The following is a 253,583-nucleotide window of genomic DNA, read 5'->3' as shown; positions in this document are numbered from 1 at the left end:
TAAAATACAAGATTATAAAGTAGATTACAGAATTTATATTAACAAACATCTAAATTTTCCTTTTTGATATCAATTCATGACTCTCCAAAAACATTTTACAATACATTTTCAAACGGTAAAATGTTCGAAAGAGCCATTTCTATTTATTGGAAAATATTTAGTTCACAAGTGTCACATCCGTGACTGTACAGGATACGTGACGTCCGCGTCCGCCCGTCAGCGGTGTTCTGAGTGGCATCTTATTTCCTCCGTGCTGGAGGCTCGTCACAGTACTATTCAACACTGTTCACTGACAATACGTAATCCTTATTGCGAGGATATAAGGTCGACTGATGGTCAGTCAAAGAGTGTTGCTGTTAGTACTATTCTATTGAGCTACGCCGGAAATAACGACGCGCTGCTTTACACTCGTGCTTTTGTTATGTTTCAATAGTTTTTCTTGCATTGATCTGTCACGGAGATGTTCTTATCTGAATGGTCTATAGGGGCTGCGGCAACTTATTAGTTTTGTGTGGACACTTTTGGGTTCTTCAGTAAATATGTTTTACCTTCTTACTTTTTTGCAGGTAGTTTTTAGCAATATGCTTATACAGACTACGTACGAGTATTCTGGGATATTACTACCTTGGTTAGTAGTTAGAAGTACCTATATTAATTTTAATAAAAATAGTGACGTAACTATTTAGTTAACTACCGGTATATATAATTATTACACCGCCGCGTACACGTAACGGCCGCAAAAGCAAGCAGGACATGGTAATTGACATGTCACCACCAGTTGCGCATACAAAAGAGCAGAGATTGTAGAAAATTTGCCGCCCCTGTAATGTCAGTCCGGCAAACAACTCTAGCATGACCGTTGACCGCGTCTGGAACAGGTAATTGACGTTAACGTCAGTACAGATGGAGGCGATTTCTATTAGTTTATCTCAAACAACCTACTTTAGCTTAAAGTCGACTTCCGATGCTTCCGATTATGCAAACTACGTTACCAGATGTCACGGCAGCGAAATGAAGTGGTCCAATGATAGCAACCTTCCCCTAACCTTTTTTTTTCAACACCCACACTTTTAAGTGCCGTGTCATCACTTTTATGTTATCGCCTGACCGCCTGCAAGACGTTTAAACGATTTTTGCCCTTAAGATTTTAGGATGGTTCACCGCGAATGTCCCCGATTGTACTATTCAAGCGCTTAACGGTGTGCATGGTGCAATCGAAATTTACTAACGTTTTTTTTATTTTTTTATACCACGACGGTGGCAAACAAGCATACGGCCCGCCTGATGGTAAGCAGTCACCGTAGCCTATGGACGCCTGCAACACCAGAGACGTTACATGCGCGTTGCAGACCCTTTAAAAACCTGTACACTCCTTTTTTGAAGAACCCCATACTGTAGCCCCTCGGGAAAACCTCAGTAAGTTTTACTACAAATACGGTGCTCAACTACGCTTGCACTAGCGGATATAAAATATAGTACCTACATATTATTAGATTATGGTCACATCCTTTGATACGTATTGACGCCCCGCTTGTAACGACCGTAGAAGCTCGCAGGATATCGTAATTGACATGTCACGACCAGTTGCGGATACAAAAGGACAGAGATTGTAGAAAATTCGCCGCTACGATAATGTCAGTCCGGCAAATAGCTTCCAGCGTGACCGCGAGTGCGGTGGACAACTCGCGATGGACGGAGGGATGGATTTTATCACAAAGGTCGTGGAAAGGTCCGATTCATATGAGATTAAACAAGAATTGGACACATATTATTAGCAATCCTTTTTACAAGTTGTTCGCATATGGAACATATTGCAATGAATGAAATAAGCCCAATATTGCATACCTATAGATCTATTCGTTTTACACGTGTAATTTCAATTTCGTTTCCTGCGATGAAAGCAGCGACGAATTTACTTACTCTCTTGTATAGGTAGGTACAAAACTTCCGTGCGCCAATTACATCCATTAATTATTACAATATACGTAAATGTCCTTCTCCGGGTCAGAAATTATCAACATAATTATCAAGTTTCATTCACATAAATCAGAAGGTAATATTTATGTAGATACACTTTAAGAATATTTTTTGTAGATCAGTTATAGGTAGGTACGTAACAGTAATCAACATAAAAACAAAAACATTACCTACTAACCGGTCATAGAGCTTGAATTGAAATATTTTTTAACAACTTCTAAATCCATTCAAAGCGCTCATGTAAACTAATAAAGAGACAATAGGTAAGCCTCGATGTTAATTGAATCGGCATCAGATTGCAGGACGCCGTCGGTGCAGTGGTAATTGTGTTACCAACAAACATGTCCGGGCTGAGAGCTCCTAATGGTGCCCATTCAAAGTGACGGCTTTTTTACATACCAGTCGCCAAAGAGCAGTAGGGCATACAGACACTTCATTTTTTGTCAAGTTGATGACTAAATCAATAAGATTGTATTAATAAACCCGTTATAATTATAATATATTAATAATTCAGCCTATATACGTCCCACTGCTGGGCACAGGCTTCCTCTCACTCACGAGAGGGCTTGGACTATAGTCCCCACGCTGCTGGCCCAATGCGGATCGGGGACTTCACATACACCTTTGAATTTCTTCGCAGATGTATGCAGGTTTCCTCTCGATGTTTTTCTTCACCGAAAAGCAAGTGGTAAATATCAAATGATATTCCGTACATAAGTTCCGAAAAATTCATTGGTACGAGCCAGGATTTGAAGGATTTTATAAGTTTTTTTTTTAATTAAAAAAAAATATTATTTTAGTTAAATTGGGTTTCTGCAAAGTAACGGCTGATTTAATAAATTATTTCAATTTGATGGTAGCAGCGCAATTAGGGCTATTCTTCTACTAGTTTACAATTTCAAGAAGTAATACAAGGGCCCTAGTGTTTAGCTTTCTTAAGCTTTAGATAGTTGAAAAATTAAACATTAGAAGATAATTCATTATATATGTATGTTAGAATGTTTTATTCCGATGTCTATATTATACAATAATTTTGTATATTACTTTATTTGTTTTTTTTTAATAAAAAAGCATAAGATTTTTTCTTCTATAGAAGAAGGACGAGTTAATGGTATACCAACCTACCAATGGCTACCTACATTAAACGTTTAGTACCTGCTTATTTCTTAATAAATGCTGAAACTTAACTCCTTGGTGAGCAGAAAAGGACAAGCTCCTCAATTATTAATATTAATACTAGGTTAATTTTGTACAGATTAGTCACTGAATACTTTCTTTTTAATCTTAATCGGAAAGGCTAAACTGCGCTCCTCGGCTGAAAGGCTTTATTGAAAAGGAATACGAAAGCACGATCTTTATCTACAATCTGTAGAGGTGCTATGAAAGGGATTTGGTTTTTCTCTTATTCACTCGAATAGCGAGAACCAATTATAACTTGTAAGTAATCCTCTTATCTGAAACTCTGCGAGTCGACGCTGCCCGCCACTCTGAATATAATTCACTTTATCCATATTCAATATCAGATCGTGCGACGTCGAGCAAATAGAGCGATTCAAGTGAGAATTATTATTGGATAAAGCTCTTCTCTTTCCTCCTTGTCTATTTTCAATGTTCACTGGACCGTAATAATTTACGTGTTGTATATGACGTGCCTCCGTTATTTTAATCAAATTGTGATTCTGGTTGCTTATTGCCTATTTTAAAAATATGCAAATGCATAATAGGTGTTTAATGTGACGTTTTCTAGCAAAAGGACACCTTATTTTAATAACAAAACTTCCGTGAGATACAGACATGTTAAATATATTAATAACGGGTCAATCACGTATTTTAAGTCGAAAACGCTCGACATGTTTCACTGTCTGCGCCGGTCCGTCACCGTCGACGCAAGCTCCTGATGACGCTCCTCGGTACGGAGTGAAACATGTCAAGCGTTTCCGACTTAAAATACGTGAGTGACCCGTTATTAATATATTTAAAAGGACACCTTGTTTTTGATTGTGAATAAGGCGCTAGATTCAATTAAAATCAACAACTAACAATGCAGTAAGTACCTTTTTCCTAACTACACTTGGATGAAATTATTAAGAAGGTTTTTTTAACAGAGCAAATATCTCAAATATTGTTTTATTTTTACAGTAAGCACCAAAAATGCGACAAAACAAGCTCGACGAGAGCAAATAATTGCCTTAGTGGGTAACAACAATGAACAACAATGCATTTCCTTGGCCCCATGTTGGGCGCCACTTTTACGTGACATGAATTTTACGGTTCTCTAGCCGTGCTACTAACAGCTGATCTAATTTTAAAGAAGTTTTAATCAAAAGTAATCGAGAATTTATTTTACTTTTATAAAAGATATTTAGCGAATCAAATACGTTGTTATGTTCGATGTGATTTAAGCATATACAGTGCAATGGTTCCTTTGAAATAAATACATTCGTTTCGACTATATACCTCAATTAAATACATAAGTTTATTAAATACAATCATTACTTCGATTTGAAATCACTTTTTTTATTTTTAAACTGATCGGTAAGTGTAAACACTACGCTATGTGTCCTCAATTAGGAACCGAGAAAGTTCTATATACTGGTCTGCCGCAGCATGTTGAATAATGAATAAGCATTAGCCATTTTCTGAAAAGAAAAATATATTTTTAATATAATATATACATGGTGGCTACAAAATAAGTGCATTCCCGTTGCCAGGGAGGTTTTGGAATTATACTGAGCAACTTTTACTACGGGATGGGACCAACCCCAAAATCACGAAAAAAAATTTGGGTATTTCATACATTTTGGCTGGTCCATTATGGGAGGGTAAATTTTTTTTTCGCGATTTCGTGGTTGGTCCTATAGTAAAAGTTGCTCAGTATAACTATAATCCCAAAGCTTCCCTGGCAACGGGAATGCACTAATTTTTTAGCCACCCTGTATATCCTTGAAATCGGTTATTTTTACGATGCTATTAGAGTGTAACTTAAGAACTTACTGTTGAAAATGTTTGTATAGATATTTCTTCAAAGCCAGGGGCTTGAAGCGGGAGCGGGCGCAATGATCGCTGCATGATAAGAACCAAGTATGGCCGTATCTCACGACCCGCGTTCCAAAACGAAATATTCCAGCAAGCATCATTTACTGATCTCACCTATAAAAACATAATAATATTTTTCATCTCACTGATGACCTTAGATATTAAATTTACTAACACTTTTCTATCTTCAGTGCTTACCCTTAATCCCAGAAAGGTGCACAAATGACACGGGATGTACACTAACGTGACTGTTGCGATACAAAGCAATACTAGTATAGCATTAAATTCCCCCTCGTCCAATTTCTGAAAAGAAAATTTTATATTAATCAACTGCGCCGTGTTCAGTATATTTTATTCTGATCTTGAAAGTTATTATTTTTCAGCTAATCATAAAATGCGACAAAACACTTAATATACCTACCATAATTTTACTAAAGCTTTTTTGACCTATTAAAAGTGTGTATTAAGTACGTATCCAATCACAATATTTCAGGCTTAGTTACCCCGAAGCAAAAAGTTTTCCTTGTATTTTAATTCTATGAATGCAAACTGTCGTGGATAATAAAGATTTCTTAACAAATTTAAAATTGAATTACCTCGGCGGTACAGTAGGCTGTCAAGCAAACCACAGGGCCACAAAGTTTTTGTTCAAACATTAATAATTTTTTATAAACTCCAGCGTAAGCCTCCATCAAACTGTGAAATGTATAATATTTAGCTTAGAAATATTTTAATGCCTGATGTACATTAAATCAGGAGGCGAGAGTGCTCTTACGTGTACATGGAGTGATGTTGAGAGACTATTTCTCTCATTCTGTATTTAATTAACTCTGCGTAGTGCACTTTTTCTTCTTCGTTGGTAGCCGGGTGGATGTCCTGCAAAAGATCTTGGATGGCCCAAATTACTAAATCGGCTTTTGTTGCGATTTGTCTTACCCACACAACTTGAGTTTGTATCATAACTGTAAATAAATAAAGGTTGGGGAGCGAGAGTATTGTATTGTATTGTAAACACGTATGCGCTCTTCAGCGATAAAAACGTAATACGTACTTAGTACTTAGGTACTTTGTTTGCATCTACTTTTCTGTTTATTTGGTGATGTTTTATTTTATTGATATTGCAAGCTATTATAAATGTAGGTATTCTGTAGGTTCATAGGTGACTGGTAATTTTTTTGACTTGTTTTGATAATTTTATTATGATTTACATGAAAACTGTAAATAATAATGCAATATTGTCCTAAACTGACACGATAAATAAGTGGCGTATGGCACATTTAACATGTACCTATTGTTATTGTTGCCATTTCAAAAAGTTTAAAATAAATCTGTACCTCCTTTCATTAGACAGTCTACCCGGTTACAAAATTTTATAACTACGTTCTATAAGTTACGGTTCAATCCATACTCACAAACATAGTTGTATGCATAAGTTATAAAGCAAAAATTCGAAAAGTTTAAGGCTATTTCATAAGTAGGCGTTTTTCCAAAGTCTAGGTCCCAAAACCAAAAGGGAACTAGCAGAGGTCGCTGACTGCCGTCGCTAGCAGTTCTCGTTGTTAGGTAGAACAGGAGGGACACCAGAGCGAATGAAGCCATGCCAACTGCAATGCCAAACGTGAATATCACAGAGCAGATACACACTTTCCATGTTTCCAATTGATTTTCGAAGAATCTCTCCCTGTAATGTGAAAATAAATACATTTCTTGGAAATTAAAGTATTTTTCATTTTCGAATGATCCTTTGACAAGAGTAACAAAGGGTTATCACTTTTTCGACAGTAGATATGTAATTAACCTAATTTCTGTCGAAAAAGTGATCATGCACCCTAGATCTAGAATTTTATTTTGATATTTTATTTTTGTTTTCATGGAATTGAAATTGCTGATTTTTTTAAAGTTTAAACACTGTCCAATTTTGTGAAAAGCAGCTAGACATCCGTTACTTGTAAAAAATAACAGTTTTAAAATAACATGATTACCTGTACTTAGCTCCTTCAGCACACACAAATCGAAAATCCTCTCGCAGAACCCGCAAGAAACAATGATAGTGTGCCTTATCAAGTTGGGTGCAGGTGAGAATCAGGAACTTGTATATCAGAACGATACAGTACACACCGGCCTCGGTTGAGTGTGATATATCGAGTAACAAAATGCCGTGAAAAGTTGAGACAGCAGCAAAAAACACAGCGACTGTTGCGTCGAATACATTTACAGCAAGAGAAACGTAGCTGTTGAATAATATATATATTATAAGATATTAGTAGATTGTGTCACAAGGGAGCAAAATGACATATTATAACGCCCAAGGTGGAAATAATTTTGCTACCATGTGACACATACTGCTTTTTACATCACCCAAGAGGAAATTGTTATGTTCCAAAATATGATTTCACCTAAAAAAATTAAAAAAAGAAAAAAAAATCGTGTTCTAGAACAGAAAAGTGCCACTGATCCCTCCTAGCAGGGAAGAAAAAGCCCTTTTTTGAATAGGTGAATTGAAAATAAGATTTTGTAGAGGTCCTGTAGCTACTCAGCCGCGGAGCACCAAGCTAAAATTTTAACTTGCCATTTACTTTAGAAGTTCTAGGACATATATAGTTAATTACAAAGGTTGCCTGGAAGAGATCGCTTCTTAGCGATAAGACCGCCTGTTGTTACCTAGCTTTAAAGTGTATTTCATTTTCTGTGTATTTTTAACTGTATGGTGCACAAAATAGTACATTTCGATGCTAGTGCGGAAAGTATGTCATTACTTCACGAGTACCGAGAGACTCGGGAAGAGTGAAGAATGACATATCCGCACGACGAACCGTACCGTATCGAACGACGTTTTTTAATACAGTTGCGAAAAAATAAGAAAAGCAACAAGTATTAAGGAATGGAATTCGAAACTTTTTATATTATTATTGAATATATATATAAATTAACATTGAATATAATTAATTAGTGCATGTATCTCATTGAGTGAAATGTAAATTTCTTTTGAGATCAATAAAAATCTTTAACCACATATTATTAATTCTGTGACATCATTGACATTGACATTATGAAGAGGTTTTTTTTCTAGCTTTTATTCGACTAGAATAGATTTTGTTATTTTTATTGAACCCACTTCAATGAATGTTTTTTTTTCAAATGCATGTTCTATAAGACAGAAACAATTGTAAATATTAAAACATTGTACTATTATTACCTAAATATCGTTATTTACGATTATTTGTGTATCGTATAATTATAAAAACAATATCGAATGTTGCCTTTGGAAACTTAAAACATTCTTGCAGTAAGAAAATATGCCTCTTCTTTGACAGGCGTTCCGTTCCATTCAGACAACTTATTAAGAACCGTTTTTCAACATTAAAAAATAAACGTGTTATAATACTTATAATGATGAAGAGGTAAGTAATAAAATATGAAATATGCATATTTTTCGTATTCTTACATTAACAGTAGGTTTTTATGTTGATTACGACGTTTAAAGGAAACTAATATAAACACTCATCTATAAGTAGTCATGAATTGGAACAAGTATAAATTTAAAAAAATTGGCAAAGTAAAAAGCACTAGTTCGCGAAAACCAACTTTCCGCACGCTAAACAGCCACGAAAAGTATAACTTTTTGAGCAACTGTATTAAAAAAGAATATTTAGTTACTTACATGCTTAATAGGTAAATTAGGTAGTGGAAATTGAGTACTGATAGCTGATTAAAATTGCCTATTAACAACTCTTGAACTAGGCATTTGATAGACAGGTATATATCCTCTTTTCCCATCAGGTGACATTTAAATCAACTAGTACGTAATAATAAAAAAACTTAAATTTCAATACATACCTCCACTTCGGTATGGGTTCGTCAATTACTGTAAACGCTTTCAGAATAAAATAAAAAGTAGGATGAAACTTGTATGGGTCAACCTGCCCAGTGGAATAGTCAAAGTCATCTTTATTATATAGTCGTTTTAGTTTTTCTAGCATGGTTGCGACTGGTGCACATCAGCAACAAGGAGAAAGTGCTAAAAGAATACGAGTAGGCAGCAAATTCTACATGCGATTTAGAATTGCTATCGTTTTTACCATGAATATAGAAATATTATAAGAATATTAATTTGTTTTCATTACGTTTCACAATAGGTACATGAGCCTCTATTTAGAGGACTTAATATGCAACGTGTACTTGTATGACACACAAAAACCTTGCAGTCATAACAGAATTTTAGGAACGCCCATATAAAATAAAATAGGAAACAATAATCCATATTAACACATACATAGGTTTATAGTTATGTATGTGTTCATGAACGAACTAAAATATTGTATAATTCAAAAGTATACGTGAAGTCCCCAGGGCGCATTGGGTATTCTCAAATATGTATTTATGTTCTACATTAACGACATTAAATAATTGACTCTGATAATTCTCTTAGTCTGATTAGATAATTACAAATTTGCTGGATATTTAGTGAAAGCAAATTCGACTTCTTTTTTGACAATAGGCGACATGGAAATTCAAATTATGTCACCAGCAAACAAAAATAATAAGTGTTCTTAATGTATGTAGTAAAACTAACGCCCTTAATACGTAAACGTGCTACAAGCCTCAATTAGTTGATTTACATAGGTTTTACCCCTTCCTTACAAATAGGTACAGAAGTTAAAATCACGTTAAAATGTCAGATTAAGACAAAAGATTATTAGCTAATTCAGGGTTGTATCGCGTATAGATAGGTCAAGTTTTTCTCCTGCTACGCAGGAACCTATCATGTTGCAAGTAGTGACACTGCTCGTATAGGTAATAAAGTAAATTTGAAACTGAACTGAAACCTGAAAATCGTGACGAAATACAAAACATAACACGTAATACGGCTTCAATTCGATTAAGTGATCATTTCCAGTGAATTTTACTAGCTATTCTACTCTTTTATTAGGTGTTCACGATATTTTCTGGCTCATAATTTCGAGGTTCAAATTACATGGAATTTGCGGAGACGCCGCAAGCGGTGTAGCGTGCGAAGTAGTTATGGAAACGAGCACCCTTGACTCAATTTATGGTAACATTAAAAATATACGAGGGTTGTTTGACAAGTAACTTGGTTTGATATGAAAAAATAATAATATTGCAAATGTATTTATTTTATTTCTCTACGTAATCCCCCCGAAGTTCTACTCACTTGTCCCAATGAATCTGCAACTTCTCTCCTTCACGGAAGTACGTCTCTTCAAGGGCCTCGAAATACGCATTGACCTTCCGTACTTACCATTGGACTTAAATTTTCGCCCTGAGAGAAATATTTTGAGTTTCGGGAAGAGGTGATAGTCAGACGGAGCTAAATCTGGTGAATAAGCAGGGCAGTTTTTGAGCTATTGCCGCCTGTAACTGATCCAAAAGTGATGTATGTATGCTCCAATGATAGTTTTCCCCTTGGCAAGGTAGTCAATTAAAAGCAGGGACCGGACAACCCTTTCCGCGATAAAACCCTTTCAATGGGCGACACTTAAATACGGCTAACACATTGAAAGACTTTCCCTTTTGAACTGCAAGTCCATTCATACCCTTACCTTTGACTAACCCTTACCGAAAAGCTGACCAAAAATAAGGCTAGCTCTTAATAAGGGTTACCCTTATCTTTAAGCGCTTTTTATAAAGGTTTCCCTTTGCGTGAAAGAGACACGATTAGTATATATCTACGGTAGTGCATGAAAAGGAAAGAAAATACGTGCCTAGTCAAAGAACGCCGCCGTCGCCGCCGACGATCGCTCGGATTCGAAGTAATGTGTGCTTTATGAACAAGGTAGACGACTTAAATTAGCACGCTTATATGCTAAAATGAAAGCCCTTTATAAGGCTAACCCTTATAAGCAATATGCAAGGTGTTGGTGAGCGGATGATAAGGGTTTTGTAAGGGTATTTGGGCTACCGATTACTCAAATGTGGTAGCTTTATATAAGGGTTTTTAAAAGCAAAACAAAGGGTTTCGTCTGGCAAAGGGTATGGTGAGTTAAGCCTTATGCAATACCCTTATAAAACCCCGATAAGGGATAACGGGCCGGTCCCTGATTAAAAGTATTCCTTTTACGTCCCAAAACACAGACTAGCACTTCCAGCAGACGGAATGCATCTGGCTTTCTTTGGAGCTGGCTCACCATGATCAATCCATTGTTTTGACTGTTGTTTCGTCTCCGGGATGTAGTGATGGATCCAGGTTTCCTCCACCGGTACAGGTATAGTGATATCGGATGTAGAATCCGACATCCGCTAGGTCAGGCCGCGAGGGCGTGCCCAGGCGCCGTCTTTTGCGGTCACACACATTACAACAAGCATTATGCCTACACATACGCACACGAACAAATATTATCGGTCCGACAGCCTGACGAGGGGCTACGATATGGCTGAATTTATCGGAAGCGCCTTTCCGATATCGGATGTCGGAACTTCGGAAGGCGCCTCTATGACAAAAACAGCTGGAGGCATAAAACACATATAGCTTACATTTTACTTCCTTCCGACACACGAACACTTGTATTTGCATGGGGTATTGAAAACGGAAGTACACTGCGTCCAACGGCGCTTTATTTCCGATGTAATCAGTGCAATTTCGCTCAAGTAAGGTAAATATGCTCTCTGGAAACATTCTAATAGATATTTTGTGATAGATTGAAGTTTGTATTTATTTTTTGCGCTTTCAAATTTTACAACTGAAATTTCTTCTAACTTAATATTTTATAGGCGATTCGTCGTCAGCATAACTGATTAGTAATAAATAATATGTAAGAGATTATATGTATATGAAGCAAATTAATTAATTAATTTACATATTTAAGTTACAACTTACTTACTAAAGGGGCCCACTGACTATCAGTCCGCCGAATGATATCGGCCTGTCAGTTAGAACAAAAATTTGACTGTTCCTAACAACTGACAGGCTGATATCGTCCGGCGGACTGATAGTCAGAGTGGGCCCCTTAAATATTTATATTCTCAAAATATTTATCAGTACGGTTTTTACTTACTATTATTTTTAGTCGCTTTTGGCGACATGTTTCGGATTCTTTGGGAATCCTTCCTCAGGCACGAGTGTCCGCGGCGGTTGTACGTCGTGCACTGCTCGCGCCGCCCGCCTTGTCGCTCGTTGCGCACGCGCTGATGGGGCGGGGGCGGGGGGCGCGGGGCAGTCCGCAGATGGAATCGTCAAGTGAAGGTCGGCTGTATCGAACGAAGTCAAGCACACTGCACTCACTATGTCCCCGCGATCGTCACAATACACTTGTCGCTTGACCCTAGGTATTATAGGCTTCCATGCAGGTGGCAACATCCAGCCTCCGTCCCGATTGAAATTAGGGCGGCGTGCAATTTCAATCGCCTCGCGAATCTTACGCGGCACAAAACATTTCTCCCGTACCAGTAATCTCGCTTTATCGAAACGAATGAAATGGGACGCGCCTATATCGTTCGCGTGCTCTGCCACTGCTGAGTTCCTGGTGTCCATGTTCTTTACGCTGCGTATGTGTTCCGACAACCTCGTGGAGACATTCCTTACGGTCTCACCGACATTCATATTCACATTTATATTCTCGCCAAACTGCTACGTTTGATGGCGAGATGCGCTCAGTTTTTATATACTTAACCTATTAAACAAATTTTATAAAATTATAACATAAACTAACATGGATATCTGTTTCGTAAACATTATGCAATACTAGTAGGTACCTATTACCTACTCTTTACATCAATAGGTATATCAGCAAAGTTGTACTAAACTTAACTTAGTTGTCTAGATAATATGTATATAAATTACAGCCGGGACGTGCTTTAAGTTGGATTCTGCGAATTTTGCATATTACATTGGATTGGAACTAAAATTTCAATGTATGAGATTGTAGCGCTCATACTCTGAAGCTTGTACATTTAATATATTAATAATATATGTAAGTACCGTAAAATGGGGCGACTTAAGGACAAAATGAGTTTACTTTGATAGTTTTAAAACGGCCACTAAATTAGCATTATGCATTGTTTTCTCGAAAAGTTCATGTAACAATATATTACTGTTAGAAGTATTAGAACAAATTAAATTATTTACAGAAAATACTTTAATCTGTTTTTATGTTAAGTAGAAACACTACTATATAAATTATAAACTGAAAATAAATGTCATATACTAAGAAAAAGTGACCAAGGCCTCCGTGCCCCAGGCTGGAATCGAGCCAGCATCCTCTGCTATCGCCTGGAGGCCTTGGTCACTTTTTCTTAGTATATGACATTTATTTTCAGTTTATAAAATATATTACGCCTTAAAAACCACAATTTCAAAGTCGCCCCTGCATTTCAGTCCCCCGGTTTACCAGTACTGGTAATGGCCAAATAAGTACTGGTAGGTATGAAAGGCAGTATTTGTAAATTCATAAATTAACGAAACACAAATATCACACAAATAAACAAAAGGAAAAGCTTACAGCATCCTTAGAGTACAGTACAATGACGCCTTGCGAATTCTGACCAAACAACCACGGTTCTGCAGTGCGTCAGCGATGTTTGTTGAAGCCAGGGTACCTGACTTCTTTGCCATTATTAGAAACCGAATAGCGTCGTTCTGGAACAGGGTACGCATTTCTAATAATAGGATTATTGTGACAGTAAATGAAAACATTTACCAAAATGCGTTTTTCCTGCATTGGTTGTCCGCGCATCAGCAACCGAACCGTAAGTAGTTTAATTTTTAGTGAGTTTTATTTTATTTTATTTTTACCGTATTTCTTTTTTATGTTTTATGGTATTGTATTTGCATTTTAAAACTAAAACTATGTACTGGGTGTATTGCCTGAATAAAGAAACATTCATTCATTCATTCAGTTAACCACTGTCTTTATGTTACTGGGCTTTGCTATTGGGTAGCAGGCAGGAGGGCATATGCACTGCTTGGAGTATATAGAGCAGCAAATTGAGACGAACAATTTAGGTTCCTAAACTGAACTGCTCCGCGTTTGGATCGCTTTTAAAAAGATTGTGGTAAGGCCCCTGATCATTCATGGAACTTGATGTTGATTTTACCAAAGATAGATATAACTCCGTAATAGATGGATACATCAATCAAATTCAGATCAAGAAAATTTGATTCTCGTTCAGAGGGCGCTACTAGTTTTGGCCTACAGTCGTATAGATGGCGTTGACGGTTTCGTTTGTTATTTAACAATTTTAACGCATATCAGTGAAAGAACATGGGTCAAAATCATAAAAGTAATTAATGCAAATAAAAAAAATCATTTATTTATATTTAAATACATTCTATCGTATTTTTATAAATTTTTATTTTTAGTTTTAAAGTGTGTCGACAGATGGCAGTGAATTTATTTACTGGGGTTACAAAACTTACTATGACAGTACCGCTCTAGTATAAGTTACTCTATGTCATTTTACTAAGCGACTTGTTTTAGGCGCACCGCACTCTACACTCCCCAGGTTAGAATTATCAAAAAAAGAAGTACCGGAATCTATTATAGTCACGGAATAATTTCAGATAATGTCTATGGTTTTTTTTTTGTATGGGAATACTAGATGAAATAGAAAATATCTGAATTTATTCCGTGACCATAGATCATAGATTAATCGTTGAGATTGTCATACAGTGTTACCAATTGTTCGTTAATTGCCACTAACAACACTTAGTACGAAGTTATAATAGTTAATGGATATTTGACCGTAAAAGAATTAATTTAAGCAGATAATATGGACGAAAAGACGACTACTTATTTCATTTATAAAGAAACTAATGGAATATTTGTTAGTAGGTACTAAAACAGAGTTTAAACCTGAAATTGAAAAAAAAACGAAACTGATTTAATGAAATGGAAAAATATTAAGAATTAAGTTTTCATTGTTTTTATTGCACATCTCTATTTCGCATTTTCAACTACTCAAAAGTTATCTGGAAGAGATCGCTCTTTAGCTATAAGAGCGCCTGTTATTTACCTCTACTTTTAATCTTTTTTAATATGATGTACCTATACATTCTATCGATATCGGTATATCGAAAGTCGATAAATGAGAATTCCCAAATGACAATTAAAACTGCCACGAGAATTCCGGTCTCGGGTTATGACAAAGGTGACGTTCGGATGTCAAGTCAACTGCAGCCGCATTAGGCGGATGTCACACTAACGTCGCATTTCGTTGCGGCGTTCGAAGCGATGACGCACCACCGTACGGATTTTCGCCGTATCTTTGTCCGGAGCTGCGGTGCACGATGAGCCGCGTATGAACAAAAATCCGTACTGTATGCCACAACCCTGCGGCGCGCAACCGCATAGATCTCCGTCCGAAAGCACGAATCGTCGTGCGACTCGCATCTTCGCACAGAGACGGGGAGCCACCTGTGTTATACCATGCGGTTTTTGTATACAAATATAGATTCTGCAGTACTAAACTAAAAACCACAGCACCGGCCGTCGCTGCTAAGTGCGGAGCAGTGTGACAACCGTCTAAAATGAGTGATGGAATGAACGTGAATGAAATTTTGCATACATATGTAAATTATACATGTCAATTATGGATGACAATTTAATATTTTGATGACATGCAGCTGATTCGATGACGGAGATAGGTGGCCAAGGGAACTATGTGATAAAACGATGCAAACTAATTGTGTTTGGGGTTGATAGAAATATCTTGATGAGTATTAGTTGCCTGTGGAAAGAAAATTACAGTCAGCGATAAAGGCTTGTAACAAAAGTGGGTTTTTTGCCAAAAACTTATTTAATGTGTAGATAGGTAAGAGCCTCATAATCTTTATAGATACATTATACCTATATATAATAATAGGCTGGGTGCATCGACTGCAGAGTGCAGACTTGTGGCTCGCATACCTTTAAGCCCAGGCGGAGGCAAACAGCGATTAGCAGGGTTGGCGGCTCTAGAATAAACCTTTTTCGCGACAGTAGCGCGTGCAGCCAATGATTCCTTTGCTGAAACGGCTAAATAGCCTGGCCCGTTTTTGATCGTTTTCACCATTTTGTAAGACTTCTCTCTTCATTTTTATGACTAATACACACACTGCTGCTTGGTGGTTTTCTTTATATAATATATGTGATATATAATATTTAATATAGATCTACCTACAACGTCCACAATTAAGGGAGAAAACAAACATTGGGAAATTTTGTACAAACCTTTAAACTAGCTGTTTATTTTCGCGTCGTCGAAAGCCTTTCGTACTCGTAATGTAGTACGCATACGCATTTTTAGCGCAGCTAATTTACTTGTTGTCATCCACAGACCAACTCGATGTAGGAAACCCGTCATTAGTGTGTTCGCATTAACAAGAGTGTAGCTGGCTCACTAACGTACGTGTACGTCGCGAGAGCTGTTGATGAATGTGATAAATTCTTTTTGAACTTTGATTTAATTGGACAATTTAAAATGTAGTACTACAAACGAAACGGATGGAAGCGCGACAAAGCGGTGTTTATTGCTCTTTCCGGCTAAAACAGATTCGCATGAGATTATATAGAAAAATAAATATAAAAAACTTTTGTTCTAGAAATTATTTCCTACGAGTACAATGATTGTTGGATATAATAGGGATTTTAAGTACGATTAGCGGACACATAACAACCCAATCTCACACGAATGTAACAAAGTTCGTTGGAGTATATACTGTGATAGTTTTAACTTAAACAATTCAATTGACTCCCACACCATCGCGAAACTCCCACGAATGCGCCATTTCTTTTAAATCCATTGAAGCTTGCCTGTTACATCCACCTCCAAACTTGCACATCGCCGGAAACCAGTTTAAGCATGACATTCGACAGCACATAGTTAGTATGGATCTCTAAGTCATATTATACTGGGTAACTTTAGATAAGCAATGAGAACAGTCAGTGCTGTGCATCGTTGTGATTGGTGTCACGTATCCGACGACCTAACCGGTCGGTGTTAGCCGACAAATTGATATTTTCAAATACGCGGGAGTAAATATACTTTTCCGAGTATTATAAAAATGCTTCTAACGTAAACAAATAAAAGCGTCCGGAATCTATGTGGTTAGTTTGTAGAGAATTCGTATGGTCCCTGGTGGATTTGAGACAAAGATGAATCAATAGTATAAGTATTAATAAATACATAAAAGCGGTTGGCGGTTTTTCAAGTGGATTAAAATATAGGTATTTCATATTTTGAAATTAATGTTGTTTACTTTATTATTTATCATTATGTGTACTTAAATAATTGACATTCGATTATATCTCTGTTGCCATCCTGTATATACAAGTAGCATGTAATAAGGCGAAAGTACTGAGATTACTTATGAAGCCTAATCGCCGCATTTATTAAATAAAGAATATCTTAAACATTTGGTACTTACCTACAACGAAGCAAGACAATGAAGTTCATACGAATTTGATTGTTGTATGTATCAGTCAAGAGGAAAGCTGTCTACCGCTCGCCGTATCCCGGCTGTATTTCTAGATACCTGCGAGTCGAACAAACCAAACTAACAATGACCTCGAGGCCTCGAGATACAAATACCTAACTTTGTCATCTTGGCGTACCATCAAGATATAATGCATCTGGACAAGATCGCAAGTTGTTTAGCCGACCATATGGAAATACTGCTAGCATCATGGGCACCTTCGCACCGGGAGCGGCAGGGAGAGGTTTGTATAAATTTTTAGTTATAATTTAATTTGTAATTTGTATCCTTTATGTTGTCATAATCAAACAAATATTTTTAATAAATATTGTGATTTGTGTTTTTATGTAGTCAATATTACATGCATTATAAACTGATATAGACCTCATATACTAAAGAAAATGTGACCGGGACCGGAATCGAACCGGCGTCTTCAGATTACGCGGCTAACGCCCTGAACCTCTAGGCCTACCGGCCACTGGAGGGCTTGGTCACTTTTAGTAGTAGTAGTAGTAAACTCTTTATTGTACAAATATACACATTAAAAATTACATGGTACAAATAATAAGATGTACAAAGGCGAACTTATCCCTTTGAGGGATCTCTTCCAGTTAACCTTTGAGTAGATGAGAGGAGAAAGTGAAAAGAGGGTGACAAATGTAGCAAAATGTACAACAAGGTACCAGAAAGATAAAGGATATAAATACATACAAAATTAATAGGATAAACATATAATATATTACAAAAAAAGGAATGGGGACTTTTTTCTTTACGGGGAACTTTTTTCTTTGGTTAGGTACTAGAGAAAAAGTGACCTAAAGTATTAAAGTTTAGTATATAATAATTAAATAATAATAATAAAATTTAACGAATGGGCATAGCTAGGGTCAATATATATTAAATTGTGTAAAAATACTTTCTATAATGTCCATATCCAGAGAGGAAAATAGGGACCTCATTTGTGTGGACAGATTCGTCTCCTTTCCTCTTAAGGCTAGTTTTTAATTAAGTGGTTATACTGATTCATCACGACCTTGGACTCGCCTGGGGACTCGGTAAGTGATTAGAACAACCTCCCAGGTAGCTCGAAACGCCTGTTTTACTCTAGCTGAGCTTTAATTAACCACGTATCACTTTACCATGCCGGTACTTGACTTGTACCTTGTGCGGAGGAAATTAATTTGAATTCGTAAACTCGCCTCGCAGTCTCAAATTTAACGTTCATTTAAATTTCACTTTTAATAACGTTGGTACCTTAAATTTTAACGAAATTTCTTGCCGTCAAATTGTATTTATATCACAAGGAATATTATCGGAGTTTCTGAAAATGCAGTCAGCGGGGCGTATTATGCGGAGAAAAGATCACGTAACTAGCAAAGTTCTAATAAAGTTGTGAGAGTAACGTTGCCCGTATCTGTGGAGCTGAGGTATTCAACACATATATATTACTGCATGGATGTTGTGATGTGATTGAAAATTATTGTATATGTAAATTATTATACAAGTGTGTTTATCTCAAAGTGAAGAATATCAAGTCACGTCACATAGCGGAAGCATGGTACTGATTTAGAATTAAATAAAAACAATGAAATATTTAGGATAATTTTATTTAGGTTAGTTTACTTAGAAAACTTTAGCTTGAAACGAATTTTTGCGTAGAAAAAATCGTAAATAAAATTGGCCACTATTACTAAGACTTCGCTGTCCGTCTGTCTGTCTGTCCGTCCGTCTGCCCGTCTGTCACCAGGCTGTATGTCATGAACCGTGATAGCTAGGTAGTTGAAATTTTCACAGATGATGTATTTCTGTTGCCGCTGTAACAACCAATACTGAAAACATAATAAAATAAATATTTAAGTGGTTGCGTAATGGTATGGAACCTTCGTGCGCGAGTCCGGCTCGCACTTGGCCGTTTTTTTAAATATATCTGTGGTATTCAGTATCAACGTTGTTTGTTTGTGTTACATTTGCTAACTAAACTATTCGACAAATTCAAATGAAGAGTTAAGCTGTTTTCATTAAGTTTGCAACATAGATCGATTTTAAATTTACTTAGTTTATAGCTTAAGCTTTACGATTCAAAGATTTATTTGTTCAACATAGCTAAGTTACAAGATGTTAAATAAATATTTCAGTATCACTATGTCGTGCCTATTGGCATAGGTACAAATTCAATAAAAATACACTCTCTAAATCATAATATCACAGACAAAAAATAAGTCAAAGCAGGGTTAGCTCATGCAGTAACTCTTAATTAGGTAATTAGAAAAATTATCTTAATATAATATGATAATAGTGGTCAGGATCCATTGTCAATACATTTCAATCTACAAATCAGTCAAAAATTCTGTTAAAAAAAGCTTTTACGTTTCTTATAAAAACATTATCCTTGTATTATATTCGCCAGCTTTGCTATGATTATGTGATCAACTGTTACGAAAAACCTAGATTAGCTTTAAAAATGTGTAACTTTGACGCGCGGTATGTCCAGAAAAGTTAAAATAAAATCGAGCGACACCAAATCTCCCGTCGTCGTAGAAGTTGTTATTAGGGTAAGTGGTTCCACTTTCTATAACCTTTCCAAGTGCTGGTGGTACTGGTGGCTGCTGGAAACCTACGTTATGTCCAAGTATATACTTATTTAGTCAAAAATCTAATAAGTGAGAAAAAACAGTAACTAATAGCTTTTAGTGAAAATCCTAACTTCCTATCCATCCTAACTAACCTAGCGGAGAAAAATGAAATAAGTAACATTGATTCATGACTGGGAGTTTTAATCAGTTCACCTAGCTATGCCTGCCAAAGCAATTTTCTGCAAGGTGTAGGTCTAAACTATGCAGCGATGTAACATTTTGGCTCGTCAGCCTCATGTTTGTTGTGTGCTCACTTGACGTTCCGTTAGACGGAACGCGTGTGCCCCGTAGATAACGCATAAAGGCATACCGGCTGCCAATATTGAATACATTTACCCCCCAATTCTCGACCTTTCAACTTGGTAATAGAGCGTGGTTGAGTTTCAGAACGTAAGTGAATTTTGCAAGAGTTTGACACGTGACGTGGTACCGGCGCGATTGTTTCTCTCAGTCTAAATTGATCCTGTCATCCCTCGTTGCGAATCGGAGTCGTCATGCCATTTTATTATCTTTACTTATTAATTTTTTATCCATGCAAGCCTTTATTTAAACTTATCCATGGGTAAATATTATTTGTTGTTTTTTACAAGGTAAAACGCTCAAGTAACTATGTACTTACTACTAATAACAGTAAAACGCATTAGGTCTTGAGTAAAGGATTCATTTTTGAACTGGATATATATACGACAATGCCGAGACCGACGCTTCCGTGGTTTTTGCGAGAACCATTTTGACGTGATCGCCCGATGATCACTCGTGCGTCTGTCTGTCTGTCCGTCTGTCACAGCCTATTTTCTCCGAAACTACTGGACCAATTAGGTTGAAATTTGGTACACATATGTAAGTTTGTAACCCAAAGATGGACATGTAACGTAAACAAATTAATTTTAAACATGGGGGCCACTTTTGGGGGGTTAATAAGAAAAAAAAAAATGTTTTTAAACTATATCGTGTTACATATCAAATGAAAGAGCTCATTGTGAGAATCTCAAATATTTTTTTTTTATAATTTTAGGATAAACAGTTTAGAAGTTATTCAAGAAAATAGGCAAAAAATTACCATTCCCCCCCTTAATCTCCGAAACTACTGGGTCTAAAATTTTGAAAAAAATACACAAAATAGATCTTTACCTATAGATCACAGGAAAACCTATTAGAAATGTGCAGTCAAGCGTGAGTCTGACTTAATTACTTAGTTTTTGATCCGACCCCTACAGGTTTTTTAGAGACATTTCTCTCACGTTTCACATAAAAAATACATTGTTTAAATTGTGTAATGTACGGAACCCTTGGAACGCGAGTCCGACTCGCACTTGGCCGGGTTTTTTTGTAAGGAGTGCCCAATCTCAGCAAAATATGATGTTGTAGTTATTAAAATACGCGTATTCCTTGGTTACAGTGATACTTTTGTGATTCAAATTCTGGGAATCACATTTATAAATAAAATAAATAAATAAATATTATAGGACATTCTTACACATATTGACTAAGTCCCACGGTAAGCCAAAGGAGGCTTGTGTTATGGGTACTCAGACAACGATATATATAATATATCGATATAAATACTTAAATACATACAAAACACCCATGACTCAGGTATCTGTGCTCATCACACAAGTAAATGCCCTTACCGGGATTCGAACCCAGGACCATCGGCTTCACAGGCAGGGTCACCACTAGGCCAGACCGGTCGTCGGTATGATGTTAACATTCTGGCAGCGACATAATTATTACGTTACCATTACGCAGATAGGTGCGTTCAAGTCATATTTCCTTTCTTATTAATTTGTAGATATAAATTCAATGATTAATTGACAAATAAGTGCCGAAATACACTAAGATACCATTTCTGTAGCCGTGTAAATTTCATTCGATAGCGTGACGTGACGTACGCGTTTGCGTTAAGTGTTATTTTGTATGGGACTTGGAGTTTGCAAAACGTCCCGCTTGGCGCGCTGTTCAAAATCACATAAAATATAGATATAACGCAAACGCGAACGCACGTCACGCTATCGAATGAAACTTACACGGGTTCTAGTGTAGGTACTTTTTGGTTTGTATACTTGGGCCTGTTTCACAATGTCCAAGTAAAGTCCTGAATAAGATGCCACTTATCTGACGAATAAAGTCATCGTTGGCGTTTCACAATCTCCAAATAAGCTTAACTGGTAGATAAAATGCATTTTTTGTAGGAAATTTTATCTGGCAGTTAATTTTATTTGTTAATTAGCTAACCAATACTTTATTTGGACATTGTGAAACAGGCCCTTAGTAAATTTAAAACATGCGAGGCTTGTGCACTTATAGGTTCGCAACTCTAAATATTTTGGCAGGATAGCCACTGAATCAAATTTCCTCATGCCAAATTATTATACATGGCGATGTACGGGTATCGGATGAATTTTGAACTTGGAGTAAACTTGCAATCTAAATTCATAGGACGCGGATTCGCAGCGCGCCGGCCCGCGCTCGGTTTGACTTTTGTGCAATAGTTTGCTAGGTCACTGGTCAGCCTGTATTTTACGAGTATGCACCTTATACGACTTATATTGCAATAAATACTAAGGTTTGACTGTTTTTTGGCAAGATGTATGAGAATAACGCCGAGCTAAATAACCTAATTACCTACACTATAATGTGGTTAATCGGATCCCAACCGACCACGATCATTTGATCCCCAGAAGTAAGTATTTAATAAAGTTTTCATAAGGTTTTTTTTTATAAATAAATATTATAGGACATTCTTACACAGATTGAATAAGTCCCACGGTAAGCCTAAGGAGGCTTGTGTTATGGGTACTCAGACAACGATATATATAATATATAAATACTTTAATACATATAAAACACCCATGACTCAGGAACAAATATCTGTGCTCATCACACAAATAAATGCCCTTAACGGGATTCGAACCCAGGACCATCGGCTTTACAGGCAGGGTCACTACCCACTAGGTCAGACCGGTCGGTTTTTGAGCCTATTGATACTTAATACCCACATAAAAAGAAAAGGTTGGAAGTACCTATATATATTTAAGATCCAAACATAAAATACTTAGTGTTAGAAAGTGAGTATCCTTTCTACACATTAGTAAAACATACCAAACAAAACAGTCATAGAAATACTTAGATCTAGTAAGCCTACACAGACAGTTGACACCAAAAAAAAATCTTAGAGGACAATAAGTTATTATGCGTTATGTGTGTTGTATGTAATAAATATAGCAAGTATTTCTCAAAAAAGCTTTACTTACACAAAGCATTTGTAAGTCTATATTCTTCGAATTTGCTGAAGAGTTGTACTGAGAATATTGTAAAGCAAAGAAGCAAAAGGTGTAGGTATTAGAAGATTCCCATCGTATTATTTAGCTACTTAATGATTATACCTATTTATCTTATTAATCAAGTTATAGAAGAAATACTTTGTTAAACTTATATTGTTGATTTTATGCCCTTAGGTACAGTGCCGTCCTGGTACAAACATGTGATGTACCCACGGACAAGCTCATATCTCTTGTTGCCAAGCTAACATAATAAAAATCTGTGGTGATTGAGGACTGTTTTTTATTAAAATTAAAAATAGTTCAAAATCTGGAAAGTGTCCACCCACAGGTTGAACATTTGCCCCTACAGCCAGAATTATTATAACATTAAACGGGTTTTTATAGTTATTTGGCATTATTCATGTAAATAAAGTATAATTTAAAATGACTATTGCTATTAAGAATTAGACCGAGAAAAATCTGCAGCGATTTTGATAGCACACGCAGTGCAAGTGTTATTTATACGTCATAATTTCATAGAAGTTTGACGTTTAAAATAACACTTGCACTGCGTATGCTATCAAAATCGCTGCAGACTTTTCTTGGTCTAACTCTATTAAATTTCTCTAAAACAGTTTCATTGGTTGAGAGTTTCAATGAGTAATGCCGTTGACTATTGGCAGGTTTAGAACAAAAAACTAAAAAAAATAAAAGTAAGAGGCAATCCCGCTGATTTTCTTAAAATATGTGTTTTTTCATAAATATTACAATTAATCGTTTTTCGCTACCTTTTCGATTATTCAGACCTGACCTGACATGCAGTCTCCGATTGAAAGGAAGTTCTAAGGAAAAAATCATGGTCATACGTCTATTACTTTAATCAAGTACTGATTATGCTAATTTGCCTCTGCTCGGGTGAAAGGCACTAAGCATCATTTCATCCCTTTGTTAACAATCTTCTATGCTCCAGTTTAGCCCATTCTGACGGAAGGGTAACTATGGAACCCTACACTGATCATGGCCCGACATGCTCTTGGCCGGTTTTTAAAGTCTAAATTTTAAGTTGGGTGTATTTAAAAATAAATAAATATATAATGATAGAAAACTTTAGTGTCTATCATTAATTGTATTTCCGTCAGCGTATAACATCGGTAAAGTAAAAGCGTAGCATATTACAATTCCCCTTAAAAGTCTCGCGCGAGTTTCACGTGAGTCGTTATCACGTTATACACCTGAGTGTTCAGTTCACATCCGAGCGGGCACCAATCACGCGTGCCGCGCGCCAACTACAATAAGATAGCGGGGCTATTGTCATATTTCGTCAATAAAGCCTTTAAATCAGCTAATAATAGTGTGTGAACAGTTCATAGAACTCCAATGATAAATATTTGCATAAATTCTCACTACATCGTGTTTAAACTGTAAATTAGCTATTTTGTTTTCACCTCAGCAGCTCGAACAAGCCTACTTTCCTCACTCCAGGGAGTGAAACAATGTAGCTTTTTAATTTAGTGAAGGCCATGAACTGCCACTTTATACTTTTATTATGGTATCGTATGGTATCGTATGGTATCGTATGGTATCGTATCGTATCGTATCGTATCGTACCGTATCGTATCGTATGGTATCGTATCGTATCGCATCGTATCGTATCGTATCGTATCGTGTCGTGTGTCGTGTCGTGTCGTGTCGTGTCGTGTCGTGTCGTCTCGTGTTGTGTCGTGTCGTGTCGTATCGTGTCGTATCGTATCGTATGGTATTATATTACATATAAAATTACATTTTTTTTTCTGTTTATTCTGTGTAATTCGAAATACATTTTAACCTTTACATGTTCTCACTACTGAGGTGAAAGATTATGTGTGCAACACGAGAGCAAAGTTATTTTACATCTCGTGTTTTTGAGTCCCTCGCTACGCTCAAGATTCTACATTAAAATCACTCGCTTCGCTCGTGATTAAATTATACAATCTTTCGCTTTCTCGGGACTCAAAATAAACACTCGCAAGAAAAACCAACTTTCCTCTCTTGTTGCACAAATAACTATACTAGTATCTAAACGCTTTTTCGGTTCGTAAGCCTTTAAATTTTCTTTACAACGAACGTAAACAAACTTAGCCTATTCATATACGATTAAAATATGCTAAATGTAAAATAGTTACTAAGTAAAATTTTTTGACAGTTAACTGTTTTACAGAAAAAACACGTAGGAGTTATTAACAATTCAACAGATAAACAGCTGCACAATTTTTATACTTTTAAATTGTATGTAACTCTTTTGCTAAAAGTTAGATCCCTTATTTATTATAAGATAAAATATGACCATTATTCACTCCTACATAACAAACTTAAGTTTAATGAACGCAAAAAAGTAAGCCCTACAACTCATTGGTATTAAATACCCGATAGAGGAACAAAATCTAAACGAACGACTTATATTTATTAGAGCTTATCAATATAAATAGATGTTATTATTTGAAGCGGAATCCCCAATTTGCCGTAAGGGTTCCGTATCCCTATAAGCCTGCGCATTAAAGGATTTTAATGCCTATTTACAATGTTTTCAACAAATTTCCTTTGATCTTTTATTAATTAGCTTTACTCCATTTTGCTTTCAATTTTATTGTGTATTTGTTGGAGAGAGGTTTATTGACAATTATTAGGTATTACATTCTTGTAACAGTGTAGTTAAATCCAGAATAATTAAAATTAGACATTTTCTTAAATCAAAAATACAAAAATTGTTAGTTTGATATACCAAGGTGTATCACATCTTGACTGTTGTAAGTTCTCATTTAATAAATAAATATATGAAATATATCTTACACAAATCAACCTAGTCCCACAGTACATTCAATATATTATAAAGCTTGTATTTTGGGTACTAGACGACGATATATGACGAGTACCCATAGAAGCAAAAACGCCTCTGTCCATATTATGGACAGAGGTATTTTTGCTTCTATACCCGTCATATATAATAGATAGCTAAAGATAAATACTTAAATACATAGAAAACATCCATAACTCAGAAACATATCTGTGATAAATACACAAATAAATGCCCTTACCAGGATTCGAACCCGAGACCTCCTGCTTCCTAGGCAGGGTTACTACCGACTAGGCTCTAGGAGGCCGTTAAGATTTTAGAGAACTGTGGAGTATTTAATGCAAACACAAAAGAAAAAACTGGCCAAGTGCGAGTCTGACTCGTGTTCCAAGGTTTCCATACATTACACAATTTTTAACAACGTAGTTTTTTATGGGAAACGTGAGTGAAATGTCTTAAAAAAAAACCCATAGGGGTCGGATCGAAAACTAAGTAATAAAGTCCGAGTCACGGTTGACTGCACATTTCTAATAGGTTTTCCTATCATCTATATGTAAAGAGCTATTTTGTTTTTTGTTTTCAAAATTTTTGACAGTAGTTTCGGAGATATAGGGGGGGGGGGGGTCATTTACATGTCCGTCTTTGGGTCACAAACTTACATACCAAATTTCAACTTAATTGGTCCAATAGTTTCGGAGAAAATAGGCTGTGACAGACGGATAGACAGACGAACAGACAGACAGACGTACGAGTGATCCTATAAGGGTTCACTTTTTTCCTTTTGAGGTACGGAACCCTAGAAACTGCAGTAACAATTACGTCACAAAAACAACAATTAGTCTGTAACAAATAACCTTGAACGAGGAATATAATACTATTTATCTCTATTTGGAAAATTATTAGTGGGTGCAGATACTTTTGGCGCGTTGCTCCATCCGCTACTTTTGTTGCAGACTGTACATGAACTAAGTAATTAACTTTATGTTCTCATGATAAATTGTGATACATTTATGGATTGATATATCAAGGTTTTTTTCTATATGGCAAAGGCATTTCGTAAAAAATTAATAATCATTATAATTTGCATCTCAGTTTAGTAGTCATCATCATCATCATCATGTCAGCCGATAGACGTCCACTGCTGGACATAGGCCTCCCCCAAGGCTCGCCACTTCGACCGATCCTGTGCCGCTCGCATCCACCGAGTTTAGTAGTGTAAAGTGTAAATCTATTGTCTGTTACTTCACCTAAACACTAGCGTAACACGAGGGTGTCATTGCTATGATGGATCCAACGGTGAAATATTTGATTGCTGCAGTTTGCCTGCGATACTGATATCATGTCAAAGGTGGAAATTCTCTGTCGGATGAATTTCTACGAAAACTGTACTCTTCTTTAGGCGTCAGGTCACTGCCTCGTGTAGTTACAAATTACAACGTGTACATGCAGAACTGCAAATCTGGGATATTTTGCTTAGGCCCCTTGCACCATCTCACTAACCTGGGGTTAAGCAGTTAAACCATTAACCCAGTGTCAATTTGTACTGGTAACCATGGTAACACCAGGTTTACCCGGTTAACCCCTGGTTAGTGGGATGGTGCAAGTGGGCCTTAGATTAGATCGTTATAGATTTAAAAACACTTTAAAAACTATGGCAGCTAACAGCCGGCTGTAACAAGTAGAGTTGATCAAGTAACATTTTGAAATAATTTACGGATTTATGGCTTACTAACTTCTACCCGCGACTTTGTCTGCGTAGAATTAGTGCTTCAATATTCTATTTCTATCGTAAAACCACTTTTTCACCCTCTTTAATTATGATTTTCGTTATAACTCAAAAACTATGTCCATACCAAATTTCATACAAATCGGTTCAGCGGTTTAAGAGAAAAGAGGCACGCAAGGTTGCTTTTGCATTTTAATATTTACTTAGTAAGGATTTTATATTAAATCCGGGGTGTATGAGTAATTTATCCTACATATTGTATACAACATAAGTATATTTTATAACATACTTACAAAATTTCAATTTTATTCCTCAAGCCCCTTTCATGCAATCGGAAATATAACTACATACATACTACGATGATCTCATGACATAATATGAAAAATCTAAACAAAAATTGTACGCCAAAGTAAAATAGCCAGCTCGTACAAATAAAATCACAAATAACACCGCAGCACGGCATCTCCGCAACTAATATTTTAAAAGAAACCACTCCTCGCTGATATTTTAAAATCTAAGTCTCCAGTGACAGATATAAACCGTCCTTAAAAAAGGTAAACTGTGCACTTCATGTTTTTCAGATACGAGGTGCGCTTTTAAAGGATCTTCCGGGCTTTGGCCTTTCACTGCGAGGTTGTCTCGGCCAGCATTAGAAAGCACTTCGTGATTGAATACATGGGATGTCGAGCAGTTACTTACGGGCTAAATTAAATTAAATAAATTGATAAATATTTGAAATGAAGGTAATTCTCTCAAAATATATTTTTTGAAATTGTGTTTTTTAACTCATTACAGTAAATCAATTAAACAACATTTTCGCATAGGTCTCGTTAAAATTAAAACTGTACCGTAAAACGGTGTGGCCTTTAAATGCAGGGGCGACTTTGAAACTTTAGTTTTTAAGCCAACTGTAGTTTTTTTCCTCGGTAGAGAGTATCATTTCGTTCCATTTGGAGTTGAAACTCTAGGTCCATGGGGTCCCAGCGCGCATAAGTTGTTTGCAGAAATCGCGAAGCGTCTGGTTGACGTAACTGGTGACCGAAGAGCTGGCGGCTTTCTCGCACAACGTATCAGCATTGCGATACAGCGGGGAAATGCCGCCAGCATCCTTGGTACAATGCCTCAAGGGCCTATTTTAGATTTAAGCTAGTTATTAATTTCGTTTACGTAGTACCACTGTATATATCTTGTATGTAAATAAATGATTGCACTTACTACTGCCTAAGTCATTATGTGATATTTTTTACAGTAGGTGAGATATTTTTGACATGAACAGTTTCAGTAAATAATGAATAATGGTAATTTTATGGCTGTTGTAAAACTATCAAAGTAGCCCCAAATTTTCCTAAAACCACCCCGTTTTATGGTTCCTAAATAATAACACCAATCGATGAAATAGCAGAAAATCAAACTAAGTAGACATCTAATTTAGATTTTCTGCTATTTCAGCGAACCGCGCATTTTATTCATAAAAATAATACTCTTCTTTTAACAGAAGAGTATTATTTATGAATAAAATGCGCGGTACACGGTTAACTGCAAACCCCGGTCGCATGTAAATCTTTCCGTTTAATAAATTGGTTGATAACTTGCTGAGTGAGGAATGCCCTAACTTAAGGTATTACTTTCTCTAATGTAATATCCAGTGAATAGGTAATCTATAACCTCTAAGTGTACCATAGTGCAATACAGATTAAATAAATAAATCGCTGGCGCCGTTAAATATTTAATCGTAAACATTACTTTTTCCCTTTACAGGTAAAGTTTAATAAGACTAATAAAGCTCGTGTTTCATTTAGACTGGCTGCCGGGGTGTAATTTCCAGCTTTAAAAGAGTCAAAGATATCTTGCTCTAAGAACTAAAAGAGGCGAGTAAGTGACATGTTTTTTGATGAGTCTGATGCGTCATGCAGTGATAAACGTGCAATGCAAGTGGAGGTAGGTACTTAGGTGAGTTACTGACCAAATATAATAATAATACGAGATTGCTACTACAGTGCCTACTATTTGTAAAATTAATGAATGTAATTATTAATTCTAAAGCGACGACCCGATATAAACTCAATTTGCTGTTTGTTGCAAATTGCTGTTTACTTTTTTTTTTTCAAAAATCTCATCACGGGACTAATCTATAATGGTCATCCTTTGAGATCGTTGAGATTTGAGGAATTTAAATCAGAGGCCGGCAACTAATAGTACAATAAAGGTTTGTAAGTTGTAAAACATGATAAAACGCACACTTAATAATTTGCATGTATAAAAAACTTTTAATAAACATATGTAGCAACGTTATTACAAGTTCACAATTACGTTAATAATTAAAATTAAAGCTCACCCACACACTTTCACACTTTCTTTTTAAATTAAGTATGTATTATTTTACGAATAACTGCATACCTGGTTCTGTTGCTGTAACTAACTACGATGTAAAGTGGAAACATACCAGGTAATTAACGTAGTGCTGGTTGTTAGTATATAGAAGTTATACTTGTGTCGTCACTGACGTGAGGGGTCTGAGTGGAGCATTCCTTAGCTAATTAATATAATAGTGCTGAAGCATTAGGAAAGAGTCTTTCTAGAAGTTTTTACAACTCGCTCTGAACACGATGTCAAATTCTAAGCACAGTAGTATGCGCGACATATTTGAATAAGTAATTTATAGAGTAACTTACTCATGAATGATTCTAAATCTCAGATAGTTGGAACCTAATAGTTTCTAGCACGACTTCTAATATTTTCTTGCTTATTTTTCATCCAATTTACTTTGGTCAGAAAATACAACTTTTGTCGATAGCTATATATTTATATTACCTACATCAAGTTAGATGTTCGTGCCCCGAGTTAGCACACATATGCTTATAACAGTTACGACCAGGATTTCCATACAGGATTTTAATGTTTGCAAAACTGAAGTTAGTGAGTCGAAGACGCTTGTAACTAGTATTTTTATAAAGCTATCTTTAAAGGCGGAAGTCTGAACCTGGCGTTGATCATCAAAGTTTGTGTGTGAGAACGTGACTTATCTTTAAGCGGCAGGCTGAAACGGCGGCACTTGCCGCAACACTCGCCGTTTCCAGCCTGACAATTACTTACGTGTTTCGTGTCTATACGCTTAATATAGACTTTAAGCGCGTAGCGAAGCTCGGAGAGTTGCCAGACTTACGCGATTATCACACTGATGCGGATCCGCATCCGCACGCCACTGGAGTTTGAGCGAGACAGCGCAGCACTATGTACGCATATAACGCTTGTAAACCGGAACAGGTTGCGGATCCACCTGAGTATTAGCTGTGAGCGATAGCTGCTGGAGATGTTCTTGAGGGACAATCCAACCTGATGGTGCAATAAGAGAAGTGCTCCAACAACAACAATGTGGACCGATGACGGAGGCATATATAGCCAAGATGACATTGGCAAACAGCACGAAAAGAAAAAATGTATCGGGATGACAGATTATTATGAAAAGAAAACAAACATAACTCAATATGGATTTGTCACTTAGTAATGCCGAATTCCTATCGTCACCTTCTGACTCCATCATCAGACCACCTAACGCCAGAATATTTCATTAGACGAGCATCGCATAAGTGTACATTGTGTTTTAAAATTTAAATTCTACTTATTACATTATTCCTATCGAAATTCCCTTAAGTGCACATTTCATGATAAAACGTCCTGAATTATGCATGTGTGTCATTCCGTTATAATTGCTATAGCCGCTGACCGCCGATCAGTCTTCGCCGCCGGAAATGGTCTCCGCCATTATGGAACACATTAATTTTTCACATCCGGTCGCCGACAAATTGAGCTTTTCACCTCCGTGCTGGACTTTGAGACATGACATGTGTTGGAACTTTTGGGTAATTGAAAATTTGGCGAGGTTTAATTGAGTTGGATTAGCTACAGCTACGTGTAGCATGTGATAGGTATTAACGTTAGCACCTAACTGGGTGTTGGTAGCACTTGTACATTACTTCTGTGACCCCTGTAAGGAGTATTTGAATTTAACTATGCATTGATTATTACAATTTAGGCGCTTACGAGATTTTTTATACTCCGTTACAGATATGTCAACATACATTTATCTTATCTTCCCCTTCCTTTTTCTACCTTAGACTTTAATAAGCTGTGCAACCCATTTCCAATGTATCAATTTTTGTATTGCAATTTCAGATATAGGAACCTAATTCAAATAAAAAAGGGTAGAAGTTCCGTGTTACGGATATAATACCATGCAATTGCAAATTTTTATTTATTCCTAAAATGCATACAAAACCTTATGAAGAGCTTGAACTCCGCGCAAATAATATCGTTGTTAATAAATTTAAGCGTAGCCAGAAACAAAGGAAATACGATTACGGAACCGGAAGTTAGTATAACTTCGGCGCGTGGAGTAACATCCGTATTTGGCGGACATATGCGGCCCATGCATTATATCTGCAGCTGCAACTAATACGATCAAGTCATGTTCGAGGCATGTTATAACATTTTGTGGGTTAATTTCTGTACGAGTTAATTAATAATTTTAATTTCGATATTTTAAGCAGCAGGGTGTAAAGCATGGTACCTATACATACCTCCTCCATGTATTGGATCCTCTGTTGCCATCGTTGACATGGTGGAAATTCCCACATAGGAAAAACATGTGTATTCCCATTTGTTAGAGCATTTCATGAGCTGTCCCGTACATGTAAACACATCGTACCCTACCATAGTCCTATTTGACTACAGTTCCTATATCTCGGTCCTACAGTCGCCATCAGATATATTAGAGCGGCCAAGGTGTCCACAAATATCTGAACACGCCTCTACTTACAAGGCGTTAGAGTGCGTGTTCAGATATTGTTGAGCACCTCGGCCGCTCCAATATATCTGTTGGCTACTGTACTAAAATGTAAACGTAATATGTAATACATTTTCATTTTTAATATTCTTAATTCCTATGTCACTGGAGATGAAAGTACACAACTACTACATACTTCGTAGCACACTTATAACGAAATGTATCTTCTTACTTAGATATGCAAAGACAAGGCTAAATGCTCGACGTAACATTACGTTTCAAGATTTCTGCATAGCTTGGCAGTAATAAAACGGATGGGGCTCGGAAATTGGCATAAAATACTTAAGTCCGCTTTTTGATATAATTTGTGTATTCCCAGAGGCCGATTGTGTCTTAAAGATCTGATAAGAATTAATTGTGATTTTAATACGACCTTGAGTTGTGTCATCACGCATCTCACGCCAACTAATAAATGCGAGCGAGATGCCTTATGAGACGACACTTGGTTGCATTTCATGAGCACCAACTAGCGTTAGCGTCTCACGATTGTTGGTGCAGCGACGCATGCTGTCTCAAAATCGTATCAAAATAACATGAAAACTATATCAAATTGTTTAAATAGTGTCGGCCTCCAGGAAAATGTTTGTTTCTGCAGTTTTATGCTCCTTACATATTATGACATCATTTTGTTCAGTACACATACCGGTGTTTGTTTTTTTTTTTTGATTTCGACGTCTTCGAAAAGTAATTGTTTGTTACATACAAATAATAACTCACTTCTGCTAGCTACCTCTTCTTCGTAGGGGTAAGGTCAGGGCTGCACCGCTGCTTTCTGGGCATCCACTGTTTAAGGTAACCTCGACACGAAAGAAGAAGAAGGGGTAAAAGTGGGATGGGGTAAGAAGAACATAGTTTATTTTGTTCCGGGCGAAATTAACGCCATGACGGTTTCATAATATTATTCTTGCCTCGGTATTTATCCTACCCCTTCTCACCTTACTAAAATAATATCGTTTGACTTAGAAAAGTTCTAACTAAACGTTAAAACTGCTTATATTTTGCATGAGAAAACAGACTATAACTATTAGTATATATTGAAACTTTGATTATTGAGTTTTTTACGTAGGATAGTTAACATGCGGCCCCGTTTCATCAAAACAATGGAATCTAAAAATAGACGTAACTAGATAATCTTCTTTGGGGCATGAGTCGGACACACTTTGACGGTTTTTAGGGTTCCGTACCTCAAAAGGAAAAAAACTGAACCTTTATAGGATCACTTTGTTGTACGTTTGTCTGTCAAGACCCTTTCGTGGAGGTATCGACTTGAATTGATTTTTTCACAGCTTTATTCAAACTTCAAAGTTAACAAAAAAATACTGCCGTTAATGCCACATAAAACGTATGTGTATTTCGATATTCTCAAGGGAATCAAAATTTATTGTGTACTTTCCGTTGACCTAGAACTATGAAATAAATTTGACAAGTAAATAAATAAAGTAAAGTAAAAAAAAATTACGACTCGCACTTGTCCGATTATCATTTTTTGCTCATGATAGTTGTCTAACATGCGTTCCGTATCTTAATATAGGTAGCTGTAAAACGAGTTATCCACCTATTAAATAATCTTCAGGATCTACATGTATGGACATCACGTGTACCCTCGTATTTGTCATGTTGATTTATAATCCCGTGTGAATATCGCTGGACACGGTCGCTGACGGAAGCCATGACTCCGCAATGGCATGACGCGAGCACAGATATTTTTTTTATTAGATAGACTACATAGTCCTCAAGCCGCTGAATGAAAAGGCCTTCGATTCCATTTAATCTTGAATCTTGTAACCATAATCATACATATTATATGCCCATACCCTACCTAACTTACATACCATCGCTTACCATCAGGTAATCCGTCTGCTCGTTTGCCTCCTATTTCATAAAAAAAAAACCATATCATAATCAGACAAGCTAAAAGTAAGTTTTCTTTTAAGCGGATGTTACGTAAGCATTTGCTAAAACAAGAGTTCGAATAATATTCATCAATATTATATTTATAGTATGTATGTATGTATTTATGTGTGTATTATATTTATAGTGTGTATGTATATTTGTATTTATGTAATATATGTAGTTTATAAGTATATTAGTTTGCTTTTCTTTTTAATTCATTTTTTTTTCTCTGATCCAATTGTGTCTCTGTGTGGCCGTATGGTTGACTAGTAGAGAATGCCATTAGGCATTAAGTCCGCCATTTGTACATTGTTGTAGGTGTAAGTATATATTTTGTGCAATAAATCTTAAATAAAAAATAAAATAGCATATCTTAGCTCTTGCCTCTAGCTAAATTGGGTACTAAGTAGAAGAAAAATTAAGATAAATATACGAGTATATATTGAAATATCTGTGCAATATTTAATTGTTCTAATATTAAATATTAACTTCACAAAAAAATGCAACTACAGCCGCATATAATTTATGATCCTTGGAAAGGTCTGGACTGAACCAACAGATAGATGTGCATGGGCTGAGCTATTAACAACCAAAGCATCTAATTATCAAAAAAGCCATATATGATTAGGCAGGACCTATTGCCTGATGAAAGCGTCTACTTACTTAATTATTAAAAACGTCATAAAATAAGCTTTGTGTACCCTAAGGGTATAATGTCTGCGCGCGTATGACGCGTGTCGCGCTTGATTGATGTCCCATTTCGTCTTTACTGACGACCCTTATTTAGTTAAACCCGTCGCTGTGTAAATGTGACAAATTCGATTGAGCTAGTTTGATTAAGATTTATTGACAGGCATACTGTTCGCGCTGACTTTACAACGGTTGTTCGGCGATATTTGAGCTGGTAATAGTGATAAAGGGATCTGTATGTAGGATTCAATAAAATGTAAATATGTGTTTTTCCGAAATCGTTTAAATTAAAGAATTTGTAGTACCGATTCTGGTAAAACCAAGTGTTAGTATTATTAAACGGCTTCCCAGTGCATTTCGAGCGCACTGCACTTTGCAATTTTAGTGTTATTTTGGTTATTATTTAGCAAATTTTGCCTATTTCTAGTTGCCAGCTTTTTATTCTAGTTCGGTTTAAAAATATTTACGCAGCTAGAAAGTTATTAAAATATTCACTAAGTTACAGAGCCAATTCGCTATCTGGAAAAGGTGAATTTAATCCTTTATTCACGGTCGAACTTCCAGTCCTGCAAGAAGGAAGCAGCTATTTTTTCGATTGAAAAATAATATATGAGTTTTAGTTCTCCATCTTGGTCATATAGTGAGACCGGTTTCGATAAATCTAATTAGTAATTACCCAAAAATGTATCTGTTTTTGTCTAATGGTTCAAAATAACCGCTCAGAGACTGCGGAATAAATACAAAAAAAAAACTGTTTTTAATAAAGAAAAGCATGGAATTATAAGTAAGGTTCAAAACTAAGACCAACAAAAGAACGTATTTTGAACTCTTGGTTAGACGGACATGTGGCCACATACACACAAAAGTAAACTGTAATTAATTAAAAGGCTAATAGAAAAGCGATTTAATGAAATACCTACCTACATATGAAAGGCGGTGGAGATGCAGGGTTTATTGCTCTTTATTGACACGCGACACTACACAAAATCAATTAAGTACTGTCCTCTAAAATGGCTGCTAGACGGAAGGCCAGAGAGATTAAAAAATAAAATAAACGGGAAAAAAGAAAAATTGAGATGAAAAGTGCAAAAGTTGGAAATGTTTCGACGCAGCCGCTTGTTTACATGGCTCGGGCAACTTCCGGCTGGTGCACGCTTAAATATTTCTCTATAAAACGTTTACATCATTCCAATTGTACATCAAATATATTTGGGTAGTTTGGGTACCTAACGAAATTCTACTGAACAGTTTGCGCGGCTACGCTTTAAATTAAATGTAAATATTGTGGTTATAATTTGTTTCGTTTAATCGCGTATTTGTTTATACGTAGGTACTTTTCTGGTATTTTAATTAATATTTCAAAGGTAGTCTTTAAAGGCGAACAAAAAATCTACTTAGTTATTTGGGTTTAATTTTAATCTCAGTAATAACTCATTAATCAAAATTTCGTATTGGATTAAGTCGCAATCACTAACCTTTTATTTTACTAACACGCATTTATTTAAATGACAACTACAGTTTTTTTATTTATAAAAAAACGATTTAATGTTTCAGTAGGTAGTATAATTATTGCATTAAGTAAACACAGGAAAAGGTAATCTGAATGTCTCCGGATACAATATCGATAGGCAACCGCTCAGCAAACTAACAGCTAGTAATGGATTGACAAGGGTGGTGGACCACGTCAGTCAGACCCGATATTACATTGTTTGAGGCGAATAAAGATGAAACTAAAGTTAGTAATATACTCAAGCATTTTGTGAACGCAAATTTTTGCGTTTGTCTAGTTGAAAGCTTTTGGTCCCTAGACGCTGGTAGTTTTTCGCAGTTTTTAGGGTTCCGTACCCAAAGGGTAAAAACGGGACCCTATTATTAAGATTCCGCTGTCCGTCTGTCCGTCTGTCTGTCTGTCACCAGGCTGTATCTTATGAACCGTGAACCGTGATAGCTAGACAGTTGAAATTTTCACTGATGATGTATTTCTGTTGCTGCTATAACAACAAATACTAAAAAGTACGGATCCCTCGGTGCGCGAGTCCGACTCGCACTTGGCCGGTTTTTTTTATTTTTATTTAAGATGTTTGACGCTACTTACCTCGGTAGTAAACTGGTTACCAATAGAGCCAAAGTGTTCTAAAGCTGTTTTTTATGTCTGTCCACATCTATTATCGTATGTATGTCGTATATATTATATTTGTATGTTACCGAGCATGTAGCTTCGAGTAAGCTTGTAGGTTGCATTCTTGAAAAATACGGAAATTGAAATAAAGTGTTCACGCTTTCAAAAAACAAACAAAAATAAACTAAAATTTTATCATCACATTGACATATGTATTTACAATGTGATCTTAATCAATCTATTGCGCCGCCTGACGACGAGGTCGTTCACCCAGTTAAATATTTTAAGTATAAACTTTAGCGTGTTAAAATCAACACAGCGAAGGGTGAAAACCTGACAAAACATATCTGAACTATTTATTGCCAAGGGTTGAGTAATATAACATTGAAAGTAAAAGACCCTTCTAAATTATGGCACACGATAAAGGCACAGATTTAGTATTACAATATACCAGATACACCACTCTCGGATAAAACAAGTTTCCGAATTATATATTACCACGCCGTCGTGCAGGTCGTCAACGACTTTATATATTTTTTTTACTGTGCAGTCGTTGCGTGATTAGCAAAGCAATTTTGAATCGGCAAGTTCAATTAAGTCGGAATAATATGCCTAATGTAACGTATATACTAGTTAGTAATATGCCTAGATCTGTTTCATATTAACTTCAACTAGTAGTAGTCATTTTACTATGGTCAAATAACACAAAGTTCCGTTAATCGAAAATTGAATCCTAAATGTCAATAATCAGCTTGAGTGTACCAATTATATTGTTTATTTTAACTTGAAGAGGTGTGTTGAAAATAATAATTTACCTACTGGTATGTATACCAAATACACCTGAAAATCAAGATAAAGAATAACTTTATTAATATTTACATAACATTTTACTTTGTACTTATAACTACCTACTGCCAAGATAACATAAGATAATTGTGAAAACGGATTATATCGCGTATATTGAATTTATAATACATCCCGACGTTTCGAACCCTTTACAGCGTTCGTGGTCAACGGGTGACTGAGGAAAAATTACAAAGTGCAAAAATACCCACATACTAAAATAATGAACAATCATAGACTACAAACTTTAAGGCTGGTTGTACATGCAAAATCGGTTCATAAGGCTAGTTATACACTACAATTGTTTCTTGCCAAGGAGAAGCGTTACATACCCAGAATGCTGCGCGAGGCCATTAAGATCCTCCTGATCCTGAGAGAATATCCAAACTTTAATAGGGAAGATGGCTTTTCTCTACCACCAGCTTGGGATCCTGTAGTCCATCTGATAAAAGAGCAAGCGAGACATAGACTGTGAGACCTTAGTGTTGGATGATGCTGGACATTTTGATGTTTTGAAAAGATGTGTCCCGCCGAGTTTGTTGCCGGTCCCATATTGGGATACCCTCCTACAATTTAGGAGGGAATTAAATCTTCTCGGGTCCGTGGTGTAGGGTTGGAGCCGGCGTAGTTTTTATCGCGTATATAATATATATCTTTACTTGAAAATAATTGTAGTGTATAACTAGCCTTATGAACCGATTTTGCATGTACAACCAGCCTTAAAGTTTGTAGTCTATGATTGTTCATTATTTTAGTATGTGGGTATTTTTGCACTTTGTAATTTTTCCTCAGTCACCCGTTGACCACGAACGCTGTAAAGGGTTCGAAACGTCGGGATGTATTATAAATTCAATATACGCGATATAATCCGTTTTCATAGTTTTATTTCATGAGTAACTATCGCGGTAACCGAAGACAATATTATAAGATAATTGTTTATTCGATAGATAAAACACGAGTTATATATAAAATGTTAATACATACAAATTCAGTTCTTTACATGTCTAGCCGGAATTTCAGCATTCAAATATTTATCACAAAAATACTTACAAATATTAAATAAGCAGATTCCAGAACCAACGAAATAAAAATAACTGCTTACTATTATAGTTAAACCAGGTTTGTGTGGATGTCTAATTAGACCAGGAGTGCATGGCGTCACGACGATCGCATTATTTAATCTGAGATAGAGGTCAAGTTCACCGCATATTGCGGTTGGCATTCACCCTTTTACACAAAACAATTTAGTCCACTTCACCCACTCGTAAAATCTCCGCTCTAAGAATTAAACTACTTTAAACGAGTACTTCGAACAAAGGATAAAACAACCAAGGAAGCTTTGGAAGGCTAACAGAAATATTTGTTGAAAATGTTTTATAAATATTTAAAAATATGCTTTGTAAAGGAGACAACTCAATAATAAAGACTGTTTATCATCATACTTTTACCTCCAATCTGTTTTATAATATGTGATGTCTGGGACAGTAGCAAATAACGTACTTTGCTTAAGAATAAGTAGTTAAATTGATAACTGGTACCCTTGATTAAGTAATTAATAATAACTAATTATTTGTAATTAATCAAGCGCCTCAATTATACTTTAGAGAGCGAAATACTAAGGGCAGAAAAAAAGCATCACTAGACGCTAATAATAAAATATAACGCCATCTTATCAGTTACCTGACCAGGATAAAGTTAACGGTGTTACAGTGTAAACAAATTCTTACAAAATATAAGATTTCGCTTAATCTCCCGACAGCTATTTGTGGAAATGATGAGAAACGAATATTTATATAAAAACTAACCGTCTTATTTTTACTTTTCTCCATATCAAAATACTTATATACTTTTACTTCGAAGTCATCAGCTGAAAATATCCCTTGTTCCCCCGTCAGGTTTGCAGTGAATTGTTGGAAACTTTTTCCAGTTTTGTTTGTGGCGGCGACACGTTTGCGTCGCGCCGATAGGGAAAGTGCCAAACGCTAAGTGACGGCCGAACTTTTAGTTACGAAGTTTACTGAGTTACTTGCATTGTATGATTAAATAATTATGTTGCATGAGTATCTACTTAAATATGTATACATTGCTTGAAAAGTTAATCCAATATACCCATGGTATAATTATTTTAATTTTTTTTTCTTGATAGGGAATTTGATTAGGATTAGTATATTTTTGTCACAGTTGAGACTTGCAAACACAAATGAGACTTTAAAATAATTATTTTCCAGGATTTGTAGTATACGTATAATTATTGGCGCCACGTCCATTATAGGGGTGTTTACTATACTGAAATCAGATATGAACCTCCGTGAAACAGTTTTGTGGCGTAATATAAAAAAAAATCTCTTTCCCGGCCGGACCTGAAGTTAAATGGATTTACACGAAATAAAAATAAAAATTGATTATTTCACGTAAGTATAAATGTCATTAATATAATTACTTAGGTAGGGGGTGGAGTGGGTAACAGTGGAATACTTTTTTTTGTAAGCGCTGTAGTTGCGCCATTTTAACTTCAAATTGTATCGTTTTCTTATCTAAGCTTAGAGTATCAATCTAACTCTTAAACCTTTTTAAGAAAAAAAAGCTGTAAGGAAGGCTAGTAATAAAATAAGATGAAATTTAAATACAAGTGGAGAAAGATTAACTGTTACCCATGTGGGTAACTGGATCACCGTCCGATAAAACGAAATGTAATCACTCCTGTTAGAAGTTGTAATTAAAATCATCATTAGGTATCATATCAACTGGAACCGGAACATGACCACTGTTGGACACAGATATCCCAAAAATATTATTAGGTATTATCTTCACAACGACCGCTCATGTGCTGCACAATTAATTTGATCAAGCACGAAAACTCTGTATACCTTAACCTAGTTTTAGGTGACTTTACCTTTACACTTCACTTTACACTTATGACGATATTTTAGTGAATTTATACTATTTGGATACAATATGACAGTTGTGATATATTTAACATAATTAGTTTGCACTAATAAATAAATCATTTCATTGTAATCACGTCACTGTCAAGATTAAGTACTCGTTTATATTTATTCTGATACTACGCTATGCCAAAACGTTTGAGCCTGAGGGCTTGGAACGCGGGACGCGTACAACTTAAATATTTTCCCAAACATCCTTCCAAAGCTTTGTTTCCTTGTTAATTCGACAGACGAACGACAGCCAGCGGATTCTCATTACACAATGAAGGTTCCGCTACTGCTTTTTTTGATAAGAAATAGGTAATAAAACAATTGCCTCTTTTGTAATTTGCTTTTTCTTTGAACATAATTTTCATTTAGAGTTGATTGTAATCGATTTTCCGGTTAAAAGAATCGATGGGAAATAACTTTAATTCATAAAAGCATAATGTACTTTACAATGAGTTTGCCAGTCTTTTAGATACCACAGAGACTATATAAAAAGCTATTAGGTACCTACCTACTTAACAGCCAGTGTTGATGAAATTACAATACAACATAGGCCATGTTAGGTTTCATGGTTTTAAATAGGTAGTCTTAGATATACTATCATGATTCACCAGTATCTTGCAACATTGTTTTTGAATACGAGCACAAAGCAAAGGCACCCCTCTAAAAGCTCGCCTGTACGAAGGACAAGGAAATTTCAGAGTGCACAATACAAGCCTGTAACGTTGCATAATATGGCGCGTGTTCAGCCAAAGTATTCGTTATGGTATTTGCTACACCTAGCCAACCGGGGCATATGTTTTTCGATATGACGCCGAACGTCAGGTGTTCATCTCGAGACTATCAAACCTAAACAGACTCTAATGGTAAAGCCTTACGTATTTTATTAGCCGGGCACGTGAGGAGTTGTTTGTGTCATATAGGAATAGCGTAGACTTGAACCCTCCCTCTCGGAATTCGCGCTGCAGTAGAGGGTACTTGAGACTCTGGCGATGTGATCCGAGCGGCGATATTCGCGGGCGCGGGACTCCACTCGCTGCATCCCTCTTGCTCCCGGTTCGCGGCGCGCGGCGCGGCGAGCGGCGCTCGGCGGGCGGGAGGCGCCCGGCGTCACTCACGTCGACTCGGTCTCCTCGGTCGTGTGTCCGACGTCCACCTCTCCTGTCCGCGACGTGCGATCTCTCCGAACCCTACCGGTACTAACGTACACGCCGCGTCCTAGACGCGACTCTTAACAACATATCCCTAGCGCTTAACCCTTCACAGACCCGTTAACCTGGGCTCCGTAGTAACGGTCAGTATTCTTTCAAAGTTCTTAAGTTTCGAAGTTTTCTCAGTGTTCCGGACTATCTAAATACAACGCGTCAGCATTTAAACTTTAAGGGCTTGTGTCCTACCGTAAATAAAGGATTATTTGGATTGACGGAAAGTGTCTGAACTTCTGAAGTGAAGCGCGCTGCCTTCGCGTTTCATTTGCATCTGTCAAACAGGTAAGTGGTCTGTAAAGCGGCGTATTTACGGCGGTCACACACGCGGCGCGCAGTCTGCCTCGGCCTCCGACATTTGAATTATTAAAACGCTGACTGATGTGCCGGAGGCAGACGTTTGCTAGCTGTAAGCTCGGAGATATATCTGCAACAATAGCACGGCTCATTCATAACGACTACGAGTCGAGGCAAAGACACCATTCGTTAGCAGAATTTCAGTTTATCATCGAATGTTTTGACTGGAAGTTTAAGTTATTATATATAGCGCAAAAAGTTATTACAGATTCCCTTGATATTTAAAGTTATTAATTAACAATATTAATCATGTTGCGTTCAATTATTCAATAATCATTGCGTTGACGAGTTTTAACTTACAGTTACTTTCTTTCAATTTTTCAAAATTTATTTTATTTCTCGACTCGCAATACACGTCATACGTCGTAGCTCATAAACATTTTCAACACTTCTCACCTGCACTGGCTTAATTATCAAATGACTGCGAGCTTGTACCTATTTGTATTTTTAGATCCACTACACCACGCAATAACTACGTGAATAATTAATTGCACCATAAGTCAAACCGCTGATGATTATTTATCTATAAGATTTATTGTTGTATTTACTTTCAATGGTCGAACAGATTAAATATTAAGTACAGCAGCCATCAAATTATAGGTAAGCTCTAGTTTCACCACTTATCTCAGGAGTTTGGTAAAGAAGTTGCGCAGTGTTTTTTTTATATTTAAGGGTGTTAAGTTTTCGGACTAAAATTAGTTCATAAATTACATTTTTACGTACTTAACATGTACAAATCAGTTTCATGCAGCCAAGCATTCAATAAGTCCGTAGCTGACCATAAAAACTTTTTAATAACCACCTCAGGTAAACGTATAGGAGTAAATACTTGTGCATTTAACTCTAGATTTCACTCTTAACCAGCCTAAAGATGAGGCCATAGAATATTCCAGATCGATCAAATAGTGCCTACTCAGAAGCTTAGAATTGTCGCGAGAGGTATTATGTGAACATACAAAGAGCCGATACATAGGTATCTATGCACTCAAGTGACTCAAGTGAACTAAAATGCAGACGTGCGTGACTAGGAATTAAATATTCTCTGTTCGTTTATGCACCTCAGACATGAAAACATCATAATTTTTATGAACTGAAATTTAGATTTTGTATCGTAGGTACATACCTATAAAAAAAAAACATGGTATTGCATGGAAACAAATATGTGCAAAACTTACGCAACGGTCAATTTTATTGATTTGAGCTTATCAAATTCACGGGAATTTACGGGTCATGAACTGTATAAAATTAACGTTTATGTAGAAGGCTTCGATTTCGAAGAAAGCTATTTGTGTCTACTCCCAAACATTCGAGGTCTGCGCTCTGCGCTGCAGTCTCTTTGCAGCCTTACTACTATTATAACACATATCTCTATGATTGCTCGTATTATAAAATGGAGGTACCTCTTTAACTTTGCTCACCCGTTACCATCAAGATGTTGTCTCCTTGACTTCCCCAATCCAAGTGGACGGGTCTGAACAACCGTCTCTTTAACTCCCGCTTAGTGTTGCCAGGTAAGTCATTAAACATTACCCATTACCCTCAGATTCCCTACTCTCTCCAGGTAAAGAATCTCGGTGTCATGATGGACCTGAGTCTCTCTTGGGTACCTCAGGTGAATGAGGTTAGCAGGAAAATGTTTGCTGCAACTGCATAACTCCGCAGACTCCGTAATTTATTGCCTTACGCCACTAAGATTGCGCTAGCTCAATCCCTCTTATTGCCCATTTTAGATTATGCCGACATTTGCTATCTCGACCTTACGGAGGACCAGCTGAATAAGCTCGAGCGCCTCCAGAATCTCGGTATAAGGTTTATATTTGGTCTGCGCAAATTTGACCATGTGTCACAGTTCCGTTCTCAGCTCAAGTGGCTTCCTATTCGTCTTCGCCGTGACTCTCATGTTCTCGCCCTTCTCTATGGCATTCTCTTTAACCCCGCTACACCACCTTATCTCAAAGAGCGTTTCAAGTATCTCTCCTCTATCAGATGTTCTCAGACTCATATTCTTGCTCCTCCCTCATCTACTTCTAAATTTTATAATAGCTCTTTTACCTTCCGGGCTGTTCGGCTGTGGAATGCTTTACCAGTAGAATTAAGATTAGCTAAATCTCTCCCCATATTCAAAAATCAGCTAAAACTATACTTTCTATCTCTGCCTTAAGTTGCCATTTTATATATTGTATATATGCTTGTATAAATATATATTATATATATATATATATATATTGTATTGTATATTTATTTGTGTGTTAGGTTTCGTTTTAATACTTTAGTAATATGTATAAGTAGTAATTGTAGTATGTGTGTTTGTGTTTAATAGTCTCCATATTTAGCTCTTTGCACTACCTGTTGACTTTTGTATGAGTTCTACATTTCCTGCTACCCAAAGGTTGTCTGGAAGAGATCGCTTTTTAGCGATAAGACCGCCTGTTGTTACCTGGTTCTATTTTTTCTTTTAATATTTCTTTGTAGTTTTACATGTATGTAAAATGTATAATTTTGGTGCAATAAAGAATATTTACTTACTTACTTACTTACTTACCCTAATATTAAATTCAGATATTTTAAGAATGTTGCCAAGTAAAATTCATATTTGCTTGCACTTTTTGATATAATTATTAAAAAATCATGACACTACGTTACTTATAGTAGCGGAAAATAGTTTATCATATTTTTCAGATACGTTTGCATTTTTTTTGGTAATTTCTCAAAAACGGCTGTAACGATTTCGATGAAATTTACAATATAGGGACGTATGAAAAGGACAATTCGATCAAACTAGGGTACATTTTTAAAATAATTATTTTGTCCGAGTTTTATTTTGCCCGGGTATTAAAATGATTGGATTTAATTTTTAACGAGGGTGAAAAATCGATCCATCTAGGTTTTATTGTTGGTAAGATTCGCTTTTGAGCGTTATATGATAATATGTGTGTGTTCAATATTTATAACATACATTAAAAAGTATGCCTCTGAAGTAATATAAGTACTTAGATAGGATAGGTAAATTAATAACCTACCAATTTTACTTTTACTTACAAATTTAATTTAATTTGTGTTTACCAAAAACCTTATATTTAATTGTCTTTACATAAAAAAGTGAATATGGGACATTCATGTTCGGTCGGTGTTAATTTTTAGTGAAAACCTTTATTTGTTCACGGAGCACTTATTATGATATGAAATTCGCTTATACTGAACGTTCCCTGTGACAATTTAACGGTTGAATTTTCTTTGGAAATACGAATAATAACACCCGTTGTTAAGTGATTTATTAACATCTGAAAACATGCCTTCGCCACGTTATTGCTCAAATGTATTCAGAGGTTTAAGGAGGGATATCGTTGAGATGGGTAAGGCCATTGTTGTTTTATGTTTGCTACATTGTGCTAATTTGTTTTATGGAACGTTTACGAGTACAAGATGTTATTATTGTATAGTAATGTATGCAATCTTCCCCATTTAACGGTTGGATGATCTCGTTGATGTGATATATACTTGTTGACTACCTCTATTTTCAACTATTTACGTCAATTGGTAGACAATAGTATTTTATTGCATAATGCCCACCTCAACAAAAGCAGTACAGAAGTTTTTCTTTCCTTGAATTTTTCAGAAAATTTGTAGGGTCATTGCTAATTAAATTGTATTCCAAATCCATATTATCGTAAGGTGTGGTCTTGTTTAAGGTGATGTTAGTGATTGTAGTAGTCAATGTAAGATATTAATCTTAATACGCACTCTACTTCCTCTAAAAATGCACTAAGTAGGCACTTAGTGCAAACTTGACAAAAGGACATTAAACAAATATAATCACTACCGTCAACGGTTAAACTCATTCCCGCAAATAAAATAAATATTCCGCAAACTTTCTCCTTTAAGGGCCTTTATGGGTTAAATTATATACGCCTAGGGGCGCAGAATGGAGACATATTCCACTACTGGGATCTCTGGTCTTATAATGGTCGACCTAGATGCCCCGGCCGGAAGTGCTATAGGGCATTCATATTTCATACCCCTTTTTCAGAGTGGAATTGTGTGTGTTTTCAATAGACTACGAGACCGCAATTTATGAGAAGCTCATAAGAGCAGTCTATAGCTCTGGCAAAGTTGACATATTGCGTTAAATGAAAATTCATAAAAAATTCATGCGAGTGAATTTGTTACGTCTTGATTTTCAATGTTGTAGTATCATTGTCGGGCATTTTCTAGGTATAGGTGGATTTACAAATTATCTTTTTGCAGAATTACGATATTGAACCAGTAATAATTCACAACCTTTAGGGCTTTAATTATACTTAGAAAATATATGGACTTAATATGCCTCACGGAAAATTTGTTATTAAAATTACCGTTCAATTCCATTGTTCATTACCTTATGTACCGAATATTTAAATCTATCGGTATATACCGGTTGCACCTATGCATTTTTATTTAATTAAACACCAAAAATGTAAGTATGTTGAAATAATAGTTAACGAAAATGCACAACAAACGAAAACAACATTTTTAATATCTAAAACACAAAGAAAGAAAAAATGTTTTAAGAACGAGTAGTTTCAGCGGAGCAAAGCACTTTCACTGCAGGAAGATTAATAACTTTATTCACTAAGAGCATACATTTTTATGAGAATATTCGAATTTAAAAATATAGTTTTAATTTGTTAGCTGTACATACATATTTTTGATATGTCTTTGAGTTCACAGTCTTTGTTCTATCTAATTTAAAAATAATAAATAAATGTGTGCTCTTTATTCAAAAAATAATAAAGTTCCAAACTGGTTAAATAAGAACAGAGCAGAAATATTTCAACATAAAGGTGATGTTCGGATGTGAACAGCAGCTGCTTAATGCTGCAGCATTGTTGTTACTGCCGTTGTATCGGTCAATTTCCTTGCTAAATAAAATGACAAGAGAGTGACGGGATGAACGTCATAATCGGGACAGTAATTCGGCGGCGAACGTCACGCATTTTATCAAGGAAATTGACAGATATAGCGGCGCCAACAACGACGCCGCAACAGCATGCATCTGCAGTTGAAATCTGAACGTCACATCGAACGACACAGTATCAACAGTATCCATGCGTGCTATCGTAATTACTTCTATTGCAATGTTAGGGGGTCGGTTTTTGGTCTAGAAGTCTTCTAGAAATCGATTTTCGCTCATGTCGTCTCGGACATGGGTATATTTGATATCAGTGCATTCAGTTTAATGTCCTGAATACAAATATATGAGATGACAAGCGCGAAAGTGGTGGGGGTAGTTGCTGTGAGTGTGACGTCATAAAGTCGGCAGTACAAAGTTTATTACCTTTTTCGTTTAAAAAGTGGGATACCAAATGAAAGGGCTTTATGAGTAGATCACAAATATATAACATACTGTAACATTTTCACTACTTGGTCTAACAAATTATTAGAAAACGTTCAAAAATTTCACAATCCACAGTTGACTTTGAACTGCTCTAAATTGAACATGACTAAATGGATTATTCCAAAATACATACCAAGTGACTGTGAATATCCTCTATATAATGTTAAAAAATAATTAACCAGATATATCCAAAAATAAAGAAACGTATATCAAGTTAAATAACAGTATAATATTCGGTTACATTAAACTGCAACTATTATTAAAACAAATGAAAAAACCTGACTGTTTACATATATTTTTGAAATGGTCTTTTCACTAGCTTTCATTTGGTACCCATATTGCTATAGTAAGAAAAAAAAAAACAATTCCTCCCCCTCCCTTTTTTTATTAGCGGGCGCCATTTTCAAAATGTATATAGCCTTTGTTACTACCATAATTCTGTCGAATTCAACCACACCTCATATGTCAAAAACCGTCCAGACGTTTGGGCTGTAGGGCGTGCCAAATGAGCGACATGCGCGAAAAGTAACCTATAAAGCCTGTTCGGCCACTCTACTACGTTGTTCTACGAATTATAAAAGTTACGTCAATTGTTTTAGTTCTCCTCTAAATGTGGACTGGCGTTTAATATAAAACAAGCTGTGGCTTCGGGAACTTACAAATGGAAACTAAGCTGGGAATGATGGACTGCCCGCCGCTATAGTCACTTTTAAGAGGATTTATGTTCAGTCGCTACTTACTCGGGTACAAAAGATTTAGACCTCAGCGTAAATATTTCATGTTGGTCATATTATGGGAAACAATTTCTGACTTTCGGAAGCAATATGTTAATGGAATGGGAGTCAAAGGGATTCCATTGTCTCGACTTAACACTACTAGCGCGATCTATGCGCTATGAGCGTAGCCGATAACACGGGAAAAACAGAGAACCCGCCTAGCGGATCACTGGCAGTGAATGTGTTAAGCGATAATATATGGCTAACTAATAACTAACAGGCCATTCGAACAATGAGATACGACATCTACTAGCTTTCATTACAAACGATATGGATTAGATTAGGTCAGTGTCACAAATGACGTTTTTGTTTGAAGAAACACTCAGTGTTTAGATCGGAATAAGATTTTGTTTATTGTAATAAGTTTTAATTTATATGTAGGTATAAGTATAGGTACCTACATACAAACACATACATATTAAATATTCAACTTTAAATATGGATTTAAAAGAAATAGGTGAATAGTAATCATAAATGGACTATGATATCATCTTCACGCTACATGATATCATAGTTACCGATAGTTAGATGCTGACAGTATTTCAACGTTGTATATTGTTTGTTACACGAATTAACAACGAAGGGTAGGTACTAATATAGCTTTGCATCCTTTCCATTTATTTTCTCAAATTGCATCGTTATTCTTTCCACCGTGCATGTACATATTTGTACGGCTTTGCTCTCAAATCAAGTCAAGTGATGTTAGAAAATTGCCGAGTGCCGGTTGACGCTGCAACTTCTAGCTAAGCGCATTCGTCCCCAACGGCTTTCGTTTCACGGTACCAAGTTTCAAAGCAAGTATCTTGCCATACCAGTTATGCGAGCCATGACATTGCTGCGCAGACCGTCTTGGTTTACGTACCTACTTAGAACAGTTCGGAACATTTACACGGCTAGTCTAGATCTAAACTGATATATCACTGAATAGTTCCGTGGATGTTCGGTTTGCTCCCAGCGGCTACTTACTAAGATTAGATTAATACGAGTACATTTAAAATAAAACTACTAAAACGGAAACTACAGGGCCGGATGACATGTTTATTCTATTACTTCAATAAACGATATTCATTTTGTATTAATTTTGGCAGATGCCAAGGATTTAATTATTAGAAAAAAAATATTAAAGAAGAACAAGGAAGTGATTTTAAATTTAAAAGGAGATATTTACACCCAATTGTCAGTTGAAAATTTTCTGCTTATGTAAACATAAATAAGTAACGACATTCGTCGTATTTATCGTAACTTTCACAAGCATTCACACCCTATTAAGCTTGGCTATTTAAGTTCCAAGAGACATTAAACTTAAATTGTTTTGATTACTTCAGGCGTTGAGTTCCACATATTTGCGAAATAGTTATTTGTTATACAAGGGTGCAAAGTTGTATTTTACCCGCGAGTGTGAAATTGAAACACAAGCAAGCGAAAGGATTCTATAGTTGAACCACGAGCGAAGCGAGTGGTTCTAAAATAGAATCCTGAGCGTAGCGAGTGTTTTAACACACGAGAAGTAAAATACATTTGCACCCGTGTGTAACACAAAACTTTTCCCCTCACTATAGCGAGGAAAGTGCAACATCCACAGGCGTTAGATCATCTTCATCACTGGAATCACTCATTTTTTTAACGATAATACGATATTATAACAGAAAACTCTGTAAGTTATATATTTTTATTTTACGTGTCGGAGTCGGTGAGAAATTTTTTGTTGACAATGTTGACATTTCTGACGATGCGCTTTGAAATTGCATCGACTCAACTTGTGCGTTCAGAATTTCATTCAACATCATTTAAAAAAACAAATGTTTCTTATGGAATTTAAGGTTTATGACTTAAAATTATTAAATAAAGCTATGGTGTTTTTTATTAAATTCTCAAACCATTTATTTAATGATAATTAATATCGAACGAACCATTATTATGATCGCTTTACGTTTTGTTATCTGTCAAAAGCTACTTGAACACGCTCCATCCAAGGTCAAATTACTTTCCCCACTAGTGGATAAAATGCGTTTTCCCCCGCTTGTTTTAAAGGATAAAAGGGCTTTCTGAGCTAGTGAGGGAGAAAAGTATTTTACTATGTACGTACATAAAAAGAAAGTATTTATTCTACATATTAACCAACATAAAATCACCCGCCGCCCGCGGGTTGTCCGCAGAGGTTTGGATTGTGGATAGCTGCAAGGTATCTATTTCGATATCTGAATTAAACATGATATTTGTGGGACGAGCGAATATGGTAAATATTTTAATAATGTCCAATGTGGTCTACATGCCATCAATTGATCATAAAATAATTTACGAATACCATATCTTATTGTCACAGTGACAATCAATATTAAAGTCGCTAGGGACCTCACACTATTGTCACTGTGACAAGGTACGAAATTATACTGAAATTAAATTCCTTCACCGAACTTGTATTTATTTTAAAAGGACATACCTACTCTGTATCAACCATTTATTTTTAAGTTTCTTAATTCAAATTAACATTAAAAAGTTGAAACATTTTATTTAAAAGAAAAAGAGAATGTTAAAAACATATTTTAGTGGAAAAGCGTCCAAAGCTGCAGGACCCAATATTTCTGCCCAGCGGTTCCGTGCGATCTTGACCAGTACCTACTACTACATTCAAAATTTTGATTCTTATAAATAGTGGTCATAGGTTAAACAAGGTAACATTTTTCTATTTTGTAGTAATTTAGCTTACCTAAACCCATAGTATTTAATTCATTTTATAAAGGACAATGCCAAGTCTCCCGGTAGTCCATAACGGTAGTAGCAGCTTCCGTCAACGGTTGATGGTCGGGACAGGTTCTGTCGTTAGAACCATTACGATAGCGTGGCTACCGGTCAAGCCCTTATAGGATTTAATCGATACTTTAAAGGAATCGATACTATTTCTGCACCGTAATCACTTGGTCGAAGCAAATTATGGCGATAAAATGCTTCGCAGAAGTTTAGAAAATAGCCGGGCCCCACGTACAGTGAGCGTCAAAATTTGCGTGCGAAACAACGTAAGTGTCTGCCACCTTCAAATACTTTTCTTTTGACTAGATATATCTTATTTAGATGCTGTTTTATTATACTGTGATTCACGAAAAAAATATGGATATAGTCATTATGTTAAAGCCTTGTCAATAAATAGTATTTGCTGAAGAATAGGTAACTTTCTCACGAGTTGGCACCAGCTTGATGGCCCCTATATATCAGTCCGGAAGCACAAGTAAATGTTTTGTATATATATATATATATATATACAAAACATTTACTTGTTATTTATTTTATTTATATATATATATAAATAAATTCGATATATATATTTATATTATTAGTACTTAATATTATTATGTCACGTCGTCCACAACGTGTCCCGTCCCGCACTATGCTGTCCCACACACTCCGTTGGCTCCACAGAAAACCAGTGCCGTTGACCACGCCAGTCGTGCCAGCTGCATTGCTGAGTGGAGACCATTTCGGCTTCACATCTCTAGTTCTACTGTTTTGTTTATCTTTGCCTTGTATTTGCTATATATATTATGTGTTGTATTGATGTGATGTCTGAATAAATGATTTCTATTCTATTCTAAATGTAACCCTGCGGGAAAAGTACAATATAAAAGGCGCGTGCAGATGTATGTAACGTGCTGGAATCAGCAAGCAAAGCCATCATTTGTAAAGCTCAGGAGACTGAGCTGCCCCCAATTTCCGATAACGAAAAGGACGTAATGCAAAAAGAAATTATCGTGTCTTACGTCATTCTGTATTAGGTATGCGACAGCTTTTTATATCAACTCCCGGATCTTACTCCTAGATTTTACTCATTATCTTAGTGCAAGACACGTACCTATGTGTTCCCATTCATCCGTGTTAAAACGTATTCCTTTTCACTTTTCGCTCCATGCGCGCTTACAATAACAATGTTTTGCTCGTGTCTCGCGGTAAATTTACCTTCCGTACGTGTTTCATTCCCTTAAAGGTATATATTTCAGCCGGGAAATAAATGCAGCCATAAAGAAAATTTGAGTATTTAGCGGCAATAAATATATAGTACGTTTTTAAATCAATATATCGTTGACATTAATGCCGTCTATATTATCATGTTCATATTTAAAATGACATTTCGTGTTAAAAACGCGATTGAAAACCGTGCATCCGCATGGACAACTCGAATATTGCATTTTCACTCGGATGACGTGTCGACTGCATTTTAAATAACTTAGCCGGCCTCGGGCAGATTTCTGTATTGATTTTAAGGTATTTTGGGAACATTTGCTGGGATGCTGTGTAGGCAGCCACTATTTTAATGCCTTCGAGTTTAGTCGCAGCTTTAATTCTATTTTATATTTAAATTAGCGAAGCTTAATTTTATATTTTTATTGCAAGTATCTACTCTATATAGTCCATTCGAAATGGATGTTTGAAAAGGAAGCTAAATCGAAACAAAATGACAGTAGAGATGAAAGGAATTTAAACACTTTTCTGTGCACATTCCACTTGGACATTTCCTGTTCAGTTCCGTCCGTTTAGCATTCGCTTGGCAGTGGAACGTGCATTCTCGCTTAAATGTCGAAAAAGATTTTCGATGATTTTCGAGCACGTGTCCTCCGTGGACTGTATTTCGGTATTTTACGTCAGTTGTCAATCTACTACGCGTGACTGGCTCCCCTCCTTCGCCCCGCTTCGCGCATCACTGCTGTGACGAGATAGATTTTGCTCGAAACGGAAGCGATATCGCCTCCAACACGAGTCTTTGAATAGGTTTTTTCATTGTAAAAAATAATTGAATTGTAACATTTGTTTTGCGGTACTTACAAAAAACATTGAAAATTAAATGATATTTAAGCTGAGTGAAATATATTGAATGATTTCTCTTTTTAGATGTCATCAGTAACTATGCGTAGAAAATTGATATAAAAAGGATAATTGTATTTGATCGGACAGCTAGAAAAACAGCATTAGGGTAGGTACCATGAAACAGTTCGAATTTGCGCCCGTGGAGCGCCCTAGTAGGTATCACAAGCGTGATACTAACTCCATACTACGGTGATACTGGGGCGATCCACGGGTTAAGTGTCACCACCCGTCAAACATCTCATCATCTTGGCGCAGGCAGTAGTTAGTGCTCCGTACAAAACTTTGTTAATGGATACTTCTTCATCTTCCTTTTTCATCTCTTCAACTTTCTTTTTCATCGGAAATCACGGAGCACTTATTTTTAACCGACTTCCAAATCTCAAAAAGAGGAGGTTAATCAATTCGGTTTGTTTTTGTTTTGTTTTTTTTAATGTTTGTTACTCCATATCTCCGTAATTTCTGTACCGATTTTGGAAATTCTTTTTTTGATTGTAAGTACATACCAGATACAGATTGGTCCCGTTTTTAGCAAAACGCAGTTCTGGTGATAGGATCCATAAGAAATCAAGGTAACTCCTCAAATATTAAAGGCATGATGATTTTAGTATTTTCATCAACAAATCAAGTATTTAGATTTAAAAAAGTGACATTTGATGAAGTAGTACTGCTGATGATGATGAAAATGGAACTCTTTAACGACGCATAGTTCACGTTTGGCGATGTTCCTCTTCGTTATATAGCTATCAAGCTCGAGTTCTCATGATGGGATTCATGAGGAATCGACGGAACTCCTCAAATCTTAAAGGCATACGTATAGAGATTTTTGTATTTTCATCAGAAAATCAAGCATTTACATTAAAAACTGTAGTATTTGATGAAGTGGAACTGCTGATGATTATCAAAACGGAACGCTTTAACGACGCATAGGTTAGGTTAGAAATGCGACCCTTATAGAAACGAAATGCTACTAGAAAAAGGTGATGAAATGGATTAATTATACTATATCTGGTGATCAATTAAATACCAGCCAATAATTTATAGGTATATGATGCCATATAAATTCAAACTGTTTTGAGAAGTCGGTTTTTAGGGTTTCGTAGTCACCTAGAAACCCTCATACCTAGTTTCGCCATGTCCGTCCGTCCGTCTGTTTGTCCGAGGATTTTCTCCGTGGTCGTTAGTGCTAGAAAGCTGCAATTTGGCATGGATACATAAAATTAAAAACTATATATTTTTAGGGTACCATACAAAATGTTTATTTTTTATTGCTTTGTCCCAATAGTGTGGGGTATCGCTGGATAGATCTTTAAAAACGAATAAGGGTCTCCAAAAACCATTTATTGATACAGTTAATGTTTTCGAAAATAATAGCTCCGAAAGAAAAAAAAATATGTTTCCCCCCTCTAACTTTTGAACATTGGTCCAAAACAACATAAAAAAAATCGTGAAACAAAAGCTTAATAAATACTTTCAATGAAAACTATAGCGAACATAATCGGCCCAGTCGTTTTTGAGTTATTGCAAAAAATCTCCTTTTCTTAGTAAATAGATGTACAAAGCGCTGCAAAGGTACTCCCTTATGCTTGTAATGTGCTTACTTTACTAATAGCCCCCGTTTGGCCTATTTTGACAGAATGGTAACTACGAAACCCTACACTGAGCATGGCCCGACATGTTCTAGGCCGTTTTTATTTTTTCTATTAAAAGATTATTAAGAAAGTGATTGCCATCTGACCTTCTAAGAGGGAAACTAGGACTCAATGCGATTTCCTTCGCCAAATAGCGACTGGTGAAATGACTATGACGTCTTAAGTAGACTTAATAGACAAAACCTTCCAGGGCTAGAATAGAAGTTTTCACGGTAGCAAAACGAAACAGATAGGTAAAAATACCAAAATCAGTAAATTTAATTGGCATCAATATCTGAAGCATAAAGAAACATAAATGCTATTATATTCTAATTTTATTCCCCTATAAAAATATATATTTAGCAAAAATTATATGTATCTTTACATGTCGTAATTCCAATTGTATCTACGTACGTACGTACATATGTACGTGTTTGTTTTAGATTTTAATATTTGATAATGTTTCTTGTTTGATGACTGTGTGTATTTTAATTAAATAAATTGGATTTGTGAATTGCATCTTGATTATAAATGTGGTCGAAATTATCAAATCTAGATGGCAAATTAATGGCATGAGTTATGATTAACGGCTAAGCAGGCCTAGTTATTCCACGCATTACTGTTATAAATCGCTGCATAGTTTACTGCAGTGTTCGTCGCAGTCACTGGGGACTTTTTATGGACAGTTCTGTTAGCGAACTAACCAGGTATAGCTTTTAGGCTGATTACCTATTCGATATATTTCGATCTAAACCTATTTCCGGCGTAACTGTTGAATTGAAGTTTTGTCTGTTTTTACTCTGAACTGAACCAGCCATTTGGTTTCTATATACTTAAGCTGACAAAAAATATAAAGGTTTGCAATATATATTATTGAATACCTACTAGTTTCAAAACAGCCTTTTGATGATTTAGGTTATTAATAATTCAGCAGAATAACATTACTGATGCGTTATATAATATACATATACGCAATTCCGAAACATAATTTATTTATAATTTTAAAAACAGCATTCAGAAATGGATTGCAAATCCGTACGTGTATCGTAATTTTATATTAATGAATTTGCAATTTTTCCTTAAGCGCCAGGTTACCGGGATCAGTTTACAATTGTAATTGGAATATCATAATTTCGGAAGTTTAAATAATGTATTGGTAAGCTTATTCAGATTTCCAAATAAACGAGAATATGGCTTGTAAAACATATATTTTAGCTGTTGAAGTAATTGCATTTTGGTATAATATACCAAAATGCAATTACAGAAACATTTATGTATATTATACAAAAATGTTTCTAATATGTTGTGGCGTTCTTTTTTTTAAATATAATGATAATAAATATAATAGAGACATGCAGACATACATATAAATATATAACGAGCGATTTTGTACATACCAAAATACAATTACTTCAACAGCTAAAATATATGTTTTCCAAGCAATACTTTAGTTTAGTTTATTTCTTTCATAATGATAAATTACAATATAAATTATTCCTACACTAATCTAATATTCTCGTTTATTTGAAAACCTGAATAAGCTTAGCAATACAATATTTAACACAGGGCAGCTTGTGGTGTGGTGTTGGGAGTAGCGACCCCACGTACCCGAGTGCTCCTGGGGAGTTCTGTTAAGGCAAGCCAGAGGCAGAGAATCCTGTCCCACCCACCCTCCTTGCGGGTCAAGACCGGCCAGAGTGGAGTGGAGTCGTTGGGTTTCCTTTTTTTATACAAAAGTATTATGTTTGACTGCGTCCATTGTTTGGGTGCTGTTCCTGATTTAAGGATGAGATTAAATACATGTGCTAAGGGTGTCACTAATAAGGGAGCAGCGGTTTTTAATATTTCATTTGTAATGTTATCCGGCCCAGGACTTTTTCCAGTTTTTAAGTTTTTAATATGTTTCATTATAACTATTTCATCTAGTACTGGGACTTCACTTATTCTTGGTAGGTCTGCTTTTGGTGGTTCTTGCTCTTGACTACTGTATAACTTCCTGTAATATGTTGTAGCAGTTTCAAGTATCTGATTTCGAGATTGTGCAGTATTGTTATCTGAAATTTGCAACTCGGGGATCCAGTTTTTATGTGTTCTGAGTTCTTTGTAGGCTTTTTTCACACTTCCGTCAGCGTAGAGGTGATTTTCAATATTGGACTCTCTGTGCTTTTTATAGTCTTCTTTTATTCTTTTACTTACTTTTTTGTAGATGTCACTTAACTTTGATTTTATTTCTTTTATTTTGGGTCTTATATTTTGGAGTTCCGTTCGCTTCGCTATTAGTTGCTTTGTGGTGTCCGATAATATACTTTTCTGTGTGTTGTGGCTATTCTTCTGTGAATGCTTCAAACTTGTCTGGATGCAATTAGTTAGCTTATCATGATATAATTGTGTTAATTCGTCTGGTGCCAAAGTCATAAGTGGTTGTCTTTCTTCTTCGAGGCATTTCAAGAAATAATTTTTTTCAAAATCTGTCTGCAGGCTTCTTGTGGTCTTGTTTCTGAAGTTGTGTCGGCTTTTTTTCGGCTGTTTGAGTACCCATGTTGCTCGCACTAGTCTATGGTCTGATGAAAATTCAATTCTGTTAATAATTTCAATGTTGGTTATACTTTGTTTTTGGTTTGTAAGAATAAAGTCAACTTCGTTTTTCGTCCTTCCATTTGGTGCTATATCCATGTCCATTTTCGATTGGATTTTTTCATGAAATATGTGTTCATGATGGCTAGGTTTTTCTCAAGGCAGTAGTCTATCAGTAGTTCACCTCGCTGGTTGCGAGAGCCATAACCATATTTACCTGTGACCCTATGCTCCTCTGGTTTCGGCTGTCCGACCTTAGCGTTGAAATCTCCCATTATTATGACGTTTTTGTCTGCCTGTTGGTATGCTCTTTCAACTGTTTCATAGAAAATCTTCACTTAGCGGCGCACACCTCTCGACACCCCTGAGCAGCTCACACCGGTGTTGTCCTAGAGCCATCCTAGATGTCGCTTTTTGTGGGGGCCCATCTTGTGAGGGCGAGTCACTGTCTGCCGGAAATAAAATTGCATACCGTTTCATTAGGCAGGCGTCCGGTTACTCATCCCATAGCTCAGTACTTAGTCCATCGCTTTCACCCAATAACCTACTTCATTTTAGATTTCATCAACTCTCAATAGTCCGTCACCCTGGCGGGTGCTGCCTCTGGGTGCGTCCCATGACACGATCAAGAGCATCATCCGCTCGGTGTACCCCTTACATTTCATTAAAGTGTCAAAAGGGCTCCTACGTGTTGGCTTCGGCATCAACCACCATTAATATTAAGCACGTTGAAGGTAAATAAAACTCAATTGCAAAAAATAGCATAGGTTCGGTGTTTGATTTTTTAGAATCTATGTATACGTATTTATTGAAAGATTTCCATTAATCGACATCTACCGGTGCAATATTTAACATTAAGCTAGTGAGGCAATATTTGTAAGCAAACTTAAGAAAATGCTGATTTGTTTAGATTGTTACACAATAAACGAATTTATATTCAGAACTGCTGATGTCCCAAACTGATGTAATTTCAACAAAAAATAAAACAATGTAAAATAGCTGAATAATTTAATATTGTGATAATTAACTTGTATAATTAACTATTTTATGTATTATTGTGATAATGATGTGTATGCTGTGTGACGTGTAAAATTATCCATAATTTTATCAATAAATATCTCATTCTCTTATTAAAAAAATCGTCCGAATGTGGACCGTTACCCGTCCTAATTATTTCCATTTTCTTTCTCAAATATTACGGCTATCTGACCTCTACACAAAGAATCCATTCAAATTTTGATATTACCCGGATTTCGCATTAAGCCAAGCTCCTCACGTCAATAGGAATGCATTGAGTGCCGAAGGTGCACGTCTCAATATCGCGCGAAGTGAGCGACGTTCCCTCGAGTGGGTTTCATTGTTTCCCAATGGCGTCTCGCTAGTTACTCAAATAAATGTTCTGTGGAGCTATTCAATGGAGGAAAACGAACACCCATTGAATGATTAATGCTGTATTGCATGCTAAAGAATCATAGCGAAAGTCTCGCTTGAATTTGGAAAGATGACATAAGCGAATTATTTTGGAAGGTATTGATGGTCTAAGGTATTCTTGGTATTTGCGCCTAAAGAAACTTCATACTCTTAGTTTATTTTCTTCTCGTAATAGTAGCATTTGCTCAATAATCAAAGTATACGTATAGTCGTATACCCACTCGTACTTATGCAGAGTTTTACGTTTAGCTAAACGTGCAAGAGCTGGAAGAGTTGATAATCAGATTGATCGACAATTCGAAACTACCTAGATATCGCTGATTCAGGCCATCAAAAAACGTCGTCGTCGTTAAATGCATAATAATGACATATTCTTAAGCAACTTTAAATTAAGCTTTCACAATGTTAAGATTTTTTTGTCTTGAAATATGTATGTTCACAAGTCGTGGAAATGTGTCTTGCAGTTCTCACAAGATTATCAAGTGCCGAGCGAGGCTTAATGCTATCACACTCACACGCAGAGAAACCTACAGAACAGGCAGATTTGACTCGTAATACGAGTTGTTGTGAACCTATCGAGCTAATGCCATGGCTTGCATTTCGAAACTGATATCACGATTGTGTGTAGTTTTGAAGTGTGGGTTGTCTGTTTCGTACCTATCGGCCTGTATTTGTGCTAAAGCAACTGTTTAATGCCATATTACGGCATTATGGGGACAACTTCACGCGATTGCAGTCAATGTCACCTTTGTTTACATATACAAATTGTATACGGAGTTTAATTTATTTATAACATCAGATAAAATATACTTAGGTATACGAATCCACACTTCTATGTAATAAAACTTAAGAAATTTCTTAGATAGTTATGCTTCTTCTTCTTCCTCGCGTTATCCTGGCATTTTGCCACGGCTCATGGGAGCCTGGGGTCAGCTTGACAACTAATCCTAAGAATTGACGTAGGCACTAGTTTTTACAAAAGCGACTGCCATCTGACCTTCCAACCCAGAGGGGGAACTAGGCCTTGTTAGGATTAGTCCGGTTTCCTCACGATGTTTTCCTTCACCGAAAAGCGACTGGTAAATATCTAATAATATTTCGTACATAAGTTCCGAAAAACCTTTTTACCTATACCATTAATTATTAATTGACTAGGCCTTCATCACTTGTTTACAAGTTAATTAACTCCACTGTGTATCCAAATGTATTACTAACATTATACAGTCCGCGTCAAAGATATGTTTACACTTTCCGCCTTATTACAAAGGAGTAAGGTGCAAAAGTGTTAACATGTCTTTGACGTCGACTGATTATGGGGTATTCAATTTGTACGTACATAAATGGAATGAACTAAATGAAAGGTTGCTTACCTTATTAATCTTATTATAGTTAACAAACCGAGGCCTTTATTGTCTGTAATTTTGTTAGTAAGTCTCAAATACCAAAAAAGATCTAATTACTTTCAATGTACATACATGTACAGTTTGCATAATATGGTCAAAAGGATTAAATAAATCGCAATCGGCTCAAACCCACTAAATCTCCCTTCATTATTATTCCCGTTTCCATTAAGATCGCACTAGTGCCGTGTTCGTTTACATTAATTAAAGCTGCACGCCTCATTCAAACATGCTTCGACGTCTGTCCTCTCGCGCACGTCAAAACAAAAGCTCGACCCGGCCACGGGTCACTTCACTTGCCTCTACTCCATAAACAACTATCGTAAAGTCGTATTGCATCACTAGTCTATACCAACAATCACCTTAAAACCAGCTGAATAAAGTCGAGATTGCAAGCGTGTGAATTAAAAATACGAGGTATTTGTTCGTAACCGCTGCTTAGCTTTCACACTTGCTGGAATGAGGTTCAGAATTCTAATGAGAATTGGTGCTGTCAGTTACATGAATACGTCGAAGGCACATATTTGACACGCGCTTAGCTGTGTCATTTGTGGTTTTTGCGTAAAAGTTCAGGAGCACAACTTTAGTTTTGTCTTTCTTGTACCGAACACATGCACGTTTTTAGGTTGAAATGTGTATTAAACTCATACAATTTCTGTAGCAAATAAATATCTTATTTTCATAAGTACCACAACACAGGCAGTACTATTATAGCCGGTAAAGCAACTTTGTCAGTAGAAAAAGGTGCGAAATTAAAATTTTCTATGGGACGATAACTTTTCGCGCCTACATTTTTTTTATTTGCCGCTTTTTCTACTGACGGAAATCGCTTGACAGACTATATCTATTGTCGCAGAAAGAAATAATAGACGTTTCCTGTTTAGCAATTAACTCTGAATGGAATATTAGTTCAATAAGACTATAATTATATCCTCAAGAATTTGTATGATATAATTTAAATAAATGTAGGTATTTTTAATGATTGTATTTTTTCAAGTACCTACCTACCTACATTCTTGAGTCCGTTCCGTTTTGAGGTTTACCCATGAATACATAAGACCGTTGACATCCCGGAGATTTGAATAAAGAAATGCAATTTATTTATAAAATGTATTTTGTATTTCGCCTACTAATTGTGGTTATATGTGCCTATAAAAACCTTTTATATTTTAACACTAGATCTATATGTAAGCAGCTATCCGGTCGCCCGCATTGACTAGGTTGCTGAGGGTCCCACAGCCACTCCGCGTACACATGAAGCCTTTTTATAGGTCATCAACCTAGGCCAGGGATCAGCAATGCATTTACTGGATGAGACAACTAATGACTTGATTGTCATGGGTGGTACAGGGTAATTTATACCAACGTACTCAAGATAGATTAAATTTTACGTACAGTTGCCGTCGGATATATTGGAGCGGCCGAGGTGCTCAATAAAATCTGAACACGCACTCTAGGGCCTTGACAACAGAGGCGTGTTCAGATATTTGTGAGCATCTTGGCTGCTCCGATATATCCGATGGCGACTGTACCTATAATATATTGATCGATAACTGTGTCACAAGTTATCACAAGTCAAGGTGGATTGCCACCGTTAAAGGTAATTTACTTATGTAGGTATCAAAATACAATTAGCATTTTTTCTAAAAAAAGGTTTTTTGAATTGAATTTAAGAATCGTCAGTCGTCAATTTCAAGGAGCTAAATTATTTTGTTAAATTATAGTAGTTCGTTAGTTGAAATCATCTACTTAATGGAGTGGAGTCTGTGTTATTGTACAGTGTGGAAAGAATGAATGGCCCTGGAGGGAAAGTGCCTTAAAACCTTAAGTTAGCTCGTTTTGCTTAAAGGAAACATTATTTTATTTTTAAAAATAAACAAAACTGCATTCAAAGATTTTTTGAAATTCTCTTGTTTTACCCGGGAATCGAACCGACTAAAAAAAATAAAAAATAAACGATATTTTATTCTACTATTCGATACATTTATCCAAGAAACATTAGGCCTTACACTCGTCTGTCGTACAAAATGTCCATAAAATCTAATATTTAGTATTCAATAATATTTTCAGACAAAATTGAAAAAAAAAAAATGAAAAATCTTTGAATGCAAGAAAAATAAAAGAATACTTCATGCTAACTTTAGGTTTTGAGGTACTTTCATTCCAGGGCCTATTCATTCTTTCCACACTGTATAAAGCATACATATTTAATTTTATCCTACAAACCGTAATTGATACCTAATAAATTTTAATATTTTATGTAAAAGAAACACATTATCATAGGTATTAGTTGTAAAGACTACAAATACTATTAGTATACGAAACTACAATTCAAGTGATATATTAACTTCTTCGGTAACTATTCGTAGTCTCGTACTTTATAAAAAAAATACCTTATTCGAAGATCTCCACCTCCTTATTTTACTAATTACTCAATTTACAGAAAACTCAAACAATGAAAAATAATTAACTATAACCTAAACTAAATTATTTCAAAAAAAAATGTCTAATGTCCATAATGCTAAAGATAGCTGTCGCTCACGTATCGGCCTTACGAGTCACAAGTGTCGCAATTTAACGGACGCTGTTTAAATCAGCATACAATTGATGGAAAAGGCTGCTAAGAACATGCTAAAGACAAGACGATATTTTTCTAACCTATTACTGAAAAACAACAGTATACAGCTTGAGTACAGTGCGGACATAAATCAATCTAGACCGGCATGCAAGTTTCTAGTTAGTTCCCAGAGAGCGCATCTATCCGCTGTATATCAACGTGGGTAATAGGAATTGCGCGGTATGTTATGGCGCTGCGCAGTAAACTTATTAAGAACAGTACTTGATATATGTCCTTATTGTAACCAAATAACATTTTTATAGCATTTTGATTAAAAAAATCAAGCCAAAATTAATAAATAATATAATATTGACTTAAAATTTATATAGCATTACAGCTAGGCATGTACCGTGAAATTAAAAATATGCCTTCGTCAGACGAAAATCATAATGATGTAAGTTAAAATTTGTACTAATGAATACAATTAAGGCAGATGAATATACCTTCATCATCATTCGCTTGCCCTTGTCCCATTCACTTGGGGTCGGCGCAGCATGTCTTTTTCTTCCATACATCTCTGTCACCCGTCATCTCATCATTCACTTGCGTTAGTTTCATATCATCTTTCACACAGTCCATCCACCTTTTCCTCGGTTTTCCTCTCCTCGTACTTCCCTCCACATTCATTCTTAATACCTTTCTCGTCACATGACTTTCATCCCTCCGCATCACATGCCCGTACCATGCTAGGCGATTTGCCCTTACTTTTTCTGTTATGGGTGCAACTTTCAGGCTTCCTCTTATATACTCATTCCTTATCCTATCCATTCTCGTCACGCCACACATCCACCTTAACATTCTCATCTCCGCTACATGCAATCTCTTTTCATCCTTCACCTTTAGGGCCCAACACTCTGATCCATACATGACGACAGGTCTTATGATCGTTTTATAAATTTTACCCTTCAACCGAAGGGGCATACGGGCGTCACAAATGGTTCCCGTAACCTGTCGCCATTTCATCCATCCTGTGCTAATCCGGTTTTTCACGTCGCGGTCAATATCGCCATCGCACTGTACGAGCGAACCGAGGTACTTGAAGTCGGAGCAGACCGGCAATGTAACGCTATCGAGTTCTATGGCAGCAAAACTGGAGAGACCGCCAAAATCGCAGAACATGTGTTCTGTTTTAGATCTGCTGATCTTTAGGCCAACATTCTCCAATTTTTGCCGCCATTTCTCAAGTCTGCTCTGCACCTCTAGTTCGTTTTCACCTACAAGCACAATGTCATCAGCAAACAGCATACACCAAGGTGCCTCCTCCTGTATGTCCGATGACAGTGCGTCCATAACTAGCAGGAAGAGGTAAGGGCTTAAAGCCGATCCCTGGTGCAAGCCTACTGTGACACTGAACCTGTCGGTGGTGCCAGCTGCTGACCGGACGCGTGTACAACATCGGTTGTACATTGACCGGATTAGCTCCACATACTTCCCAGGCACGCATTTCTCTTTCAGAGCCCACCACAAAACCTCTCGGGGTACTCGATCGTATGCTTTTTCGAGGTCAACAAACACCATATGCAGGTTCTTTTTAGCATGTCTGTATTTTTCGCACATTTGGCGAAGTGCAAAAATGGCGTCTGTTGTACCTCTCCCCGGCATAAACCCGAACTGGTTTTGTGTTATATCACTCTCATCTCTCAGGCGTCTCTCTATCACTTTTTCCCATATTTTCATGCTATGTGACATGAGCTTTATTCCTCTATAGTTGTTGCATTCCTGTACATCCCCTTTGTTTTTAAAAATGGGCACCAGCAAACTGTCACACCATTCGTCGGGGATTGTTTCTTCATGCAACAACTTATTGAAGAATAAAGTCAGCCACATACATCCATCCTCACGCAATAACTTCCATACCTCTCCTGGTATATCATCTGGTCCTACAGATTTTCCATTTTTCATACTTCTCACAGCCGTTCTTACTTCATCCATACATATTTCTTTCACTGCACCCATATTTATCAGCCTGTGCTCTAGCACCCTGCCCCATTCATTTTCTTCATTCATCAACCTTTCGAAGTAGACTTTCCAACGTTCTTTTATCGCTTCATCTTTCGTAATCACCTTACCTGCATCATCTTTCACACATTTTATATGAGCCATATCCCGAGAACTTCTTTCTCTCGCTTTCGCTAGGCGGTACAGCTGCTTTTCGCCTTTAGGGCTATTTAAAGACTCGTACAAATTGTCCTGTGCTGCGGTTCTGGCTATAGCAACTGCACGCTTTGCTTTCTTCTTACATTCTATATACTCTGTCCTCTTTATTTCCTTATTATATGATAATTTACCTTAATTGTTTTCTTTCGCAGTTGGAAATTTAAATGTATAAAATTAAAGAGCTTAGTAATGTCATTCGATTTGTAGCTGGCCCCGAACGGCCCTTTGTCTATTGTTAAGTAAGGCCGCACGTGCTACTATCTGCATAAAAAATGGTTCAGTCACTTTAACTGGTTATTAAATTGAGACTCCTATGGAAATTGCAATAAGATTCAAAATGAACAAATGGAAAAATCATTACGGTTATTGAGTGCCTGCGAGTCGAACGCTCGGAACGCTACAGAACCAGTCTACAATGTGTCATCAAGATGCGTAACAAAGGCGCGTATCGGAGAGTGCACCTACACTGGTGTTTTGAGACTAGCTTGCAAATCGAACGACTATAACAGCCTACTTTTAGACATGGTATCAATCTTTGCTTTGTATATTTTGCATGCGAAAGAATTTGATAATTTCATTTTGAAGAGGGAAAGAGACATTGCGAGCGAAGGTGCACGGGGAGATGAAAGATGCGTCGAGTTCGTCACATTACAAATGAAGAAGTCCGATTTATTAGATGAGATACTGTTAGCAACTTGTGTACAATGTCTACTGTGACGACGTATACTGGTCGCGTAGCACCCCATTACTTACCCGTTCCGCGCGAAAAAGAAAGTTGTTATTTTCATCTGGTAATTTTCCTCTTCGTTATTGCAGGTACCGACAGAACATTAGTATAAGGATAGTTCCCATAGGTGTTATTACTTACTGGCTTTATTAGCATTAAATAATTGAGCACGTATGTAAAAACGTAATTATTCCATTAGGGTGATAAAATAAAAACAAATCGATAAAAAAATCTTTCTATATGAAACTTTGAATTGCAACGTTTTAAAAGCACTATAGATATGATGTTGAAAGGGTCAAATGACAGAATTGTCTTCATCACGTCATAGATTATCAATAAAATGTTTAGCATAGGTAAATCAAAGCACTTTGCTATAATCTAGATTGTGTGGTTGGATGACAATGACTAGCTAGCGGGTAATCTGGCAAGAAATAAAAATGTTTGATGAAGCATCGGTTGCACAAAAATCTGTCACCGTTAAAAGCAGTGGAAGGAGTTTGAGGAGGCCTTTGCCAAGAGGCACACCGACATAAGAGACATTTTGTGATGAATCTAGAGTATTATTTTGATTACTTTTAATTTTTATACATTTTTTAGATTTCAAAGACAAAATATGATACATCCGGAGATCGTCCCCGCCAGGTGCAAAGACTATTGCAGTGCAGCACTCTTATGCCGCGATGGGAACTAAGGTCATAGGCTGGATATCGGGCTATGGGAGGAGACTAACGGACACCTGCCTTGACAATCAGTCTCAAAATTGTAAAAGACGTTGGTGACTCGCCAACTCATTGAGTGGGCCCGCAATGGCCGCACGCACAGTGCGACAACAGGGCAACACTGGAGTGGCTGTAAGGTTGTCGAGAGGTGTCTGCGGTAACCAGTTCCTGGTAATCCGTTCAGCAGGCCGCCGGCGTTATGACATTTTACACTTCCAACTTGGAGCATAGGTCCCGCTCTTGCGACTCCACTCTGGCTGGCCAGTCAAGGCAAGCACGAAGGCTAGGGCCAGATAAAAGGGCCCTCTGGAATAGGGGTCCGCGGTGTCGCCACTTACCGTCAGCTCGCCACAAGCTGCCCCCGCGGGGTCATTATTATTATTATTTCATAGGTTTAAAAAGATTAGGTCAACTAGCTTTAAAAAGATTATACATTTATGTCAACAACATTTAATGTAACAACAAAATGTTGCGTAACAATGGGCAATCTTTGCTAATACCTGTAACTGCTAACAACATTTGCAATATTAATTATGCGGCCACAGGCTTAATGTCCTGGCATTGCGTTTTCATTGCTCATGCGAGTACAGGCGAGTTTAGTTCTCAATCGACCCAGTGTAATGTGACCTCACGCAAAATACGTACCAAAAAAATATGGATACAGGTGACGTTAGGGCGGCAACTGCAGCTGCATTGCTGTTGCGACATTACTGCTACAGCCTTGACAATATTTGCTTGATAAAATGAGTGTTGCGCCGCATCATTACCGCGATTGACTATAATACTCCCGTGAGACTCAAACATATTAAATTATATCGTAAATTGGATCGAAAAATGTCGAGCTAAAATTAAATATAACGAAATTGACCTAGACACTAGAGGGTTATTAGAATATTTTTTTTATAAAATTTTCAAATAAAATGTACCTACCTTATGTTTTTTTTGTTGTAGATAGGTAAGGTACATTTTATCTGAAAATTTTATAAAAAATCTACTCACGCTTGGATAATCCTAGCAATTGGAACGACTTCCCGGGTTAATAACGGTCGCTGCCCGTAGAATTCACAAACGGCAATATGCCGCGCATAACTATTTGATGAGACCTTTACAGAACCATCGCTGTCGGGGTCCAGAATTCTACGGATTTCCTGACGGCTCGGTCAAAGCCAGGAACAATGAATTTGTCTAGAAATTAGGCTACTGTTCAGCAAAGTTATAAAGTTTCATGTTTAATAATTATATCCTATGTAAGTACTTGCGTTCAGAACAGGGTGTTTACGGAATACATGCTAGTATTCGGCCGGATATAACAGCTGTACGTAATAATAGTGTCTATTGTAATAAGTATTTTTAACTTGTCTCTATCTTTTGTATGTTATATTATATTTTAATTTTGTTGTTTTTCTTGTTACCTGTCGTGATTGTTTCACCGGATGGTCTCACCGGAAGATCAGCGCTGGAAGTCGCCAGCAACATGCTGAGGTGAGACCATTTCGTGGCACTTTTTCTTTTATTTATGTTTCTCTGTTCTGTATAACTTTCTATTTGTGTGTGCTAACGAATAAATTATTTCTATTTCTATTTATTTCTATATTTCTATTAAACTAATGATTAGAATAACATAAAGGGCCAGTTACACTAACCAGATACTGTACTGTATTAAGTACCTTCGCAAAAAAACCTGGAAAGTTTTATAGTTCCCAGCTGATATAGTCACTATAGTCAGTAATTTAAATCTATATCTAATATGATTGGTGCAAACGGTCTTAGGTGTCCTTTATGTCACTCCAAACATCTGTTATATAACAGCCTGTTATCCGCCACGGCGTCTCTATATGTAAAGCCGTACATGTCTACCTACACACATATACAAAAGCATACCTACTTTTGCCGCTCGCTGTACGTACCTACGTAACATTAGAATTATTCGCAATATTGTGCTGGTTATTCACAGTCGCCATCAGATATTACCAGATCCGGCCAAGGTACTCAAAACATCTGTACATGCACCAATTGGTTGTATATTAACCACAGCTATGCCCCTACGTTAGATTTTTTTCGAATTTTTATTATTATAAGAGTTAGGAAGCTTTTAAAAATGTTTATGAATTTTGTTGTTCGCTCCTAATTTATATCATAATCAAAAAATCGAAAAAAGTCTAACGTAGGGGCAGAGCTACGGTTATAATATATCCAATTATGTAAAATTATTTTCCATAATGTTAATATCCAGAGAGGAAAATGGGGACTACATTTGTATGGAGAAACGTCCGTTCCCTTTCTTCTTAATTTAATACTTTAAGATACTTTTTTACAAGCTTTTATTTAATTTGCAATGTACCTATGTATGTTTGTACGGGTCAAATCTTGCAAGTTAAATTTGACCCACTTCCCCGTTTTCGATGAAGCTGAAAATTTGCATGCATATGTAAATTAGATGACAATGCAATATTATGGTACCATCGAGCTGATCTGATGATGGAGACAGGAGGTGGTCATAGGAACTGTGATAAAACAATTAACGTAACCTAATTGTTTTTTTTATTTTAGAATTGTCTCGATGAGTACAGATTTAATGCATAATTGTTTTCCTTCGTATTTTCTCAGAAGCGTTCGTATTTGTCATGCTACTTCAGTCAACCTCAGTACTTTTTTTACCGAGACTGACTGAAATAGCAAGACACGTTCATACGTTTCCGTGAAAATACGAAGGAAAATACTTATGCACTACATCGGTCTGTACTAGTTGCTTGTTAAAAGGAAAGTACAGTCAGCGATAAAAGCTTGTATCAAAAATGAAATTGACAAAAAACTTATATACAGGGTGGCTAAAAAATGAGTGCATTCCCGTTGCCAGGGAGGTTTTGGGATTATGCTGAGCAACTTTTACAATGGGACCAACGCCGCAATCGCGAAAAAAAATTTGGCCGTTTCATACATTTTGGCTGGTCCGTTTTCTATGGGAGGGTAATTTTTTTTCGCGTTTTCGTGGCTGGTATCATAGTAAAAGTTGCTCAGTATAATCTCATAACCTCCCTGGCAACGGGAATGCACTTATTTGTTTGCCACCCTGTATAGTGGGATTGAAACAAGTTCGTGTAATTTTACATATCACCAGACAACGTTACCTATATCAAAAGCACGTTAAAACATTTTATGATTTCACCCTATAAAATCTCAGTAACGCCAACGTAAAATGTCATGAATGTTAAAATTATTAAAGTGCTATAATAACGCGCTTCAGAAACCTTTTATCGCTTGGTATTGCTGTGTGAAAATCAGTCGCATTCACAAACTAACACGTCGAATGTGAAAGTAACAAGGTTTTTTTTTTGTTTTGTTTAGATGCGCAAAAGCAAACGGAAGTGAATTCTGTAAAGTTTCTGCAGCGAGCAGGTTGAATCACGTATCACGTATTGGAACTGTCAATCTTATAGCAGTTTTGCAACTCCATATTTTCCCTGATTAAAATGCTTTTACTTCAAACAAACTTGCACTGAACGTACCTGTCAGGAGTTTACGGGAGATAATTGATTAGACTATACGGGCATATGTATCGAAAAAGCAAGGCACAGTTCATCAATTTAGAGTGGATGTAGAGTAAATTACTTTGTGTAGAGACACATTAATCAATAGCGGATGATTAATGGAAGCCAGCACACGATCCTGATCGTTGATGGATTAGCCCTCCATATGGTCCTGCATAATTTGTTGAATGATAAGCACCTGTGTCCTTGTTGGTTACAGTTTGCTCCCACAATTCAATTAATTTTTGCAAATGTCACGGCTGGAGCGACATTCGAAGTTTACATATTGATCTTATTTTGACATGATTCGCAGTGCATGTTTCTCGTTTTTGTATATTGGTGGTGAAATATTTGAAATATTTCTTCGCATAATTAAACATAAACACGAATTATTTCGAAAATTAGAAAAAAAAAATTATAAATAGGTCAACATGAGGCTGATATTTTAACGTTCCTTTATATTTTTAGCCTAACAACAGTAATGAGAGAAATAATATGTTCTTTTTCCTTCTAGAGATTTCTTTAGAAATCTGTTAACAAGGAATAAAATAGAACCTTTTATCCGGTCGGTCGAAGAATTCAGTTGCCCCCGGCGGTTGCGGCGTAGGGATTGGCAGCTTAAATCCGTACAAATCCCGCCTAGTGAAGCCTCCATGGAAAAAACACAATCGTATCAAAACATTCGAAAAAAAATATGGTACCCCTTACCTCGTAATAGAAAGCAACGTGACATTTTCGCACCCCTTCCGTTATCATATTTGTGGAATATCGTATAAAATTTGGCACGCGACCCTCGTTGAGTTGTTCCCGTAAAAACAAAGTAGAGTTATTCCGATTATGCACACACGGCACAGGGATATTTTTTTTCTATACTACGTCGGTGGCAAACAAGCATACGGCCCGCCTGATGTTAAGCAGTCTCCGTAGCTTATGTACGCCTGCAACTCCAAACGATAGACAGATAGATAGATCTGTGCTCGGCCCGCTCCATTATTTAACCTATGTAAAAACGACATGAAAAACTGTAGTGTCTATCAGTTTGCTGATGATACGTGTCTTGTAGCTGCAGATCAAGATATAGGGCTCCCTGAAAGGAATCTGCAAAGGGACTTTGATCTAGTTTGCATATGTTCTCGTGATGCAGGCCTCGTCCTAAATGCCGGGAAAACGAAGCTACAGATGAACATGTATCATTCTAGTCAATCGAGAACGGTGCGCGAAGTTCAAATTGTAGGTCATGTTCACGACTGTCTACACTCAAGAGGAAGAGGCTCAACAAGTAGCTGCAAATGTCCACGATTGGAACAAGTCCCGAAACAAAAATATCTGGCTCTTATAATAGTTATAATTGACAACCGCTTTAAATAATCCCGTTTAAAATTCGATTAAGTAGATATTTATAACATGCTTGTTGAAAGCATTATTTCATACGGCTTAAGTAGCTACGGTACTGACCTTTAAGTCTTATCTTGACAAAATATACTTGTACCTCTCAATGTTAAAAATAATCGTGAATCTGATAAAGATCTCTTTAGAATGTGCAAAGTTTGACCGGTCCAAATAAATTTGAATACAGCATATTGTTGATCACCCAAAAACGCCCAGGCAAGTTACAAATTGCGTGCTAAAGAAACCTAAATTTAAAAACTTCTATGGACGAAGAACATCGCAATATATAATACCAGGCCTCATAAATAAACTCCCAACTGAACGGAAGGCAGAGAAATTTCATCTAATAATATTACCTATTAAATAATATTACTTATTATGTTATTATTATTATTATAAAGCTTCTTAAAAGAGCATTATTGGATCAGCTGTAAGAAAATTAGTCATAAAATTAGAATTAAATACTACTTTCATATTGCATCCCCCCCGCCCCTTCGTTTTTACCAATTCATGATGGTTATTGTTGTATAAAATCTAATGCGGATGGAGTATCGAGACAAATCTTGCTGGTTTACCGGTACTTTTGTGATTAAGTTTAGATATTGTGTACCTGAATAAATAAAATAAATAAACGAGTATTCTAATAAACATAAATGCTTTTTTTTTATGTTAGAGTAGAATTTTGAAACTAAACTAAAAGTGTAAAGGCGTCATAAGAAAAGCAAGGCAATTATGGTCCCAAAAATACAGAACCTAACTGTCAAATTATCATCATCATCATGTCAGCCGATAGACGTCCACTGCTGGACATAGGCCTCCCCCAAGGCTCGCCACTCCGACCGATCCTGTGCCGCTCGCATCCACCTAATTCCCGCGACCTTCACCAGGTCCTTAACTGTCAAATAGTTCGATTATTTTAAAAACTTACTTTATAAAATTAACTATGAAAGAAAAATCTAAAAATTCAAGCCACAATGTGCTTGTATATGATCGCAAATGTTTGTATGTGATCGGAATCGAACCAGGAATCCATCACCTGTCGCCTGCGATCGGAAAACAATACGGTGCACTCGTCGTCGCAATGGACACGAAAGTGCACAAATACAACTAGCTTTATGGCTTTCCAACATTGTTATCCATTTTGTGTATCGGGTGATTTAAAATAACAAATGCGTTCTAAGGGAATTGATAGCTTCAGCTGATGGAAACAGGATGATATAGTCACAGTTAGATGTAGGAAATATTTTATAATAAACCTTGCATACATTTTTACGGTACCCTTACTGTAATATTAGTATATGTGCTATTTTCAACCAAAAGCTTCAATTTTAAATCAATCTTATCGACAACCAACAATCTGGTACCTTTTAGTTGAAAACGTCACATGGTTTTTTTACATAAAAATATAAGGAGTTGGTACAATTAAATCTATTTATACTTTTATAAGAATGAACTTCATCCTTTTTAATAAATATCTCATCTCAGCAGTATGGATAAATTACACATAAAACAATCAAGATAAATAAATCCGGTAATAACAGAGTGAGCACCTGGAATGGCCTTCAACAAGTTGTATCGGCGATCTAGGAACACCGATCGTTGCAGACATCATGCATTCAGTAGTAGGTAGCTGGTAGGCTTAATTTGGCTAATCATATCCTTTCGTGCTAAAATAGTCAATTACTCGTACTATAACTTCGTTTTAATGTAATTGAAATCCAGCATGAATGTACATGCAACTATAACTTTATACTACGTTAGTACGTAACATACTAAAGTGAAACATAAACGTTGAGTACAGATCTTTCACGAGTCCCGACCATTGTTAAAGAGCTACATATGCAAGCGGCACCATAATTGTGTGCCGTGCAACTTCGGTTCAATGTTAAGTTCTAAACTACAAATTATACAACCCACATGTAATTTGTTTGTAAGTCAGCGCTTAAGCTGGTTTGAATAGAATTCGTATATGTTCGTGTAGAACTGATGGCCGGTGGGGCCGGAAGGTTCTGGATTGGCGTCCGCGTACCGGAAGACGAACTGCCGGTAGGCCTCCAACAAGATGGAGCGACGACCTGGTGAAGGTCGCGGGAATTCGGTGGTTGCGAGCGGCACAGGATCGGTCGGAGTGGCGAGCCTTGGGGGAGGCCTATGTCCAGCAGTGGACGTCTATCGGTTGACATGATGATGATGATGATGTTCGTGTTGATTTTGAGTAGCTTCTGTATCGCCGACGTTCCTGCTTCATTCATTGAAATCTACTACTTATATGCGAATATCAGCATTTTTGGCAAGAATTCTGGAAGTTTTAGGCTAACCGTAACTTTATTTTTTTAATGTTCTCAGTTGCAAGGGACTCGATGGAAAATGCGATGAAGGTAAGTCATATACTCCAAGTGTAGATCACTTGTTGATGCCTATACGGGATTGATGAACACCTTAATATAGCGTTGAAGGTAGGCTTTTGAAAATAAATGCTGAATTCACTGCCAACTTAAGCGAAGAAAAGAATCCATTTAGTGCAATATAACGAGGCAAAAACAGCTCCACAGACAAGTTGGCTTTTAAACATTTTTATCTGCCTTCGGACGCAATAGACGATTGCAGCCAATTATTCTCGTAGACGCACGCTCCCCTATTGTTTTATGACTTTGTTCCGGAAAAAAGCTATTTTCTACTAATTAGGCATAAACCTAGCATGTTCGCAATATTGTTGGACGTTGATAGCTTGTTTCGAGTGGATATACATATATATATATATATATAATCCTATCCACTCGTATATACCAGTATGTCAATAAAGAAGGCTTTATAAATAATGTGTAAATTGTTTCAGTATTTTCAAATAAGTATGCTTGAGAATAATTAGGCCGTGAATTATTTAAAATTCAATGTATCTGTTTATTAGGAGTATCAATTCAAACTTTATGAAACAGCAACCAATTTGTACTAGCAAATGGTGATTTGATGCGAGAAGACATCCTTATGTAAGTCCAAATAGAAATAATACTTTTCGATTGCTTGCTTCAATATTAATGGCGCTGAATCAATCTTTGGTTATGAAATAATAATAAATGTAGAATTTTTTTCTGACAATGAAGAGCTACTCGTAAAGAATATTAAAATTAGTAGCCATTATTTTTATACTTAAGTAAGAAGAAACTATGAAGCAAAAATAAAGGTACGTAAATGAATCTCGAAACAAGGCTTCAACGTTTTTAGCTTTCGGGAAACAGCTAAATATATTTAAGTAATTTTAACTAATTAAACAGGTTACCCAATTACTGAAAATGGTTAACGTAGTCTTATTTCAGGAAGGTTTCTCTTGTCCCGAAAATAATTAGCTTAATATTGTAAATGTGTTAGGGGTGTGATACGGCAAGCCTACCAAAAGGACCACAAGGTTAATTAGTCAACCAGCAAGCATCGGCGACCTCACAATTGCTCGATTTCCTAGAAGTCGTATTTGACTTGACGTTCACCCATTACTTATACCATTAGCTTGTATAGTTTGGGACTATTATTATAGAAAAACGGATGAGAAATGTTACTGATCATGCTCTTTTAATGCTCCCTAGTTTCAAGGTGTTAGGTACCTACTTGTTTACAGATAGGCTATACCCCGAATAGTAGAAGGTGGCGATCACAATATTCACAATAGATAAAAAAAATGGCTTGAGCCTGACAAAGCCCATAATAAAAAAAAACAAGATAATTTTAATAAATTTCTACCGGATATGTACTTTATTTATTACCTTTTGAAGCGATACGTTAGTAAAGAGCGGTAAGTTTCCGTTTGAAAAAGACAATAAGGTTAGTAAAAAAATATTTGATTTACTCATAATTTAGTAAAACACTTCCTTAACAAGTCAAGAAATATTACAGAAAATAATTGAGTAATTTTTAAACACCCCATTTGGTAAGGTAAACCTAATGTTCACTTTGAATATATTAACTATTCATCAATAACCAATCATAATCCATCCGTCCACTGTTGATAAAAGGACGTTTATTACAACAACATAAAAAATAAAAAGTAAACTTTTATTTGATGTAGGTATTAAAATCCTGGCTTTTATTTAAACACGTAAAACGTAGTCATTATAATATTATATTTATGCTATATCACTACATAGTACTTACAAACCAAAGTCACTTTCCGCTCTGTATGTATGTCTGTCCCTATGTATGGTTAGATCTTTAAAACTAGGCAACGGATTTTGATGCGTTTTTTTTAATAGATAGTTATTCAAGAGAAAGGTTTATATGCATAATTTGTAAAGGTTTTGTGTAAATTTGTTGAACTACCCGTGCGAATCCGGGGCGGGTCGCTAGTCTAAAAATAAAAAATAGTAATTGCAATTGCATGCAAGTTAAGCAAACAAGTAAACTCCAGATTGCCATGACCAGCATGATTAAGTTGAATATTGCTTACCTTTTGTAAACTAGACAACATTTTTAACTTTGCTAGGTGGACTTTATTGCACTTTATAAACTCCTGTAAAAAAGGACTCGTTAATTCAATGCCTTGGTCATCTTACTGGATACCTAATACGTAAGACCTACACGGTGCATTGTCTGCTGTTTTGTGATGTGTCGGCAGTAACGATAAGATAAAGCGGCCCTGTCTATCGAACTTTATAATTTAATTTTTTTAGGTCCGCTGAATCGTTCATACACATAATACAACATCATACAATTTGGGTAAATGTCCACAAATAATTTACGTAAAGGTAAATTGCATGTAATGTTATTCGACGCATGTAAATTCGACGAACGGTCTGGCCTTGTGGGTAGTGACCCTCCCTGTGAAGCCGATGGTCCTGGGTTCGAATCCCGGTAGGGGCATTTATTTGTGTGATAAACACAAATATTTGTTCCTAGGTCATAGCTGTTTTTTAAATATACTCGTATGTATATTGTCGCCTAGCACCCATAGTACAAGCTTTGCTTAGTTTGCGTCTAGGTTGATTTGTGTAAGATGTCGCCTAATGTAAAAAAAATATGTTTCTTAGTTGCTTCGAACCAACTTTAGTTCATCAGAGTATCTTGACTCACTCCGCTAACCTACGCCTTGTAACCGCGTTTGTCACTCCCAAACTCTAAGAAAGCAGTACATAATTATTCAGGTTTGGAAGTTGCGCACGAATTCGGTCTTCGTAAATCGGTGGGAATAAGATGGCTACATAAGTTCATGTTGCGCTTTATCGAAGGTCTACATGTGCCTAGCATGTGCATGTATGATCAGTATTAAGCTATACCCAGTACCGAGCAGCTTTCCTGGTACTTAATCTGAAACAGTTTTAAACATTAAAGTTGTTTTTTTTTCAAGTTAAAGTTATCCGGTATCGCTACTTGTTCAATAAAACAGCAATGTACCTCGAACTGCATTCAACTCCTTTGAATGAAAGTTGTGATTAGTTTCGATACCAATCCGATGGGTGCTTGTTTTTGTTTTGGCTTGTTGAACGCTGTCATACTGCAGGTTGCAAACACTTCGGAGAGAAGTACTTAATTGCTGTATACTAGTTCTACGGAACGAATAGTTTCCGTCAGGAAAGGTATTGGATACTAGAGATTGATTCATTATTGATGTATCTTAGAGAATTGATACTAAGTTTGTATTTGGTTGTGGTTGTTTACCTAAATACTTAAAATAAAACACAAAGGTGAATAACTTATAAAATAGTATCACAGATTCCATTCCATTGCGAGACATGTATTACAACATATCCTTGAAAGTTTCGGAGTATCCCAGGAATAACATAATAGCGTCGTGTTGTTTGACCTGAAATAATACTCGTAAGTGTTTATATTTAGGTACCTATACACCATTCAATTGTTACAGACTATTGTCTAATATCTGTTTGTTTGTAACATCTTATTATGGTCATTCTTTAATTTTTTTGTAAACTCCTACACTTGATTTTCGGGAAATAGGCTAATATTAGGTATACATATTTAATAACTTTATCCCCAAATAATTTTGTGTAAAGCGATTTGGGTGCAAAAAGTGATATATTGTAATCATCGACTTATTGTTTTCCCTGAACTCTTCATTTTGGTTTAAGTAATATTCTAAAACCACATACGACTTACTGAGACATCAGACTATGACATATATAGTAGGTATGTTTTAATTTTAGATCATAAAATTAAGAAAATTAACAGAAACAAATATTTTAATTCAATTCGATTGAATGCATTGTCCCTAAACGCGCTTTCTTCCTGCTATTAATTTCCGCTTACGAACTTGCCATCCTTTAAGATTGAAAATCCGTACCCACACTTTCGATTTGCTACTTACCTACTGATCGGTAAGTATTTGAAGTAGGTACAATATTAGCCGTACCGTACGACCGTACTAAAATATCTTTTAGTTATTTATATCCCAGTAGCAGTGAGAAATTTGCTCTTAGTATATTTAGTAGGAAATTTATTTTAATAATTACTTGGTTGCATGTTAATAGGGAATGTATTTCCTCAGTACTGTTTTTTATTACTAATAAAATGTATTAATTTACGATCAAAATAATTATACAGAACCACATAAATTTTATCTACACTTATATTGACCGGAATATAGACCGTGATTACGTTTTGTATTGTTTTTGAGCTCCCGATATCAGCCGTGAACAAGATGCATGTAACTGCGTCGAAATATCGGGAGCTCAAAAACAATACAAAAGGTGATCACGGTCTATATCCCGGTCAATATAAGTCTAGTGAAACTAACCGTGAAACATTCAAATTTTATCTAATTATGCATAAAATTATATGTTTTTCGTTGTGTACATCCATACATCACTATGCATTTAAGGGTTAAGGCTGCGTCCTGTTTTATTATTATCAATATCTAATTATATATAGATACATTACTCTTTATTCAGTGTACTTTTATTCGTAGTACATGTACCCTGTAACATTACGTAATACTAGTGACTCTGAGAGCTCTAGACCTTGCGAATCCCCATTGCTCCGCCATTAAAAAATAATCCAAAAACTGAATCCACAAATAGAAAGCTGTTTAATTATTGAACCTGCTTACAAAATTTTACGAAAATCTGTGGAGAAATGAAACCCATTGAGGAGATCATCCAGACATACCAAAGTATTTTTACGCAAGATGAAACGGAGACCTTCATAATTCATAATTCATTTATTGCATTTATAATCATGTGTTTACAGAAGGTCTTACAAAGTACTACGTATCTAGTTCCCTTGTATTGGTTTTAGAGATAAAATTACGTTTTGTTGAAGCCGACAAATTATAAATGTCTTGTTTTATTTATTTACTACAAATGTAATATTACATTACGAAGCTCTTTGTATAAAATAAGAGACTCGAGAGAGTCAGCCTCAGCTCTGAATATTTAATGACTTGAGTAGATATGCTAGTTTTAATTATGTACCTACTTTCATAAGGAAACGAGATTATTTATTCTTTTTGTACGATGGCTATTAAGATTAAGATTTATTTATAAAAACTCGCATAATAATTTAAGTATCTTCTTACTTAGCAGAAAGTAAGGAAATATTGTATTTTGAATTGAAAATGACTTTTAAGGATGATACACGCTACAACGGGCCGGGCCGTCCGACACTTCAGTTTTCTATAGAAAGCGTCATGTGATCACCTGTCATAAAAAAATAAGTGTAGGGCGCCCGGCCTGGGCCCGAACCGTTCTAATGTGAGTCATCCTTTAAGTGAACACTGATAAAGGTACTACTATGAAATTAATTGTTTAACTAGGGATATCTGCCTAGCCATTAGGCATTAGGTAAAGGTATAATATTGACCTAGGATAAAATAAAGCGTTTCTTTGCTGTTGAGACTCCGCCGATTTTTATTAACCTATAATTTCACGGTGTTTACAATTAAAAAACTTACTTTTGTAAAACATAGGTAGAAGAAATATGAAAATTTATATATATAAGTAAGTATATAAGTGGTATATATTGACATAACATTACATTTTAAAATAAAATAAATAAATTCAAAAAAGGAGTGTACAGATTTTTAAAGGGTCGGCAACGCGCGTGTAATATCTCCGGTGTTGCAGGCGTTCATAGGCTACGGTAACTGCTTACCATCAGGCGGGCCGTATGCTTGATTGCCACCGACGTGGTATAAAAAAAAATACTCGCTTGGCCGTAGTAATTATACCTAAAAACCCTGTTAAAAAAAAAAACTACAAAACATTAAACAACTCGTCTTTTAGCAAGGTAACATCCCAGAAAGATTTCACCTCAGGGCGGTTTATCCCAAACAAATATAGGAGCAACGTATAATGATCACATTTCCTTTTATCTTCGGGAGTAGCGTGGACGGACAGTGGAACTGCGCATGAAAGCGCGGGACTTTTTTCGCGTTTATTTTGTAAAGGGCTCGTGTATTGACTGGGCAGATTATGGCGCTCTGACGTCATGATGGATATACCGCAAAACAATTTATTGCTCATATGAATACTACTTTTGTTTCTTTCATGTTTTGTTTGATTTTGATTTATAATGTACTTTAGCAAAACTGGCGCATTAAAATACTGCAAAATACTTTATAAATAAGTACCAATTTTAGTTATTGTTAGCGTTAAATACTTATTACAGGCATTTTGTCAAACTTACACGGTTTTTTCATGTCTTTGAATCTGCTACTTGTGATTACTAAACAAGCATAAATCTGATATTCACCTTACGTCCATGTGACGGTAGCGAAACGGCCAAGCCACATATTTTGACTAAGCTGTAGTTTGTGAAGTTAGGTCTTGTAGAGTTAGAAGCTTGGCTCTATGATAACTTTTTGACAGTGCGAGCCTTACGGTTTCGTCTTGGCAACATTTTACATGAAAATGTTTTTGGTGGTATTTCATTATTCATTTTCATAGAAAACATCATTAAAGGGCAGTGCCCAGGTGTCAATAAAGCGTCATGTTATTTAGTGTAAACATGGCGCCTTTTAAGGGATGTTGCTTAAATAACCTTCGAAATTCGGCAGCGGCGAGGCACCTTCGGTCAGCGTTATTGCATGTCCCTGTGGGTGACGGGTGCAGGCGAAATTATTCAGCCGAAGCTTAATTTTGGGTCGGAATGAGATTAGATCGAGAGCCGGTAAATAGGCACTTAAGGATATTATACCAAAACTATTTTTGGTTACGACTTTGTAATAAGCAAATAAAAATGACCGTGGCCTATCGGCTTTTACATTATATGCTAGGGTTTTTCAATATAAGCTTGTTAGGGACTAAACAACTTCAAACAACCTAAAAACAGGGGCTTAGAATTATCGAAATATTAATGGTAAGTATTTCCTTTGATATATTTACATATATTGAAATGCACATTTTTGATACAAATAATACAGCGTCTACGAGAAAGGTAAAGCAAATAATCATATTTTTAATGTTACTCGCATTTTATAGCACGTATCATTGAATATACCTTTACACTGTATAGGATGTGTACTACGAGTATACAGGCATACTATTACTAAACTTATAACCAGAGTATAACGGTCTTTTGTTCTTCTTTTTAGGGTTCCCTACCCAAAGGGTAAAAACGGGACCCTATTACTAAGACTCCGCTGTCCGTCTGTCCGTCACCAGGCTGTATCTCATGAACCGTGTTAGCTAGACAGTTGAAATTTTCACAGATGATGTATTTCTGTTGCTGCTACAACAACAAATACTAAAAAGTACGGTTACGGAACCCTCGGTGGGCGTGTCCGACTCGCACTTGTCCGGTTTTTTGACTGACATGTCGAATTTTTTATTGTTCAATGTATGAAGACTCAGGGAAAAAAACGAGGTTAGGCAATAAACAAATGTTATTGCTATCTAGAATGTTATTTATTGCATAAAAATCCACTTCCCAGCAAGACATCCATCATTCATGTCCTTCTTATTATATAAATGGACTTGGGAATAGTTACATGTTACATGAACATGACAAAGGAAGGGCCAAATAGACGGACATATATAGGTATGACCTACAACTCTAAAGTTTGAGAAGGGTGTGCCGTTTCAAGAACCATGGAGCTCTGAGATATCGTTACATGGTCTATTTCATTGCATATGCTTCTGTTAAATAGATTTACAATAATGAATATAAATAATTTTTTAAATTCGACTTTTTGCGAATCCATCAAAATCTGTGCTTATATAAGACCTTAGAGTTACAACGACAATAAAAATAGGATTTGCTTTTGGCAAATTAGTTTTTCCGTAGATTCATAACACAACAACATTACAGTCGAAAAAAAAGCAACCGGACCGTTACAGTAAATAAAATCACATTTTAGTGTAGATTTCTTTTCAAATGAAATTTTTTGTCAAATGTTACTCAATCACACATTTGTTAAATGTGTTCTACCTACTATAATTTGTTTTGTTTTGTACGATGATACCCTTCTAAGTAGTAAACCAAACATTGTCCCGTCAAGACCTATTGATGGATAAGCAAAGTACGTGTTAATGCGCCTATACATTATGTTATTCAAATGCTCTAAACCTAATAGAAATAGGAGTGATTTTCGTTTGTGTGTGTAAAGGTTACGTACACGTATTATGGACGTTGTGACTGTGCTTGCGGTTTGCGGTCAGACCGCAGGCTATCGACGGACATACGACGCCGCCGTGCTGTGTTTATGCAGGGAAAACAAGCCTGTAATACAAAACTACCGACTGCATGTTTATCATATTACTATACTAGCCGGTACTCGCTACTTAGTATAATTTTGCCCCAAGTAAAGCTATTTTCGAAACCCGACTTTATATAAGTAACTTACATACAAACCGAAATAGGTACATACAAAAAATAATATAACCATCTCTTCCTTGGCAGCTTGAAATAAATATTTTAAAATCACTTCGTTTAAAAGTCCCCGGCAAGCTCGACCGAATTTCACCTTCCCATACAAATGGAGTTTCGTTCTCATTTTAAAATTACGTTTTGGATTGTAATGAAACTTTGCCCATACAATGACATGAGGTATATCTAGGTCTGTAATTAGTTTTGCTCCAGTTTATAAAACAAACGAAATAGAACCAAAACAAGTCTTACTTTTTTAACTTTGGTATCTGAAGCTACATAAACTAATTACAGACATAGATATACCTTATCCTATTGTAAGTACAAAGTTTCAGAGCAAACTAGCTACTCGTTTTAAAATGAGCCGAGCTTGCCGGGGACCCTTAACCTTTTATTCAACATGCCGCCGTAGCATTCAATGAGTTATTTGATAATAAGTGTACGTAGCAACTTCCAGAGCTGACTACGTCTTAAAATGCCTGTTTAAGGATATTATCATCAAGCGAACTTTGGAATATGATGAGGTTTTTATTCTAAAACAATATTAATTTTAAATCTAGCAAAAAATCACTGAGAAATATATAAAAATATCAAATTATTGACCTTTCGTACTATATAAACAAACTTCTCGATAGTTGATAATCAAACGATCGTCAGGAATCAGAGTCAAATCGTGTGAGCGGAGCGTGGCTGGGCGGATCAGTTTTCAAAGAAAACACCCTTTGCTGGCCTCGTTTACTCTCCTCTGTGGGAAGGCCGTTTAAGCACAACACATGGTCACATTTCATGGTGAAGTTATTTATAATAACTTATTTCGGATAATACAACCCGCCGGCCCGTTGAAATATTTTTAACTTTCATAAGTTTCATTTTTTCTTCGCCGCAATGGTAAAATATATTTCGGCTCGAGCTAAAAAGTTAATATGCCCATGCATATATACATATTTAATATATTGTCTGCGGTTACCGCGATAGTTAGGTACTTATAAGAGTTATAATATATAACTAATATTTATAATACACATCAAACATATCTAAGATTATAATAAAACAATAGGTACATCCCGGTGTTTCGAACTCTTTTCAGCGTTCGTGGTCATGTTTTGTATTTTATTACATTATACGACGCCAACCCGATTTTTTTAAATCCACATGATTACGCAACAATGAATAATTCCAGTGTGCTATTTAAAAACAGGCCGCACTGTGCCGTGGCTCGGCGTGTATAAATATTAAATGGGCATCAGCCGAGTATTAAAACTGTCAGAAGAGATTTCAGCAATTTTGTATGAAATAATAACGCCGACTGTGCGAGTAGGTACAAGACGGGCTGCAAAGTACCCGTCATGGAATTGGACACAAGGAGGAACAATGACCAACGAACTCCTATGTGAATAGGCTTGTTTCTGTTAACATTATTCAAGAGGTTGTAATATGAGTTTGTAATTATGTAACCACAAAAATGGTTAATTAATGACAATAGTACCTGCCGTAGGCATTACTTTAAAAAAAACCGGCCAAGTGCGAGTCGGACTCGCGCACGAAGGGTTCCGTACCATTACGCAAAAAACGGCAATAAAATCACGTTTGTTGTATGGGAGCCCCACTTAAATATTTATTTTATTCTGTTTTTAGTATTTGTTGTTATAGCCGCAACAGAAATACATCATCTGTGAAAATTTCAACTGTCTAGCTATCACAGAATATTTAACTTGCAGATTCATAGGTACTGCATTTCATTCTTGCAATCAAAACGTGTTATTATCAAACACATATCCAAATATCTGTTCTGTACCGCAAAGGAAAGAATGATGAAGCCTTATTTCTATCTGTAAGTTACATATTGCCTAAAATTGTTTCCATAAACTCAGGTAACGTTAGTCCATAACTTACAACTATGGTCCAAATTCAAGTTTCAGTAAAATACTTATGTATGAATATTTTTCAAATTATGTTGAGTATCTAATATAGAAAACTCATTAGTATATCTAAGCTCCAAAATAATTGTAACAAGTACAAATCAAAAAGGCTCGTTAATAATCAACGTTAAAAACTGGACCATAGCTGTACTATAGGATTATAGTTACCTGAGTTAACGGTTCCGATAATTCCAGATTTTGGCTGAAAACCAATGTTTTGGGTACATAAAAGCCAAATTGCTACCTAAATCTGTGTAGCCTAAAATATCTACATGAAACATAATCCAAGCTCAATCGCAACATTCAGTCATAATGATTTCACGAAAATAATACCATAACCGCTAATTAACACCCGCTAATGGCCAAGAGTTCATAATATGCTCCCATTCTCTATATTCCTTTTTAGCTTCACTAATAGTTGTTTTTCCCCAGCGCCCCTCGCTAAGTGCAATTTATATTAATACCGTCATATTTTCGCGTTGGTTACCCGCATTTTCATATTAACCAAGGTCCGGGCTTCATGATAATGCGAGGGTCCTTCGTCATTTGTTCCCAGGATGATTAAATTTAACTAACTAACGCTCTGTGCTTTCGAAATTAATTCCCCAATCAGTAGTTCAGGAAAGATTTTAAAATATGCATTTATTTATATTTTGGGTGGTTGAGTGATGGTCTGGAATTACTTTATTTCATTTAAACGTATTAATAATTACACAGTGTTTATGAGATAAGGCCGGAAGACGGATAGATTAATACAGCAGAGGTTCAGTAATAGTTACAATTTGCACCATTTAAGTATTAAGAAAAACTAGCCGACTTACATATAAATCCAGGATTACTACTAACCTAAGTTTTTCAATCCTCTGTGACAATAAAGTGTTTCTAACAATTCAAAGGTTTGCGTGTTTTTGTTTTTAAATGCCTACGACAGGTACTATTGTCATTATTTAACAATTCGTATTTTATGCAATAACAAATTATTCGGATCATTGTCACGAAAACCCTTTTGTGGCTACATAATTACAAACTCATATTACAACCTCTTGAATAATGTTAACAGAAACAAGCCTATTCACATAGGATTTCGTTGGTCATTGTTCCTCCTTGTGTCCAATTCCATGACGGGTACTTTGCAGCCCGTCTTGTACCTACTTGTACAGTTGGCGTTATTATTTCATACAAAATTCGCTGAAATCTCCTGACAGTTTTAATACTCGTCTGATGCCCATTTAATATATATAGGTACACGCCTAGCCACGGCACAGTGCAGCTTGTTTTTAAATAGCACACTTTAATTATTAATTTTTTCGTAATCATGTGGATTTAAAAAAATCGGATTGTCGTCGTATAATCTAATAAAATCGCCAGCTTTAGATCATGTTTACATGTAACGTTATTGGGTATTATGGTACAACATACGCATAGAGAAATTGAAATTAGGTACGTTCACACTCTGTGGTTGGAGCGTTGTTTGTTTTTTTTAATTCTCCGTATAATTATAATGGTTTTTCTTGGAGGAGACGCGAATTAAAACGTAAGTTCGAATAGCTTACATTTTGACATCAAAATAATGTCGTTTCTTTATCATTCGCTTTTGCATTTAATAAAATGACTTCAAAATGTAAGCAGGAATTGGCCTCCAGAATATATTTTACGTCGATCACGTAGAAATAAGTAAGGACAACTAAGAAAGCACAAAAATGCCTTAGCCCAAGTTAACCTCTTGTAACAGCTTGTAAATTTGTAAATATTTTTAAACCTCTTAAGTGTATGAGGTGCTCAATAAAATTCCTCTCGGAGCTGTAGATTAGTAGTCGCCGTCGCCAGAAATAAATCGCTGCCGCTGGACATATCGTTCCCTACTGCCGCGTCAATGGATATCGCTAAGCGCCGTATACGGATACACTTGAAACACGGTCATCTTATTCAACTACTCGTATATTATAGACTTCTGCTTAGCAATTACCAGTTATTGTTCTATTAAATCAATAATTTACGGTAGCACATTTATGTACTTTTATTTACTATAAAATGTCCATTTGGGATTAAAGTTCATTTGCAGTGACGTAATATTTTTAGACAGTACCTACCGTGACTTTATAATACGTAAGGTTTGTTATGTACGCAATCTGACTTATAGTTTATATCAAACATTTTACTTTTTATATGTATATCTTGTGAATTGATGAGATCAGACCTTACTTTTTCTAATTATAATGCTATGATTGAGAACAAAGACTCCCTATACTACACTTCGAGCGATTTAGGCTTGACAATTGGCTTTTGGGAGGTTTGTACAAGATCTGGGCTCTATGGAGTATGTTATGTAAGTTTATGTACTTTCTTCATTTGTTACGATGACTAGATAACAAACATCTCTAAATTGTTAGTGTAAAATGAATTAAAAAAAAAGGTTTAATCGAGGAACTTATCTGAACTAGCATTTAACTAATTTCAACTTTACACTTGTTCGTTTGAACAAAGGATGCACATACTCGTATAATGCACAAAGGATATTACGTTTAGCGCCAGTTCTTGTTAATCTTAATTCTATAAAAAATTCCGAGTTATGAGTTTCTCGATCGGTATTCGCTCAACTTTTATTAAAACCAGGAGAAAGGCTTTCAAAAGGCACGCAGGAATGCCTTGTGAACGCATAGACTCTTTGAGTGGGACTCGGATATAGTTGAATGATGGAGCATATGTCGCAGGCATTTTGTAAGAATCGCTCGTTTACAAACGGCGCCATCTTATAAACGCGAAGTGGTTTGCAAATTGCCGAAGGCAATTTGTTAGTGCGCTTAATAGCGTCAACGTCAAACGTTGTGGGTTTTGTTAGGGTGACCATGACTTAAAAAAACATGGCTTAAAGTGCACAACTTACTAGGCGGAGCCGGCTCCTATTTCAGGGCGGTTTGCCCTTCGGGCATCTGAAGCTACCTAACGAACCTAACCTATTACCTACCTATTGATTTAGTGTGACGTCCGTGAAAACATTACACTTTGGGGAAACATCTAACCTACGCTTTTTCCCAAGGAACGGACTTATAAGGATAGACTCACAAAAAAATTTAAGCCTGTGAAATTATCACGATCCCATAGGAATTACTCCATAATATTTGTACTCCCTCTATTGGTGTAGGCTCATCGCCCATTGATTAAATAAACGTAGGACAATGCGACCCTGGGGTATCAGACACGGCTAGCCAAATACCCAAGTGAAACAGTATTAAGCGCGCTCTGAAATTACGCAAGGTAGTTGTGAATCTTGAGGTCACGATTCACTGATTAGTTTTGGAGCGCGACTGGCTAGCGATGGCACACTCCATTGTAACAGTTTAAGCTTAGTTTGACGAGGAGAATACATACAAATGATTTCAAACACACTAACGTCTTAAAAAACCAACTCTGTTGCCAAAAGCTGATTTCCGAATGGAAAAGTGACAAATACCTAATTTGCATCAAAGTATGCTCAACAGAAAAGTTTTTTAGTGATATTTTTTTGATGTTTAAGAACTTAATAGATAAGCATGGGTATTACAACTTAAATTTGATTAGTGATTATCTATACGTTCGTAAAGTAATCTTAATGATTTATACATATAGCAGTGTATCCTACTTTTGTACATATGTGTATGTATAAGTACCTATATACACTGCTCTCTTTTAGACATAGCTGACACTCTAAAATGCAAAATGAAGGACGCTGCACCAGATAGCTTCTCGGGCGACGTTCAAACAAAGAGGATATAATATTATAGAGCGGTACTGTCATAGTACATTTTGTAACCACAGTAAATTCACTGCCATCTATCGACACACTTTAAAACTAAAAATGAAGATTTATAAAAATACGATAAAATGTATTTAAATATGGATAAATGATTTTTTTTATTTACATTAATTATTTTTATTATTTTGACCCATGTTCTTTCACTGATATGCGTTAAAATTGTTAAATAACAAACGAAACCGTCAACGCCCTCTAAACGAGAGTAGGCCAAAGGTAGTAGCGACATCTGATCGAGAATCAAATTTTCGTGATTTTCGAGGCACGTTTTTTCCTTAGACTGTATCCATCTATTACGGAGTTATATCTATCTTTGGTTCAAAGATATAAAACTACGAACTCGGTTGGTCGACGAAATTGGTCGCCACATTTTCGGATATGGCGACCAATTTGAACTTGCAACTGGACAAATTTCTCATCGAGTTTTCTAAGTACACCAAATAGTAAATTTTAAAGATATACCCTGTGCGTTATGATGAGGACGAGGAGGATATTTAACTTTTATCAGTAGATACTTAGTTAAGTGAATATATAAATAAAGCAATTGGCTAAAATAAAATCGAGATTATAAAATATAATCGAAAGGACTAGACAATTAGATTTCAGAATTTTTTGTTTTTTTCTCATCTGAAAGTAAATTGAAAGACAACATTGCCTTATATCTCGACAAAAAGAAATTGTAAGACAAGTTTGAGTTTAAAGGAACACAATATTTTACCTCGCAATTGACTTGTTCCTCCATACACATGAGATTTTACTGCTTTCGTTGATAAGCCGCAATGTCACTTCTATGTATTGTTACTTTACTACAGTTAGTTCTCTAACGCCTAATAAGCGAAAACGCTTGATATGATGGATACTGAAAACAGTGTCCACCAAAAATCTGGCAGACCGACCGCACCGCTTCGACTATTTTACCTTTGTCGTATTTTAATACAGCTATTTAGTCTTATAATCGTTAAACGATAATGTTTATATAGGGATATTGTAATTTTGATAACTATGCCGTTAAAAAATCAACAAGTAAATTTTATTACAAAACCGTATACTTTTCGACCGTTAGGCAGCTATGCGTGGATTAGAATGTTCTATGTAGACCATGTTCTAGCTATATACCACCACTATGGCTATGGCTATGGCCCACTTTGCAGGCTTTTATGAATGGAGTTCAATAATGGGGCCACATCAAACGACTACAATCGTTATTTCGCGTGGTATTGTAATGTCAGCCCTTTTAAAGGACTTGGGTTCTGAAATGAAACGTGATATTCACAATTTTTGGCAACTTGAAAATGTATAAATCGCATTTCTGACTACTACTACAGTTTTCTAAATGTGTTGTACTTATCGATGGTGGTGGTGGGGAATATGAGGATGGAGCTGCATTGTGCTGTAGGCTGCAGCACTCTGCGAAGTCCATATATGGCTTTCCATCACAGAAGGGTCCTTATGCTTCATGTGCAAATGAAATGAAATAAAAGCATTTATTTCGGATACAAATAATCCATATTATGTTAGTAGTAACTTATATTAGGTGTGTTAGTAGAAAGTATAATTATAATTACAATTGACATGCACGGACATCCAGTGAGCGAGGATAGGGCTGTCCATCCTATCAGCGATCACCTTCAGGAGAGTGTTGGTACTGCCCCGCACGCGTTCGCCCAGGGACGCCACCCGCTTGCGCAGCACGGCTTGAAAACCGTCAGTTCTCCACGCGGCGAACATTCCTGACGCGCTGCAGCGCCAGGGCAGCCCCAACAACCCCCTGAAGGCGTTATTGTACTGGACGCGCAGAGCACTGTAGGCTTTTTTGGTGTAGTCACTCCACAGGTTGCACGTGTATAGGGACCTTTCTATTACAATTTCTGTTGGAATTTCAGATAAAAAAGACCTTACTGCACTTGAAGCATAAGTACCCTTCTGTGATGGAAAGCGACATATAATTGACAAAGTTTGGCATCAAGCATGAGCCACCTGCGATGTAAGTCTTCATAGCCCATAATATACTATTCACCTTGTTGTGAGTGCTTCTCTTACTGCGTCCTCCGGTCCTGCCCCAGCGCCCATAGGTACGGCGTGTTAAAGCAACATATCTCACTCATAGCCGCTTTAGTCTGAAAACTCACTAAGCTACTTATGTCAGTGGCCTGGTTTCTCGCAAAGAAATTTTTAGACTGTTTGCTCCATTGTATAAATAAACTTTCCAAAATAAATATATCCATTTTATCCGCGGATAATGAAATAAAATGGATATATTTATTTTGCATGGCAGAGCGTACGAGGTCAGTGAAACTTGTGCAAGCGCAACACAGGTTTTTCAATAAAAAATATTACGCTACTGAATATGCCAAGGTTTAAAATACAACAGAGTTAATTAAAATGGAAAGTACGCCCCGGGGACAACAAGCGATGACGTGATGGCGCGTTGTTTATCCGGCTGAGCTCTCGCGGAATAAGTGCACGTTTACCCATTAGAAATTATAATGGCGTTAAAATGATTGCGGCCTTAAATCCTAGTTGGGGTCGTGTCGTATTCACGTTTTTATGTCACTTTTATGAGACTGGGCGTTATCACCGCAATAGCCTCTGGAGCATTGGATTATTAAGGACAGGATGGTATTTCAATTGCTGGCCGAGCTCGGGCAAAGTTCAAACGAATCTCAAAAATAATAAATTTGGTTCTCATGGTCTCGTGCAGTCTTACACGAGCAGGTCGCAGTTATTCGCTAGTGAGACAGATGCGTAATATTATGTTTCCCATATTTGCAGAACGGTTAGTACTAGGTTTTAGGAAATTCGAGTTCCCGTGCGCGCACAAACTGCAAATCGTCAGATTGCGAAATTCTGAAGAGGACGAAAGTATCAGTGGAATCTCGAATTATTACCTAAAATTATTCTTATTCCCTCGAGTCTTAAGCTTTCGACTCGCTTGTGCTTGGTAAGCAATGGGAATACCTAAATGAACCTGTACTGATCGCAGACGATCAGTCGTTGAGGACTGACAACCTATTCGTTAAGTATAGTCTTCGATTACGCATAATAATTACAAATATCAAGTTCAAACTTACACTTGCTCTCCTTAAGCAAGAATCTGCTCAAGAAGCGATTAGTACAATACGAAGGTAGAACCATTATCCCCGTTGACTGGCAATATAGGGATATACTAATTACTTATTAACGTTACACCACTACCAGACGCCTGAGCGAAACGCAAAGGGATAACGTTCGACTATTACATGCTTGGCCAAAAGGGCTTATCCCGTTATGAGTCGCAAAGGTAAATGTGCTATTTTGGTTTAGGACAAGAGTATAAGGTAAGCAATATAAGCTTACGGGTCACAAGTAGGGACCTTTGGTCGCTTCTGTGGTAAATGAAGTTAAATTAAAGCGTTACCTTCAGTTCAGATAAATCTACCTTCGATTATAAGAAACAAATCATGCAGACATGTTAAATTTTGGGTAAGATTAAAATTGGACGTTTGATAAAAAACGACGACGAAAATGATAAATAAAAAACGAGCATTTGTGCATCAGGTATCGTCTCAATAAGGATGATGTTATTTGTGTATTTTTATAGTAGGTAGTTAACTCGTGTGTTCACTGCAGTTAGCAGAGCTTTTAGGGAGGTGGAATTGACTGAGAAAAATGTTTTTTTTTCTACTCGTCGAGTATAATCTGTGTATTACAACTTCATATGCAACAGCAAGCTTCGTTGCTTAAACACGGTACTCGACTGATGAAAAGCTCTCTATTATATCACGATTGTATAAAATACTATTATGTATCTATTTTATACATTTTTGCTAAAAATAAAACATTTGCTGAAAAAAATTGTAATGCTACAAAACACGAGTTCATTCATTACATAACCGGGCATCAAATTTGATTCTGAACTCACCTAAAATGCAAATCTAGGAGTGGGTGAACACGAAATGGAATATTAAATAAGACGCTTGATACGGCATCTACGCTCTCAATTAAATTATGTTATTTAATAAGTGTGCTGTGACATGTAAAGTCATTCTCAGAGGGCCTACCGCGAACTACGTTCGACGTGTTCCCTCTCTGTCGCACTTGTAAATTCGTACGTAAATGTGACAGGGAGGCAATACGTCGAACGTGGTTCGAAGTAGGCCCTCAGATTCGGTGGCTACCGCGAACATTGAAGATTTGTAAGATCTCTAGATGGAGATTTTTACCAGAATTTAATTGCTAAGCTCTTTTGGCAGCTGAATTTGAGCTTCGGGAATGGTTTACGATCTGCCTATTAATCTACCAAGTTTACCTGTTATCATTATGTACATGTGTAATTGCTCCTCCAACTTTCCGCACCACACATGACTTCAGATCAGATTATCATATAATCAGTTTACCACGGGGCCTGGTAAACTGATGCTGTGATTGTTTTCTTATCACGTGTAAATCAGGAACTAAAGATAAGTACTGTAATATTGAGTTTCTGTGTTTCATTAAGAAAAGTCTTCTCTGAAATTGGTTAGATGGTCGTGGCATGGGAGCAAGCGGGTGCTTCCCCTATGTTTCCTTGGACGTCGTGCACGAACTATGTCCTATGTGTTTTTTCCTGGGTCAATCGTGAATGAATTTGTTTACTTTAGAGACTGACGTTTTGACACGGATTTCACCGGTTGTAGTCACTGATAATTAAAGCCCCAGTAAAATGAAAAACAGAGATTCAGGTAAACCGTGTTTTAACAACCCGTCGATAATCTATTAATTAAATGGTGGGGGTAGCCCTCTAGTCGCAGAATGTAAGGTGTTAAGGAAGATTCTGAGACCCGTCGAAAGAGACGATGGCAGTTAGATTGGAGGATTCTAAAGAATGCCGATTAGAGCAGGTTTCTGATAGCTGAGCCGAATATAATAGTTGAGACCAAAGCACATGTTCTCCGCTGGCTCGGCCACCTCGAAAGGAGGGGTGAAGATCGGGCAGTCAAAAGAGCATACTTGGGTCGACCGTCTAGACGCCATCCTGTAGGTCATCCTAAATATCGGTGGGCGGATAGTGTGGGGCTAGATTTCCATGAGCTCGGCGTTGGCGAAAGCTGGCGTGATCCGCGCTGGACCAGTAAAATGGCGTGCTCTTCTGTTTGAGGCCAAGCTCATATTGGGTCATCGCGCCAACCAAGTAAGTACGTAAGAGGCCGGTGTCGATTTTAGTCGCAAACATGTAAAATTGATAGATTTAGTCGGTGAAATTGTACACCTTTTGTTACCTAATTAAAATAACAAGTACTGGTTTCTATTAGCACGTCTTCTTATCTTGCCTCTTATAATTTTTTTGAAAACACTCACTAAATTAGTAATGATTTTTTTTCTGATGGACGTTTAGGTAAACGCGCGTAAAGCACTGATTTTGTCGCTCTTATGTGTGAATTTCGTAAAGTTTGGACTTCTAAAAATGGTAAATTTGTTTTACACATATTCTGTACTTGATCTTTATCAGATTACATTTTTGTTATATGACTTAGAGTTCGAGAAAATGAAAGTTAAACGAATTCAATTTTCTCCAGAAATTACTTTAAAACAAGTGATAATTTCTCTGAAAATCGACTTAATTTCAACGTAATTTTGATACTTACGAGTAAACAATCTACAACATTTGCTGAAACTATTCTTATACATCAATTTGTACAATTTACCACCATAATTTTTTGATGAATTTTTAGAAACTGCCCCTTCTCTTCATATATTACCGGTGACGCACGCTCGCGATCTCAATATTAATATCAATAAAGGCAAGATGAGAAGACGTGTTAATAGAAACCAATACTTGTTATTTCGATATTACGGAACTAAACGTGTATAATTTCAACGACTAAATCTATTAATTTTACATTTTTGCTCCAAAATCGACACCGGCCTCTTAAGTAAGCCATTACAAATTTCGAATCACCCATATATCACTTCATAATTATTATCAACAGTCCGACACGTAATACTCGCAATATTCGCGAACAGATCTGACATTAGATTCCTTGGCGACAATTTCTGAATCTCAAAGTCGACGATAAATCCCTCACTATTGTAAAGTTTGTATAACTGAGACTGGGCTAAATTAGTGCAAATGCTCAAAAAGGCGTTGGTAAATTTAATTTGAAGAGCGCAAATATCATCGTTGTCTCACGAACGACCCCAGCGGCCCTTAGCACGACTTATCGGCATTACAGTCCACCGGACTCCACGTCAAGCACATCTCGAATGCGATTACTAGTCCTCCGCTTATACCCGCTTCGTATTTATTTTATTATCCCAATGAAAAGCTTATAGCTCCGCTGTTAAACGTGAATGAATCACGGTGGCTTTTCTTATAGGTTTTTGTTATCATATTTAATTTATTACCGTGCAATAGGATTTTATTAATGGTTTGATGATGTAATGTAACTGTGATAATGATTTCCAATAATTATACACTTTTTGTTATACATAGAAATTATTAAACATACATTTTGATTAGGTACTTTTTATACATTTTTTATTATTTTTATTTAAGTAGCGAAATGGCTACAAGGATGATACCTACAGTAAAAGTAATATATATTAATGAAAATCCTAATCAAACGTCCTTCCTTTCCGGGTAGTCCCCCACTTCAACTGACCTTTTGTCCAGTTCGGAAAATGTATCGTATGAGAAAAAAAGGCGTATTCGGAAATTAATAATTCAATCTGGATCAGTTATGTATCTGATCCAGATATAATTATTAAAATCCGAATACGCCCGAGAGAAGCAGTAAGATTTAAGATTTACTATTATAAGGCTACGTTCACCCGGCATAATTTATTCCGTATACGAGATTTTAGCGAACTTACTTAGTACTAAGTGACAACAAAATTTGTAAAGTAACTTTGAAAATCGTTTACACGGAGTATATGCGTGAAATATTTTGTAAATATCATGTACCTACCAATATATTCTTGTACGCCGCTGCCTCCTTCTAATATACCAAAATAAAAGAACCTGAACACGAGGTTCCATGATGGCGTGACACTCAACGACTGGCGGTTATACCTGGGCCCTGTAACAGGAGCAATCAGTTAAACTGTAGGCTGTACTCCTCAATTTGACCAACATTTGTTCAGCTACTTTTAAAAATAATTTTTGTTTTGATTTTTAGTACCTACATTAAAGTTTATTCTAAGACGCAATGTAGCTATTGCGAATTTTGTTATTTTAAAGCTTGAAAAGCAACGTCAATTAGAATGATGATAGCGTACATTGACGATAATAATTAATTTGTATGAAACTTCATAATTTTTAAAAGTTGTTAAACAAAAGTTTTATTGTTTGAGGAGTACAATATATTTATGTTTTAGTTATTTGCTCGTGTAACAGGGCCCACCCGGTATATTAAATATTTCATTAATTTATTTAATGTATGTATGAACGTCTTGCTCGGAGTAACTAACCCACACAGTTAAATCATGACAGCGTCAAAAGCTGCCGTTTACATCTGAGCGGGATTAGGCAGAATCCCTATCAATTTGCACACACGGTCTTCTTAGCTCACAATAAAACCCTTTTATATGGAGATAATCCAATTTGTAGCTCACTAATTCACAGAGACGTGGCGTACGACCCGTATCTCGGTTTTGACGTAAATATTTCACATTAAACCTGAATTTGCCAACCCAATTATAATTTTATGCACACTGTAGCTTGCGATATAAAAATATGGAATATTTTGGAAATATTGTGTTTATTTTAATTAAGAGGAACTAGGACAGATGCTGTGAAGCGACCGCGCTGATCAAGTTGCCTGCTGACCTATCATCGATCGAACATGCTAAATGATTGCCTACTCAGTCTGATTTCTGTGATTGACAAGAGAATAATAATTATTATTGTTAGCGTGTATGTCATAGACACTGTGTCAGACAATTACTTAGATAGATAGATAGATACTGTGTACCTAGACTAGATACTAAAATTCCTATGAGTAATACACTTACTTATTCCATACACAGCTTTGATATGTGAATACTGCTTTTCCACAAGGATTAGCGTTTAAGATTTTAAGCTTGTACTTATCCCACTGTTGATTAGAAAGCGACAAAATGCATGACTCGGGAGGGACATTATAAAATCACCAACGTACCATTTATTTGTAAATATTGCCTCCGTCCTACGACTGTCCAATTGGCGTAAGACGCGTATGTACGAGTATTATTACTCGTATATATTCGTTTGCAATCACGTTTTAAAAGGTCGCATTAAATGGTTTTGATGTAAATGCGTAATTGGTGTTTGCTTAACGCAACGGAGCGACACGTCGGGTGGAATTACATTTGGTAATTTGAGACTCGAATTAATATTGATTTTGATCAGTTCCATTAAGTGACTTGATGTCTGTCGGTATGCTACGTTTGTATTATATCTACGTCAGCTTGTGTTAATTCCACAGTTCCCAAAATAAACCTGTCTAGTAGAACAGACAGCAAAAGTGTCAAATTCGAAAAATGCAACATAATCACTAGTCGAAATCATTAGTTATCATGTGTGGTGTTTTTTTATACCACATCGGTGTCAAACAAAACCTTTTTCATTTGTATGTTAATATTAACTCAACAGATATGATTAGAAGTATGCTTAGAAATTTTAAATAATAGGCTATGCATAATATAGGTACCTAATAGTATTATACGCGCATAAGTACAATAACTACTTACTTTTAATTACGTATTGTTGCACATACTAAATAACTAAATCTACTAGCTAGAAACTAATTGACGCATTAGGCTCATTACTTAGTTATGGTGGTGTCTCAATTATATTTGCTGCCCAAGATTATTGACCTAATTCAGGCATTAACATATTCAAATATACTATTAGATATACAAATGTTCATTCACACAGTAAGATATTACTGCGAATATGTGTTCGAATTTGTAGAGGATCATAACGTCAGGTGACACCAAAACTCACTAATTACCACTACAAGTTCATAGCGATCTTATTCTCTGTCGTATCGCTCTTGACAGAGCGGTCGTGGTCACGTTGAGGCGTCCGCATCGGTAGTAGAGGCGGACACAGCTCTTCGCACGATCTCCCGCCATCTCTCTGTTGGCGGACTGTCTGGCACACTCAGATACGCGGTTTCCCTCTGCGGATTTTATAATAGTCAGTCCAGCGCATAGGTGGTTTGCCGTGCGATCTGGTTCCCTTCACTCTTCCTTGTATGACCAGTCGCTCTATGGAGTCGTTATCTCGCCTAGAGACATGTCATGTCCAAAGTACTGCAGTTTGCGCGACTGTACTACGGTCGACAAACGCTGTGTGATGCAGAGCTCCTAAAGTATGGACACGTTGGTGCGGAAATCCATCCACGATATCCCAAGCATCTTCCTCCAGCATCAGATATCTCCAGATATCTATCTTCCCCTTTTCTAACTCGCGCACTGTCCACATCTCTGCCGCGTAAAATTAAAGGGAAATAAATACGTGTTTGCACGAGCCAGATCTTAGTGGCTTTGGTAATGTTGCGATTCCTCCATACTTTCCTTAACTTCTCCATCGCAGTTCTGGTAATAGCCATGCGTCGTTTCGCTCCGTCTACGCAGCCGCCGTTGTTTGAGATTAAAGTCCCGAGGTAAACGTAAGTCTGAACCACGTCACAGTTCGCAATCTGTATCACGTTATGCAACAGTAAAAGCCATGAAAGCTTCAGTTTGCTACAAAAGCGTATGAATAACGCGCGGAAGTCATTCGTATGTGTGTGCCCTGAAAACTGCAATGCGTCTCAAATTCCGTCTCGAGTGACTTCGCATGCACCGAGTATAGTTTACGGTCAAGAGGGCACGACACGTATCGCCGCGGTCCTAACGTATGCCATCAATTTTAGATGACCTGACCTGTATGTAGGACGTGGCTCACATCGCAATCAAGCGAGCTGTTCATTTGCTTGTGCGTTGTCTGCAACATGCATTAGTTTGCTTGCAGCAAAGCACGAGCTTGACTAAATACGTATTAATGATAGCTGAATAACGATAGCTTGATGCTATTTAGTACATTCACGAATGTTGTTAGCTACGGGACCATAATGTTATATTTGAATTTACCTATACATATTTCTTATGAAATTACGTTTATACTTTTTTTATTTCGGCATACATATTAAGCAGATCGTATCGGTTATAATGTTGACCGTTTGTGAATTATTTGCTGAACAAGAGTTGTAGCTCGATTTTTATTTATTGCCAGCCAAATTTTTGTATGCTGTCCAAATGATTTAGTAGTAGTAGTAGTAAACTCTTTATTGTACAAATATACACATTAAAAATTACATGGTACAAATAATAAGATGTACAAAGGCGAACTTATCCCTTTGAGGGATCTCTTCCAGTTAACCTTTGAGTAGATGAGAGGAGAAAGTGAAAAGAGGGTGACAAATGTAGCAAAATGTACAACAAGGTACCAGAAAGATAAAGGATATAAATACATACAAAATTAATAGGATAAACATATAATATATTACACAAAAAGGAATGGGGAAAATACACTACAATACAAATATGATTTACCGGCTATTTTTTTTGCAAATCAGTTTTAAAAACGGCTGATCATTTAATTTTCTTATTGGGTCAGCGAGAAAAGGGTAATTTTTGACAAACTTCTTTTTTAATGCCGATCGATCACAATCCTATTCAGGATCAAAAGCTTGTATAGGACCAAAAATAATTTTCGGCTAGAAAAGCCACAAATCGAGGAAAACTTTTTTCATACAATTTGTATGAAAATAAAGACTTATTTTTCACATGCTATTTTTTTATGCCAATCGATTCCATTTCTATCCAGTATCAAGAGTTTCCTAGGGGTCAACTTAAGATAATGTATATATCACATTTACTATAGAGAAAAAGTGAAATTTTATTCACATTTTTCTATCTCGCCCAGTTCTACAGTAATGTCTTCGAGTAGAGTACACAAGAAGAAGTGAAAGGAAGGAAGGAAGGTGAGTAAAGTGTTCTGTAGAAGTGGGCGAGATAGAAAAATCCGAAAATCGTTTTTTCCAGATCGCAATTTTCGCCATTCGCAATTTTTACCATTTTATTTTTTCTCAATAGCTTCCTTTCCCGAAAGCATTTCTAACCATTCGCATATTTTCCCATTAATTTTATTTTCCAGTAGCTTATTTTCCTGTTACGTTTTCTAACCAGTCGCACATTTTCCCAATTTTATAATTTTCCAGTAGCTTATTTTTCTGTTACGTTTTCTAACCATTACAGGAAAATAAGCTACTGGAAAATAAAATTAATGGAAAAATATGCGAATGGTTAGAAATACTTTCGGGAAATGAAGCTATTGAGAAAAAATAAAATTGTAAAAATTGGGAATGGCAAAAATCGCGATCTGGAAAAAACGATTTTCGGAAAAGACAGTACACACTCATGTCTTCATACAGTATTATGGTATCAATTACAAAAGAGACCACTGCGTCCACTGCATTTAACCAGATGGATCAAAAAAATCTATAATCTATATTTGCGATGCCTTCTGCCATTTATAAAATGGTAAACGGACATGTAAATCTATCCCTATTCAGGTTAACCCCTTAATGGCGGCCCAAAGAGAAAATGTTCGATACGCAAAGCTCGGCGCTAGTTCGGCGCTAGTCTGATTCTGTTTTGACAATTTAATATGATTTTCACCTCATTTTGATACGACCTTCAGTCGTGTGTGTCACTATCCGGTATCCGGCCTATCCGGCCATATTTTAACTAACCGGCCGAATACCAACTCAGGCATAGGAATCACCCGCACCAATAAGCCGAAATGCATTATGAAACTACTTCTGATTGCATTCCGGCATTGATTGTTCACGGTCAAGGGCGTATCAAAATAACAAAAACCATATCTATTTAACAGAAAAATAGAATTGGCCTCCTAGTGATGCAAGTGTTGTTGGCTAAATCCTTTCAAATATGGATACGGAGATTCTGGCTTCCGACGATGTAGTCTATTGCACTCTTGAATATCGACGCGCCAACTCGAGAATAAGTCGCAAATAAGATCCTTTAGCCATTTTGTGATTTGTGCTTCTTGAAATAAAATATGTATAGTGGGTTATTTATGTCTTTATTTTGCACAATTAACACAATCCCACAAATGACTCAAATAAACACTATACCACAAACATCTGCTACGTATACGTATAATTTATTGTGTATACCTATAGTAATAATATGAATTAGTAATAATAGTAATTATAGTTAATGCAAAACAATTATTTTGTTATTTACTAATTTTATGATGTTTGATGTTTGAAGTATGACTATAAAAAATACGTTTGCAATTGTGTTTATTTTGAAAACATATTTACATACATAAAACTTACTTAGATCTACTCATCTAAACAAGTGACAATTTGTAAGTGGTTGAATCAGTTTATCACACTAGCAATAAGCCCAAGTATAACTGTAACTTCCGAAAACTTGATTCGTCCTAACTCCCAAGTTGCGACTTATACCGAGTTAAGCTAGTTTCTCCCAAATACCATATTAAACACTTCATTGTGACTGAATTTAGCTATGAGATACTCAATTATTTCTGAAACGACGACGTTAATTGTCATCTATTAATAATTGCTTCCAGAATGTATTAAATAAAAATGCTAAATTTCTTCACAAGAGGAACAAAATGGTAAAAACAAATATAAACTACTTGTTTAATGTGAAAAATGTAAGCACTTATTACAATAAAACAGACTGAAGCTCGCTTTTCTCGTGAAACTTCGCTTGAAGTATACTAATTATGAGGTCTATTTACTCGCGATTGTGATTTTTTGTATTAATTAAGCTTTTTGCTTTGTTAATTATCCTCGACCATTAGCCGAGGAACGCGCTTGACCTCAAAATTGTTAGATATTTTGTTTATTCTCAAGAGGGTGTGTTGGGGAACAATAAGAACTTTTTGTAAACAAAGGCAATGGTAGCAGGTAATGAATATGCTGGAACAAAGCACCGAATGCGGCCCCTCATTACCTATTCACTCGTTGTGCCTGCCTTAAAAATCATTTATAAAAGTCTTGATGAATGTTGGCCCTCTTCATTTCATCTGTCTACTTTTTATCACGGCAAAATTGTTCAACATGTTTCAACACGTTTCTGTATCATATGTAAATGAATCAACGTTTTTAAATTAAAACATTAATTTAAATTGTTAGTCGCACAGTGGCTTATCGGTAGAAAGCAACAATAAAAGCCTTAACGATCAGATTACTTATTGGAAAACCATTGTCGTTGAAGCCTTTCAGACATTTTACAATAATATGCAATGTCGTATTGAAAATTTATCTCATTGATTTACTTTGTTTGTCTGTTTTTGATGACATTGGTAATACTATTTATAGTCTGCACCTTCTCAAATGATTTTTTCGCCAAATACCCTAATCTGTTAAACAAAAGCCTTTGTTCCTTTTGTGTGTGCGCGTGCCCATTGTTGGTGAGCGCGTGGCCATTGTTGGTGACCGCATGCCACTCGCTGATATACAATGAGTCAAGTCAAGAGTCAAAATATTCTTTATTCAAATAGGCAATTCAAATTTAAAAGTACTTGTTGCTAAGTACTTTTAAATTGTCAAGTTTTACAAATATTATCTTAATCTAAATCAGAGCAATTTATTGATGCAGTTATTATTGTTCTTAAAACATTGAATTATTATAGATATGTCAAACTTATTAATGGTCACGCGCTCACCAACAATGGACACGCGCACGTACAAAAGGAACAAAGGTTTTTGTTTAACAGATTAGGGTCTGGCGAAAAAAATAATTTGAGAAGATGCAGACTATTTTTTTTTAATAGCCCGTTTAAGTGTCCCACTGCTGGGCAACGGCCTCTCCCTTTGATCTCCACAACTCCCGCTGTTGTGCTTTTTCCGGCCAGTTACCGATGAAGGTGTCTAAGTCGTCCCGCCATCTCCGTCTGGGCCTGCCACGTCCGCGCTTCTTTTGGTGACACCGAGAATAAAATAAAATAAAATAAAATTGAAGTATGTATGCTATCTACTGACGATAACGACCTCAGTAGATTTTATGGACAATACTTTTAGGAAAATAGATCTCAGATTCAGTTTTCTTATTTTCTTAAAACAAGCCTAAATACACCGATTTATGAAAATGTTTTTTCGCCTTTATTTACGGTGAAATCAGCTTTCTCAAAGGCAAAGATAGATATAACTCCGTAATAGATGGATACAGTCTAAGGAAAAAACGTGCCTTGAAAATAAAGAAAATTTGATTCTCGATCAGAGGGCGCTACTAGCTTTGGCCTACTGTCGTATAGGTGGCGTTGACGGTTTCGTTTGTTATTTAACAATTTTAACGCATATCAGTGAAAGAACATGGGTCAAAATCATAAAAATAATTAATGCAAATAAAAAAAATCATTTAAGCTTAGAATAAATTTAAAAGTGGAAAAATTACTGCCTTGGGTGAGACTTGAACTCACGGCCTCTGGATCGATACTCCAGCGCTCTGCCAACTGAGCCACCAAGACCTCATCCATAGTCAGCAAATCTTCCCACTATATGGGTCTAGGGGACCCTAGCGACATCTACCGTAAGAGTGTTACACTTCTTAAACGGCGACCGGAGTACCAAGTCATATTGGAAATTCACCAGTTACGATGTGCTACCCATTCTAAATTAATTTTTAACAAGCAGAAACGTCTGCGATCGATGCTATTAAGCTTAGAATAAATTTAAAAGTGGAAAAATTACTGCCTTGGATGAGACTTGAATTCACGGCCTCTGGATCGATACTCCAGCGCTCTGCCCACTGAGCCACCAAGACCTCATCCATAGTCAGCAAATCTTCCCACTATATGGGTCTAGGGGACCCTAGCGACATCTACCGTAAGAGTGTTACACTTCTTAAACGGCCACCGGAGTTCCAAGTCATATTGGAAATTCACCAGTTACGATGTGCTACCCATTCTAAATTAATTTTTAACAAGCAGAAACGTCTGCGATCGATGCTATTAAGCTTAGAATAAATTTAAAAGTGGAAAAATTACTGCCTTGGGTGAGACTTGAACTCACGGGCTCTGGATCGATACTCCAGCGCTCTGCCAACTGAGCCACCAAGACCTCATCCATAGTCAGCAAATCTTCCCACTATATGGGTCTAGGGGACCCTAGCGACATCTACCGTAAGAGTGTTACACTTCTTAAACGGCCACCGGAGTTCCAAGTCATATTGGAAATTCACCAGTTACGATGTGCTACCCATTCTAAATTAATTTTTCAATTAATTAATAATAATAAAAAACTTAATTAATTAATTTTTAAGTCTCACCCAAGGCAGTAATTTTTCCACTTTTAAATTTATTCTAAGCTTAATAGCATCGATCGCAGACGTTTCTGCTTGTTAAAAATTAAAAAAAATCATTTATCCATATTTAAATACATTTTATCGTATTTTTATAAATCTTCATTTTTAGTTTTAAAGTGTGTCGACAGATGACAGTGAATTTACTGGGGTTACAAAATTTACTATGAGAGTACCGCTCTAGTATAAGTTACCTACTCTATGTCAAAGGCTATGCCAGGATAAGCTACAATACATTTGCATACTTGTTACTAATAGAAAGCCACATCATTAATAAAAATTACAAGCCAAAACTCGCTGGGGGCCACCTGGAGGCAGATTCACTTAGCTTATCCTGACATGGCCTTTAAAAAAATCGCCATTCATATGGACTTAATTGCTTAACATGTTTTTAGATAATTTCATTATTTAAAACGAAAAAAAAACTTTTCTTATACTAATGAAATAAAACTATGAAAACGGATTATATCGCGTATATTGAATTTATAATACATCCCGACGTTTCGAACTCTTTACAGCGTTCGTGGTCAACGGGTGACTGAGGAAAAATTACAAAATGCAAAAATACCCACATACTAAAATAATGAACAATCATAGACTACAAACTTTAAGGCTGGTTGTACATGCAAAATCGGTTCATAAGGCTAGTTATACACTATAATTATTTTTCAAGTAAAGATATATATATATACGCGATAAAAATAAACTATGCCGGCTCCAACCCTACACCACGGACCCGAGAAGATTTAATTCCCTCCTAAATTGTAGGAGGGTATCCCAATATGGGACCGGCAACAAACTCGGCGGGACACATCTTTTCAAAACATCAGAATGTCCAGCATCATCCAACACTACGGTCTCACAGTCTATGTCTCGCTTGCTCCTTTATCAGGTGGACTACAGGATCCCAAGCTGGTGGTAGAGAAAAGCCATCTTCCCTATTAAAGTTTAATTTCATGAGTAACTATCGCGGTAACCGAAGACAATATTTTCTTATACTAATTAAATTGATGTAGGTACCTATGTTTGTGATTATATTTCATTGTACCTACAAAAAACTAATTGTTGTTGAACTCATTTACCTACAGATAAAAAATTATATAAACTGCTTTTGTCACCGTGTATACTCGTTGCCATATCATCCCTAAAACAGACATCTTAACCGTCGAGCATTCACGAGGAGTGGGCCCTATTTACATTCTGCGCATCTAGAATTCTGACAGTAATATCAGACTCAGCTTAATAAATCAACATCCACAATTTGTGTGAACTAAACATAAGTTAGTTGGCGATAAGTAAGCGTCTGGGGCGATTATGGGAGGAGTTGTGATGCAACCTCGTGAGACCAAACTTGAACAGCACCATGCTTAGTCATTTGCGATTCTCGCTCTTTGTAGCTATTCATCTACACTTTATGACGATTAAGGAGTACTTCTATATTATTCTATATTTAAATTTTATAACTGATTCCACTAACTATCATCGTAGATAAGAATACAATAATGCATTTGATTCTGTTTTGTGTTTTCGAAGATTTAATACTAAATTTCGTATCGTATTCGTAATAACTTACGAATTTAGTATACTTATTATCTTTGTAGGTACTTTACAGTTTTGCTGGCATAGTAATGTTAAAATATTTTACCATTGACGTAATACCTCTAAACTATAATTACTTAAATTGGCATATAAAAATTTTTAAATACCTAACACACGCACATAACAATGGAAATTAATTTCTTGTCATTGTCACTTTCGAGAACCGCCGCTATAAAAACTCCTAATAAAAGCCTTGATTTTACTCAAAGTGCGAAATTAATTCAAATTAAGGTATCACTTAAACAAGAAATATGCTTAAATGGAGCTGAACAGAATTCGTTAAAAATAAGTCGAACTCCATTTTAACTTCTTTATTAAGTTACAGAATTTGTAGAATACAAATCTATTGTGTATACTTTGAGATTCAACTTGCAATAGATGTTCAAACTTTTAAGATAAATTGCTGGATTGCAGTAGATTGCTTCTCAGATTTTGTTATGCCTTATTTTGAGGCAGTAAGGTTTAAAATAGTTAACTTTCCAATTCGAAAGTAGATCGTGTCGTGTTATCAGAAGATGCGATTCTATCAATGTGAGTTCTAAAAGTACGAGTAGAATGGTAGATTTTAATAACAAAACTTCCGTGACACACAGACATATTAAATATATTAATAACGGGTCACTCACGTGTTTTAAGTCGAAAACGCTCGACATGTTTTACTCCGTACCGGACTCGAGTCTGCGCCGGTCCGTCACCGTCGACGCAAGCTCCTGATGACGCTCCTCGGTACGGAGTGAAACATGTCGAGCGTTTTCGACTTAAAACACGTGAGTGACCCGTTATTAATATATTTAATAGAACTGGAGTTATATTACCTATACTAAAAACTTAAACCAGTTATCTGCTTTAATCAAATCAAAATTGTTTTGTATTGAACATTGAACCCGTATCCAACTCACTCCCTCGAATTAGATTGTAAAACTATTTACTTCCTAACAGGAAACGTGTTCGTAGGTATCAATTGATTTCTTTCCAGTATGGATCCAGTATGGATTAGATATTCAGAAGCTCAAACTCTTCGTCATGTAACGGGAGAGTTAGCGGATACCAGCAAAAGGTCGCGTGTATAACCATCCTTATGCAAATGTAACGATAAGATGCCTTTAGGGTCAATAAACTGTTACCTCACTTTTATGACACAATAAGTCTCATTCATTGTCTTATGTTTTCCCCATATGGCTTTTTAGGTCATGTAGTAATTTTCAGTGTTAATGTGTTTCTTGTTTGTTTCAGATTGTTGGTACATCGTAACAAAGGAACCATCGCCGAGGTATGTGCGAGTGAGATACTATGTAGTTATATGTACGGAGTTTTTTATGACTTGGTTAATGGTTTGTTAGTTATTACATCGAACTTGTCACAAAGAATGGAATTTGAGAATGATTTCAGACATGTACTTACAGAAGCTGATGTCTTAAATAGATATAATCTCTTACAAGGAGAGTATTTTAAAGATTGAATTGTACAGTTACCTCCAAGAACGCCCTTTCCGAACAAAGTAACAGAAGTGACCCGTTGTTTCTTACTGAGCTCTTTAGCCTTTATTATTAGCAGAGCGAAGGAGCCCGCAGGCATGGGGTCTCAATTCGACGAACATATATTCATTGATATATTCAATGCTTATAATCATTGATGTGTTTGCTAATAACGGTCAATTAATGATAGTCGTTCCGTTATAAATGTATAAAATAAAATAAATATTTCGTAGATACTATTACAAGTCTGACATAGAACAATTCGAACAACATCTACAATAGAATAATTCGCAGAACGGTCTACCGTTATTTGTAAGAATTGTATAATGATATTTTATGCCAAATCTTAAACGATGAAGAAGGAAATTACGGTTAAACTCTATTCTAGATTAAAATGTAAATCAAACCACTGTAAATAAAAAAAAAATATAATAGGATTTATCTTCATTAGCTGATTAATTAACTGTTGGCAACAATGTAAACTTATTATAGTTATTATGAACATACGTTGGCACAATAATACAATATAGGGGTAATGGCAATGCAGCTTACAGAGGTTTGATAAGACCATTATTCAGGCATGATTATTAATTATGGACTCTAATACTTCCTCATTTGCAGTCAAAAATATAAAGTTAATAGGTGTAATAGATCATTCTACGCGTCTGCTATCAATGAATCTCATATACCTAATAAATAGTTCGTGCAAAAAGTTAAGGGTTTTTAACTGTATGACTTGATTGAATATTAGTCGAAAATCATTAAATGCCCGCCAGTGAACACAATATTTATCATAATATTTTCGACATTTCACCACAGCTAGAGCATTAATGACTCGCAAGTACAAAAACATGTTCATGCGAAATACCAAAACTGTACAAGCGCACGCCAGACAGGGTCCGACGAGGGTCTGATGGGTTTTGCAGATATGATATGGACCTTTTGTATGTTAACAAACTTTAATATCTAGAGTAATTCTACATAGTTACCATATTTATTTTACCTAATTGAGTCTAAACTATATGGTAGCCAAACTATATGAACAAAGTAAAGTTTAACTTAATTTTTCTGACTGGCCAAAAGGACTAAATAACTTGATTCCTATTCAAACGTCTTGTAAAACGGAAATAAAACGCAAATTTACGGTCGATAACCGTCTGAGCATGCCACCCTCAATACTGCTGACCCAAAGGGCTTGCTTGACATTTAGGCTCCCCAGCATTTAAAGGCATAAGCTGAGCACTCTTCAAATCTTCGCGTTTTTATTTTCATACATCCCTAAAAGTTAATAGAAAAAAAAACGACTTGGCACATGCATTCAATAATTAATATTATACCTATTATAGTGTGCGGAAAGCGAAGAGTCGTGGCAGAAACGGAAACTAACAATTATCAATTTTAAGTATATGACAATCAAAGCTTTGACACCAGCTGTCTTTCAAAAAGTAAACAAACATGTGTCATTGTGTATTTTTATTTACAAAAACCGCAAGTTTTTATATATAAAATATTTTCAAAACAGGATAAAACCGTACATAAATCCACACGGGAAATTATAGGTATTTAATATTGTTCGGTTTTGTCAGCGGGAAGAAAACGGCTCATAACCGACTATCGACTTCAAACAACGTGTTTCCGAAGTCACAAAACGTGTTTCCACTATGACGGGTATTTATGTTGTATTTAATATAAAATAATAGTCCCCTAAGTAATTAGTCTCCGGTACATAATCGGTAAGTAAATTCATTCGAAATATATTAATTTACGTAATTATGAAGATCATTCATGATCTTAAAATAACTGTCAAATATCTTATCTTATAGTTTTCGGGGGCCCTTGCGGATGCACTTCGACCCATAGGGATCTTTTGTGCAGTTACCCCTAGGAAAGATCCGTCAACTACTCAAGAGCTTTTTCCATCATATCCATGTGCCAGATGATGAGGCCCATGGGTAGCGTTTTGAATTCCTTTAGTTCCAGATAGCCTGCTCCAAAGTCCTTCATTCTTTGTCTGGCGAGGGCATGACATTCACGCACATCAGATGTTCTACTGTCTCTTCCTCTTCGCCACACATACGACAATCGGTGTTGTCAGCGTGTCCCATCTTGGCCAGGATGCCTTTGACCCCGTAATGGTCAGTAAACACCCCTGTTATTATTTGGAGTTGTCTTTTGCTAAGTTTCCAAAGCTTTTTGTTCCAACCGGAGTTTACTCCTTGTATATAAGCTTTGAGTGCTTTAGACCCGTCAGACTGTCCCATTATTTCAGATGTTTGGTCTTATTAAGGTTTTTGATAGCCGTTATAATGGTTCCCTGCGAGCCCCACGAATGGTTCCGGACCTATAAGGTTACTTGCAAATCCGGCTCTGGCAAGTTCATCTGCATTTTCATTGCCAGAGTAGTGACACAGAATAGAGTGACAGAGAAAGATGCCCGCAATTTGCGAACTTCGGTATTCGCGGTAAGCCCCCAGACTTCGATTTTAATAAATAAAAGTTTTTCAATTAAAACATTTCCTTATTTTTAGGTTCGTATTGGTACTTATTATTACGAAAATATTATTTCATATTTTTGCAGTGACTTTCGACGAAGTAAAATATCGTGAGAGATTCGAACAATCCCAATAAGAAATATTTTGCACTGTTTTTATGTTCCCGATACTAAAATGACAGTTCGATTATCTACCCAATTTCTACCCAATCAACCTATCCAGGTTTGTGCTAAAAAAAACTATTGGACTGGGCAGATTAGGTACCTATCTAGTTTTGTACTAATACGGCAGGTGGTATGGGCAGATTCTTAAATAGTTTTAGTAGTTTTTTCAATCGAACTGTACAGTGACAGTATCTGAGACATAAAAACAAAAGGTGGTTTTAGCCTTTGGGTAGAAGATGAAATGGCATAGTACCTGTGCTAATTCATAGGATTAGGTTGGCGAGCCAACACCGGGCTTCCTTTAGTGAGCCGTGGCAAAAATCCGAAACAAAGGGATTCAAGTATCATGCCCTTTAGTGTCGTACTATAATTACGTGACAGTGTTGTCAGCATGGCAAAAACCATAAAATAGCACTGGCACGCCCTTACATCCTACGACTCTTCTGTTTCCGCACAGTTATAGTTGGTCAAACTAAATTGTCAGTAATTAAGAACAAAAAAAACTATACTCATCCTTTTCTTTTAGTGTAAGACAAACTCGTCGTCCACAACGTGTCCCGTCCCGCACTATGCTGTCCCGCACACTCCGCTGGCTCCACAGAAAACCAGCGCCGTTGACGGCGTCGACCACGCTAGTCGTGCCAGCTGCATTGCTGAGTGGAGACCTGGAGACCATTTCGGCTTCACATTTCTATTTCTACTGTTATGTCTATCTTTGTCTTGTATTTATATATGTGTTGTATTGATGAGATGTCTGAATAAATGATTTATTATTTTATTTTATTTATTCGGAAAACTTACAGCTAAAGTAACACAGTAGAGTAAGTAGTTATATTCTATTCTATTATATTCTAAACTATAGTTTTTATTTTATAATAATGCAGTAATAGTAGTTTTATGCATCTGATACATAATGAGAGGGCTTAAAACACGTGTGGTTTTACGAAACGAGCATTAGCGAGTTTCATAATGGAATCACACGAGTGTTTTAAGGCCTAATTATGTACAGTTGCATACACTACTTTATCTACATTCTACACACATATCATTAGTACTCTAAGATGGGTTCAGAGGCCGTAGGGAAATGACCAGCATTGCTACTTAGTTAGTGCTACTTTTACAATATCTATGGACTATAGATATTAAAATGATGCAATAAAAAATAAATTTGAACAAATACAGAAACAGACTACTCATATTTTCAACTAAAATGTAAATTACAAACAATTTTTCACAATTCTAGTTTCGTAACAGCAAAAAATCAACAAACAAATGACAACAGTAATGGCGGAAATTCGATCCTCCGTCAAGATGTTTTTTTTTAAATTATAGATAAACGAATGAAGTCCCTATTTTTACCTACTACCACAGGTAAGAAAGTTCTCATAGTAAAATTGGTTGTAATAATGCTGGTCATTTCCTACGGTTTCTGAACGCATTTTAGAGCACTAACGATATGTGCGTAGATAAATACCATTTAAATGCGTCAGACGTCTTAAAATAAGGCAGGATACTGCACAAACGAGCGGAGAGAGAAAACAGTAGAAAAAGGTTCTCTGAGTTAGACAGTGGTGCAGCTCACAATAATAATGCCGTACAACACAATGGAACACCTTTTATTTGTATTTGCTTCAGTCAGCAGCACTAGGAACATTTACGGTTGTATGATTTATTAAGTTTTCGCTCACTCGGAAGCGAGAGAGGATCATTTCGATTTGTTATATTTCACATTTTAAAACGGGAGTGATTTATAAATATTTAAAGTACATAAAGGTAGGTAGGTTGTCTGGAAGAGATCGCTTTTTAGCGATAAGACCGCCTGTTGTTGCTTAGTATTTTTATGTTGATTTGCTGTATTTAATCATGTTTTCATTTTGCACAATAAATATTAATATTATTATTATTTGTCTGTCTTTCCACATCTCGGGACCATGGGGTCCTGGACCTTTCATGGAAATCATGGAATCATGCGTGGGGCCGAAGCCAACAGCGCAGAGGCCCTTTAAGTCAAATTAATCTAAAAGCAAGGGATAAACGTGGTGGATACCATCCCCGAACGCACAATGTGATACATCCGGAGATGGTGCCAGGTGCAAAGACTATTGTAGTGCAGCACTTTTGTGTTGCGATGGGAACTAATGGGCTATGGGAGGAGACTAGTGGACACCTGCCGTGACAATCAGTCTGAAAATTGTGAAAGAGAGGTGGTGCCTCGCCAACTCATTTAGTGAGCCCCACAACCGGGCCGGCGTTATGACATTTTACACTTCCAACCTGGAGCATAGATCCCGCTCTTGCGACTCCACTCTGGCCGGCCAGTCAAGGCAAGTACAGAGGCAAGGGCCAGATAAAAGGGCCCTCTGGAATAGGGGTCCGCGGTGTCGCCACTCACCGTCAGCTCGCTACAAGTAAGTAAGTAATACACTTTATTGCACCACAAAAAAAAAATCAATAACAGATGTACAGTGTAAATAAAGGTAGCAACAGGCGGTCTTATCGCTGTAAGATATCTCTTCCAGACAACCTTAGGGTAGCAGGATATAAAGAACAGAAAACTAAAAAACAGGTAGTGCACGAATAAATTACATGCTGCCCCCGCATTATAATTATTATTATAAATTGACGTCACGTGTCGCGTTTATATATATGTATAGAGGTACCATATTTTAAACAAATACATAGGTGATTTGTTCAGTGAAAAGTAAAATTATTGTATTGTAGGTATATTTTACTGGGGCCGCCTAATATTAACTAGCTGCTGTCCCCAACTTTGTCTGCGTGAAATGATGATGATTAATAAAAACTATTCTAAAATATCTCCTTAACTACCAAATTTTATCTTAATCGATCAGTTCTGCGGTTTAAGCGTAAATATATAACAAACAGACAGAGTTACTATCGCATTATTAATATTATTAACTAGTAGGCATAATAGGGATTATTTAATTAAATAATATCAGTAAATTAATAACTAAGTGCTACGCGTTTTCAGAAGCATATATCGCTGAATACAAGACATTAGACAATCGAAACGTGGGCTGAAAGTTGAAACATACGTACTCGTATTTATATGTTAAATGAATTCAAGTTGCTTTAACTTTAATGCGCCCGTCTTCTTAATGGAATGCACTGTTACGACCACGGCGTTTAAAGTAATTTAACTGTCGTTTATACGTTGCCTTCTTATGCTTTAGTAAAAGTTTTACTCCCCCGTTAACTGACCGTGCATTATACTATCTATAAAATATTTCACTTAGAACGCAAAACTGTAATTTGCCACATTAACTATTATTTATTATCTGCAATAAAAAATGTTTTATTGTGCACCAGATTAACACACAACAGAACATTAAATTTCTTGTAGGACACTTGAGTGTACCTATAATCTAGCTTTAAGTGCGCCCTTGATGTCAAACGATGCGTTGCTCTAGGAGAGCCATTGTATCAGGTGTATGGACACGATGCCCGTGTACGTACATACAAGTACACACTTTAATGGGCTGGCGTGGCGTTGAATTGCCTGGTGAACAAACACTGACACGCGCGAGCTGTTCTGTCTAGTTTTACATTTAATTAACTTGTTATATGCCAGGAAAATCGGGAGTTTTCCTTGAAATTTATATTAATTAATCGCGCTTGATTATTCGTGCGTAATAAAATGTGCTGAAGTGGAGCAAAGTTAGTCATTAGCACCACTTAGTGCGGGTTGCATCAGATACGAGTACATTTATGGTCCGGTTAACGTCAAATATAATTATGACGCTGGCAGCAGTCATCACATTGAATACTGACAAACTTTTCTTGCAATTAAATAAAAACAAAAGGAACTTTTATAAACATTAAATATGAAATATACGAATTAAACTGTAAACTCTTTTTTAGAGTTTTTAAGCGGCTTCAATTTCATAAAAGGAGGAGGTGCAGTATTCGGTTTGGTTTTTTTAAAAATGTATGTTCACCGATTACTCCGAGACCCGTAGTCCGATTTGAGCAATTCTTTTTTTATTTGAAAAAAAAAAGTATTGTATTTATTGTAAATAAAAACAAAAGTAACTTTTATAAATATTAAATACGAAATATACGAATTAAACTGCAAACCAAAAGTAGACGCTCTCTTTTAAAGTTTTTAAATGAAGTAACCTGCATAGCACCCGACATTAAAAATTATTTACAGTGCAATAAAAAATGCCAACACAATTATTTACAGTATCAAGTTTAAAAAATACGCTTGATCCAGTAATGAATGACAACTATGTTGATTTTATTATATCTGTAAAATAAAGCATTTGCAATAAAGTCGCTGCTAAGAGCATTCATGAAATAATGGGTACTGTTCTGCTTGTGCAACAAAGCAGCGGCTCAAGTTAATAAACCTTTGTAACAATGACGGTAACTTGACTCTAGCTCGAGCTTGAATTTACTATTACTATTTATATTTCATGAATCTCATTGATCACTAAATTTTTTACATTTAATTAATTGTTTACACCTTGGTGTAATTTCATAAAGTTGCGAATATCACAGGGACAAACCTTCCAATATTGCGAATAACGCTTGAGTGAAGTCTTTTAATTAAGCCGGGTTGTAACCGTTCACGTCAGTGTGGGCGTGCGGAGTACCCCATCAATTTCTGCTTGACTTCTGATTGTTTGAGGCAACCTCATTAACGTACGACGGACGGCGGACCGACCCTCCGACTGTCGAGATAATCCTAGCCCTGCTTTCTTTATCATATCATAAAGCTGTGCGTAGGAAAGGTGAGACCGATCCTGATTGCGTTTGCAGCGACGGCGTTAAACTTCCTCTTTTTATGTACCTAGGCTTTTTCTTACATTAAGTATACCTACGACGTGCTAACATTCCCGTAATTATTAACAACGTAATAAAATGAAATAAAAGCCTGTTAAGCGACACGATTTGGTTTTTACTAGCCGTTCTTAATTAATTTTCCTCTTCAGCAAAAAACCTTTAGACCCGTCGTCTGCCGTAATCAAAAATTTATTGGTCCTTACTTTCAAGCTCATTTTCGCTGAGTTGACAACATTTTTCACGAATTATGCTGGGTACACGAGCATTATCTGTGTAGTGACTAAAATAATAAAAAATCTTTAAAATATTTTTTATTCTTACAAAAACTACGATACGTCGGGATGGGTTTTGAGCGATGTAAGTCACAACCAGAAATTGAGCAGTAGTATCCCATAACTGAAGCGACATTTTTATTTTTGTGTTTGACCCAATTTATTATAACATCGCCCTACAATGAGGAACGTCAATAATTAACCAAAATTTAGTTTTATAACAAAATATGACTGTGTGTGACTGTTTGTGTGTGTATCCAATAGATCTCCATCTCTGCTGCTTCACTACTGATCTGGTATGTTTTTTTTATAATATTAACGATTGTTTCTAAAGTTATGTCTACATTAAATATACCGAAACGCTATATACCGTTAGATATAATCCTAAGTACTTCAGCATCCCTACTTATTATCTGTTTCTTTTTAGTAATAGTTATGCTACTACATATTCTATTACTCGACCTATAAGGGTAGACAATAAATAGCGTGGAAGACCAAATCCATTTCAATCTTTATGGGGTATGTTTGGGTGTTATTAAACTAACAGGCCAATTCGAGTTTTAGTTATTCGATCTGTTTCCGACATGATACTGATCTGTCAGTGTCAAAAGTGACATTTCTTCAACCAAAAACGTCAAACAGATCGAATAACTAAAACTCGGATTGGCCTATTATAACTCGTTTAGGAACCCGGGGTTAACTCGTTACACCATTAACCCAGTGTCAAATTTTACTGGTAACCATGGTAACTCCAGGTTTAACCGGTTAACCCCGGGTTAGTGGGATGGTGCAAGTGGCGCTTAATTAAAGTAATTAACAGTTCAATAATAGGGATTACATTATCGTTAATAATTTCTATATGATTTACCGGTAAATTACGGGTATTTCTCATACTAAATATTTACCGGCTGTATTACTATTCAATAAATATACCTGCTTAAATTATATAGGTACGATTTTGCCACGCCACAGCTTATTTTAACATCTCTAGTCGATTGCTCAATCTACAGTTATATATATATATATATATAATACTTAAAACATTTTTTTTATACTACGTCGGTGGCAAACAAGCATACGGCCCGCCTGATGTTAAGCAGTCTCCGTAGCCTATGTACGCCTGCAACCCCAGAGGAGTTACATGCGCGTTGCCGACCCTAACACTCCTCTCCCTCGTTGAGCTCTGGCAACCTTACTCTACGGCAGGAACACAACACTATGAGTGATATACCTATTGTATTCCTAAAACGACAAAATCTTTGTTTAACAACTTAAAAATTATGAATCCTTTAGACTTCCGATTTTTAGGAGAAATAAATCTTAGAATAATCTTTAAACTGTACTAAAAATCAAAACACAAGTTATTTTAAAAAGTCGCTAGACAAATGTTGGTCAGTTTGAGGAGTACAGCCTACAGTTTAATTTATTGCTTGTGTTACAGACCACACCCGGTATACTTAATAACATAACCATCAATAGACATAAGTAGGTAAATGTGGAAAACAAATAATGACGACTGACGCTTCACTCTCTTCACTTAGTTTTTATTAAACAACCCCGCCCTCAACTGTAATGATGTGAAAATAAAATATTATTTGTCAAAGCAAATTTTTAATGAAGAAATACCTTCATTTGCGTCACAGAGTAGATTTAATATTGCTTTACAGCAACCGACTCTTTAAATGAAAGCAATATTTTCTGGGAAACTTGAACTCTGTTGCGTTAAGGGTCCCCGGCAAGCTCGGTTCTCCAAACAGTAGTTACGCTCTCATTTTAAAACGAGTATCTATTTTGCTCTGAAATTTTGTACTTACAATAGGATAAGGTATATCTATGTCTGTATTTAGTTTATGTAGCTTCAATTACCATAGTTAAATAAATACAGCAAATTTAAGTTTTCTCATACAAATTTTATTTTGCTCTATTTCGTTTGTTTTATAATCTGGAGCTATATAAACTAATTACTGACCTAGGTAGACCTCGTGCCATTGTATATGCAAAGTTTCATTATAATCCAACATGTAGTTTTAAAATGAGAACGAAACTCCGTTTGTATGGTAAGGTGAAATTCGGCCGAGCTTGCCGGGGACTCAAGATTAGTTTGTGTTCGTCAGATAGGTAACAGCAGTAATCTAAAGGGAGTATCCATTCTCTGAATATTTGAACAAGTTGAAGGTACTTACTTTATTGTATCTTATTAGTTAATCCCTCACTTTCTGTCCAGTGAAATAAGGAGGAATATGTTTTTCCTGCACCGTATTTTCAGATTATACACTACTACCTTTTTTCTGCGGCTTTGCAATCTGGATACAAAGTAGGTAAATATCGTGTTTCGTGCATGGAATATCAAAGCTTGAATTTGTACAAATTAAAATATAATGGTTTTCTTCTTTCTAGGGTAAACAATAATTATTTTCACTGTTCCAGATTTGGTGTAATCATAAGAGTATACAAAATGAAATTAATATTAATAAACCTTAAATTTGAGAATAAAATATAATATACTATTTCTGCTAGCAATCAGGTGTTAGCATTGTGCATATATATATTATGAATTCATAGTTTTTAACACTTTCAACCAATTCTATTAAATCGAATGTACTTTTTTCATTTCCAATAACGTTTGATTTGGTATTAATTTGACAATTGACTATCAGTGAATCTCGCTCGCATATACGGTATTATGATTACCCGTTTCTAAAGCTTGAATGCTATTCTAGTTCGTATTTAAAATGCATATAACCATAATATGTGAAGGCAATAAACTCCAATAAGCAGTATATTATTATCGTGAGCTCTACGCCGTAGCTACGCTACGGTTGTTGCTGGGGCTCGTAGCTAGGCTACCAATTTGCTGTTGATAATATTACTTACGTTAGCTTTATGTCGTTATGTGTAGAGAGAGCTACGTGAATTATTATTACGAGTTATGTTACGCAACAACGTAATTTATTTATTACATATAGATTTCTAATTAATCCAAGTTCAAGTAACCAAGAGAATGTATTATGTAAATACTACATGTAATTTTCTGCTTAATTTTACATTCTTGGTTACCAACAACAGTTCTTTCATTGTATGCCATTCGGCACTATCCTTGGCCACTTTCAATCATGAGACTCTCAAATTGTGAATTTGATCTGGATTTGTTATACAGTGTGTGAAAAAAATAATGGGCTCTCGAGGGAAAAATATAATATATAATAAATTAATAGCTCAGCCCATATTCGACGTCCCACTGCTGGGCACAGGTCTCCTCTCATGCGCGAGAGGGCTTGGTCTAGTTTGAAGACTCTAGACCAAGCGCCATATCCACTCGGTCACCACCGCTCGATGGAAAGTAGGTACCTTAAAACTTTAAGTTAGCTCATTTTACTTAAAGGAAACATTCTTTTATTGTTAAAAAGCAACGAAACTGCATTCAGATTTTTAGAATTGTCTCGATGAGTATTAGTTGTTCGTGGAAAGAAAAGTACAGTCAGCGATAAAAGCTTGTACCAAAAATGAAATTTTTGTCAAAAACTTACTTTTAAGCAACTTACTCACACTATGAGGCACGATGCGTGTACAGACGTGCCGTTCACACTTAGAAACGCAAGTGATTTTTGATGTATAGCGTGTCCGCCCTGTGCAACACCGCGCAGATCGCCACTTACCGATTCACAATTCCAATTTTGTTAAAAATAAGACTGTTATATTCTGTATCATACAGCAACAAACTTGACAGCTCACGCAGCAGATACAAGAGCAAACCACTACAATGGACAAACTTGTTAAAAATTCAACACCAAAGTTACCATCCTGTTTGTGAGGTAAACACGAACCATTCAAGTCACGTGCGACCCCCAACTTGGAAGGTCAAGCAAGGGTAGCCTTTGGCTCTTCGCCATTAAATTGTATGCGAATACGGAGCCCATATTATGCATCCAGATTGCCTCCTGATTGAGATTACCTGGTAAAGCCTCCTTGATAGATTGCTTTTGCAAAGGAAACTTTAGGATGCGTCTGCAGTTTCAAAAATCGTGGAGCTAAAGTATAGGATTCTTAAAAAACGAGTAAACGGGATTCTAAATTGCTTGTGGCACATATGGAGTTGCAGGCTTTCATAGATTACTATAACCTCTTACTACCGGTTGCATGCTTGTTTGCCACTAAATTGGTATTAAAACCAAGCTTGATATTACCTGAAAGAAATCCTGGAGTCATCATTATCAATGTTTAGAAGGACGTGTACTGCTGGACAATGACGTTCTCAAACAATTTTCTCTGGACGTTCGCTGCTCTAGTAGTTTAAATAATAATATAAATAATTAAAACAAACACAAGCCTTACTGAGCTTACTGTGGAACTAGGTCGACCTGTGTAAAATTGTCGTATAATATACATGGTGTTTCAATTTCCACTGAAAACCTAAAAACAGTTTGTTCAGAATCGATGGGAGAAACGATTGCGCTATATTTTATGGGGGTAATTTTTTTATCATTTTTTATAATTTTTACATGCCAAGTCTACAAGTTTGTAATGCGACAATATCAATAACTAGCATTTGACACGTTATTTGTCTATGAGCAACACCCCTAACTGGCCATTGGTAAACCTTATCTCGTTGCAGTAAGGTATGCAAATGGTCAGTTAACAGTGTTTACGATGCTAACTAGCAATTGTTTGACGTCACTCAAACGACGAAGTATCTTGTGTAGAATTACCAGTCGAATAGAATTGTTAAGAAAAGTAAACAACGAATATTTTTTAAATATGTATCGGATTAAAGAATAAATACTCAAGATCAGTTCAAAATAAAAAAATCTGTGGGGGGTGTCTCAGGTTTTCAGTGGCTCAAGTAACACCGTGTATATTTTTTATCATCATCATCACCCTACTAGCGTTTGTCCCGTACTGTGACAAGGTCCGCTTTCCTGCTTTTCTCCTTCCACTTCGCTCTATCCTGGACATCGTTTTCCGTTAACCCACAGGCGTTTTATTAATCTTTGGCGATAACATTGCGTCACCGCTGCCTTGGTTTACCTCTCCTGTTTGGGCCTGGTCAGGCAAAGCTAAGGGCTCTGTTGCCTACGTATTCAGGCGGCCTTCTTTTGATAATATATTCTTATACCTAATAATATATATGTTTTATATTATATTGTATTCATACACGAATTGACTAAGCCTCACAGTAAGCTCAAGAAGGATTGTGTTGAGGGTACTCAGACAACGATAATATTTATTTTAAATTTAATAGAAAAGGATACACGCATGTACCATATCTAAATATATTTAATTAAACAAATTTAATGGTGCAGATGTACGACTATAAAATGTATAATTTTATGATTATGTAATTAGTTTGCAACCCTACATATTTCCCAAGCGTAGCAGATTAAATGGAATAATTTAGGTTCGTAATGGTGTATATGAGAATTCATTATTTTGGTTTGAATATCCTGCTAAACCTAATCCAAGAGCTTTTAGGAGCGTATCGCTCACTAATCAGGATAATTTAGCTATAAATATTATATTTATTTAAATGAAAATTGGTACAAAATGTAACGTATTGAATAGGGAAATGAGACTAAAAACATAACACATTTCATGTACAAATCAATAATAAACTATTTTACTTAAAAATGTAGAACTTATTTAACAAAAACAACAGTAAGTAATCGCACTTTTCGGCCATATACTCAAGTGCAAAATCTCACGCTGCGCCAATTTTACGATCGGCCAAGTGCAAATTGGCAATATGTTCGGGTCATTAAGCTACTTACTGCCGTAATGTGGAATCTAACACTCACGGGCCGCGCTCGAGTTTCGATCACGGCATACCGCAACAATATCTCTCGGCGTTTGGCCAGCCCAATGGCCGTCGAGTCAAGAAAGCGAACTGCGAATTGGCAAATTCGCTACTTTTGTTTCTCTACATTATTGTTGACGCAAATTAAACTGCTTATAATAGAAAGGAAATAGTTTTAATATTGTATGTTAAAAGAATCCTGTAATTATATACAAAAATGAAGAATAAAATCAGTCACACCAAACATTACTGACTAGTGGTTTTGTGAGCTGTGTAGAGTCGTAGACCTTGTATATTTATATCGCTGGCAAATTGTAAGAACCCACCGTTTACAAACGTCGTCGTCATCATTTCCGAAGGCAAATTGTAAAAAGCTGCGCCGTTTGCTATTTGCCGCAGCATTTTGGTCGAAATAGTTCTTTAATTTACCATGCGTGGCGCTGCTCATCAAAACTATGAAAAACGCTGGGATGTCCATCAAATCAGGACATCATTCATTTATCGGACTTATTAGGGGCGCGTGGGACGGGAGAGGCTTTTAGGCTTTTAGGTCTAGGTGGCTCCGGCGCTGCGGAAGAGCAGCCCTTCCGCCCTCGCGTGACTCCTCCGCGTCTACGATTTCGTAATTGCTCTCTAGAGGTAGGACAGACAAGATCACGTGGATAGTAGGGTGCTCTGATTCGGTTTTGGGTCACCTTGAGATTTTGGTGGCCGTGAGGATGGTGGTGTTATATAACAGACCCTCAGATAACCATCACGTTTACGTTGACACTATTGAGTGCACTAATAATTTGCCTGTGGTAATTTGTAAACGTGAAAACTATTGTAAAATGACGACGCCGTTTGTAAAATGCCGATTTATACAATTTGCTTGCGACATATATATCATATTTTAAACGCAAAAAAATACATATGTAATTATTGTACCCGCTCACAAAATATCACATGAGTCTGTTGATAATTGTAACCTGTAGAGGAGAACAGCCGGACATACGAAAGAATTTTAGCCTTTAGCGTAATCAGATGTTAAATAAATAAGCAAAGTTAGTCAAAGCTTTCTTTTCTTAATTTTCCAGCAAGTAAGAGATTAGATTGGATGCTTTGAAAAACAGTATGCCAATGTGTAAAACCCAATAAAACAACTCAGTGTTAGGGCGAAAATTAACAGACACCTGAAGCGTCTACATCACAGACACTGCTAAGTAAGGCTACTTTTCTTTGTTTTAAATACGCCAGGGGACATTTACTTTTTATACTTAAACCTTGTTGGACACCTAGGTACAGCTAAATTGAATTTTGGAAGCGATATTTCCTACTTATTATAGGCCGATCATTTAAAACATGTTTTATCACTCCCGAGGTTTTAGTTCAGTTTGAATCTGATTATCAGAACGAACTAATCCGATTAAAATCCCATAAGTTATTAAATCATTTTACAATAGATCTACTGTTAATGAATTAACTCGATTATTGCTTTTTTAGCGTCGCTCCCTTCCAATAGGTGAAACCATAAAAATAAGTATAAAGTAACTAACTGGAACGCTTCAAACGAGCCGGTGCCACAGAAATACTACCTAGTACTAATCGGCTCTGCGCTAATGGCTTTTTCTTTTTTCCCTATTTTAAGTTTTATACCTACCTTTAGCGATTGGCTGAACATAAAAATAATACTCTTAATGTTTATTAGCTGCTCATGGTAGCTAAGAATCGTGTACACGTTTAACTGTAAATCTCTCGTGTTATTTTCGTCTATTGGATAAGCAGAGCTGATGACTGATTGAGACCTCTTGGTATTAAGTATTATAGATAAGATAACGATAACATCTATTGCACGAAAGACAATTACCTAGATGATATTTGTATGTCAAAAATATACGAATTTTAATAATGATCGTAGAAAGAAGGAAAAATCGTAATTATAATGTTAGCAATACTACTGAATTAAAATTATAGCTCCAATAAGGATTGTCATTACAATTAAAATAAAAGTATGCAGGTAAATATTTACAAATCCAAAATTAGAAAATTACAATGTGAAAGTAAAGATATATAAGAATAATTAAAATTAATAAAAAGCATTATTCTCTTACTTTTCAATCCTTGAGTCATTTCATGTCGGTGTTTTTTTATATTTTCATTATTTCCTTGATCACAAATTAAGTACCTACTTAAAATTTTCAAAATTAAAAAATGGCCCCGAATAACGCTGAGGACAATAAAATTGTCTGTGATATGAACAAACCTAAACATGTATAAATATTTGAAATTTTCAAAAAGGTTGCGAAGGTAAGTATGAAGCGTAGCGAATAAAAGTAACTTTAAGTCATAAAAAGTAAAATATTTATACGAAAATGCAAACTGCAACTCTTAGTTAATTCTGTTAGTTTAGTATCTTTCTGATTGCTGGTACTTAATATAAGTATACCAATGTGTGTACATAATTCGGGGATAAATAACATCGCCTGGAATTTTTCTCCGCCCACGAAAGTATCATAAGCAGATGCGTGTCGTAATTAAAATTTTAATTATTCTGTCCTCGCCAATCATGAACAGAATATTAGGCTGGTAGGCGGTAAAGCTTCGGACAGACTGGGAATTGGTGAAATAATGTATTCAATGTATGAAAATAGGTTTTGAAAGTATTGTGATATTATACCATTATTTTGAAAGTGCTATTTGCACTTTATAATTATGCAGTAATATCCAGTAACCTTATAGAATAAGCATTTTATTTATTAGTTTGGTTGTAATGTCCAAGTACCTAAGTAATTACATGTTTGTGATTGTAGACTTTTTTTCCATAAATAAAGGGACGAGTAAATAGATAACATAATATATTTAACCTTTTCGACGCCGTGTCAAACACAAAAGCAGTCATCCAGACGCTACGTCACCGAAGTGTTAAAACTGAAATTGAACTTTATGCATAATGCATGTAGGTCTATGTTGCTCGGTGGTCTATAACCGATTAATCGGTCTTTGGTGTTGAACCTACGCTGCGTATATATCGGTCATTGGCGTCCAAAAGGTTTAATTATAAAGGTGACATTCGTAGGGCAACTGCAGCTGCATTACTGCTACGGTGTTTATGCATCACTGTAAATATAGTACTTCATAAAATGAGTGACGTCCGTAGCCGCATTGCTACCGCGATTTGAACGTTCAATCCGTCACTCATTTTATCCAGGACATTGGCAAGTACAGGGCCTGCGCGCGTCACGGCCACAGCAGTAATGTCGCAACAGTAATGCAGCTGCCATTCGAATGTTACCTTATGGGATGTGTGTGGACCATATTACAATATTATACAATACAATACAATGCACATTTAATACTCTTTATTGCACGCCTCAATACAGAAAACAATACAAAGAATACAGAAAATTAAGAAGAAACAAAACAACAGGCGGTCTTATCGCTAAAAAGCAATCCCTTCCAGACCACCTTTAGGTAATGAAATTTAATATATGTATGCCAAGTCAGTAGGTGTTCCAGTACAATAAAAGAAGTCTAGCACATAATACACACAAAACAAATTAATATACTTATCATACAAATTATAATAAAATAAAATACATACATAATTAAAAGTAAATACATATACCTACATTAAAATAAACGGAAAAAATATGTTTAGGTGTAAAAATATGTATACGTATCGTGTGTAGGTATACAATAATATATGTTTTCTGTAAATGAATTTAATGATAGTTCCAATAATTAACCACTTCAATGATCTATAATAAATAGAATAATAGAATGTCTGTATAAGATTCATTTTCGGCCTACGGAAGTACGATCATGTATCTTACTACCGTCATAAACTCAATTGGCTTCCAATCCGCCGCCGCAGAGATCTTCACACTCTTTCTCTTCTCTTCAATGTTCTTTTTACACCTTCTTCTCCTGTATACCTCTCTCAAAAATTTCAATTTCTGGCTGAAGGCAGTGGCCACCGTCTCCGTTCTAGCGCGAATTTATCACTTGCCATCCCCTCTCACAAATCTCGTGGATACAACAAGTCTTTCGCAGTGCGTTCAGTGAAGCTGTGGAATGAGCTGCCAGTTTCGCTCAGACAGGCGCAATCGCTTGCGTCGTTCAAGGAGAGGTTAAAGAAGCTGTGGTTATCTGATTGACTAATGTGCCTATATTTGTATTGTATGTTGCTTTATATTTTTCTACTTCTTTCCAATTTTTAGTGTATTTTCCCCATTCCTTTTTGTGTAATATATTATATGTTTATCCTATTAATTTTGTATGTATTTATATCCTTTATCTTTCTGGTACCTTGTTGTACATTTTGCTACATTTGTCACCCTCTTTTCACTTTCTCCTCTCATCTACTCAAAGGTTAACTGGAAGAGATCCCTCAAAGGGATAAGTTCGCCTTTGTACATCTTATTATTTGTACGGTGTAATTTTTAATGTGTATATTTGTATAATAAAGAGTTTACTACTACTACTACTACTATTACTTCGCTCCGGTGTCATGGTCAATGAAATGTGGCTACTCGGCATGCATGTCACAATGTTTCTTTAAAATAAGTCGAAATGGTCTCCTCTTAGGGTAGAATATGAAAATAAATGGCGAGTCCACACCGCAGCCGAACCCTTTTTCTTTCATTTAAGTAATGGCTCTTGGTTCTGGAAGATGCCGGGCAATTAAGATTGATCAAAACTGGCCTTCTCTCGAGTGACGAATTTACGAGTATCATATTTATGTTGCGGGTTCTGGCGAAAATATTTACCTACTTACTAATAACTTTATTCTACTTTTTAAAGTTCCGTATCCAAAAGATAACAAGCTTAACACAACTATAAAGTCTTCGTTGTCTATATTTCGGCTGTTTGTCTGTCTTTGAGAGAGATATAATCTAAGTGAGAAGCTCATTCGGAAAACTTAATCATAACAATCAATAAACATTAAACTAATGCATGTTATTCAGTATCCGCCTGTTTTCGAACGTGGAAGTTAATATAGTATTATCGAGTGGAGAAAATCTCCCACCGCATAAAGTACGAACTAGACGTGAATCACTGAACAACGGCCGAACATCTTCGCTGTTTCTCGAAAAGGCGCAAGTTAAGATTATATTGTAGCTGCACGACTCCGACCACGCTCCATTTCATGTTAGACGTTAGGTTCTTTGGAAAAGTTATTTTTCATATTTTGTAGTTTTCTGAGGTAGAAAATGTTTTCAGTATTCATGCGCATTGTGTTAAGGAACAATGTGCGGCGAACAAATTACTGAAACCAACAATATTATACAGGATGATTTCGGGGTCGTGTAGCAAGAGAACAAAACATAATGCAGAATTCAAAGACAAGCCTAATGATGTTGTTAATTATTGTTATATCACTAATAATGATGATTATTTTTCTCGTGACAAGTAAAAAAAAACATTTTTGCATATACAATTTGGTCACCCTACTCAATGTGACGTCTTATCGCTTTTCATACAGCGTATGTCAAAAGTCAAAGGGTGACCATGATTACTTAAACTAATTAACTTTTTTTATGTGGATCATTTACAGAGTCAGAAAAAGTGGTTTTGGATCACGACCCAGAAATCTTATATTTTATTATATCTTACATTAATATTTATATTTACATTTATCACAAGTTTTCCCAAGAATAATACACGTTTGTTTTAGGTAATCGTGGCGGGTTTGAAATTGTCTAGAATATGAGCCTATTTTTTATTATTTAATCACAAATATTGCAATGAATTTTTGAATACCAACCCGCTAAATGTTAGGCTGTGTTTGGATAGGTATCATCTTCGCTAGTTTGAATACCTCTAAGTAAGGAGCCTAGAGAGGAATCGACCCTTATTAGCAATCCACAAAGTGAAGGCAAATACATAAATAATTCATAATTTAATAAGATATTATTTGGTTACATCTGCTGATTCGGTACATACTTATTTACATACAAAGGATTATTTATTTTAATAACAGGTGCTAAATACACATAAGATATGTTTTTTGTTGAGTGTAATTAATATTAATCATTGTTACAACGTGAAAATTAAATAGAGCTGTCATTTATTTATTTATTTATTTAATCTTTATTGCACAAAAGAAAACCTTACAGTACAAAAGGCGGACTTAATGCCATAAGGCATTCTCTACCAGTCAACCTTAAGGCTAAGCAGAGAAATTGTGGGCGGTGCTACAAATACAACAGCAAAAATAAAATAAAAATAACATATAAATTCAAGTCATTAGTATTAATAAATAATTCGCTTCTAACTTCTAACTTAGGAAAAATTACGTGCTTAATTTTAGGGGGTATGAGCTCTATAATATATCAATTAATTTAAAGTCAATTAGTATTCTTACCTGTATATTGATAATAAAATTAAAGCGGAGTATAAGTAAAAGTTTGATATAGCAATATTAATTTAGAATGTATCTGATGCCACCCATCAACCGCTATTCAGTAAACCGTGTGTTCCTTAAGCAAAGTTTGTTCCAAAAGGCAATACTCATCAAACGCCAGAAGGTAATGTATCAAGTCAATAGTGATTTCGCTAATATTCCGGAGTAGGGTCCCGCCCGCAACTGCCACTTTAACTCACGGTTTCGACGAAAATTAATGGTCCTAAGGTTATGGTCCGAATTGCAATACTCCGAAATAATCAGAATCGGGACCCTTTTCGTTTTGATCAACTATTCGTACATTCACATGTAAGTAGTCCGTGCTATACAAAACTTATTGCCTATCTACACCACGTATACATTTTTACTAAATTTAGAAAGGATCTTTATGAAACCGAACTTTTAGGCCGGATCTACACTTGTAAGTTTTACTCACGTAACTAACTTACGCGAGCAACTTATGGTGAATCTGCAAATGTAAACACCCTCGTAAGTCGCTTATCGTAATTTTTTCCTAGTTACGGTAGTTGTAAAAATTATAAATGTAAACTGCCTTGAGGTTGCTCACGGAAGCATTTCTCGACTTATCGAATTGGATCGATAAGTAAAGTTACTTACGCAGGTCTTTGCTGTGAAATATAGTTTAAGCAAACTCAAGTCAGGTTGCCATCTTAGGTGGAAAAGCTAATTGTTTCTTTTGAATCATAATTATATTTGTGATTTTGAGCTTATATGATTTTTATTGTATGATATGATATTTTACTTAGACTATAAAAAGTAAGACTATAAAGATCGGATCAAACAAACTTAGTGCATAAATCATTAAGACGAATCAAGTGGACGACCGCCCCGAAAGTTTATAACTTAGTTTATAACCATAATACCTATTTTCCTCTCTGGATATTAACATTTTAGAAAAAAAAAAATAATTTGATGTATTTATGTTGATTGTATGAAATTTGGAATTTGTTTTACGCTCCAAACTCTTGTACATACAAGCAAAATTTCCAAATCTGTCGGATTTCATTGACCAAATTACAAAATTGGTTTCGGTAGGTACTCCATTCTTAACTGAAAAAATATTTGAAAATGCACCTTGCTCCTCTCTATTTTTCATCCAAGCTTTTACCCAGCACTCTCTTTGTTTGCTACTTTGACTTTTTTAAATAATATTACGCAGCTGCTAATTTGACTACGACATGAGATGGCATTTTCAATTCTGATTTCTGTAAGTATGGTGTAAATGGGCTTGTTGTAATTTACTTAAGTAAATCTCACAGAACTTTTGTAAGTGTCACTAACTGTAATTTTATTTTTAGGTGTAAACGCAGTCGTAAGTTACTTACATAAATTTTACGTTAGAAACTTACAAGTCTAAATCCGGTCTTAAGTTACTATATACTACATTTTCTTTTATACATTTTATGCCGTATAAATGACAAATAAGAGAACGGCTTACTTGATGGTAAGCAGTAATCAGGGTACTTCAAGGGAACCTCAAACACTCATTAGAAATATTTTTGTACCCAATTGCTAAATTTCTACTTTAAAGGTTTGATTCGTACTGTTTATTACGCTTTTTTTGAACTGCACAAAAAACAGAAAATTGTTTCCTAAATTCGAAATTTCATGATAATTTTTATCAAAGAGATTTATTTGATGATCAAACATAATTATATTTTATTACAATATGGCAGCAGTAAATCCGTATAAAACGGTTACGTCGCACGAATCATCGGATCCATTCAGATACCGAAATTGGGTTTATCGTCAAAATCGGGATTTCAGTCAGCAAGTATCGAGTGCTGAAACGTCACCGTCAAGTCAATCAGGGCAAATTGAACATGGGCACCACTGTCACAGCTCAAAGAGAAAACCGACACGCACGCGTCAATGCTTTGTAATTGAATTTTACTTTTGAACGCGCTTTGTAACTTAATTAAAAGAAAATAAATAATAAACTGTATTTACAATCTAGGCGAAATATGCTCAAGAGAGCGCTTACTGCGTTTCGAAAAAAATGTCTTTTGTTAATTGCTATAATTACATGAGGCTACATTCTGATTTCTGTTAGTTAACCTCATAATTAAATAAATAAATTAGCTCTAGTTAGTATCAACTTTTCAGGTATGATAAATACTTACAAATACAGAATGGAACGCTAAGTTCGGGCACGGATCACTACAATTTTCATAAAACCATTAAAGTAAATTTCGCCTTAAGCAACAAGAAATACTTTTCTAATAATGTATATCGCTCTTGGACTCAATGATAGCGGAGATCAGTTGGAGAATACATATGGGCTGCCTTTGGTAAACTAAAGAATGTGTTCCAAGCCAAAATCCCTGTCAATTAAAACCAGTGTTTAACCAATGTGTATTGCCCGCTATGACCTACGCTTGCGAAACGTGGACGCTAACGAGGTGTGGAATGAAGAGGCTCAAAGTCGCACAAAGAGCTATGGAACGCAATGTGCTCGGTATATCGCTCTGCGATGGAATCCGAAACAAGGGGATCCGCTGACAGACTAAAGTAGTAGACATCGGTCGACGGATTGCTACTCTGAAATGGGCCTGGGCCGGGCACGTATGTCCCAGAGATGATGGGAGGTAGAGCAAGCGTGTCCTAGGGTGGAGGCCTCGTTCTAAAAGACCAGATCAGTAAACCTGACTGGATTATGACATCAACAAATCTGATTGCAGGCCCACTCTGGGGGAGAGGCAACAAATCGGGCTGCTTGGAGGAGAATCTGAGAGGCGTATGCAACAGTGCATGGGCGCATACTCGCTGAGGAAGAAGAAGAGATCTCGCTCTAAGGAGCTTAAGTAGGTATGGTGCCCTGATCTGTTATTGACCAGATTGTCGGTTCACCGTTTAAAAAAAATTTAAAATATACCAGCCAGAAATACACAAATTGCCGTTGGCCACCCCCTAGCCATCATTCTGTTCAACTAACTAGCCCGCGCAAAAACTTGAACAATAGGGTTTGTTACGGCAGCTCCGCACTCGGCGGATTTGATCAAAATGTTTGTCTTATTCGCGTAACAATATAATTACTAGAATACTTATTTGCTAAAACATGCTTTAATTGAAACAACGTTACTGCAGCTAATTAGCGAGTAGCTAAACCAGACTGTGGGAATAATATGCAATGTTGCCTCTAGTATATTATTCTAATTTACTTTGAATTGTCAGAATTAAATTTTACTACGAAGAATATTATTTCGGAGTTTATTAACTAAACTGGTGCCATTATATTTATAACAATCGTAAACATAAGTATTATTTGTTTACGACTACCAATATCTTTAAGCGCGCTTTTTATTTTAACCGGTATTAAAAAAAAAAAGTTAAAAACACGCTAATTGGTGCACGCGAAATGCACTGTGAGTCGTGTTAACAAGATCAAAACATTAACGAATTTGTAGAAGCTGAATTCTGCTCCTTTTAATGTTCTGTGGACTATGTGGTCGCTTTGTTACCAAATAATTAAACGTTGATTAAGTGTAAGTTGATTTGGACATTTTTGCCAGCAATGCAGTCGGCAGTAATGTCGCGCCGCATTATTGCAGCAGTATATGTATGTATGCTGGTGTAGTCTGAATCCGAACGGTATAATTAACGGTAAAAATCTTAAAATAAGTCGCCTTAATAGAAGGGCGGGATGGGTGTAGGGGTGATGGGGGGAGCTCCCCCCCCCCCTCCAACTTCCCCCCCGCGGAGATGCTTGGTTTCTGAATTATTCATGGTTATAATTTAAGGTTATAACAGTGCAAATGATTGTAATGCAGAGGGGGGGAGAATGAGGTGGACTCCGTGGTGGCTCCGGCGCTGCGGGAAGCGCAGCCCCGCCGCCCTGGTGTAAGAAAGTGCAGGCACGGAGTGAGCCGGAGCGGCTGAGGTTAGTCGCCGAAGGCCAGGGCGGCGGGGCTGCCCTCCCTCCGCGCCTCCGGGCTTTTATAAACACTCTAGGGGTAGGGACCACAAAGACCACGTGGGGTCGGGGTTGACAAATTCTGTTCCGTGACAAATTTGAACTTTAAAACAGAAAATATGCTCGGCTCAGGATAGTGGAGTGCTCTGATTCGATTTTTGGTATGTATGGTAGCCACAAAATATTGAATGAAATCAAAAAAGTAAGGCCGCCGTGCGTTTTGTTTCACGTAATATTCAATAAAATCAAAAAAATAAAAACTTATTTCCGGCGGCTAAAATTGCTTTAAATCATTTAAAAACAACCCAAAAAAGCCTCCGTCAGAGTTATCCTCAAACAAGGTGACTTATTTTAAGATCCAACCCTAATTAACTGTTTTGTCAGTGGAATTCGATCAAATTTTAGTTTTTGATCTCATTTGTCTCAACATCGACGGGAACAAGTCCCAACGTTCCCCGGTTTTCTGTCCACCTATGTTTGGACGTAACGAGCTCATTTAGCCTGCGGCGCGTCCCTTCCTAACAGGATTTTTCCAACCAAGTCTCAAATCAGCATGATGAAGCCATTCCGACATTTCTCGTGTAACTTGCGACTAACTTGGTTTTTACACACTTGTACTAAATACTTGTTAAATAATTTCCACGGTTAAATATCGACTACAACGGAATTGACTTCGTGACATTTGGGTGCCGAATGTCGATTACAGCATTTTCTAATCGCGGCAGTTACAACGCCGCAGTAGTAAAGTACAACAGGGTGCGTAGACAACGTAGTTATCTCTCTCTATCACTCCTCCATATTATGTAGTGCGACAGAGACAGTTGCGTTTCGTTCGCTACGGAGCGTAAACGATTGGCATCTTGTCTACGCGCCCAGTAAAACCACCCTTCTTAGACCATCTCATTCCGAAGTTATGCATCTAAATATCTTTAGTACTCAATATTCAGTCTTAAAAAGACTAACTGAATCTATTCAATAATCATATTTTGTCTTAAATATGCTAGCTATTTAAACATTAACTCTAGTGCTGGGACGCGTTTCCGTTACTTATTTCTCGATACTAAAGTAAGGTTTCAAGGAGATTCAATTTCATTTCTTGATTATTTGCAAAGAGATAGAAATTAATTAAGAAGCGTGCTAATGAAGTCCAATATTAATTAAAATGAAAAGGTTTCTGATTTGATAATCGGTAGGTATCTAACTTCATTACCGAAAGGTATCTGTCTTCTTTTGCGTAAAATGTGCCGTCAATTAGTCATTTATTCTTTGAAAGAATATAGTTTCTCACCTTACGAACATCTCCGACTTGGCTTTTCGAACAGGACCTACAAAGCCTTGACGATACATTAAAACTCATCCTAGAAACAGTACTGAACGTAAGTTTGAGCGGAGATCAGTGGCGTCAGTCGTCTTTACCTGTTCGTTATGGCGGTCTCGGTGTCCGTCGAGTCCAGGTCATCGGCTTGGTGGCTTTTTTAGCCTCGGTACATGGTTCAGCTGATTTAGTTGGGCGCATACTTGCAATAGAGAGCACCAATATCTGCATACCTTTCGCATCCGATGCCTTAGCAAAATGGGCAACATTATGTCCATCCAACGAACGTCCGGAAAGCCCGGCCGCTCAGAGGGGCTGGGATGACATCCTCTGCAGGCTACGTCAGGCAAATTTACAGGCTGGTGCCTCGGGAACTGATCTGGCACGTCTTAAGGCCGCTTCCAAGCCTGAGTCGGGTGCGTGGCTGCACGCCTTGCCATCCCCTCATCTAGGTACACTGCTGGACAACGATTCCCTAAGGATCGCAGTGGCCGAGGTTGGGGTGCAAGGTGTGCAACGCGCACCGCTGCATTTGCGGAGTAATGGTGGAGGAGAACGGCCACCATGGGCTCAGCTGCCAGAGATGCGCCGGTCGTTTCCCCAGGCACCATGCTCTAAATTAAATCGTTCGCCGAGCGATGCTCTCGGTAGGTGTTCCGTGCCTCCTGGAACCACCAGGGCTGTCTCGAACAGACGGCAAACGTCTTGACGGGCTAAGGCTGGTCTGGCAGAGAGGGCGGTGTCTTATATGGGATGCAACCTGTGTGAGTACATTTGCTGCATCCCATGTAGGACTCAGGCATGTAGTTACGTAGCATGTAGGTACGGCAGGCTCAGCGGCAGAGACTGCCGCCAAAAGCAAGCGCCTGAAATACATAAATATATAGTGTGATCGGGACCTTTGGACCCGGCATGGCTCAGAAAGGGTTTTAGTTTCAAATTTTTTGTATTTCTTGTATTATAAAATAGTAATATTGATTATACATTGACCACAGTTTTAACAGTCCACAGTATGCTATACATTTTAGTAATTCTTAATTTAAATTATTTAATTAAGACTCGTTTCTGTCACTACTTTTTAAATCGTTTCTCGCTAATTCTTAGTTTAAAAAATAGGGTAGAATAGGGTAGGGGGTAGCGGCTGGGAAAGGGTTGCATGCAAGTAAATAAAATAAATACCCTCACGACAATGCAAGAATTAAAAAAACAATTGATTAATCAGAGCCATCTTACTAATTCATGCCTTTTTTTTAACCTACTCATTCCAATATTTAATAATTTCGATTATAATTCCAATAAACACTCGTTTAGTTATGTAAATATTTCGTAAATACCTTAATTGTCACTGGCCGGTAGTTTTGACGTATTCTACTTACATTAATTATACTATCATTCGGTATACGTCGCTGCTATAGTGTGACAGACAAATAAAAAATAAAAGTTAGTTGGTAATATTTAAGTACCTATAGGAAACGTCTTTTAATAGCACTTATTAGATTTAGATGTTTCCATTTATATAATTTGATAATATTTAAAAATTACATTAAATGGACTACATGAAATAAAACTATGAAAACGGATTATATCGCGTATATTGAATTTATAATACATCCCGACGTTTCGAACTCTTTACAGCGTTCGTGGTCAACGGGTGACGACAATATTATTAAATGGACTATTTATTCGTTGAGAGTTTCTAGTTCGTTATTTCTATCTTTGTATTAAACTTCGTGCAAAAATATTATTAACCTCGTTTTTCTACTCGTCGAGTATAATCTATGTATTACAACTTCATATGCAACACTACAACCTTACTCTTTTCAACGTTGGATAGTCTATGGCACTTCCGACTCAATCAAAAGAATTTTATCGATACGGTTTAGTCAATTATAAACAATTTGAAAATAGAATTTCATACATTTCGATAAAATATTTCTTGTTTAAGGAGACTCGATTCAAAGCAAATTAGCCTACTTAAACACGCTGCTGCGTTGCATCTGCTTTGTGATTGGTTGGCCAACAAAAACATTTTATTTTATGTTGTAGTAGAAAAAAATGCTTCATAAGTCAGAAACGCGCATGTGACACCCTTCATATGGCAACATCCATACCCTACGAAAACCGCTTAGCGCTGCTTGTTAGTTTCCATAGGCTACGGTGGCCAAAATCGAGAAAAAAACTGTCGTAAAATTGAATTTAGCAAGCAGCAGGTACCAGGGCCTCATGAGTTATTAGGAGGTGTCGGTGACCAACCCGCCGGGGGCGCCGGGCCCGGCGGCCAGGGCGCGTACGAGTATGGAGGTATCGCGGGCTGCGGTAGCTCGCGTATCTTAGCTGTATACTTTTGGTTTGTTTACCTGTATGATTTTACTAGTTGAAAGTATTATTTTTTTGTCTCGTAGAAAAAGTATTGTATACAATAGTGATATAATCAAGCTTTTCAATCTCGTACCTTACTTAAGCAACACAGCAAGCTTTGTTGCTTAAACACGGTACTCGAATGAAAAGCTCTCTATTATATCACGATTGTATAATGTGAATGTTTCAAAACTGACAACTTTACCGTGAGAAAAGTTGCAAAAAATTTTAGATCTTGAAGGTGAACCTATATTGGAAATTGAATAAAAAAGCATTTGTGTACAAAGTGGGTCGATAATCGATGCTGTTGAATATTTCAAACAGGCGAAACGTGATGAAAATACATTGCCCGCGGTTCCGCGCTGCTATTGCCATACATTTTAAACCCGCTTTCAAGTTTGTTTAGGGAACAATCTGAGAGGTTTCTCTAATATATATTTTATTCAGCTCTTTAAGTTTGCATTACGGGTAAATTAAATTTAAGAGTAAGTGCAGAATTTTTTTTTTTAGACATTTACGTAGTACACAAACAGAAACAATGCTGAATTTTTTTTTTAATTCCTTATTCTAGTTTGATTTGTTCTTTTTATATTATCTTAGGTTAGATTTACCTTTGTTTTACATTCATTAAATCTAGATATTACATCAAAAGATCTTACTCAAAGCTAAGTTAGTTTATTATTTCATTCTTCTAACTTTTCTTTTTAGGTAGCTTAGGTACCTAAACAGCGATAGGTATACCTACCGCTGTTCCTAAAGTACCAACTTTAAAACATTTTCGTTGCATTTTTATAAGGAACTTGTGTTAAGACGCTCGAATATACACGTACCCGTTTCCACACTACAGAAAGCATGCCGCAACCAGAGTATTGTGCAATATCATCTCAAAAGTTAAACAAGGTAACTGTTACTATTTTCCCGCTTTGATACAGCATTTCGCGTAAGAAGGTATAACACACTTCTTGTCTTATTTACGGGTGTTATAACACCTATGTGTTAATACCCGTAAATAATAGCTGAAGAGCTGGTAGACATTTTAAAGTAGGTATTTGAGGCAAGTTGAAAATTTGTCTCATACAGTCAAATAGTTTAATTTCCGACTCATTTCGTACCTTGTCACAGTGACAATCAACATGAGTCGCTAGAGACGTCATACTATTGTCACTGTGACAAAGTACAAAATGGGTAGGAAATTAAATTATTTCACTGTACTTCTCCTATATACCATACCCTAACAGAACTGCAGGTCTGCCTGCGGGGTAGTGGGGCTAAATCAACCCTTATATTTTTAAAGATTTTTTTTTTATTTGTTTACGTGTGTCATAAGTAACTTTCTAGATCGTCTTGCAGACAGAAATACCCACCAAGATGATCTGTCTTTTTGGTGATATCTTTTTAAGTTTTTAATATTATAAATAATACCCTGTAAAAATTTCCGGCCTCAAATACATTGTTCGGCTTTCCAAAAATCCAAAAAAATTGAGTAATAAAGCATCGCATGTTTATTCAGTTATGTTCATTATTAAAAAGTAATGTGATTAAACTTGCCAATTTAACTTTAGTTAAAATGATTAAATAATTGCGACGTCACTACTGGTCAGCCTACCTCACCTGACGAACCGGTAGAAGTGGTCAGGCTTTTAGGGGTGATGATCTAATAAAAGGCCTTGCACCTCATTGAAGCGACGATTATTATCTGAGCAGCCTTAGGAGTAAGATCTTAACAGCCTGTACTAACAATTTCCTAAAATGTGTTATTGTTATTTGCTGTACGATGGTGCTACTTTTTTTTATAAGTTCTTTATTTAACAATATATTACAAGGTAATTACTTAATCTAGTGTACATTTGGCATCCTAGACAGTAATAACAATAATTTAATACAGTTTAGTGAGCTGTAGGCGCTCATTATAAACTTTTTAACAACTCAGTGTTTATTACATTGGCATGGGTAATATCATAATACCACTAATGCTTATTACAAGTAAGCAACAGCATAACTATTAGTACGTTCGCACAGATAGCTTACGTTTTTTGCATACACAATAATCACCTGCAATTAAAACATTAACCCAAACTAAAGTTGAATATATGTTACAATTATAAATAGTGCTACTAATATTACCAAAAATAGCTAAAGTGCTGATCGTTTGAAAAGTGTGCTATATAGAGTTATAAATAAATGATAGAAATTGGTGTTTTACAACGAAGTTTCTTTTCTACACCGAAGACCTCAGCCCTCCTACTACAAATTACCACGAATACATTGGTTTATTTACACGCAGAATATATAAGGAATGAATTATAAAAGTAATACAAATTATGAGGAATCCTTAAATAATAGTGACTACAAAAACATGAACAATGAATACATTGTATGTATGCATAAACACAAAAAAAACTTCCTTAAAGTTTTCAATTGTAACATCTTGACTAAGTACTTATTTCTTAGAACGTCTCTTTTTACGTTTATAACAAGCATTATAATTATAGAACTAAATAATTTATCCCATGCAATTTAAAATAATAACGGTCAAACGGTGAGTTAGTTATTTAAGTAGTAGTTTTAGTTTAATTTAAGTTATTGTAATATTACCTATACCTAATGGACTGATGTTCGAAATAAATACATTACATTACATCACATAAATACATAATATGTAGATACATCATTATACCTAAGTAATATTATTTATTGCACTAATATCAATACATCTTACATATAAAATTATAACCAAAATTACAACAAATAAATACCTATTTAAAAACAATAAACTACCATACCTATATATTTTCAATAGGTCCCTCTAGAAATAAAGTTTTAAACAACAGCGCATGCTCGCTTTATAAGTACTGTCACCTGCAATAATATGTTACATAATGAAGGACGCAAAAATATCTGACACGATCTTATTTGTAGGGCAATAAGAGCGCCACATATTTTTGAGGCCTTCGTTGTGTAACATATTAGTGCAGGTGACTTTACAAATAAGTTTAACGACAATGAATTAGGAGGCTATTTATTTTAAACGGATAATCCATATAATAGGCAGTTCCTTGTCGGGGCACTCGCCGCGCCGCTCCGCCCCGTGTAATTTCTAAACAGCCTCCCGTCAAAATATCGTCTGCGGATACCTAGGCTGTGTGACGTAACAACACTTCGCCTCCCCTGTGTGAGTGAATCAGCTTATTGATTCATGGCGGTGGATTTATGCCTGCCCTCTTGCTCTTAATCAAAACTACGTCAGAGCAAGAGGGACAGAGCCTACCTGCCGGCAAACTACCCACGTGGCGAAAATACCTCCGCAGACGGAAGTTATCCTGTTATATTGCATGGCCAAACATCTAGAATTATTAAAGCGCTCAAGATATAAATGCCAGACATACTTTTTCACAAAGCCAGTGTAACAATAATTATACGCGGATGAAGGAAAACTTGTGCTCTTGTGAGTTATGCGAGCTGTCACGTCAAAACAATCAACCTGTAACTTCGTTTTGACGGCCCATTTAGCAAAGTGGTTTCTATATGTGTGCGCCAGCCTCGGGTAGATAAGTCGAACCCGCGGGTACTCGCGCTAACAAACTAAATTTGGAATTCAGTTCCTAAGTGCAGATATTTTCACATTTTCAGTCGTGTCTTCGTGCTAAAACTTTGTCCCAGTCCCAGTTATATATGATCATATTTTTATTCCGTGTGTATATTGCGTTTGTTTTTTAATCTAGCTTTCATTTTTAGGGTTCCGTACCCAAAGGGTAAAAACAGGACCCTATTACTAAGACTTCGCTGTCCGTCTGTCTGTCAGCAGGCTATATCTCATGAACCGTCATAGCTAGACAGTTGAAATTTTCACAGATGATGTATTTCTGTTGCCGTTATAACAACAAATACTAAAAAGTACGGAACCCTCGGTGGGCGAGTCCGACTCGCACTTGGCCGGTTTTTTTGTTTTCATCGTGTAGGTAACTAACCGAGACACATGATTTCTTATCTCAAAAAAAAAAGCTTATTAGCAATTCGTACGTAAGACTTATATAAAATATGACGTCTTCATGTTTAGATGCCGTGGGCGACATACATATAAATTGTTTCGGTCTGTTATTAAATCCATATCATATCCGTTTCAATTTGTATTAAATATATTTGGGAGCAAATATTAATTTAGATTTATTTCCAAGGTTCGTTTAGAAATGGAATGGCAGTGTTCGGCAGTCTGTTCGATGTAAGCGCTCGCCCCGCGGCGTCGAAACAATCGCAATGCTTGAGCAAATAGTCTAAACGAGTAATTAGTTTGTTTTACCGTTTTACCTTTTGATGGGTGGCCTTACCCCCTTCAGCTTTGGTCGTAATCACATTTCTAAGGCCGAATATCGAAACTGAACTGTAAATTGTTAATTCGTTGAGGAGTAAATTCGTGAATTCTTGAATCCGTAAAACATCCGGTAGTCTTTATTTGCTTTATATGGTCGAAGCGTAAATAAGTTTGTTAGATCGCAAGCCGGTTTGAACGTTAAACTTAAATTACTTCTCGGATCTTGATTAACTATAGGTATATCAGTACTGAGAATTCAACAAACTAATTAGGGAACGTTTCTTATGAATTTGATACACACGGCCGGCAGGCACAAAACAATAAATTATCAAGTTTAAATACATTTTTGTGAATTATTAATTACATTAGTCCTAAACACATATGAAGAATAGGGTAAAGTGCAATCGGTTTCATGTTGTCCATTAAAATCCACTCAGATATCCATTTATTTTTAGATGTACTTAATAACATTGTGCGCTGAATAACACATCGATGTAACCCAAATCACTAATCAACAAATACTAAATTGCAATTAACAATGGACACGGAAAAATACCATTACAGGTTTTTTATTTAGTCGACGATTTAGATACATTTATTTGATAAGATTGAAACTGGATAATGACAAATACCAAAATAGGTAAATCTATTAATAAAAGCGGTAATAAAAGCATTTGCACCTACCTTTCTGTATGCAGAAATAAATATATTTATTTGCCTTTTACACGATAAACACTATAATGTGTAATAATACTACGACTTAAATGATATATTAGGTCACCTTTAAAGGTAGGCTGGTATAGTAGTGCTGCGCAGTGAGTTAGGTACATGCTGAGACCGTTAATAGCTACTTGAAGTTAGCATAAGTTGTATTTATACCGGTACTCGAACTACTCGATAGTGTCAGTATCAGAGTTGTAACAAATGTAAGCATTAATTAGTGTGTTAGAACTTTGAAGCCAGGTACGTTTAAAGTTTTCGTTGTGTGTAGGCAGCATTGGAATATATATGATAATTATTTTACATATTCGGTTCTTAGGTTAAATGTAAGATAATCCAAATATGATTATTTTTATTGTAATTGCTTGATGCGCAAGGAATAGATTACATTATCAATGATGACTAGAAACCTTAAAAAAATTGATACCGAAAATAACTAGCCACCTGGAAGGGAAGGCTGCACTGGCATCCAAAAAACTCGGTGTGCTCAATAAAGCGAGGCGATACTTTACTCCGGGGCAAAGACTGCTGCTCTATAAATCGCAAGTCAGACCCCATATGGAGTACTGCTGTCACCTTTGGGCAGGATCACCTGGATGCCAGCTTGGACCCTTCGACTCAGTCCAAAGGCGCGCTGTACGAATCGTCGACGATCCCAAACTCACAAGCGGTATTGAACCTTTAAGTCTAAGGAGAGACTTCGTCTCCTTGTGTGTGTTCTACCGCTTGTACAATGGGCTGTGCTCTGAAGAATTGTTTGACATGATGCCAACGGCCGCTTTCTATCACCGCACCGCTCGCCATCGGCAAGGTATTCATCCTCACACCCTAGCACCTAAAAAATCGCGTACTGTGCGGTTTAAGAGGAATTTCTTCCCGCGGACGCTTCGGCTGTAGAATGAGCTCCCTGCCGAGGTTTTCCCGAGGGGCTACACAGTATGGGGTTCTTCAAAAAAGGAGTGTACAGGTTTTTAAAGGGTCGGCAACGCGCGTGTAATATCTCTGGTGTTGCAGGCGTCCATAGGCTACGGTAACTGCTTACCATCAGGCGGGCCGTATGCTTGATTGCCACCGACGTGGTATAAAAAAAAACTGTTTTGGAAATAAAAGTTTTAGTACGAAATAGACTTTCTGTAGTTACCAGATTTACTGAAAACTTGGCGTTTTCCGCTAAAAGAAATGTCTTTCACGGGATTAATATTGTACCTTAAAACAGTAATTTCCTCGCCTGTCACCTTCATTCTGACTGTAATGGAAGGCAGGCTTAAAAAGCAATTACAAAAGTTATTAAAGATTTTAATACAAAAAACCTTTACAGCCGCTTCGGTGGACCTCATTCAAAATTCGTAACAAATTAGCTATGCTCAGTGTTCGCTTCATTTCGCAAACTCCTCATTCTAAGTTTTCGAGAGCATTAAATTTTCACGAAATTGCTTTCGAACTTTTGCTTTCTTAATAAGCTCCTATCTCGATATTCGAAGGAATAGTTTGAAACCTGATACAGTGTTAGCCCTTGCATTATTAACAACGTTTTACCGTTTACTTACCTGCCAGACGTGACATGTAGCATAAAAGTTACCATTAATATAATTAAACACAGACATAAAAAAAAACAATTACTAAAAATCCTAAGAACTAAGAAATTTAGGTACCACTAATAAAACTAAAACTAAATTAATCTTTAAAAACTAATCGAATAACCCACCCCGCATCGCTCCCAGCTAAAAGGTGCCCATCACGCTAGCCGCGTTTCCGCGCTGAACCGCGATTGACAACCTCTGCGCCAGGAACGACCCGGAGCGGGGGTCTTGGCCCCTCTCCTGCAGGCGGCGCCCCAGCTCCCCGAGAAATTTTTTTGCTTCCGTGCACCAGCACCCAGACGTCTCCACGGCAAGGGGAACGAACAAGAAGTTTAATAACCCGGCGTACTTATCCCTCTTTAGGGACGCCGCCTGCTCAGCGGCCGATCCAGCCGACCGCACGGTGCGGCCAAGGTGCGTGGCGGCGAACGTACTGACGCAGGTGGCATCCCACAAAAGGCACTTACATCTTTCCCACGGCACCAGAGTCAACCCATCCGGCCTTTTGCCATCCGACCGGCTTAGGCCGAGCGGCTCCAGCACACAAGGGACATTGGCTGACACCAATGCCCTTCGGACAATGTCATTTAAAGCGTGGTGCCGTGGGAACCTCCGCGCGCACCGGCAACAGCTCAAGGCATGGTGCCCGTTGCTCTTCACCATAGACCCGCAGATGCATAGATGTGGTTGACAAACATCGCAGCCCAGACGGAGAGCAACGGCCACCCGCAACGAGTCATTGTCGAGTAGGGTGCCTAAGTTTGGGGAGGGGAGGGCGTGCAACCAAGCACCAGACTCCGGCACTGAAGCCGCGTTCAGCCTGGCTCTATCCGCACCAGAAGCGTTATTTAGAAGGCTGTTAAATAGACGCTTAATACCGACCTCGTCCCACAAGCACTGAAGGAATGGCTTTTCAGTCACCGACGCCCCCGGGTTGAGCGCCTCCCAGGCCGACACCGCATCGGAAGCGAAAGGTATTGTGGCCTTGCCACCATCTAAGGATAAAATCTTAGTGACAAGGTCCACTACCCCTGCCGCCGATGCCAGGAAGGCCGGAAGGCACACATCCCGCACGCGCCGTATGCCAAGTCCGCCGCTCCGTATAGGCAACGAAGCCAGGTCCGAGTTCAAATCGACATTCAGAACACACTCGGCACATTCCTTCACCACAAGGTCGAACGATTCAATTCAATTCAATGTGGAATGTGGTGTGTTGGCGATTCAGCCAGGCAGGTACCGTACGCAGAAAGTACGTCACCTTGGGAACTGCAAAGCAGGACCTCAGCAAGGTAAGTGCCACATGAGCCGAGAGCTTAACCTCTCACCAGCGGATCTAAGAAGCTGCTCTCTCACCTTGAACGCCTCAGGTATAGCTGCAGGGAAAATCGGAGAACCCAGGAGATCAAAGTTTTGGGTAGATAACTCCTATATCCCCTATTGGGTAGATAATTAAATGTATAGTCGGTTTAATTTATCAAATCCATATGAAAGAACGCGTCATACCGATCAAGAGGAAATATTAAATGAGCACAGAACCGAGACTCCGGTACGGCGGCACAAAAACTAAGCCCTTAAATATTTAAATGTAGTAAATGTACCTTAATGTACCATTTTGTAAATATTTTGCACGTTGATGTTGTGTCTAACTATTTTATAAGATCTGATTGTTACGTATTCAAGCAAATAAATATATTATATTCTATTCTATTCTATTTATTGAAAAAATAAATGTAATTGCTGAGTCAGCTACCAAAGATTTTTTTTACCGTGCTGCTATATTATGACCATTTTATCCGGGTATCAGAATTCTAAATGAGCCGCTTTTATAAACAGACCCACGTAGGTATAGAGGTCTGTGCTTACTGACAGGCTGCCCGCAGTACGAATATAGAGCCAGCCGGATTTGCCTTAATAATTCAACAGTGCAATGCTTTTACAAAACCTGTCAACGTCAATCCTCATTTAGCGCGCCGATCGAGTCGCTTTCGGATAGTGTCGCTAGACAAACGTAATGGAACTCCCCTGTACCGACAGATCAAATGTCTTACTTTGCTCCAAATTTTTATTTTATAGTTTTCAATTTAACGTTTGCATAACGATAAAAACCGACCTTTGAAAAATAGACCATGAAGGGAAATTCAACATGTTTTAATTAAGGTCGAGGTATGGTATAATGACGTCATGTTGGAAATGACACTTTTGGATATTCAAAAGAGAGGAAAACAAAAACATTACTATGTTTTCAAAATATTCGTACATAAATTACCTGTTAATAAAATAACATGGTGTTGGTGTACGGCTTCCGCCAATTTGGGCCGACTGCCTAGTGTTATGTGGTTAAATTATTTAGTAGATGTTCTCACTTCAAGCGAAATGTTATTTTATCTATAACTTTAAGATCGATCTGTGTAAAACATTCTCCTGATATATACGATACTGAATCTAATAGGTAATAGTACATTTCGATGCTAGTGCGGAAAGTATGTCATTACTTCACGAGCACCGAGATATCTTGCCACGAGCCGCAGGCGAGTGGCAAGACTCGGGACGAGTGAAGAATGACATTTCCGCGCGTGTATCGAACGACGTTTTTTAATACAGTTGCGAAAAAATAAGAAAAACAACAAGTAAGGAATTCGAAACTTTTATATTATTAATTATGTGACATCATTGACTTTGATATTATAAAGAGGTGTTTTTTTAACTGGGTGTTATTATTATTGAACCCACTTCAATGAAAGTTTTTTTTTTAATGCATGTTCTATAAGACAGAAACAATTGTAAATATAAAACATTGTACTATTATTACCCAAATATCGTTAATTACGATTATTTGTGTATCGTACATTTATAAAAACAATATCGAATGTTGCCTTTGGAAACTTAAAGCAGAAAGAAAAAACGCCTCTTCTTTGACAGGCGTTCTGTTCCATTCAGACAACTTATTAAGAACGGTTTTTCAATATTCAATATTTAAAAAAAAGACGTGTTATAATGATGAAGAGATAAGTAATAAAATATGAAATATGTATATTTTTCGTATTCTTACATTAACAGTAGGTTTTTATGTTGATTACGACGTTTAAAGGAAACTAATATTAATACTCATCAATAAGTAGTCATGAATTGGAACAAGAATAAATTTAAAAAAATTAGAAAAGTAAAAAGCATTACTTCGCGAAAACCAACTTTCCGCACGCTAAACAGCTACGTAAAGTAGCACTTTTTGAGCAACTGTATTAAATAACACATTATTTTGTAGGTAAATCAGTTACACCATAATGCTCAAAATGAATCTTATAGAGTACACTTAATTACTTAAATGATGTGTATATATTGCCATTATTATATTGCATTGTATTAGTTGCCATACTTGCCATTTTATATACCTATTGTGTATTTATTTATGTTTAAAATTTTGATTTAATTTATGTGTATTTGTTTTAGGTATATTGTTTTAATGTATGTGTCTCTATTTATAGCTCCTTGCACTACCTGACTTTTGGTATGAGTTATTCATTTCAAAGGTTTTCTGGAAGACATCGCTTTTTAGTGATAAGACCGCCTATTGTTACCTAGTTATGATTTTTCTTCACAATTTCCATTGTAATTTTACATGTAAAATGATTTGTTGGAGCAATGAAGAATATTTACCTACTTATACTTTGGTAAAAATATATAATTTCAGGTAATGCCTGGCCAATTAATAAAAAAACCAAGTTATGTGTAAGTTTGCACTATCTACATATTTAGCAGGGTACATTGGTTTCTATCGACTGGAACTAAAGTAAGTACTTACCTGTTGATACGGCTACTTAACTAAATTAATTAACATAAAAGTAACACTCGGATTGACGCATTTACAACGCGGCTGCATAAACCTCGCTTATTAAAATTGTTAAGAGAACATAATAATATTTTTTTTAATGATAATTGTTACGTGGTTTAGTATTTTATTTTACGAATTTGAACTTTTAAATACTTTTATCGCCCATTATAAATAGTTTTAAGTATGTATATGAGTATGAATTCCGTTTTTTTGCGAAATTTCAAAGCGAAAACGTCGAGTTTCGCCCATTAATGCCTAATGTGTTTATATTTTCTTAATTAATTTGAAGAATGAAAAACCAAGAGCACTGAGTCAAGCGGTATTTAAATTAAATTTACGATCCATAATGGCATCGCCTAACTCCGTAATATTATCAAAATACTCGTAATACTTCCCAACGGTTAACATCATAAACATTTCAATTAATTAAAGTTTCCTTGTCAAGAGCGTAACTTAGAAGACCCTCTTTGTTTGTCCCTACTCGAACTTTACACTTCCAGCTCTATCTGTCTCTAAATTGTAAAGTACAGGTACCTTAAATTAGAAGCAGTCGGAATAATGTTCAAGTACGTTTCAAAATTAATAACACCTTTGAAATTACTAGCTTAGTTACTTACATTCGAAATTCGAAATATCGATTAAAATTTTTCATTTCTGAGAAAATTCAATCGCCTTTAATTTGTATACGAGCGTGATGTAGTACAGGTATGTATTATTTATAGTTTAGTTCGTGCTTTACATAATGAAATTCTTAATTTGTACTGTGTTATCGTAATCCGACTTACCTACGTTTTTCTATCTACAAACTTTGCGCAGTTGTGTAACCATTTAGAAAGTAATGTCGCTAGTTTCTAACTTTTACTAACAATACTTATTACGAAATAATGACAAGAAAATGATATTAAGTTCAATCGATAGAAATTATTAGTAGGCCAATCAAATTAGGTAGATAAAAAAAAAGCGTTTTGGGGAATTAATTCCCAGCAAGATTGCGCAAATTCTTCGAAAAAATCTAATCTGATTGGTCTATTGGCCTAATTGGATAATATTATTTAGTCAAATCACCGTGGTAAATACGCACATTTTATACATTCAGCTCAATACAATGGCTGAATGGCTGTGATTATTTTGTTCGTTAAGTTAGTTTCGCAAACAATAGAAGCAATTAGCAAGATGTTGAGGGACTCGAAACATGTTCGTGGGCCAGACACCCTCATATTTAATGTAGGTACCTAATAATATAATTGGAACAATAATTTGTCATTAACATAAATGCCACTGAACTCTAAAAGCACGAGTACTGTACAAACAAGGTTTTTGATATAAGATTATGCTATTTAGTTGTTTTACTTTTATAATTAAAACTTAAACTTACACCCTCAGCTGAGATTGCTCAGGGTATCTATAAACAATATTAAGGACAACGCAGTTACGTAAGCCCTTATTGTACGCACTATCGCCGACTTTCACCAAATGTCGTTTTTTCACAAATAACCAACATTAACCCTTAACTGGTCTTATGTTTAATGTCGTACCGCACGACCCCGCACCCTGACGCCATTTATAAACAGATTCCGCAATCTTGATTTAAGGGTGCAAATTAAAAATCAATACCATCCGAAAACTCCCGGCAAAATTATTCTTAATTCATTATGCGATATTGATATCGTTTGGGGATTGCGTAGGTACTTATTCAAGCCCTTGAAAGCTTAAGGTCTAACTGATAATTTATTTCTTATTACTATTTCGTTAGAGTGGATATTTAATGTACATTTTATGTGATTTTATTAGCTTATCTACGTTCTTCAGAGAACTAATTTGCAATTAGTAATTTAAAAAAATCATAAATTTATCGTCTTGATCAAAATTCCAATTTACGACTTTATGTGGTACCCGTTGCTCTATCAACTGAGCTATCGAAACTTATCCAAATCCGGTGAATAATTTCATAATTATTTTCAATGCCAAAAGTTTTGTAAGATTTAGTAGAAACAACTGCATATATAGCGTGCCGCATAGGTATGCGTTTCTAAATTCTATTGAAAACGCATAGGTGGCAAGTGGTAACACAGATAGTAAGATAGTAGCGTGGATACCACTCTTTGAAACCTGCGATTCACTTAACTTTTATCTCTCTGCTCTCTTTGTTTTTCTAAGCAAAATAACTAATGCAAAAAAATAGGACAAATATGTCAAAATACATAAAATACAAGTCATTGAGAGCGCCGTGCGTGATAGTAAGGCTTAGATATTCTGAATTAATTCACTGTACCGTGCACATTATGATATAAGGCCGATGAATAATTTTTTTAATAATTAATTTTCATTTTGCGCTCATCAGAACCTTGTTAAATCAGAATCTTTATCTAATATGTATTAAATAGAGCGTCACTTTCAGCGTAAGTGAAATCCAACAACGAATTTAAAACTTCATGTATCCTATCGTCGTGTTTTGAGAGCCCGCACTTGGAGAATTAGGAAAACAAGAAGACTTTCGTAAATAATCAATATATTATATCGAATTACACCGATAAGTAAACGCATACGACCGAACGTCTACCATCGTACTACTAGCGACACATGGCCATTTTAGGAACCAAACATTAAAACTAAAGCGCTGTCTATGACAGCTATTGTATTCAGCCAATACCAAATTTCTATATTCAATACCCGCAACCTCGCGCCAGCCTCAGGTAATTAAGCTATAAATTTAACATATACATAAATTTACACAGAATGAGAAAAAAAATATTAACACTCGTCGTTATCCTGTGAAGCACAAGGAGGAATAGATCAAAAGATCACTTTAGAGGAGACTCTTTGAAACATTTGCACTTATACGCCCTCGCCAGCCTTGGTTGACCTTCCCCGCCCACCTCTCGCTGCCCGACGATAAGTGTGTTTTATGAAATATTTATGGGTCAGCTAACACTGGCTGTTCCATTGAACATAGCGATATAATTTCATTTTTGCGACGGTCTTATATTCGATATCATTTTTTAACCTTAATGAAACAAACGCAGGAAACTTGGAAATTAAGTACTTTTTGTATTCATATGTGAACAGTAAAATTTAATGTTTAAAATTTAAAACATAAAGTATAAGTTATGCATGCACTATTAATTCGATATTTCTCTTATAATATTGTAACGATATTAAGGAATAAACGGCTTTTTTTTTAATTTTATTTATATTATAGGTATGTGAACAGTAAAGATTTACCCCCTTATTAATAAAACATTACGGGTATGGATGGTATAGAAAGGATCGCAATCTCTTATGGCAGAATTGTTGTAAAAGTGACCGCGTTAAGCTTTAAATAATAGTTCCTAATCTCTCCGGTGGCGCTAGTTAGGCTCTGGGACATGAGTATAACATGAACCATATAAGGCAACAAATAACCCGACCAAATTACGTAGGTTGATTTTGGTAGTATTTCGGTGTATGGTGGCGCCGCCTAATTACTGTTTTTTGATGGACACTTTTCATACATAGAGATTTGGCTCCTTTATACAGTCTCCATGTTTACGGGCCTGATTTAGTTAAATTATGTTTTATCCCTTTCTTACAAATACATAAGTCAACATGACAGATAAAGACAAACGATTCATAGCCAATTCAGGCCAGTAACGCGTTTATGAATAACGCCATTAAAGTTTGCATGAACTCAAAATTATCTATATCGTGAAGGTAACGCAAATGCTTTGTTATATTTATGATGTTTTTAGGGTTCCGTGCCCAAAGAGTAAAAACGGGACCCTATTACTAAGACTCCACTGTCCGTATGTCCGTCTGTCACCAGACTGTATCTCATGAACCGTAATAGCTACACAAGTTGAAATTTTTACAGATGATGTATTTCTGTTGCCATTATAAAGTTGACATTTAGGTCAGAATTTAAATAATTATTTATTTATTTGGAAGTTTAATTCAGGCAACTAGGCCCATATTACATAATATACCTTAAAGACTAACATACATATAAATTTCATAAACTTAAAAACTAAACACTATATTGGCGATAGAACGGCGTGGCTCCGTTGAATCGCCTGCTCTTGTGTCGGATTCGGCAGTTTGCTCCGGAACCTCCGAAACACGACACCCTCCGGCCAGAAGTCGGCGCACTCAATAATTATGAATCAATCTCATCTACCGGCCAAATGTACAAAATTAAATCACCAATTTTAGATTTATGGCTACAACAGAACTGAGCTCTTGAAATAAACAACTTGCCCCCAAACCTGCATACTAACATCGAAATTTGTCAATTTCGCATCCGCTCATCCTAATTTGATCAGCAACGTCACAATCTTACAATCGAATCAACCACTTTTCTTGTCACATTCATATAAATTGAAATTGTTTGTGACCCCTTTATAATTCCTATCACATGGGTAGTAAGTGCCATATCTTGTTTATCGATATCATTTTATCGACATATACTCGTGACTATTCTTTGCTATTCCTGGTATCTTTTTATCTGTCAATCTCATGTCAATTTAGTTCGCGAGATTCTGGAGGCGATCTTAACGTTTCCTGCTTTCGCTATAGAATTTCGCCTTAGTACATTGTAAATACCTACATTTATATCCTAATTATTTAGTTTATACCTACAATACAAAAGTTAAGACTCAGAATCTATTAAAACTGATTACTTGCAATATTCGATACCTGAGTATACTCTTAACATTTATAAATTTCCTTACAAAACGTTAATTTAATTTGAGTTTGGTACTTATACAATTCACTGCAGATAACGTTTTGCGAGTTCCAATTAAAGCACCTGAAACAGGGCTTGCTTATTATTTTTCATTTATCATGCTCTGAAAGAGGGTCATTGTTGTTCTAAAAGGTGTGCAGAAAATGATACGTGTCTGCACTAGAGCATTTTACGTTCGTAGTACGATTTTATTAAAATTTTCTACGATAAGCAATTGAAATTTGAGTTTAAATGGATTTGCTATACAATTTCCATTCTGATATTTGACTCTCCATTCCATAAATAACGATACTTTTGCCTAAGTTGTTAACTGAAAGTACCCTTAAGAAATACTATAAAATGTATACTTGGTCATGTTTTAAAAAAAACACCTGCATTTTACTTTCCTCGTATTCGAAATGAAAAGTAGAGTGTTTAATTGGGTGAAAGGCATCATTTCATCCCTTGATTAACAATCTACTATTATACAGCAAATCAGAGAAAACTTATAACGTAGGTATTCAAGAAGAATACTATGAATTTTTTCAACTCTCATAGCTTAAACTAGCTTTTGAAGTTCCTATTCCATTATAAGAAACCTTATTCTATTCCTATACTTTTCTTTTACAAAAAAATGTACGTGTACTTATTTAGTTAAGATGTGAGCCGAGCGTGAAAAGTTTGAAATTATTACTTCAGAGACAATTTAGTAAGTCCAGTAGATCGGAGAAAAAAAAATTAAAACAGCTATTTCCATCATTTGCTAGCAAAGCAACTTTAATGCACTTATGTAAGGAGGAGGAAGGAAGCACTCAATTATGTCATCATCATCATCATCATCATAACTCTTAAGAGCCTGGCTCTTGTCGGTGGAGTAACCGCCACTCCGTTCTTCCTTCTGCCGCTGTTTTGAGCTCCTGATACGTCACTACGTTGATTTTCTCTTTGGCTTGGTCCAAAAACGCACGTCTCGGTCTTCCCCTGCCTCTGCTTTTTTCTATTCTTCCTTCTATTATAGACTTTATGTAAGTATCGTGACGTATCAGGTGCCCCAACATGTTTCCCCTTCTGTTTTCAATCATTCTCAGCAGAGATCGCTTCTCACCTACCAAGTCCAACACTTCTGCATTCGTTTTCCTCTCCTTCCAGCTTATACCTTCCATTCTTCTCCATGTCCACATTTCAAAAGCGCTTAGTCTGTCTCTATCACGCTGGGTTAATGTCCACGTCTCGCTACCATATAACGCTATACTCCAGACGTAGGTCTTGATAAATCGCTTTCTAATGTTTCGAGATATCTTTGCTTTAAATAGGTGTTTTTTGGTGTTGAAAGCTTTCTTAGCCATGGCTATGCGTGTGACGATATCCGAAGTGCATCTGGAGTTGCATGTTATAATGCTTCCTAAGTATTTAAAACTTTTTACTTGCTCAATGACTGTATTTCTGATTTTTATAGGATCTATTTTGTTATTGTGCTTGGATGTTATTAATGTTTTTGTTTTATTGATGTTGATTTTAAGTCCAAATTCTGTAAATATGTGGTCCATTTCCGTTACAAGCTGTTCAAGTTCTATAGAATTTTCTGCTATGGCTGCTATGTCATCTGCAAACCTAACGAAATAAAACCTTTCTCCGTTAAGTTTTACACCCCCCTTTTCTAGTTCAACAATTTTTCTGATGGCGGTTTCAATGAATATATTAAAAATTAGTGGCGAGAGTGGACAACCCTGACGCACTCCCTGTCTTACTTTCGCCTTTCCTTTTTCCTGTCCTATTTCTACTATAGTTTCCTGTTCCTTATATAATGCATGTATAATTCGTCTGTCTCTATAATCTATGCCTATTGTTTTCATAATGTTCATCATCTTTATCCAGTCTATCTTGTCAAATGCTTTCTCTAAATCTATAAATGCGATGTGGGTATTAAGCCCTACATCCAATCTTCTATCAATAATTAACCTAAGAGCGAGAATGGCTTCCCTAGTTCCTTTATGTTGTTTGAAACCGTATTGGTCGGGTCCTAAATAGCTTTCAGCTATCGGTCTTATTCTGCTTTGTATTATTTTCAGAAGTATTTTAGAGGCCTGTGATATAAGACTTAATGTTCTATGCTCTTCGCATTTAAGTGTGTTTAATTTCTTAGGTAATGCTATAGTTTTACTAATTTTGAAACTCAATTATGTAAGGATACGTAATTTAAATGTGATAAATAACTGTAGTAAGTAAGACATTAGAACTTCAAAACAGTAGGGATCTGGGGATACATGACCCTGGGGGATGTGTCATGTATTATTCCATTACAATTAGGGGTAATTATTTTATTACACTAGGCGAGGATTTAGCATAATACCCTTTCAAGTACATTTGTAAATTGAGATACTTTGTCACGATTAATTTTGATCAAATTAATAAAATACAATAGCTAAGCTTGCGCCTTTCTGTCGGACTACCCATACGTTTTGCGAAGAAGGAAACATCCTGATCCTCGCCCACAAGACCAGGGTTAAAGTCAGGTCAACGGGAATCCGTCTTAAATACCTAATACCAAGTATCCTCCGACCGTATTCTCTATTTTTTTTTATACCACGTCGGTGGCAATCAAGCATACGGCCCGCCTGATGGTAAGCAGTTACTGTAGCCTATGGACGCCTGCAACACCGGAGATATTACACGCACGTTGCCGACCCTTTAAAAACCTGTACACTCCTTTTTGAAGAATATAATAGAATACTGTAGCCCCTCGGGAAAACCTGGGCAGGGAGCTCATTCCACAGCCGAAGCGTACACGGGAGGAAATTCCTCTTAAACCGCACAGTACGCGACCATTTAGGTGTGTCACAAGGATGAACACCCTGCCGATGGCGAGCGGTGCGGTGATCGAAAGCGGCCGTTGGCATCATGTCAAACTGTTCTTCAGAGCACAGCCCATTGTACAAGCGGTAGAACACGCATAAGGAGGCGAAGTCTCTCCTTAGACTTAAAGGTTCAATACCGCTTGTCTCTATTATTGTGTAATTGATCATTATTATTATTTTCCAGAATTTTAAGGAATTTTATGTTGAATTTTGTGATAATAAAAACCATAAATACAAATTTTATAAAGAAGTAGGCAGGTTACGCGTAATTGTCAATAAACTTAAATTAAATATATATGTATGCTGAAGTAGAACATATACAGTACAGTAAAAGTATGATTACAGTAATTTTATCAGGGCCATTTGGACACCAATTATCATGTTTAAAACCGAATCTTAAACCTAATCTTAGTCATAATTAGCACGATATTTTCAAACATGGCCATTAATCCAAGGTAAAATAGCATTTAATAATGCTGGAAACCATTTAAAAGTATTTAAATATCGGGAAGTCACGACTAACTAAATACAAAGTTAACGTTATCAATTTTAGTTTTATAATAGTCATATTTGTTTTGCAAGTAAAAAATAAATGTCTCTAAGGGCCTCTAGCACCATCCCACTAACCCGGGGTTAACCGGTTAAACCTGGAGTTACCATGGTTACCTACCAGTACAATTTGACACTAGGTTAACAGTTTAATGGGTGTTAACCCGGGTTAGAGGGATTGTGCAAGTGGCCCTTAGAAATGTATTTTTTAATGCAAAACAGTAGACTGTTAACAATTTAGACAAATTGCTCTGAAGCGCTGGCTTTAATCACTCCGAGGTAAAGTGATTTAAAGTTTCAAATGTATCTTATTACATTACGGTTATGCAACTCGTTTTAAGTTATTTATCCAGCTTACAATGCCACGTAAGTCTGAAAACTTCTCATTGCCTTCGTGCAAAGTAACAGCAAATATGGTAATCGGAAAACTATTTTCCGCATACTTCAAGAAGTGTGGAGTTTCCCCCTTGTTTTATGTTTAACAGGCAGCATATGATTTAATATGATAGTGTGCTTGTGCATATAGTTATGTAGATGCATGCGTCAATATAATGACTGAGTATCATAAACCATTGTCTTGGCAATTTAGTAAATTAATCATAAACATTCAGATAAACATCGATCACCACGGAGATTGACTTCATACGTACGTCTTGCAAGTCGCGTTTTTGGCATGGTTTGCCGCGTAACCACTACGACAGTATAAATAAAATTATTAGTCCATCGTAAAGTGTCTTATAATTAGGTCTTATAATTGTTTTCCATTAAATTGCATAAATAAACAGGGTGGAATATGCTGTAGCATAGCTATGTCTTAACCTAATTAAAATCTACTTTTTATTCAATCTGCATGCACACGCGCGCGCATGCACTAACTTAATCACAATTACACACATACTTATACTTATCTGGTATTAGTTGGCTTATTTTCTCTCTTTTTCTCTTTTTGTTTTTTTATATAATATATTACTTTTTTTGTCATTTGCTTTATATTCCTGTTTAAGAATGTCTATTATTGCTGATACTATTGTTATCAAACTGAGAGCTCACATGTACCTAGGAGGAATCGCTGACTCCCGAGTCACAGGCTTGGACCTAGTTCGGACCGGGAGTCAGAGGCTCATCTCCACTACCTAAATGTGTAACAAACCTGATACACCTGTTTCATATTGTTTTATTTTTTTGTGAAATGTAATGTTTAAGGTTTACTATTATTATAGATTTATTTATTCTCATTATGTTCACTCTATTGGTTTCACGAAAGCAGTGCAAAATATTTCCAATGTGTGAAGGTGACATCCGGACGGCAACTCCTGCTACATTACTGTTGCAACATTACTGCCACGGCCTTATCTTATCTTATGGTTTTCGGGGGCCATTGCGGATACACTTAGACCCATAGGGATCTTTTGTGCAGTTAACCCCTAGGAAAGATCCGTCAACTACTCAAGAGCTTTTTCCACCATCTCCATGTGCCGGATGATGGAGCTCATGGGTAGCGTTTTGAATTCCTTTGGTTCCAGATAGCCTGCTCCAAAGTCCTTCATTCTTTATCTGACGGCGTGACATTTAATAAACATCAGGTGTATTACTGTCTCTATCTCTTCGTCACACATACGACAATCTGTGTTGTCAGTGTCCTATCTTGGCCAGAATTCCTTTGACCCCGTAATGGCCAGTAAACACCCCTGTTATTATTTACCACGGCCTTATTGCGGGTCCTGCATGCTGTATCAATTTTCCTTGATAAATTAAGTGATAAATTAAGTAATAAATTGAATGTGATAATCGCGGCAGTAATGCGGTGGCGAACGTCACCCATTTTATCAAGGACATTAACAGATACAGCAGTAATATCACAACATTAGTGCAGCTGGTTGCCATCCGAATGACAACCTTAAGACACTGAAAACACATAGCTCTACTTTCGTGAAACCATGTAATTACTAGGTAATAGTACTAATAGTACGTACCTAATTTTATACTTGCGACTTGACTCCCGTATAAGATTTAAGGTCAAATAGCTTTCAGGAATACGCCACAATTCCTGGACGGCGAAGGCTGACAGACGCATTACGCCGCTGATGGAGCAATCAAGGCTCTCTCTCACTTTAATGGAGCACATTAAAAATCGATGCACTATGCGAGTGCCCCTTAACATCACGTAGTACTTTGCGATAATGATATTACTAAAGTGCTTAAATCTGGCGGTATACGCGGAAAATAGTGCCTTAAAGTGACGTTACTGTCAAAGGGAACTTCTTCCTGGCGTGTCGTAACGTGATGTCGCGATGTTGCGACTTAGGTGAACCGGGGGCAAATATGAGCCCTTTTAATATTGTCATACAAAAGGTGGAATAAGATGAACATAATGATATTCCTTAAATAATTGTTTATTAGTCTAGCATTTATTAGGTTCATAGTTACTCAAAAAAGTGGGCTTCGCATCCGACCAGTATGTCACACGTTATGTTTGGATTTTTTGTCTTATTACAAGGTATGGTCCAAAATTGTAATCGTTTCTTTAACGTTGACTTTACACAGGGTTCAGAAGTAGATTAGCAAGGGCAAAAGTAAAAAAAAGATTATATCATTGTTTCTTTACGTGAGGTGGTTAATCCGGTATTTATTCTATAGTCAGCTAAGCGAGTGATGTGTTCAAAATTACATAAACACGGTAAATAGTTAAAAGAGTAAGTGAGTGTACGTAATCATTCGCAAAAAATCGGGTACGAATCCCGGTAACTAGAAGGATATAACCAAACGAAGTAGCCATTAACAGGCGTTCCCCTCTGTCGAAAATAGTCGGCCAATGGTCATACACAATGTATGGACTGATGTTTATCTGACATGGCTATTTTTACGTTACGTATACATTTGACGTTCCCCTCCCCCGCAATAATCGGCAGACTTTTTGTACAGAAAATTACAGACGTGGCGTCTCCGTTTTGTTATAGCCCGGTAAGGGCATTTATTTGTAATCTTTTTTTTTTTTTCTTTTTTTTTCAAAGGTAATAAATTTCAAAATTACTCGCCAAACTGAGCATGCAATTTTTTTTTTTACATACGGCCCGCCTGATGGTAGGCAGTTACCGTAGCCTATGGACGCCTGCAACACCGGAGATATTACACGCGCGTTGCCGACCCTCACACTCCTCTTCCTCGTTGAGCTCTGGCAACCTTACTTACCGGCAGGAACACAACACTATGAGTAGGGTCTAGTGTTATTTGGCTGCGGTTTTCTGTAAGGTGGAGGTACTTCCCCAGTTGGGCTCTTACCCTAAGTTTGACATTAAAGTTAGTCTTAGAAAAAATATACCTATATAATAAAGTATCCTTTTACAAATAAATGTTTCTACCTAAAGGATACACTATGCTAAAATAACAAATATAATTTAAATAATAATACACGGTTGCTAAGGTCAAGGTTAGTTATCTATAAGTGTTTTTTTTAATTTGTTCTTTACTTCCAATATGCTATATTTATTTTCTCCTCTTAACCACTCTATTCTGTGTAAGGTTGTCCCCAAATATTTATTTATTTATTTTGAATACCTCTTATTACCTACTACTACTGCAGTTGACTGGAGAAATAAGCATTGAAATATTTAATCGGTGTTTAATATTTAAAATAATAGTTACAACAAACTGCGTTGAAAACTGGAAAACACTGACTACAAGCTACCAAATAATTTCACTGCGATATTGATCCCCATAGGTAAATAAAGAATGAAAATTCCGCTATAACTGGGAAAAAAAGAAAGCGCTTTTCCAGAATGTAAAAATCACCTTCAAATAAAATCACTCTCTAAATCTCTCTCTGTCTTTAAATTCACTGGCAAACAGAAAGTTTTCATAGTCGTGCGTTGCTAGTAGGTATAATATATTTTAAAACGAGGTTGTTGCACGAGTGCATTGTTGGAGTGACGTGACTTCGCGGAAATGAAGGAATTTTACCATCCCGACGTGAATACTTGGAGTTCACTCTGCGAGTATGTAGTTACCTACTTTCATTAACAAATTATTTTCTGTCAACTTATATAATTATCACGTAACTAGGTGGTAGAACAAGTACTTATAACAGTTTTGAGTGATACTGAAACTGAAGCTAAAACTACCTAATTAATTCCTAACTATACTTACACATAATTTCAAAAGAAAAGGTTGAAGTACGTGTGTGTGTATGTTTAATGAGCTCAGAAAAATATATAAAATTAATAATAACAATAATAAACCCGCGGGGGCGGCTTGTGGAGAGCTGACGGTGAGTGGCGGCAAAGGGCCCTTTCATCTGGCCCTCGCCTCTGTACTTGCCTTGATTGGCCGGCCAGATCGGGACCTATGCTCCAGGTCGGAAGTGTAAAATGACATAACGCCGGCGGCCTGCTAAACGGATTACCGCGAACTGGCTACCGCAGACTACTGCCTGGCTACTGGCTGGCTACTGGCTCTCGACAACCTCACAGTGTTGCCTTGTTGTGCGTGCGGCCATTGCGGGACCCACTCAAGTTGGCGAGTCACCACCTGTCATTTCCAATTTTGAAACTGATTGTCACGGTGGCAGGTGTCTGCTAGTCTCGTCTCATAGCCCGATATCCAGCCCATCCAACATGCCTATGACAATAGCCTTAGTTCCCATCGCAGCACAAAAGTGCTGCACTGCAATAGTCTTTGCACCTGGCGGGGACCATCTCCGGATGTATCACATTGTACACTCGGGGATGGTACGCCACGTGCTTCGGCCCCACGCACGCCTCCCAAAAGTCTGGGACCCCATGGTCCCGAGATGTGGATAGGACAAACAAATAATAACAATTCCGCTGCCCACAGGGCAGCTTGTGGCGAGCTATTGGGGAGTAACGACCCCACGGACCCGAGTACTCCCGAGAGTCGGTCAGGGTCTCCGTTTCCGGCATGTCTTCGTCGGTCAGAGTAGACCCCAAGCGACCCCGTAGCATTCTCGGCTCTGGCTTCATTGGCCGTCGAAAGAAGAGTCGTTAGAGCGAAGTGAAACATGTGCATAAGACGCGAGTTCGCACAGTGGCTGTTAACAGCAGTGGCAGTTTCCGCTTCCGTATTGGATAGAAAGCGGCGCATCACTCTCGACACCCCTGAACCGCTCATACCTGTGTTGCTCCTAGTCGTCTTCACGACGGCAGTTTCAGGGGTCCTTCTGGTCAGCGGCCAGTCACCACGTGCCTCGATAACGTGTGTTAGCATTGTTATTGCAGGTGCCCGAACTTCTTTACAATTAGATTGCAGGTGTCCCAACTTCAATCCATAGACCGGTATACTGTTCACTTTTTCTACTATAGTTGCGCCTGTGAACGGGTATTTTTTTCTCCGGCAAACCAAAACTAAATAATGTAGGTACTTACAAATTAACAACAATAAGTATATTCAATATATTAAAATCAATAAGTATAATGTAAATACTTACAAATCAATTATCAATAACTGAGGAATAAATATTTATATTTATAATACCTATAATTATAATATTTATAATACATACTTATTTGTGTTTATGGCTATGATATAGGATAGCTATGGTAAATAGACTCGTCTTAGATGAATCGTTATAAGTAGTAGGCATGTCTGAAACGTTTAGTTTAAGCATAAATACTTAGGTGTTGACATGGTTCGAAGGATCATACAATCTTAAGGGAAAAGCTGTCTATTCACTACTGCCTCAAACTTACATATTTTTGTTGCTTCATATGTCAGTAAAAACGAGATAAAATACGTCACACGTCGATTATATTTGTGTCGGGTTCGTCCAACATAAAGAAAGTTTCGCGGAGTGTGCCCCGAGCGACTCCGAGATTTGTACAGAACCCTCTTAGCCTTTCACCTACATTCATAGCAGCACTTGACACTGCGTCAAATGTTGACATCAACCCCAGTTTGTTACGCGTTACTTTAAGGAAGCGTTTTGAGAATAAGTACAATACAGTAAAAAATATACTAAAGGCAAGTCAACTTAAGTCAACAAACACCATGTATTTTTACACCCTTTTAATTAGCCTCACTCCGTATAATATTTGTTTCTATATTTATTATATTCAAATCTTGTAAGTTAAAGGTGCACTGTAAATAATATTGTTTCTCAGATTATAAAAAACTATATCGAAAATGCTATTTTAATAAATGTGTCTGAATTATTAGAACAATATTGCATTGCCGCATGAAACTAGTAACTACAGAAAAATGCAAGTTGCTTTTTCGTAACCTGGATTTTCATATCACTCTTACCCCATTTGATAACATTCAAAAACTTAATTTACATGAAACTAATTTCCATCCCCGTTGAAAACAAACGTGGCTTTAAATACAAAATCACAGCGTATATTTTAAAAGGGCGAGGTGTTTCAAAGCTTTCAACTTTTAAATTTAGTGAAGCAAGTAATTTCTGTCATCGAGTTATCTCCGCTCGGCTTACTGAAATGACAGGCCCCTTTTAAAGTCTAAAACATTTAACAAACGGATATTACCGTCAGAACTGTTCAAAAAAGGGTTATGCTCCCTGAAATATCAAACTCTCAGCAATACTTAAGTATAACCTACTCGACAGTTTTACACAAAAACAAACTAAGTATCTATATATTCTGAGCAATAATAGTTTAATCCCGAGAACTTGAAAATGTATAAGCGATGCATGCGTTCAAAGTTATCTATTACAAAGACTTTGTTAACTCCATCTAAGTATTAACAGTTCAGCCGGTGGCGGGACTTGTAACACGAGCAAGAACTTACATGCAGCATATGGATCATCAGCCTGTCGTCATGGACTCTGTGACGGTCCCAGTGCACAGTGTTTGAAAAATGTTTACTGTGTTAAATTATATATTTAAAGCAACTATCTACACCTTGAAAACAAAATATAGTATTGGATCATCAGGCAGGCCTAAACTGTGCCATAGCAACTATTTTGATATAGATTATTAAATAAGCCGTCATTTTTTGTTCACTTTAGTACAAAGGCGTAATAAATATGATATTGGTTTTATAAAAAAAAATTAAACCCTTCAAAAGTACCTCATAATCAGTGAGGGATTACCTTAAAAGTCTACCGTTTAAATTTTGTCCATGTTACAGACCTACCCTGTATTTGAGAGGAAAGTCGTGTGAAACTCTTAAGATTATAACTTCGTTAATGGTGCTTTTGACATCATCGATTATCTCTTGATGTTGAACCAAATTAGAAACGATCCATTTCCTTATCACAAGACGTTAGATGTTTAGATTGGAACATCCTGTTTCGACGGCAAAACAAAAGTTTTGGCAAATGCGAAGTAAGAAATTTTGCTAAAGACATTAATTGTTTTAATCGATAAAAGATAATTAGTTTTTGCAGTAAGTATGTTATAGGTTTTTTGGCTTGCCGATTAAAACGTAAATAAAAAAGTTACATATTTTTACAGCGAATCAAAAAATCTATATATAATAAACCTCTATTTAGACATGTTTTAGATAATTAGGACATATCTAAAGTACGGAATTCTTCACGCTTAGGTAGTTTTCGTTTCTTAGATTCGTCTAGCTAAAGTAGGCATATTCAAGAAATATGGATTGGATGATTGGTATAATGAAAAAATCTGTTTACATTCAATGTATCAACAAGAGTGGCAAATATCAAAAACAAACAATGCGTAGTTTGGGTGTTGTATTACAAAATAAACTAGTCGTTGAGCACAAGCGAGTTTAAGTCTTTAGCAAACCAGTGTATTTATTATCTCAGATCACGCATACTTGTTGCCGATCTTGGGGCCACATTTCACTAGTCCGGGCTAGAACTCGACACGCCCGTCCGCACTCTTGCATGTAATAGAATTTGCTGTTGCTGTGGAGGCAACGACCGACGCGACGCCGGCGCCATAAGCGGAAGCGTATTGTTCAACATAAGTGAGACTCGCTCCTCCTCTTATCGGCCACTAGCCGCGAATGCGCCTCCATTGCCAAAGGACTTTTATGTTGCAATGGGAAAGCCGTTCGATTTATATTAACGCTGACGTCAACTTTTTCGCGGTATAAATAGATAAAATTTGCGCACTTATAACCCCGTTTCCAGTTCTTCCTCATATAACAATGTGAGAAGGGTTTTTGAAATATCTTAAGCTTTCCAGATAGACAGACAGGCAAACAGAAGAACGATGCAGACCTAGTAATATAGCGAAGTACTCCTTCTTAGCCTTAAGTACTGTTTAGACACGGATCCTTTAAAACAAGTACCTATTATAATTATTAGACTCACACCAAAGTAATTTTTATTATTATCTATTACTAAAATTCCACTGTCCGTCTGTCCGTCTGTCTGTCACCAGGCTGTATCTCATGAACCGTGATAGCTAGACAGTTGAAATTTTCACAGATAATATATTTTCTGTTGCCGCTATAACAACAAATACTAAAAAGTACGGAATCCTCGGTGGGCGAGTCCGACTCGCACTTGGCCAGTTTTCTTTGTTTATTTTGTCTGTAATATGGCTGTAAAGATAAAAGAGTATTAAACTCTGCCTTTTTTGTTTCAGGTATGTGCTCCCAGTGCGATGATCAACTAATACATTTTTAGTTTACATGTTAAACTAGTACAAAAGCAGGCCACAGTTTGGCAGAGGTCCAATCGCGCAAAAAAGTGCTATCCCATAATCGCGAGTTAACCGCGACACTTCCAAACAAAAGCTCCACGTCCTAAATACGAAAGTACACGTTCAATAATAGACTATGAATTTCTAATACTATTTCGGTAGCTCGCTTGTGCCAGCGTAGCATCTGAGCGTATGATATTATTGCCAAAATAATAACGCCGGGTAGACAACGCCGTCTTACCCGGTTAGGGCTCGCATTACATGCGCGACAATCTCGACTACATAAAACATTCATCTTCTGACTTATATTATGGAAATTATTAAAAGTCAAAGCTCTTTTTCAATTGAATGTAACTTGCAGGTTGCGTCTTTAGCAGCGTTATTGTTGCGGCAGTACTCCGGCAATGTTGACGCAGGCGATATGTCACTGTCCATCTCCTTAATAAAATTAGTGAACGATTGAACATTCTAATCACGTTGCTTTTCATTTTAATCAATCCTGACAGCAATGCAGCAAATGCAGGCTTTAGAAACTGAACGAGGATTTTCAGGTTTCCCAATCTGTCCTATGACAGGTTAAATACTAAAATATACCATAAAATGTTTTTAAGCTGCTAGGTACCTCTACCCAACAGGAAACGATTTTCTGGGTACAGTCGTCGGCGAAAAATTTAGACGTAAATCCCCTGTCTGTTGGACACGATTACATGTTATGAGTCAAAAACTTCAGTGAGACACAGACATATTAAACATATTAATAACGGGTCACTCACGTATTTTAAGTCAAAAACGCTCGACATGTTTCACTCCGTACCGAGGAGCATCATCAGGAGCTTGCGTCGACGGTGACGGACCGGCGCAGACGGCGGTCGAGCGTTTTCGACTTAAAATGCGTGAGTGACCCGTTATTAATAATATTAAATAAAGATATTATGTTTAATGAGTCAAAAACTGTTATGAGTTAAGGTTGTGCGTCATTTCTGTAGACATCATTGAACAAACGGGCTATAAAACCTATCAATCAATCAGAAATCTAATTTTCTTACTTTATTCTTATATGCATGTTATACTATTTCACATCTTAGAAGTTATATGATGAAATTAGAAAGTTTTTCTAAGACTTTGTAGGTATGTATAAAATTTATGTCCACAGAAAAGACGCCGGTTTTTCTAAACGTTTTTACCCACATAAACATAAACGAAAGGTAAATTAGAGTTGTGTCACCTTTTAGAAGAGTAAAGTAGCCTAGTTCTAATTTTTTTTTTCTCGACAAAAGTATACTTATTCTTCAGTTTGCACAATGCCACACCTTTCTCCCTCAGTCATCAAATATTTATGCAAAACCAATATTCGTCAGTACGTTTATTAGCTGTACATAATTAATTTCGGAGATGAAATTCAAAGACCGGCCGTAATAATTTACCGTCAAGCGTTTGATCGAGGCGAAATTATTCCCGACGTAACGACACGCTATAAAGGTTTAGCAGCCCTGGCGATCGGCTTCCAAATTAAATGCTGCGTTCGTCCAAAGTTTAATCGCCGGACAGGTGCGGGTGACGTACGCCGCGTCCCGCATCCCGACCATCGCATTCTATTTATTGACCATACCTTAGTGACATGTTGCGTATGTTACAAGTATCACAGAATAGTACTATTAGTAATCAAATCGTTCTACTTAGGTACATATAGCATTACATGCCTTAAAACACGGAGCCGTAGGCTTAGCACAGGAGGCCGCAACAGTATCTCTCTCTAGTAATTTCTTAAGAGGCCCACTGACTACCGGACGATATCGGCCTGTCAGTTGTTCGGAACTGTCAAATTTTTGTTCTAACTGACAGACCGATAGGATAGGACCGAAGGAGGATATAACCAAACGGAGTAGCCATTAACAGACGATAATTTGTACCCGTCTTCCCTGTTGAAATCAAAAGAATGAAATTAAATCGCAGTAGATCCGTTCGTGAAATTAAACTGGAGTTTTTTATTCAGTGTACCAAAGTATTTGGTGGTCATTATATTTGTAGCCTTTTATATATTTAAAGAAACTTTGCTACTAATTGAATAATATTTTTTTCACCACACCAACGCTAGGAAAATATTTATTATAAAACATTTCAAATTAAATCCAAATGAACGTTATGATTTTCAATGATAGGTATTAACCTAATCATTGAAAATCATCATTTAAAAGTTAATTCTACTCGCTGATGTCTGAAATCAACTTAAAATTTGCTTCAAAATACTTTGCCACTTTTGTGGATAAATTGTAACTTTCTCTTCCGTTTTTGAAAGATAAAGACGGTTTTTACAAGCTATGTGGTGAAAATAAAAGTGTATAAAATTCAGAGAGAGGTCGTTATTCATTAGGCATAATATGATGTTATCTCAGACTAACCTATCTGTTTGTCTCTACTCAAATCATTCCCGCACCGCAAACCTCGATGTATGTTTATTATGGACATAAAAGACGCTTTACTTCATTATCAGGTGGAATTAAAGCGGAAGCGTCACGGAAGTGATGATGGCATAAGAAGGGGAAGAGTCGGTAAGGTAACCAGCAACACATCCATTTACGGCTTAAGGATGACTCGCACCGTGCTGAGCAGTGACGATGACAACCGGGAATGTCCTGATTAAATAACTAAGTAGTTTAGTTACTGTCACTTGTCACAGCGTAATTGACATTGAGTCTTTTGTAATGTTTTATTGGCGGGTGTAACCATTTACAGAGGCCCTACAGCGAAAAGCGAAAATCGAAATTTATTCATCAGTCTCTTTATCAATAAGCAAAAACAATAAAGAGGCAGATGACGAAATTTTTATAGTCGTATTTCGGTATATAGCGGTAACCTTCAGGTAACATTAAGATTTGCTTTGCAACGATGCTGTTGTTGTCTTAAGGCACCCCAGAAGTTCAGAGGGCCTTCACAAGCTCGCGCCACGTCTTTCTATTTCCAGCGACCCTTCCAGCCTCGTTTTTAGACGTAAACATATACCTTAAGCTTACTTTGATCAACATCAGATTGATAATCAGATTTTCACTGCATACCTAATGTAGCACCATCTACATTGACTGTCAAATTCGAAACACGAATTTGTTTTAACTTTGCGCATCTAACACAATTAATGAATAATGGTTTTTGATAAAATAAATGCTACACAATAGGTAGGTACGTCTGGATGGTATGTTAAAAACAGTTTTATTTTATTTGTTTAGATAAACAATCGGGTAATTTCGATCAACTGAACTTGAAACGATGTGTCATATTTTTGTCATACCTCGTTTAGTACCTATCTATATGAAGAATCAGATCTAGCACTTTTCGTTTCAACAGTTTTTTAGACTCATTTTATTCAAGGTTTCTAGTTATTTCTTGTTGAGCAATATTTAAATTGTGTTTTAAGCAAAAAAACTAATCATAAAGCAAAAGTACCTAAATGTTTAGTCGCGTTCTAAGTTACACACATGTAACTTTGAACATTTTAACTGCTGACGTCAAGCCAGAGTTGACGCGCCTCATTCCGCGACTTCCCGGCTTGTCAGACACAAAATGGAGCGAAGGCAGAGCCTTTTGTACTTGTAGGCTTTGTGTGCAAAGTAAGCTTCCTACCGACGCATCTGTGCAATGATGAAACTTGCCAGACACCGCTTTTAAGCTCGCTTTACGTCTATAATTAAAACTTTACAGCAGGAAATTAACAGATAGAAAAATAAGCATGCGTCACGCGTAGCGATCGTTTTGCAATAAGTATTCGCTACTAATGTGTATTTGGTTAAGTCGTGTTCCTATCGTTATTTTTAGATTTGATTGAAAAGAAAAAAAAGACTACACCGAAATTTTTGCAACAATACATGTGTATAATACGATCCCTCGAGGTAAAATGATTCCCCATCGTATCTGAGCAACTACTGGTGCCATCTATCTAAATATGCAATAAACGTCTGCCCGTGACCCCGCCAGTTGCCTCTTAAAGTGTCATGGCGGTACGAGCACGGAGCGTGATTTTATTAGGAAATAATTAAAAAATATAATTACGTCTAATCTATGGTAAGCCTATTTTCCGAACTCCATTACTTTTATTAAAAATATTAATAACGGGTCACTCACGTATTTTAGGTCGAAAACGCTCGACATGTTTCACTCCGTACCGAGGAGCGTCATCAAGAGCTTGCGTCGAATACGTGAGTGACCCGTTATTAATATGTTTAATATGTCTGTGTCTCACGGAAGTTTTGTTATTTAAATTCCATTACTTTTATAACCATGTTACGCTTTATTCAAATTGTGTTTCACTGTCGAATCTTAATGATATTTAGCTATACTTTAACGATGTTTATACTGACGCAAGTTGAATTTGAAAGTATAAAAATGATCCCTGGAATCATTTTGCCCATTACTAATTTACTATGAACATTTTCTGTACAGGCCAAAGCTACCTACATAACATATAATGTCGTGAATTTATGTACCTACGCAAAACCACTTACTTCCGAAAAATTGACCTTAGGAAGAAATGCTAAGGGCTCTTGATGCGGTTAAATTATGGATCGCCTTTTAAAACAGCAAACAGAATCTGTGCCTCTGATGGCGTTAAAAAGAAGGCCAAAGGAGAAAAAAAATTCAGCATCCATCTTTTGAAAATAAAGAAACACTGGGATCGACTGGTTTAAATTATTTAGACGATATGACAAAGGAATCATCTGTGATCATTTTAACCCTACCCTAGGGATCCTTTTATTCATACATATATATAACATAATTAATAAACTACATGCAAAATATGAGAAATGAGTATGCAGTTGCTTAGATAAGTAAATGGACTATTCATAAATATCTAAATCTTGTGTTTTTCTCTTCAACTTTGAACACAGTAATGTTTTTCCCTAAAGGGGATCATCTCCCCACACACACACATCTCCCCTACGATTCAAATGATTATTTTTACACAATAAAATTAATGTTTGTAAGCGGATATCCTAGAAGATATTCATTCTCAACCAATTAGATCCATATTGACTGCGCTCCGTGAAGTGCTTCTCACATTTTTTTTAAATACGAAGATAGGTGGCATTTATTTTTACTCGACTGACCAAAAATTGACCAAAAATAAATTACTAATCCACCTAAAGAAGTTGATGCCTATGGGGTTCAAAAGAAAACTTTTTCACTGGCTTGTGGAGAAATGTTATTACAGCTTCTCCGATTTTTTAACAGAATAATATAAAACACTATGTTAACCAATTTTGTAATGTGCAGCATAAGTTAATATAGTTGGTCAAACCAAATTGTCAGTAAATAAGAACAAAAAAACTATACTCATCCTTTTTTTTTGGGTGTTAGTACTAGTATAAGACAATGATTATGATTATCACTGTCTATGTTTGAAATGAGACAGTCCTTTCACAAACTATATATGATTTATATAAATAATCTCATTTAGAATTAAGTTTCCATATTGTACGCCTGTCTGAGGCAGGACATTAGAATAACATGTAATAAATAACTACCAACCTGGTAATCGTAAATAACTGTAATAGTGAATAAAGAGAAAAATATGGGGCTACGGGCTATATATAATATTGACGTAATCTCGAGTACGAAAAAAGGAGCAATAATACTTGAAACGCGTGCTCGGTATATGAAACCTTTTATACGCCTTATTGGCTTACCTCACTCGCCTTCGAGCACTTGATTTGATTAGAAAACATTCCAAACCAGAACGAAGAAAAATACGCACATTTTAACTTTACAATGTAGGCGCGGGTGGTCCAAAATAGAACATTACGATACAAGTGCGAAAAGTTAGGAAATTCGCAACGAGTGGCGATAAATTAAAACACGACTGAAGGGAGTGTTTTAAATCGACACGAGTTGTGAATTACCTTTTCGCACGTGTATTGTACGTTTTACAGTACCTACATATGACCCTTTAAATTCTCCACATACGCACGTATAGTGCTAGTTACCGCACTAGGGCGGTAAATTAGCACCATATTATATACTGTAATTTTTTTTTAAAGTTTGATCTTCACATGGTTCTTTTTAGTCAAAAATGTATAAAAATTATGTATACCTTTAAGAACAATCCAACATTATTTAGAGGTCGCTCAAAATAAAGCAATTCTGCCATACTAAAATGTATGAAATGAACCTGACCAAAGAAAAAAAAATTCCTGGAGGCGTTTTAATGGTTTTATTCAATTTTTCCCTATTTCGTTAAAACTAAATAAAACATAAACTGACCATTTTGCTATTTTCGGATTAATGTGTTTTTTATTGATTTTATGAGATAGATACCTACCTCAAATTTTAAAGCAATGTTGAGCGACCAGTAAATAAAGCGCAAATGAGTCAAAATTTGGCACATAGATTACTACTTCATAATAGATCACAGGGAGCCTTGTCCTTGTGGAGAAAATATTATAATTTTTTTTACTCCATACAAACGTGGAACACCCTAGGAGGCACATTAAAAATAATTTTCCCTAAATGTGGTTTCCCATCCACATATTCTACTTTATTGCTCACCGAAGTGAATTGTCAGACGGGGTCGCGGGTACAGCGCTCTGAAGTCGTAACATTGTGCCGTATTACAAATGGGTAAGTAAACAAACTTGAACGGTAGCTTATTCCCGCGACCGCAAACTTATCAATGTCAGGATGTTATATTTCCGCCCTCTCTGACAAAACAAATTCCACTTGTCAAAATGTTCACGCTATATTCACGGGAATCACAAAGCGAGACGTTTACAAAGAACAGTCCTAACAAATTGTTCCGTCAAGCGCCTCGCCGTGTTTGTGTACGGCACGGTCGGCTGCCACTATGAACGTGAACGCACTACTAAATTAGTCCTTTACTTGGTTTACCTACGACAAATTGTAATTAAAATCTGTCGTTCTGAGGCTCAAGATGCCATTTTAAGTTGCAGACTTCGGCAATCAACAAAACTGCATCGTTTGATGATAGCATCACAAATAAAACGCACGCACAAAACTCATCCTTCGACACGCCGCTAACGTTACGAGTTACGACTTACGATACAATTGACTATTTTGGCAATAAGAAATTAATCTACCAATTGGTATTGGTATTGGTAGTGGTATTGGTTGGTAGATTGGTAATTGGTTGGTATTGCAATTGCAATGCAAGAAAAACTCGCGGGAGAAAGGGGAATGCTAAATCCCAAATTCAAGGAAAGGTATTAAATGAAGTATCATATCTATGACGTTTCAAAAGGTCGTCGCTAAGGGTCATTTATAATTTCTTGTTTATGGTAAAAGCGCCTTATTGGCAACCGAAAGTCTTTCTACAACACAAACCAAATCCACACAATTGGTTACATCAAATATACATAATACTTGTAGTGTGAAACGGTATATATACTCGCTACGTAATATACAGTACCTATGTAGATAACGAAAACAATTTACATTTATCCAATTATATTGAACCATTTATTTTGATCAGACCAATAATTTCAAAAAAGAATAAAATCAAAGTGGGTGAACTTTGTCCATTATTGACCCTTATTTTGTAATACGTAATTCTGCACACCTTAAGGTCTCCATTTCCAATTCAATGAGACTAGTAATACCTACTAATATTTTATATGCCTCCTAAAATGCCCAGTTTCCTGCGTACCGACCACATTTGACCAGACAACAGTCCACCTACCCTAAACTAAGGACACATAATTTCTTTGTAAACAAGATGACCAGTATAGCCAGACCCCTCACAAATAGCATTCACGTTTGCCTAATTTAATTTAAATTAGAACAAATTTACTAACTACGAGTATCTTCTGATTATTTCGAATATTTATTGATTGATTGATTCCAATCTAGAACCCGACTTACCTGTTTACTTTGAACAACGGCTTACTTTTGATTGGATTCTTGTTTGATTTAACAACAATCTTCAAGAGGGAAAGTCCGTAAAGTAATGCAAGATAATGACGTAATTTGACAGGTTGAGTGCTGTTCGAGCGGGTCCACTGTTCTTTGTTTACGTTCAAAATTAAATACGCATTTTATGTTGTACTATCTGATCGTTCGTTTTCGTAGAAGTTGTTAAAATGCTTTGAAATTAAGTCTATAATAATATATTGAAAAGTAGCAAATTATCAAATTGTTAACATTTAGTTAATCAGACAATATCTAAAGTAAAATCCAAACACCTTCTTTTTTAATTTGAGTATCTGTAAGGTTAAAAAATAATTATAATAGCCACAGTAATGAATTAAATGCATTAGTGTCTTGAAGCCCGAGAAAGTACCCTACTTAAATAGGTTAATTAGCCTGTAATGAATGTACGTTCTAGAGTCCCCTCAGATTCGTATTTATTCCCTCCTTCATGCTTAACGAGCTCCAAAGAGAATTTTATGAGCATAAAAAAACTGACGTTTTTTTTTTCTATTACCCGCGAATTCCATATTCCAACATCACATTTTCTTCTACGCGAAGATTAAACCCATTGTACTGTCACTCAAGGAATCGCATTTCTGACAATTTTTTCTTCACGTAAGGCGAAGCGAGTAACCTGAGTTTTATGCGTCCTTTTCGTTTCGTCTATTTATAATACTGCGCAGCTCATTTCCACCGTGACAGTAAGTGGAGACTGAGACATGGGACACTTTGATATATTGGACCACTTACATTTTTCTCTCAAAATCTATCAAGATGCGGTCTTAATTTTAAGGTAGCCAAAATAGGAATTTCTGTAATTATATCAACAGATTGATATTGTTCATGTGGTATAAGTACACCCAGCTACAAAAGTGCATGGAAATTTTATTAATGGAATCCCGTAATAAAGTGTGTACTTGTATAATATGTCGAAATTAATAAGATATACTGAAATAGACTCTTCTCAGCTCTAGTCTGGCGCTCCCTAATACCAGCTCCTCCCTCTTGGCTCCATCCAACTGTGGGCAGTTCATATTTATTTATTTATTTATTTAAACTTTATTGCACAAATTTACACAAAAAGAGTACAAATGGCGGACTTAACGCCTTGAGGCAATCTCTACCAGTCAACCATTGAGCTAAACAGAGACAGTTAGTTTGGTGCAGGATTGTAAAGAGTAAATATGAAAAAGATCCAAGTCAGACTACTATGATACTATATTTACACAAATATACATAAAGAAAATAATAATATACCTACATATATACAAATTTAATATATATATAAATAAACATACATATATTTAATAATTATGTACCTAGTGTGAGACATCACGTAGACATTTAGTCGCGAATGTTCTCAAATAAATGCTTACGCAACTTGCTTTTGAATGTAAGCTTGCTCTGAGCTTGTCTGATAGGCAGAGGAAGAGCATTCCACAGCCGAACTGCTTGGCAGGTGAATGAGTTGGACAAGAATCCAGTCCGATGAGGGAGGATGGCCAGCTTCAGAGTACGAGAAGCACGAAGAACACAACCAGGACGGGCTGTTATAAACTCAAATTTAGATCTGAGATAATTGGGTGCAGCTGGGTCAAACAAAATTGAATGCAGAGTACATAAAATTTGCAATGACCGGCGTTCACGAATTGGAAGCCAATGGAGTTTACGGCGAAAAGCAGAGACATGGTCATATTTGCGGAAGTTAAAGATGATCATATTGTTGGCGATCCCAAACTTACTGACGACTTAGAACCTCTTAGCCTTCGGAGAGCCGTTGCCTCTTTATGCTTTTTTACCGTCTGTCCAATGTGGAATGTTTCGAAGAACTTTTTCAATTGGTGCCATCGTTTGGCTTTTATCACCACAACTTCCGCTAAAGAAGCAAAACACATCCCACTTCTTAGAGATATGGCACACCAAGAATAAGCGGGCATCTCGCTCGTTTCTGAACGTGCATAATGTGAAGGAATGAGTTATGTCCAACAGGGTTCCTCAAGAAGCGGGTATTCCGCGTTCTCACGGGTCGGCAACGCTTAAGTAGCTCCTCCGATGTTGCTTATGTTATGTCTATGAGTGACTGAGTGACAGGGACGGTTTCCCATCAGGCGGCTCCTGTGCTTGGTTGCTGTCTATCACGTAAATAATAAAGGTAGAACTCTAATAATCATAGGAAGTCATAAGACAGTCACAAGGTCTATTCAATTTTTTTGTTGTCAATTTTGTAATGGATATAGTCTGGCAGCAGCTGAAATGTCATTTTTGACAGATTACATTACATTACATTTTAATTACATTACAAGTTAATACGAAGAAACTACTAAGTATCTGATTAGACCCCAAGGTAATAGTTAGGGAGATCTGCTATGTACTAGGTAGGCTTACTAATAGCAGTACTTGATACCGAGGTTTTCGTATGTGCCCGTTATCTGTCGCGATGTAATAAGGTAAATGGAGCCTAAAATTACCCTCCTCTTGCCAGTACTCTCTCTAATTTTCAAGTGTAACAGGATATTTTTCTCTTAACTACCAACATTCCTTCCAGCTGTTTTAATGTCAGAAGAATTCTACTTTCCTGAGAATAATGTTTCATTATTCATAAATTTTTGGAAGCCTTAATGACGAGGACTGATGTCTACATAAAAATAATATCAAATGTTCGCAAGGTAATTATTATGAATATACAAAATTATTAGTAGTTGTAGCTAAACGTGAAAAAGGGTGGAATAAAATAAATTTCTACATTACCTTATAATACAGAGCGTAAATTATGAATAAATATAAATAAAACTTTTGCTCGATAATTAATAGCCAACATACACACTTTAATTTTTCTTTTGTTTTAGCTAGCTTTGCTTTTGCTTTTTGTTTTGTTTTGTTTTAGTTGTTTTTTTGTTTTAGTGTTTGTTGTTTTGTTTTTGTTTTAGCGTAGCGTTTACTCGTGTCGGAGGCCAAGACTCATTTTGGGTCGCTGAGCCATTAGTAGTAGTAGTAGTAGTTTAGCTAGATTTGTTTTAGATAGCTATAGTAGCTATCTTAAATTAGGTCATTCTAAAGCTAGCAAGTCGAATCTTACCATTTAAACAACAGCCAGCTGCACCATTGCCCCTTTATTCGTTAAAACCACAATTCTTCCACTGAAAGTCAGTACAAAGACCTTACAAAGCCACAACCACTAAGTGCTTTATCTTCAAACACTGTAATAAAAAGTGATTGGAAGCGAGAGAAAAAAGGAGTGTTGTGGAAAGTTAGTCATCTAAAATACGTAACAAGTCTATAGTGGAGTTAAGTGATTTGCTGTGTACTGGTCAGCTTTAAGTGATAGTTTCTTGTTTCAGTCAATAAGTGAATTTAAAACCCTCGGTCTGTTTTATGGCGCCAATAATTGGAGACGAACCGACAATAGATGGGTTAACATACCAAGTCAACAATTTTGGCGTAATATATCTAATCACAATATATTATTAGTTTGATGTAACTATTAATGTAGGCATAACAATACAGCTATTTATGCATTATTTCCTATCTAACTATAATGTAACTTTCCTACTTAATAAACGTATCAAGACTCCATATTTCTAAAATCACCCTTACCAAAAATCTACTATTTTTATTTATTTAGTTGTTTATAAAGAACATATTTAAACTTTAATAAGTATAATTAAAATTTCGTTAGTACCTTTATTTTGGGTTATGCGCCCAAAAATGTGCAACATTGATTCAACGACCACAATTAAATTATACCAGTAACCAATCACGCAAACTGTGTGATTGAATTAATACTATAAACTGTGTTTATTTTACAGCAAAAACACTCATGAATATTTACGCGACCTGTGATAATGTCAATAATATTGTGGCAAACGTTTATCATATCTTACCTTATAGCGACTATGACCGACCGATATTTAAATAAAATTCAATATTTATGGATACCTACTTACTTGTAGAGCAAACGTGTAACAATTCTATGAATGTAAAAGACAGAATAAGATAACATTACCTATTTTATGTTAGCTACTGTCTAGACAAACGGCAGCGTGTCGAACAAAGTTCAAGAAAAAGGAACTGACAACGCAGCAGTCGTGTCGTGTGTTTTTATATTACACGAGCCATTAAGAGCCACTTTCATACTAGTTATAAATTATGCTTTCTTGGTTAAATGTTAAGGTGCTGTTGCACTAGCCATAATCGACGGATATATTACCGTCATTTGACATGGAACTATTAAACTTCCCATACAACAAAATGTAAGCGAATGTAATTTCGATAACAGGCAGTTTTTACAACCGGTCTTCAGCAAAAGGAAATTGCTTCATTATCATAGGCAAAACAATTTAAACAATTAAAACAAAGGTAACATAAAAGTCATTTTTGTCGGTAAAAAGCCAAAACGTTTATTTTTATAAGTCGGTTAGTAAAATACAACGAACTATTTGCCAGGTGTTCCGAGATCCAACGCTCGTGAACAAAGAAAACGGATAATTAAAGTCAAGCAACGTGAAAAGAGATTTTTAACGAGCCCCGCCGCTTGCCGCGTAATAAGGCTTTATTATAACCATAAAAATCACATAGTTAATTGATACGAACGACCGAGATATTCTTTGGTAATTCGACTGCATTATTAAGCTTCTTAAATGCATTATAGTTGAAATACTTATTATCTAAGTTATGTAGAGATCTTGATATATTTCTTTATATGTACTTCTTTAATTTTCTTTGGCCAGGGAAATCTTTTTAACTAGTTAAAACTCGTAAACTACTTTGGTAAACTTAACCTCGTAGATAACCTAAATAACATTTTTAAACCAACGCGAGCCTAGGTTCAAAGCAATAATGCCATCTCAAAGGCGGCCTAGCTGTCTCGCATATAAATTGACGAATTTGCCTCCATTTACACCTTTCTGTCATGCAAGCCGGCTCGACGCTGCTAATAGTGGTTAGATGTATATAATCGCCTCAGTTTATACACCTTAAACCTTAACTTGAAATAGTAATTGGTTCAAATTTTGGAGCCCTTAGTAAATTATGTATTTAAATTAATTGAATGCAAAAGTATCTGTTTAGAAAACTACTTTCGCTTTTTTAGGGTTCCGTACCTCAAAAGGAAAAAACGGAACCCTTATAGGATCACTCGTGCGTCTGGCTGTCCGTCTGTCACAGCCTATTTTCTCCGAAACTACTGGACCAATTAAGTTGTAATTTGGCAGACATATGTAAGTTTGTGACCCAAAGACGGACATGTAACGTAAACAAATAAATTTTAAACACGGGGGCCGTTTTTGGGGGGGTAAATGAGAAAATAAAAAAATTAAGTTTTCCAAACTATATTGTGTTACATATCAAATGAAAGAGCTTATTATGAGAATCTCAAATATATATTTTTTATAATTTTAGGAAAAACATTTTAGAAGTTATTCAAGAAAATAGGCAAAAAATGACCATTCCTCCATCTCTGAAACTACTGGGTCTAAAATTTAAAAAAAAAATCCACAATATAGCTCTTTACCTACAGATCACAGGAAAACCTATTAGAAATGTGCAGTCAAGCGTGAGTCGGACTTAATTACTTAGTTTTTGATCCGACCCCTACGGGTTTTTTTAAGACATTTCACTCACGTTTCACATAAAAAATACATTGTTTAAATTGTGTTATGTACGGAACCCTTGGAACGCGAGTCCGACTCGCACTTGGCCGGTTTTTTAATTTACATGCGCTGGTGTAAGTAAGTAATCGAGTGTTTATTAATTTCACAATTTAGAACTCAATTTTCCTTCAACAAATCTTTTTTTTAATATTATTTTGCTTTTTCTCAGTCACTAAAATTTGTCTGGAATATTGTCTTTTGCCGAAAGGGCTGCTTTTGGCTACGAATCATATTGTTTCGTTTAAGTTTATTTTTGTATAATGTTTTGAACAATAAAGAATATTGTATTCTCTACCACAAGTTACAGGCTTTTATAAAACAGCCCCTTGATCGGATTCAAAGATAACAGATTCTTATTATAGAAAAAAAAACAGTAAAAGGCGGCGGAAACGACAACATCCGTTACATTACGGAGACGGATTAATAAGCCCGGCGTTCTTTGAAACGAATTTTTCACAGGATTCGCGGAAAATTCATAAATTCCTCTAACGGAAAAAGGAGAATTGAACGACGAGCTAAACAATTTTAACTGTGGCAAGCAAACGTGTTCAAGAGCCAAGCCGTGCTGATTCATAATAAGGGGTTCCATTAGGGTAGAATACGCCTGCGCCCTTCATCCCTTATCTTATCACGGATCTGTAGGTACCTTTATTTTCTCTGTTTTGACTCTCCTGTCGGTGACCGTTGACCTTCGAGCGATAGTACCGCTCCATTGCCTGGTAACTGAGACTTATAAATCATTTACAGATTAAACAGCGGACGACAGGGCAGGGAGGTGAACGCAGTTTGCTACACTTACATCAACGATAAAAGTAAAAGTTATATTCTGCATTTTCGTGCAGTCTAATAAAATGTGTTGGAAATCCTTTTTTAGCATCCAAGAGCGAGTCTCCATTAAAAAACAGTATCGCTCACAGCCAATTGAATGCTAGAGCATTTATCGGAAAACTTAAGCACGTTCATTTTCTAGTGGATATCACTTGAGAAAAACATAAAAAATCAACCGGACAATAGATATCCGCTGCGGCATTCGACAAAACATGCACTACGTTTTAGAAATTAAAATTCTATTTCTAAAAATTCAATTGAATATTTCGATTAACCGATAGACATTTCAATTTCCTTCAGTCACGTGCCGGGATATCGGATCCCGCGGTTGGCTCAGTCGGTAATGAGCGCGGATGGCAATTTCACTAGATGGGCTTTTGGTTACAGGGGAGACTGTTTTTATGTCAATGTGCTTTTAATATGTCTCGCTTGCGTCAAGGGACTTGAGGGGGAGTTTGCATTTTATCGACTCGTTACATATGTGCTTGCTCATATTTAGGATAGTGTATTATTTTTTTCATGTTATAAGGATACAAAATGTGCAATTTTGTATGTTTTGTGGCTGTACTATAAATAAGTGGCATTACCTGGGTTACGTAACTTACTTACTTTGTAATTTTATGTATGTAACCCTCTTTATATTACCCCGTTTCACGTCAATAACCTCATTTATAATATAATCTACCATGCAACTTAAAATCTTAGACTCCTGTAAAATCATTTTAATGTAATTAACCATGTAATTAATACGTAATCAGGTCATCACATATGTTTTAATCTGGTAATTGTAACTAATTTACACATTACTGTTTCGAATGTGTAATAAATTATTACTAATTATTTATGTAGTTAGTTCAAATGAAAACAATAAACTAGGCAACACAGGTTTATTAATCAGGTTGATTAAACTTTGAAGCCAATCTATAACATTGAATCTCATAATTTTACCGGCAATTATCCAAGTGTAATGAAATCGGTGTTCGGTTTAGCTTCACGCATGATTGGAATAATTATCACAATTCTATAACTACTGTGATAATTACTTTATCCAGTACGACGGGGAAGCAAGATTGTGTACATCTGGATTAACATAGATTTGAAATAGTCGTTTGATTTATACATAATCAGTGCCGATTGTATTCAGTAAATGAAATCATCTTTAATTAAAAAATTGTATTATCCCAATAACTAGCCACTTCATAATGATATTTATTTACGAAAGTACAAAGCAAAAACATTCCCAGAATTAATTTTTCCCAAAACATTACCTACATACAAAATAATACACATACACAATTAACTATATTACTATTTAAATACAGAATATTTTTAGTAAGTGAATTATTATTGTGATACTGAAATATTTATTTAACATCTTGTAACTTACCTATGTTGAACAAATAAATCTTTGAACCTTGAATTACAGTAGCCAGTATTATTTATTATATCCTGTATCAATGAAAAAGCTACCAAGTACATCGGAATAAATTAGGAATATTTCCTAAAGTGACAAAGTAATTCTAAGAAGCTTTAATTCCTCCTTACTATAAATAACCGTCAACTTAGCCATAATTATTATTAGTCAGGCACCATTACTCGAGCAAGGAAACCTAAGTAAATACGTATACCGCGAGTACATTAGACAAAGTACTGGAGCGGGTCGCGTCGAAATTGAATTTAAAAAATATCACCAAGAGGCGAGTCGCTTGGAAAAAGTCCATGACGAAATTCACTCCTTGGTGCGATGTGGGCACATTGTGACATCATTGTTTTCATATTGTTGCTAAACTGACAAATTTTTACCAAGCTGAAGAAAAAGGGGGGTTATGTTTATCATATGAACGTATGCATTTACCTAAGTCTATAATTTGTCATGCCTTGTAGCCTGAATAGGTAAACGGCTTTTAGTAAAAAAGGTGTCGTTACATTTACCACGCTAATCTAAACAAAGAAGAAAAATACCAAACTTTTTTTATTACTGTTTTGTTTTCAGTTAGCTTTTTTCCCATAAATATAATTATGTCACCCGACAAATAAACCACGTTGCGGTCATTGAGGGTATTAAAAATAAATAATGTGAGCATTTAACTTTTCGGCTTCAGACATTTATCCAAAAAATAAGTTAGCATAATCTCATTTTATGATAAATTAGCCTCCGTGCGGCTCTCGGCCCCAATTAAATTAATAAGAAAAGTTTGCTGAAAATGTTTATGTAGGTAAATATGAGCAAACAGGTTATGTAAACATGCAAGTTATGGAAGCGAAGTTATCACAAATTTTATATATAGGTAGAGAAAAAAGTAAGATTGCATAATTGGTCATATCATATGAAATGGGGTATATGAAAGCTTACATACTCCAGGTTTACAAAACAATAGCGGTAAAAATCGTGTACGATGCTTATTCGAACTTTAAGATACGTCAAAAAATTTGCTAAAGATACGACATGGATCGGATATGTCAGTGTCAAAAGTGACGTTTCTTCAAACAAAAACTTCACTTTTGACACTGACTGACATATCCGATCCATATCGTATCTATGGACGGTAGAGGAAGGACGACAATCACTTATGGCAGAACTGTTGCTTAAGTGACCACAGGGCCTACCGCGAACCACGTTCGACACGTTGCCTCTCTATCGCACTTGTAAATTCGTACGTAAGTGTGAGAGGGAGGCAACACGTCGAACGTGGTTCGCGGTAGGCCCTCAGCTTTCAGCTTTAAATAACAGTTCCTAATCTCTCCGGTGGCGCTAGGTAGGCTCATGAATATGACATGAACCATAGAGGTATAATAATATAGAGATGAAATAACCCGACCAAATTACGTAGGTTGTTTGTGATATGTTGCCAGGAATGTTAAAACTTTTTATTTATTTATTTTGTCGCATTGCGTATGTTATGTCCCTCACGGGCGCATGCGTATAGCACATCTATATAAAATACTAAGTCCATGACATTTAATTTCGGTGTATTGTGGCGCCACCTATTTAATGTTTTACTTCCTTCCTTTTACTTCTACACGCCATAATCGTATCTTTAGCAAATTAATGACGTATCTTAAAGTTCGAATCAGGCCGTCAGTTGTTTGATTGCTGGCATTTAAATTGCGTTCTCGGTTTATTATCTGTTTTGCGTCAAGTCAGGAATGAAGAACGGGAGGGACGTAAAGTTTGATACTTTACAAATTTATCATAATTTGATTTCATGTTGCCATTACTCACAGTAGAGCTAGAGCGTGAGTTAGAGCGTGATTCTAATACGCAATGATGTCACACTGAGATCTAGTTATAATATACGAATGCCGCTTCAGATTAACAGACTACGCGCTACGTCGTAGCACTGGTATCTACGCTTGTATTTTATAGAAGACGAAAAAAAGAAGGGCGGTCTTTTCCCAGCATTGTGCAGCGGAACACTAAATAAGGCTAACAAAGAAATGCGAAAGATTTTTATCTTTATATATTCTGCATTCTACACACACCTAATTTTTCAAATTGGTTGGCACATGTAAAATTTCACCTTAAATTATGAACAACTGCCACATACTAATGACGTCGTCCAGTGTCTACTTTAAAAGCTTTCGCAATAAGTTGTTAATTTGCCATGTGCCGTTAACTAATTATCCGCATTAAGTTGAACGTGAGATAAATCGGAGGACGTTAAGTAATTTGTGCCTCCCATTTAATTTAAAATGTGTGTCAGCGGATCACGACATCAATATATGTATACTTTTCCGGGTTACAGGGGACATGTTTTATGTACGTGTTATTGTTGAAAGTTTTAAATATTATTAATTAACAAGTACAATCATTTTACGAAATAATGCAAAGGATTAACTTGAACAATGTCAATATTAAATGATGTATCATTAGAAGCCGAATTTCATTTATAAAGCGTAGGTATTAAAATAAATAAATATTTAAAATTTTGTCAATTTTTACATGTCGCTTTCGAAGTTTTCGAGCTTATTTATACGCGACTTAATTTCGTTTCTTTTATTTCGATTGTTGTATTAAATGTAAAGCCTAGTAGACAAAACTCGTTAAGAACTACATATGTATTTGTCTTTTTGTTCTATGGATGCTGCTACGCTAAATAAACATGTTATTTTAGGGCAGGTCTAGAAATCTCAATGAAACTTTATAATCCCAAAGTCAACGTTATAATTGAGGATTAAAAACGGTTATTATTCAATCAAGATTCCATTTATAGATGCTATACCAAAATGAAGCGGCTACTGAAGCTCGTCGCGGTAAACTGTTATCCCGGAAACTCATTATCGTCTAAACCGACCGAGAAATCTTATAATGCTACCCTTGGAAATTGAAAATTTGATATAATTGAACTCTTAATATCATTACGAAATTTTAAATAAGCAGTCCAAGTTTTTACTGCATAACGTGTAAGAAAAATGTATTACTAATATAATATTCTAAAAGAACTTTGATTTATTCATTTGTTATGTAACTAAGTTAGGCTCCTATACAGGTTAACACTATATACATTGCGTTGCATAAATTGATAATGAGTAGCATTTCCTCTTATATTTAAATATGATAAGAAAACAAAATTCTTCATATAATTTATTATGATTACCTGAACTAAATACATCCAAGCATAATGCAAAAATTAAAACATCAAAATTAAAGATATAAAATGTGACAGTGATGAAGGTGTCTTAGCATGAAACGTTTATACTTTAGCTCACGTAAATAAGCAACGACTGTGCATTACACAAAGTAGCCTACGACGCTCTTTCCTTGAAATTGAATGTGAAATATATCGCCCGCCCATTGCGGCGCCCGTTGGACACTTTCCAGTCCCCAATTTTTATACGCAAGTTTGTAGGCGTCTGTCTTAAGTCACTTAGAATTTATTATGAACTTATTCTGCGACCCACTTATTTAATCGGATTTCCCGATTATGTAGTTTGCATGGGATGTGGGTTTACAACGTAGTTTATCGCGCTAGTGAGGTAAGTTAAGCAAATGGGTAAAGGTGGAAAATTATCTACGGAATTTTTATTTGGCTTACACCCCGCCGATGTTGGATGAGCAAGGAGTTTTAGGTCTATTAAACTTTTCGGGGTGTTATTTTACGGCATTGTGGCAGACCTCCCGTTTACCGTAATAAGATTTATCTGTCGAGTTAAAACATTGCGCACGCAGCCACGAAACTCGTCCGTTCTAAACAGCCCCAAACATATTTATCATATTAACCACAGTCAGTTAAACACTGCTACGGTGAAAAAGTTGCATAAATCAGTCTGGCCGAAAGTTTAGTGAATAGCATCTCCATTGTCTCTTTATGATTAAAATTTCTGTCGGGCGAGAGTTTTTAAATGAGACCCCGAACTTGCGCGTTGCAGAGCAGGTTCGAAGGTACGAAACAAACAGACTGGCCAGGGGCTAATGCAAAAACTTCCACGTACCGGAAGCGCTGTTTTGTTCACTTCCAAAACATTTGCGTGTAAGTGCTCCCGACTCTGACTCCGGTAACGAAAACGTTACAAATTTCATTGTTTAACTTTGAGCGTTAGTATTGAAAATTTTAAGCATTAATTATAGTTTTTATTGCTTATAAACGTTACTTGCACTATTATATTATTATATTCATATAAACAACGCCAATATTTATTAACCTGTATTTAATGTGAACAAGGTTGTAAAATTTTCATCCAATGAAACTAGTAGGTTGTAAATAGCAATGGAAATGCATATATTATACTTCTGTTTATTCGTATTGACCAGGTATATATTTATAAAGATACACTAAAGCAATGTTTGCTACTAATGCTGTACAGGAGAAAAAGAGTATACGTGTTTGTCCATGACTGTACCACCATAAACGTCGTAGTTCCTATTTTAAGTATAAGTCTATTGAAAGTCCCTTTAAATTTTCAATACACTTTGAGCTCAACCGTTAGAGACTTGAATTTATCAGACGATCTAAAATAGACGGTGACTCGGCAAGGTACAGGGAATGCATTATATTATGGGTATTATAAAACTGTAGGTCATTATTCAGAAGCTCCGAGCGTTCAGTTGCTAACAAGCGCGAGCAGTGCTCACAGCTGTGCTTACACAAGAGTAAGTACATATTTCTTTTAAATGAATATATAATATACAAGACGGGCACTACGTATTGTCTTTTGGAGAGAAGCCAACAGTTCGCGGGCGGTAATATTTTTTAAATTCAATTTCGGCGAAGCCACAGTCCTCTATCCGACTGGCTTAATGTACACCTGTGAACGCTTAAATGAGGTTCTGTATGGAAATTTTACTTACGAGTATGTCTGTGGCCATATTTGTCTTTGTTTTGGTTTATGTTGGGGATAGTAACAAAAAATCGTTTAACCTTTTTACGCAGCGGTCTAGTAATTTATTTCGATCGGGAGTATATTTTACTAAATTATAAAATAAGTTTTTACAATACAATACAATAGATTTATTTTCAGACCATGTCCATAGTGTCCATGTCCACATTCCTTTAATCCTATGTTAGTCAAACCTATGTACACACACTACATATGTATATAGTATGTTTATTGTACATATGGTGCTCCATTACGACATGCTTTGCTATAATAAGCACATTACATAACTACGCCGAAAATTTAAAGGGCCATGTGTACTGTAAAATGTTGTACGATATCGTAAATAACTATTGTATAGAGCCTGCTAAACAGAAAATATGATAAGTACATCATTGTCGTCATCTTATACAAGGTAGGGTAGCCTCAATCTCTATTCTCGCTACATAATATCAACTAACGGCCCGATTCGAACAATGCTTTCCAAATTCACAGCAGTACGTTACCGATCTGTCAGTGTCAAAAGTGACGTGTTTAGTTGAAGAAATGTCACTTTTGACATTGACAGATCGGTATCGTACCGCTGTGACTTATTTTAAAGCATTGTTCGATTCGGGCCGTATTAAGATGGCATACTATACCAGCTACGGCGTAGCGCTACGAGCATAATTTAATAGTGAATGAGTAGGGCTAAGCCGCAAAATGTTGGTTTTTGAGAGATTAAGTTTTATATACAGCCCATCTAAAACTCAGAAAAAACTATAACTTAGCTTTTTTGTTGTAAGTAACTTGGCTCTTAAACTTTCATAGAATAATAACCGAAAGTAAAGAAAAATAATATCCACAAAATTATTCAAATCTAGTTATTATAGATGAGAATATTATACAATAGTTTTAACACAAAATTCCCTGCTTTATCAAAACAACGAGTACAGTTTGTGCAGTCCTTGTAGGGCAATATCCACAAAACAAAAGCAAAACGTTTTAAATATCACAGTTCATTCGACTCATTACATATTTTAAAGATAATATGATGATCAGTATTAACATTTAGTTTACATGTGTGGAACTATCCAAAGAATCGTTACTAAGGTTACAAATGCGAAAGTAACTGTTTGTTACCTTTTTACGGCTAAGGTAACGATTTTAATGAAATAGGTAATTATGACATTTTAAAAACTAACTTTATTTAAACCTTGTGGCGCTACACACGCTACACACGCTACCTACTTTGGTTTTAAATAACACTGAAAAGACCGAATCCTTTGTGAGCGGAGTCATGTGTATCATAATCAGTCAACGAAGATTATAAATCTTACGAGTATGTAGTAGGTATCCCAAGTATAAAAACTATGTGAACATTAGAAAAAGTTAATAAAACACACTATTCATGGCGCATAAAAGGGGATAATAATCCCTTCATAACGTGCGGGGAGCATCCGTGGCCTCATTAGAGCGTTAAGCTGCACCTGCGGCGTTTTACGCTAAAATTCATGAAATAAAGTCCTATACTAGTTCTGTATTTAACATTACCCTCGTAATTGTTCTCTAGTAGGGTAGGGTAGGGCGGGGACAATTGAAACACGTTATGATTGAAACAACTCAAATTTCTTAAAAATTACAATACCTATGCATGTGACGCAATACTCACTTAAATCCTGGATCAATAGCGCTCGAGCGCGCGAGCAACGCAGTCTTGAGGAGCTGTTCAAAAATTTCGAGTTATAAAGTGAAGTACTTGTGCTCGCATACTTTTTCGTTTAATTTTTTCTACTTATGTATTTTGACTACTTGAAATCTTTTGGTGTTTTGGGTGGGAATTATGGAATATTTTAACTGCCATTAAACAGAGATGGAGTGTTGTTTGTAAAGAATATTGGTCCTTGATGTCAAACATGTGACGTGGGGACGGTTGAAACAACGTACTTGAGGACGATTGAAACGTTTCTAACGTCCCCGCGTTTTTCACAAGTCTTACAAATAGTTGATTATATTGATATTTACTTGTTTATTTTTTCAAAATAATACATGCTTTGTGAAAAAGGGAGTGACAGTGATTTTATTATGGTCACGATTGAAGCATTGTTATAATTGAAACTTTTGACTTTTGTATGAAACACAATTCAATGTATTTCTACTAAAATTCCTTATCGTCATATCTTATTGTTGCATTAGAACACGTTTGATTAAGCTATATGTATAAGGTAATCATGACAAAGAAGTCTAGATGCATTACAGTTTTTTTTTGCATCCCTTTCTTTGACATCCCCACATAGTGTTTCAGTTAACACACCTATGGGGTCAATTGAACCACTCTTCCACATTATCTTTAATCATTCATACGTAACCATGGGCGATAGACTTTCCAAACACATTTCATTTAAAAACTAAATAAATGAACTTTAATAATACAGGCACATACCCTTCTAAATGTAAAAATAGAAAAGTTACAGTCGGTTAAACATAAAGTGTTTCAAACGTCCCCGTCTTACCCTATCAGAGGCGAGTAAATCTGTGCTAAATTATACTCAATTAAGAGTTGATTTTAGAAAATTTACTTTTATGTCAGACGGTAAATAATTTGAAGAAACAACAACAAATACATTTTTATAAGTCTTATAATAGAATTAATAAGTGTCCCTTGAGTTTTGAATTCTCTAACTAGGCAAACTAGGTCAGAAACTTCAGATCGTTTGTTGCATGTCGGATAGGGTGTCAACAATTCAACAAACCTAGAACCACTTGTAGGTATGAGCTACTTAAATTGGACACAACCTCCAATTAAACAAATAATAGACGTTGCTCTAAAATAAAATATTGAACAGACGGATCAAATTTTGTTTGTTGTTGTTTATTTATTTTTAAGTTATTTTTTATTGAAGTTATTGTATCCAACATGCAATTACTGTTCACCAATTGTTCGCTGGATATTGCTCTCTAAAATATTTTTGAGGTCGCACTCCCCATTCAACTATTTAAGCTGTTAAAACAATCTAACTACACCGGGCTAGTTTCATCCGCCAGCAACAATCCCATTGAGGGCACTGCACTCAGGCTCGTCATGAAAGCCACGTTAATTACGAGTTTTTACTGAAACTACTGTTCACTTTCACAACATCTCGCCTTCCTATAACATTTATTTTTAAAGTAAACTTTATTTTGTTGGAGGTTAATTTGTTTTAGCAATACTGTAACTCAGTTTTCGTCTTTTTCACATATTTACAGCAAACGCGCATCCTGTAGTGGAAAAATAAACTAGAAGCGCTAACTTCGTAACGTTGTCTAGTTTATAGATTTAAATTTTCACGCAAGTGAAAGTTCGCGGTGGCGGTGTCGACTAACTCTTGCAGTGTCGCAGTTTGAGAAGCCGCGAGAAGCAATTGCTTCGACACAGTCGTGTGATTCTATAAGTTTGAGATAATAATATATAGTTGGAATAGAAACGTTTAAACTGCTGTTTTTTTTTTACTTTTCAAGCATAATAGCCTCTCTCTCTCTCTCTCTCTCTCTCTCTCTCCTTGAGTTGCTGTATTCATTGTAATGTCTATATTGAAGTGTGCATAAAGAGTTTTTGTCATGTATAGAACTTAATTTTTATTTGGTTCAGATCTTTTTGTCAGATCTCTTCATAGTGGCCCAAAAAGTTCAACGTAAGAGAAATTATTTAAGTTAACCCTTATTAGATACTATCATAGGTACGTTATAATCAAATAACTAAACTGAATCATTTTTATTACATATAATTCAAGTTTTCCTAAACATATACAAATTAATAAACTGGAACCCCCCGGTGAGCTATTCCGATTTATATGAACTCCCCGGCCCCGCCCCCGGCCGGGCTTTATTCCCAACACAACCAACTCGGTGAGATAAATCCTCATTGTAAAATCTAGTTTAATCCCTAATGTTGCTTTAAGTCTCTACTAAACAACAAAATAACTAATTCGTATCTCGATACCGATCTTAACAATTTTAGTTTACCATCCGCCCACAGATCCCTTCCCTCTTCACTTCACACTCCATTTACTCCCAAGTTTCTGTTTATGTTAAACTTGAGCATCTTGAGCCCGTCTAAGTAAATTTATTTGCCATTTCGTGCAAGAAGAATCCGCTCCAGGGGAGGAAATTACTTACATAAAATTGACAACTGCTTACCATAAATCGACTTCAGAAAATTAGGCATATTGCGATCATTCTTACATATGAGGCCCACAACTCTTATCACTGCATAAATTATAACACGAAATATAGGATTACACATTGCACATAAATATCAACTTTTTTATTCATGTAATCATCATAACCAGCCTATAGGTACATATTTGGACATGGACATGCACAGGCCCCAGTACACAGCGGTTGCAACATGGGCCCGTATTTTGTCACAACTATTAAGCGAGAAGTAAGTAAATCGTAATAATTTCAGTGAAAACCACTAAACGGATTTTTATGCGGTTTTTACCTATGATTATTTTATGAATTCTTAAGAAAGGTTAAGGCGTATAATGTTTAAAGGTTTTGTGTAAATTGGTTGAAATATTTATGACGATATTTTCTAATGAAGTCAGAAAAAAATCACGCTGGCTTTGAGATATATCAATTGTGTTGGTATGGTGGAATTGTCTCCCTTAAATTGGTCTACAAAAAAGTCCGCGATGACGTATGTTTATCTTAGATGTAAGTTTTTAAATAGTAAATAAGTAGTTTTAAGTCATGAATCTATGTAACGCTTTGACGTAAGCTGTAATGTTATATAACTTGATTCAATAAATAAATCTTTTAAGGATAACTTACTATACCCATTCTTGTCTTCTACAAAAAGATTTCATTATATGGTGTATTTGCAAAGCTGTTTACACGGATACAGAATACTGTATATAATTTACTGTATACTGTTGATAATTAGTAATAATTAATTATCAAATTAAATACGTTAGTTATATTGTTAAGCATTTCACTTATTTTCTACAAAAAGATTTACACGGCTATTTACATGCATATAGTATTAATAATTATCAAATTAAATACGTTTCTTATATTAAGCATTTCATACAGATGACAATGGTCCCTTACACCATACAATTTAAATGAATATCTCAGGAGTAATCGTAATTTAAAGTTCCATTTCGAGCCATATATTATCTTGTATGAAATATTAAAGACGCCAGCTCCCGTTAGTGCCTATTTTTACCACCTTATGCGCTGCGATAGCTTTACTTACCACCACCATGCACTTCGCATGGTGCCATCCGATTGATTGTGGGGGACTTCACACATGCACACCTTTGTCCGTATAATAAAAATAGAGCATTAAGAATATTATTTTCTAATAGTAGTATATTCTTACAAAATTTCATCCCAAGTTTCTAACATAATCCTAGAGATGATGACAACTAAACCGCCTCAACAATCCTGGCTCATCTAATAAAACTTCTTAACACGCTCGTTGTACTGTAACTGTTAATTTCAGTGGTGTTAAAATATTTTCTTTCCAGTGTACATTACTCGGAGCGACAATAAAAGAGCTTAGTAACTTGGGTGTTAATCAGATTAACTTTTATTAAAGTTGTGTTGTGCCGGCACGAGCACGGGCTTATATACCTAATTAATCTGCTGTCAACTCTACATCTTTGTGTCACAATGGTTTGCGTTATTACAGCACCTATTTGTTTATCAAGTAATTGTAATAATAATATTGTTATGGTTCCAATATCTTCTCTAATCTTTATGAACTTGTTATACTTTTTGCCTTAATTTCTGATTCCTTTCTTTCAACTAACTACTTTATTTCATGGGGAAAGTTTCAAGAAAAATGTGAAGTTAACATGATGGTTAAAAATAATGCTTGTTTGAAAATCTGATCAGGTGCGACGCGTGAGGTAAACTATATAGAAGATCAATATTTTAACAATGGTTGGGTGGGTCGGGCGTTTTGAATTCGACACAATGGCCGTAGTTCGGCTATCACTGCTAAAGTTTACTTAGGATGTGAACTCGTTCACTTCTATCAATCCCTTATTTCCATTATTTGTTTACTCTTACACAATCCAAACGACACATCGTACTTTTATCAACGATACAATTGGAGTCGTAAGCTAGTTATTCTTAAGATCCAATATCAGATTCTCCTTAAAACAATTGATTTCGGATAGCTAAAAAGCCATTGCAAATTCACAAGAAGACCTTCGATTTGCAAAAGATTTGAGCGGTTGATTTGTTTTACTTTTGTTTTGTTCGTAACGTAAAGTAATTATTTATGTAGCCAATTAGGTATATTTGACGATCGATAATGTTAAATAATTAATGTCTGAATTAGTGTTGTTACCAGCGTTTGGCTGGCGTAATAGTGGTAATCAAAACTTCAATTAAAATCGGGAATACCTGTCGGCGAAGAGCCGAGGAATCGCTACGCGAATTAATACACCGTGTGAATATGTTTTAATTTCAATATCCCGATATCACACCCCGCCAGTGTCGCTTACATCAAACTTCGATTAAATTAAATGACGGGATTTTAATTACTCTTCCATTAAAATTTGTTCGGAGTAAATTTATGTCACGGTGTTTTAATTATAGATTTAGTTGGGATATTTCGAAGATATAAATAAATATTTATAAAAACCTTATATTCTTGACCTTGTGTTTGAATTAAATATATAAGTACTAATTATTGTTAGGGCCTTTTGACTGTATTTTCTCAAACTTAACAATACCGTTGTTCAGGTTCGTAGCGACGTAGTAGGTTAATCTTCATACTCGTACATATGTATAAAACATCAGTAAAGAAAATTCATATATTTGTTATACATGTTAGAAAGGTTCGTATATGCAATAAATATTCACTATAGTTTGTAAGCGTAGTGAATACATTAACTTCGTAATAAAATTAACTTCTTAAAATAACATTTTTCAATATATGAAATGCTCAATAGGAAAGAGTTAACCTCCTTAGCTAAACTAGCTTAATGATATGTGATTCATGAAAAACAAAAGGAAGCAAATTTCAATTAAAATATAATTCCGCCGGACTGTCCGCGGTTTATTTTTCCATTCGTATAAATGATCCCGGTAAGAAAGTTCGCTAATACTAACAAACGACGCGCTAAACGCGCCAACTCTTTGCTCTCCACTCCATTTGTCTTGCGGCAACGACTCAAGTAACTTACTGCCCACAGACAATGCTGAAAAAGCTAATTACTCTAGAACATAAAAAGATAATTTTATACTTAATAATTACGCAGTTTTATTACAATTTCAAAGCAAAACAATGAAACAACATTTCAAAGTAGAAACCACCGCTAATTATTAGAACAAACCTACAATACAATACAGGCTTTCTTTTATTGCGTAGCCGCTATTCTTCTCCGGAGTTGGGACTAAATAAACTCCCTTGTCTTGTCTTATCTCTATAATACAACCCTTTTCTTTCAAAACCTTACGATCGTTTTCATAGGGCTAAAGAATGTTAACGCTGTTATAATTATGGCTTAATTTTAATTTGAGTATAATAAAGTTTATACTGGAATTTTAAAACTGAATAAGTTTCGGCAGTTATTAGTCACAACCAGAATATTGGCTTTGGAAACAGAAAACAATTTTTTTATACTTTTGTCTAAATTATAATAATATAGGTAACAATAAGTACATCCGAATTCAACAAGAATTAGATTAGGTAGTTTTTTTACATATGTATTATATCGTATAGAACGATTATATGTATTATATATTATAACTATACATGACTGTTTATATATTTGTTTTATTTCACATAAATCCTCCATCTTTTAGGATAATAAATATTTTCTTTTTATGCCGTTTAGTACAGCTTTGATGTCTACCGTTCTCTAATTCTCCCTCAATTGCTCAAAGGTTAACTAGAAGAGTTTCCTGAAAGGGATAAGTTCGCTTGTACAAATGATGTGTTTTTTTCTTGTTTTATGTTTCTTTTTGTATAATAAAGAGTTTTACTACTACTACTACAAGAATTTTTCTCATCTAAGCAAGTAACAAGAAAATTCCCGATGTAATCATGTAAAATGTTTCCAAAAGCAACCTAATTTAGGAGCGAAATAGCGGAGCTTTATTGGGTTTAGCACAAACACTCCGCCGACTAGTTGTTTGCTTAGTGGAACCATAGTAAAGGCATCGGGGCATTAGGCGGGAGCAATCGGCAAACCAATAGACATTACATTAATCTCGTGCCATTGCAGGCGTGGATTTGTTACTCCGTTTTCCTCGTTGATGAACGTTTAATAAAAATTCCATAAATTACTAGAATTTTACTCGTTTTTAATATCGTGTCGAAGGTTGAATATCCAGCGGAGTTTTTCATTTTTAAATTGTGTTAAATTTAGGAGTTTAAAAAAATGCTAGTATTAAGTGTTTATGGGTGACTAGCATAGTATGTCCACGATAACGTTTGCGTATAATTTAATAAACTAATCAAGTCCCCTAACCCTCCACAATCCATATCCCGTAGTACTTTGAACCACTAGGTATATCTAATTCATCAAATCATCAGTAATGTGGATGAATTCCGGCATACAGTGTCGTAGGTAGATATTTATTATAATACTTATTCAAACTTTGACAATACATATAACTAAATAGATATCAAAATATCCATACCAGTAGTGTGTGTTTACTCGTTTGGATATTTCTATCTCGGTATGATCCGGTGAATACTACCACTACTTTTATTCGATTAAGCTATTAAGTAAATATGTTAGAGTCTAAATTTGTAGTTTAAAGGGATTTTTCTATTTACACGCATCGTTTTTTGTACCTATTACTATAATTATAATTAATTTATATACCTTTCTTTTGTTTCAGATAATACTGAATGCACCATTAAGACTGTGGCATCACGCAGGTATTTTTTTTATTTAATACTAGCTTTTGCCCGCGACTTCGTCTGCGTGGACTTAGTAACCCCAGCTAGAGTAAGAATAGCGCCTGGAGAAAGTCTTATAGCAATTATTCAATTTGAGCATATTATGCACACAAATTAGCAGACACTTCATTAATTATCTCAATTCCACCCCGCTTTTTACTTTCTTAAGGGATGATTTTCGGGATAAAAACTATCCTATGTCCTTCTCAGGGACTCAACCTATCTCTATGCCAAATTTCATCTAAATCGATTCAGCAGTTTAAGCGTGAAGAGGGAACACACAGACAGACAGACAGACAGACTTTCGCATTTATAATATTAGTATGGATTTTATTTACATAGGTAAAAAGAAACCATCTATATAAATCTCGCTTCCCTAAGCGTACCTGTAAAGATATTCGAAGGATTAATAAAACACAAAATATTTTTAGATATTCGAGTTACAAAATCATAATACTTTTATGCCTTCCAATTCCAAGCTTAGCTTAGCTTAAAATTCACGTTAAATTTACACAGGGCCGATTTTCGAATTCGTTTTGTGAGAGCTGCAACTCATCGTTAATGCGATGAGAGAACTATATGAAATGTTGGCCAAACATATAGATCGCAAGGGTTATTTCCCTTTTTTTCTGTTTGAATGCATTTCGAAAAGCAAAACTGAAAAGTTTGCCGGTGACACCACCACTTATCACATAATTGGCTTAATAACCGCGACGTCACGCGATTGAAATTGCGCCCGGCTCTCTCGCCTATACATTCTACAACCCATGCACGATTTAAAAAAAATGAAATGTTTAAAATCGTTTGTTATCCAGTTCATTCAGGCTCACTTCAGAGAACATCAATTATTTTAAATCCAGGCGCAGCCAGGCATGGTTTGTTTGTTGCAATACGAGAGATCGGACTGAAATCAAACGTTGCTTTGAATTTGTAAGTTATTGTATCCGAACAAAGGTTACGTGCAACTTGTTCGAACAAATAAGATTGTTATTTATTTCCAAGCTGTACTCTTAAAGGATTTATTTTCCTGACAATATTCAGTTGAAACCGTTAAAAACGTAATGAAGAGCCTTTGTTTCTGTTATTAAATCAGACTTAAACTGAAGGAACCCTTAAAAGTTTATCAGTAGTTAGGTATAAAACGTGGTTGGTTAGGTAATGAGTATAAATATTAGGATTTATGTTTTTGAAGATACGTACATATTTATATTTTCGTTAATTACATCCATGTCTCTTAAATTGTCTCTGAATTCATAATTAATAAAGGGAGGGCCCGAATAGCCCGACTAACTATAACCGGGATCGGGGATCGGATATTGTTACTGCTCTCAGGCTGCGTTCCGGACACATACCACTGAATAGTTTCGGATTCATGATGGTTAAGAACCAGTCACAAAACTGTTCCGAATGTGGAGTAAAAGAAGATGTGTTCCATATCTTGGTGGAATGTGTCCGAAACGAGGCAGAGAGAATAAACTTTAGGCAAAAATACAACTGTAATTTATATAACATAGGTGAAGTTAACTTCATATATGAAATTGTTAACCTAGGTATTAAGCGTAGATAATAAGAGTTGATTTGTCTTGCTATGTCACAATAAGGGTGACATTTTCATTTGTGAAAAAACCCTTTTTCTAATAAAGATTTAAAAAAAAAACTATAACCCGTAAAATGATTTAATATTAGTATGTCTCACAACAGTTTAAATTCGATTAAACTATAACCGGGTGAAAAACATTTAATATAAAAAGGTCACTTCTACGGACAACTTAATAAAAGTTACGTACTCGGCTAGGTACATATATAGGTATCACCTTTTTCTTACTCGAGTCTCGAGTACAAACAGTAACACTCTTAACAGGCTGTCCATCGGTGAACCTTATGCCTTTTGTAATAAGGTTTACCGATATGTCTATCGGTCGTCACAGTGTGGGCGATGGTACCTACTGAAAAAAAATATCCCGCATAAGGGTGCAGCGATGTGGTACATGAAAGACGCGAACGAGTTAAGCATATACTGTAAAATGTGTATGACCCAACCAAAGATTCCAGTGTCTAATAAAATTAAGAAAAAAATATGGGCGTATAATTTTAACTATAAAACCCCCGTGAGACTCAAACATATTAGATTACCTATTTTAAACCGGGTCCTCGACGACGGTTCTCGTAAATTGGACCGAAACATGTCGAGCTATTCGACTTAATAATACGTGAGTGACCCGGTTTAAAATAATCTAATATGGGCGTATAATGCTTAGTTTACGAGTTATCCATTATTTTACACAATGAATAAGTCAGTGCTAGTTGTCAATTGTTATTACCGCAGCGTGACCCTAAAGCGCTGTTTACTAAAAGCTGCTGAACTACATAAATTGAACCTTAATAGTAAAGTTGAACCTACAATAATGTAACTTTTTTCTAGCAGGTAATATTTCTTTTTAGAGCATTCTGTACTACCTTTTACACTGCAAGTCTGTGGGCGTGCTATACGCAAAAACAGTACAACGCTCTTCGTATACAATATAACAACGCCTTCAGGATGCTGATGGGACTACCTCGTTTTTGTAGTGCGTCGGGGATGTTCGCAGAGGCCAGGGTAGACTGTTTTTACGCTACAATGAGGAAACGCTGCACATCCCTGGTGCGCAGAGTGCGGGCTAGTTCCAGCGGCATCTTGAGGGCGTTTGCGGAGAGGTTTGATTGCCAGTACTTGAATCACTGTCAGATGATTCACGTGCTGGTGTCCAAGCCTTCCTAAGGCTCGACCGGGCGTTATTGTTTAGGTTAGATTTTAAGTAATATTTATGATTTTATTAATTAATTTAATTTTAATGTTAATTTGAACTGCTATAATTTTATAATTTTATTATTTAATGTAATGTCCCAATGTAATGTGATATGATCCTAAGTTGGTCGAAATAAATGATTTTATTTATTATTTATTTATTTAATATTTGGAAAACATAGTCAATCTTTCGTGTTATTGTGTCCAACCCTGTACTCAAAACTGCATAAGTGCTAGTCGGACTCGCCCACCGAGGGTTCCGTACTTTTATAGCGGCAACAGATATACCATCATCTGTGAAAATTTCAACTGTCTAGCTATCACGGTTCATAAGATATAGCCTGGTGACAGACAGACAGACGGACAGTGGAGTCTTAGTAATAGGGTTCCGTTTTTAACCTTTCGGTACGGAACCCTACGTATTTAGTACGTTTAACACGAATTAAAAACGATAGGACGATAGACAACTATAAGATACAACGTAGCAGTTTATTTTGATTTCAAAATAAACTGCTAAATAAATTTTCAAAATAAATTTTGAAATCAAAATAAACTGCTGCGTCTACGTCTGTATAAGATACATCTTATAGTTACACTTAGAATCTTATAAGTTGTTATTTAGGTCGATAGCTTTTATAAAATTAGAACACACGTTCCTTGCACCTAACTACCATTACCTTATAACTTTGTGTGCGCACATAAAGCAGAGTACAAAGTTTGGTATGGTCAAAGTTACCCGCAAGGATGCACATGGCGACACTAAAACCTCTTACCTCTATATAACTTTGTCAGTAAAACAGCTTAATGACCAGTTACAAACACAAAATTATTTACACAGCAAAACAACATACTAAATATGCTATCCAATGTCCAGGTAGATTGTGGGTAAGTACAATGTAAAGTTGATTGAACACCAATATTTTTTAAGAGGTTTTAAACATTTGAATGAATACACGATTTTTTTTTTTTTTTTAATCGTATGGCAACCAAGATTCGAGTCGCTTAAAATATTAGAAAGTAATAAAGAATTAAAGAACTATATCCAATGACTTGGCCCATAAGGGCTGCGTCTTCACTAGGAGCGAGCAAGTCTTCATGGTTGCCAATGAACTTTTTTTAGGGCAGTCAAGTATTATGTGGTGAATAGTCTGCTTTGGAACTCCGCAGTCACACTGGCAAGTCTCGCCACCCGCACTTGAACATATAATCGGCACAGTGTCCATGCTCAGTTTGAAGTCGGTTGATCTGGCACCATTCCTTTCTGAGAGCGGAAAAACATCCTGGCTTTTTTGTAGCGTCGAAGTTCGATTGGGACTGTCTAGGCGGATCTGACGATTTCAATAAGTAATACCTAAAATGAATCATTGACAAGTGGTCGATTCACTTCTGTTTTCGGGAACTAATATTCGTTCGACGACCTTTCGACGTATATTTCTATCAAAATCCTGTAATCGTGTTAGCTGTCACACAATACAACACAACCACAAGCTTCAAAGGCAGTAACACAAACGAAAAAAAAATTGTTAAAAAATCACCTCCACATTCACAATAGCCAACCCGCCAGCTGTTTAATTGGCATAAAAATAACGATGTCGGTTAATGGCATTTGTGTAGGTACCTTAATTGAAATACATGGTCGGAATTACTGCAATAATCTCCTTTGATACTCATTTAAACCTTAATTAGTCGTAAGCATGGTTTTGCGTTTTTGGTATAAAGCCACAATTTTGACATGATTTTATATGATTTTTTTCGATATATTTATACAACTCCACGTAAACAGAAGTTTACCACTTTATAGGGTTCCGTACCGTACCTAAAGGGTAAAAACGGGACCCTATTACTAAGACTCCTCTGTCCGTCTGTCACCAGACTGTATCTCATGAACCGTAAAAATTTAAACAGACAGACACTGTGAAACAATGAATTCAATTTTCACAAATGATGTATTTGTTGTTATAGCGGCAACAGAAATACATAATTTGTGAAAATTTCATTCATTGTTTCACAGTGTCGGTCTGTTGTCTGTGTGTCCGACTCGCACTTGTCCTGTTTTTATAATTTACCATTTATTCTCAGGAATCCTTCGTCAAACGTAGAAAGTCACATGCCAATCCTAACACCGTTGGGACAGAGATTCTTAAGCCTAAATAGTAGGTATCTACTATGTAGCTCTGCTTAAGGAAATGATAATCACATCACATTCATTATTCATATTTCGAGCAGAGGAATATGCATCCGCGGTAGCTTGTACAAATTCATAAATGTTATTTCTAATCGATCATACTGTACATCATTGATTTCTATTAATTCTCTTAGATTTCTTAATACTGACTGATTAATAAACTAACTCTGTCTTAAAATAGGCAACTTAAGAAATAAAGCCTTCCGTTTGATGTGATTTCAAAGACTAGGTACTTAGGTAGAAAGAGCCCATACGATTGTTATTTAATTTAATTACAGATTCCTGCAACCGTCTGATTAACAAAGTAAGTGATAGTTGAACTTCCGGGCGAAAGGAGTATTTAAGTAGTCAGTCGGGTTACATAGCGACTGCTTGCTTACTTACTTTTTGTTTCTGAAACCTGAACTTTATTTTGAACTGTATAAGATAGTTTGTTGCAACAACTCGACTGAGTATAGTGTAGGAGCTTCAGATAGTAACTAGTAGTCATTGTTATGCAAGATTTCCCTTGGATCCAGGATTTATAATCACCACCATATTTCATTAATATCCTCGGTTTATATTCCGATAAAACTTACTATTTAGTACTAACAAAGTTTAGTGGCGAATCGATGCTTCAGCATTTGAAAGATATGGAAATAATACATGCAAGTTAAGAGGGGGCTAAGCTAATGCAAAATTGCAGTTTTTATATAAAAAAATTACACGTTTTAATTAAGGGAAAACGCCATAAAAAATCACAGGGAAACGGAACTAATTAAGTACTTATACTTACAAGAGCAGACTCCAACCAAAAACTTGAAAGATTAAAGTGGTCTCGATAGAAAAAAATCACGAAAAAATGTCTTACTTTAATTTATTTTCGGTTGTATATCGTTACCCTGCATACCAAAGCAGTACTTATAATTTTATAGTATAAAATAGTTAGGGAAGCAGAGGGATCTGACGAGATTTTTTTTAAACAGAAGTATGTTTTCAGAGTGATTGAAATGAAAGTTAAAAACCAGCTCTATGGTCATATCTTCTATCGCAAGTTTCACACAGCGCGCCATATATTTTGTTTCCTTCTAATTTCACAACTGAACGATAACTACATCGATGTATGGATAACTACGATAAGATGTTTCGATAGATTTTTCGTATTCGAACGTTTTATACGAACGTTTTTTTTAAACCGACACGTGTGTATGCCAAAAAAAATTGAAATTGTCAACTAATGTTAAACTTTTATGTTAATATTTTTTTCCCTTTTAGGGTTCCGTACCTCAAAAGGAAAAAACGGAACCCTTATAGGATCACTCGTGCGTCTGTCTGTCTGTCCGTCCGTCTGTCACAGCCTATTTTCTCCGAAACTGCTGGACCAATTAAGTTGAAATTTGGTATACATATGTAAGTTTGTGACCCAAAGACGGACATGTAACGTAAACAAAAGAATTTTAAACATGGGGCCACTTTTCTTTTGGGGGCTTTTTTGGGGGGGGGGGTAAATGAGAAAATAAAAAAATAAAAAATTTCAAACTATATCGTGTTATATATCAAATGAAAGAGCTCATTGTGAGAATCTCAACTATATATTTTTTTATAATTTTAGGATAAACAATTTAGAAGTTATTCAAGAAAATAGGCAAAAATGACCATCCCCCCCCCCTTTATCTCCGAAACTACTGGGTCTAAAATTTTGAAAAAAATACACAAAATAGATCTTTACCTATAGATTACAGGAAAACCTATTAGAAATTGCAGGTGGTCCCGGGTTCGAATCCCGGTCATAGCATTTATTTGTGTGTTTATCACAAATATTGGTTACTGCGTTATGGATATTTTCTATGTATCTATGTGTATATGTAGTATTTATATATAACTATAACTAAGATATATTATAGTATATATCGTCGTCTAGTACCCACAACACAAGCCTTATTGAGCTTACTGTGGGTTGATCTGTGTGAAATTGTGCTATACTATTTATATTTATTTAAAAGGTAATTTTTCAAAGAAATAAAAGAAAGTTTCCTTTTAGAAAATTGAGCTATTGCGATGCTCTGGGAGGCCCAATAAATTAAATTTAAAATTAATGAATGTTAAACTAGACTTATATCGACCGAGATATGGACCGTGATTACCTTGTGTATTGTTTTCGAACTCCCTATATTTCGACGCAGTTTTAAGTTAACGTCATTATTATCCACGAGTTGTGCGAGAAGCGATTGAAATCAAGAAGCACCTCAGAAATTTTAATAGGGAAGATGGTTTTAACATATCGGCAACTTGGGGACCAGTGATCCAAAAGTTAAAGCCAAGGGATCTATCTTCGGATGTGTGTGCGGATGTTGTGAGTGTTGCGTGTCGGACTATTGACAATAATTAACATTTATGTGTAGTGGGTGGTTTGAAACTGTGATGTCTACCCCAAATTTTAAATACACTTTTCGTCGGGTAGTCACACAAATTTAATCTCTGCTTTGACATTTTGCTGGGACATCAGTTAGCCGCGACCACGACCAGTGAAACCTGTGTCCAAAGAGGATATAATAGGATAGAGCGGTACTGTCATAGTAAATTTTGTAATCACAGTAAATTCAGTGCCTCTCTATCGACACACTTTAAACCTAAAAAAGAAGATTTATAAAAATACGATCAAATGTATTTAAATGTGGATAAATGACTTTTTTTATTTGCATTAATTATTTTTATATGATTTTGACCCATGTTCTTTCACTGATATGCGTTAAAATTGTTAAATAACAAACGAAACCGTCAACGCCCTCTATACGAGAGTAGGCCAAAGGTAGTGGCGCCATCTGATCGAGAATCAAATTTTCGTGATTTTCGAGGCACGTTTTTTCCTTAGACTGTATCCATTTATTACGGAGTTATATGTATCTTTGCTGTGTCGAAACGTCGGTAAATAAAGGTAACAAAATAAATTCGCGATAGACCCGATTTTAAATGTGATTGAATAAAGTCTGCCAAGATTCTATTTGGTCCTAAGATAGTGTCGCTACAAATAATTTACATAAATAAATAAATAAATAATAAATAAATAAATAAATAAATATTATAGGACATTCTTACACAGATTGACTAAGTCCCACGGTAAGCCCAAGGAGGCTTGTGTTATGGGTACTCAGACAATGATATATATAATATACAAATACTTAAATACATAGAAAACACCCATGACTCAGGAACAAATATCTGTGCTCATCACACAAATAACTGCCCTTTCCGGGATTCGAACCCAGGACCATCGGCTTCACAGGCAGGGTCACTACCCACGAGGCCAGACCGGTCGTCAAACATAACATTAATGTGCGTACGTCATGTATAGTCAAATAAAATGTCATTACCTTCCACATTTTTATTTCTATGCTGATCCAAGCAGAAAGGAGCAGCAGTATTGGTGACTGGGGTCCATGGAGAACCTTGTCGTATTGTCTCAACCGCGGCGTTCGTCTGAGAAAAAAAAGCAAGGTCAGAGTGGAGCTCTAGCACGCAGACTAACAAAATGTTATCTAACACAAATTACTTATACAATGTGTGGCCTGTAATAGGAGCAAAAAATTAAACTGTAGGCTATACCTATACTCCTCAAACTGACCAACATTTGTTCAGCGACTTTTAATAATAATGAAGACTTTAGACTTCGTATTTTTCATACAAAATAAATATTATCTTCAATGTACGCCATTGTCATTGTGATTGACGTTGCCTGTCACACCTGAAACATAACAAAATTCGCAATACATTGCGTATTGGAAAAAACTTTAAAGTGTATTAAAAATCAAAACACAAGTTATTTTTAAAAGTCGCTGAACAAATGTTGGTCGGTATGAGGAGTACAGCCTACAGTTTAATTTTTTGCTCCTATTACAGGCCACACATTGTATAACTGACTAACCTTTGGTACGATACTTGAATATTTTAAACAGCAAGTTTGCAATATTATATGCGCGACGGAATTAGGTGTGGGGCGTCGGTCGCCGGAAAATGCGGCAAATCCTCGCGGACTTCCATCCCCGTACCTGCGAGCGAAACCGCCGCCGCCAAACTACCGCTAATTAGTTAGGTATTTTCACGCGAAAACTTCAATTAATTCCGTCAAAGCGCCCACTGGCAGTTCCGTTGCCTTTTTGTTCGCGAGAAAAGTCAAAGGCGCCGCAAAAATCTGAATGAAGTAATGAAATTTCCGTTGGCGAGCCGTTTCGACTCCATGGCTCCTTACTTATCCGTTCCGTTTAGGCGAGCTTTAATGATACGTTGAACAATTTAGGGCCCGATTGGAATGACATTATTTGGCCTATAAGTACGTTACCTGATTTTATTTGTATCCTACATTGGGTTTTGTATGGACTATGATAAGGGAAGGAGAACAAAAGTGTATGCGCTGCTCACCGGTCATAAAAAATCACGCCACCCGAATCCTCCGGAGAGGTCGCGAGGCGTGAACGCGCCGGAGCGCACCATCCGCGGACGCTTGGGATAATCTCATTGAAAGATTTGATTTTCCGCCAAATTAGATAAAAGTAATGAAATACTCCCTCGAGATTTTGTCAGCTCCAAGACGAATGGATGTTCACGGGGGACATGAATTTAACCTAGAATTTTATACAATGTCAAGAAAGTGATAGAATGTTACATTGTGCTTTTATATTTTCGTCATACATTTCAGAAAATACATATATTATTTAAAACCTCATGTCACTACGTCAGAACTTTTAAAACATTGTGACGTTCCTTATTAATAGAGAGAATAGTTACCTACACTATTTATTATAGATAAAGTTCACTTGAAAGAAAATCGATTCGAAATTATGAAAAATCGACTATTGCCCACTACACCTTAATAAAATTAACGTCTTCAGAGAAAAAAATACAATATCCTCATTGCAAATAATCTAGCGCTAGCTTCCAACTTTTAGATTTTATTAGTGCCTAAAGTGCAGTATGTTATGAAGGGAGAGCGCGCGTCCCCCGCGGGGTATATTCCGTACCTCTTATTCAATTTGCGAGCGAATCAGTTCCGCCAACTCGATTATCTTTCACAACCGGATTTATATGCTTACAAGAGGTCTTTGCAAGATTTAGGTACGTACTAAACTTTATAAAAGGCACCCGCATTTTTCAGTGGGTGTCTGACTGACTTATCAATAATCTTTTGCTTGCTACTAAATTTGATTTTAGATTTCTTTTGATGGCTGATGTCGTTAGTGGCGCACAATACTACGTACGAACATTTATTTGCTTACGAGCTATTCCTAAAAAAATTAGATAAAATCTAGATGAAGAACAAATATTCTAAATCAGGCACATTTCAGTTTGTTAACCCTTATACCGTTTTAAAACACTGTCAAAAATAGTCCTACCGCCCGCCCGCCGTCCTTTTTCAACGTCTGTTTTTCTCTCTAACTAGATGCTTCAAATATAAAATAAAGTAAATACATCGACGATCAGATTGACGTTGAAAATGTTCGTTTTCAGTGAAACATTACTGCAGTGCTAGTCGCTATGTAGATCCTCTTTATTGGCTCATTGCACTGCAGAGGCGGAGAGGCCGTGAGAAAGCAACTAGTAAGTTGCTGTAATGGGGAATCACTTGGCACATGTACAGAGCAGCGAGCAAGAGGCCACTCGGCTCCGTAAACATTTGCCCAATAATTGCGAGTCCTCAGTTACGCTACTAGAATAAATATTCCCGCTCCCCGAGGGGAATTCACGACCGAATGCCTTTAACACAAAGCATTTCTTTCTTGGGCGAAAATCATGACTTATCGTTCTATTAACAAATAACTTAGGCGTCTCAGTTTTTTATATTCACAAACGGCGAAGGTTTATGCGAAATTAGTGACGAGCAGGTTAGTTTATTTACTCGCGAAAATTCGTTTACTTACATTTTGTTACTTAATGTTGATTCTAAATAAGTGTTCTTCTTTGTTTTGCACACGTTACTCTGAAATTACCCTTTCAGTATACAGGCAATTAGTAACATAAATACTGTATGAAATTACCCTCTCCTTTGGCAACAAACTGAAAGCAAATTAATTTGCTATCTCAGATCTATACAAGCCACTTTGAGAAATCTAGAATTGCCGGTTGTTATCGAGATCGAGTTAAGGCTTCCGGTTAGCAATAACTTTCAGTCAATACCTGTATAAGTTTTAGTGTAAAGTACAAGTTTAAATAGCATCCGTTAGATGTTGTTCCAATATTGCCGGCATTGCTTTATCAGCGCATAGATTATTACCAGCCGAAAAAAATAAACATCTTAATAAAATGTATCCACAATTTTGAAACAACGTTTTCAGTTCCCCTTTATCTTTAATGAAAGTATTTTTGCTGAAACTCATGGAACGTAACCGAGACGGCTGAATCTTTATTTTTAAGGGTTAATCATGTTTATCGACTACCTTGCCATTAAGATCAGGATAAATTCCATAAACCAACGGTTTTGCGGGGGCGAAAGTATTAAAGATTTTATCGTCAACATTTTTATCTTGTATACAAGTTTTTAATTTTGTTTGTTTTAGGGTTTTGTTACATAATCTGTGCTAAGAAGTACTCAAGTTAAGGATATTAATAGCAAATAAAAATCTCGGAATGAAGTCAAAATTGCTACGTTACTCTTTTTACTTAAAAATATACAAGCCCTTTTTTCCGAGAAAAAGTGGGTAATAAACATTAAATCTGAATCGTCAAGCACTTTGGGCATAAAAGAGAAAGTTGTTGCATGGTCCGCTTAGCCGGACTTCAAAATTAAATTAGCATTTAGTAGGTATCAGATCGAGTTGGACCCTCATTGGGCCCGATCGCCCCACCTTCATGTTTATTTATCAGGTCCTTGAAAGGATACGGTTAATAATATGAGCTGGGCTTAAAGAATTTGCATTACTAATTTGTTGCCTAAGCCTTTCAGTGAAGCGTTGAAGTATCAATGAACTGTAAGTACAGAACGATATGAATTCAATAATAAAATTTGTATCTAAAGCTCAGGTTGATAAATTTAGAATAAAGTAATTTTAGATAAGTTAAGTGTTTTATAGAAAATAAGAAGTCTTTATTTGGTTTTAGAAATATTTTAGTAAAAAAAGACAAATATTGTCTAAATACTTTTCCCAGCAAAGTTTCAATAGAAGACAAATTCCTCTTTATTTTAAAAGTATTTGCCGTATTACGGAAGAAGTAAAACCATGATAACTATCTACATGCACAAGCTGGTGGCAACTTCATCGGCTTAAATTTCGTCGTTCTATTGTATTGTAATACAATGTAAATTTCACAGTGGTAAATTACATTCGTTCGTGTCTACAAGCCATCATATTGTCAGGGTGTAATGCCGGCGTCGGTGATACAACAACATTTATCTATACGCGGTCCTCTTCGCACGTGACAGTGACAAGTGCTTCCGTGAGCGTCGACCGTAATGCTTAACAATGGCTACCCTACATCTGTTCTGCCCACTATCGCATTACAAGTCTTTCTATGCGATTTGTAAAGGTTTCCTCCCCACCGCGATATCGTATCATGTCGACATTTTCAATAGGTGATAACTAGTTCGCAGCCCGTATCGGTGGGAGAATCCTCGTCACAAAACAAAAGAAAACTACTGATGGAAATGTCTCTTGGGTCCCGATTCAACATTTATTGACAGCCCGGAACGTCGAAAATTCACAAATAGCCGAAAGTATTTCGCTGCCTATTATATTACTTAAAGTAGTCCAGTTCAATGCGAGTATTAACATTAGACAGTGTGTACCTGGTGCTTTTTTCAAGTGTCTAATATTGTCGCTATGGCACGAAATATTATTAAAAATCCATAAAAACAAACTTTGTTACTAACTTGAAAGTGTCAGTATTATACTATTATCTTAAATGGTATTGTAATTTGACCATCTTTGTACCATATTCTGAGAAATAGACATTTGTGCTTGTGTATTTGTATAGAAATCTATTAAGCTTGTCAAACACTTTCAGTGTTTGAAGACACAAACTTTCTCATTCCACAAAGCCAGCAAAATTCATAATTATTTGTTAGCACCACCGCAACTTTAATAGAATGCGATGCAAGTTTAATGCAAACAAAACTAAATTAGTAAAACATGCTTGACCTGCGATTGAACTGCTTAATTTACAACAAACTTAATGCTTATACGGTAAAATTTGTAAGTAATAACTTTTACCTACGTGCTGACGTCCCTTCTCTACTCGCATACTTAGTTTATGCAGCTTTAAAATCTGAACTTTACAAGATAATCGTAAAATATATTAGTTCAGAACGAACTAAGATCAACACTGTACAGTTTAATCTCAAACACTGAAGCTGATGCATGAAGAGATTTGTCGTGTAAACTTAGACTGGAGTGATGATTTAAGTCAATTAGGATTATGATGACGTAAGAACTTAAGCTAACGTACTATACCGAACTTTGTTTCAAACTGTAACGGCTTGCATTTTAGATAGGTACTGAAGTTCATTATAGAACTAGTTAAAATATTATTCTGAAAACAATTATTTAATAATTTTGCGAGTTAATTAATTGCCATAGGGCCCGTAACCTAGTTATTGGGCCCGAAATGAAAGCTCGTCGCATTACTCGTGCAGTCCAGCTCGCTCCGGGTGCGAAGTTACCTGCTGGCCAAACTGCTGACTCTGTCAAACTCCTGTAAATTAGTTTCAGAATTCTGATGAAAAGTTTAATTGGTTCCTCAAAGCCAATATGTGGCTGTTTCTGATAGTTCAATCGAAAAGTTCATGTGACTACGAGTTAGAGAAGATTGTTTAAGTTTTGTAATGAATAGAAGTAACCTGTGACAATATGTCGTTGCCGGAAAGTGACATTGTGCTTCAAACGAGATTGAAACATGCGTTTAACATAACATAGTTATACAGAAGCGAAGCGAAGTCTAGAGTATTCATCAAATAAAAGTTACCTGCTTGTTTAAGCATAATGAAAATTGTAATTTTTAGAAGTTTGAGACTCGATGCGAATTGTTTGTGTACCCCTTTTCATTAAATTTCTTTATCCTGTCTAGTCATCCTATCAATCCTTTATCCTTTTCAAGTTCCGTCATATACGTACCTACAAGTAAATAAAAAGTTTAAAATAATGTGGTCTTCATATTTCATAAAATAATTTTAAGTTTTAAAATGTATTAGGTACTTTTTAGGGTTCCGTAGCCAAATGGCAAAAAACGGAACCCTTATAGATTCGTCATGTCTGTCTGTCTGTCTGTCTGTCCGTCCGTTCGTCCGTATGTCACAGCCACTTATCTCTGAAACTATAAGAACTATTACTGTTGAAACTTGGTAAGTAGATGTATTCTGTGAACCGCATTAAAATTTTCACACAAAAAAAGAAAAAAAAAAAACAATAAATTTTGGGCGTTCCCCATACTTGGAACTGAAACTCAAAAAAAAATTTTTTCACCATACGTGTGGGGTGGGGTATCTATGGATAGGTCTTCAAAAATTATATTGAGGTTTCTAATATCATATTTTTCTAAACTGAATAGTTTGCGCGAGAGACACTTCCAATGTGGTAAAATGCGTGTCCCCCCCCCCCCCCCTGTAACTTCTAAAATAAGAGAATGATAAAACTGAAAAAAATATATGATGTACATTACCATGCAAACTTCCACCGAAAATTGGTTTGAACGAGATCTAGTAAGTAGTTTTTTTTAATACGTCATAAATTTTAAAGCGTAAATTGCGGTTTCACTCACGTTTCAAATAAAAAATACATTGTTAAAATTATGTAATGTACGGAACCCTCGGTGCGCGAGTCCGACTCGCACTTGGCCGGTTTTTTTACTTTCGCCGAACCGGTTGATACTTTAAGCTAAGCATAATATTTTTATTAATAACCTTTTTCTAATAAAATATACTAATTACTGCAGGCACAAAGTAATAGGGGTATTATTGTTCGCGGTGCCATTCTTCTTGGGCCGTGCCCGCGGAATCTGATTAATAGCAGCAATATTCGAGCACGCGCCCGTATGGACCACAAGAATTGTTCCACCAGCCCGACCAAAGTTTTGTATTCTGGCTCGTTACTCATTGCCACCACTGCTTCTATTAATATTTAATTGTGCAATAAGAACGTACCTATATACGTGAGTGAGATTACTTTGCTTTTAAACCCGGTGCTTATTAGTGGTCTCGTAAATACCTTGCCATTACTCGGTAGCGAATGAAAGCACGTAAGTATTTTAAGCAGGGTTCAGCCTTTGTTTATTTAACGGATACGATTCCTGGTTTTGGATCCAATGATAGCTTATTCGTCAATTTGCATTGTTAATGTTCAACGATAAATTAATTTGTTTATTTTGCATTTAATTTTAGGTGTCGCTTATTTTATTTACGCTTGTTAAATAAAAATGAAGCAATGATTTGAACATTCAGAAACAAATAAGTTGGAACTTGGTTGTAATAAAGTAATTTGTATGTCGCATCGTTAAGTAGATTGGTGTAAACACTGAAATGTACCCACCTATTAGTGAAACGTTTCTGCAAACATTCAGAGCTCACATCGTAATTCTACACATTGCTCAATAAGTATCTATGTAGGCAGTTTTTATAATTGTACAAATACACATTTGCAATTATTTCAATCCTTAAAATATTTTTTCATTAATCATTTAAATAATGATACAAAGATAGAACAGTGCCAGTTGTTTTAAAATATTTCAAGCATACCTACGTATTCTTAGATTTACCTATCCCAAGTAGATCTTAGCTTTTTGAAAAGTAAATAAACTTTATCTACTCAATGAATTTAAAAATACTCGCGCACGAAGGGTTCCGTACCATAACGCAAAAACGGCAAAAAAATCACGTTTGTTGTATAGGAGTCCCACTTAAATATTAATTTTATTCTGTTTTTAGTATTTGTTGTTATATCGGCAACAGAAATACATCATCTGTAAAAACTTCAACTGTCTATCTATCACGGTTCATAAGATACAACCTGGTGACAGACGGACAGCGGAGTCTTATTAAAAGGGTCCCGTTTTTACCCTTTGGGTACGGAGCCCTAAAAAATCACGGTATGAATGCGCCCTATTACATAACATATACCGGCTTTTATAATTATAGATTCATGATACAGTTAACATCCTGTAGTTTTGCGGTAGCCATTGAAACCGGTTAGGCGGTCGCTGTAGTCGTATTTATTTAACGGCCCCGCGGGCAGGATCGCCGACGATACCATACTAAAGCTTATTTGCCAATTTGCATCATTAATGCGACGCGCATAATTGATTTGATATGCAAATTTTGCATTTTGTGGGTGTCATACTTTTGGATACCTACCAGGTATTTTATTTTAGAAGAAATGAAAATTAATTCATACGATAACTTATATTATAGGTAAATCACTTTTCACAAAACTCACAAGTCGAACTACTTCTACCTATAGTAAGTATAGAGTGATAGGTCTAAGTATATAAATAAATATGTACAGGTTGAAATGCAGGGAATGGGAATGTACTGCTGTGATAATTACTGCTTAGAAACAATCTATAAATTGTATATACAGATGTCAATCACAATGAAAAAATCAACGATGATCAACTCTGGTCAACGTGGGACCAGAGTTGATCATCGTTGATTTTTTCATTGACCACGTTGACCAGATTTGATCATCGTTGATTTTTTCATTGTGATTGACATCTGTATATACAATTTATAGATTGTAATAATGTGGTACGTCCCACAATAAAAAAGGAAAAATATATTAACACTTAGAAACAAGTTGCTGAGTAAGTACGGCACCTACTTAATTTCATTATCCTTGAATAAAATCCTGAATCAAGTCAACTGACTTAAATTCCCAATACACAAGCCAGAATATTTAAACTTAAAGCAGCTTTAGGTGGAAACTATGAGTCGAAGTTTTTCTTAAATATTTGCAGGAAAAGGCTTTCGCCTTGGCCCGAGCGGTGAATTTTTACTTTTGTTCTCAAAGTTGGGCTGGAATTAGCATTTATCGTCTATAGACTGGATTAAACGGCACCGCGAATTGCAATTTTATTCAGTGACTCTACGATATTGGAGAAAACTTACTACATTTTAATAATTGACTAAACTTTTAAAAAATCAGGAACTTTTTTTCATAAACATTGACTTCATTAAAAGTATACACAACAAACTGCGAAGCTCAAAGCAATGGAATAAAACTTTCGTGGAACTCAAACAAATCGCGCAGTTCAAAATACACTGCTAGTCCTGTTAAAAAAAAGTTACGGGTCTATACCGTGTAGTACGTAGAGATATATATGAGCAAAACCATGCCCAGAGAAAATTTGCGTTCGAATGAAATTTGATTCACATGTCCGCACCTAGGTCAAGCTCGCGGATGAAAGGGTTCATCGCTTTTTTTATTCGGAAACTATACAGAACCCGTTGACATAACGTAAAGGAAACTAATCCTGAAATATTTATATATTGTCACATGTCACATACTCGTATTTAATCCGCTTTGTATGGTTTATTATCATAAAATTGTTAAATTGTAAAGTCAAAATTGAAACAAAATTGAAAGCAGAAAATATAGAAATACGCAAACAAAAAGTTTTATTTTCATAGGAATGCCTTTCTGTATTTAATAAACATTGGAAACTAGTTATAAAGGAATTCAATTATTTTTATTTTTCTCTAGGGCATTTCATTCTGTATTATTATGATGAAAGCACGCAATACAATAGAGAATGGCAAAGCTACAGATTTATAGGTATTTTTTATTCGACGTACATCTGGTCGTTCACATGCCCTTGTCTCGTCCCTGCTCGCCGTACATCAATGCTGTGCTTTCCTAATACTCTTTTTTGTTCATTGAATCCAATGAAACACTCAAACAAAATAAAGTGACTTTCGTATTTTTTTGCAATAAATGTATGTTTAATATCAAATGTAGCTATAGAAGTTGAAACTATACCCAAATATATAGGTATTAGCAATTTCCCAAAATTGTTTTAAAACGTAATGATTCGAAAAATATGAACATTGTGTTTTCCTCTAAATCATTAAAACAGACTTGCCACTTGTACAGCAACACAGGTTCTCACAGTACCGACCCACAGGTTGAATATGGCAATTTGACTAACGAATACAATCGGCCAATCGATGTATATTTACAACAAACTTCCCTATTCGCAATCTCTTTTATTCTACCGACATGTGTCCTGCATCCGGACCCTTTTCGAACCCTCGTTGAGTTTCCGACACTATTGCCTGTCAATATCTTCATATGATAGTTTGTTGCCAGTGTCCGATTTGAATATAGATACATAATATACGTCTGACATAAATTATGGATCATTTTGTGCGTGTATAGGCCTTAATAAGTACACAGTTTCACGTCATAAATTGGGTATTTACTTAACTAAGACTAAGCGAATTATATATATTTCGCCATACAAAATAATTCAACCACATCGCGCAAAACAGAACTTCGCCAAAGCATGCAAAAATGAAATGTCTACTTTAATAAACCCCTCCAAAATTACAACTAAAAGAAAGGTGTAGCGTGTGAGCGTTTATCAGCACCAAAACAGATACCTACTCAGTTAGGCTCGAATAATAGTAGATTGTGTCACAAGGGAGCAAAATGACATATTTACGGCGAGGGCATACAATTGAATCCTAAACGAAGCGAAGGATTCTATAATAGAATCCAGAGCGTAGCGAGGGATTCAAGTGTTAACGCCCAAGGTGAAAATAATTTTGCTACCTTGTGACACATACTGCTTTTCACATCACCTATGAGGAAATTCATCATCATCATGTCAGCCGATAGACGTCCACTGCTGGGCATAGGCCTCCCCCAAGGCTCGCCACTCCGACCGATCCTGTGCCGCTCGCATCCACCGAATTCCCGCGACCTTCACCAGGTCGTCGCTCCATGAGGAAATTACATACAAATATTAGGTTTCAAAACATTATTATTTCAAGCAAAGATCGATACGGACAAAGTACCAAAAATATGTATACACGACCTTAGTATAGGACTATATAGGTACATACTTCTGGCATTTTGTCCGTATCGATATTTTCAGACGTGACCGTACTGACAAATTAAAAGTAATATTGTCTTCGGTTACCGCGATAGTTACTCATGAAATAAAACTATGAAAACGGATTATATCGCGTATATTGAATTTATAATACATCCCGACGTTTCGAACTCTTTACAGCGTTCGTGGTCAACGGGTGACTGAGGAAAAATTACAAAATGCAAAAATACCCACATACTAAAATAATGAACAATCATAGACTACAAACTTTAAGGCTGGTTGTACATGCAAAATCGGTTCATAAGGCTAGTTATACACTATAATTATTTTTCAAGTAAAGATATATATATATACGCGATAAAAATAAACTATGCCGGCTCCAACCCTACACCACGGACCCGAGAAGATTTAATTCCCTCCTAAATTGTAGGAGGGTATCCCAATATGGGACCGGCAACAAACTCGGCGGGACACATCTTTTCAAAACATCAGAATGTCCAGCATCATCCAACACTACGGTCTCACAGTCTATGTCTCGCTTGCTCCTTTATCAGGTGGACTACAGGATCCCAAGCTGGTGGTAGAGAAAAGCCATCTTCCCTATTAAAGTTTGGATATTTCTTAATCTCAATGGCCTCGCGCAGCATTCTGGGTATGTAACGCTTCTCCTTGGCAAGAACCAGAGGCTTATCAAACTTGATTGAGTGATTGGCTTTATCCATGACATGCTCACAGACAGCAGACCTAGGTCGACGGTGCTTGACATCAGCTATGTGTTCCTTCACCCGAGTGGAAATGCTCCGTTTCGTCTGCCCGACATATGATAGGCCACACTCACAGTCCAGCCTGTACACTCCTGCAGTCTGTAGAGGGGTATTGCATTTTACAGGCCTCAGGAATTGTGACATCTTCTTCATTGGCTTGAAATATGTTTTTATAGAAGCACGCTTCAAGATGTGGCTGATCCTGTCCGTGACCCCCCTGACAAAAGGCAGAATGGCAGGCCTGCGCTCGACTGTGGGGATCTTAATGTGGGACCTCTGGTTGACCCGCGGTATCCTGAGCTCGTTTGCCTGGAGCGCGCGCCTGGCATGCTGGAGCTCCGCGGCCAGATGCTGGTCATCACATATCCTCTGGGCTCTCTGAAACAAAGATTTGCCTACTGTAACAAGTTGACTGGGATGGTGATGCGATTTGCCATTTAAGTACCTATCAGTATGAGTAGGTTTCCTATACACAGTGCGACCTAGGGTGTTATCAGGATTTCTTTTTACCAATACATCCAAGAAGGGGAGAGAACAGTCTTTTTCCAACTCCATAGTAAATTTTATTTTGCTATGGATGGAATTTAGGTGATCCAAGAAAGTCGAAACACTACTTTTTGGAAGTATAGTAAAAGTGTCATCTACGTATCTTTTAAATATCTTCGGTCGCACAGGAGCCAGTGAGAGTGCCCTCTTCTCGAAGTCCTCCATAAAGATGTCAGCGACTACTGGAGACACCGGAGACCCCATGGCCACGCCGTCGACTTGAAGATAGAATTCACCATTCCATAGCAAGTAGCCAGATGTAAGGCAATGTTCCAACAGCTTAGCATATTCCTCTGACATGTTCTGCTCACATAACCTCTTCTTGACAATTTCAATGCAGTCTTGTACCGGTAGGCTTGTAATAGCTATTTACATATTACATACATATTATACTGTTGTTATTGATTTAAACTAAGTATTTACAAATTTATACAGAATACAGAATCGCATAATGCTTTGTAAAATATTTGTACAAAACTTTTTAAATTAAACTTTTTAAAATGCATAGACAAGTATGGCTGCGTTTAAAGAGACCTAAAATGTCAAAATAAAAATTAAATTATTAAACTAATGTTTTTTTTTTCGTTTCTTTGTAAATATTACGCTAATTAATTAATTTACTTAATTTAAATATGTAATTAATTAATTTAAAATACGTTAATTACATTTATTGTTTACAATTACAACAAAATATTATTTAAGTTAGAAAAATTGTATGCACGTAATCGATTATAAAGAAATTGTAATTGATTATATGCATACTAATTTCATATGTCTTTGTGTCAATATTTCATACTGGCAACAAAATGTCGTTGAACAGAAAAGTGCCATTTTTATCCCTCCTAGCAGGGAAGAAAAGTTCCCTTTTCGAATAGGTGATGTGAAAAAACTATTTGAACCTTCCTCAATGCTCAGCGCAGCACTTTGTAGCATTGGACAGGGGATTTCAGTTTTAAGTGAATACTTATTACTCTTAGCGCAATGTTGTTATTAAAGAATTTTGCATATTTTCAATAAATAATGAGAGAATCAGAGTGATAATAATTGTAAATAAATTGGTCTGTGCATTAAACTTAACTAGGTTTTTACCTAGTTTATATGCATGCTTTTGACTTTAAATTAAAATTATGTGACTGACAATTAAGTATTTATGATTTATAAATAGGTATACTATGTTGTCTATTGTATAAAAAATAATACTGTTATTATTCTACGAAGGTCCGCTTCATCTAAAAATAATCGGAATCGAAGTGTAGGTGTTTCCTATGGCTTGGCTATACAAATACAGCAAAATATTATGTGAAAACAGACAAAAACATTAAATATAACGAATAAATAAAATCCTAAACTTAACTTACTGTCTGAGTGATACCACACTAAATGATTTGGCTTTAATTCCATCCATCAACATAGGTAAAGGTATATGTATTTAATTTACCAAATGCTAGTTTGTGCAATATCCTGGAGCACGAGAAGTGCGCCCCGGGCAACTGCCGAATTGGGAAGCCTGGGAGGCCCCTTAAACAATACTATTCCAAGATAACAACTGAAAGTCACATAGAAGGATCAGACCTTTTAGCTATTCCTACAATATGCTTAGAGCTACTTTACTACTACTACTTATATCAGAAAAATTCTAAACTCAAAAATTTATTCTGCAAGTAGGCCTTAAGGGCTCTTGTCAATACAACATTTGCAGTGGCATGAAAAATATATACGTAGCAACATTTATAAATACAACAGCCAACAACACCTGGAGAAGCATTATCCAGAAAATTATAGGAATAAGAATACTCTTTCTAAGATAACATACATCATTATTTTCTACTACTAGTTAATAACGCCCACGCTGTAATGATTGGCCCCATTAACCTTGTGGAAAGGCAACAGTCTGGGGGTCTTTCCTATAAAAATAGGGACCAATGACCGTATTATAGGGGCTAATAATTAGGTAGTTTACCTTACTAGTTACTAACTTGTTTTTATTTATTTTAATTTCTATGTGTGATACGTACATACCTACTTAAACCAAAAACAGCGAAACACATCAGGGGGGGAATAACCTCTCCGGACCTTTTCAACCTCTACGTGAATGACCTGATTGTGGGGTTGAGGAGCACCAGAGTCGGATATCACATAGGTGGCGTCTGCGTTAATAGTTTAAGCTATGCGGATGACATGGTGCTCCTCAGCCCCTCGGCTGAGGGCCTCAGAAGGTTGATTGATTGCTTCAATTCTGTGAGAAATATGCGATTTCTCACGGAATGAAGTATAATGGCTCTAAAACTGAATACCTTGTATTTAAGGCGGGAAAGTGTCCGGAGAGGATACTGGACGTATTTTTAAACGGGTTACCTCTTCGAAGGGTGCAGCAGTGTAAATACCTCGGACATATTATAACCGAAAACTTGAAGGACGACAAAGACATCGAGCGAGAGAGAAGAGCCTTATCAGTGAGGTGCAACATGCTCGCGCGCAGGTTTGGCAGATGCTCCGACGAGGTCAAAGTGACGCTCTTTAGAGCATACTGTCAAAGCTTCTACACAGGGCAACTTTGGACCAACTTCACCAGGAAAGCAATTAACACCCTAAGGGTTCTGGTACTGGGGCAGGCATTTATGCAAATGACTTTAGTAGTAGCATAAGCATGGGCAATTACGCCACTGTCTTCCAAGCCGAGACATACGCTATAATTGCCTGTGTACATGAGAATATAGTTAGGCAAACCCAAGGGAAGAATATCTATATTCTCAGCAACAGTCAAGCTGCACTCAAAGTGCTTAAGGCGCGTAGAGTGGACTCTAGACTGGTATACAATGGCATCCAAGCTCTGAACAAACTTGGAAGGCATAACAAAGTGCAACTGGTGTGGATCCCAGGGCACGAGGGATTCATGGGCAATGAAAATGCAGATGAACTTGCCAGAGCCGGATCTGCAAACAACCTTATAGGTCCGGAACCATTCGTGGGGCTCTCACAGGGAACCATGACAACGGCTATCAAAGACCTTACTAAGACCAAACACCAGGAAGAATGGGACAGTCTGACGGGTCTAAAGCACTCAAAGCTCTTTATACAAGGGGTAGACTCTGGTTGGAGCAAAAAGCTTTGGAAACTTAGCAAACGGCAACTCCAAATAATAACGAGGGTGTTAACTGGCCATTACGGGGTCAAGGGAATCCTGGCCAAGATGGGACACGCTGACAACACCGATTGTCGTATGTGTGGCGAAGAGGAAGACAATAGAACACCTTATGTGTGAATGTCACGCCCTCGCCAGACAAAGAATGAAGGACTTTGGAACAGGCTACCTGGTACCAAAGGAATTCAAAAAGCTACCCATAAGGTCCATCATCCGGCATATGGAGATGGTGGGGAAAGCTCTTGAGTAGCGGACGGATCTTTCCTAGGGGGTAACTGCACAAAAGATCCCTATGGGTCGAAGTGTATCCGTAAGGGCCCCCGAAACGATAAGATAAGATAACACCCTAAGGGTTCAATATAACGACGCCTTCAGAATCCTGATGAAGTTGCCAAGGTGGTGTAGTGCGTCGAGTATGTTTGGGGAGGCTCGTGTCCCCGATTTCTTTGCCGTAATTCGGTCGAGAGTGGCGTCCTTTTGGAGTAGGATGCGCAGCACTGAAAACTGTATCCTTGCCGTAATTAGTGAGGATTTGCAAAGTCCAATTTGTAGGTTTTGGCTGTCTCTGCATCAAGATGCGAACCGGAAGTAGTAGGTTATTTTATTTTATTTTATTTTAAATTGTAATTATAAATTTATAATTATTGATTTTTAACTGTTATTTCTACTTTTAACTTTTTACACTTCTCATCTTATAGGTAATTCTGTGTTTTATATGGGTGCTTGCCTGAAATAAAATCAATTTAATTTATTTTTATTTATTTTTATATCATTATCAAACGCATCAACTAGCTAGACAGTAATATTAGACATATTTCTGGAATACTGTAAATTTAAAATAATCATTTCAACCGCTTTCAGAATATTACTTCACTAAAAATGTAATAGAGTGCAGCGTTGATGAACTTCATGAAAAATATGCATTAAATAATCTACGTAATGATAGTTCGTCCGTCCTTTATAACAAAACCGCCAAATCCCGAGCGCACGTTATCTACAAAAACATTTATACACTTTGATAGCGCTAGTTAACACCTACTGACTAGACGTTTTAATTAAATTTCAGTCTACATTGTTACAATTTAGCGCCCCCGTGTTATAAAAAGTAATGTTAATAAGATCTGGCCTCGACTTTTACGCAGGTTGTAAATCAGGGCTCTTTTAATTTTGGCAGAGGTGTCTGTTCATTTCTTTCGCGTCGGAAGAAATTAAACTCGTCTATGAGAAATTTCAGGCTCCATTCGGTTTGTTTAACTGAGTTAGAGTAACTGGGTTAAAATTTAATTACATTTAATTCAAAACTTTCTGCGTGATTCTAATTTAATAAAATAACTGGATCCTGAAATTTGTCGTAAACATTACAGTAAGCTTTTATATCGATATTGTGAATTTTCAGTAACAAGAGTTTAAAGGTATTTTGGAATCACATTATGTTTCAGCTGTAAGGGGTTTAGTCTTCACCCTTTAGGCAACTAAATGTAATGAACCAAAATCCTCAACCAATAAGTTTTTATTCTTACATAATAATATTCATGACTGCTTATGTACATTTTCTGTGAACATTTATTTATTCCTTACACATTAAGTAAACTTATACATATTGCTTGTTTAAGTAACAATAAAGAATTCAAACTTCAAATCGGCCTTCGGAATTGACTATTACCTAAATCTCTCTCGTGCATTATTCCTTAGTTACTGCCCCACATTATTTTGCATGCACAAAATAATTATGTACGATTGATACATTTTTGAATGTGTAGAAAGCGTAATTATTTAATTGTAATATTTAATCGTAATTTATATAAATGGGGAGATTTTATCAGTATGAGGTTATCCACATAATGTTAAATCTCCCCATTTATATAAATTACGATTTCCCTACCTACTGAATTGGCCTTTCGGCTGGATTTAACTACACAATCATTCTTGCGAGTCGCCTTCCACGGGTAACAGCTCAATGTAATAGTAGTAATCGATTACGAAGTAACGGGTCACCAACATTTACAAGGGTAACGCCTAAAGTTTTAAATAAAAAAGGACCGTTATATTAGAATGAATAGGTATGCTTTATATGCTTTCAAAACCCCAAGACAACGCGTCTACAATTTTTATACGATCAAATTGGTTTGATGCGCCATTTACACTCCAGACTAAACTGAAAACGCTTTTTACTTACCTATGTACTCTTTGTACGGCGATTTTGGAAAGATGGCAGTTTATGCGAGACTTTCGCGAAAGATTCGATTTTTTTCGGGAAGGCATGATAACACGTATAACTCCCAAATCGTTTGACATTTACTCCCCAAACGACATAGAAACATGTTTTTTTTAAGTACCCACCTTCGTGGTCATTTTAAGAGGAAAGGGGACGGCCGCTTTTCCCTGGATATTGACATCATGACATTACGTTACGCAGTGCGTTGCAATGCGCGGCCGGAAGCGGTCGTGTCGTAGTGCACTACACGAATTTTGAAATTCGCGAGCAGCGCGGCAATAGCCGCTGCCTGCTTACCCGACACAACACAAGTCGTAGTCAACGAGCTGTTGGCATTTATTCAAAATGCCACCGTGACTGAAGGAGTCCAGCATCGTGCAGATCTGCAAGTCCAGCTTCCAGGAGGAGGACATCTGTAGTGGCAAGGCGCTGCTCTACCAGATGCTCGGCAAAACCGACGAAATGCCACCACGACGAAGAGATGGAGGCGTGAAGAGTCTAAGGGACATCATTTCGGTGTTCAAGGGGACCGATCCATCAAATATGCCCTCTTTCGTGGCGAAGGACCTGCATCGGCTACCTTTCGTCTCGTTTGACCATGTTGACGTTTCCAGGCTGCTTAAAGGATATCATTTCCCTGTAGGACAATCGGGCTGAACTGCAGGCTAAGTTGGAGGTATCGAATAATACCATCAGTGAACTACGTTATGAATTAGAGTCAATACGTAGTACTAGTTCGGAAAGTAGGCTAACATAGCCGTGTGTTACGTTGCGCGGAATGCGTCCATCGGCGGTTTCCCGCCGCTGGACTGGAGCGGTCACCGCTGACCCCCCCCCCCGCACGTCACGTGAGAGTACGTTGACCCCACAACGTTGCTACGCTGCTCCTGCCGCTAAGCCGCCTGCTGTGTCCAAGTCAAAGCAGCGCCCGAAGAAAGAGGTGCAGAGCCTTCGTGAACCTGTTCACAAGGATCGATCACAGCTGACTCTAAAACTTACTTATACTTACCACAAGTGTTTTGTTCCTTTGGCCTTGCTAGGGTTTATCATTCCTGACACGCCATACTTATTACAGTATTACTATGTTAGTATTCGTCTTCCTCTGATGCTGTCTTGTTAATAAATAAATAATATAATATTGATTTGATAAACGCTCGCTCGATATCGGTTTGGTTTGACACTTGACAGACGTCATTGTCTTTTTTTTTATAGTTCTTGTAGTTGGCGCTAGTTGCATATGCAGCTGTAATGGTCAGCCAAGGTATGGTTGGACCGGACTGATACAGTGACTGAGTGTTATGTTATAAGTACGATGCTTGCTTTATATAAATAAATTTTATTCATTATACGACAAGTAGTACAAGCTGAAATGTACGTATATTTTACCTGTGTGAAAATTGTACTACGTTGTAATAACGGGTTTTTAAAGACATTTCACTCACGTTTCACATAAAAAATACATTGTTTAAATTGTGTTATGTACGGAACCCTTGGAACGCGAGTCCGACTCGCACTTGGCCGGTTTTTAAATTATTATAAAAGTAAGAAGCGAAAAACAGGTTTCATACAAATTTTTAAATGCTCCTAACTCTTATAATAATGAAAAAATCGAAAAAATCAAACGGTCGGGCATAGCTATGATTAAAATACATACATCGAATTATGTAAAAATATTTTTAATATCCAGATAGGAAAATGGGGACTATGATTGTATGGAAAGGCAGTGTCGGGGCGGTCGTCCCCTTTCGTCATCTAGATTGACATTCCCCGTTATGAATATGATTTAGTTATTTGTGCAACAAGAGAGGAAAGTTGGTTTTTCTTGCGAGTGTTTATTTTGAGTCCCGAGAAAGCGAAAGATTCTACGGTAGAATCTTGAGCGTAGCGAGGGACTCAAAAACACGAGATGTAAAATAACTTTGCTCTCGTGTTGCACACATAATTTTTCACCTCAGTAGTGAAAACATATTATTCATATGGTTAAAATGTATTTCGAATTACCCAGAATAAACAGAAAAAAAGTATTATAATATGTACCATACCATACCATACCATACCATACCATACCATACCATACCATACCATACCATACCATACCATACCATACCATACCATACCATACCATACCATACCATACCATACCATACCATACCATACCATACCATACCATACCATACCATACCATACCATACCATACCATACCATACCATACCATACCATACCATACCATACCATACCATACCATACCATACCATACCATACCATACCATACCATACCATACCATACCATACCATACCATACCATACCATACCATACCATACCATACCATACCATACCATACCATACCATACCATACCATACCATACCATACCATACCATACCATACCATACCATACCATACCATACCATACCATACCATACCATACCATACCATACCATACCATACCATACCATACCATACCATACCATACCATACCATACCATACCATACCATACCATACCATACCATACCATACCATACCATACCATACCATACCATACCATACCATACCATACCATACCATACCATACCATACCATACCATACCATACCATACCATACCATACCATACCATACCATACCATACCATACCATACCATACCATAAAAAAATGTAATAAAAGTATGAAGTTCATGGCCTTCACTAAATTAAAAAGCTACATTGTTTAAAAAGTAGGCTTGTTCGAGCTGCTGAGGTGAAAATTAAATTTTACCATATCAATATCACTGCCAATAAAATTGATACCCTAAAAATGTTCCCGCTAGTGTGATGACAAATATGGTACCTACCTATCTATAATAATAACACGGGGGATTGCAAACTCCACATCATATTTTTAATTTTTAGGGTTCCGTACCTCAAAAGGAAAAAACGGAACCCTTATATTATCACTCGTGCGTCTGTCTGTCTGACTGTCCGTCTGTCACAGCCTATTTTCTCCGAAACTACTGGACCAATTAAGTTGAAATTTGGTACACATATGTAAGTTTGTGACCCAAAGATGGATATGTAACGTAAACTAATTAATTTTACCCACGGGGGCCACTTTTGGGGGGTAAATGAGAAAATTAAAAATAAAGTTTATCAAACTATATCGTGTTACATATCAAATGAAAGAGCTCATTGTGAGAATCTCAAATATAATTATTTTTATAATTATAAGATAAATAGTTTAGAAGTTATTCAAGAAAATAGGCAAAAAATGACCATCCCCCCTTATCTCCGAAACTACTGTCAAACATTTTGAAAAAATACATAAAATAGATCTTTACCTATAGATCACCGGAAAACCTTTAAAGACATTTCACTCACGTTTCACATAAAAAAATACATTGTTTAAATTGTGTAATGTACGGAACCCTTGGAACGCGAGTCCGACTCGCACTTGGCCGGTTTTTTATTAAATCGGCTGTATTGCTCTTACTCGTATTGCACAATGAAGGTACTATTAAAATAACGCAAAGGTTATATACCTATTATTGGCAGATAGGTATGCAGTATGCACTGGCGACCAACCCCGTGCGTCAAAATAGCTATTACCCTAAATGACCGTTGTTGTCACAGTGCGGCAAACACAACACCGGGCGTTTGGGACATGTGTGGGACAATGGCTCTTCCGTTATGATCACAGCACTAGCACAATACCGCCTGCGGTGCTCTAGTGCAGACACGGCTTAAGGCTCTTGTCTCGTCGGTGGTGACGAAGGAATTGGCAGTGTACTATTCGTGGCTTGAAGTACATATAAATACAGCATCACAAATTATATGAACATACAAAAATCTTAAAAAAATATAGTAGTACACAAACAGCACAGATAGTCATCCAGACTTGTTTTTGAAGAATATTTTCTCCAAACAAGGATCCTTTGATTCCGCATGAATTGGCAAAGGCATCGTCATACCTCATTGTCATCGTCGTCATCGTTCACGGCAGTCGCAAATGATCGGTTATCTGCTCACTCCCTCGGGTCGGTCCCTCACGTCTGAGGATCGTGGTCAGTATCAGGTTTGCATCTGGAGCGGATAATCTGCCTCCACTGATTTCTGTCCAACGCGTCTTTGACGACCGTGTAGAAGTAGAAATCACAGGACAACGAGTCTTTAACTTGATCGGTCCATCTAGTTGGTATTCTGCCTTCGGTGTTTTTAACCACAATCAGTTTTTCGTCGCCTGCGCACTGTGTGTCCGAAATATGAAAGGATGCGTTGTTGGCATATGCTGTTTTCACTCGGAGCTGGGTCAGTATTGATGCATTAGTGCGCTTCGCAGTCCAAGGCATTCGCAACATTCATCTTCAGCACCACATCTTGTATGCGTCAATCCTTTGTCTCTAGTTATCTGCATTTCTTAACAAAACGTAGCTATCTCCCCTATAGCTACGTTATGTAGTGCCTCCACTATTGGGAACGGCGGGTAGGGAACAGTGAGATATAGAGTACTTCTAATTGCACTACACAATCTTGAGTATGTTTAACACAAACATGAAGTCCCTCATGTGCCTAAGTGACTGTCAGATTCGGAAACTACGCACATGCGGTCACGATTAATCGAACAAACTACTTTCACAAACTTTTCTTATTATTTTTATCACATGTTATGATAGAAGTAAGCATGGAATTTTTGAGTCGAAGACTCCATATTTCGTTATTTTGTTGTATTATATAATGTACTATCTGCTTTTAAACCCCATGTGGTTTCAAATTTACCAGAAATACAATCGTGAGTGATGCTCATTTTTAATGATATTGATCATGATCACTAATTACCTACCTCTTGTGTTCTTAATGATTCCTACTGCATACTAATTGAACGTTTTTTTTTTACTTTGGAAACTGTTTTATATGCCTTGAAGTAAAAAAAAACCTGAAAAGTAATACTAGATTTAAAATCTGCGTTTGCATTTGCCCCGCACTGTTTCCAATGACCCCACACGGTTTCGGATAAATAGGAATGGCAATATATTTTGATTTAATCCATATTTTGTGTTACATTTTATTTTAAATAATTATTTTATTATAATTAGATAGCCTGACAACCAAACTAACGGATGTCGTAAAAATTGATTCGATTGTAACATTCTTATATCATTTTAGAGCCATTTTAGATTCCTAATTCCCCCACTTTACCCTACAAGTAATGGTCATTTTGACCACTGAACCCTAAAAATCGTGTTTGCCGTGGCACCTGCCGCTGACATACAGACACGTGCATGATTTTTTGAAGGCCACGATTTTTCTTTTTGAAATACGAAACCCGAAATAGTAGAACGAAAAGTTTAGCGCGTATGTAGATTTTTCGCTACATTTTTCCGTTCCGCTCCCATTGACGTAACAAATTCCTGTTCGATCCAATGGTTGATTGGCATTGTTGTATTGTAGTTTTGGTTTTATTTTTTAATGCAATATGTAGGTATACACAGGGTGGCACATTTCTAGAGACTGAGCTGGACTGAGCTCAAAGGATAGTGTTATCTAAGTGATCTACAGTCGAGTTATAAACGTAAAGCTGGATTAAAAAGTACACCTGTATTTTAGAATTAAGTATTCTTGCAAATAAAGAATCTTTATCTTATCACAAAATCATTAAGCCTTAATTTAATTTAATCATATGGGGCATTTTCTATGAAACGGGACCTTATTGTCGATGGCGCTTACGCCGCACAGCGTCGCGCGGCATTGTATTTATATCGGAGCATCGTTAATAATGGCGTAAGCGCCATCGACAATAAGGTCCCTTTTTATAGAAAATACCACATATATTATTATGTAATTCGTTTTAAATGTTTTAACCTCATATGGAAATATTTTCTGGATTAAATAATTTCATTCAATTATTCATTACAAATGATATTTTTTTATATTAATAACAAGCCTACCACTACAATAGTTATTTGTTATACAAGGGTGCAAAGTTGTATTTTACCCGCGAGTGTGGAATTGAAACACGAGCAAGCGAAAGGATTCTATAGTTGAACCACGAGCGAAGCGAGTGGTTCTAAAATAGAATCCTGAGCGTACGAGTGTTTCAACACACGAGAAGTAAAATACATTTGCACCCGTGTGTAACACAAAACTTTTCCCCTCACTATAGCGAGGAAAGTGCAACATCCACAGGCGTTAGATCATCTTCATCACTGGAATCACTAATTTTTTTACGATATTATAACAGAACACACTAGAAATTCTGATTTTTACGTGAGTCGGTGAGAAGAACAGTAAAAATTTTGTTGACAATGTTGACATTTCTGTTCTGACGTATGAAATGTCAACGATGCGTTTTGAAATTGCATCGACTCAACTTGTGCGTTCAGAATTATATTTATCATCATTATAAAAAATCTAACGTTTCTTATGGAATTTTAAGGTTTATGACTTAAAATTATTAAATAAAGCTAAATTTGGTATTTTTATTAGATTCTCAAACCATTTATTTAATGATAATTAATATCGAACGAACCATTATTATGAGCGTTTTACGTTTTGTTATCTGTCAAGCTACTTAAACACGCTCCATCCAAGGTCAAATTACTTTCCCCACTAGTAGATAAAATGCGTTTTTCCCCGCTTGTTTTAAAGGATAAAAGACGGCTTTCCGAGCTAGTGAGGGGAAAAGTTATTTACATTTAAAATTGACACATGACATTAACTTGACTTTACATTTGATTAAACGATTACGATTAAATGATTCGTTAAAACATGCAGATTTTTGCATTAATGTATCTCAAAACTGTATCTCACAAACGGTTAGAAATATTAACGTGATTAATAAGTGAAAAATAAAGTAAGCACGTAGCCTAAACAACTCCCCGTTTGCATACAAGTCCTTCATTCTGTTCTACCCGATATTTATATGCACTTGCATATGCATATGCTTTTTTAAAATTGTACATGCACTTCATTGTTGTGTTGGTATAATAAGTAACTTTATTTTAATTTTATTGTTTTATTTATGCATACGTTGTACCTGTATATGCATCATGCATTAGGCTGCAGATCTATATTTCTATTTAGATATCTTTTTTTCAACGCATACAATGACATATTACCTATTTGTAAGAAAGAAAAACATTTCAATTTAGTTTATTACAAAGTACATCCTACACACAAAATTGGACATCAAAATCTAGTTGATTACGTTTAACACACATTACCTGTCACCAGCACTAGGCGGGCGGCGGGAATTAAGCCTCATCTCATTTGCACCACGTCGAGACACCTACACGATACATTGGCTATGCTTGTAAACGGCAACGTCATCATGCATGCTGGATCATGTGACATGCTCTTAATATTCTGCATGTTATCTCTACACCGTGTTTTTAGTAAACTCCTTTAGCTTCGTGATGTGGCTAAGTACATTTAATTAAACTAAATGGCATAATTAATTTTCCTTATTTTTTTTATAAAAAGTGCTTAAATGCTGCATATAGCGGGTATTTTAACCTAACAAACAAAAACTTTGACATATATTATCAATATGTTTTTGAACATCGATCGTCTGCGATAGTACTTACGTTTACAAGCAAATGTATTAACTCATACTAAACACTAATCAATATGTAAACAGGCCCTAAGGCAAGTGTACACGCTTGTAAGGGCCTTATCAAAGAAAAATAAATTAAGGATTATCTCCAAACTGGAGTTAATTAGAATACCGGTGTCATTGAGAAAGTTACTTAATTTAAGCTCAGGAATGCACCCATGAAATTAAAGGAGTTTAAAAAAAAACACGGTGTATAATATTAAATATTATAGGACTATTTGTTATTATAGCGGCAACAGAAATACATCATCTGTGAAAATTTCTACTGTCTAGCTATCACGGTTCATGAGATACAGCCTGGTGACAGACGGACGGACGGACGGACGGACAGCGGAGTCTTAGTAATAGGGTCTCGTTTTTACCCTTTGGGTACGGAACCCTAAAATAGTACATTTCGATGCTAGTGCGGAAAGTATGTCAGTACTTCACGAGTACCGAGATATCTTGCGACTACTCTACTACTGAAGACTCGGGACGAGTGAAGAATGACATTTCCGCACGTGTATCGAAGGACGTTTTTTAATACAGTTGCGAAAAAATAAGAAAAACATCAAGTAAGGAATAAAAACAATATCGAATGCTGCCTTTGGAAACTTAGCTTGCAGTAAGAAAAAACGCCTCTTCTTTGACAGGCGTTTCGGCAGCTATTCCTACCTATACCTTTCATAGCTATTCCGTTCCATTCAGACAACTTATTAAGAACGGTTTTTCAATCTTCAATATTAAAAAATAAACGTGTTATAATGATGAAGAGGTAAGTAATAAAATATGAAATATGTATATTAACGTATTCTTACATTAACAGTAGGTTTTTATGTTGGTTACGACGTTTAAAGGAAACTAATATTAACACTCATCAATAAGTAGTCATGAATTGGAACAAGTATAAATTTTAAAAAATTGGTAAAGTAAAAAGCACTAGTTCGCGAATACCAACTTTCCGCACGCTAAACAGCTACGTAAAATAGCACTTTTTGAGCAACTATTAAAAAACATCTTTTTATTGTTACTTAGTGCAAAAATTGATACATGTCAAAAAATTACAAGTTACAAGGTTTTACAAATAAAAAGTTTAAATTCTTGTTGAGTGATAGTTTTACAATTAGCATTTACATTTTGTGTAAAAATACATTTAAAAAATGAATACCATTTTTTCCTTGTTTTAACCTCAGAAATGCGTGGTTAAAATCTTTTGCGTTCCTCGTAGGCACTTTGTATATGAATACTTTTACCTATATATACATAGAAAACATCCACAACTCAGAACCAACTATTTGTAATAAGCACACAAAAGGTTGTAAACTAAAGGTAATTTCTCGGGCCTTTGATAAAAAAATCGTATTCTTTGCGCGCTTACTCTAGAGAATAGTCTCCTTTAATTACTCACTGGTAATTCCAATACAGTGTGCTTACAATGAATTTAAGTGTAAGTAAGTAGGTATTACTAGGTAAGTAACTTACTTCAGAATGTGGAACAAATTAATATTCAATTATTCGTATTGAATTGGTACCGTATTGGTAATTTCAGAATATGGTCATTGGTCTCACTCCATTACAATTTGCGACGTTTACACTTATCGGGTTAACAACTTGATTGGTCAAATGTCCTACGAGAAGTTGGGGCTGCCAAGTCCATATGGGAATGTTGAATATAGTTTACTGAAAATGTATATGTAGCAGGCAGGTAAGCTGGAAGAGATCTCTATAAGGGATAAGTTCTCCTTTGCACATATACTTACATCTTTTTACTTTGTTATGTCTATTTTGTGTAAACTTGTTTATGTGCAATAAAGTTACATACATACATACGAGTACGTACATATATAATGAATTCATTCAATAACATTAATTGTTGACAGTACTTACTAAACTTATTCTTCTAAATTCTAACGAGATATCATAAAAAATCCTACTGAGGATTTATTTGAATTTTAATAAGGGAAGTAACTTGATTTTTTGCTTTTGTGTTTTAACTGTTTATACAGAGGTACTAAGACGAACAATATAAACATAGAGCAAACTGTCAATAAAATTGTTGGTGCTACAAATTAGTAGACAGCCTTTTAACGCGAGTTTATTTCTACAAAGCTAACGTGCTTCAGTACAAAATTGAAGCCGCTCTTTAGTTGATCTGACGATCTCCTGTAACTTCAGCATACAGAGGATGTATTCAGAAACGAAAATTTAACAGCAATTTAATACTAATTTATCGTAATTTCACCCATGTAGGTAGCTACTTTAAGAGTGAGTAAGCGTTCTAAACTAAGCTTCTTTCATACTACCATGAAAACGCTTACTCCAATCAAAGATAGATATAACTCCGTAATAGATGTTTACAGTCTAAGGAAAAAACGTGCCTCGAAAATCAAGAAAATTTGATTCTCGTTCAGAGGGCGCCACTAGTTTTGGGCCACTGTCGTATAGATGGCGTTGACTGTTTCGTTTGTTATTTAACAATTTTAACGCATATCAGTGAAAGAACATGGGTCAAAATCATAAAAATAATTAATGCAAATAAAAAAAATCATTTATCCATATTTAAATAATTTTATCGTATTTTTATAAATATTTATTTTTAGTTTTAAAGTGTGTCGACAGATGGCAGTGAATTTACTGGGGTTACAAAATTTACTATGACAGTACCGCTCTAGTTTAAGTTACTCTATGCTCCAATCAAATTTGATTTTTTCGAAGAATTAATACCATCGTCGTCCATCATTCAATTCATTTATTTAGACACATAATAATAATAATAATGAACGGCGATTGTTCTTTAAGCTCAAGCTTTATCCAGCCCATCGTGTTCCACCTGTACCTATGATACCATTTCATGACGGCTATAGGTATTGAATATTGGTATTAATTACATCGTGTATAGGTAATATACATACAAATGGTCGATATAGATATCCTCGTTTCAGCAGAACGACTTACAGCTAATATAATAAATAGGTATAAGTTCAAGAAGTGTTGCTGGAGCCTTCCATGCCCATGGTGCTGAGTTTTGGTTTATCACTTTTTAAACTTAGACTAAGGAAAATCATTAACCCAAAAGGGGCAACTATTTAAAGAAGCGACATTCTAGTAGAATTAATACTAGTGGTTTTAGAATATTCGCTAAACCAACCAATGTGTTTTCGATATAATTTTGAAACTTTAAATTCTCGAGAATAGGACCTCAGTTCCTCGGACCATGTAATCGGATTACCTCACTCGGCAATATTACGCTTGGCACGAGGGAAATATGTCTAAACACAACAATCTGCTGCTCTACCCTACGGGAAACACCCGAAAGGCATCGCCGTTGGCTAGCGAGATTTGAAACAATATTGCGCTTCAATAATGAGAACATGTTTTACCGTTTTATTAGGCAGGCGTCCGGTTTTTTATCCCATAGCATATATTTAGTCTATCGCTTTCACCTAAGATAAGATAAGATAATCTTTATTGGTAGCATACTGATATACGTCAAATACAATTTTGTACAATAAACATACAAATTCCACATTACAGAGTAGGTACATAAGTACGAAATATACACAGCATAGTAATGTTAGTTTTTCTGAATAAAAAATAAAATAACCTAATAACCTAGTTAATTTTAGATTCCATCGACTCTCAATAGTCCTTCTATGCGTGCGTCCCATGCCATGAAACGGGCAACGGCAGCATCCGAAAGGGGACCGTTTAGATTATTTTTGTTCCTCAATAGCTTTTGTTCCATTCGCGTTTTTCCCCATTCTGCTTTTTAACCAGGCGTTTATTTTTTCAGTAGTTAATTTAATCACACGCGTATGTCCTAGTCGTTTTTTTCTCCAAAGTGTAATGTTTTCACAATAGTCACACTGCCTCACACTAAGTCGATATATAGGTAGGTTAGGTTCGTTGGGTAGCTTCAGATGCCCGAAGGGCAAACCGCCTAGAAATAGGAGCCCCGCGTAGCGGACTCAGGTTAAGAAGGACATGTTCTCGGAAATAATACTCATTGGAGAAAAAAAGGTACTGGGACATACGCGTGTGATTAAATTAACTACTGAAAAAATAAACGCCTAGTTAAAAAGCAGAATGGGGAAAAACGCGAATAGAACGAAAGCTATTGGGAAAAAATTGTTTTGGGTAATTAATCTATACAGTCGACTCTATCCTATCGAACGTATTGTTAGCTGCGTTTGAAGTCCAAATTATTGTGGTTTCAACTTCGCACAAATTAATTAATTAATTTTAGCAACATATGCTAGCTCAATCGAAAATCGAAGTAGTGAAATATTTCCACTTCTTGTTTGGATACTCTTTTATTAAATCCAGCCCAATGAACACACGTTCATACTATTTATTATATAATATTTTTTTGCGTTTGACATACCTATCATTGCGAACGGCAGAAAATTTCGTTTATAAATGTTGTTATTTCATTCCATTTATTTGAATTAAAATAACTATGCATTGAAGTAAGAATTATTGGGTTGTCAAGTGTTAATAAACGACAAAAATATACAAACAGTAGCTTGTATCGAAAATTCAGATCTTGTTTTACCTTTATAACCACTTCACTTAGTTTTGTAAACAGAAACCTCCTCCTCTGTTTACGTGATAAAGAAGCCCTGTGCTATATTTAAAATCAAATTTCTCTAAAGTTTAATAATGTATAATAAAATTTCAGTAAACACTAGTTTTTATGAAAGCAAGGCATACACCGTATATATTGACTACATAAAGCAACATTGAGGTAAATTCAAACTTAAATAGATACATTGTGACATCAAAATAATATCTAAGTGATGTCAGTAGCCCGTGTCTCGCTCGCGCCAATACATGTACGGACAAGTACAAGCGAAATGCAGCGAAAAGTAACATTGAATTGGCCTCATAACCTGTTGTTCTTCAGTGTCTTCTTTTTGACTAGTCTGTAATTATTGGTTCTATAAATATTGTAGTATCAATGTTACATACCTATTTTTGTTATCCATAAAAGTATAATATTACGACTACCAATCGAGTATTACGCATCTATTCATAATAATTACTGTACAAGTACAGGTCATATATTACCTTCTAGTCTGTAGATTTAGTGCTCAGGATTTAACATTGAATCAAGCTCACTGAGTCCGGATAAAGTTACGTTTGTCGGCCCTCTGTGATTCGTACTGTCAGTATGAACTCGCCAATTAAGGAATTTCGTAAACTGCAACATTTACTCAAGCTGTTTGTTCATGCATTTGCACAAACGGCGCTAGCCCAATATCGGGACTCAAAGTAAATTAAATAGGTAAGCTGGGGGCCTAGCCAACATGCAAATCGTGTACGCTAAATACTATAACAAAACGCTATCTGTCTTTATCACTCTTCCATATTAGTGCGATAAAGAGGATAACGTTTCGTCGTCGTAGCGCAAACGATTGTCATCTAGGCTAGGCCCCCTTTTCGCCTAGCCAACGTGCCAATTATTAACGCTCAGTCAATTATTAACGTAGTCATCTCTCTATCACTCTTCCATAATAGTGCGTCAGTGACAGTTGCGTTTCGTTCGCTAGGGAGCATCAACAATTCAACAATCTTGTAGGCCGAGCACATGATTGGCGCTACAGAATCTCGCCGCGAGATAGACTACTCGTCTTTTACTAACTGTATGAATTAAAGGGGGACGGATAGCCTATGTCGCGGCGAGATTCTCTCGCGCCAATCATGTGCTAGCCCGGCTGGGGTTGTTTTTGGTAGAGATATATGATATACCTACCCGCAGGTGCTTAATTTAAGATATATCTTACTTTGATAAATGATTATTTGAACACAATTTATATTACTTTTCATTTGAATGAACTAAATAAATGTCCCGTTTTAAGTCAAAGTATATCTACTTCTTGTGTTGTGGTCAAAAGTCGCTACACTGCCATTAAAAAATTACGAAGAATCAACCTTATACACACAATGATACCTTTTACTAAAAACGTTACAAATAATGAAGAAATCTAACCTAACTTAAAAATATTTCAATATTGTAGTACCAATATTAGACAAGATAAGTTTAGTAAGTACCTATAGGTACAGTTATATATAACAAACAAAAGATAGTTAAGTAAAGTAAATGAGTACCGACCAATGTGAATTTATTCCTTCAGAGATTTCTTACAGTACCTATCTAAGTGTTTAACCTAAGCAGCTACTTAGTAACCTTCCTATGCAAATTACTTCGCGCCCCTCCCTATGATGTAGAAAGCGCTTGCGAGGCATGTTTACTCGGCTCTTCACATACACTTATTTATCACACAGCATTTCCTCTTTTAACCTTTCGGACGCCAATGACCGATACATACGCAATATCGCTTGATATTTACCATTAGCTTTTCGGTGAAGAAAAACATCGTGAGGAAACCTGCATACATCCGCGAAGAAATTCAAAGGTGTATGTGAACTCCCCAACCCGCATTGGGCTAGCGTAAGGACTTTAGCCCAAACCCTCTCGTGCATGAGAGGAGGCCTGTGCCCAGCAGTGTACGATGTATACACATGCCCATTTTTATTTTATCAATCTTCTTCGATATTCACTGTACCTACATCAGCAATATTTGTGCCCACTGACCGCACAGTTTGTGGTAAGATATAAATTTTAAATAAGGATTCTTTGTTCCCGTCACAGTTCCATTCCGTTTCGTCCGTCCGCAGATGTCAAACGAAAGCATATTAAACAGAATGCAGGAAACATGCAATAGTGCCGAATTGGCCGGAGGCTCACAAAACGAACAAAACGAGGGGTGTATGTTACCTGTCGAAAGGTAAATACAAACAAACTATTCCAATATCGTTGAGCGCTGCTGCACAATGGCGGTCCTGTGTTATGGTCGAGCGGGCATGCGATAAATATAGTGGCTCGTAGGTCGTAGGCTTATTGTTTTACCTAAGGTCCGATAGTTTTATTTCTCATGTTTTTTATATCACCCGAGTGACTAAGATACCTAATTAAGGTTTTCCAATAGTACATTTACGGTGTGTATATTTCTTCGATAAACCGCATCACCCAAATAGCTTGGCGGATTTTGACATGCAAAGTGTCCTAATATGGTTCTTTCTTTAGTATGGAGAGAGGTAAATTATAAGTTTAGTTTAGTAATTACTAAACTTATAATTTACCTCTCTCCATACTAAAATAATTATTTTTACTGTCCTTTCCTACATTATTTTGCGTCGGTATTGCTAAATATTTCACTACAAGTACCGTCAACAGGGGTGAATAGGGATGGCGTGGGTGAATAGAGACAAAACTTGAAATGAGATTTACCTGAAAATTTCTTAAAAGGGTGGTTTTGGTGAATCGACGAACAGCATTGTTAGCGTAGTGTACGCAACCTGCTACTGTATGAGCAATGCCTCCGCTGCAACTATTTAATTGATGTTAGATTAGGTAATAATTAGTTTAGTTTAGAATAGTAAAATTTAATATAGATTAGAATGTATAAATAAGATTAATAATAATTATTATCTTAATGTAATGGGTTGATACCTAAATAAATAACATTTTTATTTTTATTTTATTTTATTTATTATTTAAATCTCATTTCGAGGGTGGGCCCTCACAAAATTTGTATCATACAAAATCTACTATTATTTTCAATCGCATGACACAATGTGCGTAGGTATTTAGTTTTTAATACATTATCAGGGAAATCTCATTTCAAGTTTTGTGCCTATTCACCCCTGCCGTCCCTAATCACCCCGGTTGACGGTACTTATTATGCTTTATATCGAAGCAATTATAAAAAGTAACAACGTAATATAGACAATATCTTCTATTTATAATATCAATCTCAGTAGGTACGTCCCGTTCATCCCGGGCGAGACGCGCTAGTTATGTTGATATCTAGCTTTATCGAATACCTGCCCTTCCATGTTCAATCATGCAATAACATCTAAAGAACCGATGAACTGTAAAAATAGTTATATGGCGGAAATATTTAAGGTAACATACAAACAAAATTAACATGCAACAGCGCATCAAAGACCTACGACAGACCGTAAGTAGGTACTACATCTAGTTTAGCCAACTACGCAAGAAAGACAACGCTACGAAGCTACGGCGTAGCAAACGTAGTTTTACTTCGCGCAGCAATCATTGTAAATACAACTCAATTTAATTGACTACCTTAAACAAACAATCGTAATGTCAACGCAATATACCGTAATATACGTGCGTACAAAAATATTGTCATGAAAAAAGAAATCCGTATTGGGTACTTAGAAAACAATTTTCATGAACAAACAAAAATCGTGTAGGGGACGAAGCCTTTTGAAGTCCAAAAGGAAAGTAATTATTTGTCTGGGGTTGTTTGGGATTTTGCGAGTCACTTAAGTTAGTCTTAATAAATTAAGCAATATTTCTGAGCTTATTCAAGTCGAAAACATATTTTTATAGGTACTTCATATTATAATTATTTGTAATGGGTGTTTGTGTTGACTATTTAACTTTATGATTATTTTCTGGTTTTTTCTTAGAATATAGTAGTAGTAATAGTAATAGTAAATCACTTTATTGTACAAAACAAAAATTGATAACATGAAATTCATATAAATTTAGGTACAAAGGCGAGCTTATCCCTATAAGGGATTTCTTCCAGCTAACCTTAGAGTAAATGAGTGGAAAATTCGAATTAGATAGATAGACAAACTTACAGAACGTACAATAATATTTAAAAAGGAAAACTACAATATTAACGTCTACGAATAACTAAAATACATCAATTGCATTATGCAATAAAATAAATATGTACTAGCATACATAAATATATAGTACTAAATAAATATTAAATAAATATATATATATATATTTTTATTTTATTTTATTATTATTATATATATAATATATAAATAATATATATATATATTAGCACTCAACCAAATCACAGTTCGTGGGAAAGCCAAAGCTTTTTCAGATTAACTTTGAGTGATGCTACAGACCGGGACCGTTTGAGCGACAGGGGCAACTCGTTCCACAACTTCACCGCGCGCACTGTGAATGAATTTGCGTACGTTCGAGACTTATTCGAAGGGATAGCAAGCGTAAGATTAGCACTAGAACGTAAGCGGTGATCACTTCCTTCAGCCAGATAGTTAAATCTCTCGGTTAGGTAAGATGGGGAACAGGGGTTGAAGAGTATGTTGAAAAGCAACGACAGAACATGCACATCCCTGCGCTGGCGGATCGGTAACCACCCGAGCTGCTTACGAAAATTAGAAATGTGGTCGTATTTACGGAGGCTATACACATACCTGATACAGACATTTTGTAAGCGCTCAAGTTTATTCAGCAATTCCTCATTAAGATCCAAGAACGCAATGTCACCATAGTCTAGTAGAGGGAGCAAGAGAGAGCGGGCAAGAGTCAGTTTGGTACGAAGAGGGAGGAAATTCTGAAGTCGTCGAAGAGAGTGTAGGGAACCAAAAATTTTTTTACTCACCTCAGCCACGTGGGGTTCCCAGGAAAGCGTCTGGTCCATGATGACACCCAAATTTCGGACAGTAGAGGAAAAGGGGATTTTAGTCCCATCAAAAAAAATGTCAGGTATCACCATGTCTGAGAGCTTAGCTACATAGTAAGGGCCACCAATGACAATTGCCTGCGACTTCTGGGCATTAATCTTCAAACCGAATTTGCACGCCCAATCCCGTATGGACTCTAAATCAGAATTGATTTGAGTAATCATTGAAGCAAGATCATCTATATTAGCCGCTGCATAAATCTGTAGGTCGTCCGCGTAAAGATGGTATGATGACGTAAGTGCTTTCGTGATACCATTAATGAAAATAGAAAAAAGAAGTGGCGAAAGTACTCCTCCTTGCGGGACGCCAGCGGAAAGCTCACACCAGTCGGACAGCTTGTCGTCGACTCTGACACGCTGGCGTCTGCCAGTAAGGTAGCTACGAAACCAGGATAAAGTGGTTTGGGATATGTTAAGACTGCTGAGTGTGCCCAGAAGGATGTCAAAGTCCACTGTGTTAAAGGCACTACTGAAGTCGAGAAGAACAAGGACAGTTAGCATTTTGCACTCTATATTAAACCGGATGTCGTCGGTGACTTTAACTAAAGCGGTGACTGTGCTGTGCCCGGGGCGGAATCCAGATTGGAATGAGTTAAATAACAAATTTCTATTAAGATAGGATAGGAGACGGCGATTAACATAATGTTCAATAATTTTTGATACTACAGGAAGAATGGAAATAGGACGATATTGGGAGAAAGAAGCAGGAATGGAGGTTTTCGGTAGAGGGGTGACATGGGCACACTTCCAGGAAGCCGGAAACGTGCCCGTGGATAGGGAAAAATTTATAATGTTGGAAATGATAGGAGAGATGAAATCCGCCGCGAGCATGAGCATATCTACACTGAGGTTATCGTCACCGACGGCTTTCGACTTGATAGTTTTGAGGATTGCTTGTGTCTCTTGTGCAGAAATACAGCCGAGCTCAAAAAATTCTAAATTGGAGTTAGATGTAGTAGTCGCAAGAAGCGATAAGGTGGAACTTTTAACTGACGGATCAAGTGTTACCGGCGAAATACTGAAAAATTGATTAATACCGTTTACATCGAGAAAACTAGAGCAACTTGATTGAGATTTGCCCAAGCCAAGGGATTTTAAAAACTTCCATAACTTCGCAGGGGGACAGTCTTCAATTGAGCTGTGAATGTATCGACGCTTTGACTCCCTACAGACTTTGTTGCAGCGGTTACGCAGTGACAGATACTTCTGGCGATTATCATCAGAGGGATTCAATCGAAATTTTACGCGGGCTCGATCTCGCTTGGCCATCAGTAGTTTAATATCCGGCGTGAGCCAAGGCGCAGGAAAGTGTTTAACGCGCATAGGTTTCAACGGCGCATATTTGTCAAAAGTCGCAAGCAACATATCATTAAAAGCCCTCACCCTCATGTCTATATCTGCAAGACGATCTAACCCTTGCCAATCTGCACTAGATAAGTCAGCATAAAAGGCTTGCAAATCCAAGTCCCGCAGGTTTCGCCGCATTATAATTTTGTGCTTTCGTTTTGGAGGACGGATTTTAAAAGCAGCGTATATTAAATCATGGTTGGAGAAGCCAGCAGCATTAAACTGACCATGAAAGGAAACTAAGTCTGGAGAAGAGGTAATAATGAGGTCTAGTAAAGAGGGAGGGCCGTTATGCGGGAAATGTGTAGCTGTGAGAGGTAAAACGCTTAGGTTTAAGGACGAAGCAAGAGAATAAAGTTTAGAGGAGTTAATATAATTTATTATTCCGAGAATTTCGTCCACCAGAAGCAATTCTTAATTTAAGAATAGGAATATTGGTTTCAATATTCATGACACTTTTTTGTATATAAACCATATTTTAGTACATCAATACTTCAAATATATTTAATCAGCTTTAATAATGAGATGATTGAGATTGATAAGTAAATAATTTATTCTCGAGACTAATGCCAATGCCTTAGAGGTTCATCTGCCAACCAAGTTCCTTTCCATAGCCAACTTGTGTTTTCTTTATACCCTTAGTTAACTTTTCGGAAAGCTATCCATCAATCAAATGATTTCTCTGATTAACTCTCAGTAAGGAGTATTTTAACTGGGTATACCTTATTAAGTACGGGCAGATGTTCATATTTTTAGACATACTTATGTTCATATCTTTAGACATACTTCGTTTCACAAATAAAGTAAAAAGACTGCAGTAAGGTTGTGCGAGTAGGTATTATTTTCTGAATGCTTATGGACTTAACTTTAAATAATTGACGAAAAAGTGCTCTTTGATACGAGTACACAGGCTCAATTAAATTGTAGGTATCACTTTGTAAATAACCCGTTTGTTATTTAATAAATGAAGATTAAATAGAGCACCTATAATGTAAACAGGTTTTTTCCTGGTCATTCTACCTCAAGATTAATATAAAATATGAATGTGAGAGCAAACCGTTAACTCAAATAATAACTTTGTCAGTAGAAAACGCAAATTCAAATTTTCTATGGGAGGATAATCCTTGGCGCCTACCTTTTTTAAGCCGCTTTTTTCTACTGATGGAAAGGGCTTGACAGACTAAAAATATTTAGTTCCAAATTGTTGTTTTATTTATTATTTTGTTATTATTATTTTTTATTAAATACCACGGCAACAAAATAATATACTTAACATGAATGTCTTTGAAAAGCTCACATAGAAAGAAAATATGTACAATAAATCCAATGGGTCAATTGATGCAAAGGGGTTTGTCGATCGAAGTTTTTTACAGGTATCAAATTATTTAAGCCAAATCTCACACAATTAAACTAGAAACTAGGAAAACCTTAGTATGCTATCTATAAAAACCTTTGACAGATGCCAACCCTATTGAAACACTCAAGTTGAATCGAATTTGTACAACATACCTACTCGTAATTACGACATGTCATAGAGAATACCTATATATTTGGCGCCGAATATATTCAACAACAAGTAACACCCACACTACAGTTCTGGAATGCAATATGGAGAATTTCTGTAGGTACCTACATTAACTGCTCACATGGATTCCTGCGGCATATCGCCTTCATGTGTACTATAACTGTCAACTATATTCATATACGATATTCGATGAAAGGAGTTCCTGTCGTTTTGAGTGAAGAGGAAAAAAGTGACTTTTTCTGTCAACGCTATCCTGTTATTGATACAGTTAATGGGTACTTTATCTCGGGAATGTTCGCATCGTAATTTTTTAACTTTCGAAAAATACCTATTAGTAAAATTCGGTCTATGGTATTTTTTTCAGAAAGGCAGGTATCTGTTAATTCCTATCGGTTTTTAATTTTGAGCTATGCGCATTTATCCTCATTGCATATAAAATTTAATCGGGATCGTGTTCTGATTTGGAAAAGTAGAAGAATTTTTTTTTCCGCTTTGTTTCATCCGCTACTGTTGATGTTGACTGTGCAACAGTTTCCCCTATTCATATATTTATTTGTTATATCTTCTTACATCAACGAACAAAATCTCTCAAAGGATAAAGAGGGTCCGACTGATCGCAGTAACTTACCAACTATTCAATCCCGCATCCTACAGATACAAGAGAATACAAATGAATGATGTTTCTCCCATTCTCTCACACGGGAAAACGCATCTGATCGTGGGTATTATATGAAATATTATATCGTATAGTTATTCTTTTTTTTTTGTAAATTAAGAGAGATGGCCTAGTGGTCAGGACGTTAGCCGCGTAAGCTGAAGACGCGAGTTCGATTCCCGCCTCGGCCATTGGCGGACTTTTTCTTTAATGTATGATAAATTATCATTATCATTATCATTGATAGTCTATTTCAGTTTGTAATTTATATAAAACTGTAACTAACTACCTAAAAAAACAAATCATAATATATTTCATAAAATAATTTATATTTGTTCCCTAGTCAACCCGGGGTTAACCGGTTAAACCTGGTTACCCCCGGGTTAGTAGAATCACTAACCCGGGGGTAACTCCAGGCGTAACCCGGGGTTAACCATTGAGTTATTATTATTACTATAGTGACGACATACCAAACAATGAAACTGTCGCAATCACAATGTATACCACGCGACCAAAATGTCGTAAGCGCCATAAAATTCACGGCGCTTACGCGTTTAGGAAGCGAGATTCACGCTCCGCTTCTATGGTTTGATGCCAAATCGGCAGCAACTCATGGCGCAAAATACTGGTTCTCTGTGCCGGTTCTATACGTTAGTAATAATCAAGGAGCGGAGCGGAGCTTGGTAATAATAGTTCAATGGGGTTAACCAGTTTAACCGTTAACCCAGTGTCCAATTGTACTGGTAACCATGGTAACTCCAGGTTTAACCGGTTAATCCCGGGTTAGCGAATGGTGCAAGTGGCCCTTAGAGTTTTACTGTTAGTAAATACACAAGTACAGTCAGCTGCAGAGAAAAGGTACCCCACGTCCATACTAATTTACAGAACTTTGTATGTATGTACCTAGGTATTCAATTTATCACACTCCAAATTGAATCAAGGGAAGGTAATGTAAAAGATGGAATTTTCGCATTAAAAATCCGCTGACCGAGATAAAACAACGGAATCCAAGACTTCATTTAAAAAGAGATCATTTTATAATCTTTTTGTGAGAGGATTATTAACTTTAATTGGGTTCTGGATGCTGTGAGACAGCGTCCATTGTAACATCGGCCCTTTCAATCCGCCTACTCTTGAAAGCCTACGAATATTTAAATAATCACTCTGTTATTAGCAAGCCGCTCCTGAAGCATCAAACAATTGTTTGTTTACCAAGTAGCCATGGAGGCTATTCTGGTTGTAATATTAGAATATGAATTTGTCTACAATCAGAAATGTCACTTTTGACACTGACAGATCATATCCATAACAAATTCAGGTCAAATTCATAACTTTTTATTACAATTAGAATATGCCTCGTAGATTTAAAGGCGAGAGGACTTTTGACCTGTTCAGACCTTCGAAACACCCAATTTGTAGCTTTATAAAATGGGACCATAAAATGGGGATGTATTGTATGGAGGTTCTGTAGACTATCTACTATCTATGACAACAAACAGCAAATGTATTGTATGGAGGACGTATTTATTTATTTTTTAGCTATAAGCTTGCTATATATAATTCCGGAATTATATAGGTAAGTAGGACTTTATTATTTACAAGCTTTTGCCCACGACTACGTCTGCGTGGTTAGTGATTTGGGTAGCTTATTTTTTATCCAATCTGCTTTTTATCGATTCCCCGTACCAACCCCTTTTCACCCCCGTAAAGGATGACTTCTGGGATAAAAACTACCCTAAGTCCTTCCCTGGGTCTCAAACTATCTCTATACCAAATTTCAACTAAATCGGTTCAGCGGTTAAAGCAATTGAAGAGGTAACAGACAGACTTTCGCATTTATAATATTATAGTATGGATTAAATAACTTACAATAACTGATAGAAACGAGGGTATTATAATATAAAAATCAGAATATTTTTTTTGGGTTCTAAGTTATTATCTTTTATATGTTAAATATTTATAAGCGATAAGTAGGTATCTATTTTATAACCTTAATGTATATACCTAAATTAATATTTTAGAAATTATAAACTGAAATAGATGTTGAATATTTAAAAAAAAGTGATGAAACCCTTCAGTGGTGAAGGCCGGATTCGAACCAGCGTCTTCAGCAATCCGGGCTAACGCCTTGAACCCCTAGGCCTCTAATCATTTAATTTAATCAAAATATTATTTAGTTTTAGATCCACAAATATTATTTAGAGCTAATAAACTAGTATTGCAGGGAAGTCGGAATAGCGGAGTATATGTGTTACAACAAACCCCTTAGTTAGTAGTTAAATCTAGTTCTCCCAAATGCCTTAGTTTTATGTCATAGCAAACGAGCAGACGAGCCGGCCTGATGAAAAGCGGTCATCGTCGCCCATGGACAAAAGCAACATCACTGGAGCCACTTAAGCGTTGCCGACCCTTGAGAACCCTAAATACACGCTTCTTGAAGAATCCCATGTCGTAGCGCAAAGGAAATACCTCAGGAGGCAACTCATTCCACATTTTGCACGTTAAAACTAGTTTTAACCTCTGTTCTAGTCGAATACTTTGAAAATGTAAATTTGATGCTGATATAGAGTAAGAACCATTTCAATAAATCAACGCACCAAAAACACTTCGCTTTACCATTATTTAGTGGCGTACGTCGTCAAATATATTATGTTATATATATCGACAGCAAATGAATTTAACGTATTCGCCCAATGAGGGCTATCGTTTTTTTTCTCACCAGTTGGCGCCTCTGTTGATGGTGGTCCAAAAAAACTAAAGAACAGCTGTCAGTCATTGAAGTGACAAGTGATGACTCTGATGGTCATCAGAGTCATCACTTGTCACTTCAATATATATATAGTGTATATGGTGGTCACCATCTACACTAGCGCCCCTAGCGGCGAATTCATACGCGTTAGCCCTCATTTCCTGTCAAAGTAATTCTAAAAGGAGTTCTTTCGTACGTGGAGGCACGTGTTCGGTATTTCCACCCGTAAGAACAATAAAACCGGCCAAGTGTGAGTCGGACTGGCGCACGAAGGGTTCCGTACCATTACGCAAAAAACGGCAAAAAAAATCTCGTTTGTTGTATGGAAGCCCCACTTAAATATTTATTTTATTCTGTTTTAGTATTTGTTGTTATAGCGGCAACATATATACATCTGTGAAAATTTCAACTGTCTAGCTATCACGGTTCATGAGATACAGCCTGGTGAGAGGCGAACAGACAGACGGACGGACAGTGGAGTCTAAGTAATAGGGGTCCCGTTTTTACCCTTTGGGTACGGAACCCTAAAGGCAAAATATTATCAGTCAGTGATTAAAATAACAGCCAATGAAAAGCATTACCTATAATAGCATTTGTTATTATCCGAGTATGGTTAGGTACTTCAAATTAATATAAATAGTTATTTATCACAACAACCTAGCGTTGCTCACATAGACAAAACAATTTTTTCCATGACCTTTTTTACCTGATATGGTACTCATTCATCTTGTTGTTCCTTTATCATTTTATGTTATTTAGTTATTACGAAATCGCTTACGTCAAGACAATAAACTCGCCGTTTATTCACCCTCCTTTTATGTAAATATCTTCCGCTGAATCTCCGGGTGGTACGCAGGTATCAATAGAGGTGGAACACGATCCGCCGTTGTGCTAATGTTTAGATGATGCCACGATCTCGACCAACAAAGTGCCGCTGTATTAAAGCCATCCAAGCCTCCCCTTTGCCCTTACAAAATTCGTTTTTGTCCATGAAAAGGAACTTGTAGATACCTCCTTAATTGGTTCTGCGAATTTGGAATACCTTCTTACAAAAATCACCGACGTAATTTGCCAATTTCAAGGATTGTCGAACTTGTTTTCTTTTTTCAGCTTGGGATATATCAATAAATTGTCGCAAAATGCCCACTTCAGCTTTTTATGACCTTTCAGCTTTTATGTAGGTACAATAACTGAAATAAGTGTGTTGGTAACCCTCAGTTATTGATTTCAAATAACATATCCAAATGAGTATTGATACTATTGTTGTAGGTATCTTATTATTTATATTAATACTTTCCTTTCTTTCCAGATTTACCTGAAACTATAACACGTGAACTGAAGGATATTGAAATGTAAGTTGAATTTCATAAGGTATACAGGCTACATATTCATAAACTTATTAGTTTCATTTTTTATTTAATTAAGAACAATAGTTATTTGCTTTACAAGGAGGCAAAGTTGTTGTTTAGATTGCAAAATTGAACCACGAGCGTAGCGAGTGTTTCGAAAAATGGAATCTTGATCGTTACGAGGGACTCAAAAACACGAGATGTAAAACTAATAACTTTGCTCTCGTGTTGCTCATATAATTTTTCACCTCAGTAGTGAGAACATATTAAAGGTTAAAATGTATTTCGAATTACACAGAATAATACAGAGAAGAAAAAAAAAAGAAAAAAAGGTAGTTATTCTGTGATAGAAGTATGAAGTTGCAGTTCATGGCCTTCACTACATTAAAAAGCTACTTTGTTTCACTCCCTGGAGTGAGGAAAGTCGCACTTTCCTCACTCCAGGGAGTGACGAAAGTAGGCTTGTTCGAGCTGCCTAGGTGAAAATTTGATTTTGAATTACAAAATGTCAAAGTATCGTCGATACAATTAAATTACAAACAAAAGATGCACGCAACAAAATCCACTACCTAATACTACCTATACTATTTATCACTTAGGTATTTCGAATTCGTTTTTATCTCACCAACACAAGAAAAATACTATCTGTAAAATATCAAACAAAAACAAAGCAAATCGATTCAAAATTTATGTTATTAAATCTATTTATCATTCAAAATCATTATTTAAAAGTCAATTCTACCAGCAAACATAAGAAAACAACTCAAAATTTGCATTTGATTACTTTGCCTCATATTTGGATGAAATGTAACTTTCTTATCAGTTTGAACAATCAAGAGAGCCGTTACCAGCTGGTGTGGTGAAAAATTATTTGATCAAACTCATTGCTAAATGTAGCTTAGAGAACTCTCTTTTCTAGCACTATATATATTAGGTAGGTACTGAAAAAGAAATGGAGCCGAAACATATAGATTTAATAGAAACCGTGACAAATGGAAAATAATATCTAGCACTTCGGAACCCATGTCACAGATAAAATATGAATGTAAGTTACTTACGGGATTATAATAAGTTATAGTGGTGATACAAACGTCCTTGTATCTTTATGATGTATCGTTTTAGGAAAGCGAATACATGCCTTAATCCCAGTCAAACTTTTAAGTTTCAACTATCTATGTACTCACAAGTAGATACTACTTACTCTATTGATTTGACATAACTCTGTTTAAAATAAAGTAAATTCTTCTAATCCAGTTACCATCCAGTCCAATCAAGCTAATTAGTTACAGTAATTAGTTTAAGTCAATACAGTTCTTAGTCAGATTTTTCACGACAAGAAAAAACCCTAATTAAAATCCATCTCTTTCCTGTTGTCTGATGTTATGGTAAAAAATCATCATTATTAGTCTACTTACTATACGGACTGACAAATTGGATTGACCAACTATATTTAGATACAAGAAATACAAAAAAATTAGAAACTAAAAATATACTGGGTACTATACTGTACATTGCACATGTAGATTAAAGTCTCCTTAAAACTATGTACAAGAAGACAAATGCGATAATTATTTAATTGCACAATATAAATTTGGTCACATTAGATTGAGCTTAGGTACCTATCCTTTCTAATATTTTAAAACAAATACAACATAAACCTACCGGTTTCATTTTAAAATAAAAACAAGCCTAGCTACTAAAATTAAAATTGGAAATAAGTTAGGTAGAACAAGAGTTTCCAAAGCCGCCATACACCTGGAATATTAGTTACCTTACCGAGCACTCATCTCGTCGAACCAATATAAGTATGACCTCCAATTCTCATAGCTATTACGGATCTCAAGGCCACCAATAACTGGCCCAAGGCTGTAAGTGAGTGATATAAGGCCTAGAACTACAGTCCGTGCTAATGAGTTAAAAACTGTGATTAAAGTCCTGGGGACTGCCCCATTTATCATTTCTATTTGGCGCTTTCCATTTTTTTTGCAATAAATTCAATTACCATGTTTTTTTTGACACGCTAATGATTTGGAAAATTAGTCAATATTTTCTGAATAAAACATATTGATGAAACTTACTTGGTTTGCTTGAACAGGGTTTATATTAATCTAATTAATTTTATAGCAACATTTAGTTCGTGTTAACGTAAATGGATGGATGCATCGCGTTAAAAAAACAATTAAATAATTCATAAAACGTTTTGAATGAGTTGAATCCTCATACCTACCTACTACTAAAAATATAAGTACTTCAAAATTTAATTCCTTTACAAAACAAACCCGCCAGGGTCCTAAACAGTTAACGCGTAAATAATCCTATTGTGCTGAAAACATATGGACAGACAGTCATAGTCGTTAAAGGATTTCCGGTCTTAAGAGAAACCACAAACTGCCGGAACATGAAATTGGATGCAAATATGAGAATTATCTTAAAAGTCCTGGTATTCAGCCTGGGATGGCTGTAACAAACTTTATCACCATATTTATAATATAAACTAACGTAGCGAATAAAGTTACAATTTAAAAAATCGCAACCCAACATCCGACATTAAGCATATATCATCCCAGTACAGAGAAATAGACATAAAATACTCAAAAAAACATTACCTGCCTTTTCTACATATTTTATAGGGTTAATAACATTAAAAACCTACTCGACTCACTCGACTGTTTCCTTCGTGGTTTTTCGTAGTTTTGGTTTTTGAAGCTAGAGGAAGAATTTTTTCAACACAGATTATTAATATCTGTGTGGGACTGTTTTGCATTTTTTGATATTTTTTGATATTTACTAGGCCGCAAAGCGAAGCATGGTATTCAAAACTGACATCAATTAGCCAAAAAAGCAAAACAGTCCGACACACATAATTTCATCACCATTTAGATCTAAAAATCACGTTATATTTGGTTAAGTTTTGGAGGAAACAGTCGAGTACGAAACTTCGATTTTTCGCCTAACCTGTCGTTGTCCTTATTGCACTAGTTTTAAGAGCCGCTTCCGTTAGCGAGACGGATATATTCACCTAAAATATTTAAATCTCATTTCCACTTGTCCTCTTATAAACTTCGGTAGAGTAGGTATCATTGTGGTATCATTCAAATTTAGATGTAACTAGCTATCCGAAAAACCTTAGGCACATATATTTATATAGTCATACTCATCCAGCCACCGTTATTATCAACAAAACTCTACCCGTATAAAGGCGATTATCTTCAAATATTTGGTTGTAACGGAAACCAAATCTACTCCATATCAAACAAAGCGGTTGCGTTCCCGGAAACTGTATTACCCGTAAAATTAACCGCATCGCTTCAAAGGATGAACGTCAATTTACGGGATTATTAGACGTGAAAATTCTCAATTAACAATGCGAACCAAACGTGGGTCGTGTCAAAGTTTTTTCTACTCGTCGACTATAATCCGTGTATTACAACTTCATATGCAACACTACAACCTTACTCTTTTCAACGTTGGATAGTCTATGGCACTTCCGACTCAAGCATAAGAATTTTATTGATACGGTTTAGTCAATGGGGTTGGCAACTGTCAAAGGTTTGCAGAGATGGCGCCATCATAGCTAACTCCTCACCCCTTTCCTATGAGATTTGGCTTAAAGGGCTGGCATTCAGGGCATTAAAAAAACAAAAATTTGACACAATTCTAGGGATTGACAGGGCAAGCTATGCTGGCGCCCTCTACCTAATTATTTCGACCGGCCAACCCCATTATAAAAATGTTGAAATAGAGCTTCATACATTTCGATAAAATATTTTTTCTTTAAGGAGACTCGATTCAATGCCAAATAGCTTACTTAAATACGCTGCTGCGTCGCATCTGCTTTGTGATTGGTTGGCCAACAAAAACATTTTATTTTATGTTGTAGTAGAAACGTAACGTGTAGTAGACGTAAGTCAGGAACGCGCATGACACCCTTCATATAGCAACATGTTACCCTACGAAAACCGCTTAGCTAAATACTATTTCACCACACTAGCTGGCATTTTATTTGTATCTTGAATCGATTTGCTTTGATTTTGTTTGATATTTTAAATTTAGTATTTTCCTTGTGCTGGTGTGGTTAAAAAAATTGTGTTTCACTCGGTGGCAAATTTTGTTTAACCCTCGTGCCTTGAAACCCTCGCAACGCTCAAGATTCTATTTTTTGATACACTCGCTACGCTCGTGGTTCAATTTTGGAATCTCGCTTGCTCGGGTATCAATATTAGCACGAGCGGTTAAACAAAAACTTTGCCCCCTTGTGAAACAAATAACTATTACTAATTCGGACATTTTGCAAAAGTTTTGGTAGTATTTAACCAACAACATATATGTATACGAATAGGTACCTAATGCTTGATACAGCCCTTGTTAGAAATAGAAGTTTTTTATTCGTAGAAGATTTCGGAGTGATCAACCATAATAATAAAAAATACGTTTTAGTTGAAAAAAATCAAGAGGAATGTATTACTAAATCGGTGCTATAATTTGGTTCCCGAAATGCCTATCCTTAACATTAACATTTAAGGGTTGTCCCAAAAAATTCCACGTTTATTCCCAGGGACCATTCACAAAATTAATACCCCAATGACACTTCAGGCGACGGTGTCACCATGTTTCGTGTCGTGGGCTTTCGTCGTGATGAATGAATTGTTGTCGCGCACGGTGACCGTGTAAGGATTATGTGCTCACCCACGATACATTATCCTTCATGTCCCAACCGCCATTTTTGACACGGCATTTGAGAGCCCCCCGTATTACAGTTATTGAATTATTGTTGGAAGACAAATGACGGCGCTTGTAAAAATAAAACGGATGAACAAGCACTTATTTATATTTAATAACCGCAATTCCATTTTCATTTAGGTACTTATTAATCCAGTAACTGTGTTGCCTTTTTGTAGTGGGGTTCGTTTGCGTCAAATCCGGTAGTTCGGATTTTTTGCAGTCTTGTTTATGATTTTGGCTCAAATAATAATCCAAGTTTGAGACCTCGAGCGCCGAACGCAATGCTCAATATAAAACCGCGAAAAAATGCTCTCTGCTGTAAGAATCCCTAAATTATATGAAAATGATAACTTGCCCTAGTTGCTAAGAGTAGGAAGCATATATTGCATATATAGCATATATTGGACTTGGGGAGCCTACCCTCCCCCCCCCCCCCCCCTTTTGGGGCGTAGGCACGGTAAGATCTCATGGCTACTGGGCCAAATCAGCTTTGTTTGACCTTAGAAACAATCATGCCAAGACGCATCGCCTGTGACAAAACTGAATACTCACTGCACTCACATAGCGTACGAATTCAAATTAAAAAAATATATATAAATTTTGAAAGGGTTTTATCTCAGAAACTATTCCATATACAGACAATTCTAGTCTTGTATTGTAGCAAATTTAGTCTACTTTAAAAACGTCTTGAGAAGGTACTATCAAAAACTAGTCCTTTAGGGTTATAATCCCCCAAATCTAAAACAAATCCGAAATTTTCACGGTTTTTTCGATTTTTGTCAAAGTTTCGTTCGGCGCTCGAGGTCTCAAACTTGGATTATTTATTGGGCCAACATAATAAACAAGTCTGCAAAAAATCAGAACTACGCTAAATGTATAAAATTACTGTATTATGTCTGCCGAAGAATGGTATAAACGTATTTCCTGCGCATGTACCTATACCTATAGGTGCATATATATATATATACGGGGTTTTGTTATTTGATTTAATTAACAATAGCATTTATTTTAATGTATGTTGACCGTTGACCATTAGATTCGAGTATAAGCAATACTTCTTCAGTTACGAATTGTCTTTGCCTATACTAATAAAGAAATGAACAATAGATAAATTAAATCGTAGAATAAACCCTTTCCAAGTTAAAAAGTATTTCTGTTCAACAAAAAACTCGAAAAAGGCTGATTTAAAACGAAAGGGCAATGAAATTGAGGAAGGTTTAATTCCCTAAAGGGGCTGTGAAATCTCGAAGTGTCCGGCCTACATGCAAATGGTCGTATAAATTGTACGGTGTTTGAACGTCGCACTTCAACAACTTTTTTATTTATTTCACTTTATTACTTACTCTAAAATTCTATCACACCTGCCCTTGTCTTACTTTACCATATCAAACGGCAAAAAGCTATAAAAAGTAGGATTTCAGACCCGCACGTGACTTGCCTCCGACATTCATTCTTATTTGTTTCCTACCTATATATAAACATTAAAGACCAAAACCCACTCTATCCAAATTTCCATATATAAGCTACCAGTTTCCATTTACTACAACTCATGAGGAAAAGGAAAGCCAAAGTAATTCCGGCTTCCCTACATTTTTAATGAGCCATCACTGATACCTATACGAATAAACGTAGAGATATTGCCACACAATTTTTTTAAATTCCTGTCAGAAAACAAGGTGGATATACCTTGTCTCATCTCATCCATCTCTCTCAAACGAGTTAGGTATTAGGTACATTATCTTATACCACAATATTTTGTAGTAATTGCACTACTATAATGTAAGTTACTTATGTAAGTAAAGTACATATGTAACTAGAGACTGATGACCCCACAGTCAAACTCTTTATTGAGTTTTGCGGGGGTTCTGTATTTTATTAAATAAATAAATAATAAATATCATTATAATTATTAAGTATCACTATATAAGTCGCACTGTTGCGCACAACCATTTTTTCAAACGAGGATTTGGGTCTTTACGATAGCACAACGCGGATTGGGACTTCACATTGGTACATCTTTAGATTTCCTTGCAGATATACGTGGCAGGTGCTTGGACCATGACATTCGGTTTAGAAGCTGCACCGCACGTCTTACCGGTTGACTGTAATAAATTTTACCATTACACTTTCTTCTCTACTATTTTACAGTTATAAAATTAAAAAAATAGCCATGCACTTCCATCGCGCTACGGGCGAAGTCGTTACGTACTCCGGTGATCCCGAGGCGCAAACAAGGAGTGAACCAGTCCATTAGTGAGCCTGCACGGAAAACACCGCGCATTTTTCTCTCACAAATATTTACTACCAGCACTTTAAGTGTTCATGATGTGTGGGAAAACATGCATAAAATAATAAACAGGATTTATGCTCCGGTATTTCGCTTCTTGATTTTAAAATCCGCTCGTGGGTGACTTGTGAATTAATGCGCGTGCGCGGGCGAGTCCAGTTCTAGAGAATGCCAGTGTAAGTGACCGTAATCAGTAATAAAATTAGATTTCACTTGAGAGATTTTTTTTTTCAATACTTACAAACTGTCGTTGAGAAGTACCCAAAGAAACCGAAAACTACATATACATGTTGCACTATCAGAGTATAAGTTAAGTATGTACTAAAAGCAATCCTTTTAACTGACATCGATGAGTAAGCTTTACGAAGGGTCAGTTAACAGTATGGACGATGGTACTTAACTATAACATGTGATAGCTCTTACAGTCGCTTTGTTGCTTATCTAGATCGTAAGATAGTAGAATCTTATTGACAAAACTTCCGTGAGACAGACATATTAAATATATTAATAACGGGTCACACGTGTTTTAAGTCCTCGGTACGGAGTGAAACATGTCGAGCGTTTTCGACTTAAAACACGTGAGTGACCCGTTATTATATAATATATAGAACCCTATTGATTGAAAACTGCGATACCTACTGAATGACAACTTTATAATTAAATTACCTATGATGCATACCTAGGTATGTTTCATCATCATTCAATTTAAGAGCTGTGGGTTCTCGTCGGTGCAGCGTGATGAAGTTGTCTCCACCTTGGTCGATCCGAAGCCGGGGTCGTAGCACGGTACGCTTATCACCATGCCTGTCACGTTCTATCAAGTATGTGAGTGCGAAAGTGACGGACTTAGTGATAAGGGAACCATGCTGCGCGGGCAGCCCTTTTGGTGTCTTGGTACGACACGGCCCCTGCATGCTCCTTTACTGGCTCATATAACTTTTTCTTGGCCTTCCCCTACCTCACCTTCCATTTATTTCCCCTTCTATGATGTTCCTGGTGATGTAGGTATGTTTAAGCCGTAATATTGTTTAAATAAAAATATCAAAGTAGGAACATTTAAAGTCCGATAGTTGGTAAATGAAATATTTTATTTAAAATTAGTATTATAAGTAGTTAGGTCTGTAAAAAGTCTCCAAAGAAAAGTTAAGGACCACTTCATCGAACTTTTCTGTGGAAGTCACGCAGTATTAATAATTGTACCTCAGAAAATACTTATTATTAGAAATCCTTTTGATTAGCCTCCAATGAGTCGAATAATTCGGGGCTAAACCACCAAGAATTAACGCTTACATTCTTTAATACTCTCAATCCTCTTAGGTAAGGATGTTATATGCGAATTTTTACCTTGTTTCCGAACTAATATAAGTAATTAAAAAAACAAGTGCGAGTCGGACTCGCGCACGAAGTGTACATACCATTACGCAAAAACAGTAAAAAAATATCACGTTTGTTGTATGGGAGGGGCTCCCATACAACAAACGTGATATTTAAAATAAAATACTTATTTTATTCCGTTTTGAGTATTTGTTGTTATAGCGGCAGCTATCACGGTTCATGAGATATAGCCTGGTGACAGACAGACAAACAGACAGCGGAGTCTTAGTAATAGGGTCCCGTTTTTACCCTTTGGATACGGAACCCTAAAAATGAAAATAAACGTGATGTTACTTTTATGATCCCAAGGAGAAGGGACACGTGTAAGAAATAAGTCTAATAAATAATACAAATAATTACTTTGTAAGCCGGATGATTTTTGTGAACCTGAGAAACTTTTAGTCACCGGAAAAGTTCAGAAAGTTGAGGGAATATTACGAAGGGAAGGAGCCCAGCGCTAAATAGACCAAATCCGCGCTAAAACATTATAAGTAGTTGCCGAAGGAGTTCATGATGATGACATACAACGCAAGACTTTTTGACTTAATTTGGCATTGTTGATAAACATCCATGTAGATTCTTGCAAAATAGGTCTTCTTGAAACTCTACTCTACTCTACTAGAGTTAGTGGAGGAAATCTTATGTAAGTTACTTTGCCAATTTTAACTTGCCTATTACCCAAACGTCGTTTAAATTGCGTAACAGGTCACATAGCTATTTTACATTTTTAACCGACTTCAAGATTTCAAAAGGAGGAGGTTCTCAATTCGGTTGTATGTTTTTTTTAAATGTTTTTTTACTCCATAACTTCGTCATTTATAGACCGATTTTGAAAATTCTTTTTTTGATTGTAAGTATATACATACAGATTGGTCCCGTTTTTGTCAAAACGCAGTTTTGATGATGGGATCCATGAGGAATCGAGGGAACTCCTCAAATGTTAAAGGCATACATATAGTGATTTTAGTATTTTCATCAACAAATCAAGCATTTACATTTAAAAAAGTGACTTTTGATGAAGTGGAACTGCTGATGATGATCAAAACGGAACTCTTCAATGACGCATAGTTCACGTTTGGCGATTTTTCCTCTTCGTTATGTTTGTTAAGCAACTTAAGTTTTCAAGACACATTTTTGTCAAGCTCGAGTTCTGATGATGGGATCTATGAGGAACTGAGGGAACTCCTCAAATATGAAAGGCATACATATAGTACGGAGGGACGGTATATCGAATTGCATGTTCACAAACATGCAGTTCGATAGATCGGCCACAATAATTTGTAATTTATTAGTGTGTAGTTTCATGTGTGTAATTTAGTGTAGGTACTGTTCTGTAACATAACATAGCCTGTAAGTTAATACTAACAACTATGGACTGTAACTGTCTGAACATAAATTATTTTTATTTTTATTTATAGTGATTTTTGTGTTTTCATCAACAAATCCAGCATTTACATTTAAAAAAGTGACATCTGATGAAGTGGAACTGCTGATGATGATCAGAATGGAACTCTTCAATGACACATAGTTCACGTTTGGCGATTTGTTCTCTTCGTTATGGACCCAGACCCAAACTTGGACCCGGACTTGAATCCGGACCCCAACTCGGACCTAGACCGAACTCGGGCCCAAACTTGGACTCGGACAGCCGGACACGGACCCGAACTCGGATCCGAACCCAGACCCAGACCCGGAAATGCTACTAGAAAAGTGGGTTTTTTTAACTGCGATTCTCACAGAACAGAACTGCTATCAGAAAAGTAGGTTAGGTTAGAACTATGATCCTTACAGTAACGAAATGACGAAATGCTATCAAAAAAGTGGGTTAGGTTACGTTAGAACTGCGACCCTTACAGAAACGAAATGCTACTAGAAAAGTGTGTGGTTTTACCTCCTTTTCTACATAATTCGGCAAAATATGCTGTCTTTTTCACTTCATTGTCTGTGTTTAACTCTCGTATCGGTTTTGGATCACAACCCTATTTTCTTACGACTTCCGTGATATTTAGGGCAACACTAAGAGTCCATTTCCGGTAGCCATAACTCGTTCTCGTTACTTTCGGAGAGCACACATTGTCCTGTGCTCCGTTGTCGAAAACTACTTTAAAGTCGCTCTTTAGCCTTAACCAAGTATAGAATAGTATAAAATCAGTGCCAATCACATGTGTGCGGTGGAAAAGTACAAAGCTAAGCTCGTAGGCTGGTCCAGGTAGAGGGTAATTCGGTAAGACAGCAGCTGCACGATATTCCTAGATACCAGAGCCGCCCAAAGCTAGCCTTCTTCGCAGCAAACCTCGAGTTCAAGGTATGTGATTTGTGCACTTTCCATTGATATTTACTTGTTCCGCGATTTCTTATTAAAATATAGTATACACGGGTGTGTAAAGTTAGTGTAAACATTTTTTAGCAAATACAGTCCATTAATCAATTTTATCGTTATTGCATCTAAAAACATTGTTCCTTCGACCCGATAATTGTGAAAAGTTACCTATTTTAAGCTAAAAATATCATATTTGTCGCGTTGTAAAATTTGATTTTTTATTGTACTCGTAGGGTACTTATTTCGTTCGGTTAGTTAATGGCTGCCGGAAAGTTCGACTTGGTAGTTTACTAGTTTGGTAGAATTTAGTAGTATTTTTGTTGGCAGCATTGTGACAGCTGCATTCCGTTTATCCATTCGTGAATTGTCGTTGCCTTATAAGTTACTTGTCAAGCCAAGTGACAGATACGCTCCATTTTTCCGTTCTTGTCACTGTCACTGCTGTCAGTTGTTATCTATACCGTATTCTGTAAACAAAAACACTTATTGTCGTTTTCGTTCCGTGTTTTCTTGTATATTACGCGGATTTTCGTTTCGGTTTCTGTTTATTACGCGGAGATAACAATGGTTTCGGACAGTGAAAAAAGTGGTGACAGTGTCAGTGCTGATCCGGATATGATAGAGCGTAACTATGCTATCATGAGACTAGAATTTTTGTATGACTGTGATGACCTAGATGGGTATGTAGATTCAGATATAGCGGACATCACGTCCTCTTTTCATAGTTCTCAAAAGCTTATTTTAGCAAAGTGTAAAGATATTAGTGCAGAATTCTCGGTTACAGTTGACTTTGAACGCAAGGTGAAATCAATATTGAGTAGGTTACGGCAAAAGGCGCCAGTCATAAAGAGTGATGAAGATTCTTTCAAAACCAAAAAATGTGAAAGTGTTTCGGCCAAATTACCTAAAATTCAGATTAAACCTTTTGATGGTAAATTAGAAAATTGGTTATCGTTCATTGAATTGTTTAATTCATTGATTCACAAACGAGATATAGCAAACATAGAAAAGTTGCACTATCTATTAACATGCGTTCAAGGTAAGGCGTTAGACTTAATAAAGAATTACCCAATTTCAGACGACAGTTACATAGATGCTTATAATGCACTCAACGACTTCTACAATAAGAAACGACAGATAGTTTTTAGTTATTATGAGAAAATGTTGTTGTGTGAGCAAGTCAAGTCGAAGTCTGCAGTGGAATTGGAAAAAGTAAGCCGCACATTTAAGGAAACCTTACAGGTTTTAGGAAAATTTGGTTTACCGGATAAAAATTTTATGCTATTTTATTTAATGTGGTCCAAATTAGATAAATCAACACGTGAGGCTTTTCAACTCGAATTTAATTCAAATGAAATTCCTGACTTTGAAGTTTTGCAACAATTTC

At 36.2% G+C, this 253,583-nt stretch overlaps 1 protein-coding gene and 1 long non-coding RNA gene across 2 annotated transcripts; one reads left to right on the top strand and one right to left on the bottom strand.

Annotated features, from left to right (window-relative positions):
• Positions 1-4,516: 4,516 nt before the first annotated feature.
• Positions 4,517-9,039, bottom strand: LOC134743325 (uncharacterized). Its single transcript, XM_063676718.1, has 8 exons — positions 8,851-9,039; positions 6,996-7,244; positions 6,426-6,694; positions 5,789-5,975; positions 5,610-5,709; positions 5,212-5,316; positions 4,972-5,127; positions 4,517-4,616 (listed from the first exon to the last, which is right to left on the bottom strand). The coding sequence occupies exons 1-8, from the start codon at positions 8,991-8,993 to the stop codon at positions 4,563-4,565; spliced, it is 1,263 nt and encodes a 420-aa protein (XP_063532788.1). The 5' UTR covers positions 8,994-9,039; the 3' UTR covers positions 4,517-4,562.
• Positions 9,040-41,865: 32,826 nt separating this feature from the next.
• LOC134743590 (uncharacterized) lies at positions 41,866-241,491 on the top strand. The gene is made up of 4 exons (XR_010128031.1): positions 41,866-42,685; positions 106,626-106,662; positions 191,051-191,090; positions 241,454-241,491. It is a non-coding gene; the product is annotated as an uncharacterized LOC134743590 (long non-coding RNA).
• The last annotated feature ends 12,092 nt before the right edge of the window (positions 241,492-253,583 follow it).

The sequence above is a fragment of the Cydia strobilella genome, chromosome 8 (genome assembly GCF_947568885.1).
Source record: "Cydia strobilella chromosome 8, ilCydStro3.1, whole genome shotgun sequence".
Taxonomy (NCBI): domain Eukaryota; kingdom Metazoa; phylum Arthropoda; class Insecta; order Lepidoptera; family Tortricidae; genus Cydia; species Cydia strobilella.
The sequence above is the reverse complement of the archived record's forward strand: the minus strand, read 5'-3'. Positions and strand labels throughout refer to the sequence as shown.

Coding starts and splice junctions, on each gene's coding strand:
- LOC134743325 (XM_063676718.1), bottom strand. CDS start 8,993: ATGCTAGAAAAACTAAAACGACTATATAATAAAGATGACTTTGACTAT. Junction 5,128..5,211: donor GCACCTTTCTGGGATTAAGG/GTAAGCACTGAA, acceptor ATGTTTTTATAG/GTGAGATCAGTAAATGATGC. Junction 4,617..4,971: donor CTATACAAACATTTTCAACA/GTAAGTTCTTAA, acceptor TTTTCTTTTCAG/AAAATGGCTAATGCTTATTC.